The 263,387-nt window shown below is 45.9% G+C and overlaps 5 protein-coding genes and 2 non-coding genes across 14 annotated transcripts; 3 read left to right on the top strand and 4 right to left on the bottom strand.

Moving 5' to 3' along the window:
* Positions 1 to 36,893: 36,893 nt before the first annotated feature.
* Positions 36,894 to 38,346, bottom strand: C10H11orf86 (chromosome 10 C11orf86 homolog). Its single transcript, XM_061203831.1, has 2 exons — positions 37,985 to 38,346; positions 36,894 to 37,436 (listed from the first exon to the last, which is right to left on the bottom strand). Exons 1-2 carry the CDS (start codon positions 38,252 to 38,254, stop codon positions 37,338 to 37,340), a joined length of 369 nt encoding a protein of 122 aa, XP_061059814.1. The 5' UTR covers positions 38,255 to 38,346; the 3' UTR covers positions 36,894 to 37,337.
* A 9,881-nt stretch (positions 38,347 to 48,227) lies between these two features.
* Positions 48,228 to 153,834, top strand: PC (pyruvate carboxylase). 5 transcript variants are annotated; one of them, XM_061202120.1, is made up of 24 exons: positions 48,240 to 48,281; positions 52,619 to 52,712; positions 53,204 to 53,242; positions 127,357 to 127,568; positions 130,902 to 131,037; positions 131,153 to 131,337; positions 131,910 to 132,075; positions 132,169 to 132,314; positions 132,437 to 132,554; positions 132,824 to 132,975; positions 134,850 to 134,968; positions 137,212 to 137,374; positions 139,499 to 139,681; positions 148,884 to 149,028; positions 149,399 to 149,488; positions 149,579 to 149,800; positions 150,309 to 150,465; positions 151,043 to 151,283; positions 151,398 to 151,647; positions 151,873 to 152,117; positions 152,203 to 152,382; positions 152,461 to 152,709; positions 152,984 to 153,124; positions 153,203 to 153,834. In XM_061202120.1, exons 5-24 carry the CDS (start codon positions 130,902 to 130,904, stop codon positions 153,449 to 153,451), a joined length of 3,537 nt encoding a protein of 1,178 aa, XP_061058103.1. In that variant the 5' UTR covers positions 48,240 to 48,281; positions 52,619 to 52,712; positions 53,204 to 53,242; positions 127,357 to 127,568; the 3' UTR covers positions 153,452 to 153,834. The 5 variants fall into 5 exon arrangements, with proteins under 5 accessions (XP_061058102.1, XP_061058101.1, XP_061058103.1 ...); XM_061202121.1 differs by lacking the exon at positions 52,619 to 52,712 and adding an exon at positions 48,657 to 48,796 and having other exon boundaries at positions 48,249 to 48,281; XM_061202119.1 differs by lacking the exon at positions 52,619 to 52,712 and having other exon boundaries at positions 48,228 to 48,281.
* On the bottom strand, positions 142,214 to 146,150 carry LRFN4 (leucine rich repeat and fibronectin type III domain containing 4). Its single transcript, XM_061202122.1, has 3 exons — positions 145,173 to 146,150; positions 143,377 to 144,735; positions 142,214 to 142,824 (listed from the first exon to the last, which is right to left on the bottom strand). The coding sequence occupies exons 2-3, from the start codon at positions 144,723 to 144,725 to the stop codon at positions 142,263 to 142,265; spliced, it is 1,911 nt and encodes a 636-aa protein (XP_061058105.1). The 5' UTR covers positions 144,726 to 144,735; positions 145,173 to 146,150; the 3' UTR covers positions 142,214 to 142,262.
* Positions 146,159 to 158,971, bottom strand: RCE1 (Ras converting CAAX endopeptidase 1). Of its 4 annotated transcripts, XM_061202125.1 has the most exons (9): positions 158,682 to 158,971; positions 158,430 to 158,532; positions 158,252 to 158,335; positions 157,901 to 157,979; positions 157,201 to 157,368; positions 157,003 to 157,074; positions 156,671 to 156,733; positions 146,415 to 146,488; positions 146,159 to 146,299 (listed from the first exon to the last, which is right to left on the bottom strand). In XM_061202125.1, exons 1-9 carry the CDS (start codon positions 158,864 to 158,866, stop codon positions 146,237 to 146,239), a joined length of 891 nt encoding a protein of 296 aa, XP_061058108.1. In that variant the 5' UTR covers positions 158,867 to 158,971; the 3' UTR covers positions 146,159 to 146,236. The 4 variants fall into 4 exon arrangements, with proteins under 4 accessions (XP_061058108.1, XP_061058109.1, XP_061058106.1 ...); XM_061202126.1 differs by lacking the exon at positions 156,671 to 156,733; XM_061202123.1 differs by lacking the exons at positions 146,159 to 146,299; positions 146,415 to 146,488 and adding an exon at positions 155,701 to 156,371.
* Positions 158,972 to 159,075: 104 nt separating this feature from the next.
* Positions 159,076 to 250,843, bottom strand: TOP6BL (TOP6B like initiator of meiotic double strand breaks). Its single transcript, XM_061202128.1, has 16 exons — positions 250,579 to 250,843; positions 249,434 to 249,575; positions 243,598 to 243,651; positions 206,360 to 206,469; positions 199,419 to 199,502; positions 198,178 to 198,233; positions 197,369 to 197,440; positions 195,667 to 195,862; positions 187,746 to 187,896; positions 184,408 to 184,554; positions 180,368 to 180,489; positions 178,778 to 178,888; positions 175,136 to 175,234; positions 162,942 to 163,017; positions 159,263 to 159,450; positions 159,076 to 159,163 (listed from the first exon to the last, which is right to left on the bottom strand). The coding sequence occupies exons 1-16, from the start codon at positions 250,693 to 250,695 to the stop codon at positions 159,098 to 159,100; spliced, it is 1,791 nt and encodes a 596-aa protein (XP_061058111.1). The 5' UTR covers positions 250,696 to 250,843; the 3' UTR covers positions 159,076 to 159,097.
* On the top strand, positions 171,706 to 171,778 carry TRNAG-CCC (transfer RNA glycine (anticodon CCC)). Its single transcript has one exon. It is a non-coding gene; the product is annotated as a tRNA-Gly (tRNA).
* On the top strand, positions 230,517 to 230,588 carry TRNAE-UUC (transfer RNA glutamic acid (anticodon UUC)). Its single transcript has one exon. It is a non-coding gene; the product is annotated as a tRNA-Glu (tRNA).
* Positions 250,844 to 263,387: the final 12,544 nt, after the last annotated feature.

Raw genomic sequence — 263,387 nt, 5'->3', positions numbered from 1 at the left:
GTGCGGAGTCCTAACCACTGGACCGTCAGGGAAGTCCCTAAAATAGCATTTTTAAAAAATGGTGTTTAAAGCTCTTTTCAAGCACTCTGAGACCTCATTTCAGGATTGCCAAACGCAAAAACACAAGACACCCAGTGAAACGTGAAATTTCGGATTCGTTTTTAGTAGAAGTATGTCCAAATATTGCATGGGACATGCTTATATTAAAATATTATTCACTGTTTATCTGAAGCTCAGAAGTTGCTGGCATCCCGTATTTGTATTTGCTAAACCTGGCAACCCTGCTTCACTTCCGTCCTCCCAACAACAGGCTGACCAGCAGCGACTCTGTTACTCCTTAGAGCGGCCCCTCAGGGTGTTCCCTAAGGCTGACTTCAAATGCTTTTGTTTAAATTGGACCCGAAATGCTGCATTTCTACAATATTCTATTATCAGTTCTTTCTCTATTTGGGATGGTTTCCTCCCCACCCTCCCCTCCCAAGTTTTATGAACCACTGAAGGTTTGAGAGGTTTGAAGGTTTAAGTTGTTCTAGAAAGGTCTAGAAGCTCATACAAGCCATTACCTGCCCAGGCAACTGCTTACGGTTTTATTATTGTGGCTAAGAAGTAAACTGGCTCCCAGACATGTTCTAAATGGGGCGGGGGGTTGAAAAAGGGAGGCTAGGCTGAGCTGTATGGATCTCAGCTCAAGGGACACGGAGGACAGGATGGCCCCCACCTTAACCTCTGCGTTCCCTCGTGGTTCAGAGAGGTGGTTATAAACAGGTAAGATGGGGTACACGGGGCGGTGGCGGGGTGAGACCTGCAGAGTGTCCGTCCACCCAAGGGCAACTGCTTTTCTGTTCCCGCGGGAAGGCCAATCCAGCCTGGCTGGATCTTCTGAAAAGCCAGATACCGGTATTTTTTAACGTGCAGTTTCTTGATTTTTAAATGTTGCAACCAACTCACAAAAAATGTAAACACCACTGGGTAGAGAGGAAAAGGGTCCTGGGTGGTGGCTAGCCCATTTGCAACTCCTCGAAGGATTGTGTGGGCTCCCTTTGGAACTGGGGTCAAATCAGGGGGTGAGCATTTTCTAGAATCCTGGGGTTCTCCCCGGTTTGTAGCTCTGGAGTTCAAGAAGCTGGGGTGCCTTGATCCAGACAGGGTTATCCAGCAGATGTGGGAGTGTCGTAGGTCCCAGGACAGGAGGCCTCGAGAAGCAGGGCGGAACAGGGCCCTGGGGCAAAGCCCTGCCAGGTGCACAGACAGCTCCTTGCTCCCAGCTCCCCTGATGATGCCCCCACTCCCACAGTGAGATGTGGGTTGTCATGGTGATGGGAGGGAGGTGCTAACGTGTAACGGCTTCACCCATGCCAATTCAAGTGGAAGCTCATTGCTGGGACCTGGGCTGGAGATCATGATAAGGACCTTGCTGAGCACCCCTTACACCCAAGCCCTAAGCACTTTGCGTGTATATTACCTCATATATTACCTACCGCTAACAGCCCCTTGAGGTAGGTGGTATTACTATCTCTGGTTTGCAGAAGAGAGTCATGAGGCAAGGAGGTAAAGTCATTTGCCCCAGGCTACACAGCTAAGAAACTGTTCAACCCAGGCCATGTGGTTCCACGCTCCCTAACCCCTGTGCCTTACTGCAGGGGGGGCATATGGTTTCAAAAGTTGCCTGAGAACCCGCAGGCCAAATTAGGCACTGTGTACAAGCCCAAGGTGGCCCTACTTCATGGCAGAAGGGAGTCTGTATCCACCAAAACACACATGTTAACATGAACACACATGTCCCAGTCTGCCTCTGCCTTGCTGGGAATCTGATCATGCCATCGGCTTTCTTTCCTGCTTCCCTGGCACAGGCTGACTTCCTGCACGGGGACAGCCCATGCCAGCAGCACACTAGAGCGGGTGGGCTGGGTACACCCCTGCGGCAAGTTCCTGTGGTTGGGGACAGAAACCCGTATCTGCTGTATCAGACCTCTGGCTGTCGAGGGTCCCCCATCTCTCCAAGGCCGGTCCACCTCAGACCCCAGACTCCCACACTGCCCACCTTTCCCCCTCCCCTCATCACAACACCCTGGGAGCTGTGCTTTCAGTGAAGGTGTGAATGACTCTAGGCTCACCCAGGCCAGAAGGTCCCGCAGATGTGCCCTGGGAACAGGAGAAGCCAAAGCACATCTGCCTGAGAGGAGGGAAGAGAGAACCTGGGGGAGACGTCGTCGAGGTTCCTGGGATGGGGTGGCAGCCTGAGCATAGCTCTGAACCCCAGATCTGCCCCCTCTGTAAAATGGGGCTTATGATGGGCCTATCAGGGTGTCAGGAGGGAGGAACGAGAAGAAAGTGCAGTGGGGCTTGGCAAATCTTAGCTGCTGTGCTTACTCGCCTGGCAATGGTCCAAAAGGCCCCTGAACCCCTACTTTGAGCAGCAGAATTGTGTGGGCAGCGCTGCCGGCCTGCAGATGTGTTATATTTGTCTTAAAGTGAGTTACCAACATTTAAAAATTGGGAAATTTCCCATTAAAAAATGGATTTCTTAAAAAAAAAAAAAAAAAAAGAATAGATTTCCAGCTTCCCGTTAAAAGTAAGATTTGGGAACAGTGGGTTTGTATACCCTGCCCCCCCCTCCCCCAAATAGCCAGAGCTGGAGCTGAGTAGGCTCCGTCCCTCAGATAGGGCATGTGCTCTTCCGGCCTGGCACCTCCTACCCTTCCATTCACTTCCAGAACCTGCTGGCCCCTGGAAGCATCTCTGTTCATGAGCCTGGTAAGCAGCCTTTTGGATGAGCTAGGGGAGGTTCAGAAAGGTTAAGTGACTTGCCCAAAGCCGCACAGCCAGCAGCGGTGGAGCTGGGCCTGCCGCCCCATCCAGCGCCTCTTCTATTAGCAGCTACAGCCCCTGTGCGAAGGACTTCACGTACGTCTTCCCCATGGCCTCGCCCAAGACCCCTAGGGGGCAAATCCTGTTATTATTCCCACTCCACAGAGGAGGAAAGTGAGGCTCAGGGAAGGGCAGTGAATTTGCCCAGGGTCACCCAGCCAGTAAGCGGAGAGCTGAGACCAAGCCAGATCTGGCTCTGCAGCAAGCGCCCTTCTTAATGGCTTTACTTACTATCCCTGAGACCCCCTGACTCCATCTCACCCACTACTGACAACCTCAGCAGACTCCCACTGGCAGCCTGGAGGTTTGCCAGGTAGAGGGGCTGCGGCTTCAGCTTGGAACAGGATGCTGACAAGGCACATCCGAGGCCAGGGCAGCCTCTGACCAGAGCTTCCCTGCATTTCTGACACACAGGAAATGGGGCACAGCAGGGATGGGTCAGAGCTGCCCCAAACCTTCATCTGAGCCCCTTCCTGGCACCCTTCCTCACTCCATCTATTCATTCTGGCCCCAAACCCCCAAACCCTAAATTGCATGGCGCTTGCTCATTGAAAACAGCTCTGGGTTCAAATGCTGGCTTAACCATACCTAGCCGGCAATACCTACCTATTGCTGTAAGAATTAGACATAATTCATGCTAAATGCCTAGCGTAGTGCCTGGCTCGTAGTGTGAACACGATATAGACCTGATGACTGAATGGATAAACGGATCCCCCTTTTACGGATTAGGAAGCCGGGGATGGAGTCACTTGGCATATGAGTTGCAACAATGGGATTGACTCCAAGGTACAGTGGATCTGGGCCTGGGCTCTTGGCCACCATGCCCCCTCCTGACCAGGCCTTTACGGGGTGGAGATGGGTGGGAAGAACTGCCACGGGCCTTACTGGAATCTGACCACAGTCGAGGCCTCCTCCTGGGCTTATCAAGAAATGGCTTTCCAGGAATTTGGTGCCCCTGCGGGGGAGAGGGTCCCCATGTCTCTGCTCCCCCTCACCCCATTTCCTTGCTTAGTGTCCCCATGTCACATCTCTGGCTAGCAAGGTTTTGGCTCCCCCTACCCTCACCCTGAAGCCAGCAGGTAATGGGAAGGATCAGGGGGTGGTACAGAGGGGCCCTCCATCTTCCAGGCTGGGAGCCTCTTTAGGAGCTTTGAGATCCTTTTCAAGTGCTCCCACTTTCTGGAATAACCACATCCTGCTACCATCCCCCCAAAAGCCCACAAAAACCACAGTACAGACTGGCGAGGATGGTGGTAGCTGGCATTAACTGGGCACCTACTATGTGCTGAGCACTGTACCACAGGTGTTATTTCGGCAAATCCTCCCTGCTGCCCACTGAGGGGGCTGATACTCTTCCCATTGTACTGGTAAGAAAACTGAGGTGCAGGAAAACACTTGCCCATAGTCACCAGAGCTGACAAGAGGCAGAGTCCAAGGTTGAACTCCAGGCTGGGAGCCCCCTCTCTCCCAAGCTGTTTGGAAAGGCTTCAGATTTCAGGGTGGGGAGGCCAGGGGCTTGGGTCTTGACCCTTCTCCAGACTGGCTGTGTTAATTTGGGTGAGTCTCCTGCCCTCTCTGAGCCTCAGTTTCCCCATTTCTAGTAGGATGCATAGCTCCTGCCACACTCCAAACCTGTCACCCACCCCCTGGCTCAGGGAAGAGGCTAACATTCCAGGGTGCAGGTTTCCCAGGCTCTTTGTGGGGGAGGGTGGCCTCACTGGCTGAGGAGGGGGCACCCGGTCCCTCTGCAGCCCATGAAAGAGAGGTCACTAGGAGGGTGTGCTCAGGGCTCCTCCACCCACAGGCCTGGCTCCAGGTCCCCATGTTTGGACCCAGTTCCCCCTTCTTCAGCCCAAATCTACAGCCCCAAGGCCCTGAGACGGGCAAGCTTCCTCTCCCAAAGAGCAGTGGCATCAAAGGTTGGCAGGGAGACCCTGGAAAGCTCCCCACCCAGGCTGGTGACACCAGACAGAGGCTGAGGATCCTCTTGGCCTCCCAGGGCTTCCTGGCAATGGGGTGCGACATGGGGCATTTCCTGAAAACCCAGCACCCATGCCGCGGTAACCCCCAGGATACATGGAGACCGGAGTGTGGGGGGCTGACCCGGGAGCCGGGAAGAGGGTGTGAGGCGGGGCCGGGAAAGTGGGGACAATCAGGGCGCTGTGTGTGTGAGGGGCGTGCGTGCAGCGCGGGCGCCGGGGAGGCGTGTAAATGGCCGGGTGAGCCGCGTGTGTGCACACGCGGGGCGGGCGTGCGGGGCACGATGCGATACGCAGTGCATGGAGTGGCCGGGCCGGGGAAGGGCGCCCGGCGTGCGCTGTGCCGGGCTTGCGTGTGCAAGCGCGGCGCGGGTGTGCAGACGAGCGGGGAGCTTGGAGCCCGGGGGTCCCCGGCGCTGGGAGGGGGCACTGCGTGCATCTGCGCGAAGGGCGCGTACTCACCCCGGCTCCGCGGAGGGGCCGCAGCTCCCGCTCCGGCTCCGGCTCGGGCTCCGGCTCGGGCTCCGGCTCCCGGCTCCCGGCCGGCCTCCCGCAGCGCGCACGCACCGGCGCCAAGCCCGGCCGTCGCCGGCGGAGCCACGCCTGCAGTGCCTCCCCGCGCCCGCCTGGGAGGAGCGCGGCGCGGGCCGGGGGCTCGGCCGGGCCGGGGCGGCAGTCGCGAGCTGCGCCGCAGTCCGGGCACGCTCCCAGGAGCCCGCCGCGCGCTCCCTCACGCTCGCTCGCCCGCCCGCTCCCTCTTTAAAGTGACAAACCCGAGCGCTCTCTCCGCTCCCGGGAGTTGCGCGGCGCTTCCGGGGTCTGAGCCGAAGATCCCCAAGCGCTCCCCAGATCCCAGGGGGGGTCGTCCGAGGCAGAAGCCAGCCCCTCACTCCCTGGCCCAGGATGAGTGGGGATGGGGGGTGGGAACGTGCTCACCGCGAGTTTCGAGAGGCTGGCAGAGCATTGGGCACGGAGTCAGCAGGCCCGGGTTCTAGCCCCAGCTGCCGCACCCCGGGTTATCCTGTTCCCCTTCTAGGCCTCAGTTTCTTTTTCTGTAAAACGGGCTGGATACTGTGCACCTCCTAGGAACCGATCAGGAAACAGGAGGCCGGAGGTTTCCCCTTCTCTGAATGGTAGGCCAACATCATCTCAGTTAATCCTCACAATGACTTAATGGTGTCAGTGGTCACTCCGTTTTTTTTTTACAGGAGGAAACAGGTTCAGAGAGGTGAAATGACCTTCCCAAGGTCACAGAGCCAAGGGTCAGAGCCAAGACTTGAACCTAGGTCTATGTGACTTTAAAGCCCATACTCTTAACCACTTAGGGGTCGTGCTTTCTCTCCAAAGGAATGAATGAATCATTCAGGAGATATATTTATGACGCCCCCGCTGGATGCTAGGCACAGTGCCAGGTGTGGGCGATCTTCCATCTTCCGGGAACAGGGGGACAAGTCCCTCCCTGCCCGCGCAGTCTGGCAGGGAGGCACGCACGCATTAAGAGGGGCTGGGGTGTGCGGGGGAAGGTGCCACGTGCTGTGGGCTCAGTTACCAGGAGAGCAGGCTCGGTGGGTACCTGGGGGGGCTTCTCAGGGGATCTGTAGGATCTGGGGTGGAGTGGGAAGAGGGGAGAGGATCTCAGGTGGGGAGCAAGTGTGCTAAGGCAGCAGTGGTTTCTGGATCATCTACCCTCTGGGAGTTCGGGGCTGAAAGCAACTTGTGGGCACTGCCCTCTCAGTAGGAGCTGGGTCTGTGCTGGCCTTGTTGGCGGGAGGGGCATCCTTGGTCTAGAAAGTAGGACCCTGGGGAGCCAAGGATTCAGTTTCACTCTCATCCACAGGGGACACCCTTTTTTCAGTTCATTTTATGGATTCCGAAGAAAAAGGAGAGAAAGGGCATTAATTATGCCCCTTGGAAGGGGGAGGGGCTGGGCACTGGGCCATGGGCTCTCATTGCCATTTCTCATTTAACTTAATCTTCATAGCCAGCCACCTGCAGTTTGGAATGACCGAGCCCATTTTCCACATGAGGACACTGTGGCATGAAGGGTTCCCGGTTCAGGAGGGAGCATTGAGTTAGACACACCATCAGCACATAAAATGGCACACTGATACTGGCTTCTATTGGAGCAGTAAAAAGGTGAGGTTGATCAACAACAAAAAACCAAATAATCCAGTTGAAAAACGGGTGGAAGACTTTAATAGACATTTCTCTGAAGAAGACATACAGATGGCCAGTAGACACATGAAGAGATGCTCAACATCACTAATTATTAAAGAAATGCAAATCAGAACTACAATGAGGTACCAGCTCACACGGGTCAGAATGGCCATCATTAAAAAGTCTACAAATAACAAATGCTGGAGAGGGTGTGGAGAAAAGGGAACCCTCCTACACTGTTGGTGGGAATGTAAGTTGGTGCAGCCACTATGGAGAACAGTATGGAGGTTCCTCAGAAAACTAAAAGTAGAACTACCATATGATCCAGCAGTCCCACTCCTGAGCATATACCCGACAAAACTATAATTCAAAAAGATACACGTACCCCTATGTTCATAGCAGCACTATTTACAATAGCCAAGACATGGAAACAACCTAAATGTCCATCAACAGATGAATGGATAAAGAAGATGTGGTACATAAATACAATGGAATACTACTCAGCCATAAAAAAACCGAAATAATGCTATTTGCAGCAACATGGATGCAACTAGAGATTATCATTTTAAGTGAAATAAGTCAGAAAGAGAAAGACAAATACCATATGATATCACTTATATGTGTAATCTGAAATATGGCACAAATGAACCTATCTAAAAAACAGAAACAGACTCACAGACATAGAGAACAGGCTTGTGGTTCCCAAGGGGGAGGGGGGGAGAGAGAAGGAGGGACCGGGAGTTTGGGGTTAGCAGATGCAAACTATTACATTTAGAATGGATAAACAACAAGGTCCTACTGTAAGCACAGGGAACTATATCCAATCTCCTGGGATAAACCATAATAGAAAAGAATATAAAAAAATGTATATATGTGTATAACTGAGTCACTTTGCTGTGCAGCAGAAATTAGCACAACATTGTAAATCAGCTATACTTCAATTAGGAAAAAAAAAAAAAAAAGGTGAAGTTGAGGCTGTTCTGCTTCTGGTGTCAGCCCAGTGGGCTGATGTGGGAACTGGAGTCTGGAGTGAGCTTGAAAGGAGATCTTGCCAATTTCATGTAATAACCCTTCAGTGACCAGAAAAGCATATGTACGTGTGCCAAAGACAGGAATTACAAGTGCCTATCCACAGGAGAGTATATAAATGCATGGCGGTACAGTCACAATGGCACACCGCGCAACAAAGAGGAGAAAAGAGCTACCACCACCTGCAACAGGTGGATGAATCTTGCTTGTAAAGTTGAATGAAAGAAACCGGCCACCAAAGACCACATGCTGTATGATTCCATTTATAGAAAGTTCAAAAAGCAGGCAGAACTACTCTCTGCTGTTAAAAGTCATCATGGCGGTTACCACGGGGGTGGTGACGGCAAGGGGCCTGAGGGGGATTCTGGGATGCTGCTCATGGTCTGGTTTTGATCCCAGTGCTGGGTCCCCCCCCACCCCTCCCCCCGGCTCTGTTTTGTGTGTGCATGTGTATGAAAATTTGCAGCACTGCACACTTACGATTTGTATACTTTTCTACATGTGCGATGTACTTCAATACCACTTACAGAAACACACAAAAACCTTGTGTGGCTGCCCACTGCACTGGAAAAAAGCCAAACTCCTTTCTGTGGTTTACAAGGGCCTGCTGGCCTCTCTGACGTGCCATGCCGTCCTCAACCACCAATCTCCTGCCTGTCAGCCTTCTGATGTTCCCGACACCTGCCAAGCTGTTTTCCTCCTCAGGGATTCTCACTTGCTGGTCTCTGCCTGGAAGGTGCTTTCCCTGTTCTTGCCAAGACTGCTTCCTTCATCCTCTGCACATCACCCGAAAGAAGTCACCTCTTCAGAGAGACCCTCCTGACGACCCCACCTAGAGTCCTCCACCCACAGCATGCTGTTTGTTTCCTACAGAACACCAGCCATAATCTGCAATTATTTTATTTGTTTTCACTTCATTTTCTGCCTCTGCCAGGAGACTAATAATCACAAACACACAGCCCACTTACTGTGTGCCAAGTGCTCTGCAAACATCGTATTAAGGCATTGAATCTTCACCCCAACTCCACGGGGGGATACTCTTCTTAGCCCTATTTTACTGTTGAGGCAATTGGGGCTCAGAGAGGTTATATAAGTTGCTCATGGTCACACAGCTGGAAAGTAGCAGAGCCAAGGTTTGAACCCAGGTAGCCTGGTTCCAGAGTCCTTTCTTTAAACTCTACACTTTGACAGATCTGGTTTGTTTTTTTTTTCCCCTGTAGTATATCTGGGACAGTATGTGGCACACAGTAGGTACTCAATAAATGTTGGGGGAATAAATGAGTGAATGAAGTGCTAAAGAGAGGTGGGGGGAGAGCTTGGATCCCAGAGTGGGTGTTGAGGGGAGGGATTGTGCAATGGTATCTGGAGTCCCAGGAGCAAGGTAACCGACAGCAGATGGAGGTTCCCAGACAGCTGGAATTAACTGCAAGCTGTAGTCAGGGCCAAGGCCTTGCCTGGACCTGGGCCTGGACACATCTTCCCAAGTGGAGCCCACCTTCAGCCTCCCCTACACACCCTACAAGACACATAGCCATTCACAGAGGGGGCTCTGCCTTAAGGGCATACAACCTGTCTGGGGTCCCTTGAAGGATGGAAGCCCCCCAGGAGGCGATGCTACCTATCAAGTGCCCAGGGCTGTGGTGGCCCTGGAGAGAGTGACATGAATCTTGTGAATCACCTGCCTCTGGCCAGAAACTTTCTGGACCTTGGAACCTCCCCAGGGACAGGAAGGTCCTATGTGACTTACTTGGAGTCTAAGATGTGGCTACAGTGCTGGTCGGTGAAGGTCACAGCCTGTGTCATCATCTCCCTTGAACTTGTCATGAAGTTCCCACACCCCGGTAGCTGGAGGCAGCGCATCACCGGTTCCCCACCATCTTCTGCCCCAGGCTGTCCTGGTGGGGCTGTCACGGCTGTGAGCCTGCTCAATCCATCTCCCAGCGGGGCCCCTCCTCATTCTTCATCAGCCTCTGGGACAATTGCGACCAGTTCCTGAAGAGCAAGGGCGCCTTAGGTGAGGCATCGCCCTGAGGTCTGGCCCAAAGGATGCTCCACCCCTGCGGCTGCTGGGTGTGAAGCCAGCCCAGCTACAGATCACGAAACTGAGGCCCAGAGAAAGGAAGGACCAGCCAAGGCTGCGCAGTGGGGGAGTTTTGGAGTCAGTACAGGAACGTGGGCCCCGAGACCAGTGCTCCAGCAGCAGCTCCACAGTGTCAGGGCCCTGGCCGGGAGCTTGTCCGCTCTGCATCTTGAGACCTGGGCCGCCTGCGGGCCCGACTCTTTCGTGTTCGGAGAGGCTCAGCCTAATTCCCGTGGGCATGAGCTCTGAGGTCAGGCAGACGTGAACTTGAACTTCCATCCCTGACAAGTGGTTTCACTTCTCTGAGCTCAATGTCCTCATCAGTAAAATGGGGCTGAAGTTCCTCTCACCTTACAAGCTTGGAGGAGCATTAAAGGAGCTGGTGCCCGGTGTACAGCAAGGCCTCAGTGAATGGGAGCTGCCGCTATCACCCGCTCTTTCCTGAGCTCTCTGTTCAGGTTTTCCCAACCCTGCCCTCAGCCTGCCTCTTTGTGATGATGTTTTTCTCCAGCCATGAGCTCTCTGGCCTCCCTCTGGACTCTTCAATGCCTTTCCTCCCACTCCCACCTCACAGAGATCCAGAGCCCTCCTTGCCAGCAAGGGGGGCAGGAACCGCTGGACACTTCTGTATTCACAGTTTTTTTCTGGTCACATACAGGAAGGAAATTCATAAAGATCAGAACACTAGACACAAAGGGATGCTAGCAGTGAAGCCACAACTGCTGGGATCTGTCAGACATGTTTCAAACCCTCTTTATATTCATTATCTCATTTGATCCTGCCAGGCTGATGCTACTCTTCTTTTGCTGATGAGGAACCCAAGTCCAGGAGAGCTGAAATCACTGGCCATGTGGAGCCCACGAGCCCTGGCCCCAAATGCTGAGCCCCCTCTCTCCAAGAAGCCCTTTATGTTCCCTTTGCTCCTAGTTGGGGCTCCCATCAACCCATCACCTGAAGGCACCCACCTTGCCTGATCCCACATGCCTCCCTCACCTATGCCAGGGTAAGGAAGTGGCCCCTTGAGCAGCTGCCACTAACACAGCTCCTTGGAGAGTTGCCCGCTGGGACGCAGAGAGCATGAGGCAAGGGGCCGGCACCCAGGATGGGTGAGTGTTGATGAGGGCAGCCCAAGGGAGGCCTGGAGATGCAAATGCTGTTGTGGTAGCAGGGACAGTTCTCCCAGAGCTGGCTTCAGCCTCCCTGCTTCCCTGTTGCAGGGACCATCAGTCTCTGTAAGCACAGGACACCTGGGCTGCCTCTGTCATCCGCAACTAAGAGCCCCTCGGGTGGGGACAAAGCTGCCACTGGCATTAGGGCAGAGGAAACCCAAGAGGGAGCTGCAGCTCTGGAGGTAGGGGCCCCCATTCCAGCCACCCAGCACGCGCCCAGGGCGACCTGTCTGCAGCCCCTTCTCTCCTGCTGGGTATCAATCTGTCCACCTGCCTCTGCGGCTCAGAGGCCCAGGGTTGCTGTGACTCTCCCCACCTCACTCCCAGGCCCGTCAGCTCTCTGGGCCCACATTCGCTGGCTGAGATGGTCCTTCCATTGCCCCCACCCCACCACTGTCTTTGGCAGTCCCAGCCTCCAGGGAATGTCGATGTTGGGGTCGGGAGGCCACGAGGGTCCCAGCTGCCTGTGGAGGGCCGGAGAGAACAGCTATGTCCATCTGTGTCCTCAGACTCCCATGCCAAGCCTCCATCCCACCACCCACCCCTCCCCCTCCCCCTCCCCATGCTGCAACCCCTCAGCCCTTTATTCTCCAACCTGGGTTTTGCCCACAATGTCCCAGGTTTCCACCAGGTCCCAGTTGCTGGGGACCATGCTGTGCTCACAGCCCGGCCTCAGTGCCCAGACAGAGGGCAACCAGGCCCTTTCCCCAGTCCTCTCCAGAGAAGTTGGTATTCGGGAGGCAGGGATGCTAGCCCATGGTATCTGTGGTCCTCATTCCATCTACTCCACCCCCCAAGCTCCCCCACCGACCATGGCATCTGTTCTGGACATGTTACTTGGATTCCCAGTCCTTGAGTCCTGTCAACAACACCTCTTTTCTTCCAACGAGCATTTTTTGTGGGGATGTGCGGGTGAGGTTGACACTGACCACTGATGGGATGCTGGAGTGAGATAAATTGTGGCCCCCTCCAAAAAAAAAGATATGTTCAAGTCCTAACCCCTGGTATCTGTGAATGGAAAAATAAAGAAATTATTTGCTGAGATAATTAAGGATCTCAAGATGAGATCACCTTGGATATAGGGTGATCAAACCAATGACTGGTGTCCTTCTAAGGAAGATCACAGACACAGAGAGGAGAAGGCCAGGTAAAGACGAGGCAGAGACTGGAGTTAGGAAGCCCCAAGCCAAGGAGCGCCAAGGGTTACCAGTTGCCACCAGAAGCTGGCAGGGAGGCATGCAAGAGATTCTCCCTCAAGTCTCCAGATGGAACCAACGCTGCTGACACTTTGATTTCAGACTTCTGGCCTCAAGAACTGTGAGAGAATAAAGTTCTGTTGCTTTAAGTTGCCAAGTTTGTGGTCATTTGTTACAGCAGCCCCAAGAACCTCATACAGAGGGCTTGAACCCCGACCTGCACCAAAGGCACTGAGCAGAGGGCCACGGGGTCTGGGGGCAGAGCAGCCCCGACCTGGGGGTCAGACGAGGCTTCTCAGCCATGGCCACGTTTGACATGGGCGTGTAACCTTGCCAGGAAGAGACAGGGACATGGGAGAACCTCACAGACAAGGTCCAAGGCAGGACCATTCAGTGTTTTCAGTGCCCAGTTAACTGGCCGGTGGGGCCTCAGCCCAGGGAGGGGGGCTGTAGACCAGGGGCCTGGAATAGTGATTGGGGTGGGCCCAAGGGCTGAGGCCTTGAATGGCGGGGTTGGGGCAAAGAGGAGAGAAGTAGGAATCTTGCCTAAAACCCAGAAAGATCTGGATGGCCTACTCAGCTCCTGGAAGGGCTGCAGGGAGGAAAGGGGGACGGGGGGATCCAGGTGGGCCTTGAGCACCAGGCCACCTGAGGAATCTTCAGGGAGGTGGATGTCAGCTCAGCATACACAAGAACTTTCTCATGCTCAGGGCCCCCCAGACTGAGAGCATCTCGGAGGGGCAGCAAGCTCCCCATTAAGGGAGATGTGTAAACAAGAGTGCCTGGGGGACTTCCCTGGTGGTCCAGTGGTAAAGAGTCCGCCTTTCAATGCAGGGTACGATCCCTGGTCGGGCAACTAAGATCCCACATGCCGCGATGCAACTAAGCCCGCACGCCACAACTACTGAGCTTGGGTGCCTCAACGAGAGAGCCCACGTGCCGCGAAACTACAGAGCCCACGTGTCCTGGAGCCCGTGCGCTGCAACTAGAGAGAGAAAACCACGTGCCACGACTAGAGAGAAGCCCAAGCGCCGCAACGAAGAGCCCACGTGCCGCAACTAAGACCCAACGCAGCCAAAAAATAAGTAAATAAATAAATATTAAAGAGAAAAAGAATGTAAAAACTTACTTAATAAAAAAGTGCCTGGGAGAGACCTCAGCCCCGTACAAGGCTTGTTACCGGTGGCCCCGAAGGGCCCCTTTCTGTCCTGAGACCCTATACGCTGCCTGACTGGGCCCTCACCCCAGCAGCCAGTCTCAGACCTCCCCCTCCCCACTCCAGGAGTCCATTTCCCAGAATTACTCTGGCCCAAGCCAGCCATACCCCCTTTCCTGCCAGACTCTGGAGCCTGCCACCTCTGAAGACACAGATGCCATTCTTTGAGACCCAGAATTCGGGAACGACAGGCAGATTCCCATCACCCCCAACCTCCCAGAAGAAAGGCTGACCCTCCTGGGCCTCAGAGACCCAGCTTATCTCCCGGGACTCCCCTCCTCCTGGGGGAGCAACCACTGCCGCCCCATTTTAGTGTGTATTTCCTTCACACTAAACATCTGACATCTTAATCTTCTCCACAACCCTCAGAGGCAGTACACAAGATTAAGAGCACCAAAGTTGCTGTGGGACCTTGGATAATTTTATAACCTCTCTAGGCCTCAGTTTCTGCAAATCGCAAAATAAACGTAACTGCCTCCTAGATGGGTTAGAATCTGGAGTGCGGCTCCATAAGTGATGGCTCTTATTATCATTTTGAGCCAATGGGGAAACCAGCCCCAGTGCTGACTGCAAGGCTCTTTTGCCCCATTTACCTGCTGACATTTATAAGCCCCTATGTTTTCAAGTGGATGCTGGTCTGAGGGCCAATGAGTGAGATAGACCCTACCCTCAGGGGGCTCACAGTCTGATAGTGAAGGCCAACTTATGACCAAGTTACAAGGCGATGTGATAAGGGAGTACAGAGCACCGTGGGAGGGCAAAGAAAGGGTGGCCCATCCAATCTGAGGGGGGAGGGCTTCCTGGAGGAGGTGACCTTTAAGACCTGAAAGATGACCAGGTATAGGCCAGGCAAAGGGGGTTGAGGAAGGCATTCCAAGCAGAGGAAACTGCAGATACCAAGGAGCTGCAGTTTGCTGGGATGTAAACTCCATGAGAGCAGGGAGAGGGTTCCACCTGATCAACCCGGCACGTCCAACACCTGGGAGGTGCCCATAAGTATTTGTTGAGGGAATGAAATTCACTTGGGGAGGGGAAAGGAGCAAGACGGGGCTGTGGAGGTGGGAAAGGGCTAAGCAGGGTCTTGTGGGTCCCAGGAGTTTGGACTTTATCTTGAGGGCTTAAATGCAAGTCAGAAGGAATCCTTTTGCTGGAACAAGAGGGTTGCGGTGGGGATGGAGGTGGGAGCATATCTGGAGGCTTTGCCACCCACACGGGTACCTGGGCTCCAGTTCCAAGTCCCTAGCCTGTTGACCCATCCAGCCCTGGGGCCTCCCTCCCTGGGCCCAGGCTTTCCCTCGCCCCCTCTTGTCCCTGAACCCCGGCCTGTGCCCTTCCAGGTGCTGCGCTCCACCCCTGAGCATAGCCCCAGACCCTGAGCCTTTGTCCCTACTGTCAGTCCTGCTGTGGAGGTAACAAGCAGTGGGGGCTCCCCCTGTCTTTTGCAATAGGTTTCTTGCCACTAGGGTTCCGACCTAAGAACCTCAGTTTTCCCGTTTGTACAATGAACATTCCTCGTCCTTCCTCTCTCACAGGCTCGCTGTGATGAGCAGTGAGATGGTGCATCTGAAAGGTAAAGCACGCTAATTACACATAGTTTTCATTTTTTCCTTTCCCCATTATGGTAGTCAGACGTGTTCCTGAGAGAAAAATTGTAAAATACCAGTAAACAGAAAAAGGAAAACAAATGTAATTCCCTGAAGTCCCACTGCCCAAGGGGAACATCTTGGTTTCTGCCTCAAGTGTGTGTTGTGACCATTCCAAAGGGAAACCCAAAGATTAAGATGGCCTTCTTTGAGGAGGAAAGGTTATATGGAAGCCCGTCAAGGCACATTTATTAAGTGCCCACTGTGTGCCCGGGCTGGACGGGGAGACAAGCCCTGCATATTTAGTGAGAATGTTGATTTCCCAGAAGGTTTGTCACTAAGGGGTGGGATTGTGCCGGGGGACACTGGGGGGTTCAGAGCGGAGGCTCCTGAGGGCTGAGGGGTTGGGAGCCTCTGTCAGCAGCTCTTCAAAAACAGTCCAGTACCTCCAATCCAGTTTGGCCTACAACGTCTGACACCTGGGAAAATTATTGCCTTCAAAATAAGGAAAGAATATCAAAGTTAATATTTTATCTCACACAAATATTTTGTCAACTAGTAAACTGCACGTCAATATAGTGTGAAACAGAATTCTATTTCTGTGAAGTGTGGACCCATTTTGTGTGATGTGTTGTGTTGTGGGATGATGCCTTCAGGAGAAAGAGGCCCTGGGGCCTAGGAAAGTCTTAAATGTCCCTGGCCTCCAAATTCTTTCCCCAGACCCGGAATTGCCTTGGCTCAGCCTCTTTTGGGGGGTGAGACCAGAAAAGTGCGGGCACCATCACCAAGAAGTCACTGTTAACATAGGACAAAAGGGCTTCCCTGGTGGCGCAGTGGTTAAGAATCCGCCTGCCAATGCAGGGGACACGGGTTCGAGCGCTGGTCCGGGAAGATCCCACATGCCGCGGAGCAACTAAGCCCGTGCGCCACAACTACTGAGCCTGCACTCTAGAGCCCATGAGCCACAGCTACTGAGCCCGTGTGCCACAACTACTGAAGCCCACGCGCCTACAGCCCGTGCTCTGCAACAAGAGAAGCCACCGCAATGAGAAGCCCGCGCACCGCAACAAAGAGTAGCCCCCGCTCGCCGCAACTAGAGAAAGCCTGCGTGCAGCAACGAAGACCCAACGCAGCCAAAAATAAATAAACAATAATAAAAAATAGGACAAAGAACCACAGGAATGCATCTCCCAACATCCCCCCACCCCCGCCCCAAGACCCTGAGATGCGGTTGAGGCTACCCTCCCCCAAGATGCCCAGGGAGAGGTGTCAGGGCCTTATGGGAGCAGGATGTAGGGCAGCCGCAGAAAACATTTGGAGGTGGTGGCAGGTGTCACCAGCAGGCTGCTGGCTGACACAGAGCCGGAACAGTCCTGGCAAGACGAAGGGGCATGAGCTCAGGGTTGGGCATGGAGCCCAGGAAGGGGTCAGGTGGGGCTGGGCACTGCCCGCCTCCAGCTCTATCATGAAGCCTACTGTCAGGACACTGACCTCCTCCCCCCGCCACCAGCTCTAACCTGTCCTGCGCACCCCTCAGAGCCCAGTGCGTCAGAACTCCAGAAACCATCCATACCCTCCCCCTCAAGGGAGCCTGGTATAGAGTTGGCATGGATGCTTCTGTGGGGGAGGAACAAATGACTGAAGATTCTTCTTCAGGGTAATTCTTAAGACTCTGCTCTTTCTTTTTTTAGCCTGGGAGGTGGCAGAGTATTTTCTCTAAATGTCTCGGTAAGCCAGAAATCAGGTCAGATATTTTTGTTGTATTTTCTCACCCATCACTTTGGCCTTTTGTCTAGCCCTTGCCATCCCTCAGGCCACACACTTTAAGCTTCAGCCACGATGCCCTACTAACTATTCCCCAAACACAGCAAACTGTTTCTTGCCTCCAAGCTTTTGCCTGGAATGCCCTCTATTTGCTTCTCTCCATGTAAACTCCTCTTCATCCTTCAAAACCCTCTCCTGTAAAGCCTTCCATGATTGCTCTAGCAGGTCAGTCAGGCTCCTCTTCCACAGTACCTTGACCCTCCCTCTAGCACATCACATAGAGTGTCTTTTCTGGAAGTATTTCCTTCCGTGCCTGTCCCTACTGGATGCTGGCGAATTGAAGAGTATAAGCTGTTTTTTAGTCATCTCTCAATCCTTCAGGCCCAGCATACAACAGGTGCCTTGTCAATATTTAAAAATCAAGAACCCACATTTATGGCTTCCCTGCTGGAGCAGTGGTTAAGGATCCGCCTGCCTATGCAGGGGACACGGGTTCAAGCCCTGGTCCAGGAAGATCTCACATGCTACAGAGCAACTAAGCCCAAGCACCACAACTACTGAGCCTGCGCTCTAGAGCCTGCATGCCACAACTACTGAAGCCCGGGCGCCTAGAGCCCATGTTCCGCAACAAGAGAAGCCACCGCAATAAGTCCGCGCACTGCAATGAAGAGTAGCCCTCGCTCTCCGCAACTAGAGAAAGCCCGCGTGCAGCAACAAAGACGCAACGCAGCCAAAAATAAAAAATAAACAAATTTTTTAAAAAAGAACCCACATTTATGAAGGCCTTCCATGCCAGGCAGAGTTTTCAGTGCATTACATGTATCTAAGACTCCCAATACCCCTACAATGACGATTACTTTATCAGCCCCAACTCTACATATTCAGAAATGGAGGTATAGAGAGGTTAAGAAATGTGGCCAGCAAGACATGGAAACAACCTAAGTGTTTGCCAATGGATAAATGAATAAAGAAGATGTGGTAGATATTCACAATGGAATATTATTCAGCTATGAGAAGGAAGGAAATCTTGCCACTTGTGACAACGTGGATGAAACATGAGGGCATTATGCTAAATGAAATAAGTCAGACAGAGAAAGACAAATACTGTATGATATCACTATGTGTGGAATTAAATTAGCCAAACTCATAGAAACAGAAAGTAGAGTGGTGATTACCAGTGCCTGGGGGAAGGTGGAGGTGGGTGGGAGATGTTGGTCAAAGGGTACAAATTTCCAGTTATGGATGACTAAGTTCTGGGGATTCTAATGTACAGCATGGTGATTATAGTTAACAATATTATATACTTGAAAGCTGCCATGAGAATAAATCTTCAGTGTTCTCATCACACAAAAGAAATGGTAATTATGTGATGTGATGCAGGTGTTAGTTAACATTGTGGATCATTTTGCAATACATGAGTATATTAAATCAACCCCTTAAACTTACACAATGTTATATGTCAATTATATCTCAATAAAACTGGGGGAAAAGTTATTTTTAAAGAAACAGAGTGGTTTCTGACAAATTATAAATGAGACCTGATGAAAGAGTTCATGTATTTGATGCTCCTACAATTTGATTGTCTTAAGTGTGGCTTCTACTTTTATCTGGTGGGGGATAAGTCAATTAATTTTTCTACTAAAAAGAGAAAGAAAGAAAGGAAGGAAGGTACAACAGACACCGCAGAAATACAAAGGATCCTAAGAGACTACTACAAGCAACTCTATGCTAATAAAATGGACAACCTGGAAGAAATGGACAAATTCTTAGAAAGGTATAACCTTCCAAGACTGAACCAGGAAGAAATAGAAAATATAAACAGACCAATCACAAGCACTGAAATTGAGACTGTGATTAAAAATCTTCCAACAAACAAAAGCCCAGGACCAGATGGCTTCACAGGTGAATTCAATCAAACATTTAGAGAAGAGCTAACACCCATCCTTCTCAAACCCTTCCAAAAAATTGCAGAGGAAGGAACACTCCCAAACTCATTCTATGAGGCCACCATCACCCTGATACCAAAACCAGACAAAGACACTACAAAAAAAGAAAATTACAGACCAATATCACCGATGAATATAGATGCACAAATCCTCAACAAAATACTAGCAAACAGAATCCAACAACACATTAAAAGGATCATACACCATGATCAAGTGGGATTTATCCCAGGGATGCAAGGATTCTTCAATATACACAAATCAATCAATGTGATACACCATATTAACAGATTGAAGTATAAAAACCATATGATCATCTCAATAGATGCAGAAAAAGCTTTTGACAAAATTCAACACCCATTTATGATAAAAAACTCTCCAGAAAGTGGGCACAGAGGGAAGCTACCTCAACATAATAAACACCATATATGACAAACCCACAGCAAACATCATTCTCAATGGTGAAAAACTGAAAGCATTTCCTCTAAGATCAGGAACAAGACAAGGATGTCCACTCTCACCACTATTATTCAACATAGTTTTGGAAGTCCTAGCCACGGCAATCAGAGAAGAAAAAGAAATAAAAGGAATACAAATTGGAAAAGAAGAAGTAAAACTGTCACTCTTTGCAGATGACATGATACTATACATAGAGAATCCTAAAAATGCCACCAGAAAACTACTAGAGCTAATCAATGAATTTGGTAAAGTTGCAGGATACAAAATTAATGCACAGAAATCTCTTGCATTCCTATACACTAATGATGAAAAATCTGAAAGAGAAATTAAGGAAACACTCCCATTTACCACTGCAACAAAAAGAATAAAATACCTAGGAATAAACCTACCTAGGGAGACAAAAGACCTGTATGCAGAAAACTATAAGACACTGATGAAAGAAATTAAAGATGATACCAACAGATGGATAGATATACCATGTTCTTGGACTGGAAGAATCAATATTGTGAAAATGACTATAGTACCCAAAGCAATCTACAGATTCAGTGCAATCCCTATCAAATTGCCAATGACATTTTTTACAGAACTAGAACAAAAAATCTTAAAATTTGTATGGAGACACAAAAGACCCTGAATAGCCAAAGCAGTCTTGAGGGAAAAAAACGGAGCTGGAGGAATCAGACTCCCTGACTTCAGACTATACTACAAAGCTACAGTAATCAAGACAATATGGTACTGGCACAAAAACAGAAACATAGATCAATGGAACAAGATAGAAAGCCCAGAGGTAAACCCACACACCTATGGTCAACTAATCTATGACAAAGGAGGCAAGGCTATACAATGGAGAAAAGACAGTCTCTTCAATAAGTAGTGCTGGGAAAACTGGACAGCTACATGTAAAAGAATGAAATTAGAACACTCCCTAACACCATACACAAAAATAAACTCAAAATGGATTAGAGACCTAAATGTAAGGCCAGACACTATAAAACTCTTAGAGGAAAACATAGGAAGAACACTCTTTGACATAAATCACAGCAAGATCTTTTTTGATCCACCTCCCAGAGTAATGGAAATAAAAACAAAAATAAACAAATGGGACCTAATGAAACTTCAAAGCTTTTGCACAGCAAAGGAAACCATAAACAAGACGAAAAGACAACCCTCAGAATGGGAGAAAATATTTGCAAACGAATCAACGGACAAAGGATTAATCTCCAAAATATATAAACAGCTCATTCAGCTCAATATTAAAGAAACAAACAACCCAATCAAAAAATGGGCAGAAGACCTAAATAGACATTTCTCCAAAGAAGACATACAGATGGCCAAGAAGCACATGAAAAGCTGCTCAACATCACTAATTATTAGAGAAATGCAAATCAAAACTACAATGAGGTATCACATCACACCAGTTAGAATGGGCATCATCAGAAAATCTAGAAACAACAAATGCTGGAGAGGGTGTGCAGAAAAGGGAACCCTCTTGCACTGTTGGTGGGAATGTAAATTGATACAGCCACTATGGAGAACAGTATGGAGGTTCCTTAAAAAACTAAAAATAGAATTACCGTATGATCCAGCAATCCCTCTACTGGGCATATACCCAGAGAAAACCATAATTCAAAAAGACACATGCACCCCAGTGTTCATTGCAGCACTATTTACAATAGCCAGGTCATGGAAGCAACCTAAATGCCCATCAACAGACGAATGGATAAAGAAGATGTGGTACATATATACAATGGAATATTACTCAGCCATAAAAAGGAACGAAATTGGGTCATTTGTAGAGACGTGGATGGATCTAGAGACTGTCATACAGAGTGAAGTAAGTCAGAAAGAGAAAAACAAATATCGTATATTAACGCATGTATGTGGAACCTAGAAAAATGGTACAGATGAACCGGTTTGCAGGGCAGAAGCTGAGACACAGATGTAGAGAACAAAAGTATGGACACCAAGGGGGGAAGCCGCGGGGGCCTGGGAATGGTGGTGTGATGAATTGGGTGATTGGGATTGACATGTATACACTGATGTGTATAAAATTGATGACTAATAAGAACCTGCTGTATAAAAAAAATAAATTAAAATTCAAAAATTAAAAAAAAAAAGGAAGGAAGGAAGGGAGAAAGAAAGAGAGAAAGAAGAGAGAAAGAAAGGAAGGACTTCCCTGGTGGCGCAGTGGTTAAGAATCCGCCTGCCAATGCAGGGGACACAGGTTTGAGCTCTGGTCCAGGAAGATCCCACATGCTGCAGAGCAACTAAGCCCGTGTGCCACAACTACTGAAGCCTGCACACCTAGAGCCCGTGCTCCACAACAAGAGAAGCCACCACAATGAGAAGCCCACGCACTGCAACAAAGAGTAGCTCCCAATCCCCACAACTAGAGAAAGCCCGCGTGCAGCAATGAAGACCCAACGCAGCCAAAAATAAATAAAATAAAATAAATAAATTAAAAGATCTCCTTGTTAAAAAAAAACTTTATGAAAGAAAGAAAGAAAAGAAAAGAAAGAAGAAATGTGGCCAAGAACAAACACTAGCAGGTGGCAGAGGTGGGATTCAAACAAATGAGTAACAAGTGGTAATGATAATAAGTAATGAGTTGATGAATGAACAGATGAATAAAAGAACTGAAAGGAGGAGAAAAATCAAATAAAGAGGGATGTCCTCAGGATTGGGGAGGAAGTGCTCCCCCTCACATATGAAGAGAAACCTTTGATCCAAATCTTTTAATAAAGAAATATATTCTTCCTTCTCCCGCTCCCTCTTATTACTGCCTCCCACTCAGGAACTGAGAACTGGCATGTAAAAATAGCAAACCTGAAGGAGTGTGAAGCAAGTGCTCAGCAGAGCACCCCACCAGGAACTCCACTCTCCTACCGTGTCATCCACTTCCGATTTCTTGCTCATCCTTCAGGGCCCAGTTTATTTCCCCCTCCTCTGTGAAGCCTTTGCCAACCCCCAGCAAGTAACAGAAACCCAAGGAAACTAGCTGAAGCAAAAGAGGGGGATTTATCAAAAAGATCCAGTGTTTCAAGCCATCCCAGGACATCAATGCAGCCAGATGTCCATGAAGGACAAGGATCAAGGACTGAGAGACTATCAGGAGCCCTAACGGCTCCCTGCCTGTGGCTCAGCTTCCTTCTTCCTTTTCTGCGGTCCCCCATTACGGGGGAGAACGGCCACCCACACCCACGCAGTTAACATCATCTTTAGAATTTCAATCTGTGCCACATTCTCAGGGAAGAGCTCTGATTGGCTGGTGTGGATCAGGTGATCAGCCCTGCTCCAATCCCCTTGGTCAGGAGTGCTGTCACGTGGTACAAATATGGCGACTGGAGGCCTGCCCTCAGAGAATGAGGGGAGAAGCAAGGCACCCAAAAGGTGTCTCTGCTGCCTGCTCATTCATCACCCTCACTCTTCCTGCGGAATTAATCTCTTTCTGCCTGTGCTTACTGCTCTTCCTTCACAATTCCATTTAAGCTCTGATCGCGTTCCTCTGCTTGCTGTCTGAATTGAATTGGTGCGTGTGTGCCTATCCTTGTGCACAAGCCCACAGGAGGGCTCCAGCTTGCAGTATAGACTGACCCTCGACCCCTGTGTTACTTTAAGGCCTCCATCCTCAACCTCTCCTGAAGGCCAGCTTCATGGGTGTACAGCCTGCACGTGGTTTAATGCTCTACTTTTGCCCTCTTGAAATTCTCAATAATTTTTGAATAAAGAGTCCAGCATTTTCATTTTGCACAGGGCCCTGCAAATTATGTAGCTGGTCCTGCCTCTCTCCTTGCCCCACCTCGAGCTCTTCCTCCCAACCTAAGTCTCCTTGGGCTGTCATAATAAAATACCACAGACCGGGTGGCTTACACCACAGAAATTGATTTTGTCATATGTCTGGAGGTTAGAAGTTCAAATCAAAGTGCTGACAGAGTTGGTTTCTGGTGAGATTCCTCTTTCTGGCTTGTAGAGGGCTGCCTTCTTGCTGTGTCCTTAATGGCCTTTTCCCTCTGTGTGCCTGTGGAAAGAGAGTGCATTCTGGTGTCTTCCTCTTCTTGTAAGGATGCCAGCCGATCTGATTTGGGCCCATCCTAGTGACCTCATTTAACCTTAATTACCTCCCCAAAGGCCCTATCTCTAAATACAGTCACACTGGGGGCAGGGAGGGGTGGCTTAGGGCTTTGACATATGACTTGTGGCGGTGGTGGGGGACACAATCCAGTCCATAACACTGACCTTCTTGGATCCTAGCCCCTTTGCTTGCACCCCAAGCACAGCCTCATGCCTGCTCCTTGGATTTGCCTGGTGACACTCTCCCTTGGAGTTGACCTCTAGTTTTCCTCCTTAGTGATGGCCTACTTTGCCTTGGATTCCTCACCCTGGGCAGCACCCTGCCCTACCCAGTCTACTCCTGACCTTGTCTGTTACAGTCCTTTAGGGCCAGGGGACCCCCCCGCCCCAGGCCTGGAGGAGGGTGGGGCCAGTCTCCTCCATGGCGTGGGAAGCACTCACACCCTTCAGGGACTTTGTCAGCTGCCTGGATGGTGCTTTCTTGCTTGCCTAACTCATACTCAACCTTCAGAATTTGCCAAGAGCCCTCCCCTTCTTGCATGCCATTTCTGCCCACCTTCCACTACCCCCATGGCTGGGGTCTTTTTTACCCCATTAGCGTTCCCACGATACCACATCACAATGGCCAATTTCATACCTATCGGTTCCGCTGGTGCCTTTGTCATCATCTTCACCCTGGTGCCTCACACAGAGTTGGCACAGAGCAGGCACAATAAATGATAAGCCCCTATTGAAGGTGAGGCTTAGGCTTATCACCTTTGATCCTTTTCCCCAGACCCTTTCTTTTTTTTTTTTTAATATTTATTTACTTATTTGGCTGTGCTGGGTCTTAGCTGCAGCTCGTGGGGTCTTCGCTGAGGCATGTGGGATCTAGTTCCCTGACCAGGGATCAAACCCAGGCCCCCTGCATTGGGAGCACGGAGTCTTAGCCACTGGACCACCAGGGAAGTCCCTCCCCAGACCCTTTCTGATTGTACCCAGAAGGTGTGCAGGGAGGATTGTCTGCAGGGACAGAGAGGGAGTTGGCCACTTCTAGGCCAGATGAGAAAATAATCTGTTGGTTTCTTTTTTTTTTTTTAAAGACACCAATTGTACTTGAACATTGTTATTATTATTATTTTTTTAATTAATTAATTTATTTTTGGCTGTGTTGGGTCTTCGTTTCTGTGCGAGGGCTTTCTCTAGTTGTGGCAAGCAGGGGCCACTCTTCATCGTGGTGCACAGGCCTCTCACTATCGCGGCCTCTCTTGTTGCGGAGCACAGGCTCCAGACGCACAGGCTCAGTAGTCGTGGCTCACGGGCCTAGTTGCTCCGCGACATGTGGGATCTTCCCAGACCAGGTCTCGAACCCGTGTCCCCTGCATTAGCAGGCAGATTCTCAACCACTGTGCCACCAGGGAAGCCCTGTTGGTTTCTTAATCATATGGCTTTTAAAAACTAGAGCCATCAAAGGCCCCAGATAACCTCACGTACTTTGGTCTTTTTACTTTCTATTTGCAGTCATGATAGCCCTTAGGAAATATATTCACTAAGTTTTTTTAAATTATGGAAGCCATACAGTTATATCCTCACTGTACAAAAATCAAACAAATAGCTGTAGTTTAAGATTTGAAACACAAAAATTGGTATGAAAAAACTGCAACTCTTTCTAAATCTGTAATAAACATGATGACCCAGAACCTATGGGGTGCAGCAAAAGCAGTTCTAAGAGGGAAATTTATAGCAATACAATCAAGAAACAAGAAAACAAGAAAAATACAGGAAACAAAAACGGTAAAAAACCACAAACACGTGGAGTCTAAATCTGTAGTAACTGAACTCAGCTCCCTAGCCCACAATTCTGCTCAATAGCAGCAAAATCCCTAATATTGTCAATTTACCGCTGGGCACTTTCCATTTACACTTAGACTTTATAATCTTTGAGAAAGTTTTTCTTATATTTTTGACCTTGGCTAACAGTAGGAAATCCACTGCACTTTGAAACCCAGTGCAAAATTTAATCAATAATCAGGGAGCAAAAGTTTCATAAAATAAAACTTAATTTGATACTCTCTGATATTTTCTATCCTGTTTCTATTTTCTATTCTATTCTGCGATGCTTTATTTGATTCTATTCTGTGGTGAATTTCTGTTCTATTTCTGTTCTATGAATTTCTATTCTGTCAGTGAATTTCAAGAACCACTGATGGGTCATAAGCCAGTTTCTCTCCCTGCCCCTTTTCCTCTGCTTCTAGTGTTACCTGAAAACTGGGTTTGCCTCTTGGTGGGTGTTGAGCCAAAAGACACAACCAAGCCAAAGATCAGGAGAAGGAAGGATTTACCACTTGCAGCAAGTAATGAGAACACGGGGGAATCTTTCCCAAAGTAGTGTTGCCCTGAAGAGCAAAATTGGGGAAGTTTTAAGCTAAGGTATATGCATATTCATGAAGGGGCTTGAGTGGCGTATGCATATTCATGAAAGGGCTTGAATAGAGAATTCAACACAGGACTGGGGCAAAGGTTGACAGAGTCCAAGCTTCAGTGGATTGTTGAAAGGTCAACATCTTCATTCCTTAGGTTCCAACCAATTTGGTGTCTGGGGTCTTAGCATGTAGTTCCTGTAGAACAACTCAGAGATGTACAGTGTCCTTGAAACACTGGATCTTTTTGATAAATCCCCCTCTTTTGCTTCAGCTAGTTTCCTTGGGTTTCTGTTACTTACTGGGGGTTGGCAAAGGCTTCACAGAGGAGGGGCAAATGAGCTGGGCCCTGAAGGATGAGCAAGAAATCGGGAGTGGATGACACGGTAGGAGAGTGGAGCTCCTGGTGGGGTGCTTTGCTGAGCACTTCCTTCACACTCCTTCAGGTTTGCTATTTTTATATGAGAAGATACATGTGTATCAGGTTGTTCTTTTTTTTAAAATTAAAGTCTGGTTAATTTATAACGTTGTGTTAATTTCTGCTGTACAGCAAAGTGATTCAGTTATACATACATATACATGGAAACCCCCTGCTTCTTTCCACTGAGGAAAACCTTTTGTTCTGAATGCTCCAAGGCCTGCAGCACTTTATTTCTCAACAAACCTCTTCTTCCTCAGAAAGCCCCACAATAGAAAGCTCCTACAGGGAGAAACTTGTTTTGTTTCTGTTCTGAATTTTGAAAAGTCTAATTTGAAACCCAAAGCTGAGCAATGACTTCTTTGTTCCCCTGCATCCGCCCTCCCAGGAACCAGTGGTGGTGGTGGTGTGGCTGGAGGGAAGAGTAAAATGAAAGAAAAAACAATAACAACTGCAGAATCAAAATAATACTCTTCTACACAGATGGAGTGAAAACCCCCCTCCCCCCTTCCCCACGCTGCCCTCTGAAAGTAAGCACCTCTATCAGGTGTTTGTTTATACATTCCTGTATACATATATGCACACAACTTTGTGTGTGTACATATATATTCTGCTGTTATTTTTGACATTTAGAACCAGCCTGCCTGGATTCAAATCATCACTCTGCTATTTACTACGTGTGCAACCTTGGGAAAATTACTTAACCTCTCTGTGACTCAGTTTTCTCAACTGTAAAATGGGAACAACAATAGTGATTAACCCAGAGTAGCAAAGATTACATTTATTTTATTATTATTATTTAAAAATTAATTTATTAATTTATTTATTTTTGGCTGCATTGGGTCTTCATTGCTGCGCACGGGCTTTCTCTAGTTGTGGCGAGCGGGGGCTCAGTAGTTGTGGTGCACGGGCTTAGTTGCTCCACGGCATGTGGGATCTTCCCGGACCAGCGCTCGAACCCGTGTCCCCTGCATTGGCAGGTGGATTCTTAACCACTGTGCCACCAGGGAATCCCGAAGATTACATTTAGAGAGAGGCTAGCACGTGATGAGCTATACAGTGTTAGCACTGTGATTTATTGCAGAATATTCCATTGTGTGGGCACATCACAGTCTCCTATTGAAAGACCAAGGTTGTTTTCAGGTTTCATTATTACAAATAATGCTGCAATGAACACACTGGGCATGTGCATTTTTCTTTTAAAAGTTACAGCCCAATTGTCTCCTCCAATGATTGTACCAGTTTATACTCCTGCCAACACTACCTATTTTTCCTACACTGTCATCAATACTGGACACCGTCAGTTTGTTAGGTGAGAGGATGACGTGGTATTTAGCAGGCTTCTCCACTGTCAGCTTACTTTTTATTCCCCCATCCCTTGGCTGTGAACTGTGTTTATGGTGCCTATGGTTATATAGCAAGCACTCCTGGAACACTTAGCCTGTGCTAAGAGCTTCTGCGGGTCGTTTCCCCAGTTTCTGAGGACAACCTGTAATGTTGGTCCCCCTTATTGTCTCCATTTCATAGATCAGAAAGCAGAATCCTCCCGCGATGAGCCACACCAGAGCTAGCAAGTGGCAGAGTAAGGATTCCTTCCTGGTCTGTCTGACCCTGCATGTAACTGCTTAGATGTAGAAACTGAGGTCCAGAAAAGGGACGTTTCTCTGAGTGCACCCAGCACGTCCATGGCTCTGCCCAGGCCCTCACACGGCCAAGCCACCTCTGACCCCACCAAGTCGGCAGCTGTTTCTCACCCACCATGGCCTGCCCTGGCCCCAGCCCCGCCCCAAGCTGCCCACTCCAGACCCTCCTCCAGTTTGTGTTCTTTGGCCACTGTGGCTTCTAGCATGCCTGGGGAAGGGACCCAGACTTCCCAGCAAATAAACACCGCCCACAGATTTCCAAATATACAGATAAGTGTTCCCTCCCGCCTCGGCCAGGACTGGCTGGAACTCCACACATTCGGCCCTTCTTCCGCTCCTCCTGGTGTCGGGTTCTGGGTCTGAGTCCTCAGTGGAACAGCACGTGTCCTCCACTGTATGGGGGAGGGGAAGCCTGCACCGCAGGGCATCGCTGTCATCATCAGTAGCAGAGTAACTAACAGCCACATCCTGGTTTGGATACACTTTTCCAGTGTTCACATTTTATGAAACAATTGTGAACAGAGTCTCCCCAAACAACTTGGACAACAGTGTCTTTGTCACCAGACAGAGCCCTTTTGGGAGTCATCTAACAAGGTCGTCACCAGCACCCCACACCCCAGCCTCACATCCAGGGGGGTGAATCAGGGTCCAGAGCTGTTCAGGTATGTTAGCCATCTCCACGTGGTCACCACTTACAGAGAGGATTGCTTTTCAAAAATTTGATTAGGAAGAATTTTGAACATATACAAAATTAGGCAGAATGCCCACCCTCACCCAGTCCCCACCACCCAGCTTTTGCAGTTATCAGCTCAGGACTGATCTTGCTTCATCTTCATTCCTGTCTGTTTCCCTCACCTTTAAAACAAATATCGTATCATTTCATCCACAAAAGGTAAGAGTAATCTAAAAGATGAAGAGTCTTTTATTAATACAACTATAATAACATTTTCACCCCTAAGAAAGGAATAGATCTCTCATATCATCCAAAATCTGGTCAATATTCAAAGTTCCAGATACTTCATAAATCTTTTCTTTTTTTTTATAGTTTGAATTAGTATCTAAACAGGGTTAATACACTGTGATTGGTTAATATGTCAGGTTTCTTTTACTCTGGAATTTCCCCCTCCATCTCTCTCTTTTTCTTTTTCTTTGCAATTTATTTTGTTGAAAAAACCTTGGCTGTTTTATCTGTAGGGATCACTGCAGTCTAGAACTTGCTGATTGCTGCCCCATGGTGTAGTTCAGCATGATTCTCCATCCCCAGGGGTTCTTATAAATTGGGAGTTGCATCTAGAACTGCATCTGATAAATGCAGGCTTGACTTTTTTGGGCAAGAATATTTCATAAGTGGTACTGTTTCTCCCTTCTGGAGGCACATACTGTCTGGTTGCTTCTCCTTTTATGATGCTATCATGTCGCTTAATTTTTTTAAAACTCTTATTTTGAAAAAAAACTTCGAACCTATGGAAAGTTGCAAGGATAGTGCAATGAACGCTCATTGATTTACCAGTTTTTGCCACATTTGCTTTATCATTCACGCTCTTTTCATATATAGATATATTTCTCTAAGTCATTTGAGAATGGGTTTCAAACATCAAGCCCCGGGGCTTCCCTGGTGGCACAGTGGTTGAGAATCTGCCTGCCAATGCAGGGGGACATGGGTTTGAGCCCTGGTCCGGGAAGATCCCACATGCCGCGGAGCAACTAGGCCCATGAGCCACAACTACTGAGCCTGCGTGTCTGGAGCCTGTGCTCCGCAGCAAGAGAGGCCGCGATAGTGAGAAGCCCACGCACCGCGATGAAGAGTGGCCCCCGCTTGCCGCAACTAGAGAAAGCCCTCGCACAGAAACGAAGACCCAACACAGGAAAAATAAATAAATAAATAAACAACAAGCCCCTTCACCCTTAAATATTTCAGGGTGAACCTGCTAAGAACTCTTTTCCATAACCATCTAAAAGAAAAACCATTCTTCTATTTTCACAGTACTTCTGACACAATGTGTGGGGTTTTCCGTCACACTAAACAATTCTCCAGCTCTTCAGACATCAACTTGGTGTCCTACAATTCAGTTCTGACATTAATTTCCCAGAGTTAGCATAAACCCCACAGGTTAAGGGCTCAGTCCCACAAGACTGCTCCCACTTCGGACACCAGTCATAAGTTGCCGGTTGGCACCTGTGCTTTTGGTCAACCAGCTATAAATTAGGGGTTCCCAGACCCTCGCCTCAAGTTTGATAATTTGCTAGCAAGAACTCAGGGAAATATTTATGTTTACCAGTTTATCATTAAGGATACAGATGAATAGCCAAATGGAAGAGATGCATAGGGCAAAGTATACAGAAGGGCCGGAAGCTTCCATGCCCTCTCTGGGAGTGTCACCGTCCTAGCACCTCGATGTGTTCACCAACCCAGAAATTCTCTGAACCCCATTGTTTAGGGATTTTGTGAAGGTTCCATTAAGTAGGCATGCCTGATTAAATCACTGGCCTTTGGTGATGGAACTCAATCTCCAGCCCCTCTCGCCTCCCCAGATATCAGGAAGTGGGGCTGAAAGTACCAACCCTCTAATCACCTGATCGGTTCCTCTGGCAACCAGTCGCCATCCTCCCAGCATCCCCTTATTAGCATAAACTCAGGTATGGTTGAAAGGGGCTTATTACAAATAACAAAAGATGCTCCTATCACCTCTATCACTAAGGAAATTCCAAGGGTTTTAGGAGCTCTGTGCCAGGAACTAGGGACAGAGACCAAATATATATTTCTTATGCCACACTATCAAATTCAGGAAATGTTACAGTGATGACATTCTGTTATCCAATATCTGGATCATACTCCAAATTTGCCAATTATCCTGTGTTGCTTTTTAAAATGACTTTAAAAGACTTATTTCCGGGAATTCCCTGGCAGTCCAGTGGTTAGGACTCCGCGCTTTCACTGCCGAGGGCCCGGGTTCAATCCCTGGTCAAAAGAGACTTATTTCCGAATGTCTAATCCTTGCAGCCATGGGGTCGTATCCTCAGGAATAATTTATAAATCTATATTAAATTTATTTTTATTTCATTTTTACTATCAAAGCAATAAATGTACTTCGTTTAAAACACAGAACAGTCTAGGGACTTCCCTGGTGGTGCAGTGGTTAAGAATCCGCCTGCCAATGCAGGGGACACAGGTTCAAACCTTGGTCTGGGAAGATCCCACATGCCGCGTAGCAACTAAGCCCTCGCGCCACAACTCCTGAGACCGCGTGCCACAACTACTGAAGCTTGCATGCCTAGAGCCCATGCTCCGCAATAAGAGAGGCCACCTCAATGAGAAGCCCGCGCACCACAACGAAGAGTAGCCCCCGCTCACTGCAACTAGAGAAAGCCCGTGCAGCAACGAAGACCGAACACAGCCAAAAATAAATAAAATTTAAAAAAAAAATAAATAAAATGGTCTAAACTTATGAAGAAAACTAACATTCCTTTGCTTTCTCCCACTCCATCCCCATGGCAGCCCCCCGTGGCTTCAGCCCAGAGGTGTTTCCTCTGGGATTTACCTCCGTGTTTCTAGATAATACGCTTTCATTGCAATTCTTGGTTTTTCAAATGTAGACGTTATCTGTTGGCTTCTACTATGAAAGATCACGATGTAGCCCTCCTTGATCACCCCTCACCCACCCTCCCAATATAGTTATTAATACCTCATGAGTTCTGGTTAGATATTCATTGGTTACATTGTTTTGACTATGTAAATACTATTCACAGCTGAGCCACTCCCTCCCCACACCCCCGACCCTGAGACTCTCACTTGTAACGTGGGAAGACAGTGGGTCTGCTCCCCTCCCAGTGGCACCCCCATCCTCCGTGCTGGAGTGGTCACAGGGAATCTCTCTAAGCTACCTCTCTCCCTCCTCTACTGAGAAGCCTGTCACGGCTCACTGGCGATCCTTGGGTGAAGTGCCATCCCGGGTCCTTTGAGCCCTGTCCCTTGTCTATCTGTCTGTCCTCACCTCCCCCACGCCTATTTTTTCCCCAGCAAAACTGAGTTATGCCTCGATCTCCAAACACTCCAGCTGGTCCACGTCTCCATGCCCCAGACGTGCCACTCCCTCTGCCTGGCACGCCCTCCCCAACCCTTCCACGGGGTGAACCACACTCAGCTCTGCTGTCCGCTCCTCAGGAAGCCTTATGTGATGCCCACCTTCCAAGAGCTAACCTTGCCCTTCTCTGGGCACTTCTGCTCCCTAGCCAGCTCTGGAGTAGTGGATCATCAACAGGGCTGTCACCCCAGGGGGCCTGGAGGGCTATGCATGTCGTCCTTTCTGAAGTTCTCAACGGAGCAGGGCTCTGACGGAGACTTGCTGAGTGTTGGTTGAATTGACTGCTTGTGCCTGGAGCTCAGAGAAGGGAGACAGGGCCTGGCAGCCGGTAGGGACAGGGAGGGTTCAGTGACAGCCACGGTAGTGGGTGGAGTAGGGTGAGGAGAGAGGCCTTTCTCCCACACCCAATCCACCATTGGCACTAAAAGAGACCACCTCCTGGGAGGCCCCAGGGCAGCCGCCTGGTCTGCGGCTGGGCCCACTTTCCTGGATCCTGACACCTGCGACCCTGCCAAGGTCCAGCGCGGCCAAGGTGAGCTGAGAACATGGCAGGCTCTGAGGGCCAGGCTTCCCGAGGCTCTCATTGATAGGGCGCTTCCGTGGGCCGGCCCTGGGCTCAGCGCATGCGTGCTTTGGCCCATCTCATCCCTAAGACACCTAGAGCCAGGTGCTATTATTAACACCCCCATTTCCCAGAGAAAGACTGCTGAGGCTCAGAGAAGGGTCATGCAGGGAGAACGTCCTGGAACTGGCTGCTAAGATCCCAGGGCTAAATGCTCTTAGTGCTTTCCAAGCATTAACTTGGGTGAGGAGGGACCGTTATTATTTCGATTGAACAGGTGAGGAAACCAAAGCACAGAGAGGTTAAGCAACTTGTCCAAGGTCACCCAGCAAGTAAGTGGCAGAACCCGGGCATTCAGCCACAGAGTTTTACTCACTTTGCTCTCAGCCTGATGGTGAGGGTGATGAGGAGTGGGGGCGATGCTGGTACTCCCTCTCAGGACACACCACACCTCAGTTTGCAAAGATATTGCACACCTGCCACCTCACGTGCCTTTCAGCCCAGAGAAGACACAGAGATCATGGTCCCCATTTTGCAGAGGAGAAAATGAAAACCAGAGGAGGGTAACGACTGGCGCAAGGTCACACAGTAAGTTAGCTGCTGGATAGGGGCTTGGGTCCCAGGTTTGATACACAGGCCTGGGCCGGCCCTGGCCCCCTGACTGGCTGGACCCACTGAGTTTGGTGACCCTGAGGAAGGGGGTTTGGAGCACACAGAGCAGGTGGGCAGAGAGTTCTGAGCGGGGAGGCAGGAGCTCTGGAGGGGAGCCCAAGTCTTGCCTCTGGCTTGCCGTGGGAACCTCAGTTTCCTCATCTGTACAATAAATGGCCTGGATCTGTTGGACCCTGAGGGCCCTTCCAGCCTGAATTCACAAGGTGCCTGGGGACACAGTGTTCCCTGCTCGCCCCGTTGCTTTCCCCATTAGTGCAGCCGAGCGGCCCCATTTCCCCTGCAGGATATTTTTTTCTGCCTGTTCACAGCCTCTTCCCATCTGGCATGGCTGCAGGCCTCAGGAAGCTGGGGAAGATGTCCAGCCAAGCCCAGAGCGTCACACTGGTTCGGGAATCGGCACCTCCTGTTCAATCTGCCTCACCACGCTGCCCAGTGAGCACTTACTCGTTCTGTTTTGTAGCAGAGCAGCCTGTCATCTGTCTGTCTGTCTGTCTGTGACCCTCTCCAGCAGGACCGTGAGCTCCATGAGGGCAGAGGTCACATGGAGAGATCAGAGCTTGATAAGCAGTGAGCCTCCCAGCTCTGGAAGCATGCACAGAGAGGCTGCGTGTGGCAGGGATGTGGAGCAGAAGAGAGAATGGAGCTGGGGGTGGGGGTGAAGGGAATCAGGCCCCTCCAGCTCTGGGCTCTGAGACACCCATGAGCAGTCCTTGAGACCCCACGGCCCGGGAGAGGACTGGGAGGCTCTGCCCTCTGTGGGCGGTGGAAAGAGAACACAGAAGCATGAAACGGACTCATCAAGGATGTCTTTATGGGGACTGTGGCAGACACTGGCCTGAGGGTGGATAGACTCAGAGTCCTTAGGGCCTTTGCTCCGTAGGAGTCCTCTCTGTGCTTGGGCCACACTGACCGCCAACATCGGGAGGCCTCGGTGGAGAGCCACATCCCCCCACAAGTGTCCACTCTATCAGCCGTGTCCTCTGGGGTCTGCTTGCTGATGGGCTGCCACACCATGAGAGTGAAGTCTTCCGTGCTGACGAAACCAGGACGGGCAAAGCTTGGAGAGTGCACTTCGGGGGAGGGGGACCGTTTGCTGAGCCAGGGGCATCTGCTGCATTCTCGCCCATGCCCATTCGAATGGTCTGCACCTACAGATGCACCGCGTTCCCTCTGGCCTCAAGGCCTTCGCCCAGGCCCCTCCCTCACCTGAAACACTCATCCCCTCCCCTGGCCAGGCTAACTCCTACTCATCCTTGAGGTCTCTGTTTCAGTAATTCAACAACTGCTTCCTGCGCACCTGCAATGAGGCAGACACTGTCCCAGGTGAGCTGTTGGCAGTGAGTGAATCGTCCTGCCCTCTCAGAGTTTCCACACGATGCTGATGTGGGATGAGTTGCAATAGGCTTGTGGCTATAACGAGTAGCCCCCAAATCAATGGCTTAACCCAATGAAGGTCTATTTTGCACCCATATCACAGTCCAAATGGGTGGCAGGGGGGCTCTGCTTCAGTGCCACTGCCATCCCCTAGCCTTGGATAGGGTCCCCGTGGACCCTCTGCATCTGGCCGGCTGGTGAGGGAAGAGGGGGAGCATGGAGGGTTGGGCAGGGAGGCTTCACGCCTTGGCCTGGAGGAGCAGGCATGCCACTTCCACCCACTTTCTCCTGGTGCGAGCTTGGCCGCAAACACACTGTCTGAATGTCCTGGGGCTGCTGTAACAATTCCCGAAACTTGGTAGCTTGAAACAACAGAAGTGAATTCTCTCACGGTTCCGGAGGCCAGAAGTCTGAAATCAAGGTGCTGGCAGGGCCGTGCTCCCTCTGCAGCTTCCAGGGGAGGGTCCTTCCTTGCTCTCCTAGCTTCTAGGTGCTGTCAGCAATCCTTAGCACCCTGGGCTTATGGCCGCATCACTCCAATCTCTGGCTCTGACTTCACATCGCCTTCTCCTCTGTGTCTTTCCCTTTTTGTGTCCCTCTTATCAGGATACTTGTTATTGGAATTAGCCCCCTGATCATCCAAGATGATTTTCTCATCTCAAGATCCTTAATAATTATATCTTGCAAAGGCTTTTTTCCAAATAAGGTAAAATTCATAGGTTCTGGGGATTAGAACATGGACCTATCTGTTTGGGTGCCACCTTCCAACATTAGCAGGACCACCTGGACTCCTTCACATGGCAGCCGGCTTCCAGGAGGGCAGAGACAGAAGCTATTGGTACAAAGCCTCTGAAGGCCTAGGCCCAGAACTCCCAGAACATTATTTCTACTGCATTCTATTGGTCAGAGCAGGTTTCAGGGCTTACCCAGATTCAAGGGAAAGTAGAATACATAGAATACCCCTCTTGTTGGGAGGTGTGGCAACGACAATGCCAAAGGGCACGCTCCATGGGAGGGATGGTTGCTGCTGTCTTTGGAAACAACCTAACAGAGTGTGTGTGTGTGTTTTGGCGAAGGCCTCTGCTAGGGGCCCCGGAGACGTGCTCCCTGATGATGGGTTTGCTGACGAGGCTGAGGTAGGAAATGCTCCACCCGCGTGGAGCTCAGCCATCAACTGGATGACCCTGGGCCAGTCCCTCATTCACTCAACAACTACCTACTATGTGCCAGGCCCCGAGCGAGGCACTGGGGTCCCAGTGGTGATCAAGCCAGGTCCCTGTGGAACTTTCCATCCTGTGGATGACAAAAGCTTATAACTGGACACAATTGTCACAGAGTGTGACAAGTAGAAGGAGACGAGCAAGGAGATGGGCTGGAGAATCCCTGGGGACAAAAGAAGCCAGGATGAGCCTGGAGGGCAGAGACCCAGAGGATGACCCCTCCTGGGCCTCAGTTTCGTCCTCTGGACATCAAGAGGGTTTGTCAGAGCCATGGACTCAAACTGTGTTCCCTGGAGTCCTAGCATCTCCCAGAGGCACCCCAGGGGCCACTGCAGGGGATATTGCAGAGGGGGCTGAGCAGGGGGCATCTAAAGTTTGTGACTAATTGGGTTGGAAGCTTCCAGGGATCTCCCACAGTCTAGGTGCCAAGCCTGACGTCCCGGTCTTGTCCTGGTCTCATCCCGGTGACTGTCTGGGACAAAATTTTCCCAGGACCCCTCCTGAATGGCTCTGCCAGGGTTCTGGGCTCTGGGGAAATAGGGAACCTCCCCTTTGTCTATTGGGCCCTCAGGTCCCCCTACCACCCCAGAACAGACCCTCCACCAGGATGCTTGCAGCTGCTCCCTTACCTTTGACCTTGGGTCTGCTTGAGCTGGGAGAGCCCCAGGGACCCCAAACGAGGTGCCAGTGTCTCTCAAAGAGCTCAGGCTCTTTGGGGTCACACCCTCCCCTCTGTGTGGCCCTGGGTGGGCCCCTTGCCCTCTCTGATCCTCTGGGTAAGTCCTGCCTCATGGGGGCAAGCACAAAGGCAAGGAGCTGGTGAGATCCAGGCCCTCTGACGCTGGCTTGAGGTCAGCACAGGGAGAATCAGAAAAGTGGCAGGAGAGGCCCAGACTCCTGGGGACCTGCCCCTGGTGCTTCTGCCCCATCATCTGGGAAGCTCTGGACCCCACCTGCCCCCAGGGGGTTGGGAGAGGACTGGGGGCAAGTTAGTCAGTAGGAAAATCACTTACTTCAGTTCAGCAACCTTTATTCCCGTGTTCAACGCAGTGTTGGGCATTGGGTAGCGGCGGGGCCAGAGATGCCAAAGAGAATAATCCCCTCCCGCCTCTGGGCCTCAGCTTTCCTCTCTTTCGCACAGGGAGGGAAGGCTTCCTCGGCTTCCTTCATCGGGAGACTGTGAGGACGGCGACAATACACGACAATACACGACAAGACACAGTCCTTGCCCTGGGGATGGGCTCACCCTCTGGGAGGGAGGCCAGAGGCTCTCAGCCACGGATCTGGCTTCACTGAGCTCTGTCCTGGTGACAGAGGCCTCAACGGGCCACGTAAGGAAGGGGAACAGTCCACGTAGAGGGGGTCACTGCATTCACAGTCCAGAGGGCCACGAAGAGGTAGGTCGTGCCATCTCATCCAGGTGCAGCGAGGACCCCCACCGCTGCTAGCATCCTTAGCTGGTGGTGCCCAGTGAGGGCTGTGGGGAGGCCGACTGGCTCAGGGTCACGCTGGGGAAGCTGGTGACAAAGCTCTCCCACCTTCTCCTTATCTTCTGCAAGACAGGAGGGGGCGAGATCAGGGCCCAGGTCACTGGACTGGGTGGTGGGCTTCAGGTGCTGTTCCACCTACAGCCATGAGGTGGTGGTAGACCCCACAGACAGAAGCACGGCTCACTAGCCACCCTTCCTCCTAGAGGAAGCCCGCAGCTCCCACCCCGGGGGGCCGATCACCCCCTTTTCCGGGGGAGAGGGGAGCACAAGATGTAACCCTGGGGAAGTTGTACTGGCTGATCTCTTGCCTCCAGCAAAATCCACCCATCCAGCAAGCTGACAGATTATCATCTCAGAACAGCTCTGACCATATCACCCACCTGCCCTAAAACCTTCCCTGACTCCCCAGTGCCTATGGGATAAATCCCAAAGGCCTTCAGGCCCCCCTGAAATACAGTTCTTGGATATCTCTCTCTCCAGCCCCTTCCCCAGACAGCTCTGTTATCTTTTTGATCTACAGCCCCATACATTTCTGCCTCTGAGCCTTTGCTGCACTGGGGACCTCCCCCTCCCCTCTAGCACTCCTCCATCCACCAACCCTCAGCCAAACCTGTTGATACTGCCTCAGCCACCGCTGGCTGCCTTCTTGCTGAGCTTGGATCAGCTGCTCTGTGTCCCCCAGGCTCCCTGGCAGTTGCTCCTGCCCGGGGGCGTCCAGCCTTTCTGGGCCTCCGTCTGAGGACCTGGACTTCTCACGCCCCTGTCTGAGGCTCAGCGCCCGGCGCAGTCGGCCTGCCAGGGGCCTCCCCCACGGCTCCTGGAGCTTGCTATAGGAGGGCGGTGGTCCTCGCAAGGACTGGCTGCGTAGCGCCGTCCCCATGGTTCTGGAGGCTGCAGGCGCAGGACTGCTCCAGCCCCTTGGCGAGTCCCTGGCCTTCTGAGATGGCCTGGTGCCTCCACCCACCTGACAGGAGCTCACTTGGGGACAAAGGTTGGTGCTGCTGAGGTGGCCGTTGTAAACCAAAGGGCGGGTGGAGAGGCGGTGTTGTGGGTGACTCAGGGATGCTTGACCTCGGTGGCCTGCCCTCCTCTTCCTCCTCCAGGCAGCCTTCCCTGACCACCCCACCCCAAAGATCTTGCCCTCCCCTGAACTCCTGTAGTCCTGGCTGTCCAGGACTCATTTCGTTGACAGAACAGATGGCTCAACAGCAAAACAGAGACAGGTTTTTAAGAAACAGGACAGCTCCAACCTAGAACGGTCAAATTCACAGAGACAGAAAGGAGCATGGTGGTTGCCAGGGCCTGGGGAGAATGGCAAGTTGTTTAATGGCTATAGAGTTTCAGTTTTGCAAGGTGAGAAACTTCTGGAGGTTGGTTGTACAACAACGTGAATGTATATAACGCTACTGAATTGTACATGTAAAAATGGCTAAGATGGTACATTTTATGTTTCTGTATATTTTTTGCTACAATTGGAAATTTAAAAAAAGAAAGAAAGAAAAAAGAGAAACAGGATATTTCTAGGCTGGAAGTTAGGAGACTTGGGTTTTTTCCAGGCCTAGCTCTGCCCCTAATTTTCCAGCACAGAACAGGGTTAAGCGCTCAGGCTCTGAGGACCAGCTGCTCCTGGGTAAACCTCGGTTCCATCCCCCGCAGCTACGTGACATTGGGTGCCTTCTCGCTTGGTTTCCTTGTCTGTAACAGAGACAGATAACTCACGTGTTGTCGTGAGGAGTAAATGTGATGATGCTATGCCCAGCAAAGGGCTTGGCGTGCAGCAAGCACTCAGTAAAAGTGAGTTGGTGGCATTCAGTATTTGAGGCAAATCCTTTCTCCTCTTGGTCAGTCTTCTCGTCTGTAAAATGGGCTGTTGTGAACATCAAATGAAATCATGAATGTGGATGCCTCTAAAGGCAAGACTACCAGCAGCAGCTCTTTCTCCCAAGTCAGTGGAAAGAGAAAGGTACTTGGGCTGGGCCAGCCGATCCTCAGAATCCTAGAATTTGAGAGTTGAAAGGGAGCTCACACATCTGGGCCACACTCCTTTTTGTTTTAACCACTATTTTTTGAGCTTTTTTTTTTTTTACTGGTTCTGGAGCTAATTCCTCCCTATATGTCATTTAAACCTCACGATAGTCCTATGAGGTGTGTATCATTATCCTCATTTTATAGATCCGCATTTTGTAGATGGGGCAAACTGAAGCTCAGAGAGATTAAGCATGCCCAGTAAGCGGCAGAGCTGGGACTCCCGCCCCGGTCAGACTGACTTTAGAGCCCGTGTTTCAACCACTCTGCTCTCCTGTCCTGGTGTTGGTGGCAGAGGCGGGGCTGGAAGCTGGGTGTCCTGCTTCCTCTGTGTCTGGTGCGGCACGGGGTGCCCTGTCTGGGGTCAGGGAAGTGCTGGCTGCAACTCTTGGCTCACCCCAGACTCCTCTGCGCCTGGTCTTGCTTTTTTTCCTCTCTCAGAACTTCTAGGCCTTCCTTGGGTTCAGGATCTCTTAATATCTGTCAGGCTCACCTCCCAGCCAGAGGAGCCAAGGCAGGGCCAGTGTGAAGAGGAGAATGGAGAAAAGGGACCCTGACCCTCTGCCCCAGGCTGTCCCAGAGGAGGACTATGACCGTTATTCCAACCCTGACCACACGTTTAATGCCTGACCCATGTGCCAACCCTGACCTTGGTTAAAAAGCAACAAAACCATTACACAATCTTCAACGCCTTCACTCCAGCACAGTTAACTCAAATCCTCACTCCCATCCAAGTCTGAGCTGGGAAGAGCTTGCTGATGACTCACGGGCCTCTGAGATGTGTCAGGGTGAATCACTCGCTCTTGTGTCACGCCTGTAGCTGCCCAATACCCTCTTGCCAAGCGTGTAATCTTACAACAATTTCCCAAATCCGTAAATCCGTGGAGGACCAGGAGAAAATATGTGTTCTTTTCCTTCCCTCCCCACTGCCTCCCTGCCTTTGTCACTGGGGGGGTTTCTTACCTTTCCAGACCCTGCTGGGTGACAGCTCCCCCAGAAGCCTGCCCAACCCCTCAGCCTGGGTTAGGGAGGCAGTCCCCTGTCCAGCCCACCCAATACACACAGTAGCAGCAGTCACCCCAGGATGCCTTTCCCCGCCACACTGGGTGTCCCTTGATGGCTAGGACAACATCTCTTTCATCTCTGTCCCCAGGACATGACATAGTAAATGTTTGGGCTTAAATATTGGAGGCTATTACGTGTCTATTACTGTGTAACAGAATACCCCAAAACTTAGTGGCTTAAAGCAGCACTCATGTATGACCTCACAGTTTCTGTGGGTCTGGGATCCAGGCACAGCTTAACGGGGGCCTCTGGCTCAGGGTCCCTTGCAGGCTTCAATCAGGAGGCTGTTAGTCACCTCCAGGTTTGACTGGGGGTGGATCTGCTTCCAAGGTTGTTGGCAGGACCTGCTTCCTCGCAGGTTGTTGCAGTGAGGGTCTCAGTTTCTTGTTGATTGTTGGCTGTTCCCAAGGGCAACTCACATCATGGGGGCTGGCTTCAGTTGGAGCCGGCAAGAGACAGTGTGAGAGATGGCAGGCGGGCAGAAGCCAGAGTCTTTGGGGGAACTTAACCTCAGAAGGCACCTCCCATCACTTTTGCCATCACTGTTCCTCCAAGGCAAGTCACCAGGTCCAGTCGGCACCCAAGGGAGGGGACCCTCAAGGGCATGAACACCAGGAGGCAGAATCTTTGCGGGTCATCGCGGAGGCAGCTTACCCTTGAGACCTGGGTGCCAACCCCATCAGACTGCCTGAGCCGAAAGCTTTGCACGTTTATGGGACACCTACGTGCTTTGAGTGAGCAGCTTAACCTCACGTGCCTACAGTTACTCCGCTATAATGTGGGGACAATATTTTATTTCATCAAATCTAAGATGGCGTCAATAGAAAGATAACATTATTTTATACACCAGTAAGAAAGAATATCCACTGCCCATTCATTGGAAGATGCAGCCCCATTTCAGAGCTTGAAGTGTGGGGGGAAAATGTACATCTTAAAATTAATGAAACACACAGTGTTTATTTCCCAAGGTGATCTGAGGCTTAAAATGTCTGGTACCATTTAAGGTTGTTGTGAGGCTTAGATATACGGAAGGCTGCAAACTGGGGCGGGCTGCCCAGATGTTCCATTTATTTATTTATTTATTTATTTATTCATTCATTTATTTATTTATGGCTGCATTGGGTCTCCGTTGCTGTGCGCAGGCTTTCTCTAGTTGTGGCGAGCGGGGGCTACTCTTCGTTGCAGTGCACGGGCTTCTCATTGCGGTGGCTGCTTAGTAGTTGTGGCGCACGGGCTTAGTTGCTCCACGGCATGTGGGATCTTCCCGGACCAGGGCTCGAACCTGTGTGCCCTACATTGGCAGGCGGATTCTTAACCACTGCGCCACCAGGGAAGCCCCAGATGTTCCTTTTTATTAGTGAGCCAATGAAATTAATCCACACCTACACACTGTGGGCAAGATCTTGTTTTGATGATGTCTAGCCTAGAAGTGAGGCCAAGGGGAGCAGGATAGAATCTCCACCCCCAGAAAAGTAGGGATTCTCATGTACATCAAGCAAGGCACCTTAAAACAGACACCAAGTGCTGAGGGTGCACGGAAGAGAACGGGAGACCCCCATCTGTCTTGGGGGTGGTTAGCATCTGGGCAGGCTCCCTGGAGGAGGTGGTGTTGGAGCCCAGCATTGAAGGCAGGGAGGACTGTTGCAGTAGAGATAGAGGTAGGATCCTGTGGGTGACCAAAGCCTGGGAACACAAAGGGTCGCCCTTGGGTGGGAGAAAAATCTGGAAAGGCAGACTGGAGCCTGCTCTTCCTTCCAGAGCCTGGAAGAGGAATCTGAGCTTGGGAGACAAGGGAGATGGGGTGTGCCCTCCACTCCAGGAGACTTACCTCTGTGATTGCATTTCATCCTCACACTCTCTGGAGCTTAGCCCCATTTTTCAGATGAAATAACAGACGCTCAGAGAGGTGAAGCAACTTGCCCAAGGAGACACAGTCAGTAGTGGGCCTTGAATGCAGCCCCACAGAGTCAGGCCAGCAAACAGAGTCCTCAGCAAATGAGTGTTCCACCCCCCAGCCCCCACTCCTCACCCCGGTCTTCATGCACCCTACACGATGATCAGACAGAACCATTAGCCTAAGGTTAATGCACTAGAGTTTTCCTTGAAAATATGATGCCCACCAGCAATGAGGCAAGGGGCTCATGTGTGTGTGTTTCAACTAGTAATTTATCTCTTTGCCTGAGCAGCTCTTATAATACAGTACATTTTGGGGGAACTAGTTCTTTTACTTCAGAACAATGATCCATTGTTTTGGTTTTCATTTCCCAAAGGAAGCTAGAATGCCAGGCTGTCAGGTTCAGCGAGAGATTTTGGTCAACTTATCACTTGGAGAAATCAAACAAAGGGAACAATAAATAGTAATAATGCTATTGATTATAAGAGCTCCCACGTTCTGAGCACTCAGGCTGTGCCAGGCGTTGTGCTTAGGGCTTCCTGTATTCGGTCCTGAGAGCACTCTGAGGACTCAGGGGAGGATTGTTCTCAGTTTAGACAAAGCGTGTATCAGTAATTGCAGGGTCCCAGAGCTGGCAATACAGATGCTCTTGCATTTTTTTCAAATATGCAGGACCTGATGACTATCAGTGTTGGGTCTGCCCCTGCTCCTGTCTGAGCCTATTTCCTCATCTGTAAAATGGGCCTGAGCGGGTCTAGCCAGGGTGCCCCAAAGGTTCCTTTGTTAAAAAAACACCAGTCTCTGGGCCCCATCAAAATCCCTTGCATATACAGGTCTGGGCAGGGCCCTGAAAAGCTGCCTGTACAATCACATCCAAGGAGATCTGTCTCTTGTGGGAAATCTTGGAAACATAATTGCTCAAGGCCCTTCCACCTCTGAGGACTGTGATCTTAGGACTCAAATTTCAAACCAAAGCTCTTCCTTTGAAATCTGAATTCTAAACATTCTTGTCTTCTCTTTCACAACAAGGTAGCCAGTGGAGCAGAAAGAGCACAGCCTGGGGGTCAGTGGACTGGAGGTCCAGTTCCAGCTCTGCCCCTGACTAGCTATGTGATCCAGAGAGGAAGTCATTTCCTTTCTCTGAGCCTCAGTGTCCACACCTGCAAAATGGGTACAGCATACCTGCCCAGGGATGTTGGGAGGTCCAGAGGAGCTACGGCTCAGAGCTGGGAGGAGGATCTTACCCTCCTCTGCCTCAACCTGTGGGCAGAGGCCTTGATATGGACCTGGGGAAGTGCTGAGACTGTGATCTGGTAGACGAAGGCCCACCTTAGCAGGTGGAAGGTCTGACCGACTTGTAGAGATGCCATGATGGGATGGGCTTGTGTATGGAGGAGTCACCCGAAAAGCCTGGGTGGAGTGGCCTGGACCCCTTGAGGATGTGGGGGGAGGGAAACATATCAAAAAGAGCAGAAGAGCTACTCCTGAACCATCCCCACCCCATCACACACTGTGAGGGTTCCCTGCTGCTTAGAACGGAGACACAACCCCAGCCTGCGGACAAGGGCTGTTGTGGCCATTCTTCAGTCAGTGAGTGGGTGCGTTCATCACAGCCTAGTGCTCTGCCCTGTGTTTCCATCAATAAGGGTTTATGCTGAGGTCTCACCAGCAGTTAGGCTATCTGCGGCTCAGCTCGAACTGCCAGAATTTTTTTTTTTTAATAGAGTTATTATTATTTGCTATTTTTAAAAAAATTTATTTATTTAATTTTGGCTGTGTTGGGTCTTCGTTTCTGTGCAAGGGCTTTCTCTAGTTGCGGCAAGCGGGGGCCACTCTTCATCGCGGTGCGCGGGCCTCTCACTATCGTGGCCTTTCTTGTTGCGGAGCACAGGCTCCAGACGCGCAGGCTCAGTAGTTGTGCCTCACGGGCCCAGTTGCTCCGCGGCATGTGGGATCTTCCCAGACCAGGGCTCGAACCCGTGTCCCCTGCATTGGCAGGCAGATTCTCAACTACTGCGCCACCAGGGAAGCCCCAGAATTTTGTTAATTTAAAAAAAAAGTGATTTTTCTTGTGTCATCTCAGGACAGGGGATCTGGGAAATCTAGGTTGTCCTTGTGAGATCCTCAGGGCAAACCTGGCCTTCCGAATTGTAAACACAAGAGTGGTGGGCTGTTTCTGGGTTTATAGTGACTGCTACAGTTTGAGGGTTCATGGCTTTGTCTGGGAGTCCCCATCCACCCAGATGCTTCTGCTTACCCAAGCCTTCTCAGTGCCAACTGCTCTTGACCTTCCCCACAGCTCCCTCTCAGGGTGCACTTCCTGAACTTACTAGCAAGCTGCCCTCACTGACCCTCTCCATGCCTTGACCCCATGATGCCCGCCCCCAGCTTTCCTCGGGTCATGTATGGGATCCTTTTTTACCAATATATTCACCTGATTAACTCTTGATTTATGCATGTATGTATGTATGTATCTATCTATCGACTTTCCCTTCTCCAGGAAGCCCTCCAAGCCCCCTCTCATGGGGTAAGGGACCCCTCCTTGGACTCCCATAGCACTCTGGCCATTATCTCTAGCACAGCACCACACTGTTTTGAAGTGGAGTGCTTTGAGGTCTATGTACCCTCACTGGTCTGGGAGCAGCTTGGGGATGGGGAAAATACCTCGTTTTCACCGTATCTCTATTGGGTGCTGCTGAAGTGGCTGCAGAGTGAAGGGATCACATTTGTCCCCACCACCCCATTTTCCTTCCTGGCCCAGTTGACACCTCCCTCCTCTGAATTTACTCCTCCCTATCCGATCGTGCCTGCTTCTCTTTAACTTTCCCCTTCCCCTTAAAATGTGGTACGCTGCAGACTCCTCTCTCTATTGGACTCTGCTCAGCTTCTGGGGCAGTCCCATGCACTCCATACCTTCGACCACTAAGTGTGGGCTGATGACTCCCATTCCTTCATTTGCCAACTATATATTAAGCATCTACCACGTGCCAAACTCAACTTTTGTAGAGGTGATGTTCAAGTGTGGGGAAGGGACAGGAGTACAGAAGATAAACAAACAAAAACCAAGAACTTTCCAAAAAGTGACAGTTACTAAGAAGCAATAAGGCAGACGTACTCCCAGCCTAACAGGAGCCCTGAGCTGCTCTACAGCTGCCCCTGGACCACTCCCTCCCGACAGAGCCCTGCTGCCCAGCCTATGACCCTCCTGGTTGGCCCTCCACAAGCTGGTCTCAGCCTGTCTGTCCCGCCTCCCCTTCCCTTGCATCTCCCAGAAACTCAGCCAAGCTTCCCAACCTTCCCGGGCCTCAAGAGTCAATTTCACAAGTTGGGGCCTGTTTAAAAAAAAAATAAATTAAATATAAAGATTCCTGGGCCCCACCCCATGAATCAGAATCCACAGGGGCCTGAGGTCCGGGAATCCATTTTGTTTTTAAAGAGCCCCAGGGGATTCCTCTCATCAGGGAAGTCTGGGTAATAACTTCTCTAGGCATCTCAGTGGGTCTCAACGCTGACCCACATTAGAACCATTTGGAGAGCTTCTAAAACTAGCAGTGCAATGCAATGCAATGCAGGGGATTCCATTCGCCAGAGACAGACTTAAGTGGTATTCTGCTGATGATTCTAAGACCTCTGAGTTGGTGGTTAATACGTGTAAGAACCATGGGGGAGGAGTGGGGCTCAGGAATCTGTGTTTCCAATCAGCATCTTGTCCCAAGGAGATTCTGTCACTAGTATTACAGAAGCCCACGCTGAGAAATGCCTTTTCTAGCCACACTGGACTCCTCATCGCAGCTTTTTCTTGGGCAGTTTTCTCTGTCTGGGGTGGAATACCCCTCCCAACTTTGTCCTCCTGGAGGACTCAGCCTGGAGGTAGGACAGAGCCTGGATGGAGAGATGTCTTGTTTCCTAGTCAAACTTCAACTAATTTATGTGCCTGAGCTAACTGTCCAAAATCCATACTACTTTTGTTCACAGCAGTCCATCTTTTAGTTCTCAATTAGTTTCTTTGTTCAGACCTCCACCTGGTGGTGTTGACATGGGATTCACCTGAACCTGCGTGGAGCCACCTGCCCTCTGCTCCGGACTCAGGATTTCACAGGGACCAGCCAGGACTGAGCCGATGTTCCCCGAAAACTGGGTTTGCCTCTTGGTGGGTGTTGAGCCAAAAGATACAACCAAGCCAGAGATCAGGAGAAGGAAGGATTTATTACTTGCAGCAAGTAAGGAGAACACCGGGGATTTTTTCCGAAGCAGTGTCTCCCCAAACAGCAAAATTGGGGCAGTTTTAAGCTAAAGGTATATGCATGTTCATGAAGGGGCTTGAGCGGAGGAGAACACAGCATAGAATTGGGGCAAAGGTTGACAGAGTTAGGTTCCAGTGGACCTGGTGGTTGAGCACCTTGGTGGGGGAAGGTGTTAAGTTCTGCAAAATAGCTCAAGAAAGTGCTTCAGGCCAATCTTTATCATTGAAACAGAACTGGAAGTTTACAACTGATTTATTATCTTTGCTATTGTTATTTCTCTTGCCTGATAACAGTGTTTGTTCCCTTAAGATCATTATTACTGAGACCTGTTCAGGGCAAGAATTATGGTCAGGTGAGCTCTATGATGTGATGGCAGAGGCTGTTTTTTTTCACCTGCGTCTCCAGCATAGCACCAGGCCCATCGTAGGTTCTCAAGGGATGCTTGTTAATTGAATGAATACCTGAATCTGGAAAAGTGGAATTTTAATCCTTGTTCTGGTACTGAAATAGCTGTGTTGGATTGACCCAGGTTGGAGTTCAGCCAGATATGTGGAAGGAAGGACAAAGAAATTGGAGAGACAAACAAAATGGACACAACACAGAGAAGAGAATGGAGTTGTAATATCTCTCCACTCTCAATCATCAAATTTTAGTTAAAAAGATGTTCTCATAGTCCTTGATTCTCCCAACTGTCTAGAAGCAGGTTATTTTTTCTCCATGCCTTGATTACCATCTGATGTACCTTATATTTTATTTTATTTTATTTTATTTTATTTTATTTTATTTTATCGTCTGTCTTCTCTCACTGGGAGGCAGAAATTTTGGTTTGTTTTGGTCACTCCTGCATCTCCTGGTTGGCACAGAGTCCAATTTTTGAAGCTTTCCGTTCAACCAAGCCTTCCAAACCCTCTAGGTCCTGAGTGGCCTCTATTTACAGATTAGGAAACTGAGGCTCAGAGAGGTGAGGTTGCTTGTCCAGGGTCACACCTAGACTCCTGCCCGTCACCATCACCCCCACAGCTGCTAAAAGACAATCACGTAAACCCGTCTGGCACAAGCGCCATTTCCTTCCTCCTGCCCTTCGCAAACCCTTTTCCTCCGACCTCTTCTCCACCCACTAGCGTGCACCTGAGTCTACCCGGATCCCTGAGCCCACCCGGATCCCTGAGCCCGAGGTCTATCTGTTGTGCTTGGGGTTTTGAGAGACACGTGCTACCCGGGTGAATGAATCGCACGTCCCCACCCCCGCCAACAGCCAATCACAGCCTGTCAGAGCCCGGCCACTTCCGCCTATTGCGAGCCGCGGCTGGGGCCTTGAGGCCCACGTGGGGCTCTGGAGACAAGGGAGTAGGTGGTGGTGCGCCAGGGGCGGGCTCCCTCAGCCTCGTCACCAATCCAAGAGCCAGCCGGGGACGGGAGGGGCGGGGCTGATGTGGGGCGCCAAGGCTTAAACGTGACGGGCAGGCGGGCGTAGGGAGGAGTCCCGGGCAGGGGAGCGGTGAGTGACAGAGGACGCTGTCCAGTAACAGGAGGGGTTGGGCTGTCTGAGCCAATAGGAAGTCCGTAAGGCGGGACTGGGACCGCAGCAAGTTCGGTTGCGCGGAGACCGCAGCTGTTCCCTGTCAGTGGAGGCAACGGCGGTAGAGGCGGTGGCGGCTACTTGCGGCAGCAGCGAGGAGGTGAGTGCTGGCGGCGCTGTGCATTTTCCTCTTCCCGCAGCGGGTCGGAGCGGGTGGGCGTGCGCCGGCGCTGCCGCGGGGGACGCTTATGTAAGGGTCGCGCGCGCCAAGGCGGCGCCGGCTCCACGAGTGACGGCTGGAGGAGACGGCAGCGGGCGGTGCGCGACGCGACGCGGCGCGCGCCGCCCCTCCCCTCCCCCTCCCCCTCCCGCGAGGGACTGTTTGCGCGAGCCCGCCTTGGGGACCCCTCGCCCCAGTTCTCCGGGCCCGCCGCCCCGCGAGCATCCTTCCCGCGCTGGCGCAGCCCGGCCTCGTCCACTCGGCGCCCTGGGGGCCGCCGGCGGCCTTATTCCTGCTCTCGGGCCCATTTTGCAGATGGAGAAACTGAGAGCACGGAGCCCTCAAATGTCTCGCGCGAGGTCCCTGAGGGCTCGAACCCAAGTCTGTCAGAATCCGGAGCCCAAGTGTCCCCCACCACACTGGAAGTTGCTCAGCTCTGAAGAAAGCCGTGGCGTGTAAGGCGAGGGTTTTCCGTGTTACGAGTGCCTGCACTCTGCTTTCCATAGGATCCTCCTGGTAACCCTGGGGGGCATTCTTGTAATTCCACTTAGTTTCAGAAGAGGAAGCTTGGGGCGCCCAGAAGCAGTGATTAGGAGGAGGTGGGGCTGGGCTCAGCCCGTTATTTCTACAGCTTTTAGCAGTTTACAAAATGCAGTGAGTAGCTGCTGGCCCTCCGGGAAATGCCCTCCCGGGCACGCAGTCTGAAGCCCTGGCTTTGAGGACCTGCCATACAGGTTCCTCCCAGCACATCTTGCTTTGTGTACTTGGAGTGAGTTGTTTCACCTCTGGGGATCCCTTTCCTCATTTCACAAGTGCCGGGGCTAGGTCAGGTCCCTAGGTCCCTGGGAGCTTTGAAATTCTTAAAAATCTGATTTAAATTCATTTTGTGATAAAGAGGAGGCCAGGGATCCCCATTCTGTAGCTGAGAAAACTGAGGCTCAGAGAGGTGCCGCTATTTGCCAGATCATAACCAGAGCCTCCCCGGTCTTTACCAAGAAGTCTTTGCCTTCCCGTTGCTCCCTTACCCACTGCTACCAGCAGCCTTGGCCTCCCCACCCCCCCACCCTTCCCCTGCCTGTGATGCAAATACTGGAGTGGATGTGCTCAGCATTTCGATGCCCTCGCAGCTACAGCTTTTCTGCTTGCCTGCTCTTCATCTAAACCCTTGAACTCTTCATCACATTCTTTGCACACCTGTCATGTTCAGAGCCCTAGACTGGGTGCTGCGTGAAGACGTGGGAGACGAGGTGCCCCAGAACTGCCAACAAACTGGTTGGGGGAGAGAAAAAGAAACAGAGTGTAAGCAGAAAGTCAGCATGCCGCAGATGTTTGTAGAGAGCTGGTGTGGGCGAGGTATGGCCCGAGGAGGACGTGGAAGAGGAAGTTCCGTAGAGGCTGGCAAATCAGGGCAAAACTCACACCAAGGCCAGGGACAGGAGAACTGGACTGGCTGGGGGCTGGATGGGCATGGATTAGGGAAGGGTTGGTGGAGGAGGCGAGTTGTGAGCCTCCTTTTTTTTTTTCTATAAATTTATTTATTTTATTTTTGGCTGCGTTGGGTCTTCGTTGCTGTGTGTGGGCTTCCTCTAGTTGTGGTGAGCGTGGGCGACTCTTCGTTGCAGTGCGCGGGCTTCTCATTGCGGTGGCTTCTCGTTGCGGAGCACAGGCTCTAGGTGCACAGGCTTCAGTAGTTGTGGCTCGCGGGCTCTATAGCGCAGGCTCAGTAGTTGTGGCTCGCGGGCTCTATAGCGCAGGCTCAGTAGTTGTGGTTCGCGGACTCTATAGCGCAGGCTCAGTAGTTGTGGCTCGCGGGCTCTATAGCGCAGGCTCAGTAGTTGTGGCTCGTGGGCTCTAGAGCTCAGGCTCAGTAGTTGTGGTGTACAGGCTTAGCTGCTCCGTGGCATGTGGGATCTTCCCGGACCAGGGCTCGAACCTGTGTGCCCTACATTGGCAGGCAGATTCTTAACCATTGCGCCACCAGGGAAGCCTGAGTTGTGAGCCTCTTGATTCTACCGGGGCCAGCAGTGATGAAGCAGTGATTGGATTTGAGCAGCCAAGGTTTTATGATGAAGTACAGGTGAGTTTTAAGTAACTGGAACCTGGCAGAGGAAGGCTGAGGAAGGTGGAAGGAGAATGTGGAGGAGATAGCACTTCCCAGTTGAGTGTGAGAAGTTTGGTTGGTCACCTCGCAGAGGCCTCTGCAGGAGGCGTTATAAGGTGAGGGCACTTGCTAAGGTGCGGGTGAGTCAGAAGTGAGATTGGGTCCAGAGGCGCCGGGGTGCTTGGTTGGGCTCTGAGGGCCCAGCAGCAGCGGGCCTGAGCTACAGTCTGTTCTGTTTGTTTTCTAGTAAGCAACCTATGAGCACGTGTCCTTGTGAGAAGTTTCTTAGTGGCTGCTCTGCCCTGCAGAAAAGGGCTTTGTTCACTATAGTTGCGCAGTATCTATTGGTTGAAATGAATTAGGCTGCCATTCAGAATTTCCACAGTTTACCCCAAAGTCCCCTCTGCTCCTTATCTCTTTATCTTTCTCTTCTGAAGCCTGTCCCAGCTTGACTGACTCTCTCCGTGCCAGTTCTCACCTCCAAGACCATCCCTCAGAGGGGTTTGCCTTGATGTTGTAACCCCAGTGGATCTCTCTTGCCTTTGAGGTGCCAGTACAGGTGGCTTGTCGTTTTGTTTTTTTTTTTTTAATCCTCTGCCTTGTTTTCCCTTTGTCTCACTTCCAGCACCCTGGGTGCTGTGCTAGGTCCCTGTCCTGACACTGTTCGCAGAGGTGTGGGGCACTGGGGCACAGCAGGACTGCAGATCCAGGTCTCATTCCAAGTTGCAGCACATTCAGGGGCTGCAGGGATGATTGTCGTATGTCAGAGGATCTGGGCGGAAGGCCTGGGCAGGCCCCAGACTGTCTAGATCTCTCCCTGGCACTTTCCCGCGTGAGCTGGAGACCTCAGGCTGGTGAACATTTCCCATGAGGACTAGTGTGGGCCTTCTCTCTGGCTCCCTCCCAGTAGCATCTTACTCTCTTCTGAACAGGGCCCTCCTCCCCCCATCCAGAAGGCGTGTCTGTTTGGGGGCAAGTTTCTCTTCCAGACACATCGTTCACAGAAGTGGGGCATTTGTCTGCTCTCTCTCAAGCCTCACCTGGGCCCGCCTGACCATCTCGTCCCTTCCCTCTGTGTCTTAGCTGCCTCTCTTCTCAGCTGCGGATACTTTGCCAAACTGTCAAAGGAGTAAGGCCTGACAGTGGAAGATGGGATAATGATGAAAAGAGGAAACCGTTTCCTCTCCCTTACTGAATGAAAAGATAGGTTCCCACCTGTTGGGCTTTTTCTTCCCTTTGACCCCACAGGTACCCTCTTCTGCCTCAGCCTCATCTGAGACTACTGGCTGTTGCCAGTAGTGTGTCCTTCCTCTGATCTTGTGTCCTTCCTCTGATCTTGTGTCCTTCCTCTGATCTTGTTCCTGGCGATCTTGACTCTGCAGGACTTTTCCTCTTCTCTTGTCCTGTGGAAATTACTCTTCAGGCTTTCCTGCATTAAGCCTTGCTGAATCTATTCAGCTGGACCTGGGTTCTCTCTTTTAATAATAATGATGATAAATAATGATTGATTGTTATTAATAATAAAAGTCAACCTTTGTTGAGCTCTTACTGTGTGGTGGCAGGGACCTTGCTAAGCCTCTTTTATGTATTATTTGATTATCACAACAACCCTACAACAAAAGTACAGTTAGCTCCTTGTTTACAGATGAGGAACTGTGAGTGAAATAACTCCCCCAAAGTCACACAGCTAGGAAAAGGCACGGCTGGGGTCCTCCCCAAGCTGTCAGGCTCAGCGTATACGCTCGGGTCCCTCTCACGTATTATCCTGTTCTTACCTCTATTAGCTAGCCCCCAATAATGGTGCCCTATGCAGGGTATGTGCTCAAGACGTATTTTATTGAATTGAATGCGCCAAACATTCATTTTCAGCCTTGACATAATCTACCAAGGCAACTCGTTTTCTTGGAACACGGACTTAGTTCATTTGATGGTTTGCTGCCCTGTGTCTCCATTTTGCTCTTTACTGACCAGTGGCTAAAGCTAACGGACAGGTGTGGCCTTTCAAAAACAAGCAGTCTGTAAGCTCCAGAAAGTGGTCACGCACCACCAACTGGGCTCCCATGGGTCCAAGCACAGGGTGTGCTCTTTGTGTGTGGAGTGGTGGTCTCTGCAGGGAGGGATCTGAGGACATAGCCGGCGAAATAGGAGGCACATCAGCTTCTTCTTTTGTGTCCAGTTGCAGAGTGAGACAGGAACCAGGCTCAGAGAATCCGGAGGCGAGGAAGCTCCTGAAGGATTGGAGGTGGCTCTGCAGAGAAAATTGGCCTGAGGTTGGATGGGAGTGGGCAGGAGGACCAGGCATTTCAGATCAAACAAGAAAAGTTTCTAGAACTTCTTGTTCTTGTGTAGTGGGTGCCAGAAAAAGGTTTTACTTAAATGCTTCTTACTAGGCACGTCGGCCAACGTCTGAGCGCGTCCTCTATACCAGGCACAGTGCCAGTGCTTTGAGTGTGTACCTCCTCGGGAACCCTCCGACCTGGGTGGTGGTGTTACTCCCATTTCACAGATGAGGAAACAAGCTTTGAGTGGTTCTGGGAGCGGGTGGCAAAGCAGCAAGAATAGAGCCCAGGCAGTTGGACAACAGAGCTGGGGTGCCCTCAGCCCCGCGCTGTCCTGGTGGCCCCCCAGATACCCCTGAGATCAGGGGAAGCAAAGCAGCAGTTCTTCTCTGGGTTCTAAGTCTGTGTTCCTGCTATGCCTGGCTTCTCTGGGGAGTGCTGGGAGAGAAACGAGGGTAACACTTTCTTTTTCTTTTATTTAGATAACGCCTGCCTCCTGAGAGCTGACGATACACTTGAGGGTAAGTCCTGTGCCTGGATCCAGGTCAGTGGGTTGCCTGTGGGAGCAGCAGCTGTAGATGTTAGCAGTCCTGGCACGTCAGTGATCAAGCTCACTAAATAAAAAAGGCCAAGCTCTGATTTTTGGAAAATATATGCAGTCTTTGTCTGTTCCCGACTCTCTTGGTTTTCTTGGTTTTCACAGGAAAGTGATGTCTGGCTCCCTGCTGGCCCCAGTTGGCTGCTGGCCAGCCTCAGCAGGAGGCGCTACTTCTGGAAGGGTGTGGCTTGGGACGCCTGGTGGTGGGGGAGAGTGGCGAGGCTCCTCAGGACCACAGGAAGGAAGCATCTGTAGGGCTGGGCAGCCTCTGAGAAGAGCGCTTGAGTCCATGTGGAGAGCAGGCAGCTGGGCACAGGAGGTGGCTCTGTCAGCTGGCTGTAAAAGCACTTGACACATGTGTCCAGACAACGATGAGGGGGTGAAGGTGGACTTGCCCCTTCTTCCCCCCACATAGTGCTCTGTGTGGCAGCACGGCCCTGTATAACCTCCTGCTCTTAAGGTTTCCCCTCACACAGGAAACTCCACTGATTGCATTGATCCCGGTGCATCTCCGCAGCCTAAATTCCAAGGCCCTCGGGTCCGGGGTCCACCTGATGGTCTGTGAGAGGGCCCTAGCCAGGCACGGTCCTGGCTCTGTGTAGCATCCCGCCTGCATTTCAGACACTGATATGCTCTTCCCTTCATCCAGAGGCAGGCCAGCCACTAACCCCTGTTTCACAGCCAGGTGCCCTGGGAACTTAGTGGCGCAGGGACAGCTTTGCCCAGAGCTCAGGTCCAGTGCTCAGTGTGGAGATTCCTTTGTCCGGGGATTTTTTTCAGATGATCATTCAGAACCCATAAGCTGTTCTCCGTCCTGAGATTTTTCCACAGTCCTCACGTGTCCTAGGTCTTGGGCCAGGAGTGCCCGTTTTCCACTCTGAGATGGAGTTTCCTTGGACAAGTGGGCAGAGTGTAAAGGCAGGTGGTATGAGAGGAAATGCCTCCGGACCTTTGACGGACTCCACCCTCCACAGACTTCCCACTGTTCTCTCTGCTTGCTCTCGGTCTCCCATCTTGGCTGATAGAGTTGAATGTTGTTGCTCTTACTGGCATCCCTGTGAGGAGAAGAGGGGCAGTTGGGTGACAGTCCCAATTTCTCAGCTTACGGAGCTGAGAAATTGGGGCCCAGAGAAGGCTAATTAGCAGAATCCAAGATTCTGACACCCCTCCTTTTTTTTTTTTCCAGAGTGTCATCTTTTTTTTTTTTTTTAATTTATTTTATTTTTAATTTTTATTTTTTATTTATTTATGGCTGTGTTGGGTCTTCGTTTCTGTACGAGGGCTTTCTCTAGTTGTGGCAAGCGGGGGCCACCCTTCATCGCGGTGCGCGGGCCTCTCACTATCGTGGCCTTTCTTGTTGCGGAGCACAGACTCCAGACGCGCAGGCTCAGTAATTGTGGCTCATGGGCCCAGTTGCTCCGTGGCATGTGGGATCTTCCCAGACCAGGGCTCGAACCCGTGTCCCCTGCATTGGCAGGCAGACTCTCAACCACTGCGCCACCAGGGAAGCCCCCAGAGTGTCATCTTTTCTTGCATGTCTTCCCCAAATCCATCAGTAGGAAGGGAAAATTAGTCACCAGGAAGGGCCTTCTGCCAGGTCATCTAATTTGTTAAAGCTTGTTTGGCTTTTCAGTCCCTACTTCCCTCCTGAGTCCATGGAGCTTTGCTTAGTTACTGTAACTAAGACTCTGCCATTGAAGGTTCCCGCCATCCCCTGTCCTCCTCCTTTTGGTCGCCTTGGTGATCCTGGAGGGAGGTAGATGTGGGCTTTTTTTTTTTTAAGTATTATTCCAGAAGGCATAACCCTGGGTCATCTCAACACCCCCTCATTGCTGCTGTTCCTCACCTCCTTATCCTGATTTACCTGTGGGGCGGGGGGCATTTGGCGGTGGTGCTGGGATATCCAAGGCAGCTCTAGGTACATTTCCACCAGCTGTGGACCAGACTCCATATGTGGCAGCTCCTCTCTGGCTGAGGCCTCGGGAAAATTCCATGATCTGGCTGTGCTGAGTCATGCTTAGTCTCTGAGGATACGTGTGTCACCTTTCGCATGTCTGTCACTGGTCAGCCCAGGGTCTGGGAAAGGCTGCAGTTACTATAGAGTGATATCATGCTGCTGATCTTTTCTATTTGCCCATCGCTGTATGCTTCTCCGAGTGCTTTTACTAATGTGCTGTTTATCAATATGAAATTGATTAATATTAAATCATTTATAATACGTGGATTATTCTGGAAAACATTCCTCTCATGAATGAGGAAACTGAAGTTCGGTGAGACCAAGTGACTTGGTGAGTTTTGGATGACTGGTGAGTAGCATGTTTGAGTGAGATTTTTTAATCATCCCCCCGCCCCCGGGTTTTTGTGTAATGCAAAGATTATTCAGAAGTTACTTTGATTGTAAAAATTGATTTTCAGTTTGTTCAAGTTACAAACTCAAAAATCTCATTCTTCCTTTAAGGGCCAGTCTTTTACATTTAGCTTTTAAGTGTAGCCTACAAATCTTTCTGTTCTACTTATGATTCTAGAAAATTTTAATAATCACTTTAAGGGGTCTTTGGGTTAATACTTGATCCATTTGCAATCTTAACTCATTTGAAAATTTTAAATTGAGTTTATGAATTACATTCAACTTCCTTTAATCATACTTGCAATTGTCTGATTACCAAATCTTTAATACTCAAATATTCCTGTTTAACTAATAAATTAAACTGACTCTTAAATTTTCTTAAACATTCCTATACTGTTTTATCTTATTTTTTCACACAGCTTTACTGAGGTATTTTTGACGTAATAAATTGCACATATTTAAAGTGTACAATTTATATTTTGACATATGCATGCACTTGTGAAACCATGACCACAATTAAGATAGTGATTATCCAAAAGTGTCCTTGTGCCCCTTGGTAATCCCTGCCTCCCACCCCTCTCTGCCTCTACCATCTCCAAGTAACCCCTGAACTGCTTTCTGTTACTATAGATTAATTTGCATTTTCTGGAATTTTACATAAGTGGAGTCATATAGTATGTACTCCTTTGTTGTCTGGCTTCATTCACTCAGCATAATTATTTTGAGGTTTGTCTATGTTGCATGTATGAATAGTTCCTTTTATTGCTGAGTAATATTCCATTAGTGGATATTCCACAATTTGTTTATCTCTTCACCTGTTGGTCATTTTAGTTGTTTCCAGTTTTTGGTGATTCTAAATAAAGCTGCTGTGAACCTCTGTACAAGTCTTTGTATGGACATATATCTCCTTTTGGGCAAATGTGTAGGAGCAAAGTGGCTGGATCATATGGTAGGTATATGTTTAACTTAAACTGCCCGACCATTTTCCAAAGTGGTTATACCATTTTACATTCCCACCAGCAGCAGATGAGGGTTCTGGTCCCTCCACACCCTTACCAGCACTGGAGGCGGTCAGTCTTTTTCATTTTAGCTATTCTGAAAGGTACGTAGTGGCATCTCATGGTGGTTTCAATTTGAATTTCCCTGGTAGCTAATGATGTTGAGCATCTTTTCTTGTGCTTATTTGTCATCTGCCAATACTGATTTTATTTTATTTTTTATTAGTTTTTTAAAACTTCATCTTTTTTTCTTTTTTTTAAAAAATGTTTTATTTATTTTATTTTATTTATTTATTTTTGGCTGCGTTGGGCCTTCGTTGCTGTGCGCAGGCTTTCTCTAGTTGTGGTGAACGGGGGCTGCCCTTTGTTGTGGTGCACGGGCTCCTCATTGCGGTGGCTTCTCTTGTTGCAGAGCACAGGCTCTAGGCACGCAGGCTCAGTAGTTGTGGCTCACGGGCTCAATAGTTGTGGCACGCGGGCTCAGTGGTTGTGGCGCATGGGCTTTGTTGCTCCGCGGCATGTGGGATCCTCCCGGACCAGGGCTCGAATCCGTGTCCCCTGCATTGGCAGGCAGATTCTTAACCACTGCGACACTAGGGAAGCCCCAATACTGATTTTAAACTTAGTAAAATTCCGAGTTAAAATCCTGAGTTTAAACCAATTACTCAGTTGCATATTTTAATTGGAATCTTGAGACTGACTCGTTACTCTGAACAGACCAAATTCCCTTGAACATCGAAGTACATAAAGTAACATACACACAGATTTCTTAACACAAAATTATAAATACTATGGTTTTTATTTTCTTAGGCATATTTATATGCTTAAATTTAGTCTTCCTGGAATTAAAGAAGCTTGCCTAATAAGGAGATAATGATATTATCTCAAACTGTAGTAAATTACTTTCCTAAGCGACTTTTGGAGTTTCTTTCTCAACTGGATAACACTTTTTTTATAATTCAGGAGATTGCTGCCCAGGGTGAAACTAGGTCTTAGTCTTTGAATCCAACTGCTAGGCAGAGCCCCAAGTCATTGCCATTTTGCCCCCAATTGGGGATGGTTTGATAGCCCATGTGCCCTAGATTGAAGCATGCCTAATCCTTCTCTTCTCATGGAACTCTGCACTTCTACACCCAGGCTGCTACGCTGTGTGACTGGATTCAATTAATCTACTTAAGGCTTCATTTCTGTGCGCTATGGCCACAAAATAGGTGGAATTTAGATTCTGCCTATCTTCCAAACCTTTGATCAAGGACTAGTTTTAAAATCTTGCCAGTGGGACTTCCCAGGTGGCGCAGTGGTAAGAATCCGCCTGCCAGTGCAGGGGACATGGGTTCAAACCCTGGTCCAGGAAGATTCCACATGCTGCGGAGCAGCTAAGCCTGTGCGCCACAACTACTGAGCCTGCGCTCTAGAGCCCGCCAGCCACAACTACTGAGCCCATGTGCCTGGAGCCCATACTCCACAACTAAGAGAAGCCACTGCAATGAGAAGCCTGCGCACTGCAACAAAGAGTAGCCCCTGCTCTCCACAACTAGAGAAAAGCCTGCGCGCAGCAATGAAGACCAAATGCAGCCAAAAATAAATAAATAAATTAATTAATTAAAAAAAAATCATGCCAGTGACACAGCAGTGCGGGAATTTGAGTCCCAGTCTTCTGTGTCTGGGTCTGGTGTTTCCTCCCTATATCTTACATCTTATCAAATGCAGAGAAAGGGAGTCTGGTACTCAAGGGTTCTTGGTTTCTGGTCAGGCTTGGTTACTAAGAAATTCTGACACCCGAAACCCATGCCTGCCTTTTCGTATTCTTTAGTTCATCCCCCTGGAAATGGTGAGAACCCTGGCCTCTCCCTAACCTCCCAGTGGAGAGCTACAAGTCTCTTTGGAGGGGCATTGTCATCAAACTCTTGTTAGAGATTTGGATATTTTATTTATTTAATTTTTTTTAAAGTGATTTTTTTTTTAGTTTATTTTTAATTTATTTATTTTTGGCTGCGTTGGGTCTTCATTGCTGTGCGCGGGCTTTCTCTAGTTGCAGAGAGAGGGGGCTACTCTTCGTTGCAGTGTGCGGGCTTCTCATTGCGGTGGCTTCTCTTGTTGCGGAGCACGGGCTGTAGAGCACAGGCTCGGTAGTTGTGGTGCACAGGCTTAGTTGCTCCGTGGCATGTGGGATCTTACCGGACCAGGGCTCGAACCCGTGTCCCCTGCATTGTCAGGCGGATTCTTAACCACTGCGCCACCAGGGAAGTCCCAGAGATTTGGATTTTAGATGATAAACAGATGTGGACTTGCATTCCTGTCTTGGTTACTGGGTGTGGCCTTAGGAAGCTTGTGACTGGTGAGTGGGACCTGGCTGAAAATTATTAATGCAGTCTGACCTCTCCCCTGTTCTCTGATGCTTATGTGGCTCCATATGGGTAAAAGCGAAGGTCTGTGGAGTTCCACGAAAAGGAAATTTGAATGGGGGACTGTCTTAGATTCCTGCTTTTCAGAAGTTTTAAATACAGTCTTTCCTTACCTTTGACTCTGAGTTCCCCCTTCAGGTGGTGAAGGAGCATTGCGTGATACACAGCGTGAGAGTCTATTAAATGATGGCAGTGACATCACTGAGTATCAGAATCTCCATCCAAAGAGATAGGAAAATGTGCTCCATTTCAGGGCAGGGCATTAAATGGCAGAGGATACAGAGAAAATTAAAACTAAAGCTTAAAAAAAAAAAAGGCATTTGACAAGGCATTTGACATGGCAATTTCAGTTCTAGAAATGTAACCTAAGGTATAATAAGACAAGCACACAAGCATACTAGGCTGTTTGGATCAGCATTTTTATAGCAAAAAAAAATGGGAAACCACCAAATGTACATCAGAAAAGGATTGCTACATATGCAGTCCATTCAGTGTCATACAATGCAGCTTTAAACATAGCCCATGTACCCTGATCAAACTGTTGCTGTAAACCTATTACCACAGAGCAAGAGCCAAGATGCTTTTACTCGAGAAAGGTAAAACAAAATGTATAATACCTCATTTTGGTTATTTTGGAACGTTATTCCAATTTTTTTTCTGGATGCTGGAATTATAAAATTATGTGTTTAATGTTGCTGTGTCTTTGTAAATAATCAGATTTTTAAAAAAATTTAGAGAAGTGTGGCATTTAAGACACTACTTGGGGCTTAAGATCAAGTACAGAGTATTTAAGTATCAGAGTTCTTTTACCCGTATTCTTCAAAAAATTGTTTAGAGGGATGAAAACCTCTTTCTAACTGCCATATGAGATATAGATTCCTCGGGAATGGTGAAATAAGGAGTTCTTAAAAGATATTCCTCTGTAAAAGAAATGAGAAAACTGGCAAAAATTGTCAGAATCAACTTTTTCAGAACTCTGGAAATTAACCAAAGGCTTGCAGCAATCCAGGGAACATTTATTCAAGAAAAATGGCTGAATCTTGTTTTCAACAAAAAATTATGAGGCATGTAAAGAATGGCATGTACACAGGAAAAGACACAATCAGTAGAAACTGTCCCTGAGGAAACTCAGGCCTTAGACTTTATAGACAAAGACTTTTAATCATCTATTTAAAAATATGTTTAGGACTTCCCTGGCAGTCCAGTGGTTAAGACTCGGAGCTTCCACTGCAGGGGACACGGGTTTGATCCCTGGTTAGGGAATTAAGACGATCCCCCATGCCTCGCTGCATGGCCAAAAAAAAAAATGTTTAAAGAACTAAAGGAAAGTCTGAGAACAATGCCTCACCAAAAAGAGATGATCAATATGGGATAGAAATTACCAAAAAAAAAATTCTGGAGTTGAAAATTACAATAACTAAAGTGAAAAAATCACTAGGAGCTCAACAGCAGAGTTGGGCAGGCAGAAGAATCAGCACACTTTTTTTGTTTTGGCCGCGCCACACAGACTGTGGGATCTTAGTTCCCCGACCAGGGATTGAACCCGCCCCCTCGGCAGTGAAAGTGCAGAGTCCTAACCACTAGACCACCAGGGAATTCCCAGAATCAGCAAACTTGAAGATAGGTCAATTGAGGTTAAACACTGAGAAACAGAAGGAAAAAAGAATGAAGGAAAAAGAGCAGAGCCTCAGACACCTACAGCATACGCATGATGGGAGTCCTAGAAAGAGGATAGAAAGGAGCAGAACGAATGTTTGAAGAAATAATAGCCCTAAAATTCCCAAATTTGATGAAAAACGGTAATTTATGTACTCAGGAAGTTCAGTGAACTCCAAGTAGGATAAAATCAAAGACATCCACACCTAGACACATCATAATCAAAGAATCTTGAAAGCAGCAAGAGATAAGCGACTCATCACAAGGACCTTTGATAAGGTTAAGAGCTCACTTCTCCTTGGAAACCATGGATGCCAGAAGGCAGTGGGATGAACATAGATGCCATATGAGGCAAAACCTTCCACTGTATTTGATCTTTGAGTCTTAGAGGCTCTGATCTCTTCCATCTTCAGGGATAACATGTCAGTGTAGTCCCTAAATAACAATTACTCAAGCTCCTTTCACACTTGACCTGTAGGAATTCTTTTACCAAGTTCCCCTCTGCAGGTATTTTTAGAAATACCTAAGGAATACTTATTATGTGTTCCACCAAGCCTGGGACATAGTTGGGGCTCAAAAAATCTTTGTTAAATGAATAAAATCTACCTGGGTTAATGATTTCCTTGGCCAGCTGTCTATTTTCTCTTCAGCATGTCACTAGTTCTCCCTGTCTCAGGGTTGTTGCCTCCTTCCTCATACTATTTTGCCTTCAACATGCAAACAGACTTATCTCATAACTTCTCAAAGTACATCTTTTAAAAATATTACCAGGGCTTCTGGGTGGCGCAGTGGTTAAGAATCTGCCTGCCAGTGCAGGGGACACAGGTTCGAGCCCTGGTCCGGGAAGATCCCACATGCCGCGGAGCAACTAAGCCCGTGCGTCACAACTACTGAGCCTGCGCTCTAGAGCCTGGGAGCCACAACTACTGAAGCCCATGTGCCTAGAGCCCGTGCTCCGCAACAAGAGAAGCCACCGCAGTGAGAAGCCCGCGCACCACAACAAAGAGTAACCCCCGCTCACCACAACTAGAGAAAGCCTGCACACAGCAAAAATAAAAATAAATAAATAAATTTTAAAAAATAAATAAATAAAATAAAAGACCCAACACAGCCAAAAATAAAAATAAATAAATAAATTTTAAAAAATAAATAAGATAAAAATATTACCAGATATTTCACAAAATTTTACTGAATACTTGGGGATAGCAGGATGGAATTACAACACAGAAAAAAAAGTTTTGTCCCCAAAGGTGAATTCAACCTTTACCTCAAGAAAAATAGAACAACTACTATAATCTACTAATGGCAGCCTCTCCCCTACCCATCAGCCATCAAGGTTTCAACAAATACTGGGGTCTAATCTCAACTATCTAACCCAGGACACTATGCAACCAACTGCTGATGTTCTGTTGCTTTTGTTGTTGATAATATTCCTTATATGTGTATCACACTTCATAGTTTTATTCTTTATTGGACAGTTCTCATTGGGACAGGTTAAGGTCGTGGTTTCATCGTCATGGATGATGGATCAGAGGTTCGGGGCGAGTTCAGTGACTTACCCAGCTCCACCAGTAAGAGGCAGAGCCAAGCTTTGGAAGCAGCAGTTCCAGTTCCTGGCCTTGGGTTCTTCCTGCTGTCCCGCAGAATATTAGAACATGATGCCTCAGTGTCACTGTGCGCAGGTCTGAAAAGACCAACCCGGAACTCTCCGACTTTCCTACTTAAATTAATCTCTTGATCCTTGTTTGCTGCTTTTGTCCCAAAAGCCATTTGTTGTCACCTGGGCTTGTGGCCAGTTGGGAGTCTTCACTCAGGGCAGGGCTCTCCTCCCTGCCATGTTGCCTAAGACCTTTTTCCTTTCCTCAACCTTTCTGGATTTTGACTATTCAGTTCCAGCCGGTTGCAAAACAGCTGATTGTGTTTTTGCTGACCCGAATCATCTTTCCATCCCTTTTTACTTCTGATATTCTTAAATGGCAATTTCAATATTTGGCAAAATAAATTCCCCGTGATCTAGTCCTGAGTTTTCACACTTGACTGAATGGTTTAAAAAGGGCAAAAGTTATTACTGTGCATTATTCTAAGAAAGTGTTTGTTCTTTCCTCAAGCATTTGCTGTGCATCTGTGGCAGGCACAGATGGATCTGACGACATGGCGCCTGCCTTCAGTCGCTTATCCTGTGGTTGAGGAGAGAAGGGATGCATGTCCTGGGGCAAAATACATGCTCGCTCAAGTAGTAACTAACTAATAAGGAACAGTCATAACTGCTGTTTACTGAGTGCTGTTTCTGTGGCAGGTAAGATGCTAAATGCAAAAACGAATGTAGAAAATTACCAGGCAAGTTCCTTAGGCTCTTTGAGCTTTGGTTTCCTCGTCTATAACATAGGGGCAATAAGACCTTCCTCATGGTGATATTGGGGGGATTAAATGAAATAACGTAAAGCAGCACATAGTGGGCACATCCTAGTGGTGGCTGTGTTGATGGGGCCAGTGGAGAATAGTTCCAGGAGAACTCATTATGGAGAGTAGAATGCATGAGGCCAAGGGCCTGCAAGCTGAGGGGACTGGGTGGGAGGGGAGCTGCTCAGAAAGGACTTCTTGGGAGAGCTGGCCCTTGAATGAGGGAGTCACATTGGGGTTGGTGGAGAGGAGGGGACGGTACCCAGAAAGTGGCACACGGAGCAAAGTCATGGCGATGAGAAGAGCCAGGCATGGGAAAGGTGTGATGCCCCTAGCCTCACTGGCAGGAGGAAGGCGATGGATGGTCCTGAAGGTGGAGATTTGTGTCTGCTTTGTTTTCTGCTGAACCCACAGGACCCTGGCACTTAGGAAACCCTGTTAAAAAAAAAAAAAGGATGCTGTTGGGGAGTAGCGAGCATCGGGGCTGGGAGATTCATTCTGTGAATGCCCAGCTGCCTGTTGGGATTTGAGACAATAAGAAGCCTCTGAGGTGCTTGAGCTGGCGACCCACCGAAAGGTGAATGGGGTTTTGAGAAACTCTTCTGGAAGCAGTGAGCCGGCTGACCTGGCATGGGGAGAGGCAGGAGGTCAGGGTGGGGGACCAGCTCTGAGAGGCAGTTGTTGTAATTCAGACCTGCTGTTGCCACGTGTGTGGACCAGGGAAGGGGTGGTGATGGGAAGGAAGAAGTGATCACAGAAGAAAGGTTGTCGTGGGGAGAAGTGGAGAGAGGACTTGGAGAGCTCTAGTTTGTAACTCTACCTCTGTCCTGAAATGCAGAGCAAGAAAAGCCACGCATTCATGTAGCTGAAGGACTGAGGTCGGGGAAAGTGGAGAGGCGTAGAAATAAGGAGTTGAAATGGGGTGCCATCTTTGGAGATGGGCTATTAAACCCAACTCAAAATTTGCTGAGAAAATTGAGTTTGCTTGAGACCGGAGCAGTTAGTCCTGAGAACTTACCTGGAGAAAAGTTAGAATAGACGGGGGGCACCTGCTGACGAGAGGGGAAGTGCTTGGAGACTGAAGTCACAAGTTAGGGGATGGTCAGCTTTACCTTCTATTGTAGAAAAGGTCTGAGTCTAGTCCTGTAGCTGGCCTCTCCCTTTGTTGTTCTTACAACTGTGAGTCAGTTTTCTTCCCCCTCATGACTCACTTTTGCAGCTGGGGAGAACACACAGCTTAAAGAGGCTTTCTCACCAGGGGGCAGATGAAGGACATTTCTGGGGCAGAGGGCCTCAGAATGTAGCCATTCCTGGCAGACTTATGGCCCCAGAAAGACATTTCAGTCACTGCCTCTTTGAGATTTTTGTCCCAGATCAGCCAGCCCAGCAGAGTAAGCCCAAGTGGTCAGTTATCGACGGGATCCCAACCAGGGGTCTCTGATGGTGTTTTTTACCTTCAGCATCTCTGACACCAAATGTGTGCTGTTTTTCCCACCACCAACAAATTCTCTGACTCTCTGACACCAACTGGGTGATCTACAATTTAATTCAGTTCTGACACTAACCACCTGGAGTTAGTGCAGGTACCAGAGGTTAAGGGCTCAGTCCCACAAGACTGTCCCTATTTCAGTCACCAGTCCCCAGTCACCACCTGTACTTCTGACCAACCGGCTAGAAATAAGGCATTCCCACCTAGGTTTGATAATTTGTTGTAATGGCTCATAGAACTCAGGGAAACACTTTACTTACATTTACTGATTTATTTTAAAGGATACAAATAAACAGCCAGATAAAGGGGCACTTTAGGTGAGGTCTGGAAGGATCCCGGCACAGGATCTTCTGTCCCCATGGAGTTAGGGTGCCTCACCCTCCTGGCATTCACCAACCAGGAAGTTCCCTGAACCCTGTGGTTTAGGGTATTTATGGAGGTTCCATTGTAGGCATGATTGGCCATTGGTGATTAACTCAACTCCAGCTCCTCCCCACTTCCTCGAAGTCCGGGGTTAGGGCTGAAAGTGCCAATCCTGTAATCACGTGGTTGCTTCCTGCGGTAGCCAGCCCCTATCCTGACGCTATATCTAGGGGCTCACCAAGAGTCATTGTATCAGCACAAAGTCAGGCGTGGTTGAAAGGGACTTTTATGAATAACAAAAGGTGCTCCTCTCACCCCTATCACTCAGGAAATTCCAAGCGTTTTAGAAACTCTTGTGCCAGGAACCTAGGGCAAAGACCAAATAAATATATATTTCTTATTATATCACAACATTGCAGGGTCTCTGTGGGATTCTGGGCTTGGATGGGCTGGAGTTGTACCCTGGCTGTGAAATCTTTTGAGATGATGGAGTACCTTCCACCCTGAAATCTGAGGTCTCGTGAAACAGTTACTGATAAGGCAAAGGAAGCCCAGGTGTGACCCAGGTAATGGCCTCAGCAGCGCTACACTTGAACCTAATAGAGTTTTATAACAGGTTACCAAGTGGTAACCCAAAAGATTAGGGCTTGACTTAAAAAAAAAAAAAAAAGAGTTTTATATTTTAGCTCAGTAATACTTGCACCTGGTACAGATGTATAAATGTATAAAAATCTCCTTTTGTTTTCTCTCCCTTATAACCCAGTTCCTCTCCCTAGAGGCCACCTCTGGTTAAAGTGTCTTGTCTATCCTTTTAGAGATGATGTGGCCATTTAAAATAGAAGTATATTTCTGTTCTTTTTTTCTCCTACACCCTCTCTCTGCTCTGTGCCCTTTTCATTTATCAATGTATCTTAGAGATCTTCCATATCAGTACAGATGTCTGCCTCACTCTTTTATTTTTTTTTAATAAAATGCACAGCTTTATTTGTATATTAGAGAGTCTGAAAGAATATATACCAAACTGTTAATTCTATTTGAGGAAAAAAAGGGAGGGTATCAGTTACTGTGTTTTCACTTGCAAATAATAGAAAATATAGACACAAATATGCTTAAATAATAAATGGAATATATTGACCAAGTAACCAAAAAGCTCAGAGGGGAAGTGGGCTTGGGTGAAGGGTTGATACAGGAGTTCAACAGTGTCATTCAGCTGCCAGCTTTTCTCTGTCTTGCCCTTTGCCTTCAAAGGTAAAAGCTTCTTGAGGACTTTATGCTAAGTGAAATAAGCCAGACAAAAAAGGACAAATACTGTATGATTCCACTTATATAAGGTACCTAGAACTGTCAAACTCTTTTTTTTTTTTAACATCTTTATTGGAGTATAATTGCTTTACAATGTTGTGTTAGTTTCTGCTGTATAACAAAGTGAATCAGCTATATGCATACGTATATCCCCATATCCCTTCCCTCTTGCGTCTCCCTCCCACCCTCCTTATCCCACCCCTCTATGTGGTCGCAAGGCACCGAGCTGATCTCCCTGTGCTATGCAGCTGCTTCCCACTAGCTATCTGTTTTACATTTGGTAGTGTATATATGTCAATGCTACTGTCTTACTTCGTCCCAGCTTACCCTTCCCCCTCCCCGTGTCCTCAAGTCCATTCTCTACATCTGTGTCTTTATTCCTGTCCTGCCCCTAGGTTCTTCAGAACCATTTTTTTTTAGATTCCATATATATGTGTTAGCATACGGTATTTGTTATTCTCTTTCTGACTTACTTCACTCTGTATGACAGACTTTAGGTCCATCCACCTCACGACAAATAACTCAATTTCATTTCTTTTTATGGCTGAGTAATATTCCATTGTATATATGTGCCACATCTTCTTTATCCATTCATCTGTTGATGGACACTTAGGTTGCTTCCATGTCCTGGCTATTGTAAATAGAGCTGCAATGAACATTGTGGTACATGTATCTTTTTGAATTATGGTTTTCTCAGGGTATATGCCCAGTAGTGGGATTGCTGGGTCATATGGTAGTTCTATTTTTAGTTTTTTAAGGAACCTCCATACTGTTCTCCATAGTGGCTGTATCAATTTATATTCCCACCAACAGTGCAAGAGGGTTCCCTTTTCTCCACACCCTCTACAGCATTTATTGTTTCTAGATTTTTTGATGATGGCCATTCTGACTCGTGTGAGGTAATACCTCATTGTAGTTTTGATTTGCATTTCTCTAATGATTAGTGATGTTGAGCATCTTTTCATGTGTTTGTTGGCAATCTGTTTATCTTCTTTGGAGAAATGTCTATTTAGGTCTTCTGCCCATTTTTGGATTGGGTTGTTTGTCTTTTTGATATTGAGCTGCATGAGCTGCTTATATATTTTGGAGATTAATCCTTTGTCAGTTGCTTCGTTTGCAAACATTTTCTCCCATTCTATGGGTTGTCTTTTTGTCTTTTTTACGGTTTCCTTTGCTGTGCAAAAGCTTTTAAGTTTCATTAGATCCCATTTGTTTATTTTTGTTTTTATTTGCATTTCTTTAGGAGGTGGGTCAAAAAGGATCTTGCTGTGATTTATGTCATAGAGTGTTCTGCCTATGTTTTCCTCTAAGAGTTTTATAGTGTCTGGCCTTACATTTAGGTTTTTAATCCATTTTGAGTTTATTTTTGTGTATGGTGTTAGGGAGTGTTCTAATTTCATTCTTTTACATGTAGCTGTCCAGTTTTCCCAGCACCACTTATTGAAGAGGTTGTCTTTTCTCCATTGTATACTCTTGCCTCCTTTATCAAAGATAAGGTGACCATATGTGCGTGGGTTTATCTCTGGGCTTTCTATCCTGTTCCATTGATCTATGTTTCTGTTTTTGTGCCAGTACCATACTATCTTGATTACTGTAGCTTTGTGGTATAGTCTGAAGTCCGGGAGCCCGATTCCTCCAGCTCCAGCTCTGTTTTTCTTTCTCAAGATTGCTTCAGCTATTCGGGGTCTTTTGTGTCTCCATACAAATTTTAAGATTTTTTTGTTCTAGTTCTGTAAAAAATGCCACTGGTAATTTGATAGGGATTGCATTGAATCTGTAGATTGCTTTGGGTAATATAGTCATTTTCACAATGTTGACTCTTCCAATCCAAGAACATGGTATATCTCTCTATCTGTTTGTATCATCTTTAATTTCTTTCATCAGTGTCTTATAGTTTTCTGCATACAGGTCTTTTGTCTCCTTAGGTAGGTTTATTCCTAGGTATTTTATTCTCTTTGTTGCAATGGTAAATGGGAGTGTTTCCTTAATTTCTCTTTTAGATTTTTCATAATTAGTGTATAGGAATGCAAGAGATTTCTGTGCATTAATTGTGTATCCTGCTACTCTACCAAATTCATTGATTAGCTCTAGTAGTTTTCTGGTAGCATCTTTAGGATTCTCTATGTATAGTATCATGTCATCTGCAAACAGTGACAGTTTTACTTCTTCTTTTCCGATTTGGATTCCTTTTATTCCTTTTTCTTCTCTTATTGCTGTGGCTAAAACTTCCAAAACTATGTTGAATAATAGTGGTGAGTGTGGGCAACCTTGTCTTTGTTCCTGATCTAAGAGGAAATGGTTTCAGTTTTTCACCATTGAGAACGATGTTGGCTGTGGGTTTGTCATATATGGTCTTTATTATGTTGAGGTAGGTTCCCTCTATGCCTACTTTCTGGAGAGTTTTTTTATCACAAATGAGTGTTGAATTTTGTTGAAAGCTTTTTCTGCATCTATTGAGATTATCATATGTTTTTTATCCTTCAATTTGTTAATATGGTGTATCACACTGATTGATTTGAGTATATTGAAGAATCCTTGCAGTCCTTGGATAAACCCCACTTGATCATGGTGTATGATCCTTTTAATGTGCTGTTGGATTCTGTTTGCTAGTATTTTGCTGAGGATTTTTGCATCTGTGTTCATCAGAGATATTGGCCTGTAGTGTTCTTTTTTTGTGACATCTTTGTCTGGTTTTGGTATCAGGGTGATGGTGGCCTCATAGCATGAGTTTGGGAGTGTTCCTCCCTCTGCTATATTTTGGAAGAGTTTGAGAAGGATGGGTGTTAGCTCTTCTCTAAATATTTGATAGACGTCGCCTGTGAAGCCATCTGGTCCTGGGCTTTTGTTTGTTGGAAGATTTTTAATCACAGTCTCAATTTCAGTGCTTGTGATTGGTCTGTTTATATTTTCTATTTCTTCCAGGTTCAGTCTTGGAAGGTTGTGCTTTTCTAAGAATTTGTCCATTTCTTCCATGTTGTCCATTTTATTGGCATGGAGTTGCTTGTAGTAATCTCTCATGATCCTTTGTATTTCTGCAGGGTCAGTTGTTACTTCTCCTTTTTCGTTTCTAATTCTGTTGATTTGAGTCTTCTCCCTTTTTTTCTTGATGAGTCTGGCTAATGGTTTATCAATTTTGTTTATCTTCTCAAAGAACCAGCTTTTAGTTTTATTGATCTTTGCTATTGTTTCCTTCTTTTTCATTTATTTCTGATCTTTATGATTTCTTTTCTTCTGCTAACTTTGGGGGTTTTTTTTGTTGTTGTTCTTCTTTCTCTTATTTCTTTAGGTGTAAGGTTAGGTTGTTTATTTGAGATATTTCTTGTTTCTTGAGGTAGGATTGTATTGTTATAAACTTCCCTCTTAGAACTGCTTTTGCTGCATCCCATAGGTTTTGGGTCGTCGTGTTTTCATTGCCTCTTTAACAGCTGTGTAGCATTCCATAGTTTTTTTTTCTTCTTTTTGCCATATGTTTATTGCAAAATATATCATACAGAAGACATATTTAAGACACGTACGCACACGCACACACACAAAAACCAAAATAATAAAATGAACATATATGTCCCATCCCCCAGGTTAAGGAATAAAAAGGTTATGACCACGTAAGCCCCCTAAGTGCCCTAACCCCCACAACTCTTCTGACTTTTTTTTTTTTTTTTAAATTAATTAATTTATTTACTTTTGGCTGTGTTGGGTCTTCATTGCTGTGCGCGGGCTTTCTCTAGTTGCAGCAAGCGGGGACTGCTCTTCATTGCGGTGCGCGGGCTTCTCATTGCGGTGGCTTCTCTTGTTGCGGAGCACAGGCTCTAGGCGCGTGGGCTTCAGTAGTTGTGGCTCGCAGGGTCAGTAGTTGTGGCTCATGGGCTCTAGAGCGCAGGCTCAGTAGTTGTGGCGCACGGGCTTAGTTGCTCCGCAGCATGTGGGATCTTCCCGGACCAGGGCTCGAACCCATGTCCCCTGCATTGGCAGGCAGATTCTTAACCACTGCGCCACCAGGGAAGTCCCTATTCTGAGTTTTGTAGTAATCATTCTCTTGATTTTCTCAATAGTTTACCATTTATGAACAATCTCTAAATAACTTATTGTTTTGTTTTTTGTTTTTGTTTTTTTTAAAATAGATTTATTTATTTATTTATTTATTTTTGGCTGCTTTGGCTCTTCGTTGCTGTGCGCAGGCTTTCTCTAGTTGCGGTGAGCGGGGGGTACTCTTTGTTGCAGTGCGCGGGCTTCTCATTTTGGTGGCTTCTCTTTGTTGCTGAGCACGGGGTCTAGGTGCGTGGGCTTCAGTAGTTGTGGTTCACGGGCTCTAGAGCGCAGGCTCAGTAGTTGTGGCACACGGTCTTAGTTGCTCCGTGGCATGTGGGATCTTCCCCGACCAGGGCTCAAACCCGTGTTCCCTGCACTGGCAGGCGGATTCTTAACCACTGCGCCACCAGGGAAGCCCCTAACTTACTGTTTAGTTGTGCCTTTTTTGGAACATCATAGACATGGAGTTGTACTCTAGACTTCTGTGACTGGCTTCGCATTACATTGGGATTTATCCACGGGCATGTGTTTGACTCCTTTCGTTTTCACTGCTGGGTAGCTTTACGCTGTATGCATGTGTTACAGTGTATTTATCCTTTCTGCTGCCAAGAAGCCTGTAGGCTGCTTCCATGTGTTTGCTCTTAGGATTAACCCTGCTGTGCACATTCTTATACACGGCCCCTGGTGTACGGGAGCAAGTTTTTCCAGGATATGAAGTAGGAGTGGAATTCCTGCCACATCTAACTCTTCCTGGTTATGCAAAACTCTATTCCAGTGTGGCTGTACTAATTTACCCTTTTTCCCACCAGCAATACAGAGCATTGAGTATTTTCTGACCACCCATGTGGTGGGAATTTGTTCCACAAACCTGTGAGTGTTGTCTTGTGATTACAGCTTCTTGGGGTGAGTTTTTTTTGTTTCTCCAACTGCTCAGTGCCGAAGATAGAGACACTTGATGTTTTGTGCAGGTAGCTCTTGGGGGTGAGGAGAGGTAGATCAGGTTTATTTCTGCTTTACTCATATTCTGAGGGAGTATCGTTGGAAGTCACAACTTCACTGGAGGTAAGGTCTCCTTAGACCTCCCACCTTGGGTGGGCTCTGGGCTCTGCCTGTGTGCCCTTTGAAACTTTGAAAACTGAAGCTCAAGTTTGCCTTGGTTCTGCAAATGCTCTCAGGGCAAAAACTTCAATGTTTACTTGCCTCTCTGGGTTTCTGCCTCTGCTTAGATTTGGACCCAAGTGTTCCTTATTTTCTTGCTAACTTGTCTATTCTTTTAAGAAAAAAATTTAAATATATATACATATATAGACACACACACATATTTTATCTAGCATTTTTAGTTGTTTTCAGCAGGAGGGATGGACGGTTATCTTGCCCAGCTAGAAAAATTCTTGTTTAAAGTAGTGCTTTTGGAATGGAGTCCTTGCATCCCTAGGGATATGGCTTCCATTCTCGTGGGTCTTTGGGTTTCACACTTGAGAATAAGACCATCAGTATCACAGTGATGTTATGGAGGTGGTTTGGGCCGTTCCCCCAGAGTTGTAGTACTTTGCTGCTTGGGTTGGGCCAGGAAATGTGACTCACTCATTTCAAACTCATGTGACACTGATTTGTCCCAGAAGGCCACTTTGTGAATTTGTAATGGAAGACGGACTCCCTGGGGTCTGCCCCTCCTGGTTTTAAAGATCTGTGGTTGGCCCATCTGTACCAAGTAGGTCTTGGCAGGGGCTAGGTCCACTCTAGCATTCACTGTATAGATAGGGTTGCTTTGGAGAGCAGGAATAGCACAATTATTACTACATGTCTTAAGGGATTTTAAAAATGATATTATCCTATTTCAGACCCTGGTCCCCCTTGACTCTGGTTGCAGATTCCTACTTTCACATAGATCTTTTTCCAAATATTTTGCCCTTCTGATCTGTGAAATTCCCCATAATTCACATATTTTTTGCATTCCTGGGAAGACTGAATACCCTGCTGTCATTCTGCTACTGCCAAACTGATCTTGTTATGTGTTAATTTCAGGCTGGCCTGATTCTTGTTTGGTTTTGTGTTTTCTTAAAAACCTTTTCATATTGTCCTTCTGTTGTCTGGAAACCAAAAAGGCTACTTATTTATTTTATTTTTCCTTTTTTTCTTATTGTGGTAAAATACACATAAACTTTACCCTGTGAACCATTTTTAAGTATACAGTTCAGTGGTATTAAGTCCATTTCACATTGTTGTGCAACCATCCTCACCATCCATCCCCATAACTCTTTTCATCTTGTAAAACAGAAACTGTCCGTTAAACAATAACTTCCATTCTCCCCTCCCTGCCAGGCCCTGGCAACCATCATTATACTTTTCGTCTTTTCATGTGCTTATTGGCCATTTATATATCTTCTTTGAAGAAATGTCTATCCAAGTCCTTTTTTCCATTTTTGAATTGGGTTGTTTGTTTTTTTGCTGTTGAGTTTTAGGAGTTCTCTCTATATTCTAGTTATTAACCCTTTATCAGATATATGATTTGCAAATATTTTCTCCCTTTCTGTGGGTTGCCTTTTTACTCTGTGAATAATGTCTTCTTTTTTTTTTTTATTAATTTTTATTGGAGTACAGTTGATTTACAATGTTGTGTTACTTTCTGCTGTACAGCAGAGTGAATCAGGTATACATATACATGTATCCATTCTTTTTTAGATTCTTTTCCCATATAGGTCATTACAGAATACTGAGTAGAAGTTCCCTGTGCTATACAGTAGGTCCTTATTTGTTATCTATTTTATTTTATTTATTTTTTATTTTTTAATTTTTTAAATAAATTTATTTATTAATTTGTTTTTATTTTTGTCTGTATTGGGTCTTTGTTGCTGCTCATGGGCTTTCTCTAGTTGAGGCAAGCAGGGGCTACTCTTCGCTGCGGTACGCGGGCCTCTCATTGTCTTGGCTTGTTGCAGAGCACAGGCTCTAGAGCGCAGGCTCAGTCGCTCCGCGGCATGTGGGATCCTCCCAGGCCAGGGCTCAAACCCGTGTCCCCTGCACTGGCAGGCGGACTCCCAACCACTGTGCCACCAGGGAAGCCCTGTTATCTATTTTATATATAGTAGAGTGTATATGTCAATCCCAATCTCCCAATTTATCCCTCCCCTTCTTCCCCCCGCCCCAGTAACCATAAGATTGTTTTCTACATCTGTAACTCTATTTCTGTTTTGTAAATAAGTTCATCTAAAACATTTTTTTAGATTCCACATATAAGCGTTATCATATGATGTTTGTCCTTCTCTGTCTGACTTACTTCACTCAGTATGACGATCTCTGGGTCCATCCATGTTGCTGCAAATGGCATTATTTTGTTCTTTTTTATGGCTGAGTAATATTCCATTGTATATATGTGTCACATCTTCTTTATCCATTCCTCTGTCGGTGGACATTTAGGTTGCTTCCACGTCCTGTCTATTGTAAATAGTGCTGCAGTGAACATAGTGGTGCATGTATCTTTTTGAATGATGGTTTTCTCCGAGTATATGCCCAGGAGTGGGATTGCTGAATCACATAGTAGCTCTATTTTTAGTTTTTTAAGGAACCTCCATACTGTTCTCCATTGTGGCTGTACCAGTTTACATTCCCACCAACAGTGTAGGAGGGTTCCCTTTTCTCCACACCCTCTCCAGCAGTTACTGTTTATAGATTTTTTGATGATGGCCATTCTGACCGGTATGAAGTGGTACCTCATTGTAGTTTTGATTTGCATTTCTCTAATAATTAGTGATGTTGAGCATCTTTTCATGTGCTTTTTGGCCATCTGAATAATGTCTTCAGATACACAAATTTTTAAAATTTTCATGAAGTTCAATTTGTCTATTTTTTCTTTTGTTATTTGTGCCTTTGGTGTCATATCAGAGAAGTCCAGTGTCCAAAGTCATGAAGCTTTTGTCCTGTTTTCTTCTAAGAGTGTTGTTATTTTTGGTTTTACATTTAGGTCCTTGATCCACTTTGAGTTTATTTTTGTATATGGTGTTAGGTAAGAGTCCAACTTCATTCTTTTGGATGTGGGTATCCAATATTCCCAGCACTATTAGTTGAAAAGACTGTCCTTTCCCCTTTCAATAGTCTTAGCATCCTTGTCAAAAATCATTTGACCATATATGTGAGAGTTTATTTCTGGGCTCTTTGTTCTATTCCATTGGTCTATGTGTCTGTCTTTATGCCAGTACCACACTGTAATTGATTACTATAGCTTTGTAGTAGGTGTTGAAATCCGGAAGTATGAGTCTTCCAGTTTTGTTCTTCTTTTTCAAGATTGTTTTGGCTATTTGGGGTCCCTTGAGATTCCATTCCAGGATGGGTTTTTCTATTTCTACAAAAAAATGTCATTAGGATTTTGATAGGGATTGCTTTGAATCTGTAGAATGCTTTGGGTAGTATTGACATTTTAACAATATTAAGTCTTCCAATCAATGAACATGGGATGTGTTTCCATTTATTTATGTCTTCTTTAATTTCTTTCAGCAGTGTTTTATAGTTTACATTGTACCAGTCTATCACCTCCTTGGTTAATTCCTAAGTATTTTATTCTTCTTGATGCTATTGTAAGTGGAATTGTTTTTGCAATTTTCTTTTCAGATAATTAATTGTTCATGTATAGAAATGCAACTGTTTTTTGTGTGCTGACATTGTATCCTGATACTTTGCTGAATTCATCTATTAGCTCTCACAGCTTTTTTATGGACTTTGTTGAGTTTTTACGTGTAAGATCATATCTGCAAACAGAGGTAATTTTACTTCTTCCTTTCCAATTTGGATGCCTTTAATTTCTCTTTCTTTCATAGTTGCTCTGGCTAGAACTTCTAGTACTATGTTGAATAGAGTGGAGAAACTGGCATCCTTACTTTGTTCCTGATTGTAGAAAAAGCTTTGTCTTTCACCATTGGGTATTATGTTTGCTGTGGGGTTTTCATGAATAGCTTTTATTATGAGGAGGTAGTTTACTTCTATTACTGTTTTGTTGAATGTTTTTACTCTGAAAGGGTGTTGAATTTTGTTAAATGCTTTTTTTGCATCAAATGAGATGATCATGTGGTTTTTTTTTTTCCTTCATTTTGTTGATGTGGCATATAACATTGATGTATTTTTGTTTGTTGAACCATCCTTGCATTCCAGGAGTAAATCCCACTATGTCATGGTGTATAATCCTTTTAATATGCCTCTGAATTCTGTTTGTGGATTTTTACATCAGTGTTCATAAGGGATATTGATCTGTAGTTGTTTTTTTTTCTTTGTAGTGTCTTTGTCAGGCTTTGTTATTAGGATTCTGCTAGCCTCATAGAATGAGTTAGGAAGTGTCCCCTCCTCTTCAGTTTTTTGGAAAAGTTTCAGGAGGATTGGTATTAGTTCTTTAAATGTTTGATAGAATTCACCAGCGAAGCCGTCAGGTCCAGGATTTTTCTTTGTTGGGTGATTTTTATTTACTGATTCAATCTCCTTACTAGTTATAGGTCTATTCAGATTTTTTTATTTCTATGTGATTTAGTCTTTGTGCTTTTGTTTCTAGGAATTTATCCATGTCATCTAGGTGATTCAGTTTGTTTGTGTACTGTTGATCATAGTTATCTCTCACAGTCCTTTTGATTTCTGTATAATCAGTAGTAATGTCCCCACTTTCATTTCTGATTTCAGTAATTTGAGTCTTCGCTCTTTTTCTCTTAGTCCATCTAGCTAAAGGTTTGTTAATTTTGTTGATCTTTTCTAAGACCCAACTTTTGGTTTCACTGATTTTCTCTATTATTTTTCTATTCTCTATTTCATTTATCTCTGCTCTTAATCTTTATTATTTCCTTCCTTCTGCTGGCTTTGGACTTAGCTGTTCATCATTTACTTGTTCCTTAAGTTATAAAGTTAGGTTGGTGATTGAGGTCTTTCTTGTTTTTTAATGTAAGCATTTATAGCTATAAATTTCCCCCCAGCACTGTTTTCACTGCATCCCATAAGTTTTGGTATGTCTGGTTTCGGTTTCATTTGCCTCTAAGCATTTTATTTCCCTTGTGATTTCTTCTTTGAACAATGGGTTTTTTAAAAATGTGTTTAATTTCCACAAATTTGTGAGTTTTCCAGTTTTCCTTTTGTTATTAATTTTTAACTTCATCCTGTTACGGTAGAAGATACTTTGTATGATATGTATCTTTTAAAATCTTTTGAGACTTAATTAGTGGCCTAATATATGTCTATCCTGGAAAATGTCCCACGTGCACTTGAGAAGAATGTGTATTCTGTTGTTGTTGGGTAGAGTGTTCTTCATACGTCTATTAGATATAGCTGATTTATTGTGTTGTGTAAGTCCTCTATTTCCTTACTTCTGTTTTACCTATTATTTTGAGTAAGGTATTGAAGTCTCCAACTATTATTATAGAACTGTCTATGTCTCCCTTCAATTTTGTCAGTTTTTGTTTCACATATTTTGATGGTCTGTCATTAGGTGTGTAAATGTTTATAATTGTTATGTTTTCTTGCTGTATTGAACTTTTTATTAACATATAATGTCCTTCTTTGTCTCTTTTAACCTTTTTTTATTTAAAGACTGTTTTATCTGATATTAGAATAGCCACCCCTGCTCTGTTTTGATTACTATGCATGAAATATCTTTTTCCATCCAGTCACTTTCAACCTGTTTGTGTCTTTGGATCTCAAGTGACTCTCTTGTAGACAGCATATAGTTGGATCTTGTGTTTTTATCCGTTCTGCCAATCTCTGTCATTTGATTGGAGAGTTTAATCCATTTACATTTAAAGAAACTACTGATAAGGAGGGACTTCTGTCATTGCGCTATTTGTTTTCTATATGACTTATAGCTTTTTTTATCCCCCATTTCCTGTGTTGCTGTTTTTTTGTGTGTGTTTAGTTGTTCTTTGGTAGTGAAATGTTTAAATTCCTTTCTCATTTGCTTTTGTGTAATATCCTATAGCTATTTTCTTTATGGTTGCTATGGGGATTACATTTAAAATCCTAAAGTTATAGCATTAATTTGAATTTATACCAGTTTAACTTCAGTACCATACAAAAGCTGCTCCTTTACAGCTACACTCCCACCACTTTCAGTTGTTTTGTCATAAGATTACATTTTTATATGTTGTGTGCCCCCAAACATAAAACAATAATTCCTTTTAGTGCATTTGTTTCCTAAATTATGTAGAAAACAAGATCTGAAGTTACAAACCAAAGTTACAGTAATACTAGCTTTTTCACTAATAATTTTTTTTTCCTTAAATGTATTATAGTTGACCCTTGAACAATGCAGAGGTTAATCCACATATAACTTATAGTCGGCCCTTTGTATCTCTGGTTCCTTTGTATGCACAGATTCATCCAACCATGGACTGTGTAGTATTATAGTTTTTACTATTGAAAAATATCTTTGTATAGTTGGACCCATTCAGCTTAAACCCGTGTTGTTCAGGGTCAGTTGTAGTCCCTTAAATCATGTAGAAAACAAAAAGTACAGTTATAAACCACTGTTACAATAATACTAGATTTTATAATTGCTAATGTTTTTACCTTTATTGAGATCTTTATTTCTTCATATGCCTTTGAGTTACTGTCTAGTATACTTTCATTTCACCTTGTAGGACTTCCTTGAACATTTCTTGCAGGGCAGGTCTTGTGGTCACAGAGTCCCTCATCTTTTGTTTATCTGGAAATATCTTAATTTCCCCTCACTTTTGAAGGACAGTTTTGCCAAATACAGGACATATGGTTGATAGGTTTGTTTTGGTTTGTTTTTTAGCACTTTGAATATATTGAACCACTGCCCTTTGGCCTCCAAAGTTTCTGTATGAGAAATCTGCTGTTAATCTGATTTTTTAAAATTAATTAATTAATTAATTAATTAATTTTTGTCTGTGTTGGGTCTTTGTTGCTGTGTGCGGGCTTTCTCTAGTTGCGGCAAGCAGGGGCTACTCTTTGTTGCGGTGTGGGGGCTTCTCATTGCGGTGGCTTCTCTTGTTGCGGAGCATGGGCTCTAGGCGCGCGGGCTTCAGTAGTTGCAGTACGCAGGCTCAGTAGCTGTGGCGCATGGGCTTAGTTGCTCCGCGGCATGTGGGATATTCCTGGGCCAGGGCTCAAACCCGTTTTCCCTGCATTGGCAGGCAGATTCTTAACCACTGCACCATCAGGGAAGTCCTGCTGTTAATCTTATTGATGATCCTTTGTATGTGACAATTTGCTTCTCTCTTGTTGCTTTCAAAATCCTCTTTGTCTTTGTCTTTTGAAAGTTTTATTATAACGTGTCTTGGTGTGGGTCTCTTTGACTTCTTCATCTTATTTGGAGTTTGTTGAGCTTCTTGAATGTTTATATTTATGTTTTTCATCAAATTTAGGACATGTACAGCTGTTGTTTCTTCAAATATTCTCTCCCTTTCTCTCCCTTTTCCTTCTTTTTAAAAAATAATTAATTAATTCATTAATTTTTGGCTGTGTTGGGTCTTCTTTGCTGCATGCGGGCTTTCTTGTGGTGAGCAGGGGCTGCTCTTTTTTGTGGTGTGCAGGCTTCTCATTGCGGTGGCTTCTCTTGTTGCAGAGCACGGGCTCTAGGTGTGCGGGCTTCAGTAGTTGTGGCACTTGAGCTCAGTAGTTGTGGCTCGCAGGCTTTAGAGCACAGGCTCAGTAGTTGTGGCACACGGGCTTAGTTGCTCCGTGGCATGTGGGATCTTCCCAGACCAGGGCTCGAACCCGTGACCCCTGCATTGGCAGGTGGACTCCCAACCACTGCGCCACTAGGGAAGCCCTCTCCCTTTTCCTTCTGAGACTCCTACAAAGCGTATGTTGGTACACTTGATGGGATACCACAGGTCCCTTAGCCTCTGTTCACCTTTCTTTCAGTCTTTTTTCTTTCTGTTCATCAGGCTTGATAATTTCCATTGTTTTATCTTAAATTTCACTGATTCTGTTTTCTGTCTGCTGAAATCTGCTTTGGATCTCTGTAGTGAATTTTTCATTTCGGTTATCGTACTTTTCAGCTCCAGACTTTTTTTGTTTGTTTCTTTTAAGGTTTTCTGTGTCTTTATTGATATTTTCATTTTTTAATTGATATTTTCATTTATTTTCTTGCCTTTCTCCACATCTTCTGATAGTTCTTTGAGCATCTTTAAGACAGTTTAAAGTCTTTGTCTAGTATATCTGCTAGTATATATATATGTCTTTTTCAGGGACAGTTTCTGTTAGGTTTTTTCCTCTGAATGGGCCATACTTTCTCGTTTCTTTGTATGCCTTGTGATATTTTTTGTTGAACACTGGACAGTTAATTCTAATAATGGGGCAACTCTGGAAATCAGATTCTCCCTCTTTCCCAGGGTGTGTGTGCTGTTTTTGTTTTTTTGATTGTTGTAGGCTGTCTCTGTGCCAAGAATAAGCCTGAGGTGTAAACTTAAGGTCTTTTCAGGTGTTTTCTGAGCCCTTTCCTAGGCGTGCATGGTCATTTTCTAATTTTCCCTGTATATGCAGTTGTTTTTGAATTTCCTAGTCTTTAATGTCTGGCTTCCAAAAGGAGAAAAAGCCAAAAATGAAGTGGGAGAAAAGATGGTGTGGGCGCTTTAAATCCCCTGGCAGTCACTTCAGCCAGAGGGGGTGGGGCTTGCAGTAGTGGGGCTGGGTGGGGGGATGAGAGGGATGCAGCAACAATGGCTGTCTGCCTCTTTGTCTGCACCTTTGTGATAAGAAGCAGCAATCAGTGATTGTCCTCAGTATTTGGAGGACAGAGTCCTTTCTGCCCACCATGGCTCCACAAGCTCTGTGCAAGGTGCTGCAAGAACAGTGGCACAGTTGCCTGCTATTGGGGTGGGTAGGGAATGGGTAGATGCTACTGTGCTAGGAGCTGAAATTGACTAAATTAACCATGATTGACCAAAACTAACTGTGATTTACCCTGTATGTATACAAAATAAAAGAGGTAGGAGGATTCTGGGAAGGCACCCATCTCTTACTGGTGTGTCCATAAATATACAGGTATTATTTCCCACGTTTATATTCATTTTTTGTAGAACTCTACATTCTATAATGATATAAAAAATTAAGACAACTTTCCTCTAAAATACCTGTTTCTTTTTCATATTCTCCTTTACCTAGTGCCCCTTTTTTTTCTCCTCCCACTTTCTTTACATGAATTTTGCATTTTTTATTGCCTCAGTTCTATAAATTGCCTACTGAGTTTAACAGTTTTAGCCATCACATTTCTGACATGTTCTGTGCTGTGGAGCATTGCCTTTTTCAGTGTAATCAGTTGCATAGGGTCTCATTTCCCCTATTAGGTCTCTGCTCTCCAGCTTCCCCTCCTTTGCCAGGGAAATGCCCTGGAACCTCTGTGCGCCCTGAGGCATTCCTGCCTCTTTAGTAGTTCTGTCTCTGCTCTCAGGTGGTCCTCTTTAGTCTCTTTGATATCTGCCTGTCATGCTATGCTCATCACAAGGCATCAGTCTGTTCTTTGGACCATTTTAGACAAAAATTCATATGTTTGTTTTTATTTTCTTAGCATTTTCCCCTTCCTGTTTCTTCATATAAGTTTCTTCTGTTCTTTACATTTTTCTTTTCTTTCTCTTAGTCCTGATTCTACAAACATTTCTTGTTTCCTGTGCTCTGGTTTCCTGCCTTCCTCACCACTCTTTCATCTTAAGTAGGTTTGACACCATCCAGCTCTTTCAAGTGGGGAGAGCAGAACCCAAAGTTAGCACCCCAAATTCTATCCTTTTCTTTATTGCATGAATAGACAAACCCTTACTGAAAGCCTGTTGTGTGCCGGGGGCTTGAGTAAGCGCTTGCCCACCTGTCACCCCCTTGTCTCATTTAGCCTCACAGCAGCATGGATGCACATAACAGCATCCCTGTTTTACTAAAGGATCCAAAAGCCTGTGGAGTTTCTCCCTGACGGTCTGCAAACTCCCTTCTGTGGGGTTGTGGGGACAGGAAGGAGTACAGTCAGGTGGTTTTCTGTCCGTGCAGCTGGTGCTTCATGTATATAGATTGTTGACAATGACTTTTAAATTTCAGCTGCTTCCCTCTGCCATCTAGCACATTTCCGCACTGCTGTTACCTTCCATATCAGAGAATGAAAATGAAGGAATACAGCGGTGTGATTGGGAGCCAAGCTCCGGAGTCAGACTACTGGGGTCAAGTTCTTGACTAATTAAAGCATAACAAGGAAGGCCAGCCTGGATGGTTAAAAATTATGTATGTAAAATGTCACATATGCATGAATGTTCATAGTAGCATTTTTCATAATAGCCAAAAAGTGGAAACAACCCAGATTTTTATCAGCTGATGAGTGGATAAACAAAATGTGGTATATCTAGATGGTGGAATGTTATTCATGCTACAACCATGGATGAACCTTGAAAACATTATGCTAAGTTAAAGAAGTCAGACACAAAAGGCAACATACTGTATGAAATTTATATGAAATGTCCAGAATAGGTAAATTCATAGAGACAGAAACTAGATTGGTGGTTGCCATTGGTGGGGGGAGGGGGAAATGGAGAGTGACCGTAAATGGTACCAGGTTTCTTTGTGGGGTGCTGAATATGTTCTGGAATTAGATAGTGGTGATAGTTGCACAATATTTTGAATATACTAAAAACCACTGAGGTGTATACTTTAAAATGGTTAAAATAGTGAAAAAAAAACTAAAAAAAATTTCTAAAGTAGCAAACTGAAAGTTTATTCACATCACATTAGACCAATTTCTCCTGTGTGCCAATGCACCTGTACATTTTGTACATACTTGAACCCACTGTATGTACATTATCAGGCCCATCTGCTATATAATTCTAATTGGTCATGTACCTAGTCTCTGGTCGTATCAATTTACCATGATTTGATACAGTTTAAAAAAAATTCTACTTCCTCTGCTATGCCAGGCACTTAAGAAGTACGCTACAAATATTTGTTGAATTACCTATTCTTGCTATTCCCATTTCACTAGTGTGGACAATTGCAGGTTAGCTGTAATTACCTATTGTTCCAGATTGTTTATGTGCCTTTCAGTAAGAGCTCTACATTTTACATTTGTAAGCTGTGGACATATTTTTTCCTGATAGAAAATAGCTTGCTTGCCTTTTCTGATCACAGAGGTAATATCTGCTAATTATAAGAGACTGTTCAGGTAATGGTCTTGCCCGGACTGTGGCCTTTAGCTTTTAGAGGCCTCCAAACAATTCTGTATCTGCAAAGGAGCTTCTTTTTTGAAATCTATTTGCCCTGTCATTCTTTTCATCATCTTCTCTGCATCTGGAGTTTGCTTGGCTTTCATCATTTCCTGCTAAATAGCTTCTTAGTCACCTTCTCTGAGACAGGAGCCTAGGATGCCATTGTCCTCTTGTCCAAAGATCTCATCTCTCTTGTTTGCAAATAAGAAGGAAGAATAAACAGAGTGCTTGCCATTCGTTCTGCTAAGTCAACACCCCCTTAATTCCTAACTTTTTTCTTCCTCTCTGTCTCTTTTTTTGGCCTTGTCATTTTCTGAATTCCAAAGCTGTGTGCTTCTCTGTGACCCATTTAAAACCTTCATCTATGATATAGCTCTTTTGTGGAAAGGAGGCGGTGGACTTCTAAGACTTCTCCCTTTCCCTTTGTGAGTGGCAGAGATGCTCGCCAGTCTGCCTTCTTGCTTCTCAGTGGTATCTGGTCCCCTTTCCCTGCTGCACTCATGGCTCAGCAACCTTGAGGTGAGACGTGGTAGCAATGACTGGCCATTCTGTCTATGAAGCTAATGTTATTGACCTGTGCCTTGCTTTTCTCTTGGGAGTTATTTTCCAGGAATAAGGATGCTCTCATACTCTCTGCATCCTTGTCTGAAACCCCCCCCCCTTTTTAGAAAAAATTTATTTACTTATTTATTTATTTTTGGCTGCATTGGGTCTTTGTTGCTGCGCGCGGGCTTTCTCTAGTTGCGGCGAGCGGGGGCTACTCTTGGTTGCGGTGCTCGGGCTTCTCATTGTGGTGGCTTCTCTTGTTTGGGGAGCACGGGCTCTAGGTGCGTGGGCTTCAGTCATTGTGGCACGCGGGCTCAGTAGTTGTGGCTCGCGGGCTCTAGAGCACAGGCTCAATAGTTGTGGCGCACGGGCTTAGTTGCTCCGCAGCATTTGGAATCTTCCCGGACCAGGGCTCGAACCCGTGTCCCCTGCATTGGCAGGCAGATTCTCAACCACTGCGCCACCAGGGAAGTCCTGAAACCCCCTTTTTAGCTAACGGCAAACTTGGGCCGGACAGTTGCTCAGAGTGAGGGGAGAGCCCAGGACCTGGAGTGCAACTAACAGGGCTTCTCAGTGATGGAGAGGCCGATGGCTCTCCGCTTCCTACGGATGGTAAATATGACTCATGCCCACGTCACCTGCGGCCATGTGGGGATGTGGGCCAGAGACAGGAAATGAAAGGGTAGAGCAGAGGAAGACCAGGCATTTCTCCCTGGAGTTGTAGATGCAAGTCCAGCAGAGCTGATGGCCATTGCTTTTCCTCACTGAGCTGATGACCAAAAGAATATTTTAATCTTAGGATGGGACCGTGATTTTTTGAATGAAAGTATCGCTCTCTGTAGCTGCCTCTTCATCCTTCTTGTCATTATTCTGTTTGTTTAGATTTCAAGCCCCAAACCCCGTTTTCTACCCCCACCCCTCTGATTTAAATTAATACTGTCTGAAACCCTCTTTCTTCAGAAAGTCTCTTCTGGGATCGTAGATGCTGGGTGGGCTTTATGCAAACAAGGGGACCCCCAACCTCATTCACAAGCACAGGGGACTTGTACTTAGGAAGGTGGTGGGCCTCTTTTTTCCTATTTAACTGAGCTGGGGGTTAGGGAAGTAACCCCTTTGCGAATGATGTGGAGGAGGTAGCTTTCTCTTTGTGGAGGCTTGCCAGTCTGGAGCTCTCAGGGAGAGTTCCAAAGTGTGGGCAAAATCAGATCAGAATTCTTGGGTGATGTTGTATCTGCAGGTTGATTTTTTTCCTCGTTTAGAACTCAATTTATATAAAAGGATACAACAGTAAAATAGTAATGGCGGCTCCGTCCATTCTGCTCTGCTGTGGTCTCTTCTGGAGAGTAGAAGGTGTTAACCTTCAGGAAACTGAGGCTCCAGGAGGTGAGCTGATTGCCCAGAGTTGTGCAGGTACGAAGTGGCAGAGCCCAGGTTCAGACTCGTCTCTCTGCCCGACAACCCAGGCCGTGCCCTGTGCCGGGCACTGCCAGAAGAAGAAAACGCGCCCCGCTGTGGAGTGCTGCGCGTGGTGTGTTTCCCTGTGTCATTGCTGTGCTTGCGTCCTTCGCAAAGCCTGTGGTTTCCTTCTATTTTTCCTTCCCCGCTAGCCTCTGAGTCATGCCAAGGGCCTGGAAGCAGGGTTCTCTGCTCAGACGTCTTGGTTCTCATCTGTTTTACAAGATTATCCTTGGCCTGTGTTCTCTTTTTGCTTTTGTTTCCTTTCTGGAATGCTTCTTTAAGGCTGTAGTAAAGATAAAGATAATCCTGCCCAAGGGCTTGAAGAAATGTGAGGGAGAAGGTTTTTTAGCAAGCAGTTGAGGTTTCCAGCAAGGTTTGTTGCCACACTCCTCGATGCCCTGGGGGTCGTCTTTCTCAGAAGCGGAGGAGACAGGTGTATAAATGGATGCAGCTGGGGGGCAGTCGAGCCGTGGACCCAGTGAGGCATTTTGTCCTCGGCCACATTTCCTCTATCACATTTCTCTGCATTAAGCAAATTGAATGGGAGCCCAGGCCCAGCACCATTCCCTGAAGAGGTCGGAGTTCTGATCCCAGGTAGAAGGAAGAAAGCCAAACCAGTGAGGCTGCTTGCAGGAGGGTGCGGTGAAGACAGGAGTGACTCTGAGAGTCTTGGGATCTTGGGGTCGACAGGAAACCATTGCTTAGAGCTGGCCCTTTGCCCTTTCTGAAGCTGCAAGCAGGTCCCTGGGAGACAGGCCTTCTGGTGACTGCCACTTTACGTACCCGGTTTTAGGTCCGTGCCATTTCTCCTGTTCCCCTCTACTTGTCTCAGACACATATTCAATCTGGGGCTGACGGCCCTGCTGATGAGTAGCCTGGCACCTTTCTTCAGGGGGTCTCCTGAGCCAGCTGGGACTCATCTTGTTGGCACGTAGAGTCTGAGAACACATCTCCCTTGCTTTCCCCCTCCTCCCTTCCCCTTCCCTCTATGCCCCAGCTAGGGGCGTGCGGTATCCTGGGTCCATGGTAAAATAAGCTTAGTTGCACACGCATCTTCTTTCAGTCTCTGCTACTCTGACTATTCCAGGTCAAACCAGCCTCAATCTGAATTCACTTACCCACATATTCATTCAACAAGCCTTTTGTGCCAGGCACTGTGGTAACCTACATTTTCAAGGCTGTATCTGATATTGTCAAACCAGTATCATATGCAAAAGTTTGGGTCACTGATCTGCCTTTGACCTGATGCCCATTTTATAAACTCATTTTCTTCTTGAATAATACAGTACCTCTTCCCCAAAGAGTTGAGGCCTAGATTTTGATTCTGACCTCAATTCAAGGTGGGGAGCCTGAACCACGCCCCTCACTGCCAGGTCTCATTCTTTTCTCAGCGATGGGAGTTAGAACCTCCCTCCCCCTTTGTTATCTGTTTGCTATTCCTAGCACAGATCCTCAGGATTGGCCTGTGCACTGCCTCTGGCCTGGAGCCCATTTGATTGTTGTAGCTACCCTGTCGCCCACTCCCACCCTGCGCTCCTCCCCCCAGGCAATGGCTTCTCGTTCCTTCCCAGCTTGTCCAGCTCCTGGAGGTCTCTGGAGAGTCCCTGACTGCACACAGGAAGCCCCATCCAGGGTTCCGCAAAGATGCTCTTTAAGGGTGTGAGTGAAGGGAGAATTTGAAAATAGAAAAAGGGACTCCATTCACTTATTTTACCCTTTGAGACTAACCTGGTGGCTTGAATCAGTCCACTTGGGCCCATGATGCCAGGATTATTGGAGTCTTTCCCAGGGCCTCTTCTGGAACCCTCTGGTTTCTGGGGGTGCTGGAGGCTTGTGGGGCTTGGTCTAGCTCCTCCCTGAACTGCTGTGTTAGGGGCGCTTCTGGATCAGAGATCTTCAGGAAGACCCGAGTGTTGCTGCCCTCTGGTCCTGGGCCTTCTCCACTGGGCGGGGGCCCTGCTTTGAGGCCAGGGTGAGCAGAACATCTGGGGACTTAGGGGGTGGGGAAACCTTTTATTCATTCCCTTATTTATTTGTTCTTTTGCCTCTCATCTCCCCACCCATCTCATCTCCCTACCCCAAAAAGAGAATATCAGAAGTAGAAATGTTAGCAGCAGAATAGACTCTTACAGACTCAGGCCTGGTGGTTTATTTATCTCCCTTCTGCAGGAGCTGCAGGTGGAGACAAGAGTTCTAATTGCCTTCACATGAATTTTCCTTTAGTTCAGAATTACTTAGGAGGAGGAAAGAAGATTTTACTTGCTGTTTTCCTTACCACCTAGAGAGCTCACAAGCTGTGGCAAGGGTAGGGACTTGGGCATTTTGACTCAAGGTTTTGCAGAGGATGCTGGGTGCTCCATGCTGGATAGGAACACGTGCTAACTTAGGGGGGAGCTAACAGGATCCCAATTTCTCCCCTTCCTGTAGCAGGAGGTCCTCATGGACCGTCCCAGGCCCTAGGCAGCCCTTCCAAGGACCTCCCCACAGCCCACCCGGAGCTGTGAGTGCCGCTGTCCGGAAGGCTGAGGCCGGGGCTGAGGTGCCTTTTGCCGGCACCTCAGGCCAAAAAATCATCTCTCCCTTGTTATACACGATGCCAACAGTTTTCCAGACCCTTTCCCCTTGTCAGCAACTTTCTTATTTCAGAGCAGTTGACATGCATTTATGTAGGTGTTAGATTACCATGAAGCTTAGATCAAGCTTAGGCAAAACACAGACATACCAGACAAAGCCTGAGAACAATGTACAAAGCAACAAACACATCAACCACTATAAAATGCGATCAGTCGTCCGGGGCCTGGCTCCTGTTTTCCTTGGAGCTTAGTTCTGGAATTTCAGACCTGACTTCTTTTCTTGGCTTATCAATTTTCCATATCCTTGAACTCCTTATCCCAGGTAGGAAAAGGTGAGGGGCCATCTCTGGAAACCTATACCAGTTTGCATAGGCCCTTACAGTAAGCAAAGTACTTTCACATACATTCCTAAGGGGTATCAGAAGTCTCATTTTGCAGATGATTTGCCCGAGGTCACGAAGAGCCAGGCCTGGGATCCAGGTATTCTTCTGTACATTCTGCAGAGCCATGTTTCTCTCCCTTTAGGGTTTATTTGTTCTCTAAACGTTTACCCAGTGCCTGCTTGGTTCCCTGCTCTGCTAGGTTTGGGATGCCAAGATGAATAAGCCATGGTCTCAGGCCTGGCAGTGCAGTGAGCTGCTTGCTGCCTCTAGCCAGCCACATCACTTGGGAAGTAAGGCTCCTCTTAACCTTCTTCGGAACACAGACTGCACAAATAAATGTGCTTGGCAACAAGCAGAACAGGTGTTCTGTCCAGAGCCATGAACCAGGCCTGCCCGTTGCTGGGGGAAGACACTGGGCTGGGCTGAATGGTGGGGGCACTCAGGAAGGATGTGGTGAATGAGAACTGGGTGCCTTCCCTGGAAAGTGGAACCCACGCACGGAAAGCCTGGGCATTGATGGGAGAGTGAGGGAGGAGGTCTGGGCCCCGCGAAAAGCTCATTCGTTTTTGCCAGTCCCACCAGCAGTAGAGAGAGTTCTAGCAGACTCTGTTGGTGGCTAAAAGCAACGCTAGTTGGTGTGTTTGTTCAGGGGGTGAGGAGGAGAAGGAGGGACTGAAGCAGAGGTGGGTGGGTGGTGGTATAAGAGCATTTAGGGAGAGACTGAGCCAGCATGGGGAGAAAGGGTAGTTAGCACTCAGCTTGAAATGCTAAAAGATTCAAGCAGTAGCTGGTGCTAGGCGAGGACTGAGAAAGGAGAAGGGAGAGTGAACCGAATGTGGGGCCTCCGAGGATTGGAACCAGCCTTTCCCTCTCCCCCACGCTTGTTCCTCAGGGTCAGGAATTCCACCTGATCGCCCTCTCTGTTCCTTTAGCACGAGACTTAAGGATATTTGTCATGGAAGTCTCAGAACCTGGCCCAGTGCCTCTCAATGAATTGTTCCCCATGAAGCTCGCTGAGGCCTATTGCCCCTCTCCCAGTCGCCCCCACCGAGGGGAGGGCCCCTGGCACAGCCCCGCCCGGGATGGAGCCCTTGGTCTCCATGGTCACTGGGCTCTGAGTGGTCAGCAGCTAGCCCTCAGCTTCAGGGGCCACTGTGTAGCTGAGAGAGACTTGCATTTGCTCCCCAACCATTTATTGAGTGCTCACCCTGTTCTAGGCCCCATGCTACACACTGGAGACACAGCAGGGAACCAGAAAAACAGCCCTGATCTCCTGTCCTCAGAGGAGACAGACAGAGAAGGCCAGTTGCCATGTAATTGCAGCCTTGATGTAAGGAGAGTGCCTTAACCCGAGTGGGCCAGGAGAAGCCTCCCCCGCTGTGCTGTTATCTGCTTCACAGCAGGCTGGGTGAGGATCTTGGCAGAACGCCGGGGAACTTGGGGCAGGTTTCACGTCTCAAACTCTCAGTGAACTGGAGTGGGGGGTGGGAAGAGCTATGACAGCCACGCCCCCTCCCTGGCTGGAGCCACGCCTCCCCCTCCCCAGCTGGAGTCTCTTCCGGAGCTGTGTCGTCCTGGTGAGTCCCTTCCCACTGGCGCACCCTAGGACCCCGTGTGGCACTGCTCTTAACTAGCCCCTGTGGTGTCACTGGGGTGATGGCAGAAGGGCTTGTTTCAAGTTGAATTAAATGCTTTCTTGCCCGGCAGCAGATTATCAGATGGTGGATTATTTGGTTCTCTCCTCACATCTGTTAGGCGTTTACTTCAGGCCAGGCTCAGCCCTTCCCTCGAAGAACTCCCAGCAGAGTCTTCTTGATGTCTTTTTTTCCTGGCCTCTTACCTGCTGACCTTACTGAGAGACACTGGGCAGGGGTGAGGTGTGAATTCAGAACAAACCGCCTTGGTACCCACAGGAGCGCAGGTGGAAGAAACTGAGCCGAGTTCGGGGTTGCCCAGGTAGCAGTGACCGGAAAACAAGAAGTACCCGGGCTGTGAGGCCCTGATTTCCTTTTTGAAGGCAGCCCTCGTAGCTCTTCAGGCCATGACCGTGGTTGTGTCTGCAGGGCCAGGGCCACCGTTAGGCCGGGCACGTGTGGCCTCTGCCTGGAACTCTGCACCTGAGGGGCCCACACTTTGCAGGCCTCCCTCCAGTGCTGTTCCAGCTGGACATTCCGAACCCAGACTGGGCCCCACGTCAGCCACTTTGGGGAGCTCTCAACCCTCTACCCTGTGCAGGGACAGCCACATGTCCTGTGGGGTTGTCCCAGGGCCCTGAGTCCAGGCCCTGTTCCAGGAGGGCAGATTCCGCTGGTGGCTGCGACAGTCCTTTGTAGGGTTGTGTGAGGTTGGGCAGCCAAAATGGTGCTGACACGCTAATTTTGAGCGACTCAAGTTTTTTATATAGATGAGGGGATTTCCCCGCTCCCCCCCGCCCAAGTGTTTGCCTGGGACCCCACGTATCCTAGGGCAGCCCTGTCCAGGGGCTACCCATCGGGCCTTCCAGCTCTGCTTAGCAGCTCTTGGCCTAGACCAGAGTGTAGGATAAGGGCCTATTGTTTCTCCCTCGGGCCTGAATGGCACTCTGTTTTCTGCATTTGGCTCCGGGGCCAGCAGCTTTCCTGCTGCTGCAGTTTTAACAGTCTCGTCTCAAATGAGAAATTCGTTCCCACCCTGACTTCACATTGTTTTACTGGAATTGTGGGAGGATAAGGCTTTGAGCCAACATGGGGTCTTGTGTTGGTTGCTGCTGGGTGGGAGCTGATAACTGAGGTGCAGAGAAGGGGGCCTTTCCTACCAAGAGACCTTAGTCTGGGGGAAGCAAAAGGGGGAAAACCCCTTTGTTCACATTGAACTAAGGGGCGAGTTGGCAGGAATCTAGGCCAGCTCTGACCTGGCAGGAGAGGAGTGTGGTAGGAATGCAGAGAATTGGTAGGAAGCCCCCTCTGCGCCCCCTGGGTGAACTGAGACTGGGGGCAACTGGGCAGAGCCAAGGTGAGATATTTGCTGCCCTCTTCCCTTTCTTCCTTGCTTGCTGCCATCCTTCCCTAGCCACATGTGTTCCTCTTTGCCCTGTCTACTGTAGGGCAGAACAATCCCGAGATTGAAGGGGCCTCTTTTGTGTCGAGGTCAAAGGAGTGGGAAGGTGGTGTGGGACAGAGAGCTTGTTTGTGAGGCTTTGAAACCACAGGAAGCCACCTGCTCAGCTGAAACTCCTGGGCCCTTTAAGGTGGTCAAGTACAGGGCGCTGAGGTCAGTCCACCTGCCCTGACTCAGTGCAGGAATCACAGCCCATTCTGCACTCACCTCCACTACCTCCTCTTATGTCACAAAGTGAAGAAGCCTGTTTGCTTTATTTTAAAGTTGTTTTTCCTTCTCTCAGTCCACAGGGAGTGGCCTCCTAGACCAGTGGTTCTTCAAGTGGGGTCCCCAGGTCCCTGCAGGTCCTCAAGACTGTTTCGAGGGGGTCCCTGAGTCAGATTTTCATATAATACTAGGAAGTTACCTGCCTTTTCCACTGTGTTGACATTTGCACTGATGGTGCAAAAGCAATGGTGGGCAAAACGGCTGGCAGCTTTGCAGGAGTCAGGGCGGATCCCTTCACCTCCACACACTTGCAGTTCAAAAGAGCCAGCTTCACTTAAGACTGACCTTGATGAAACAGTAAAGGTGGCTCATTTTATTAACTCTCTATGCTTGTGTGCAGGTCTTTGATATTCTATGATGATGAGATGGGAAGTAAACAAACTGCATTGGTTGGCTCGAGGGAAAGCACTTCAGGGTTTTTTTGTTTGTTTTTTAATTAATTAATTTATTTATTTTTGGCTGTGTTGGATCTTCGTTTCTGTGTGAGCGGTTTCTCCAGTTGCGGCAAGCGGGGGCCACTCTTCATCGCGGTGCGCGGGCCTCTCACTGTCGCGGCCTCTCCTATTGCGGAGCACAGGCTCCAGACGCGCAGGCTCAGTAGCTGTGGCTCACGGGCCCAGTTGCTCCGCGGCATATGGGATCTTCCCAGACCAGGGCTCGAACCCGTGTGCCCTGCACTGGCAGGCAGATTCTCAACCACTGCGCCACCAGGGAAGCCCTCAGGGGTTTTTGAGTTATGAGCTGAACTAGCCGTATTTTCAGGGGATGCTGTTTTTACTTGAAAATAACTGGCAGCCATGGTTATTCAGACTTGGGTATCCGACAGACTTTTTCTCGAAAATGAATGTAGTGAGCCTGTTGCTTCAAAGAAAACAACTAATAGTATTTGTTGCCAGTTTGTTTACCAATAGTATTTGGTAAAATTAGAGCTTTCAAGCCAAAATCAGCATTTTGGAAAGCTTCTATCCATCCTCTTGTGCTCGACAACTTCTCAATACTTAAAGAGTTTTCTGATGAGATGGGTGGTGATATTACACCGGTGACATCTTGGCATTTTATTATATCAGTAAAATGTGTCAGCATCTTGAGGATTAGAGTAACTCAGTAAACCGGTATTTTCCAGATGACCAGTGTATGACGTTACAAAATCATGTTGGGAGAAGGCCCATTTGCAATTTAAGAAAGGCCAGTGGGGGCTACCCCGGTGGTGCAGTGGTTAAGAATCCACCTGCCAATGCAGGGGACACGGGTTCGAGCCCTGGTCCGGGAAGATCCCACATGCCGCGGAGCAATTAAGCCCGTGCACCACAACTACTGAGCCCGCATGCCACAACTACTGAAACCCACGCGCCTAGAGCCCGTGCTCCACAACAAGAGAAGCCACCACAATGAGAAGCCCGCGCATCGCAACGAAAGAGTAGACCCTGCTCGCTGCAACTAGAGAAAGCCCACACACAGCAACAAAGACCTAACGCAGCCATAAATAAATAAATAAATAAAATTTATTAGGGGAAAAAAAAAAAGGCCAATGGATTTTTAACGTAACAATACATTAAAGTCCAAAGGGTTTCATATTTCACATTATAATTAACTACCATTTGTCAAGTTTTGCTATAGTATCCAACAGTGGTATCCACAATTGTCTGAAAAGACAATTAAAATATTCCTCCCTTTTGCAACTACATGTCTGGGCGAGTCTAGATTTTCTTCATAGACTCTACTTATTACAATAAATTGAACACAGAAGTGCAGATGTGAGAATCCAGCGTCTTCTATTAAGCTGAACATTAAAGAGATTTGCAAAATGTAAAACAAGACCCATTCTTCTCACTAAGTTTTTAAAAATATAGTTATACTTTATTAAAATATTTATGTTAGCTTGTAATGTGTTTGTTATTTTTAAACAAATTAATAAATATCAGCAAAGGTACCACATCCTAGAATAACCCAGTACTGAATTTCCTTTGTCTACAGAAACCCCTCCTCCCCTTAATAGAAAACTCTCTGAGATCAAGGAGCATCTAGACTTCTGATTGATGGTTAAAAGGCAAACACAAAAAACTTATTTGCACAAGAATGTTAACTTTTCAAGAAGCTTTAACATGCATTACTTTTAAAATTTTATTTTTATAACAGCTTTATTGAGATATATTTCACATTCTTTAAAATTCACCTTTTTAAAGTGTATAATTCAGTGGTTTTAGTATATCCACAGTGTTATAGAACCATCACCACTATCTAATTCTAGAACATTCTTATCACCCCAAAAATAAACCCTGTTTCCCAGAAGGAAACCTTCCCCTACAGCCCCTGGCAACCATCTTCTGTCTCTATGGGTTTACCTACTCTAGACATTACATAGAAATGGAATCGTATAATAGTGGCCTTTTGTGTCTGGCTTTTTTTAGTTAGAATATTTTCAAGGTTCATCTACTGTGTAGCAAGTAACGATACTTAATTTTTAATGGCTGAATAATATTCCATTGTATGGCTATACAACATTTTGTTTATCCATTCATCAGTTGGACATTTGGGTTTCCAATTTTTGGTTATTATGAACAGTGCTACTATGATCATTTAAATGCATGTTTTTGTGTGGACAAATGTCTTCATCATTTCTCTTGTGTATATATCTAAGAGCTGGATCATACGATAACTCTGTATTTAATTGTTTGAGGAACTTCGAAGAGTTTTCCAAAGTAGTCATTTTATATTCCCACCAGCAGTGTATGAGCGTTCCAATTTCTCCATATCCTCACCAATACTTATTATTGTCTGTCTTTTTGATTATAGCCACCCTAGTGGGTGTGAAGTAGTATCCTGTTGTGGTTTTGATTTGCATTTTCTGTAAGACTAATGATGTTGAGCATCTTTTCTTATGCTTATTGGCCATTCGTATGTCTTCTTCAGAGAAATGTGTATTCAAATCTGTTGCCCATTTTTAGTTGTGTTGTTTGTGTTTTTGTCATTGAGTTGTAAGAGTTCTTTATATATTCTGGATATTAGACGCTTATCAGGTTATATGATTTATAAAACTTTTCTTCCCCCCTCCCATTCTGTGGTTTGTCTTTACATTTTCTTGCTGGGGTCCTTGAAAGCACAAAAGTTTTTTATTTTGATGAAGCCAATTTACCTATGTTCTTTTTGATTGCTTGTGCTTTTGCTGTCATAGCTAAGAAACCATTGCCTAATCCAAGGCCGCAAGGATTTATGTTTTATTCTAAGATTTTTACAGTTTCAGGCCTTAAATTTAAGTCTTTGATCCATTTTGTGTGAGATTCTGTAGATGGTGTGAGGTTAGGGTCCAACTTCATTCTTTTGCGTGTATATATCTGGTTGTTCCAGCACCATTTGTTGAATTGTCTTGGTACCCTGTTGAAGATCGATCAATTGGCTGTAAATGTGAGAGTTTTCTGGGCCCTCAATCTATTCCACTGATCTATATGTCTATCTATATCCCAGTACCACACCATTTTGATTACTGTAGCCTTGTAGTAAGTTTTGAAATTGGCAAGTGTGAGTCCTCCAACTGTGTTCTTCTTTTTCAATATTTTTTTGGCTGTTCTGGTTCCTTTGCATTCCCATGCAAAGAATCATCTTGTCAATTTCTAATAAAGTAAGCTGTGATTTCTTGATAGAGATTGCGTGCGTTGAATCTGTAGATCAATTTGGGGAGTATTGCCATTTTAACAATATTAAGTCTCTAATCTGTGAAAATGAGGTGTTTTTGTTTAGGTCTTTACATTCTTTCAATGATATTTTGTAGTTTTCAGCGAACCAGTCCGCACTTTTGTTAAATCTGTTCCTCGGTGTTTTATTCTTTTTGGTGCTTGTCTTACTGTATCTTGATTTAACTTTATCTTATTTACCCCTCCTCCCCACTCTCTCCTCTCAACCACACTGAGTCTCCATAGGGCCTGGCACTTCAGTAGCACGGTGCACTACAGTAAAGGTTTTACGGTTTATTGATTTTTTTACCCACACCACCTTTGTGAAGAAGGCATGGTCATTACTGCCCCTGGTGTAACGGTTGAAGACACCGAAGCCCAGAATGCAAGGTGAGTCCCAGCACAGCACTGGCTGATGGTCGCAGAGGCAGGGCCAGGGTCTTGTGACTCACAGCCCCTTCCAGTCATCATCCTCCCTGAGACTGACACGCTGTTCTTGGCCCCCAGGCTTGTTTCTGTGTTGCTGCCTCTCTTATCTTGAGCCCCTGGGCATGATGGGAAGAGAGATGGATGAAGGCTGATATCACAAGGACTGACCATTGGGATCACTCTTCTGGGCATCACCAATGTGCCAGACTCTCTAGGTATTTCAAAAACACATGACCTCTTGAAGCCCTCAGAGCAACTCTACAAGATGACTCAGATCTTTCTGCATTTTATAGATCAGGAAACTAAGGTTCAAAGGGTCATGAAAATTCCCAAGTCAAAGAGCGAATTACGTGTTGGAGCTGCAGTTCAGCACAGTTCCCAGAGCTCAAGCTGTGGCGCTGGACCAGGGGAGTCGTGGTGCTGGAAGATGTGAGTTGTGTGGAGGAGGAAGGGAATGGGGGTTTCTTGGAAATTGTGAGGCTCCCTAACACTAGGGTTGGGTTGGATCAATCCAGAAGCATTTGCTCATTAGTCTGGAGCTAATGTCTCCAAGTAGTGGGCTTGTTGCGTTTTTCTGAGGGTGATGAAGTGCCAGCAGAGGCCTGGAAACAGCCCTGTGACCCTATACCCTGTGGCGTCATCCTTTGGTGATTAACTCTGGTGGTGGAAGCTCATTTGCCACGTGTAGGTCTTGCCTCCACCATCCACATGGTGAATTCTTAAAGTGCAGGGATCATCACCTTCTATCTTTATTTCTCCATAGCACCTAGCATTGTTTCTTTTACCCAGTGGGCATTCCTTATAAGCTTTTTGAATAAATGGAAGATATTCTGCTTGCTTTGCTCCTAGAAGTTATAGACTCTCAATGCCTTTGTGGCTGGATTTGGGGTGATAGAGAAGAATGAGGGACCAAGGCCATTAGAGGGGTCCAGCTGCTCTGGTAGTGTGAGACAAGAGGCTTGAGACGGATGCAAGATCTGCCTCTTGTTGACCATGTCCCCATCCCCAGAGCTGAGTGCAGACCGATGTCGTTCCTACTTGGAGTCCCTGATGGGAAGTCTGGTCTGTCTGTCACACGTAGGGTCAACAGTGTTGTTTCCACATCTGAGCAACCCATGAAACCAGAATAACTTGGCCATCAGGTTACCTGCGACAGACCCTTACTCCTTCCCCCAACTTTTGTTTCCTAAGATGAAGAAAGCAACCGTGAAGAAGTAGTAATTGGTGGCCTTGGTGGTATTTCACAACTGCGTAGAAAGTTAGTTGCTGCCATTTCCAGTGCTGGATGTTCTGCTTAGCCTGAAAACAGCTGCATAGATGATTACGTTCCTCTGTGATGCAGTGAGGGGTAGGGAGCTTGCCTTTCTCCCTAGCCTTGTGTGGCAGCTGGTGTGCCAGTCACGCCAAGCCACACATGGCTTGTGAACACGCAAAGCCAGGTGGCCTTCCCGTCACAATGCTCCCTCTTGCTGGAACACTTCCTCTTCCTCCTTCCCTGCCAGGCCACCTGTCAGTCTCCTCCTTAACCTCCAGTCTCATCTCTAGATGTCATTCCTGCTGCTGTTGAATAGAAAGTGGCTGTTCATAGTAACCAGATCCATTGAGCCCTCACAAACAACCATGCAAGGTATATGTTGTTAATCCCCAGTTTATAGATGACAAAACATTTTACTATTCCTGGACAGAGCCTCTCGTTGGAGTGTCATTCTGGCCTCATCTCCTGGGATCTCCAGCTGCCGGTCTTTGCATGGTTTATTAGTGGTTCGCACCCTTCCTTGGTGGGCTGGAGGGGAAGTACGAGGCTGCTTGTTGTCAGCTCTGGAGAAAGATGAAGAGGTGGAAACACAGGTAGCTGTGCGGGTCAGGATCTGGATCCGAGATCCTGGATCCGAGGGCCCCCACTGGGTTTTCACTTAACTTGTGGGCTCCAGGAGGCTCCTGTGATTTGGACCTTCACCTGACTTAGGGACCAGGTGCACCCACATTTCATTAGCAGGCTCTCTGGGCGCCAGCTGCCATGTCAGGTGGACGCATGGAGCCAGGGAAGGCCCTCTCTGACTAATTAACCTCGGGTTCTGGACACTAAACAAAGTTAGAACAGTGAGTTATTGACTGTGCTCCCTCCAAGAGCTTGTCAGAGCTGAGGCTGGTTGTTTTTGTTTTGGTGGTAGTGGGTGATACGCAGTGGGTGGGAACGCTACTCCTGTTCTTTTTTTTTTTTTAAAGATTCATTTTTATTTATTTATTTTATTTATTTTGGCTGTGCCGGGTCTTAGTTGCGGCACACGGGATCTTTGTTGCAGGATGCAGGATTTTTTAGTTGCAGGATGCAGGATTTTTTAGTTGCGGCATGCGAACTCTTAGTTGCGGCATGCATGCGGGATCTAGTTCCCTGACCAGGAATTGAACCCAGGGCCCCTGCGTTGGGAGCACAGAGTCTTACCCACTGGACCACCAGGGAAGTCCCTCTACTCCTGTTCTTGACTGGAGTGGTCTTTGGGAGAACACTGCACTAAATGAATTGGTCTGGGTGGGCTTAATAATGTGGGCGTGCATTTAAAAACCTTGCTAGGGCTTCCCTGGCGGCACAGTGGTTAAGAATCCGCCTGCCAATGCAGGGGACACGGATTCGAGCCCTGGTCCTGGAAGATCCCACATGCCGCGGAGCAACTAAGCCCGTGCGCCACAACTGCTGAGCCTGTGCTCTAGAGCCCACGAGCCACAACTACTGAAGCCCACGCACCTAGAGCCCATGCTCCTCAACAAGAGAAGCCACCGCAATGAGAGGCCCACGCACCGCAACAAAGAGTAGCCCCTGCTTGCCGCAACTAGAGAAAGCCCGTGCGCAGCAACGAAGATCCAACGCAGCCAAAAATAAATAAAGTAAATTAATTTTAAAAAAACAAAAAAAAACCTTGCTAACGAGGTCATACCAGGCCAACAGCCCACAAGAGCCACTGGGTAACGTGCCCTTGTAAGGAATCCAGTCTCCTGGCCCCATGATGTTACCAGTTCCCAGGGGCACGACCTGAGGCATCCTGAGGTCTCAGGAGGGGGAGAAAGACATTAGACGCCTCATTTTTTTCTTCTCCTGTTGGATCCTCTGTTCCTTTTCTTAGGCCAGAAGCTCTCTCTCCTGCCTGGCTCTCCCATCCCTGGCCCCGGTCCTCCTCCCCTTGTAAAACCCAAATACCACTGCCCTTTAATCCTTCCGCCAGAACACATGGGCAGCAGCTTTTCACTGCCTCCTCCCAGCTCACCCCTGACCTGATTTTGTTTTTTTGCCTTTTCTCAAACAGTCTGTTCAAGGTCTACTCATGAGTTGGAGGTTGGCTCACAAGCAGCCTCTCTCTCCCCTGAGCCGTAGGGGAGGGGGCAATTCTGGAAAGTCATTGACAGAGGCTTAACCCAGAACGTCATTTATAAACAGGCAGCAGGCAGAGGGCCCAGATTTCGGTGTACCGGCACCAAGGACAGCATGGCCTCCCTGGGGCTCTGCAGACCAGCTGCCGTGGTAAGAGGACCGCCTTTCAGAGTCCCCTAGGCATACTGTCCTGGGTGGGGTGTGCACGCACTGTGGCCTCGTTTCTCTCCTCTCTGGAACTTGGCAGCCTTCTCGTACCTGGGAAAGGAGAGGGCACAGGGATTCTGGGAACGGTCCTTAGGGACAGGAATCCAGGAGGGGTGGCCTGGATCATTGCTCATGGGCCTGTGGGGACACTGGTCAGGGATGGGCAGGACCGAGGAGCCCGAGGTAGGCAAACCCTACCTGACAATGAAAATGGGTTCTGCCCAAGACCTGGGGACAGAGGAAGATGGGCCGTGGGTCCCAGAGCTGTGGGCCAGAGTGCCTTTGTGTGGTGGTGACATGTAGGGGAAAAGTCACGTGGTTCCTTTGACTGGGGTCCCTTGTTGAGATGGTGAAGCTGCCAGCGGTCAGGGGAAGGGTCTGCTCTGAGCACAGCACCAGGCCGGGGGCCCAGGGTGCACACGTGCTGTACTGCACATCCTTGGCCAACTCGGGCCTTGATGAAATGCTCTGGAGCCGCAGAACAGGAAGGCCTGGCTTTCCTTTAGGAATCTGGGAAAGATCAGCTCTCCTCAAGACGTGAGTTTGTGATTATATCCTAGACAGCAATGAATGGAAAGTGGGTAGGCACCCCCTTCTGGGAGGCCAGATTTCTGGCATTTGAGCAGACTCGAAGCTCAGGTCTCAGGGGGGAGGACTTATCCCATTTGCTTAGAAGAAAACCTTTCCCTCAGTTTACAGGGAGGAGAAACAGATAAGGGCCCCAAATGGCTTCTGGTTCTTATCTTCAACTGCAAACAGGCCAGACTGTCCTCCAGGTCATGGGATAAAGACTCAAGGAGAAGGGAGAAACTGGCTGTGTGTGTGTGTGTGTGTGTGTGTGTGTGTGTTTCAAGGAACAGGTGAGAGGGAGGGACATACAATTCCCTCTGCTTTGTCCCAAACTTCCCAAGAGCAGAAGTTGATAAGGAATATGCCTTTTCTCCCTGGTGTCCTGGGCCAGGGATGGAGGGATGTGGTTCCTTTGATTTTATTCTCAATCAGGTAACTCTAAGGGACACCTGCCATGAGGAGGAAGTCTGAGACAAGGAGGCAATCAGTACTTACTAATCAGGATGGATCTGGAATGATCTTGTTTGTGTATTTGGTCTCCTTCTGACTGGAATGGAATGTCAGTTTCACGTGAGCAGGGACCTCTTCTCTCTTGTCCAAGTGCCTAAGGGCATCTGGCATGTTACAAAGGCTCAGTCAATATCGAATGATTGAATGAATGGAGTGCCTTTTCTTTGCTTCTCATTTCACTAAACCTCTCCAACTTCATTTTCTGTTGATTCCATACCAGACTTTTCACTTGATCAGCACCTACTTGGTGACATCTGACCCTGGCCCTAAACTAGTCAGGCCAGACTGTGCTCGCAGGGAGAGGAGGCCCATGCCAGACCCTCTCTCCGTCCATCTGCCCGCCGAGCAGGTGCTGACACCCCGTGTGCCAGGCGCTGCGACCCACCAGGGCCTCCTGAGTGGATCCTTCCTCTGAGCCCAGATCAAGTCCCCACCCCCATGACACCTTACCCAGCTCTCCTCAGCTGCTTCACCCTTCCCCCGCCTCCTTTGCGTATGCTAGGTGTTTAATATTCCTTATATTTCAAGTGAACTAGTCTTGTCTCCTCGCCAGATAGACAGTTTCTTGAAGGCACGGGCCGTGTTTTATATTATCCTCTGTCCTTCAAGTCTGTGTTACAAGCAATAGGTGCTCAGTAAACACTTGATGGCTCTGATTGTGTGAAATCTAATCATAGTCCTTTGAGGATGCTTTGCAGTTTACAGTTTATGAAACCGAAGGGACAGTCTGCAGTTTCACGTACAACAGGTCGCTTACTTTTCAGCCCTCCATGTTGGACGGATAAGCCTGCTTTATAGGTGGACTAACAGGTCTGAACTGTTTTTCACTCATAACACTTCTGATATCGAATATGTGGGTTTTTTCCTCACACCAACCGATTCTCCAGTTCTCTGCAGACATCAACTAGGTATCCTCCAATTCAATTCAGTTCTGACACTACTGAAAGTTAGCGCAGACCCCACAAGTGAAGGGCTCAGTCCCACAAGACGGGCCCAGCTTCAGACACCAATTACAACACCTGGCCTCCTGTGAATCAGAGATTCCCCTGACCCATCCTCAGGTTCGAGAATTTTCTAGAACTGCTCACAGAACTCAGAAAAGTACTTTACTTAGTATTACCAGTTTATTTTAAAGGATACCATGAACAGCCAGATGAAGAGGTAAATAGGGCAAGGTCTGGAAGGGTCCAGAGTGCAGGAGCTTCTGCCCCCAGGGGTTGGGGTGCACCACCTCTTGGCACATGGATGGATTTACCAACCTGAAAGTTCTCTGAACCCCATCGTTTAGAGTTTTTATAGAGGTTCCATTACACAGGTATGATAGGCCATTGGTGATGAACTCAATCTCCAGTCCCTCCCCTCCAAGTAACGGGGTAGGGCTGAAAGTTCCAACCTTCTAATCACAGGGTTGATCCCTCTGGCAACCAGCCCCCATCCTGACGCTATCTAGGGACACACCAGGAGTCACCTCATTAGCATAAACCCAGGTGTGATTGAAAGGGGCTAATTATGAATGAGAAAGGTGGCTCCTGTCTCCCCTACCACTCAGGAAATTCCAAGCATTTTAAGAGCTCTGTGCCAGGAACCAGGGACAAAACCCAGATTATATATTTCTTATAGATCACAGTATCACACAGGTGCAGAGAGGTAGATTGATCCCCAGGGTCAAATGACCAGATGGTGGCAAAGCTGGAAATTGAACCTGAGTTTTTTGACTGTCAGACCTTGCCCTTCCTATGGAACCACGTGGTGTAGGGGGCGTATGGGGGTGTGTGGTCCCCACCTTCGCTTCATCAAAGCTGCTCCTGCCCTCCATGAAGGGAGGTTCCTGCCTGACTTCACCTGACTGTCACCCCTGCACTCCCCACCCCCTCCCACACCCTGGCTGTTTTTCCCTTTATCCTTCCAAAGCTCCAGCTCCTGGGATGCTGGTGCAGTGAGTAGAAATGGAAAATGGGCTGCATGAAAGAACACTGAGGTGGCAGGGAGTTCAGGAGGTGGTGCTGGGGCCTGGGGGGCAGCAGATGGGGCTGGAAAGCCCATTTTCCTTATCTAGAAAGTGAAGATGAAGGACTTCCCTGGTGGCGCAGTGGTTAAGAATCCGCCTGCCAATGCAGGGGACAGGGGTTCGAGCCCTGGTCCAGGAAGATCCCACATGCCGCGGAGCAACTAAGCCCGTGCGCCACAACTACTGAAGCCTGTGCTCTAGAGTCCGCAAGCCACAGCTACTGAAGCCCGCGCGCCTAGAGCCCGTGCTCCGCAACAAGAGAAGCCACCGCAATGAGAAGCCCGCGCACCGCAACGAAGAGTAGCCCCCGCTCACGGCAACTAGAGAAAGCCTGTGCGCAGCAATGAAGACCCAGCGCAGACGAAAAAAAAAAAAATTTAAAAAGAAAAAAAAGAAGATGCTGCTGCCTGTGCCAGTAGTCAAGGTTCCTGTTAGTAGCAAATGAGAGCATCTATTAAAGTACTTTATAAACTGCAATGCCATAAGAATATTGTTGTTCAATATAATTATAGTATGCAAGTTGCAGCTCAATAAAGTTTCAAATGGGATAATACCCATCTCATAAGTGTGAGGGTGACCTGGCTGGTGCCTCGTCCAGGGCCTGGTACTTAACAGACGCTTGTAGCCATTATTCATTATTACTGTTTTTGTACTTATTGTAAGACATGGCCTCTTCCCTCAGAGAGGGGTGGGTGGCACTGAGAGGGCCTCCTGAAGTAGGGACCTGTAGGTTGGGACTGAGAAGATAGAAAAGGCAGTCTGTCACCTGGGGCTTTCGTAATTCATTTACTACCTCAGGTCCCGAAACCCTGTTTTTCCATAAAGTCTAAACTTCTCAGCTGGGGTGCTCCTTCCTCCCTGGAGAATTTTCAGCAGTCTAACTTCTCAACATTGGGGAGAAACTACTACCTTCAAGCGAACACGCCCACTGCTGTTGGTAAGCAGAAAGTGAGTCTTGGCACTTCAGAACCTGCTCAGTAGGCAAAAGAGCCCGCGGTTGTAGTTGCCAGAGCTCCTGGCAGCCACCCGGCTCCTCTCCCCTCCCAGGGCATGCACTGCAGGGTAAAGGCCAGTATGGGTCTGTGCGCCCCGGCTATCACTGCAAAACTTCAAAACAACCCAGGAGAGGTTCCTGCTCCACTCAGCTGGGTGCTCAGTTGGGCTTCCACCAGCGATGGGCACAGGACCAATGACGTGCAGTTAGCCTCTGCGGGAGAGGCTGTGCTGGGGGGACGAGGCGTGGGTGTGATGCTGACCCGGCTGGTGGGGGAGCAGGCCCTCACACAGTGATTGCAGGCCCGGGAACAGCCAGGGCAAGCGTGATGGTTGGGGAGGAACAGTTGGGGGTTGGCAGGCAGGGCAGAGCGAGGGTGGTAATGAGTAAGCTAGATAGGACGGTAGATCTTAAATCTATCCCCAGCAGGCTCCTGGGGAGCAGGGCCGTGACCGAGGCACAGCTTGGGACGATGGGCAGAACGGAATGTGATTGCCGTGGCCAAGCTACGTATCCTGAGTTTCTGTTTCCTTACTTACAAAGCTGGGGCCGTACTACTCACCTTACAAGGTTTTTTGATGGTTAAATGAGATAATATGAAGCACTTAATGCGATGGCTGGCACTCGGTGGCAAGCCCATGCAAGCGGTATCCGTGGTTCTGATGCTTTGCCAGGTGGCCGCGGTCATTAGGATAAAACCAGCAGTAGTGGATGCCTAGGACTCCGTCTCTGGGAAGCCTCTGGCCAGCTTTTGTGCTCAAATTCCAAAGCAGGGTGAAAGGTCAGATCAAGGGGCAGCAAAGGAATGTTTTCCTGGGGAATCAAGAACGGGGAGAGAAAGCAGCAGCAGCCATAGTCAAGGTCTCAAGGTCGTGTCCTGTCTGGGTTGCTGTTTACTTTCCTTCTTCCAGGAATGGAAGCTCTTTGCCACTGAATTCCCTTACCATCTCCTCAGCTCGTGGACTCTGTGAGGTGGTGATCAGTTTACCAGAGAACCAAGTTTTCACGCTGAGTGAAGTTCCACAGTGCCTTCCTCTGTAGGGTTGTTCGGGGTGTGGGTGTTGAGCAGAATAGCAGTAAAGGCTGGCCAGGAATGGTTGACGGTCATGCATTGATTCTGAGAAACTGAATTAATCGGCCAAGGCAAGCCAGGCACCCAACACGGGAGGTTGAGGCATCCAGGGACGAGCAATGGTGGGAAGTCATTACTTACCTCTAGGCCTGAAGGGGTCAGGAGAGGAAATAGTGTTTCCTCCAGACTTCAGGGTGGGTTGACAGTGTGGAGGCAAGGATGCCCAGCAGGGACTGTCATAGTGGCCGGACATATCCCGAGTCAGGACTGTGACATCAAGGCCAGCAGAGAGTAGGGAAGAGCATACTCCACGTTCTCTCTTCTCCCAGCCTCCTCTCTCCTGCCCGGGGCCTCCCATTGGCTGAACCTGCAGGACGCCAGCCAGCAAGGGAGTCCCGGTACCTCCATCCACAGGCCTCAGCTTTACTGGGTACAGAGCAGAGAAGGGGGATGCAGAGAGGTGAGCGGAGAGCAACCAACCAGGAAACCTCTCCCAAAGGCTAGTTCCTGGTGGAAACATCTACTCAACAAGTGTGACGGACTTCCCTGGTGGCGCAGTGGTTGAGAATCCGCCTGCCAATGCAGGGGACACGGGTTTGAGCCCTGGTCCGGGAAGATCCCACATGCCACGGAGCCGCTAAGCCCGTGCACCACAACTACCGAGCCTGCGTTCTGGAGCCCGCGAGCCACAACTACTGAGCCCGCGTGCTGCAACTACTGAAGCCTGTGTGGCCTAGAGCCTGTGCTCCGCAACAAGAGAAGCCACTGCACCGAGTAGCCCGCACACTGCAGCGAAGAGTAGAGAAAAGCCCGTGCACAGCAACGAAGACCCAACACAGCCAAAAATAAAATATAAACAAATAAATAAATTTATAAAAAACCAACCAAACAACAACAACAAAAAAAACAGTTGTGACAAGCGGAGGAATGAGAGCTCTGGCCTCCTAAGGGTCATAGCAGCCTCTGCTCTTTGGGCAGGGGCTATTTCCAAAGTTAGTCACAGTTTCAGATTTGATCATCAAGGGCAATTAGGAAAGATAATGAAATGAAAGGCATAGAGATTGGAAAGGAAGCAGTAAAAGTATCTTTATTTGCAGCTGACATGATCTGGTAAAGGAAAATGTAAGGAATTCACTAAAAATCTATTAAAACTAATAAAGGAGTTCAGCAAAGTTGTAGGACACAAGGTCAATATACAAAAATCAGTTGTATTTCTATACAGAGGCAATGAACAAATGGGAAATGAAGAAAATTCCATTTATAGTATCATCAAAAAGAATAAAATACTCAGGAATAAATTTAACAAAGAAAATGTAAAACTTATAAGAGTATAAAACGTTGAAAAAAATGAAAGAAAACCTAATAAATAAATGGACTCCCTATGTTCATGGATGAGAAGGCTTAATATTGTTAAGATGGCAATACTCCTTAAATTGATCTACAGATTCAATGCAGTGTCTTTCACAATTCCAGCTGCCTTTATTTGCAGATGACAATATGAGCCTAAAATTCACATGGAAATGCAAGGGAACTAGACTGCCAAAAGAATCTTGAAAAAGAACACAGAGGACTCACACTTCCCAATTTCAGAACTTATCACAAAGCTACAGTAATCAAGACAGAGTGGTACTGGCATAAGGACAGACATACAGATCAATGGAATAGAATTGAGAGCCCAGAAATAAACCCTCACATTTATAGTCAGTTCTAACAAGGGTACCAAGATAACTTAATGGGGAAAGAATAGTCTTTTCAACAAATGGTGCTGAAACAACTGGACATCCACTTGCAAAAGAATGAAGTTGGACCCCAGCCTCATACCACATATAAAATTCAAAGTGGATCAAAGACCTAAACGTAAGAGCTAATAACTATAAAACTTTCAGAAGAAAACATAGCCATAAATCTTTGTGATATTGGGTTAGGCAGTGGTGGCTTAGATACGACAGCAAAAGCACAAGCAATAAAATTTTAAAAATAGATAAATTGGGCTTCATCAATATTAAAAACTTTTGTGCAGCAAAGGACACTATCAAGAAAGTAAAAAGGCGGTTCAAAGAATGGGAGAAATTTTTTTGCAAATCATATATCTGATAGGCACTTGTATCTAGAATATATTTTTAAAAACTCTTAAAACTCAACAATAAAAATACAAATAATCCAAAGGCAAAGGATACGTATAGACATTTCTCCAAAGAATATATCCACATGGCCAGTAAGCACATGAAAATATGCTCAACATCATTAGCCATCAGGGAAACGTAAATCAAAACTGCAATGAGATATCACTTCATACCCACTAGGATGGCTAATCAAAAAGACAGATAGGGCTTCCCTGATAGGGCTTCCCTGGTGGCACAGTGGTTGAGAATCTGCCTGCCAATGCAGGGGACACAGGTTCGAGCCCTGGTGTGGGAAGATCCCACATGCCGCAGAGCAACTAGGCCCGTGAGCCACAACTACTGAGCCTGCGCGTCTGGAGCCTGTGCTCCGCAACAAGAGAGGCCGCGCTAGTGAGAGGCCCGCGCACCGCGATGAAGAGTGGCCCCCGCTCGCTGCAACTAGAGAAAGCCCTCGCACAGAAACAAAGACCCAACACAGCCAAAAATAAATAAATTAATTAATTAATTAAAAAAAAAAAGATAATAACAAGTGCTGGCAAGGATGTGGAGGAATTGGAGCCCTTATAAGCTGCTGGTGGAATATAAAATGGAGCAACAGCTGTGGAAAACAGTCTGGCTGTTCCTCAAGTGGTTAAACATAGAGTTACCTTATGATCCAGCAATATATACCCGAGAGAAATGAAAACACATGTGCACCCAAAACTTGTGCACAAATGTTCACAGCAGCATTATCCATAATAGCCAAAAAGTAGGAACAACCCAAATGTCCATCAGATGGGTTAATAAAATGTGGTCTATCTGTACAATGAGGTATTCTTTGGCAATTAAATGGAGTACTGTTACTTGTTACAACATGGATGAACCTAGAAAATATTATGCTACGTGAAAGAAGCCAGACACAGAGGAGCATATAATTTAGTATTCCTGTGTCAGTTAGAAGCAAGGCCCTGGGCCTCAGGTGTCACTCATATTGTCTTCCTGTGTCACAGTCAGGTTCAGCCAGAGGCCATTTCCACCATGGGTCCCATCAGTAGGAATGCTGGCTCCGCTTTCCTTCAGGTCCCGTTGTGGGGAAGGGTGCCTGTGGGGTAGTCCTGTGTAGTCCACGCCTTACCAGGTGCCCCTCTGCGTGCCACGCTCCGGGGACGCCCTCTGCCTTCCTCTTCTTGCAGCTCCTGCTGCCTTTCTGGCCTGTTCTCCCTTTTTGGGTGGGGCTCATCCACAGTAGCTTCCTGAGAAGCAGTGCCAGGAGGTCAGTTGTGGCAGCCCTGTTCTTTGTCTTTTTTTTTTTCCTTATTGTCTTTATTTGAAGAGAGCTCAAAATACTAACAGTATCATTTTATTACAGTCATGATTTCACAGTCACAAGACTGAAAGTTTCAAATTTTACGAAGAGTGAAATGGCTTTATACATGAACTTCGGTTTAATCCAAATATAGCAGCTACCCAGGTTTCCCATAGAACTTGACCATAATAATGTATAAGTCCCATTCTCATACGCATCCTCATTCCCATAGACTGCTCTTAAATTGAGTTTGATTCCAAAGAGATTAAAATTGAGAGATCATCTAAGTGGCCTGAGGATCCAGTGATTTGTTCTTTATCTTTATTTCACCTTCACACATAATGGATAGTTCAGCTGGATAGAGAGTTTCAGGCTGGAAATCATTTTCCTTTTGCAGTTTTAAAGAATTGCTTTGTACTTTTCTAGCTTCCCAAGTTGCTGTTGAGAAATCCAAAACCATGCTGATTTCAGATTCTTTGTGCCCCCTTTCCCCCACTTTCTGCAAGCTTACAGGGTCTGAAATTTCACGACATGCCTGGTGTGAGTCTGCATTTGTCCATCTTGTCGGCTCAGTGCGTCCTTCCATGTGGAAACGTGGCCTCCTGTCCTAGGGGTTTCTTGAATTATTTTGTTTCTTCCCCTGTGTTTTAGCTGATCTCTCTTTCTGAGACTCCTGTTATTTAATTTTTGGATCTCTTGAACTGGCCTCAAATTCTCTTCCCTTTCTTTTTTTTTAAAATAAATTTATTTATTTTATTTATTTATTTTTGGCTGCATTGAGTCTTTGTTGCTGCGTGCCGGCTTTCTCTGGTTGTGGCGAGCGGGGACTATTCGTTGCGGTGCACGGGCTTCTCATTGCGGTGGCTTCTCTTGTTGCGGAGCACGGGCTCTAGGCATGAGGGCTCAGTAGCTGTGACTCACCGGCTCTAGAGTGCAGCCTCAGTAGTTGTGCTGCACGGGCTTAGTTGCTCCGCAGCATGTGGGATCTTCCCAGACCAGGGCCCGAACCCGTGTCCCCTGCATTAGCAGGTGATTCTTAACCACTGCGCCACCAGGGAAGCCCTCTCTTGCCTTTCTTGCCCACTTTCCGTTTCTTTGTCTTTTTGTTTCAGTTTCTAGGAGATTTCCCTTACCTAATCTTCCAACCCTTCTATTGACTTTTTTGTTTGTTTTTCCCATTATATTTTAATTTCCAAGAGCTTTTCTTGCTCTCTAAATGGGTCTTTAAAAATATGTGCATAACATCCTGCAGTTCCACCTATGTAATCTTTTCTTGTTTCTCTGAGGATACTAATGCCATGTTCATTTAAGTTTTCTTCTCCTTGCATTGGCTGTTTCCTCCAAGTTGTTTTTTTCTGCTACTTTCCTTTGGTCTCTCTTTGAAGGAATCTGTCCTCGGCTGCCCAGTGATCTCTGGTTGCCGGTTCACAATTACTAGTAGGGCTAAAAGCTGCCTGGGAGTCCAGTTTCTGAGGTGCACAGTGGTGATGAGGCATGCTATTTGTTGGGGAACCTCAGTGTCAATATCCTGAGGCCTCCCCTCTTGGGCTGGGTCAGGTCTCAGAGGAGGGGAAGGGCTGGCTGCCGGTGTTCTAGGAGCTGAGTGGGCGAGGGGACAGGATGCATAGGCTCACTTAACCTTCCTCTCCTGTTTTTGGCAAGGTACCAGGCCCTCAACTGTGCCTCGCACCCACCCAATGCAGACCCCGAGCTTCGTCCTCTCCAGAGAGCAAACCTCTGTTCTTCAGGAGACGGTGGGAGAGGGGTGGTCTCCAGCAGCATGAGGAGGGGGGAACGGATCTAGGGATCTAACTGCTTCTCAAAAGCTTTCACCCAGCTTCCATTGTACGTATCAGCCCATTCATCCCATCCCAGGGGACCTGGAGCCACAGTTCCCTAGCTTTTCTTGGATTCTGTGGTGGAAACTGGTGGATGATCAGCCTTCCCCATGCCAGGTAGGGCCACGAGGTCAGTTAACCCAAGCTGCTTCCACAGTTATGTTGCTGTGGTCTCCCCTCCTGGTCTCTCTGTTCTTGGGGATTTATAGCTTAAAAAACAAAAACCTCTTACTAAAGTTTTGGTGGGATTTCGGGAGGGAGAAAAATTAGACACATAACCCAGACATGAGTGGGCTTTGCACAGGGAAAAGGGCATCCAGGTGGGGAGCATCTTGGTGGAAGGAGTGCTCTGAGGAAGACGGGAACATGCTTGGATTATTTGGGAACAAGGAGGAGGCAGTTTGGCTGGAGTTACAGGACCCAGGAGGCTGAGGAGTGATGGGAAATGAGGCTCGACAGGCAGGTTGGACTAATGATGTGAGGCGAGATTCTTACCTGTAGGCAGTAAGGGTCGTGGAGGGTTTTAAAAAGAGAGTGAAAGAATGCCTGCACTGGGGATGCTGTCCTCAGTATGTAGCCTGGATCAGTAGCTAAAGCCAACCAGTGGTAATGGTTGGTCATGGTTAGGAGGCTTTTACAGCAGTTTAGGCAGGAAGAAGGGGGTGATCTAGGGTGGGTTAGTGGAAATGAAAGCAAGGAGGACGTGAGGGATTTCAGAGGAAGAACTGATGGGCCTTCTTGACTAGATGGTGGGAGAGGGAGAGGGAAGGGCAAAGATGACCCCCAAACTGAAGACCTAGTTCCCTGGGGATGGAAGACAAGAGGTGTTCGGTTGGGTTTTGGGGAGTGTGTGTCATCTGGGATGGGGGAGGGAGGGGGTAGGTTCTGTTACAGAATAGACATTTGACATGTATATGCAACAGCTATTATTTTAAATCCTCACATTTCAACCTGCAAATGCCTCTGTTGGTTAAGAAAGAGAGAAGGGGCTGGGGTGGGGAGAGAGAAAAGGTGTCAAGGGTATATGAGCAAGGAAATCAGTCCCTTAAAAAGCAAAGACTAATTTTCACGTTGTTAAATGAGATTATCAAAGGAATCTTTATTTTGGTGTTCTCACAGGTTCATTAGTGTTGCAGAATGGCTTCTGAACTGCCTTGAGCAGAGAGAGCTTCTGATTCATTTCTTCCTTAGCTCATCCTCATGTTTTGACTGAATTAAATGCTCTGTACAAGAGGCTTCTACAAAAGACACAGAGGCCTCTTTTTTTTTTTAATTAAGTTTTATTTTATATTGGAGTATAATTGTTTTACAGTGTTGTGTTAGTTTCAGGTGTACAGCAAAGTGATTCATTTATACATATACATATATCCATTCTTTTCCAGGTTCTTTTCCCATATAGGTTATTACAGAATGTTGAGTAGAGTTCCCTGTATTATACAGTAGGTCCTTGTTGATTATCTAATATATATATAGTAATGTGTATATGTTAATTCCAAACTCCTAATTTATCCCTCCGCACCGCCCCCCCTTTCCCCTTTGGTAACCATAAGTTTGTTTTCTAAGTCTGTAAGTCTGTTCCTCTTTTGTAAATAAGATCATTTGTGTCATTTTTTCAGATTCCACATATAAGTGATATCATATGATATTTGTCTTTATCTGACTTACTTCACTTAGTATGATAATCTCTATCAGAGATTATAATAATAATGCCATGTGGCTGCAAATGGCACTATTTCATTCTTTTTTATGGCTGAGTAATATTCCATTGTATATATGTACCACAGCTTCTTTATCTGTTCCTCTGTCAATGGACATTTAGGTTGCTTCCATGTCTTGGCTATTGTGAATAGTGCTGCTATGAACATTGGATGCATAGATCTTTTCAAGTTATGTTTTTCTCCAGATATATGCCCAGGAATGGGATCGCTGGATCATACGGTAGTTCTATTTTTAGTTTTTTAAGGAACCTCCATACTGTTCTCCATAGTGGTTGTACCAAAGTACATTCCCACCAACAGTGCAAGAGGGTTCCCTTTTCTCCACACCCTCTGCAGCATTTATTGTTTGTAGACTTTGATGGTGGCCATTTTGACTGGTGTGAGGTGATACCTCATTATAGGTTTGATTTGCATTTCTCTAATAATTAGGAATGTTGAGCATATTTTCATGTGCTTTTTGGCCATCTGTGTGTCTTCTTTGGAGGAATGTCTATTTAGATCTTCTGCCCATTTTTTGATTGGGTTGTTTGTTTTTTGATATTGAGCTGCATGAACTGTTTGTATATTTTGGAGATTAATCCCTTGTTGGTCGCTTCATTTGCAAATATTTTCTCCCAGTCTGTGGGTTGTCTTTTCATTTTGTTTATGGTTTCCTTTGCTGTGCAAAATCTTTTAAGTTTAATTAGGTCCCATTTGTTTATTTTTGTTTTTATTTCCATTTCTCTAGGAGGTGGATCCAAAAAGATACTGCTGTGATTTATGTCAAAGAGTGTTCTGTCTGTGTTTTCCTCTAAGAGTTTTATAGTGTCCAGTCTTACATTTAGGTCTCTAATCCATTTTGATTTACTTTTGTGTATGGTGTTAGAGAATGTTCTAATTCATTCTTTTACATGTAGCTGTCCAGTTTTCCCAGCACCACTTATTGAAGAGGCTGTCTTTTCTCCATTGTATATTCTTGCCTCCTTTGTCATAGATTAATTGACCATAGGTGCATGGGTTTATTTCTGGGCTTTCTATCCTGTTCCATTGATCTGTATTTCTGTTTTTGTGCCAGCACCGTACTGTTTTGATTGCTGTAGCTTTGTAGTATAGTCTGAAGTCAGGGAGCCTGATTCCTCCAGCTCTGTTTTTCTTTCTCAGGATTGCTTTGGCTATTTGGGGTCTTCTGTGTTTCCATACAAATTTTAAAATTGTTTGTTCTAATTCTGTGAGAAATGCCATTCATGATTTGATAGGGATTGCATTGAATCTGTAGATTGCCTTGGGTAGTATAATCATTTTGACAATATTGATTCTACCAATCTAAGAACATGGTATATCTTTCCATCTGTTTGTGTCATCTTCGATTTCTTTCATCAGCATCTTATACTTTTTGGAGTACAGGTCTTTTGCCTCCTTAGGTAGGTTTATTTTATTTTTATTTTATTCTTTTTGATGGGATGATAAATGGGATTGTTTCCTTAATTTCTCTTTCTGATCTTTCATTGTTAGTGTATAGAAATACAAGAGATTTCTGTGTATTAATTTTGTATCCTCTAGCTTTACCGAATTCATTGATGAGCTCCAGTAGTCTTCTGGTAGCATCTTTAGGATTTTCTACGTATAGTATCACGTCATCGGCAAACAGTGACAATTTTACTTCTTCTTTTCCAATTTGGATTCCTTTTATTTCTTTTTCTCCTCTGATTACTGTGGCTAGGACTTCCAAAACTATGTGGAATAAAAGTGGCAAGAGTGGACATCCGTGTCTTGTTCCTGATCTTAGAGCAAATGCTTTCAGCTTTTCACCATTGAGTGTGATGTTAGCTGTGGGTTTGTCATATATGGTCTTTATTACATTGAGATAAGTTCCCTCTTTGCCCACTTTCTGGAGAGTTTTTATCATAAATAGATGTTGAATTTTGTCAAAAGCTTTTTCTGCATCTATTGAGGTGGTCATATGGGTTTTTTAAAATATTTTTAAAATTTATTTTATTCATTTTTTTTTTTGGCTGCATTGGGTCTTCATTGCTGCGTGCGGGCTTTCTTTAGTTGTGGAGAGCAGGGGCTACTCTTCGTTGCGGTGCACGGGCTTCTCATTGTGGTGGCTTCTCTTGTTGTGGAGCATGGGCTCTAGGCACATGGGCTCAGTAGCTGTGGCTCGCGGGCTCTAGAGCACAGGCTCAGTAGTTGTGGCGCACGGGCTTATTTGCTCTGCAGCATGTGGGGTCTTCCCGGACCAGGGCTCGAACCCTTGTCCCCTGCATTGGTAGGCGGATTCTTAAGCACTGTGCCACCAGGGAAGCCCCAGCATGTGGTCTTTATTCTTCAATTTGTTAATGTGGTGTATCATACTGATTGACTTGCGGATATTGAAAAATCCTTGCATCCCTGGGGTAAATCCCACTTGATCATGGTGTATGCTCTTTTTAGTGTATTGTTGGATGCGGTTTGCTAGTATTTTGTTGAGGATTTTTGGGTCTGTGTTCATCAGTGATGAACATGACATGTACTTTTCTTTTTCGTGTGGTATCTTTGTCTGGTTTTGGTATCAGGGTGATGGTGGCCTCATAGAATAAGTTTGGGAGTGTTCCTTCCTCTGCAATTTTTTGGAATAGTTTCAGAAGGATAGGTTTTAACTCTTCTCTAAATGTTGGATAGAATTCACCTGTGAAGCCATCTGGTCCTGGACTTTTGTTTCTTGGAAGTTTTTTAATCACAGTTTCAATTTCAGTACTTGTGATTGGTCTGTTCATATTTTCTCTTTCTTCCTGGTTCAGTCTTGGAAGATTGTACCTTTCTAAGAATTTGACCATTTCTTCTAGGTTGTCCATTTTATTGGCATATAGTTGCTTGTAGTATTCTGTTATGATCCTTTGTATTTCTGTGTTGTCAGTTGTAACTTCTCCTTCATTTCTAATTTTATTGATTTAGGCCCTCTCCCTTTTTTTCTTCCTGAGTCTGGCTAAAGGTTTATCCATTTTGCTTATCTTTTCAAAGAACCAGCTTTTAGTTTCATTGATCTTTTCTATTGATTTCTTCATCTCTATTTCATTTATTTCTGCTCTGATCTTTATGATTTCTTTCCTTCTACTAACTTTGGGTTTTGTTTGTTCCTCTTTCTCTCATTGCTTTAGGTGTAAGTTTAGGTTGTTTATTTGAGATTTTTCTTGTTTCCTGAGGTAAGGTTGTATTGCTATAAACGTCCCACAGAGACCTCTTTATTTGGGGTCTGTAGCCAAACCGGCAAGTGGAGAGGGGGTACCACTCACCCAGCCCACCCTTACTGCCTGTCTCCAGGTCATGGTGGGATGCTCAGCCCGTCTAGGTGTTCTTTTCATCTGTGGCTCCTGGGGAGGTGAGGAAAGGGCCCTGGTTGTAGCATTTGCCGATTTCTGTGGTGTACAGATGCCCACTGTGGTCAGTTTCAGGCTGTTACCTCAATGTCACTGAGCACTGAGTTGGAAAGGGGCAGAGTCAGGGAGCCGGTGGGAGCGATCGACCTGTGCCTGGTGCGGGTGGCTCATGGTAGATCCTCCCCCAAAGGATGTGCGTGGGCGGGAGGACCCCATTTCTTAGGTCATCTGACTTGCTCTGACTAGGAGGCTGTGAGGGTCAAGTTGTGCTTCAAAGCATCATCTCCACAAGCAAGCCCCAGCCCGACTGGGCTGGCCTCTGGTTCTCTCCTCATGGCCCTGGCCCTGCCCACCTCTGCCCATCAGAAGCAGGGCCAAGTCCCCTGTCCAGCCTCTGCATTGCTGACACTGAAAGCTGACATTTATAATAAAGGCCCGTCATGTGCCAGACACTCTTCTGAGCACGTTACATGCATTAACTCGTTCGATCTTTGTAACGAGCCTATGCACGTTACTGTTGTTACCCCTGATTTTACAGATGAAGAAATTCAGGCCTGGAGATTAAACAGCTTGCCCAGAGCTAGTGGGCTTGGTGGAGCCCTGACTGGAACCCAGGCCGTTCGACCCCTGGGGTCTTACCACTGTGTTTTCCCTGCCCTGTTACGTCAACATCTGGGAATTCTCTTCACGTGTTTTTTTTTCTCCTTAAGATCCAGTCAGGGCCTCGGCACTGTTGGTGCATTGGGGCTGCCAGATAAAATACTAGTTAAATTCAAATGGCTAGTTTATTAAAATGAGTAGTTGAATTCAAATTTCAGATAAACCAATAATTTAGTAGTGTAAATATGCTCCAAATATTGCACATGGTATACTTGTACATTTTTTTTTAAATGCAGTCTAGCTGAAATTCAGATTCTAACTGGATACTTGGCTTTTTTTTTTTTTTTTTTTTTTTTTTTTTTGGCTGCGTTGGGTCTTCGTTGCTGCACGGGCTTTCTCTAGTTGCGGGGAGCGGGCTTCTCATTGCGGTGGCTTCTCTTGTTGCGGAGCACAGGCTCTAGGCGCGCGGGCTTCAGTAGTTGTGGCGCACGGGCTCTAGAGCGCAGGCTCAGTAGCTGTGGCGCACAGGCTTAGTTGCTCCACGGCATGTGGGATCTTCCCGGACCAGGGATCGAACCTGTGTCCCCTGCCTTGGCAGGCAGATTCTTATCCACTGCACCACCAGGGAAGCCCGATACTTTGCATTTTAATTGGCTGAATCTGGCGGCCCTTGGCTCAGCGACTTTATCTTGGTTGAGAAGAAAGTCGGATGCCCGGGAGGAGATTGAAGTAATCAGTCTTGCTACTCACATTTCTCTGGCCAGATTGTGCTGAGGGCTACCAATTTCTGATTCATGGTACTTTTTTTGTTTGTTTAATTGATTTTTTGGCCGCACCGTGCGGCATGCGGGATCCTAGTTCCCTGACCAGGGATCAAACCCACGCCCCCTGCAGTGGAAGCACCGAGTCTTAACCACTGCGCCTCCAGGGTAGTCCGTCATGGTACATTTTAAAGTAAAACATACTTAATATCTAAATTCCAAACATGTCTAACTTTTGCTTTTCTCCTCTAAAGAAAGAATATTAACACAACCTGTTGTAGGAACATGCCAAGATACAGGTAGATCACAGCAGAGACTTAAGAAATCTCATACAGTCAGTCTAATATTTTGCTCTTCTGGAAGACTCATTTGACCTAAACCAACTCATTCAGAAAACTGTCTAAAATTTTTTTAAACCCCCTCACAGGGAAACGCCATTGCCTTTTCTAATCTGTATCTTTTGCTGATCTGACTGGCCAGATATTTTTCGTAAAGCTTAGTCTCATCCTGCTTCTTGGAGCGGCTATGGCTAACCAGGAGTTTGGGTGTGAACAGGAAGCACGGCCGTCTGCAGGTCTGCCTTCCCTGGGCTGCTGCTTCTCTGGCTGTGCCTCTCTGAATGTGATGTCTTGCCCTGTCAGCCCAGAGAGCCGGAGCACAAAAGCCACTGGTCATCTCAGCCCTTGGCAGGGTCAGTGCATTGGGTGACGCCTGGGTCCCATCCGGTGCTGGGGTATTTTACACTGGCACTAGAGCTTTGCTCTGAGGAGGGAGGCGCTCTTCATCCAGTACAAGGCCAGTCTTTCACCTGAGCTGAGCCGCTTTCCGGGGGTGCTCCATCTCTTTAACTCCTAGCAGCCTACCCTCCTGTTTCCAAACAGCATTCGGCTCTATTTTCTGACCTCCTCCTGTGGAAGGTTTAGCTCGCTTTTACCCCCCAGCCCAGGCATATACCCACTTTCCCTGCTCTCCTCCTTCCCGCATGGTTATGTAACCATTTAAAAGTACATTTTCAGTTTTTACATTATTAAAATCAAGTAAATATTCACAGTTGAGAACACCAAGTGTATACATGATAACATTTTCCTGTATAACTTCTCAGTTCCTGGAGTTACTCTTTACCTCATTCCTTCATCCCCAGACGAACTATAAATTGCCATCTCCTCCCCATTTTTTCAGAGACATCAGGTAATCCAGCCTTTTTGTTTGTTTATTTAGACCCCCAATTGCCCCCTTGGAGCCCCATCTCTGGAAGCTTCCTGGCCCGTGCTGTTGTCTGGAGAAGCAGTTCTCACCATCCCCTGAGAATTCCCCAGGCTTCCTTCTGTGCTGGCTCCCAGGCTTCTCGGTCTTGGTTTATTTACTCCCTTGTTTTGTTGGTGCTCATCTCCCAAGAGTTTCCTGGGAAAATGCACGCAAGGGTGGTAAACTTTCCTAGGCCAAGCAGGTCTGAAAATACCTTTCTTTTGCCCTCACGCTTGATTGATAGTCTAACCGGGTAGAAAATTCTAGGTTGGAGAGCGTTTCCCTCAGAAGTGGCTCAGCGTTACTGTGGCCTCCTTCTTCTGTTCGGGAGTGTAGTTGGCTGAGTGACGACCCCCAAAGATGTCTAGGTCCTCCTCCCTGGCACCTGTAAGTGTCACATTATCAGGGAAAAGGGTCTTTGCAGATATGACAAAGTGAAGGATCTTGACATGGGGAGGTGACCCTGGATTATCCGGGGGCCCTAAATGCCATCACAGGTGCCCTCAGAAGGGAGATGCAGGAGGTTAGACACACACTGCGGTTCTAGAAGGCCAAGTGATGACAGAGGCAGAGACTGGAGTGATGTGGCCATAAGCAGAGGCATTCCGGCAGCACCGGAAGCTGGAGGAGGCAAGGAAAGACACTCCCCTGCAGCCTCCGGAGTGGGTATGACCCTGCCTGCACCTCGATTTGGGCCCAGTGAAACCGATGCTGAACTCTGGCCTCCAGAACTAAAAGAGAATACATTGGTCGTTTTAAGCCACCCACTCTGTGATACAGGAAGTTAGCGGGATCCCCCTGATCCTATTTCCAGGCAGGACTTTGGGCATCGTGCTGGGGCTCAAAGGGTCCTCACAGCCAAAAGTGCACGCCCTTCAGCTCCAGGAGGTGATGCTGGATGACTCTGCCCTGCTCCCCCCCGGGGGGCTGGGGGTGGGCTCCCCGGACTCAGTCTCTTATTTTCTTACCTTTTCTCCCATTTGCCATATGTCAGTCTTTTTGTTATGCTTTCTGGGTGATGTCCTCCACTGTCTTCTAATTCTTCTATTTATTATGTTTAAAAATGTCTGCGATGCTATTTTTAATTCCCTAGAGCTCTTTCTCATTGCCTTTTTAAAATAGCTGCCACCTCGCAATGCTATAGCTTCTCTTACTTCTCTGAGATTAATTACAGTGTTTTTTCCCTAAGTATCTGCTCTCTCTATTACTTTCTCCTCAGAGTTCCGTGTTTTTATTCCCAATTTGTTTTGGTGAATTTTTTTGGCTTTGTCCTCAAACATCTGGTGATTTTGGCTGTCCCTTCATACTGAAGCCAATTGGAAAGCCTGGGCACGGTGGGGCTTATGGACCAGTTGTCCTCACCTTGAGAGGAGGCTGCAGGCCACCCCTTTCTTTGGGTGCCCACTACGTGTCTGTAGCCACGGGACGTCCGTCCTGGGCGGGTGGTTTCCTAGAGAGGAGCCCTCAGGGTGCTCCCTAGCCATCAGCCTAGGAACCACTTCATGGTAGCTGAGGGCTTTGCCATCTCCCCTGCTGTCTGCAGCGCTGTCTGGTGCCCCGTCTGCCGCCTCTCCCCTGGCTGGGCCTCGTGGCCACAGTGGAGCCTTTCCAGGAACCCAACCTCTTGTCTTCTGAAAGGCGCCAGTGCCTGGCAGTCAGGAGCGGGGCCCTGGATGCCCATAACCGGTCCACCTGGCTCTGACACTTCCTAGCAGCGTGCTCTTGGGCACATGACTCCATCTGTCCTGCCTGAGCCTCAGTTTCCATGGCTCTAGACCTGGGAACGCAGGTGAACCGTCGCAGGGGTCACTGCGAGGATTCAGCGAGTGACTGCACTGGACTCAGCAGGGCTGAGGCTGTTTGCTGTTCCTGTGGTTCTGCTGGGCTGTGGTGGGGAGACGGGTCTGGGGCTCTCACTCCCTTAGACTGTAACCAGCCTCCTGTTTGCAGCCCCACTGTCCAGCCGACCCACTAAGTTCTGAACTTCCCGGGAGCCTGCAACTCGAATTTGCTCACTGTGGATTCCTCTGCGTGCTCTCCACCCCCCTCCCCCAGTCATTGCCACTTGTCCACATGCTGTGCATCGTTCAGTTTTAGGGGCCTCTCTCATCTGCTGCCCTTGGCTTTCCCATTTGTCCTTGGGGGTTTGTGCTCTTCTTAAAAAGATCCTTTTACCGATGTTTTAGTGGGATTTCAGAAGGGTAGAAATGAACCCCTGTGTTCGATCCATACATTTCACCAGACCTCGTTCTTACCGTAAAATGTGAAGCAAATATGTCAACATAGTGACATCAGTTTATTCTGAGTTTCTGGGTCTTACATATATTGCTAGCTGTATTGTCTGTATTTTTCAAATGTTTCATAAAGAAAAGAAAAAGAAAGAAAGAAAGGGAGGAAGGAAGGAAGGGAGGGAGGAAGGGAGGGAGGGAGGGTCCCTCGATCCTAGTACCCTCTAGGATCGTCTAGGATCCTCAAATGCTCATCCTGCATTTCTCCTCCTCTTACTTGAACATTAAGTTAAGACGTCCTTGTCCAGACATTGGGGAGTTTGCAGTAGAGACCCCTTCACCTCCCACTAACTCACTTTTACCTCTAGCCCCTCTGAGCCACCGCTGAGGCCACCAGTGAGCCCTCTGCTGCCAAATCCCATGTCTGTTTTTTTCCGCTCCTTATCAGAGCTCTGCTGCCTTAGACATTGACATGCCTCAGAACTCTGGCCCTCACCATGCGCCCACAGCCCTGGCTGGTCCCTCGGTGTCCCTCTGCCCATCCTGGCCGGTGGGTGTTTCTGGCCATCCCGTCCATCCCTCCTGCCCTCACGCCCCCAGCAGGACGTGGCTCCCAGACCTCTGTCTCCTGCTCAGAGTTCTCCTTCAGCGTCACACTCACGTCCAGCAGCCGTTTGGACTCCCCAGCTGGATAGCTTGCAGTTAATTCAAGCTCATCAGGGTCAAAACTGAACGTGCCGGCCGCCACCTACATCCGCTTCTGTGTTCCTTAACTTGGCGTTGCCACTGTTCACCCCTTCCCTTAAAACAGGAGCCAAGAGCCACCCTTACCTGTGGCCTCTTTACCCCTCGTCGAACAGGTGCTGGAGGAGTACTTCCGGCATGTTTCTTGCCTACATTAGAACATCTTCCTTGTTTTTCTTCCACCTCTAGTCTTTCCTCCTCAAATTCATCTTCCTCAGAACAGCCAGAGTGGTCCCTCTAAATTGCAAATCCCTCCTCCCCTGCCTAGTTTCCTGGGTCACATCCCCTGACATTGAGGGTAAGTCTGCGCCCCTTGCTGTGCATGCAGGCTCGTGACCTGGAGTCTAGGTGTCTGCGCTTGGTCTCCTGGACAACCTCACTCCCTGCCTCTGGCCTCAGTGGACATTTGCCAGGCTGTTTGCTCCTTTGTCTTTGCTCCCGCTGTCCCCACGCCTGAACCACCTCCCTTCTTCCTCTTTGTCCTTTGATTCGTCCCTGGTGTGTTTCTTCAGGAGGTCTTCCTGCTGGCTCTGCCCTCTCTCCATGCAGCCATGTGTTGGCATCGGCACTGTTCACAGGCTCGTTTTTGCTGCCACCCACTCGGCCTTTCCTGGCCCAGAGGGGGTGCTGATCACAGCCGTAAATAGCTCCGTGCTCTGAAGGCCCCCGCTTGGCCTGCTTCAGGATGAGCGGGTGAGAGAAGGGGGTGTTTTTATTTTTTATTTTTAAAAACAATTTTTGGCCGCGCTGTGCGGCTTGCGGGATCTTAGTTCCCTGACCAGGGATTGAAGCCATGCCCTCTGCAGTGGAAGTGTGAAGTCCTAACCACTGGGCCACCAGGGAATTCTCAAGGGGGTGTTTTTAACACCATGCTCCCCAGCCCCTGGTTTTAGGGTCTCTGTAGGTTCTGGTCATTTATGGGGAACGTGGGTCTGTTAGTTTCCTAGGGCTGCCATAGCAAAGAACCAAAAACGGGATGGCTTACGGCAGAGATTTATTGTCTCACAGTCTGGAGATCAGAAGTCCAAAATCAAGGTGTCGGCAGGGCCACGCTCCCTCTGACAGTTCTAGGGGGGGATCCTTCCTTATCTCTTCCAGCTTCCGGTGTTTCCAGCAATCCTTGGCGTTCTCTCCAGGCACATGGCTGTCTTCTCCCTGTGTGTCCCCACATGGTCTTCCATCTGCGTGTGTCTGTCTCTATGTTCAAATTTCATCTTCTTATAAGGACACCAAACATATTGGATTTGGGCCCACCCTAGTGACCTCATTTTCACTGATTGCCTCTGTAAAGACCTTATTTTGGGGAATTCCCTGGTGGTCTAGTGGTTAGGACTCCGCACTTCCACTGCAGGGGGCATGGGTTTGATCCCTGGTCAGGGAACTAAGATCCTGAATGCTGTGCAGAGCAGCCCAAAAAAAAAAAAAAAAAGACCTTTTTTCCAACTAAAGTCACATTCTGAGGTCTTGGGGGTTGGCACTCCCACGTATCTCTTTGGGGAACAAAATTCAGCCCATACACTGGTGTCCACTTTCCTACCACCTTGAAACTGGGGTGACCTGAGTGAGCGAGTGGGGACGAGGTCCTATGTGACTCGCCAGCTGGGGTGGGTGTGCCACGAAGGTGTCAGGGAGCTTTCTGGACCACCTGCGTGCCTGCTGTGTTTTGGTGTCTGTCTCCCTGCAAAGCCTTGTCCAGCCATGGTTAGAATTGAGTCTTTAGTGCCTGTCACCCCTCTCAGCCTTGAAATGCTGTCCTGGTTCCCACCCTCAGGCTGGGAGGTATTTTTTGCTGACCTTGCCCCTTTGACCTTCCTTGTCAACACTTTGGGCTCTTATCTGTGTGTAAGGGACACTTGTGTGTCCCTTTAGCTTGTGTGTGCTGCTCCCAGGAAGGGCCATGCCTTATTCATCTTTGTCTAGGCGCTCCACAGTATTTCTGGGCTCACAGTACTCTGCAAGCTCATGTGGCCTGGAGCAGTCATTCATTCATTCACTCATTCATTCCCCAGACATTTAATCTCGGTGTCAGGCACTGGGCAGAGTGCTAGGGAGACAGTGGGGGACAAAACAGACCGAGAATCCCGTCGCCAAGTCCTCACAGTGTCTGGTGAGATGGGTCAGCGAATCGTTATAACATTAAGTGCTCCTTTTTTTTTTTTTTTAATTTCATTTTTTACAAATAAATTTCTTTATTTTTTATTTATTTATTTTTGGCTGTGTTTGGTCTGTAGCGGTGCACGGGCTTCAGTAGTTGCGGCACGTGGGCTCAGTAGTTGCGGCACACGGGCTCAGTAGTTGTGGCGCATGGGCTCAGTAGTTGTGGCACGCGGGCTCTAGAACGCAGGCTCAGTAGTTGTGGCGCATGGGCTTAGTTGCTCCGCGGCATGTGGGATCTTCCCGGACCAGGGCTCGAACCCATGTCCCCTGCATTGGCAGGCGGATTCTTATCCACTGCACCACCAGGGAAGCGCTAAGTGCTCCTTCTTGAGGACACAGACACGACCTCACCGAGAACCCCCACAAGCAGGAGGACGGGGTGTGGCAGGGACAGCGACAGAGCTGCGCTGAAGACAGATGGCCTCCCGAGGAAGGGTGTCTGAGCTGGCTGGGGAGGTGGAGGTGTCCAGGAAGGCCTTCCTGAGTGGGACCTAAAGGATGTGGAGAAATTCGCACGAGTGGCCTTCCCGCTGTGAGCCTGGCCCGACGTTCAGGTCCCCAGGCAGGCGTGCGCAGGTTGGCAGTAGCACTCCTTTTGCACCAGGGGGCAGTGTTTGCCCTGAAAGTCTCCCTGCCCTCAAATGAGGCTGGGACGGGGCAGCCGCTGCTGTGCCCGCCGGGCCCCCTCCTCACCCTCTACTTCCTGCCACTCCCTTGCGGGCCTTGATCAGTCCTCATGTGCCTCTCTCTCTGAGCCTCCTCCATTTCCCAGTCCACAAATCCCCTCGGCCCACGCAGGGCCCGTGGTCCCAGGTGCCGCTGTTCCCCCCCTCCCCTCTGCCTGCCGCCTAAATCGAGGGTTGCCAGGGGCGATGCGCAGCCCCGCCGCTCAGGGTGGGAGGCGGGCTGTGCTGCCCCAGGCCCCGCGCTGTTTCCTCTCCGAGTCTCTTCCTGCCTTTGATGTTCTCGTGCCCCTTTCTTCTTCATCTGTCACCTTCGTTGTTTCTCGTGTCCTCCCTTCAGCTCCCCCTACTCAGAAATCTCGGCCTTGGTGTGTCCTCTCTTGGGCGCTTTGATATCAGTCGCTGCAGCCCTGAAAGTCAGGCAGAGTCTTTCCCTTTCATCTGTCCCCGTTGGCCTCCAGCCCCGGGCCACCATCGGACACGTTTAGGACAGCGCGGAGCTGCCTGGAAGGAAGGCTCCCCGAGAGCAGCCCCATCCATCAGAGGCTCGCTTCTGCCACAGCGTGGAGTCCTCCACCAAGAACTCTTTCTTTCTGGTTCTGACCTGCTTTTGCTTGCAGCCAGCCACTGAGGCCTGCTGGGGGCAGGGGATAAAGCCTGGTGGAGGTGCTAGTGCTGGGGGCGGGTAGTAGGAAGTAATTGTGTAGGAGCCTCACTAGTTAATTTGGAGATTCCTGGGGCCTGTTTCTGACCCACTCTCCCTTCTTCTCACCCCATCTGGCTGCTCCAACACACGTCTGAGATGGATGTGCTCAGGGACTTGGGGACTGGGGGCGGGCAGTTCAGTCTGTGGGCTTCCAAAACTAACACATCAGCCAGCCACCCCCAAAGCAGGGCCACGGCTTTCCTTTCCTCTGTGCCTCCTGCCCACGGTTGCCCTCTGAGTCCGCAGGAGCTGCTGTGTGAAGAACAGGGATATTTAGGGTGGAAGCAATACAGATCCTCGAAGGAACATTCCAGGGCCCGATGCTTGGCTACAACAGCTATTCAAGTGGCCTCCTACCCTGATTCCAGCAAGGCTGCTCTGGCTGAGAGCACGTCCACCCTGAGCCCAGTGGCTTTATCGTCTGGACCAAAATTTGGATGGTGATGGCTTGACAGTGGAATTTTGTGCTGCTCTTGGTTGCAAGAGGCAGCCTGGTAGTTTAGGTCTGAAGTAATGGGACCTCTAGTGACATTTTGATGATTTATTGGATGAATTGAAACTGCCCTAGCTCATCAGGGACACATGATTGCTGGCACTGTTAGCCTGCTCCCTGGTGAGAAGTGCAGAGCCCCATTGGTGGCCCTGCCGGAGTTCAGGCAGTAACACATTTTTATCAGGAGTGGGGTTTTGGCTTTTGGTTTCCAAGTGCCTGTCACGCTGTGCTTCTGATGAAGGCCATAACTTATTCCTTTAGTTAGGTGAGGACGCCCTCATGGGTCAGCGCTCTTGCTCTAGAAGGAGACGAACAGAGTGGGCTCAGAACTGCCCCTGCTGGCTGACCTTGAGTGTGACTTAATCCCACTATGCCTGGTTCCTTCTGTCAAAGGGAGTGATAAGCAGCTGTGAGGCTGATCTGAGTTAGTACGTGCGGAACCCAGTGCCTGGGAAAGAGTAGAGACTCTGCTAGGTGTGCTGGTCCCCGCTGTGTCCCCACCTGCTGGCACCGGCCTGGCATGGAGGTGGAGCTTGGCGAGTGTTGGATGTTGTAGCAGCCGCAGGGGCAGGTCAGGTCACCGGGCCTGGCAGACGATGTCGCTACCTCCCCCTGCCTCGTGCCCCAGGTTGTTGTCAGCACCCTAGTGACTGAATCGTCACCTCTCCCTTCTGGAAGGAGAACACTGAGCTTATCCATTCAGTGTTGGGGGGAGGATTGAAGCTGGAAGAGAAGTTGAGACTGTCTGTGGAGTCACGCTGAGAGGCAGCGGGGGAGAAACAGGTGTTCCCGACACTCCCCGCCTCCCTGTGCCTCGTTCTTGCTGGCGTTGTTTACATGTCCCAAGTGAGAGTCAAAGCCGTCTTCCTCCCCGTCTCTAATGCACAACCCGGGGCCAAGGAAAGGGATCTGTCAGCTGGCATTTGCAAAAATAGCAAACGGGCCTCTCTGGGCCTGTCGGCTCTCTGGAGAGGAAACCGGGTAAGGGATCTTTGGGCGGTGGCGGTTGCTTTTCTCTTGCTCATCACTCCCCCATCTCTGAGGTCAGAAAAGGAGATTTTTGCTCACGTGTGCCACTGGCACTGAGCAAGGCAAAGTGGCGTCCCCGAGGCAGGTGACCGGAGGCTGGCTGTGCCCTGGCTCCTCCAAGGGGCCTCCCCCCCCGGGGGAACCCAGCCAGTGGGGGAGTCCCATCCGTCCGGCCGCAGAGCAGCTGCCCTCGCTGAAGGCTTGTGGCTCCCCTGGGCAAGGTCAGCTGATGCAACAGAACACGAGGGCTTCCCAGGGCATCGGGTTTGGTTAACGAAGGCCTCGGCGTTTTTAAGGAAGATTTTCAGCCAAACTGCCAACGACCTTGAGGACTTCTGGGTTCCCATCCCGCAACCGAAAGCCCAAAAGCAAGGCACAGTGTGGCACCCATGGTGGGAGCCTGGGCCTTGCCCCCACCGCCCTCCTGTGACCGGTGCCGTCACCTGTGCTCTGCCCTGCAGTGAGGGGACGAGGATGCTACCTGCAACGGTGCTTGCGGGAAGGCCAGTGCTCTGCGCACGTGGCGCTGTGAGGAGGGGCTGGCACTCAGGTCACTCCAGGATGCCAGAGTTTGGTCTCAGGGCGGGGGTCCCGTTGAATGCCAGAGGCATCCCCTCTAGGAGGGCTGCAGAAGGGAGTTTGGTCCCCTGAGGCCTGGCCACGCTCACACCTCAGGCGCTGGGCTGCTGCGGCCGGGCCTCACCGGGTGCCTGCCTGCCCGCCTCCGCCACCCCGAGCGGGAATCCGCCCACTCCGCTCCTCCTTCGGCCCACCCCGGACCCTCAGACTCGACACAGCCAGAGTGAATGCATCACACACTCGACCCACGAAGGGCCTGCTTCCTGGAAGGGAGGCCTCTGTGAGGTGGTCCACCTCTGTCCTGCAGGTTTTCTCCCAGCTGAAGTTGATTCTGGAAAGGCCTTAGGAGGCACCAGGCAGCCGAACCCCCTGGGTTTCAGGTCTGGGAGGGGAGTGGGACTTGACAAGGGAAAAGGCTGGGTGCTGGGTTAACCAAGTTCTGAGGTGGCCTGGGAACGCAGCAGGATTTTTATTCACCTTTGGGTCCTCAGGACCCAAGCCTGGCTTTGCGGGGTCAGGGGGTGGGGGTCGCTTGCGACTAAGCCGGGAACTGAGCTACAGGGCTGTGTCTAGGCTCTGAGGGGCAGTGTGACCCGTGCCCTCGGGCATCTACAAGGGCCCCGTCTGACCAGCCTCCCCAGACCCCACTCTGCCTGTTGGCTGACGTTTCTGTGCCTTTCACCTGCAGGGGCAGCAGGAAGTCCGCTGTCCTGCTCCCGGCTGGTGTCCTGCCTCAGGACACCTCCTTCGGGCTTCCCTGGTGGCGCAGTGGTTAAGAATCCGCCTGCTAATGCAGGGGACACGGGTTCAAGCCCTGGTCCGGGAAGATCCCACATGCCGCGGAGCAACTGAGCCCGTGCGCCACAACTACTGAGCCTGCGCTCTAGAACCCGCGAGCCACAACTACTGAAGCCCACATGCCTAGAGCCTGTGCTCCGCAACAAGAGAAACCACTGCAATGAGAAGCCCGCGCACCGCAATGAAGAGTAGCCCCCGCTCGCCGCAACTAGAGAAAACCCGCGCGCAGCAAGGAAGACCCAACGCAGCCAAATTAATTAATTAATTAATTAATTTTTTAAAAAAGAACACCTCCTTCATGCTCTTTCCCCGTCCTTGGGGATCGGGGAGCAGGCTTTGGGCTGTGAAGCTCCTGCTGCCTGCGTGACCCAGCCTCCCTGCCTCCCCTGCTCCGGGGCGCCCCTTCCCCCAGTTTCAGCCTTGGCAGCCGTCCCTGCCTCCAGCAGTCTGGGGCGGGAGAACTTTGTACCCTGGGCCAGTGACTCAGGCCGAGCGGATGGCATGGCCTCCCTGGGCAGAAGCAGCCCTGGGTGCCTGGCTGGTGCGGGGTGAGTGCCCCGGGGCTCTCTTGTCGGGTGTGGGTCTTCCCACCTGAGAACACGGTCCGCTCTCCGTGTGCGCATGTGCCGGCCCTTGTCCAGCGAGAGCCACTGGGCGGGTGGCCGCATCGCTGGTTTAGGCGGGAATGAGAGCCCTGCGGGTGTGGGCACCAGAGCCGGGGGTTCCTTCTCGTGCCCCGCACTCATCAGGGAGGAAAGGCCAGTGGGAAGATGGCGATGGCGGCCACGTTCATCGCCCAGGCATGGCGGTCAGGGCCCCTGCTCAGTGATCCACAGGACGACCTGCTGAGGTTGGGGTGGTGTTAGCCACTTCTACAGAGGAGGGAATGAGGCCTCAGGTGCCCAGACCCAGGCCTGCTGACTCCAGGTTCACACTGGGCTGCCAGCCGGTGGGTGTGGCTGCCCTCTGCCCACTTTCCCCACTGCTCTGACTTCAGCGAAGGACCGTGACCTTTCCCCTTCTATAAACATCTGCCTGCTCACTCCCGCACCCCAGGGTCTGCTCAGGTCTCAAGTCCAGGCCGATGTTTGCTTCCGTCTGCACAGGACAGGGGGCTCCGGGGCATTCAGACCCCCCCCACCTCCGCCACCCAGTGCCCAGACCCTGGTTTCTTGGTTTGTAAAGTGGGACGCCAGGGAAGCCCTTGCTGTCTAGAGCATGTGTGAGGGTCAAATGAAGAAATGTGTGTGGGTCTCTTAGGCCGGATAATTCAGACTCCCTTGTTTGCTGACTGAGCTAGGGAGGCACTTGGCACCCAGCCTGGGGGCATAACCTCCAGGGATCTCTCTCTTTATCTGGAAAAGGGACAGGGGCATGTGTGGTTGGGGAGAGGACAGAAATGTCTATTTATCCACAGGACAATGCGTAGTGCCTAAGGCGTCCTCAGGAGTAAACCCACCCAAGCGGGGGAAAAGGAGCGTGCCTCCCTGGAAATAGTTGAAACGTCCCTGGAGGATGGAGAATCTCCGTGCCAGTGGTACCAGCTGTAAGGCTGCTCACCTGTAGATAAGTGAGGAAGATCCCTCCTGCCGCCCTGAGCAGAGCAGGCATCTGGTGCCCAGGACGAGGGTGAGGTTTGCATCCCACACCTGCTCCCCGGGGTGTGCGCCATCGACCGCCAGGGCCTGCCTGCTTCTGGCTGCTCCGCTGGGAAAGTGCTTCCCTCCTAGTGGGTGGGTGTCTGAATCCGGAAGCCGGTGCAGAGGATTAGGTGCTGCCAGTAGACCTGTGAGGGGGAGATAGCAGGATAGCACCTGAAGTTCACTGGCTTTCAGAAAGGTGTGGGAGTCAAATGTTTCCACTCTGAGGCCCAGCTGGTACATTGGCACCAACTGTGAGCAGGTCCCGGGGGCTCCCTGGGGTAGCTCCTCCATCGGCGTCAGCTGGAGCATGGCTTATTTCCTTCAGACCCACAGACAGGCTGCAGAAGCAGTACAGAGAATTCTCTCACACCCCTTACCCTAACTTCCCAAACACTGTTGACCACATTTGCTTCATTATTCTCATGTTTTTCCCTGAACCATTTGAGTGTAAGTTGCAAGTATGATGCCCTTAAACTCCTAAACACTTAAGTGTTTTTTCCCTAAGAATGAGGGTATTCTCTAAAGTAACCACAGTACAACGATTAACATTGACACAATACTTGTTTCTAACGTACAGACCTTATTTAAATTTTGTCAGTTGTCCCCCTAATGGCCTTTATTGCAGCTGAAATCCAAGATCCAATCCAGGAGCACATGTGCATTTCGTTGTTATGGCTCTTTAGTCTCCTTTAACCTGGAAGTTCTTTAGTCTTTGTCCCTCATGACCTTTGACACGTGTGAAGAGTGCAGGCCAGTGGTTTGGTGGAACGTCCCTCAGGCTGGGTTTGCCTTGTGTTGCCTCCCGATTAGACTGAGGCTGGGCATCTGTGGCAGGAACACCCGCAGGTCCTTCTTGGCCGCCCGTCAGGAGGCACGTGATGGCCGTTTCCTGCTGGTATGATGTTAACCTGCATGGCGCCTACTGGGATGTCTGCCAGGTTCGTCCACTTTGTATTAATAAGTAAGGACTGTGTGCTCCATTTTAGAAGATGAGCCAGAGCCCAGCGAGGCTGCTGCCCACCCCTGACATTCGCACTGCTGGGTGGGACCCCGGGCGCCCACCTCCCACCCTCGCCTCTGCCCCTGTTGGCTCTCAACTCCTGAGAGCTTCTGCCCCAGCCCCACGGCGCTTCCTGGCTTTCCTCCCTCAGCCTCCTTCGCTGGCTCTTGCTCCTCATCCAGACTCAACGTTGGTGCACCCGCCGCTCCTCTCTTTTGACTGTTCTGTCCCCAGCAGATCTACCCCAGGCCCAGGGCTTCCAACCCCACCCTTTTGCTGAAGCATCCAGGCTTCCTGCCCCGCTCTGACCTCTTCGGCAGCCCGTCCCCACCCCCAGTCTGGTCTCTCCCGAGGTGGGGGAGGCACTTCCAGTCGCCCATCCTGGGCTTCTTCCTTCCCCTCATCTTCCACAGTGGGTCTCAGCGAATCTAGCCTGTTGTACCCCAAATACCTCCCCACCCCCTCTGTCCCCCCCAGTCAGAGGTGCTGTCTCTGTCTCAGCCCCTGCACAGCCCCACACGTGCACCCTCTTTCCGTCCTCGCTGCTCCCAACCCAGGCATCTTTTCCAAACACGCAGCAGGTCGTGCCCTCCACCACCATGTTGGATGAGAGGCGGACGCACCCAGAGGCCTCGGCAGCCTGGCCCGTCCCACCTTCAGCCGTGGTGTCCCTGCCCCCAGCTGTCAGACCGGATCTTTCTTGGACACACCCAGCTCCTTCTTCCCTCGGGTCCCTGGCCATGGCTGTTACTGTGCTTGGGGTGCGTTCCCTGCAGATCAGATCTGTGTGTGGCTGCGGCTTCCTCCATTTAGGTCCCCACGTCTGTGCCCTCCTCGGAGAGGCCCACTTAATATCCAGCCCCCCACCCGCTAATTCACAAAATGTTACCTGTTTTCTTGCCCTCGGGGCACTAGTCATGATCTGAAAGGACCTTATTTCTGTCTGTTTTTTTCCTTTTCTCTTCTCCTTCCCTGGGTCTGCCTCCTGTGAGAGCCGAGGCCTTCCTGCCTTGTTCTCTCCGCCCTCGCCTGGTGCTGTGCCTGGCGGGGTTGATGCTCGGCCGGCCGCCCTCTCCCCCCTGGTCTGAGGGCTTCCCTCTTCTCTCTTTCTTCTCTTTATTTCCTTATTTCTTTTCTTCTCTTGTCTTTCTATTTGGTCTTTATTTCCCCTTATCCATCTTGTTGGCCATAATATGCTGAGGTTCTTATATATAAAAATATATATATTTTTGTGCTCCTTACTTAAAACAAAAGGGTTGAGTCAAGCATTTAAACTTTACTAAGAAATAGTTCACGTGGTTAGCTGGATAAAGGCACCGGAGCAGGGGTAAAGGACCGAATGCCAGTTTGGGCTCTGCTGCAACAGCTGTGTGACTTTGAACACACTTCTTAAAGCTCGCCTGGGCCTTGGTTTTCTTCATTTGTAAATGAGGCGGGTGGTTGACCTCTGAAGATGTTCTACATTCTGGGATGTAAATTGCCCTCAATTTATTTTTATTGTGATAAAATATATATTGATATAACAGAATTTGCCATCTTAACTATTTTTAAGTGTATAGTTAGTTCACTGGCAATACGTACATTCACATCGTTGTGCAACCATCACTACTGGCCATTTCCAGCACTTTTTCGTCTTGCAAAACTGAGACTCTGTCCCCTTTAAACACTCCCCATCCCCTCCCCCATCCCCTGGCCCCCACCCTCCCACTGTCTGTCTCTGTGAATTTGACTCCTCTAAGCGGAAGGAGTGGCCCTCAGCTGGGTTTCATGACTAATTTACTTAGTAGCCCTTGTAGCAAGGAAGGTTTCTGCAGTTTGAAGAAATCTGCATTTTAACCAAGCAGAGGCTGTGCTTCCCGAGAGCACACTGATGCGGGTTCGCTCCTGGGGAGATCCACTGTCACCCTCCCTGCCCAGCCAGACGGAACCCTGAGGGAGGGACGCAGGGGTCAGTGTGGGGCATGAAGGTTCTAAAGTCTGGGGCTGCCTGGACAGCTGTGCCAAGCAGAGGGGACACTGACATCACACACCGTGGTCATGCAGGGCTGCCGGCTGGTCTCTGAAATTGCTTTAAAAGCTTGAAGTGCGGTGCTTTAGAAATTATAGTGAGTATAAGAGTATTAGGGTAAGCTTGGGGTGCCATTTGGGTGTGAATTTGCTCCCTTCCCTATAGTCACTCAGCCCCGCAGGGAGGAATCGAGGCAGCAGTGGTGCTGGCTTTCATGCGGGGCTGCCGGGAGGCTGGCGCAGGACCCCCGCTCTTCCTGGGGACCCTCCGAGCTGAGGCTTCTCTAACCTGGCCATGACTTCCCTTCCTAGATGCTGAAGTTTCAAACTATCCGTGGGGGCCTGAGGCTCCTAGGTATCCGCCGAACCTCCACTGCCCCCGCTGCCTCGCCCAGTGTCCGGCGCCTGGAATACAAGCCCATCAAGAAGGTCATGGTGGCCAACAGAGGTGAGCACAGCGGGAGCCAGCGTCCAGCCCCTGCCCCAGCTCCCTGCCCCTGTTTCTGCATCTCTTAGGACCCGGGGATCTAAATTCCCATCCTGTTGCCCACCCCCGGCCCCAGGCGAGATCGCCATCCGCGTGTTCCGGGCCTGCACGGAGCTGGGCATCCGCACCGTGGCTGTCTACTCGGAGCAGGACACTGGCCAGATGCACCGACAGAAAGCTGACGAAGCCTACCTCATCGGCCGCGGCCTCGCCCCGGTGCAGGCCTATCTGCACATCCCAGACATCATCAAGGTGGCCAAGGTGAGCGGGGCTGGGCTGGGATGGGGGCCTCTTGAGGGCCAGGCCTGGGTCCTGTGCCTGCCCCCCCAAAACTTGACACTACTGGCAGTGAGTCCCTGTGAAGGGATGAATGAGTGAGTGAGTGAGCGAATGAATGAGTGAATGAATGAGTGACTGAGTGAGTGAGTGAATGAATGAGTGAAGGAATGAGTGAATGAGTGAGTGAAGGAATGGGTGAATGAGTGAGTGAGCGAATGAGTGAGTGAAGGAATGAGTGAGAGTGAATGAGTGAGTGAAGGAATGAGTCAATGAGTGAATGAGTGAGTGAAGGAATGAGTGAGTGAAGGAATGAGTGAGTGAGCAAATGAGTGAGTGAAGGAATGAGTGAGTGAGCAAATGAGTGAGTGAATGAGTGAGTGAAGGAATGAGTGAGTGAATGAGTGAGTAAAGGAATGAGTGAGTGAGCGAATGAGTGAGTGAATGAATGGAGCAAGTGAGTGGGGGCAGGCATGAGGACTGCAGGGTTTGGGCGGGCCTTTGTGAAGGGCTTTGAGGGGAGCTCCACTCTTCTGACGCCACCACCCCCCCGCCAGGAGAACAACGTGGATGCTGTGCACCCTGGCTACGGGTTCCTGTCAGAGCGAGCAGACTTTGCCCAGGCCTGCCAGGATGCCGGGGTTCGGTTCATTGGGCCGAGCCCTGAGGTGGTCCGCAAGATGGGAGATAAGGTGGAGGCCCGGGCCATCGCCATCGCTGCAGGTGAGGATGGGGGCCACGCAGCTCCTGAGAGGGGCTGTCCGGGGCGGGGGCGCTGCTGGCGGGCTTCGGCCTGACCTGCCTGTATCCCACCAGGTGTCCCCGTGGTCCCTGGTACAGCCGCCCCCATCACTTCCCTGCACGAGGCTCACGATTTCTCCAACACCTACGGCTTCCCCATTATCTTCAAGGCCGCCTATGGGGGCGGGGGGCGCGGCATGAGGGTCGTGCAGAGCTACGAGGTGAGCAGGCGCTGAGGGCTGGGAGACCACCTGCACAAGGACTGGGGTGCTGGGGGCGGGCGGGGCCGTGCACGGCAGAGCTTGGGACTCAATGTCTCCTTGGCCCTCGCCTGCGCTCCCAGGAGCTGGAGGAGAACTACACCCGGGCCTACTCGGAGGCTCTGGCCGCCTTCGGGAACGGGGCGCTGTTCGTGGAGAAGTTCATTGAGAAGCCGCGCCACATCGAGGTGCAGATCCTGGGTGAGTGGGGCGCGTTCCCAGGGCCACAGCGCAAGGCAGCTGCCAAGGCCCCGCTCCTTCTGGCTCTCCCTCAGGAAGACCCTCCCCAGGAAGGTGGGCTGTGGGGCCATGCTGGTCGGGCCGGAGGCCTCCGTTGTGCCCGTTTCTGTCCTGGCTGAGCCACCGCTGGGAGCTGTGCCGAGCGGCCACAGTGCTTGCGCAGGGGTCGTCAGGAGCTCATGGGTGTCTGGATCCCAGGAGGAGCTGAGCGCAGTCTACCTCCACCCCAGGGGACCAGTACGGGAACATCCTGCACCTGTACGAGCGAGACTGCTCCATCCAGCGGCGGCACCAGAAGGTGGTCGAGATCGCCCCTGCTGCCCACCTGGACCCCCAGCTTCGGAGCCGGCTCACCAGTGACTCTGTCAAACTTGCAAAGCAGGTGAAGGGCAGGGGCTCTCGGGGACAGAGTTTGAAAGCCAAGGGCACGGGCTCCTCCCCATGTGGAGACAAGGAGCCCATTCCTGCAGGCTTGCTTTGAGCTCCTGCTGGCATAAGCCTCACGGCCGGCGGTCGCTGGGGTCCAGATGTGGGCCAGCTGCTGCAGAGCAGGGAGGCCCAGGGTGACCAGCTCCGGGAAGGGGGCAGGAGGACTGAGGGCTGATGCAGGGCCCTCGGGATCCTTGCTATGCAGCCGCAGAGGCGCTGGGCCCAGAGGCCAAGCCTGGAGACCAGAAAGGCTGAGAGGAGGAGGGAAAGAGCCACTGGCCCCTCCTTAGTGCCCTCTGCACAGATTGAGTTTCTGCGCAGCACCAGCGAACCCCTGGAACAAAGGGAATGAGAGAGTCAGTGGCATCTATTAAGATTAAGGAACAGTATTCAGGCATCTCTTCCTCACTTATTCTTTTTTTTTTTTTTTTGGCTGCGCTGGGTCTTTGTTGCTGCGTGTGGGCTTTCTCTAGTTGAGGCGAGCGGGGGCTACTCTTTGTTGTGGTGCCTGGGGTTCTCATTGTGGTGGCTTCTCCTGTTGCAGAGCACGGGCTCTAGGCGCGCGGGCTTCAGTAGTTGTGGCTCGTGGGGGCTCAATAGTTGTGGCTCACGGGCTCTAGAGCGCAGGCTCAGTAGTTGTGGTGCACGGGCTTAGCGGCTCTGCGGCATGTGGGATCTTCCCGGACCAGGGCTCAAACCCGTGTCCCCTGCGTTGGCAGGCGGATTCTTAACCATTGGGCCACCAGGGAAGCCCCTCGCTTACTGTTAACTGTCCCCTGCATCACCTCTATTGCAACCCATTTGCTCCCCGGGTCCTCCTCCGCCTGTCTCTGCAGGGATGTGGGGTGACTGCCCTCAGGCCGGCCCGGGAAAGTGCCTGCCACGTGTGACCAGGCTGCAGCAGGGACCCTGCTCTCTGTTCTGCTGGGGCCCCCCTGACCCCACCCCGACTCAGAGGCCAGGCATCCTACCCCCGCCTCTGCCTCCCCATCCCAGAGGCCCGAGTGGACATCTCTTCAGATCTGCTCTCCCCGGCTGCCAGGCCGGCCCCTGGGCCTGCTCTCCTTCCAGAGCTGGGCTCCCTCAGGCTCTCAGGCAGCCCGTGCCCACGGACCACGGACGCTTCTGTAACCTTCCCCAAATGGAAAGCCAGCCACAGCTAACATGAGGCGTTGATTAGGGTCTGATTATAGTTGAGATTTTGGTTCCTTTATAAGAGGACTATTCTTGCCTTGAGTTTGGTCTTATTTATTGGCTTTTGCTGTGTCTCCTTCCAGAACAGATTTGAGGGAGCTGAGTGAAGTCTAGTTTGTGGTTTTGGTAGGACCAGAAGTGAAGCTAGAATTAGGCTTGTATTTTGAGTTAGAGCCTCATCTGTTGGTTCCTCTCAAATGGCATCTCTTTGGGTAGTGGCCAGAAGTGATGATGGAGTAAAGTAGAGGGGAACTTTCTGAAGACCCTCTAAGAATAAGCAGGGTCCAGGAGAGGCCAGGGTATGCGCAGGTGGGCCTGTGCCCAAAAGCTGAGGAGCTGCTGGGTAGAGGGCGCCGTCTGGGCCAGACAGGAGCTTCTGCTCGTGTCTCACCTGGACAAGCTGTGTGCAGCCCTCAGAGGTTCCTGCGGAGGCCTGGGGTAGATGTCCAGGCCGGGGGGCCCCTTGTGGGTTTTGGGCTCTCACCTCCCGGGGGCAGGGCTGGTGGGCTGCCTGCCATCGGTTGGGGCGGGGTTTGCCGCAGTCTGTTCTATTATGGAACCAGCCCAGTGGGTGAGCCTGCATCCCCATCGGGCTCCCACCACTGCGCCCCTGCTGATGCGGCCACCCCACAGGTGGGCTACGAGAACGCGGGCACGGTGGAATTCCTGGTGGACAAGTACGGCAAGCACTACTTCATTGAGGTCAACTCGCGCCTGCAGGTGGAGCACACCGTCACCGAGGAGATCACCGAGTGAGCACGGGGGTCGGCCCAGTGGCGCGGGGGCAGCCTCCGTGACCAGCCCGCGGCTGCAAATGGCGGGGAGCAGTGCTGGGAAGGGGCGTCTCCCCCATCTTGTGTGAAACCCACACCAGGTGGTTCCTAGGGAGTGGGCAGCAGGAGCTCGGCTCACTGTTCACGGGTAGAGAATATTTAGGGATCCAGGTACTTACTTTTTATGAAAGTTATTATTATAAGAGCATTACATGGTTATTGTAAGAATTGGTACAAAGGAGCAAATAAAAATGACTCAGGACCCCACCCCTCAGAAACAGGATGCTGAGGAGGTTCCTGGCAGGCTGTGCTGTGTGCTGCACATCACGACCTCACTGGAAGAAGGTGCCAATCAACCCCATTTTTCAGATGATGAAACTGAGGCTCAGAGAGGTTAAGAGAGTTGCTCAAGGTCACACAGCTGGTCGTCTCCAGCCCTGTGCTGTGTCTCCTATGCCCACACTAAATCTTTTGGTTTCTTTCCATCTTTATTTACTATATAAGTAGTTTGACACAAATGAGATGTTTTGTATAGAACTTTTATTCTACTTTTAAAGTTTAATATTTGTCTAAGGCATTCCCATTCTTTCCAAATACTTTTAAGTGGTTGCACACTATTGCATCTTCTGGGTATTTTATAACTTATCTACATATTCCTCTATTTTTAGACAATCAGGTTGTTTGGCTTTTGTAGTTATTAAGGGTGTGTCAGTTAACATCTTTGGGCCTAAGTCTTTGCCCACCTCTCTGAAGAGTTCTGAGGACAGACACCTTTAGTAGGATTACCTGAGCAATGGATAAGCAACATCTCACCTAAAGAGCCTTCAAGATCCCTTGTTCCAATTTGTTCTCCCACAAGCATTGCGTATAGACATTCCAAAAAAAACCTGCCCATTTTATAAACAATCAATATGGCCTTTCATTGTTTCAAAATACATACATTGAGCCTTTTAAGTGTTACACCCTAGCTTTGGGCCAGTCCATCTCACCATGGAACTTTTCGGACAGTTCCTTCCCCGACCCCTGATCCCACCTGAGACTGAGGATGCTGCTGGGGCGCCTGCCTTTGCCCAGCAGGTGCACGGAAGGCCTCAGGGTCCTTGCTCTCTCGAGGTAAAGGCTGAGTCGAGGCACATGCTCTGGCCTCACCCTCTGGCCCCGTGAGACTTTCCCCATTGCATTGCTGTAAAACTGTCGTCAATCTTGAGCCTGTTCTGAGCCTGTTCTGTTAAGGATGGGAGTCTTTGCTTGCTCGAGAGCAGAGGTTTTATGTCAGACACAGACTGGGGTGCAGGTTCCTCCCAGGTCACTAGCTGCATAGAGCTTGGGTGGGCTGCAGCCTCTCTGGCCCTCGGGCTCCTCCTCTGATGGGAACGACAGTGACTCTCAGAGCATTACTGTGGAGGTGAAGCTTGGAAAGAGCACAGTCATAGTCTGCGGTGTGTAGATGCGGCGCTGCATGGTAATCATCCTCACTACTGTGGAGTGGTTTAGCAGGAAATACGAAACACTGAGGAAGATCCGCCAGGGTAGTAGTTCCCAGGCTGTCCTTATCACAAGCCTCAGTGACAATAAATTTAAAACCTTGAGTTTTTTTTTAACAGCTGTTCCACTTAGATTTGTTGCTGTCCTTAGGAGCATGGAGTCAGCGAGGGTGTGCTTAGAAAACCAGGCACATTTGGAGAGCTTTGTACTCTGAGATCTTCTCTGAAGGGTCTTTCTTGGGGACAAGCCCAGCTGCAACATAGGTCCTGGGAGGGTGGCATCCTGACCACAATGGCGCCCACCGGTGTGGACCCTCCAGTAGCTGTGGCCCCATCTCAACAAGCCTGGCCTTCACTATAATCCTGTCGTCTTGCAAACTGGCCCCCAGCCCCACCCAGCACACACCCTGTAGCACATACCGCTCTTAAGAATGAGGGTCTGAGCCTTCAGATCCAGGCTTGACCAAGGGAGGGTTTGGGGGAGGCAGGAGGACAGAGAGACCCCAGGGAAGGAGTAGGGCAGAGCGTGGGGAGGAGTAGTTTGGGAGGGGGTGCAAGATCAGGTAGATGCTAATATTTCAGCCACCCCTCCGGCTGCCGCGTTCTCCTCATTCAGACCTTGCGGGTTCCCAGCCTGGTCTGGTTGGGAGGAGGCTGCCGAAGGGTCAGCCGGCAGGGGCGGCGGGGCCGGGGCTGCCCTCGCCCATCCCCTGCCTCACGCTCTCCCCCATCCTGCAGTGTGGACCTGGTCCACGCCCAGATCCACGTGGCCGAGGGCCGGAGCCTGCCTGACCTGGGCCTGCGGCAGGAGAACATCCGCATCAACGGCTGTGCCATCCAGTGCCGGGTCACCACTGAGGACCCCTCACGCAGCTTCCAGCCGGACACCGGCCGCATCGAGGTAGGGCCGCCTTCCCACTGAGCCCGCCACCAGTCTCGGCCTGCTTGCAGACGCTTCTCTGGGGGGGCACGAGGGAGCCTGTGGGCCCGGCCGTGAAGGAGGCCCCTGGCTTGAGCTGGCTGAGAGTACGTGGGAGCCAGGCACTGTCCAGGACTAAAGGGGAGAGCATTCCCCGGGAGAGACTGCCATGTGCACGGGCCGGAAAGGCCAGCGGGGGGGGATCACGTGGAACAGGGAGCAGACCAGCTGGGTGCCAAGTGCAGGGTCCCTGGGAACGAAGCCCAGGCCCTTGATTCGTGTCACAAGAACCCAAAGCTTCACTGCCCACCGAGCAGCACTGCTGGCTTCTGTCCTGCCTTCAGTCTGAGGGAGACCCTGGGTGCAGCAAGGGATTGGGGCCCGTTATGTCTCAGTGGAGGGGATGGGCTGGGCCAAGGGACCCATCAGGGATGAATGAGGGAGTCGGGGAGATGGAGGGGGCCAGGGAGGAGACTGAGAGGCAGGCTCGGCCTGTCAGGGGCTGAGAGAGGGCCTGGGCGGGCTCCCCTGCCCCTCCCCTGGGCACTCCTCTCTCCCCTCCCCTCCCCTCCCGCCCCAGCCTCTGGGCCCGCTGCAGGCAGGAGCCCTCTGGCCTGCTGGGACTCCTGTTCCCTGGTCCTGTCTCATGCCACCAGCTAAGGATGCCTCCAGTCCTGCACGTCAGCAGTGCTGTCACAGGCTCTGCTGGTTTACTGCTCCCCATATGGCCCGAGCCTCTGAGGAAGCAGGAGGCATGCGGGAGTCCAGGGAGGAGGGCGAGGGTGATTTTGAGACAGACCCTGAGCTCCTGAGACAAGTGACATGGGGTGGCCGGGGAGGGAAGGGGAGCTATCTGGATTCTGAAAGCCGCATAGAGCTGCTCGGCTTGAGGCAGAGCTGCCGCCGAAATTCCATTTCTGGAAGGATCCAAGTCCATAGGTGGGGGCCAGCCCCAAGGCCAGAGTGCTGTGTGCTGGGCGGCCTCCGACTTCTCTGCCCTCGGCCAGGAAGGGGCAGCTCCGAGACGCAGTGATGCCTTCCTGCACCTCCACCTCCGGGGCCTGGCTCCTCCGAGCCTGGTTTACCACAGAATATTTTTAGCTGACAGTTCCTGCTCACAGCTACGTGTTCACCCTTAAATATTTTATTGAGTTCCTTTTTATCGAACACGGGCCTGTGTCCCTTAGACGCGGAAATACGGTGCAGCGTGTGTCCCAAGCCCCCCGGGCTGTCCCTCCCGCTCCCCGTCTCCCTGACCTGTGCCGCACATGGGTCCCCTGCCCCGGGTGCAGGCTCTCCCTCCCCCTCCACAGATGTTCACGCCCCAAGCCCCTGTCCCCGTGCCGTGGCCCCCTGCCCCCATCGGACCGTTTGGAGCCCCCGTGCGTCCCCATGAGCCGCCTCTCTGACCCTCACTCTCTGCTTCCCCTCCTGGGCCCGTGGGCTCCTGTGTGTCCCCCTGCATCTGGCCTGGCTCCCTGTTCCTAGTGTTAATCATCCGCTCGCTGGCTCCTCCCATCTGGAAGGAAGGGAAGGTGGGGGGACACCGTACGTTAAACGCCCCCTGGCCTGCCTCCGCTTGCCTTGCTCTGTCCTGCAGCATCCTTGTCACCCGTCTGTGTGCTTCCTCATTTGTTTGTCTGCCCCCTTCGCCCAGCAGGCTGGGAGCCCCCTGCGAGCAGGGGACTCTGTTTTAGCTGCTCTGTCCCCACTACCTGGCACGAGGTGGGCACACGTGCTGTGGAATGAATGAGTGAACAAATGAATGAACCTGAAAAGCAAGAGGGTTGGTCAGGCGGGCGGGGTGGCAGGTCGGTGGGATCTGGCCTGCTTGCCCTGGTCCCTCCGTGCCCTGCAGGCTCCGCCGCATCAGCCCTGAGTGCTAGGCGCCAAGCCCTGGGGCTGGCGGGGCACGCCCTCCCCGTCCCTTGTCCTGCTCCCTTGCTCCTCTTGGGGAGGAGGGAGCGGTGACTGTGGCCCTTCCTCCACACGGTGGGGTGCCCCTGGGTTTGCTGGCAGAAAGTAAGAACTTCACAAGCCAGAGCTGGGGTTCACCTGTGCACGGCCTTCAGCGCCCTGCCGGCCCACGCTGGCCTCTCCCCGCAGGTGTTCCGGAGCGGGGAGGGCATGGGCATCCGCCTGGACAACGCCTCTGCCTTCCAAGGCGCCGTCATCTCCCCCCACTACGACTCCCTGCTGGTCAAAGTCATCGCCCACGGCAAGGACCACCCCACGGCCGCCACGAAGATGAGCAGAGCCCTTGCCGAGTTCAGAGTCCGAGGCGTGAAGGTGAGAGTCTGCAGGCCCGAGATGCCCATTGGCCTCTCGGTCAGGCCCTGTCACTTGTGTATAGCTGGAGATGGAATCACAGCCACATACTGTCTTGTCCCTGAGGCCAGCGCTGCTCGAGTAGCTGTGGGCACTCCCTGGGCAGGCGCTGCCGTCAGACACTCTGCAAGGCAGGAGAGGCAGAAGGACGGGGCTCTGCCCCTCGGGCATCATGCTGCCCAGCCCCCTGTGGAGGGTGGCGGCCCGGCAGACCCACTTCTCCTCCTCATCTGAGAGTCCCAGGGGATGCTCTCCCCGTGCTGAGGACACCGTCCCCTGCCCACTGCACACGGGGAGCTGGGTGGCTGACGGCCCCTCCGCACCGCCCTCTCCTTCTCGGCTGCTCCAGCCCTGCTGCGTCCGGGCTCGGCGCTGGGTCTGGGGCGCGTGGGCAGCGCTGTCCTCTCTCAGCCCCACGTCATTCCCCTCACCTGCTGACATGCTGCACGGTGTCTGGCAGGTGCTCCGAGGGTGCAGAAGCCTTTTGAAAAAGCACGTGGGAGGGAGGAGCCTGTGGGGCTCGGCCCACCTCCCGGGGTCCGTGCCTCGGGGCCTCTGCACTTCCGTGAGGAGCCTCAGGGCTCCCGTCCGGGGGGCCGTTTCCTGCACACGTGGCAGAGACGCGTCATGACGTCGTGTGCTCCACCCGCTTCTCGCTGCGGGGGTTTGGTCTCCCACCGCGGCGTCCCGGGGCTGCTTCCGGTGGGGGGTGGCCGGTGTGCAGGGGGCCCGGCCACCCCACCCCTCGCCTGCCTGCTTCTGTTGCTGTGTTGTCCTGTTGGTGACCCCGGCTGGCCCCCCCGTGGTTGTGCCTCTGGGCCATAGGACCCTCCACCTGTCATGCGGGCTGGAGGGCTCCTGAGCACCCACTGCCTTAGAGCTGGAAGGTGGAGAAAGGAGACCAGGGCCATGGGGGCCGTGAAGGGGCCGAGGAAGGTGGGAGGCTGACAGCAGGCTGGGGCACCAGCGTCCTGCCCAAATGTGCACCTGCGCCAGGCCACTGGCCCTGCCAACCCTGCGCCGCAGCCCTGCAGGCCACCTGCCCTCCCCCCCGCCCCACCCCCGTGCCTTCTCCACCCTCTCTCCACGGCCCCTTGCAGGGCTCACGCTCTCCTGCTCTTCTCTGTTGAAGACCTTGTTTCATTTTATTTAAACCAGGATCTCTCTTGGGCCACATCCAGGTATGTGTTCTGGGGCTGGGCGGGCAGGCACACGTGTGTGTCGATGCCATGCACACATACAAGTGTGTGAGCTCGGCCTGCCACGTGTGTACGCACGCACCTTATCGCGCCAACTCTCACTGGGCTGCCATCAGAGCCAAGGTGGGCCCCCTTAGGCAGAAAGGGCCACACACCCCTCAGCACAGGTGCAGCACCGCGGGCCTGGGGTGCCACGCCCACCCTCCGCACCGGGAACCGGGCACCTGCATGTCCTCGAAGCACTGGGTGCACGGGCCGCGCCACATGTGCCCGGAAGTATGTTTGGAGCACTGATTCCTCCCAGCTGATGCCCAGGAGCAGTGGTTGTTTGAAGGCTGGAGGAGGCCTGTCTGGGCCAGAGGCTGGCGGGGACCTGGGCCTGGAGGAGGCAGAGCAGGGCACGCCGCCCCATGACTGTGGCTCCTTGAGGTGGGGACTAGAGCAGTGGCCATGTGGGCGTGGTCCCCCTTGGTGTTTGCCCCTGGGTGTCCAGCAAGAGCGAAGCCACGAGGGGCATCAGTGGAGCAGTTGAGAACCAAGATCTTGCTCAGGGCCTGCATCCCCGACAGGAACCTTCTAGGGGCGTCCCAGACTGAGAGCAGGGCAATGGGATTCCAAGTCCCTTTCCAATCCCTTTGGGATGACATTTTATACATCCAGAAGGTGCCCTGGCCAATGGTGAATAAGGTTGTCACCCACGGGAACCAACGGGGACTTCCTCACTGAGTTGCTAAGAAGAACGTTACCAGCCCAGGTCCCTTTGCCCAGAAGGGCTGCACCGCCTCCCACCTGCTCCCTTTGCTGCCCTGTGCACTGTAACGCCCATGCCAGGTAAGGGCAAGACATCCTGCCCATGTGCTGTCAGGAAGGGGCGTTCCCTGCGCTCAGATGTGGGCACAGAGCACAGAGGCGCTGGGCCCCACAGCACTCCAGGGTCCGAGGGCACCCCAGGCTGGCTGGGCCTCCACGGGGCTGGTAGCCCCAGCGCTGACCCCGTCTTGTTTGTGCCTCCACTGGCCCGGAGTCCCCCCTCTCTTTTCAGGGAACCTAGCAGGGCGAGACCAGAGACTAGCGCTGAGGTGACCCCAGTAATTTTATTATAAAGAAAAACAAGACTTGCACTTGGTGGCTGCAGCCCCTGCCTCGGAGGCCGTGAGCACCTGTCACAGGGACCTGTCCCGTTTTGCCCGACTGGAGGCCAGAACCAGGGAGAGGGCCCCCTGTCCTGCCCAAGGGACCCAGGGTAAAACCAGGAGGGACTCCCAGGCAGCACTGACCCACCTGGCCAGGAGGCTGCCCACCCCACACCCTCTGCCGCCCACCCCGGGCTGGCTCCCTTGCCATCACACCACACTCTCTTCCAGCCGCTCAGCGCTGCCCCCCATGCCCCGGCACCCGGCCCCGAGCAGCCCCCCGTGCACAGAGTGGCTCCGTCGGGCCCAGGCCCCTCCGAGGCGCCTGGCGTACCCGTAGCACCCGCCCGTGTCTCCCAGGTCCAGGGAGCAGCTGCGCTGGGGGCGAGGCGGGGGGCTCCGCGGTGGGTGCGTCTTGGGTGTGGGGCTGGGGCCCCCGTTGGTCTGGGATTGGACGTGGCTGAGCTTGAGGGGGAGGCGGCCATTCCCGGCCCCCCGGCCCCGAACCAGCAAGGCCACAGTGAAGACCAGTAAGGCAGCCACCAGCACCCCCCCGACAGCCACGGTCAGGGTCCCGCCCAGCACGTGGGCCTGCAGGGCGTGGCACAGGGGCGTGGCTGGCAGCGTGGAAAAGTGGGCACAGCCCAGCAGCCTAGTGGCTGTGAGGTCGGAAGGCCCAGCGGCAGGTGACAGGGCCAGCAGACAGAGGTCATAGTCGGCACCCGGGACCAGGTGTTTCAGCAGGAAGTGGTGGCTGGAGGCTGGGACGATTCTGCGGGCAAGGGCAGGCAGTCAGAGCGCAGGCACGGGGGCCCAGGCCCCAGCCCACCCCCCACCAGCCTCACCATGCGCCCCCAGGTCCCAGCTCTGAACACTTCCTTCCCCAGGACCACATGGGCCTGTGTGTTCACTGAAGAAGGCAGAGAAAACAAGACAGGCGCATGTGGCCCTGGAGCCGGTTGTCAGGGGCCAGAGAGGTGTGCACGTTGACACCCGGGCCCAGGGCTGGCCTCGAGGCGGTGGAGAATCACACGCCAGATGCACAAACAACATGCGTGTGCGGGCCAAGCCCATGAGCTTAAATGCAGACGGATGCCAATACCCGAGGCCTCACCGGCTCTGCCACACCTAAGGCCTCCCCCTCCCCTCCCCCTGCAGCCCCCACTCGGCCCAGGCAGCTCGGAAGCTGAGGAGGGGTATGTGGAAGGCCCGAGGAGAGAGAAGGAGCAGGAGAGGTGGCCAAGCCCCGAGGGGTGGAGCAGGGCTCAGAGGAGGGCTGCTGGGGGTGACGCTGGGGGCCACGGACTACAAAGCGCCTCCTCACCGGTACATGAGGGTCTCGTCCTCGCTGCTGTTGTACTGGATTTGGAACATCCACACAGGGTCCGCCGGCCGCCCTGGCCCCCAGCTCACTAGCCCCGAGGTGGCGGTCACCTCCGTCACCTGCACAGCTGGCTCAGACTCCAGCGTCCCCTCGCCCTCGGCAGCAGTGCGGGCTGAGGCGGCAATGTCCGAGGGCCCCGGGCGGGCCCCCTCGGTACTGCCGTTCCCTCCGTGGGGTAAGGCCAGCACCCGTAGTTCTACCCTGGCTGTGGCCTCGCCAGCAGGGTTGGTGGCAATGCAGGTGTAGCCCCCCGCGTCCGTGGAACCCGTCACCCCAATCTCCAGGGTCCCGTTGGGAAAAGCCCGGGCTCGGGAGGAGTTGCCGACCAGCCGGTCGTCAGGGCCGACCCAGTGCATGGTGGGCGTAGGGTCGCCGAGGGCCCGGCACCGCAGTGTGGCCCGCTGGCCCTCCAGCACCCAGAGGCGCTGTGTGTGGCGGGCAATGAGGGGCGGCTCACAGGAGAACTCGCCCTCGGGCACCGCCCAGAAGTAGCGGCCGGCCAGGCCAGGCGGGGAGGCGCACGTCTCCAGGTCGTCGGGCCGGGCGAGCCGCCGCAGCCACAGCAGTTCGCAGTTGCAGTGCAGGGGGTTCCCACTGAAGCTCAGCACCAGCGGGGCAGGCGAGGCCTCGGCGTTGCGCCCCCGGGAGAAGAGCGGGTCGGGCGCCAGCGTGGCCAGGCGGTTGGAGGTGAGGTCAAGGCGGGAGAGCTGGCCGAGTTGCGCAAAGGCGCCCGGGGGCAATGCGTCGATGAGGTTGTGGTCCAGGTTGAGGGTGTGCAGGGCAGGCATGGCGCCGATGCCGGCCCAGGGCACCTGCCGCAGGTTGTTGTAGGACAGGTCCAGGTCCTCCAGGCTGTCCAGGAAGTCGTCGAAGGCCCCCGGCGCGATGCGGCCCAGCTGGTTGCCGCTGAGGATGAGGTGCTGCAGGTTGACGGGGCCCCGCAGGCTGCCGGTGCCCAGCTCCACCAGCCTGTTGCCATCCAGGTGCAGGGAGCGCAGGCTCTCCAGGTCCCCGAAGGCGCGGGCCCCGATGCGGGTGATGGCGTTGCGGGACAGCGTCAGGTCCACCAGCCCCGTCATGTTGCGGAAGTCTGGCGGCCCTAAGGCCTGGATGAAGTTGTCAGCCAGCCGCAGCTCCACTGTGCGCCGGTCCACGTTGGGCGGCACGAACAGCAGGCCTCGGTGGGCACAGAGGGTGCTGAGCGACTCGGACAGGTTCTGGCAGACGCAGGGCAGTGGGCAGGCGGCCGCTCCACTGGCCAGCAGCAGCAGCAGGAGCGGCGGGGCCATGGTGAGCGCCCTGTAGGGAAGGGTCACAGCCCAGGCACAGGTGGGTCTGGCACAGGTGCCCACTTGCCCCAAGACCCAGTCTCAGGGGCCAGCCTCGAGAGCCTGGCCTGGGGGTGGGGTCAGGGTCAGAGGCCCAAGGGGTCCCCCAAGGCTGAGAGAAAGCTGGAGCCTGCAGGGCCAGGGCCCCCAGAGTAAAGGTCACATTTCCCAAGCAGTTAGGGGGAGTCCGGGCTCTGGGGACAAGGTGAGGCTTGAGGCAGGAAGCGGAGGTGGCCATGAGAGCAGGGAGGGTCCCGGAACTTCCTTTCCCTGGCGTCCCCTGGAACCTCCGGCATCCCTTCGGCGCCATCCCCTCCCCCGCCTGCTAAGGTGCCCCTCCCCAACCCCTCCCGTGGCCCCTTGCCCCTCCCTGGCCAACCCCCAGTCTGTCCCCCGCGGCCCCCTCACCTGGTGTCCGTAGCTCAGGGGGCGCGGGCCGCCCTCCCCGTGGGCCCGGCCGGCCCCTGCCGACTCCAGGCGGCTCTCCCGCGGGGGTGAGGCCCGGGGCTGACCAGCCGCCCTCCGCACGCCTTCCGGCCCATGGCGCTCGGGCCCGCGGCCCCGGCTCACTCGGTTCCCGGCACCTTTTCCGCGGCGCGGCGGCGGCGGTGGCGGCGGCAGCAGCAGCGGCGGCGGCAGCAGCGGCAGTAGCAGCAGTAGCAGCAGTAGCAGCACTGACAGGCAGGGGGGTGCGCGCCAACGAGCACGCGCACCGTGGACACGCACGTGGAGAGCGGACGTGGAGGGGCGCGCGGGGATCCACCGGGGCCCAGGCCGGCTCCCGAGGTCACCCGGATACGCGGCCACTGCAGGGCCCACGGGTGGCTCCTGATCACGCCCGAGGCCCGGGCCGGCGCGGACCCGCCGCGCAGCCCCCTGGCGCCGCCGCAGTGCACTCACCCTGGCACAGGCGCGCGCGCCCCCGGCCACCCTGGCGCCCCTGCATCCTGCACCGCACTGGCGCCTGCTGCCGCTGCGCGAACCGTCACTCTGCAGACAGCCAGACAAAGCGCCAGCTCGCGGGCCCCTTCACCATCTCCCAGAGACGAGAGTCTTTGTCACATGTCGCTGGGCACCCTCCCGAACACACCCACACATGCCCACACACCCACACGTCCCCACACCCACAGGCAGGGCCGGGTGCAAACCCGCACTGTTGCTGGGACCCTTGCATTCACAGACACACGCTGAAGGTCATAACCGTTCTGCATCGCCAAGTCACGTGGAGGGTCCCCAACAGGCACGGGCCCTGCGGGAGGAGGGGAGGGTTTGGGGCGATGCCCCCCCCTCCCGCTCCCCCAAGGCAGGGCTCCCGCGGGGTGGGGCCGAGAGGGCTCGGCCTTGGGTCTGGCGCTGTGCTCCGCCCCCGCTGCCGGGCCCCTCCCTCCTCCTTCCCGGGCTCCCCGCCCTGCCTGGTCTGCGCCGCGCGGTTCCCAGCAGGCCGACGGTGGCACGCTGTTTGAAGCTGTGCGTCAGTGGTCCAGGCTGTGCCGGCAGCCCCTCCGTCCAGCTTCTGCCCCAACCGGGCCATTTCCCTGGAAGAGTGGCCCGGGACGAGCTCGGCTTAGACGGCTCAGCTGGGAAGGGGCTCCCGGGGTGTGTGTGTTAGTGGTGGGCGGGGTGGGGGGGCGTGAGTTCCCTGCTTTCTACCTCCGAGATCCGGGGCTTGGATGGGAGCGCTGAGGGCTGGGAACCAGGTCGGGCACTCTGGTCTTTCGTCGTGGCTGCCCAGATGGGAAACAAGGGAAGTCACTACCTCCCCCAAGTATTTCCTGGTCCTCAGGCTACTCAGATCCTTTCCCTTCCCTCAGGGAAACAGAACTCTAACCCTGCCTGGTGCACCAGGTAACCTTGGGCAAGTTTTTTAACCACTGACACAATTTTCTTATCTAGGCCAAAGAGTATTAATTTTATGTGCTTCATAGGGCTGAGAGGAGAAGAAATGAAGCAGCCTGTGAGGGGCTGAGCCACCTGGCCGCTGGAAGCCATTCTTACCGTTGCCACTCCCCTGGCCTCGGCAGTTGCATTTGTAAAATGAAGGCACTGGATCCTAGCCCAGGTCAACTCTTGCTCAGTGGCATTAGATATCCCCTTGTTCCTCTTCTCCCCATCAAAAATGTTTTCATTCACTCTAAATGTACGTGTTTACTGGCATCCATCGTGTGCCACTCTGTGCGGGGAGTTGGGGTACATCAGGAACCAGATGGGCCTGGTTCCTATCCCCATGGAGTACAGTTGGGATGACAGAGCCTCCGAAAATTACAAAGGGGGAGGGGTCTACAAAAGGGACATGCAGGGTGGGACAGGGGCGGTCTCTTAGGATCCTTCCCACCCCTAGGTGGCTCCAGGTTCTTTAGATGGTTTAACAGGTTTCTTCATCTCAAATGCCATGCCTTGGCGCAGTTGAAATGTCCCCATCTCTTTAAGAGGAGCATTGACTAGTCTCAGGGGCAGACAGGCAGACTGGTCACGCCAGACAGGCACGAGGCAATGTCGGCTGGGCCCACTCTGCAGTGGCCGCCAGTGGGATGCTGGCTGGGGAGGCACCCTTCCCATTCCGGGCCTCCAGGTGATAGGAGCCCTGGGGGAACAGGTAGAATCTCTCACAGTAGCAACAGGGCACAGCAGCTCATGCTGGGCCTGGAGACCCTACTGAAGGTGCCAACAGAGATCACGAATGGGTGACATATGGAGCTGCCTTCTCTGAAGTAACAGCCAGGCTGTAGCCATATGGTCATAGGCACACGTACACTGGAATCCCTTCTACTTGCAGTCATGGGGCATCTCTCACAGCGCTGGCTCCCAGGCCCCCATGTGGCCTCTATGTTGGACTCTACCCTGCCCTAGCGTCATTCTGTCACCCAGCTGTTTAACGAGCAGAACTGGGGGCCCTTGTGCACAAAGCACAGGGGCACCGGTCCCTCAGACAGCACCCATGCTCCCGGGCATGTGAGGAATACAGACAAGCAAAAGATGATGAGGCTGAGGGAGGAACTTTCCAACAGCTGATCCCATGGAGTCCTAGAAAGGGAGCATCCAGCTCCACCGTGAGGCGGGGGGATGAGGACAAAGAAGGTCTTTGAGTTCAGACTTCCAGGAAGAGCTTACCAGGCAGGTGTGGAAGTGTGAGAGCACAAGGCAAGATTGGTGTGGCTAGCGGTGGCCATGATGAGGAAGCCTGGCAGAAGGCATGGCCTGAGGACAGGGGTCACAGAGTCTAGAGATGGCTGTGGTAGAGTCGTCTGGCTTGACCAGTGGCACAGGAGTGGTGGGTGAGGATGATTTTAGCAGAGGTTTTGGTAGCTGGGTAGATGGTGAGACACCCAGCAGAAGGCAGAGGACTGGGTAAGAGAAGCTGATTTTGGACCTGATGAGCTTGTGTGAGGGACACACAAGGACAGGTGCCCAGGAGGCATTTCCACTTTGGGTCTGGAGCTGGAGGCCCGGGACAAGGCCACCCAGAGAGAGTGTGCTGTGTGGGAAGAGGCCCAGTGACAGCCCTGAGAACTCCATCCTGCAGGGGTGGGAGGAGCCCCCAGTGGGGACCAGGGAGGAGAAGGAGGGGAGCAAGATGTCTTGGAAGCCCAGGGAGAGAACATCCTGGTGGGAGCTGTTAGCAGGAGAAGGCTGGGAAGGTGCCCCCTTAACTGGAAGGAGGGCCCGTAGGGAGACTATCAGGGCATGGCCCTGTGCTGTGTGTGGCGGGGAGGGTGCTGGAGGCGGGAGCCTCTTTGAACAGGTGCAGCTAGCAGGGCCAGAAGGGGGCTGCTTTATGCCGCACTGCCGTGGGGAAGGCCGAATCCATCTTCTAGGCTGTGGGATGGGAGGAGGTGCTTATTTCCAGATCCCTGAGGAAGGAGGAGGTGGGGCTCAGCACATGCTCCAGGGCAAGCAAGGAGGGCAGGACCCGCTCAGGCCCCTCACGGCTTAGGGGACTGCCAGAACGGGGGTGGGGCTGGTGAGGAGATGGGGGAACGCCACTCCACAGGGAGCCTTGAACCTCAGCATGGTGCCCTGGGAAACTTGGGCAGCTGTGCTAGCCTAGGGTGGCACTTTTAGCCTCTCCTGTCCCTGTCTGTGCTGCATGGTGACACCCTCCCACCCACCTCTGTCCTGCAGACCAACATCCCCTTCCTGCAGAATGTGCTCAACAACCAGCAGTTCCTGGCAGGCACCGTGGACACCCAGTTCATCGATGAGAACCCAGAGCTATTCCAGCTGCGGCCTGCACAGAACCGGGCCCAGAAGCTGCTGCACTACCTTGGTCCGGCCCCGAGACTGCCCTTCTCTCCCCTCCCAAATGCCTTGCTTCTGGCTCCCTGCCCAGAGAGCTTCCTAGCAGCCCCTGCCTCTGTCCTCAGTCTGGTCCTGCACCTTCTTCCTTTGCTTCACCCTCCCACCCCACCCACCTTCCTTGCTCCTGATTTTAGAGGCCCCCTTTCCCATCCATGTGGCCGTCACTAGGTCCCCACTGCCTGGACCCAGGAGGCCCTGGCTTTGGAGAGGACAGGGGCCAGCTGGAAGACCAGGGATCCTGGAGGAATCCCCCCATCCCTGAGCCCAGCGACTCTCACTCTGCCCTCAACTCAGACTCTGCCCAGCCTGCCCTGACCCACTGCCCACTCTCTCCCCAGGACATGTCATGGTGAACGGCCCAACCACCCCGATCCCCGTCAAGGCCAGCCCCAGCCCCACGGACCCTATTGTCCCTGTGGTGCCGATAGGTAGGTGAGATTCATTCTGCCACCTCGTAGGGAAGACAAAGAGGAGGCTGCCCCCTGCAGGATGGGTGCTAATGCCCCAGTCTGCCCTAGGCCGGCCCCCAGCTGGTTTCAGAGACATCCTGCTGCGGGAGGGTCCCGAGGGCTTTGCTCGAGCAGTGAGGAACCACCAGGGGCTGCTGCTGATGGACACGACCTTCAGGGACGCCCACCAGTCACTGCTGGCCACGCGTGTGCGAACCCACGATCTCAAAAAGATCTCCCCCTATGTTGCCCACAACTTCAGCAAACTCTTCAGCATAGAGAACTGGGGAGGTAGGCTGGAGGAGGAATGGGATGGGATGTGGGACAGTGCATGGAAGGGATGTGGTATCCACAGTACAGGCAGGCCACTCGGGCTCTCCAGGAATAGCTAGAGATGTTAACACTGGGAACAAGTGAGACCTGAACAAGGCATGGCATTCATGTGTTTAGCAAACAGTGACTGGTGCCCATTCTAGCCAGTCCTGGTGCTGGGCATGAGATCGCAGAGCTGAGACCCAGGCAGCTCAGGGTCAGAGAGGAGATGCCCGCCTGTTAATTACAGCACAGAATATGGGGTGAGGGCTGTGAAAGTGGATGCAGAGAGGACACAGTAAACCTGAGCTGTCCCAAGAGATCAGCAAAGGAAAAAGTCTGCAGGGATCGTGGCTGGGATGTGAGGGATGCTGAAGATGAGCAGGGCCTGGTGTTAGGGCCAGAGGCTCAGGCTGCAGAGCTGCAGGGCATGGTGGGGTCCCCAGGACGTTTCGGGGTTGACCTGGGCCTCTTGGTCCCTGTGCAGGAGCCACATTTGATGTTGCGATGCGCTTCCTGTACGAGTGCCCTTGGCGGCGGCTGCAGGAGCTCCGGGAGCTCGTCCCCAATATCCCGTTCCAGATGCTGCTGCGGGGGGCCAATGCTGTGGGCTACACCAACTACCCCGACAATGTGGTTTTCAAGTGAGCCTGGGGTGGGGTGGGCAGACACTGCACAATGTGGCCCAGCAGGTGCCAGGCCACAATGCAATGGACTGCACTCCCCACAGCGGGCTTGAAACCAAGTCTCTCGGTAGCTGTACCCAGCAAGGGCTGCAAGTTAGTCAGAGAACTGGGAGGGCTTCCAGTGGAGGCCCCAGGAGGGCAGGTGACTTGTCCCAGGCCACGTGGTGTAGAGCTGGGGCTGAAACCCAGGCCTCACTGTCTCCCTCAGCCTGCCATTCCTTTGCAAAGCAGAATCCCCAGCAGATTCTTCGAACTTGGGCAGACTGAGCTGCACTGCGTGCGACTAGCACAGGACAGCTCCGCTCCTTGCCGGCTGCTGCTGGGGCAACCCTGCCCAGCCCAGGCTGCCCTGGAGAGGCCTTGTCCACGCTATGGACATACTGTGGTGCCCCCTGGCTCTGTGGGTGCCACGCCCCATGCCGGACCCGACCCTCAGATCTTATTCCCCAGGGGCTGCAAGTGGGCCAGGAGGCAGAAAAGGATGTGCTGCAGGGAGTGGGATGGCGCTAACCCCTGAGCTCTCCTACCCACTCAGGTTCTGTGAGGTGGCCAAGGAGAATGGCATGGATGTCTTCCGGGTCTTTGACTCCCTCAACTACCTGCCCAACCTGCTGCTGGGCATGGAGGCGGCGGGCAGTGCCGGTGGTGTGGTGGAGGCCGCCATCTCCTACACGGGTGACGTGGCCGACCCCAGCCGTACCAAATACTCGCTGCAGTACTACATGGGTTTGGCTGAAGAGCTGGTGCGAGCTGGCACCCACATCCTGTGCATCAAGGTGCCTGGGCCCAGCCCACCCCACCCCCAGGAGTCTCCCCACCATGTCCCTCATTCCCCCCATGTCACGCCCCCTCCTCACCGTCTTTCTCTTTCTCCTCCCCTCTTCCCTTAGGACATGGCAGGGCTGCTGAAGCCAATGGCCTGCACCATGCTGGTCACCTCCCTCCGAGACCGCTTCCCTGACCTCCCACTGCACATCCACACCCACGACACATCAGGGGCAGGCGTAGCAGCCATGCTGGCCTGTGCCCATGCTGGCGCTGATGTGGTAGACGTGGCAGCTGACTCCATGTCTGGAATGACTTCACAGCCCAGCATGGGGGCCCTGGTGGCCTGTACCCGAGGGACTCCCCTGGACACAGGTAGGAACAGCAGCAGCCCAAGGCCATTCCCCTCTCAGAGCTGCAGCCCTCACCACTCCCAGCAGAGTTGGGCGTATCCTAGAATCCAGATGCTCCGGCCTGGCCTGGTCTTGCCTTCCATCAGCCACATCTGCGATGTGGCCTGACCTGGCCCTGGGGTCCTGGGAGGAGCATCTGGAAGCTCAGCACATTTCTAAGCCCTCTCTGCCTCTGGCCTCCCTGCAGGGGTGCCCCTGGACCGTGTGTTTGACTACAGTGAGTACTGGGAGGGGGCCCGGGGACTGTATGCGGCCTTTGACTGCACAGCCACCATGAAGTCTGGCAACTCTGATGTGTATGAGAACGAGATCCCAGGGGGCCAGTACACCAACCTGCACTTCCAAGCATACAGCATGGGGCTCGGCTCCAAGTTCAAGGAGGTCAAGAAGGCCTATGTGGAGGCCAACCAGATGCTGGGCGACCTCATCAAGGTGAGCCAGGCCCAGTGCTCTTACCCCTGCCTCTGGGCCTCTATACGGTGCCTGGCACCCTAACCCAGGGGTCCCCTCTCCTCAGGTAACCCCCTCCTCCAAGATCGTGGGGGACCTGGCCCAGTTTATGGTGCAGAATGGGCTGAGCCGGGCAGAGGCCGAAGCTCAGGCAGAAGAGCTGTCCTTCCCCCGCTCAGTGGTGGAGTTCCTGCAGGGGTACATTGGCATCCCCCACGGGGGGTTCCCTGAGCCCCTTCGCTCCAAGGTAAGGAAGGCCCAGCACAACGTGGTGGGGCGGAGGGGAGTCCAGGAATCAGGCCTGACCCTCTGCTTTGCACCCCAGGTGCTAAAGGACCTGCCAAGGGTGGAGGGACGGCCCGGAGCCTCCCTCCCTCCCCTGGATCTGCAGGCGCTGGAGAAGGAGCTGATAGAACGGCATGGGGAGGAGGTGACCCCGGAGGATGTACTCTCAGCGGCCATGTACCCCGACGTCTTTGCCCACTTCAAGGACTTCACTGCCACCTTTGGCCCCCTGGACAGCCTCAATACCCGCCTCTTCCTGCAGGGACCCAAAATTGCAGAGGAGTTTGAGGTCAGTAGCTCTGGCACCCATCTGCACTCCACCGCAGCACTCCTGCTATCCCTAAGGACCCCAGCACATCTAGAGTGCCAGGCTTTGGCTTGGCCGTCACCCGGCCTCGTGAGCTGTGGGTTCACAAAGTACCCTTAAGAGACCAGGGAGCTAGGCCTTTACAAGTGAGGAGCTGAGACCCAGGGAGGGGGGACTTGCCTGGGATTGGGTCAGGGTGCTGCCCTCCCCCCACCTGCCCCCACCCCAGCTCTGAGCCTCCACACCCTCCCTGCAGGTGGAGCTGGAGCGAGGCAAGACGCTGCACATCAAAGCCCTGGCCATAAGTGACCTGAACCGGGCCGGCCAGAGGCAGGTCTTCTTTGAGCTCAATGGACAGCTGCGATCCATTCTGGTCAAGGATACTCAGGCCATGAAGGTACAGCACCCCCCAGGGCCAGCCAGGCGGCGGGGATGGGCAGGGCCTGGTGTCTCACGTTCTCTCCCCTGTCTGCAGGAGATGCACTTCCACCCCAAGGCCCTGAAGGATGTGAAGGGCCAGATTGGGGCACCCATGCCTGGGAAGGTGATAGACATCAAGGTGGCAGCAGGGGCCAAGGTGACCAAGGGCCAGCCTCTGTGTGTGCTCAGTGCCATGAAGATGGAGACTGTAGTGACTTCGCCCATGGAGGGCACTGTCCGCAAGGTCCACGTGACTACAGACATGACACTGGAGGGTGACGACCTCATCCTGGAGATTGAGTGATCTTGCCCCGGACTGGCAGCCTGGCCATCCCCACCCCAAGCCTTCAAGATGCTGCGCTGCCAGGGCGGGCCCAGGCCAGCCAGTGCCCGAGGGCAGGAAGGCTGGGCCCTGGAGCTCCTGTCCTCAGCTGTTTGTGGCAGGAGAGACACTGCCTGTGGTGGCCCGTGCCTCTCCTCCTGCCCTCTGTCCTTTCCCTGCCGGTGGACAGTCGCTCACATACTCATCCCTTGCCAAACAAGGGTCCCCTCCTTGCTGGAGACTAGAGGTGGGGGTGCAGGCAGGCCTGGGACCCAGGGGAGCAGACTTAGGGGCCCTGCCTCCTGCAGGGGAAACCTAAGTCCCAGGTCTGAGAACTTCGCTCAATAAAACTGGCTTTCCCCTTCCCTCCATTCTGGGTCCTGTGCAGCCCACCCCACCCTAGTGCCACACGGCAGAGGGGCAGGGCTGCCTCTTGGACTCCCCCATGGGCAGGGGGGCGGTCAATTGTGTCTTCCTCCTAGGAGGGTACTGAGGATGACAACAGTGGCCCTGGTTTTAAGTCACTACTAAGTGCCTATTGTATACATACCCCAAACAGGATTAGCTAGTTGTCACTGAGAGCTTGGGCTGGGGAAGGGGTTGTTCCAAGCACTTAACACCTATTAACTCAACACCTATTAACACTTTCACCCATTTTATAGACACAGAAATGGAGTCATAGGCAGGTTAAATAACTTGTCCAGGACCCGACAGCTAGTTAAGAGGCAGAGAGAGTTCAAACCCAGGCTGCTGGTGGACTTGCTTCTCAACTACACTGCTTTATTTTCTAAGCTGGGACCAACCCACCACCCTATTCAGAACTAGATGATGCAAACAGACACCACTTTCTAGAGGCAGACGAGACCCTTGGGTGTGGGAACCTCTGGGTATGGATTTTGGTGGGAGGTTAGGAGCACTGGACTGAGTCCCAGGATCTAATCCTGCCCGACCCCCTGCCCCCCAAACAGCCCTCGGGAGAATCCTAATTCTGCCCTGCAGTTCCCTCACCTGTGGGGTGGGACAGCAACCCTGCCCGTGTCACTGCACTGCTGCCCACTGCACAGGGGAGGTAAGGATGGTGAGTAAAGAGAAAGGCAGGGGGGCCCTGGGCAGTTCCTGAGCAGGAGCATAAGGCAGAGGAGGGACAGAGCCCAGACCCCCTGACCCTCAGGGGACCAGGCAGGAAGTACATCCCAGCACCCTGCCAGCCTGGTGCTCTCAGGGTACTACACCTAACCTTTGGTGTGGTCCTGGGCCGCCTCCTCTCTGGACTCCCAGATCCCAAATGTACCCTCTAAAACCAGCCTGTGCTCAATTCCTTGGCTTCCCTGACAGCTGCTACACAGGCTGGGGGAGAGGAAAGCTCTCCAGCGAGGTAGGTATGTGACTGTCACAATGCCCTTTTAGATCCAGTTATACTTTAGTCACAGCCAACCTGGGGGAGCTGTGGGGAGTGACTGCACATCGGTTTCCTTTCCTTTGACCACCAGCCTCAGGGAAGGGGACTTGGGACAACCTCCTTGAGTCTGGAATGGGACCTAAGGGGATAACGTTAAGAATGTTTAAAAAAAAAAAGCGGGGGGGGGGGGTGTCCTAGGGGCAGCGGAATGAGACTATAAAAACCATTCCAAAAACACGAGGAAGAGCAGGTAAAATACTACCAAGTTCTAGAAAGAACCCTGAGTTACAGTGTTGCTTGGCAGGGTTGCTTATGCTCGCTGGACCTTTGTTCTGGGTTCCTCCAGGGACCAAACAACTGGCACGGTGGCAGAGGTCTGAAGTGGAGAGAGCCAAAAAAGCCTCCCAGGTGACTGAGCTTCCAGTTTCGACTTATTTCCTCTTGTGTAATGTGAGGCTGGTAGACTTTGGGGAGGTCCTGGTGGAAGGCCCACAGTGGATTCCCCCACCCTCTCAGAGGCTGGAGGCTCCGTCACTGGGGTCAAGGCCCTGGGTTCTACTCTGATCCTGGTAGATAGGCACAGGCCCCAGGATGAGCCGGGCCCACACCTGGTACCTAGTTCCAGGCCCACCTGTGCTAGGACTTGGGGCCTTGCTCAGGAAGGAGAAAGCTGCAGACCCAGGGCAACCACAGGCTCCCATCCTGTCTGGTACTTCAGGGAACTATGCCTACCAGGCTTACCTGCCTAGAGGTTAGTGTTCAAGGTAGCCAGGACCAGGTGGGGGGCATATTCCCAAGACCCCAAAGAGACTAATTCCCAAAGGTCCAAGGCCATGTTACCCAAGTTAAATCTCTTTAATATCCCAATACAAAGTCCTGATGCAAAAAGACAATGAGAAAACCCTGGGAAGGTGGGGGGAGGGTTTTTGTAAATTCCACCCCCGAGCAGCTTTTCAGAGGCAGGGGGGACAGAGCAGCTCAGAGAAGCAACAGTCCAAAGTGAGGAAGGGAGTGCACGGCTCCTGGGACCTGCCCCTTGTCCCCTCACTCCCGGCTGCTCCTCAACCCCCTTTCAAGAGGGGCCACATCCTTTGGATATCTACTCCTTTCTCTTGGTCCCTGGGATTCAACTAGCTCTGGCTTCAATCCCCTACAAAAATTCCTGAGTTCTCGGGGACCCCAGCCAGCTCCTCCCCTGCAGTACCCCTTGATGGGGAGGGGCTGGGAAGCCCATGAGAGTTCATAGAAGTGTGTACAGGAGCGTGGGTCAGGAGCACAGGGGAGCCTCTGAGTCCCCTGCCCGCTCCAAAAGCACACAAAGGGGAAGGCTGCCGTAGAGCTTAGGGTCCGTGAGGGGCTGGAGCAGAAGCAGGAAGAGTCCCACACCCAGGGCATAGCCTGCCAGCAGGGGCCACCTCTGCGGATGCTCCAGGGCTGCACATACGGCAGGAAAGCCCATGTAATTGCAGAAGGAGTGGCAGAGAACCGGCCCAATCAGGTGTCCTGGGGAGGGGAGACAGAGTAGCTCATGGAGCAGCCCCACCACCTCCCTGGGCCCTTCCAGGGCTAAGACCCTCATCCCCTGAAACAGGAGATCACTGCCCCACCCATCCACCCACACACCACAGCCTCTGCTTCCTGCCAGCTCTCAAACCACACCAGGCCGAGGGCCCTGGCTCAGCCTGTCTCAAGGACTGCGGTAGAAGAAACTTGTCGCTCCTAGAACAAACACAGATTCCCATTCTCCCACCCACTCCTGTGGGCCCTTGAGCCCCAGGGGACCCGAGAGACTGAGGACCAACCTGTGCGAATGAAGAGGAAAGCAGTGTAGGCACCGAAGACAGCTGTGTAGGAGAACTGGAACGCTGGAGACGGGGAGGCCTCGAGTGACCACACCTGCATGCCCTTCCTGCCCCAGCACTGCACACCCATCAGCCAGAGACATCCCCTTCCCCTGGGGGCAGTGGCTGCCTGCCCCAGTACCTAGGCTGTTCTCTACACCCCAACTCCCATGGTCAGCGGCCCCTCCTATACTATAGCCCTCTGTTCCCCATTCTTCCTCCAGAGTGACTTATCAGGGACACCCTCACACACCCAACCCAGGACTGCCCCAGGCAAGCTCTATAGGACTCACCTGCAGACAAGAAGATGCTCCCCACACTGCTCTGGCGGAAACGAAGCTGCTCAAAAATGTGGTGAAAATGGGCTGAGAAAGATGAGAACCACGTCACATTCCTCCCAGTCTGCCCTATAGGCCCTGCCCTTGCCCCAAACCCCATTCTTGGTTCCCATGCCAGGAAGATCTCAGCAGGACCAGGTTGGACAAACTCACCAACTCCAAAGAAGAGTGGGCAGGTGAACACAGCAGGACCCAGGCCTGTGCACGGTGCTAACATGGGCAGCATGCAGGCCCGGAACACCAGCTCCTCTGTCAGGGGGGCGATCACTTGGTTCCGTAGCCAGCGCATGTCCGTGAGGCAGCGGGCCCAGGAGCGAGGGGCTAGGGAGGGGATTCAGGACAAGCAGTGAGTGACTAGCTATTGAACAAAATGACCCTAGAGGCCCCAAGGGCCCCTCTGCCACAACCTCCCCCTGGCCAAACTCAAGTTAGACATAAATACTTGTGAGAACAGGAAAGGGTCAAATTTTCTTTATCGGACCTAGTATAAAACAGTGTCTCAAGGGGACCGAAAGGGAAGGCATTAGTAGCCGAGGCAAGGTGTCCTGATTGTAAACTCTGGAAACATCAAAACTTGCCCAAAACCAGCTCTAGTTTGGGAAACCAAAGGTTGAGGGAAGTAACGGACAATGCTTTCTTGTCCACAACAAGTACTGCCTGGGGTCCCTACGGGCCTCACTGGACATCAGGAACTAACTCTTAGAGACCACCGGATATGTGCTCCCACTTTACTGATGGGGAAACAGAACATCTCATGTCTCATGTCCAGGACCCACCATAAGCGCACTGATCCCCTTACCTCATTGTCCTGGACTGCCTGTGCCTACTTTTTTCCTTGGCCCTGAGGACTCACCTAGGACAACCTTCAACCCATCTGCCAGGTCACAGGGGCAATCCATAGAGAGCTGCATCAGTGGGCCCAGGAAAAGGATCTGGGGGCAGAAAAACAGGAGCGATCAAAGGAAAGGTTCAAACCATAACCCACTGCCCTTGCCCAGACATGGCTTCATGAGACTTCAAGCTTCCTGTTCTCTGCCAGGATTTCCCATAGATGCATACCCGAGGGCCCTGAGCCATCTCACAATTCTTGTCTCCCATCAGTCAAAAGCTGCATACAATCGGGATTAGAAAAAAAGGCCACGGAAAGAAGCGTCACGCTAATAACACAGAGCAGAGAAGGAAAAATAAAGCAAAGAGCACTCACCATGGTCAGCAGCAGGGGCAGCAGCGCTGCTGGAAAAATGCCCTCCAGCCTGAATCCCATCAGGGTGAGCAGGGATGTGCCTGGCTGAGCCACAGGAAAGGGGGCATCAGTCTTGCTTCCTCCCCCAGTGAGCCCTGACACTTCTCGCCCGCTGCCCTCTGCCCCGCCTCCTTCGCACCTGGATGCCTGTAAGTTCCCTCCAGAGTAGCACGCAGAGGGGCGAGAGACTTGACACTACCAGGACACTGGTGAAGCGCCGCTTGATGACGGCAGGATGGTCCCTATGAAGGAGGCAGTAAGTTCAAGGGGCCCACAGCCACCTCCTGACAGCGCGGCCCCGCCCTCTGTTCGCCCAAGCTCCGCCCACAGCCCCGCCTCGTGGAGGCGCGGGTTCTGGCCGCGCGCGTCCACGCGCGCGCAGCCCCCGCACCTGGGCAGCTCGCTCTTCCAGACGTAGAGGCTGCCCACATAGGAGCAGGCGAGGCTGAGACAAGAGAACACGGACACCCAGCAGCACAAACCGGGGCCTGGACCGCCCAGAGCCGCCGACTCGGGCTGCCGCTCCGGCCGCGACACCGACAGCAGGCGAAGCCCGTCCCCGCCCAGCGCCGCCATCGCGCCCGGACCCGCGGCGCGCCCCAGTGACGCGGTCCCGCCGCTGCCAGGCCCGCTCCGGCCGGAAGCGTGGGTGACGTCATCCGGCGGCGCGGGCTCCAGCCCCGCCCCCGACTCCTCCCTGACACTGAAGCAGAAGCTGCGCGCGCAGAGCAGGTTTATTGAACTACAGACAACATGCGGCCCCGGCAGCGGCGGGGCCGACGTAGAGGCGGCGGGAGGGGGCCCGGTTCAGGACGCAGAGCCGGGACTCAGCCACTCTGACAGATTGGAGATTTCCTGCAGCCACAGCGCGTCCTGCGGAAGGAAAGGGGGCCCGGGGTGAGGACCCCTCGGCAGCGGCCGGGTCCCCGCCCTCCCGCCGCGCCCTCCCCTGCGCGGCCTTAGCCCGGTTACCTCCAGGCCGCTCCTGGGGCCCGTCCTGTTTCTGCTAGGGGTCAGGGGAGCCGCGGTGGGTTCCGCGCGGCCCAAGGCGGCCTCTGACGGGTTCAGGGCCCGAGGGGAGCGGAAAGCCCGCGTCTCCTCCACTCCTTGGCAGAGGCTGCCTCTTTTGAGACTCTTGTTTTCTACTTGCCCGCTGGTCCCTAGGAGAAAACAAGCCCGCTCATCTTACTCCCATGTTCTGTGCGAGGACGACCCTTGGGGGAAACGTGGGAGAAAGAGAGGAGCTGGAGTCCGGCTCTCTTAGCCCTCCCACCTCAGGACCCTTTCATCTGGTCCTGTCCGGATCAAAACCCGGCAGCTCCGGGTCTTCAGGGTCAGACTGAGGCTGCACAATGGCTTCGGGGTCTCCCTGTAGCCACTGAGCTGGGCCTGGGAAGAGGCATCTGGGACTGAACCAAGCCCTCACTTGGGGCTTGCGCCCACTTGGTCACTTAACACAGATTCTTCGTAGAGTCTGCACCATCCAGCTCCTCCCTCCCTGCCAAGCTATGATTCCCCTGCCAGAAAGCCGGCCTCACCTCTCTTCCCCCTTTGTTGCGCACGCTGCATTAGGCAGTGCAAACTTAAAGTAAGTTTTGATCTATAGGTTCTTCCTGAGCACGTCCTGGGAATGTAGATCAATGAGCTGTTCCCTGGGTGAAGCTCGCAGATGCTAGGAACGATGCATAAGTGTGTACAAAGTCCAGGGGTAAAACAAAGAAGCTGTTAACCATCTCTGTAAGTGAAAAATGGTTTCCTTGAGATGTCTGAGATGGGTTTTGAAGGATGAAGAGTAATACACCGGACTGACAAGGCAGAGGAAAGGATTAACAGGCTGAAAGGGTTAAGCAAACACCCAAAGGCATTAAACAGTATCCCACATAAAATGCAAGGTGGGGGTCCAAGGAGATGAATCTGAATGGGTTAGTGGAAATCAGAGAAGGCTAAGAAATGGATTTTTATCTGTAGGAAACAGGAAGGCAGTGAAGAGTTTTTAAACACTGGAGATATATTGTTAATTTTGTATTTCAGAACAATCATTCGTCAAAGGTTTGGCTTACAGTCAACTTAGAAGAGGGAAGACCTCAAGAGCCCAGAAGTGAAGGCAGCAGGGATGGAGGAGTCAGAAGTATTCATAAGCCCAAATCGACAAGCCTTGGTGGTAGACTGGATATGAAACATTAGAATGGGGGGCATCTCAAACGAATCTCAGGTTTCAGATGTGAAAAACTGGATAGGTTGTGCTATTAATCATGACAGAGACTGAAGAAAGAAGAGCTGATCTTGGGTGTGTGTGCAGAGGGCAAGATATCAGGAGAAAGGAAATTAAGGTACCAGTGGGACCGCCATATGGAGCAGCCTAGTGAGCAGATATATCTCCCACCTAACACTCAGGAGAGACCTGGAATGGTCATACCAGCTGAGGAGTCTTCTGCCCAGAGGCAGGGGTCAACGCCTGGGATGGCAGAGAGCAGCTAGGGAGGGAGTGCAGTATGAGCACTGTTTGGGGGTGGCCAGAGGAAGCTAGTCGAAGAGAGAAGATAAGAGATGGGGATAACCTGGTGAGTCCTAGTCTCACAGGGCCAAGCTCTGCAAATAGTCCAGGTGTGATAAAGATAAATGCCCAGTCATCAATTTGGTAATTAAGAGACCTTCCCAAACAAGAGACTTTGCAGTTCAGAGGCCACAGAGAAAGCAAGTGCCCTGGGTTAGGGAGAGAATGAAAGAAAGAGAGGGAAACAGTGTAGCTTGCTTTTTTGAGAACCTTGATTGAGATGTGATGGAGAGAGATAGGTGGGAGAAGTTCAAGATCATGGGAGATATCCTTTTGAAGATGGACCTCCTGAGGGAAAGGAACTCAGAAAAGAAGTTGAAGGTGCAGAAATGATAACGTGCTACCAAGAAAGAAGTAAGGATAATGCCACCCCTGAGCCTGGAGGAGGTGAGTCCCTATGCTGATAAGGTTCTGGCAGTGGGGGGAGTACAAACTGGTTGAGTTTACTGAAAAAAGAGATTAGTAAGTGAAGTAGGAGGCTAAATCAGGAGGACGAGGCTTGGTAGTTTTTTAAAAGAATGGAGTGGCCACTGAGGAGAAGACCAGGAAGACAATGGAAAGAATTGACAAACTGAAGGCTCCTCAGGGAATGGACCACAGGTGTACAGTGGCATCACACACTTAGTGATTTTCTTCAGTGTAGCTGCCCATGTGGAACATAGGACTGATGGCAACTAGAGTTGCAGCTCTGTAAGGCAGAGCAGCTCAAACACTCTTCTAGGGGGCAGTCCACCAGATCATAAACACCTAGATTTTAAGGCTTATGTTGCATTGTAGAAAAAGCATGGGCTTTAGAGGCAGCAGGAGTTCAGATCCTCCTCCTGCTAAGTGCTCTACCCGATCTCTGAACCTGGGTTGTCTCTTGTGAGAGGGGGCCAATGCTACCCACCCCAAAGGGTCACTGTGAAAGTGGTCACTGGAAGAGCCTAGCATCTCCCTGGGTCCACGGAAGGTGCTGAATTAAATGTTAATTTTTTTCTTCTAAGGAAAGTACTTATTCTTTTGTCTTTTCACTACATAAATACTGAATCATATGTGGTGAATACTGAATTGTGCTATATGATACGCTTCCATTCTTCTAAATCTCCGAATCTAAATGATAGATTCTTGGCTTTGTACCAGCCTTCGCTGCAGGGTTCTTTTCAGGAGGAACAGCCCCCACAACATTTAAAATACAGTTTAAATGACAGAATGATTCAGAAACACATCTTAGGCCTAAGCACAGGCACCATGCAGTATGTTGTAGCTGTTACCCTGGAACGAGGAATTTTACCAACAAAGCACAGTGCTGAAAGCAGTCCCCAAATTCCCTCAAGCCCAGGCATTGTTTGGTCCGACAGTGCATCCCCACCAGCTTGGCTCTGTTAGAGATAGACCAGAGCCAGACTGCCTGGGTTTGAATTCTGGCTCTGTCGTTTACTAGCTGTGTGACCTCAGGTAAGTTTATTGACATCTCTGGGCCTCCGTTTCCTCATCTGTAAAATGAGGATAATAATAGTACCATAGTATTGTTTTGAGAATTAAGAGCATTAATACACTTTCAAATCTCGGACTAGTGCCTGGCACCTGCACCATACCAGTTCAAGCACCAGTGGCTATGATTATTTTCAGACATACACACCTGCTCCTGCAGGCCCTGAAGGCTGTTTTAAGTGTTGGAGGGAGGGGAAAAGACAATATAATCACCATCACATTACACACACTGGCACCTCCCCGTAACATTTATCAAGGTTGAGGTGGTGTCTGCATCCAGGAGCAGACTCCGGAGCCCCAAACACAGTAGTAACCAAAACCAAGGACAGCCACAGTAGCAACACTATAATGATGAAAACATTGAAGGAACCAACTGAATTCAGGACCCTGTCCCATCATGTGCAGCTATCTAACTGCACAAACTGTGAGAAATTTCTAGTCCTATCGTACCAGCTTTTGTAAGGGAATGCCTCCTGCTGCCCCAGAATACCCAGAGTGGTGGTGGGAGCCAACCAAATCCCAGAAGAACATTGCTGTGGTGTAAGGTGCTGTCTGAAAGTTTGAAGTCACATCTTTTACTTCCCAGCTTTGATCCAGGGCTCACCTGAAAAGCTGAAACCTTACCTGCAAGGAGCTCCAGGCTGCTGTTCTCATGTGCATCCTCTGTGCTCTGCTCTGCATTGTTTTTCTCTGGGAGCAGCTGCTTAAAAAATTAGAAGTCCTAAGTGAGTTTTGCAGAAGCATGAACAAGCCCCAGTGAGATCACGTGCCTGGTGGCTTTGTTGACCTCACAGGGCTTTCCTCCTTCACCTGGAACCCCCTCTTACTTCCTCCTGGCTCATGTGAACCCCCCTGCCCAGCCCCCAACTTTCAAGACTTCCTTCTTCTTTTGGAGCCTTTGCAGTTCACTCCAGACATTCCGGGCATTTGCTAGCTTTTCTGAACTCCGGTCACTCATGTACTGTCTGCTCCATTCCTTGGGCTCTTAAGTATGCATTGCATGCCCCTTTTCATCAATTTATGTATTTATGTCCATTTTCTACATCTTAAATTCCTTGTAAGGTTCATCATGCCTGTATCTCTTTTACAGCTACCATAGTGCCTTACACAGGGTAAGTGCTCAACAAATGACTGACTGAGGTCAAACATGGGAAGCCACAGGGCACATTTTGTAGTCTTGTGTAGCCTTTCAAAGCCCTGCTATTTGGTTCAATTTGGACAGAGAAACAAAGGTCAGAACCCAATCCTCCCAGCTCCTTGTTTTTCAATACAAGTATATAAAAATAGATATCCTCTTCATCAAAATTAAAAACTTTTGTGCTTCAAGGGACACTTAAATGAAAGTGAAAAGTCAACCCACAAGAATGGGAGAAAATATTTGGAAATCATATCTGATAAGGGACTTGTATCCAGAATAAAGAACTCATAGTTCAACTTTAAAATAACAACCCAATAAAAAAATGGGTTTGACAAAGAATTTGAATAGACATTTCTCCAAAGAAGAGATATAAATGGCCAATAAGCACATGAAAAGATGCTCAACATCATTATTCATTAGGGATATGCAAATCAAAGCCACTATGAGATACCACTTTATACCCACTGGGATGGTAGTAATAATAATAGATAATAACAACTGTGGATGGGGATGTGGAAAAACTGGAACCATTACACAGTGCTGGTGGGAAAGTAAAATAATGCAGCCAGTTTGGAAAACAGTTTGAGTTACCATATGACCCAGCAATTCTGCCCCTAGCTGTACACCAAAGAGAATTACAAACAGATGTCCGCACACACAAAAATGTTTACATCAGCATTATTCATAATAGCCAAAAAGTGGAAATAACATGTCTATCACCTGATGGATGGATTAAAAAATGTGGTATATATCCATACAATGGACTATTACTCAACCATAAAAAGGAATGTACTGTTACCTGTTACAACATGGATGAACCTTGAAAACATGCTAAGTGAAAGAAGCCAGACACAAAAATCCACTTATTGTATGATTCCATTTATATGAAATATCCAGTATAGGCAAATCCACTGAGAGGAAAAGTAAATTAGTGGTTGCCAGGGGACAGGAGATAGGAGAATTGGGACTGACTGCAAATTAGGTACAAGGTTTTTTTCTTTGGCGTGATGGAGATGTTCTGGAATTTACTGGTGATGGTTGCAAACCACAGTGAATATACTTAAAACCACTGAATTGTAAATTTACAGTGGTAAATTTTATGTTATGTGAATTATAACTCAATAAAAAATGTATTCTATCATATGTTGTTTACCAAGGCAAGTTTCAGTTTCTAAGTAATTATATTCCAAGAAACATAGAAGAGGTAAAGATGGCCCTAAAGGTGTGAAAAAAGAAACAGTATTAGGAAAATTTCCAAACATCTTTTTTCTTCTTTGAGAAAAAGCTTATTCTTTTACTTCACTCCAGCCTAGAAATCTCATGTAATAAACATTTACCCAAGGAAATACCTACATTCAGATATAAATCTCTGAGTCCTAGGAGAGCCTTGCACACCTTCCATTCTCATCAGGTCCCCCAGATGAGACAGCCCTATCCTCAGGATAGACCTCCTTGAGTTTAACACTCTTTGAGACATTTAATTCTGGTCTACCACCTGCGAAACAATACCTTTCCTTAAGAAGCTGCCTCCATGCTACTGCTCCTGCTTACTCTGGGTTTAAGTTTTTAGTCCCTACACTCAAATGTGACAGTAAGTCCAGGATTACTATCTTGTCTTCATGGCCCACTGTCCTCTGTTCCAACACCAAGGCTTAAAATCTCCACTCCTGGCACGACCTTTCCATGAATATATTCTATAAAACACTAAATATTCTCTCATTTCTTTCATTTCTCCATAAACTATATAATAGCCATAGATGGTTTTATTCAATATTACTCGAGGTCAGCTATTCTACTTTACCTGTTTAGAAATGGAAACTGAGGGACTGGTGCAGAGGTAAAAGAATTGGACCTATCATCATTAATCTTGTAGTTTTTAGCTATAGCCACTGGGTGCCAGTCGTGTGCCACTAACAAGTTACTAATCACTAAATGGCCATTATCCGAGGGAAACGGTTATGATCTTGAGTAGAGAAGTATGGGTTTGGTCACTCATCTTCCCTGGGCTTGTGATCCAGTCCTATATGGCAAAAATGTTACTAGGCTTCGGATCCAGAAGACCTCATTATAAATCCTAGCCTTGCCTGCTGTGATTCTGGGCAAATTAGAAAAGTTCTCTAACCAGTTTCTTCATCTATAAAATGGGAAATCTACAACCTACCTCATAGGATTTTTGTAGAGATTAAAGTGGAAATCTTGGCACAGATTAGGGATTCAATAAATGTTCCTTCCTTCCAAGCCCTATGACTACTGCGTAAGACTAGCCAGCCATCTGCCAAATTTACTGGGCTGTGAATGGCCCTGAGGCTATGGGCCATCACTATAGCAATACAGTGGGGCAAAGGAGGTCAGATCATTTCCTTTTCAGATCTCACTGGGATATCAGAGAGGCCCAAGCAAAAGGACTTCACAGGCTGAAACACTCGTAGATCCTGCCCATATATCTCAGGTCCTATGATAATGCCACATGCCTTACCCTTGACCTATCCCTAGAAATTTGAAGATATAGATGGCTGTAGTGAATTGAATAGTAGCCCCCCAAAAGATATGTCCAAGTCTTAACCACTAGTACCTGTGAATGTGCAAAGGGTCTTTGCAGATGTAATTAAGGATCTCAAGATAAGATCATTGTGGATTTAGAGGGGGCCCTAAATCCAATGACAGGTGTCCTTGTAAGAGAAAGGCAGAGGGAGACCTGAGAGACAAAGGGGAATGGCCATGTGAAGATGGAGGCAGAGACTGGAGTCATGTGGCCACAAGTCAAGGAACATCTGGGGCCACCAGAGCTGGAAGGGGTAAGGAAGGATTCTCCTCTAGAGCCTTTGGAGGGAGTGTGACCCTGCCAACACCTTGATTTCAGACTTCTGGACTCCAGAACTCTGAGATAATAAATTTCTTTTGTTTTTAAGCTACCAAATTTGTGGTAATTTGTTACAACATCCACGGGTAACTGATACAATGGGTATTAGCTTTTACCTATTCGCTCAAGTTGTGGGCAGCAGCTTCCCGAGCTGAAGGGAAACAGCAAGAGCGTTTGCAGTGAGCCAGTTGAAAGGAACAGCAGATGCATTCCTAGGAAGGTGCTTCCTAGAAGGTAGTGCAGCCATGAAGAAAACAGTGCGGTGAAGGGAGTATTTATAGGGGCTTCACTGCTACAAAGCAGAGGAGAGTGGGCAAATCCGTGAGATGCTGTGATCCTCGGGTGACTAGGTACCCAAACCTCCCCATCTGATCAGGCAAACAGAAGTAGGAAAGAGGCAGAAGAGGTGTCTCTCAGAAACAGTGTCTGTAATTTTTATAGCAACTTTATTGAGATATAACTTGCATACATATAATGAATTGCATCTTTATAAAATGTACAATTTGATAAGTTTTGGCAAATGTACATACTTGTGAAACCATCAAGATAACCAGCATATCCATCACCCTCAAAAGTTTCTTTTGCCCTTCATAACTCCTCCACTCCCTCCAACTCCTATGCCTCCCGTCTTCAAGCAACCACTGATCTGTAACTACAGAGTAATTGTCATTTTATAGAACTGTTATAAATTCAGTCAAGCAGTATGTACTCTTGTATTTCCACATTTTTTCATTCAGCATGATTATTTAGAGATTCATCCATCCTACTGTGTGTATCAACAGTTCACTCCTTTTATTGCTGAGTAGTATTCCACTGAATGGATATGCCACAGTGTGTTCATTCATTTACCTGTTGATACTGGGTTGTTTCCAGTTTCTGGCTATTACAAATATGGTAGATGTGCCATGAACATTGGCGTATACATTTTTGTGTGGTATATGCTTTCACTTCTCTTGGGTAAATACCTAGAAGTAGAATGGCTAGGTCGTGAGATAGGTGTATATTTAACTTTTTAAGAAACTGCAAAACTGTTCTCCAAAGTGGTTGTATCATTTTTTATTCCTACATATAGAGTATAAGAGTTCCAGTTCCTGCACATCCTTGCAAACACCTGGTATGGTCAGTCTTTTTATTCCAAGTAGGTGTGAAATATTATTTCATTGTGGTTTTGATTTGCACTTCCCTAATGACTAATAATGTTGAGCATATTTTTGTATGTTTTTAAAAATTAATTAATTTTATTTATTTTTTTTGGCTGCATTGGGTCTTCATTGCTGCGCGTGGGCTTTCTCTAATTGCAGTGAGCGGGGGCTACTCTTCGTTGCGGTGCGCGGGCTTCTCATTGCGGTGGCTTCTCTTGTTGCAGAGCACGGGCTCTAGGCGCGCGGACTTCAATAGCTGTGGCACGCGGGCTTAGTTGCTCCACGGCATGTGGGATCTTCCGGGACCAGGGCTCAAACCCATGTCCCCTGCATTGGCAGGTGATTCTTAACCATTGCGCCACCAGGGAAGTCCCCATGTTTTTGTATGTTTATTTGCTGTTTGTATATCTTCTTTTGTAAACTGTGTGTTCAAATCTTTTGCCAATTAAAAAAATTGGGTTGTTTGTTTTCTTATTATTGAGGTTTGAGAGTTTTAAAATAATCTGAACATGATGGTAAGATTTTTAACTAAAAGTTCAACTTCTTTAATAGTATAAAACCACCAGGTATATGGAGCTATTTCTTCTTGAGTGAACTTTGGTAATTTATGTCTTTCAAGGAATTTTCCATTTAATCTAAATTGTCAAATTTAGTGCAGTGTTCATAATATTCCCCGATAATCCTTTTAATATCTGATGCCACCTCTCTAATTTCTGATATTAGTGGCAATTTGTGTCTTCTCTTATTAATCTTTTCTCAATGAACCACCTTTATGTTTCATTGATTTTTTTTCTCTATTGTTTTTCTATTTTACTGACTTCCACTCTGATCTTTATTATTTCATACTTCTGTTTATGTTTAATTTGCTCTTCTTATTCTAGTGAAGTTGGAAGCTGAGGTCATTGATTTAAGACCTTTTTCTTTATCTTTTTCTTTCTGGCCGCACCACATGGCATGTGGGACCTTAGTTCCCCAATCAGGGATCAAACCCCTACCCCCTGCAGTGGAAACATGGAGTCTTAACCACTGAACCGCCAGGGAAGTCCTGAGACCTTTTTCTTTTCTAACACAGGTATTTTCCTCTCTAAGTACTGCATTAGCTATGTCTCACAAATTTTGATAACATGTACTTCCATTTTAATTAAATTAAAATATTTTCTACTTTCTCTTTTGATTTTGTGTTTGACCCATAGGTTATTTATAAGTGTGTTATCTAGTTTCCAAATATTTGGAGTTTTCCAGATATCTTTTTCTTATTGATTTGATTATAATAAAATATAATAATTCTATTGTGGTCAAAAACATACTTTATATGACTCAGATCCTTTAAAATTTATTGAGATGTATTTAATGGCTCAGAATATGGTCTATCTTGCTATATGTCCCTTGCATACTTAAAAATAATGTATAGTCTACTGTGGTTGGGCAGAGTATTTTATAAATATCAGTTAGGTAAAGTTAATTCATAGTGTTATTTGAGACTTCTACAAACTTACTAATTTTTTTTTTTTTTTTGGCTGCGTTGGGTCTTCGTTGCTGCGCACGGGCTTTTTCTCTAGTTGTGGCGAGGCGGGGCTACTCTTCATTGTGGTGCGCGGGCTTCTGATTGTGGTGGCTTCTCTTGTTGCAGAGCAAGGGCTCTGGGTGCGCGGGCTTCAGTAGCTGCAGCACGTGGGCTCAGTAGTTGTGGCTTGCGGGCTCTAGCGTGCAGGCTCAGTAGTTGTGGTGCACGGGCTTAGTTGCCCCACAGCATGGGGGATCTTCCGGGACCAGGGATCGAACCCGTGTCCCCTGCATCGGCAGGCGGATTCTTAACCACTGCGCCACCAGGGAAGTCCCCAAACTTACTGATTTTTCTGTCTACTTGTTCTACAAATTACTGAGAGAGGTATGTCGCTATCTCCCAATATAATTGTGGACTTTATTTCTCCTTAGAGTTCTATTAATTTTGCTTCATGCATTTAAAAACTCTCTAAAAAGTTTTATGACTGTTTAGAGCTATTGTGTTCATTGTACTCACTGCATTATATTCATCATTATGAAGTAACCCTCTTTATCCCTAGTAATATTCTTTGCTCTGAATTCTACTTTGTCTGATAATATACCCTCTCCAGCTCTCTTTTTATTAGTGTAAGCATGGTATATCTTTTTTCTATTCTTTTACTTTTAATCCATTTCTGTCTTTATATTTAAAGTGGGATTCTTGTAGGCAGCATATAGTTGGCTTTTTATTCAATCTAACAATCTCTGCCTTTTAATTGGGTTGTTTAGACTATATTTAATATGATAATTGATATGGCTGGGTTTAAATATATCATCTTACTAATTGTTTTCTATTTGTCTCATCTGTTCTTTGTTCCCTTTTCTTTTTCATCTTCTTCTTTTAGATTGAGTATTTTTTGATAGATTATTTTCTAGAGCAGTTTTAAGTTCATAGCAAAATTGAGCAGAAGATAGAGAGATCTCCCATATTCCCTCTGTCCCCACTGATGCCTCTCCCATTATCAACATCCCCCACTGGAATGGTACATTTGTTACAATTGATGAACCTACACTGACATATCATTATCATCCAAATTTCATAGTTTATGTTAGGGTTCACTCCTGGTGTATATTTTGTGGGTTCAAACAGATGTATAATGACACATATCTACCATTATACTATCATATAGAATAATTTCACTGCCTTAAAAGTCCTCTGTTCTCCCCCTATTCATTCCTCCTTTCCTCCTAACCCCTGACAACCACTGATTTTTTTTTACTGTCTCCACAGAGTTTTGCCTTTTTCACTGTATTTGGAATCATATAGTATGCTGCCTTTTCAGGTTGGCTTCCTTTTACTTACTTATAAGCATTTAAGTTTCCTCATATCTTTTCATGGCATGATAGCTCATTTCTTTTTCAGCGCTGAATAATATTCCATTGTCTGCATGTACCACAGTTTATTTATCCATTCACCTACTGATGGATATCTTGGTTGCTTCCAAGTTTTGGCAATTATGAAGAAGGCTGCTGTAAACATCTGTGTACAAGTTTTTGTGTGGACATAAGTTGTAACTCCTTTGGGTAAATACCAAGGAGCATGATTACTGGATCACATGGTAAGAGTATGTTTAGTTTTATACAAAACTGCCAAACTGTCTTCCAAAGTAGCTGTACTATTTTGCATGCCCACCAGCAATAAATGAGAGTTCCTGTTGTTCCACATCTTTTCCAGCATTTGGATGTTGGCCCTTCTGGTAAGTGTGTAGTGATATCTCATTGTTGTTTTAATTTACATTTCCCTGATGACATATGACGTGGACCATCTTTTCTAGATCTGTACCATTTAAATTTTTTACCATATGTATATTTACTTTTATTTAAAACATAAGGGAAAAAATAAGAGACGACCACTTCAATCAGTTGCATGGAAGAGCCTGGCGCATCCAGCATACAAATCTCTGTCCTTCAGATTGACTTCATCATTAGTGGCAGCAGCAAGTTCCTGTGTGGATTGTGCCTGTCAACAGATTATATAGCTTTTCAAAAACTCAATTGGGATGAAAATAGGAAATTGTTAAGGTTTGATGTTCTGGCTCCTTCTGGTAAATTCCTATCAAAATCATTCAGAAATTCTAGCTTGTAGAATTTATTTTATTCTTATTTACAAATCATAGACGATGTATCATAATTTATACTTCAGAATTTTTCATTCCAGGACTTTTAAGAGCCTTTTCAATGTTTTTACAGGTAATTTTTATAACTTCCTTGTGGAGAGATAATAAAAGTAATTCTTTAATGAGAAAAAGTTAAAGCGAAGTTACTATTATACAGAGATTATACTGTGTTCTTTGTGTGTTAGCGTTAACTTCTTCATTTGGACACTTTGCCAACAGCCACAATTTAAACGAGAGAATTCAGGGATGTGTTTTTGTCTCCAGTGGAGTAGAGTATGAGCAGATAAAAACCTTGCCCATCTCTTGTAACTGAAAGCAGTTTAAGAGATTTCCAGAGAAATGGGAAGTGCCACCCGAAGACTTTTAGATATTGTGTGTGGTGAAAATGATTAGTGAGGGTGGATACTAATAATGATGTGTCAGCCAACTGAATTGAGAGACAAACTAAAGGGAAAAGGACCAAGTTCTGTTGTTTGATAAATTTTAACCCTTTGGAAAAACCTTTTCCTGTTCAACATCAACTCATTTTTATGTAGACATTGGAATAAAGCTTATCTATCTATGACTATAAAAAAAAAATTGGGGGACTTCCCTGATGGTCCAGTGGCTAAGACTCTGCACTCCCAATGCAGCGGGCCCGGGTTCGATCCCTGGTCAGGGAACTAGATCCCACATGCCACAGCTAAGACCCAACACAACCAAATAAATAAATATTTAAAAAAAAAAATTTTTTTTTCTTGTTGTTGATTTTTAAGAGTTCTTTGTGTATTTTGGATAATAGTCCTTTAATCAGAGGTGTCTTGTAAATATCTTCTCCCAGCCTGCGGCTTGTCTTCTCATTCTCTTGAGGGTTGAATATTTTTTATGATTCCATTTTATCTCCTTTCTTGGATTATTAGGTATAACTCCTTGATGTGTTATTTTGATGGTTCCTTTCATCTTTAACTTACCAGTTTATTCAAGTAATATTATACCACTCCACAGATAGCATAAATCCTTACAACTATACATCTCCATTTCTCTCCTCCTGGTCTGTGCGCTATTGTTGTCATACATTTTACTTCTAACATAGGTTATAGACCTCAAAATACATTATTACTGTTTTTGCTTTAAAAAGTTAATTATGTTTTAAAGAGATTTAAATAATAAGAAAAGTCTTTATATTTATCCACATAGTTACCATTTTAAGTACTCTTCATTCCTTTGTGTAGACCCAGGTTTCCATCTGGTATCACCTTCTGCTTGCAGGACTTCTTTTACATTTTTTTTTTCTCTTTTTTTTTTTTTTCTTTTACATTTATATTTCTTATCTGCAGATAATGAATTCTTTCATCTCTTGTATGTCATAAAAAGTCCTCATTTCATATTTGTTTTTAAGGATACTTTTGTTGGGTAAAGAATTCTAGGTTGACAGGTTTTTGGTTTTTTTTCAGTACTATAAAGATGTTATTCCATTTTCTTCTAGCTTATACGGTTTCTGATGAGAAACTTGCTGTAATCCTTATCTTTGTTTCCTTGTATTATATAAAAAGGTTTTTTTTTTTGTCTCTGTTTGTTTTTAAGATTTCTTTTTACCACTGGTTTTAACCAATTTAATTATGATGTGCGTTGGTGTAGTTTTCTTTGCTTCTTGGGCTTGGAGTTTGTTGAGATTCTTGGATCTGTACGATTAATAGATTTCATCAAATTTGGAAAAATTTCTGCCATTATTTCTTCAAATATATTTTCTGCCTCTGCTGCTTCTTCAGATTCTCTAATTATACATGTATTAGCCTATGTGAAGTTGTCCTATAACTCACAGATGCTCAATAGTCTATTATTATTTTAACCTCTGTGTTTAATTTTTACTTATTTATTTGTTTGTTTGTTTATTTTTGGCTGTGTTGGGTCTTCGTTGCTGCGCGCAGGCTTTCCCAAGTTGCGGTGAGCAGGGTCTACTCTTTGTTGTGGTGTGCGGGCTTCCCATTGCAGTGGCTTCGCTTGTTGCAGAACATGGGCTCTAGGCACGTGGGCTTCAGTAGTTGTGGCATGCAGGCTCAGGAGTTGTGGCTCACGGGCTCTAGAGCACAGGCTCAGTAGTTGTGGCACACGGGCCACACAGGGATCGAACCCGTGTTCCCTGCATTGGCAGGTGGATTCTTAATCACTGAGCCACCAGGGAAGCCCCCTCTGTGTTTAATTTCAGATAGTTTCTATTACTATGTGTTTTTCCTTAAGTGTCTAATGTGCCATTGATACTATTCGGTGTAACCAGTATAATTTTCACCTCAGAGACATTAGTTTTCACCTTAAAGTTTGTTTGGGGTCTTTTTTATACCTTCCACATCTCTTACGAATATGTTCAATCTTTCCTCTAGTTTCCTGAACATATGGAATACAGTTATAAGAATAACTGTTTTTTGTCTACTAATTTTAACTTCCATGTCAGTTCTGGATCAGTTTGGATTGACTGATTGATCAATTGATTGAGTTTTCTCTTCATTGTGGGTTGTATTTTCCTGCTTCTTAGCATGTCTGTTATTTTTTTTATTAGATTCAAGGCAGTGTGAATTTACCTTGGTGGGTGCTGGATATTTTTGTATTCTTATAAATATTCTTGAACTTTGTTCTGAGATGCCATTGAATTACTTGGAAACCACTTGATCCTTTTAGGCCTTGCTTCTGCTTTTGAGCTTTGTTAGGCAGAACCAAGGAGTGTTTATTGTAGATGTAATTTTTTTCCATTTCTGAGGCAAGACTATTCTTAGTATTTTACCTGATGCTCCGTAAATTATAAGACTTTGCTCTCTGGTTGATGGGAATAGGCACTATTCCCAGCCCTGTGTAAGCTCTGCCTATTGTCCCCTGTAATCCTCTGAGTGGTTCTTTACCTGGACGGTTTCTTCACATGAATGAGCTGATCAGTACTCAACTGAATACTAGAGAGAGGAGCCTCTGCAGATCTCCAGAATTCTCTCTCTGTGCAGCTCTCTCTTCTCTGGTACTCTGCCCTGAAAGCTTAAGCTACCTTAGCATCCCTGGATTCCTAGCGTCATCTGTTCAACTCAGGGACACCACTAGGCTTTGCCTGGATTCCTTCTCCCTGTTCCACAGTCTCTGTACTTTCTCTAAGCAGTGTGCAAGGGCATTCATAGAGCTCACTTCGTTGTTTTCCATCTCTCAGGAATGACTATCCCATCCATTGTCTAAGGCCCAATGTCTTGAGAACCACTGTTTCATATGTTGTTTTTTTTGTTATTGTCCAGATTTTTGGTTATTTCAGGCAGGAGGGTAAATCTGGTCCTTGTTACTCTATCTTGGCCAGAAGCCACTGTATAATCATTTCCCTCTTAATCTCTTTTATTTACTCATCTTACACTTTAATTCCAGAAAAGTCAATCCTGCTGATGGTTGCCAAGAGAGCCAGAAAAGTGGGCTTCAGCTGAAACACTACTACTACCTACACCCAGAATCTGGAAATACATAAAATTTCCCAGCTATGATTTCTCTTCACTCATTAGAGGAGCCTATAACTATCTGACCTCCATGAGGGCAGAGACCCCAACTAATGCAACTCTATATCTCCAGCATCCAAAAAGGTAAATAGATAAAAGTATGTTTTTCATTAGGCAAAACTAAACATAGGAATTCCATCATATCATCATCCTCATAAAAGTAGCTATGTGCTTAGCAGTTTACTTACATTATCTTATTCAAACCTCACAACGATCATTTTAGGTGTGCATCATTCTTATTTTACTGATAAAGAAACTGAGACTTGGAATAAATAGCTCCTATAATAATACCATGCAACTAGTTTGTGGCAGAAATGGAATTCAAGTGACATCTCTAACCATGCTCTTAACCTCTATGTAATACTATGTTCTATAAAGTTTTTCTAAACCACAGGCTGCCTTGCTAAAAGGCTAACCTCAGATTGTGCAGTCTAAAGTACTACACCTACCCATTGTGTATTCAGGGTTCTCATACATCAATATGGAAGATTTCCACCAAAGTACCTATTATTACTTTACACTTACCTGCTTCACCTCACGTGAGCAGTGGTGAAGAAATCGGTTCTGGGTGATCTCATGAAATGATTTATGCAGCTTGGTCCCAAATTCCTGTGTGTCAGCTGCCTAAAATGGGCCAGAGACAGAATATGTTGAGTTCCAGTACTGGCAACCAAAGGGTAAGTACCCACAGGAAGTTTATATGGGGAGAGATCGAGACTAATAGAAAGGCAAACCACTGACATCCTTCATGTTGTATTAGAAGTTTCCTTAGTTCCTGTGGACACAGGATAAGTAGAAAGAAGGTCTGGGATACTTGACATGAGACAGGTAGTTGTGGCTCCTATATATCTTCCAATTTCTGTTACCTAAGCAAGATCTTTCAAACAAGGTCTTTGTTCTCCTATCTCTATAGGAGATAAATACCCCAGAGATCCATCTGTTCGTGAAGAGGTTATATAAACTGCTCTCCTCTAAAACAAGTTCCAAGAGAGCAAAGGTTCTACTGAACAACTAAGGCTGATATAGGAACTTTTCCCCAGATAAATCTTTCAGGGAGGAAAGGAACAGTAATTTAGTTTGCATCCATTAAGGAATGGGTAACAGCCTCTACTTTTTAGTATAGAATTGTATTGATAGGATATTAGAGTTAAAAGGGGCCAGAGTAATCACCTAATACAACACACTAATTTCATTTCATTTTATTTTTATGTATGTATGTATGTAGGTATGTATGTCATGAAGGAAAGTGCAGTGTTTACTGTAAGGCACCATACAAGGAGTCCAGGGTAGCTAATGCTCCAAAAAACCTGAACTCCCTTATGGGTTTCAGGGGGGTATTTTTAAAGGCCAGGTGAAGGAGGGAGTCGCAGGTTATGTGATCAGCTCATGCACAATTCTCTGATTGGTTGATGGTGAGGTAACAGGGTGGTGTCACAGGAGTTAACATTATCAGTCTTCAGGCTCCAGTAGGTCTGGGGGCTACTGCTCATGGTCATCAAGGAGTTAGATTCCTCCATTTGGTGAGGGTTTTTAAAACATATATAAAACAACTCAGGAAATGTGCATCATGTAGTGTTATCTAGGTACCTCACAGAGGAGCTAAAGCAGAGGACATGGGTGGAGGGGTCTTCCCCTATAGGAAAGGCCCCATAGGGTCCTGCTCAGTTACAGTTTCATGCAGCTTTCCATAATTCTATTTAGAACAAAATACATATGCATGCTTGAGCAATGAAATATAAATTGCATAATTTCAGTAATGCCACATACCACTTAAATGCTCTTATATTTGCATTTAAAACTGGCACCACACAGAATGAAAATGAATGATAAAATTTATACAAATAATGTAAAATTTTAATTTTTCTTTACTGAGAACATTAACTAGCAAATAAAAAACACCAGACAAGTCAAATGAAACTGCAGAAGAAATTTAAAAGCTTTATACTTTACTATCTTTACTGCTTCCCCCCTTTTTTGCATTTTGCAAGGGCCCCCAAAATTGTGGCGCTACCCCTGACTATAAAGGAGCAGCCCTGGGGAACTTGGGGATGAACACACTAATTTTATAGATGAGACAACTGAAATTCACAAAGGAGAAGTGACCCACCCAAGATCTCATAGCCAGTTAGTATGAAAGTTAGGGCTGACTTTCACTGTGCTACCCACGTGACCCAGAAAGTTGAAGCTGTGAGAAGATGCACTAGATTATAAAGGTGTTATACATTTTGACCCATTACCATTTATAGAAATTTATTCTAGGAAATAATTCAAAAGAAGCAAGCGATCACATATAGGTATTAACTGAAGTACTATTTGTTGGCAGAAAAAATGTAAACAACTTAAATGTCTGTCATTAGGGGAATGGTTTATTAAATTAGATTAAACTAATACAGTGGAATATTGGTTAACCAATACAAATTTTAAGACTGTTGAAACAGGGGAAAAGGTCAAGTTATATATGAATATAAGATACTTTGGTTATGACTATATAGTATAATGTATATGAGATAATATGCAAAAATTAAGTGATAAAGTTTATTAGTTATTATTTTAAATTTTATGTATATTACACTATCTTTTCAAAAAAAAAAGTACAAAAAAATGAAGTGACATGGAAAGAATGTGTTACCCCTCTGATAATTTGGTCAGCACACACTGGAAGGAAGGACGGAAAAAAACCAACATTTATTAAGAATCTACCATGTGTAAAAATGGGCAGAAGACCTAAATAGACATTTCTCCAAAGAAGACATACAGATGGCCAAGAGGCACATGAAAAGCGGCTCAACATCACTAATTATTAGAGAAATGCAAATCAAAACTACAATGAGGTATCACCTCACACCAGTTAGAATGGGCATCATCAGAAAATCTACAAACAACAAATGCTGGAGAGGGTGTGGAGAAAAGGGAACCCTCTTGCACTGTTGGTGGGAATGTAAATTGATACAGCCACTATGGAGAACAGTATGGAGGTTCCTTAGAAAACTAAAAATAGAATTACCATATGACCCAGCAATCCCACTACTGGGCATATACTCAGAGAAAACCATAATTCAAAAAGACACTTGCACCCCAGTGTTCATTGCAGCATGATTTACAATAGCCAGGTCATGGAAGCAACCTAAATGCCCATCGACAGACGAATGGATAAAGAAGATGTGGTACATATATACAATGGAATATTACTCAGCAATAAAAAGGAATGAACTTGAGTCATTTGTAGACTGTCACACAGAGTGAGGTAAGTCAGAAAGAGAAAAACAAATATCGTATATTAACACATACATGTGGAATCTAGAAAAATGGTACAGATGAACCAGTTTGCAAGGCAGAAATAGAGACACAGATGTAGAGAACAAACGTATAGACACCAAGCGGGGGAAGCAGGGGTGGGGGGGTGGTGGTGGGATGAACTGGGAGATTGGGATTGACATATATACACTAATACATATAAAATAGATAACTAATAAGAACCTGCTATATTAAAAAAATAAATAAAATAAAATTCAAAAAAATAAAATAAAATAAAATACTAGCCATTGCATACTACTTAAGACAATTTAAGATGAAATGTATTAAAACTTAAAACTTTAGCATTAAAAAAAAAAAGAATCTACAATGTGTTATGCAGGTTCACACTTAGCTCTCAACTTCATAATAACCCTGTGAGGTACTATTATTTTTTTCTAATTTGTAGATGAAACTCAGAGAAGTTCAGTACAGGCCTAAGTCCACCTAGCTAGTAAACAAATGAGCCAAAATTTGAACTCAGGCCTTTGATTCCAAACCCTGTTACACTATTCCATACTGCCAAACACATGTAATGCTTATGGTTGCTCATTTTCAGTATATTCTGTTGCCATGAGGTAATAGAACATTCTTCAATAAGAAATTGGGAATCACTGATCTAATCCTAGCTCTGCTTATAACTACCTGTATGATCAAAAGGAAACAGAAATTTTAAATAACTTGTTTTCTCATTTATAAAATAGTATACGCATCACTATCCATTCAACAAACATTTCTTAAAACACTTACTTATGTAGAATCATAGGAGGATCAAAGTAAATAATGTTTCTAAGAGCACTGCACATATTACTCAGATAGGTAGTAGAATGTCATTAAAACCCTGGCACTTTTAAGCATCCCCAATCTCCTACTAACTTGAAGCGTGTGGAGGCATGTCTTTCGGAAGCTGCTGCTTGTGCTTCCAGTCATGATACTCATGATGGAATTCACAGCCACTGAGAGTGAGGCCTGTAGTTTCTGATGAGCCTAGAGAATAAAACAAGGAAGGGGGAGACCGCAGTTTATAATAATCCCAAACTGCTGGTTCAGAGAATCACAAAGCGACCAAAGATTTTAGTCAGAGCAGGATTTCAAAAATTCTTCCCCCTCCACCAAAAATACTTACTGAGATCATGACATACAAAGGACACTTAGACTTATTGACATAGATACATTCAGAAAAGACACGTAGTAAGACACTGAGCAACAAAACAGATACACTTACTATTAAAAAACAAAAAGCTTTAAGCTTTACTCTTTTAGTGTAGTTGTCTTTTCCCTGAAAAGGAGGCCATATGAAGTAAGAAATGTGTTACCAAAAGTACACAGGATGGAGAGATTCAAAAAGTCAGGTAAGAAGACAAAGTGATGTTATAAAGGATTAGGAAATGGTGGAAGAATGTAAGATTTAATGAAACAGCAGCTCTAGAAACATGTGTGGGAAGGGAAAATATATAGATAAGATAGATATGCATTGATGTAAGCTTTTATATATAGGATGGATAAACAACAAAGTCCTGTATAGCACAGAGAACTATATTCAATATCATATGATAAACCATAATGAAAGAGAATATAAAAAAAGAATGTATATATATGTATAACTGAATCACTTTGCTGTATAGCAGTAATTAACACAACGTTGTAAATCGACTATACTTCAATAAAAAAAATTTTCAGGCCAAGTGCATGCATGTGCTTTCAATTTATCCAGAACTTATAGTCAATAGTATAGCACTTCAATGTGTGAAAGAGGGAAGAAGACATTAATGACACTACAAATTAATATACAAAAATACTTCAATGTGTAAAACTACCTAGAATGAATATAGTGTCCTGGGTTCAGTGTTTACTGTTCCTCTTTTATAAATGTTTTCCTGTCCCCTGGTATAATGGGAGTGGTGAAAACAAACTAACAGGCAGGCAAAACCAAGCTCATTTTGCTTGTGAAAAAACACACTCACATCGTAAGTCACGTGTTCCAAAAAGAAAATAAAATTTGTTCACACTCAAAAAAAAAGAAAAGAAAAGAGGTATGTTATCAGTCATTTTCCCTGGTCTACTGTTCTGCCCGTATTTATTCAAACTCACCTACTAGGAGATAAGACTAAGCAAGCTGGTTACCGTGACCCATCTAACTTAAAGCCCGAGTTCCTAGGCTAGATGCAGTTTATAAGACCAGCCCAGGTGGGGGCTTCCCTGGTGGCGCAGTGGTGAAGACTCCACACTCCCAATGCAGGGGGCCCAGGTTCGATCCCTGGCCAGGGAACTAGATGCCACATGCATGCCGCAACTAAGACCCGGTGCAACCAAATAAATAAATAAATATTTTTAAAAAGATCAGCCCAGATGACCAAAGAGGAGAGGAAGAGGCATTCAGGGAGGAAGGGCTCTCAGGCCCTGTCTGCCATATACTCTATCTTTTTCTTAGAGAGAGGAGAAAGGGAGTTGTGAATTTCTTATTACCTTGACAGCCTGGTGATGCTGCTCCAAGGCCTGGTCCACAGCGACCTGGATGGAATCTTGCACCACACTGTGGCTCTCCGTGAGAATGGCACTGAGATGAGTTGTGAGCAAAGTGTGGACTCCTAAGGGGAGGCAGAATGTTGGTAACCTTGAGTGAGAATGACCACTTCAAGACTGCTGTTCATATGCTGTGAGTCAGGGCTGAGAATGGGAAAGAGGCCGCTTGAAAAAAGAAGCCACTTCTGCCTATCCACAGATAATTACTTTTTTAGACAAAAACCCCCAGCAATTTACAAACCTACCCAATTCCCACTTACAAATGAATGAAAGCTCACTAAAATTAAAGTGAAGAATGACATTATTTTTGAAGAATCAAATGAGGGATCCTGTTTAATTCACATCAGAAACAGAAATATATGCTATATACTATAAACAATGATACTGGTGGCTCCCAAAGGAAAGGAAAAACCTGGAGAGTATGTCTAACTCTACTCTGTTCCTATTTGAGCATCACTGTGGTGGTGAGCCATTGCTACTGTCAGGGTATCAATCCTTTTAGATACGCTGTGGTATAGAAAAAGTTTAGGGCTTCCCTGGTGGCGCAGTGGTTAAGAATCCGCCTGCCAATGCAGGGGACACATGTTCGAGCCCTGGTCCGGGAAGAATCCCACATGCTGTGGAGCAACTAAGCCCGTGCAGCACAACTGCTGAGCCTGCGCTCTAGGGCCTGTGAGCCACAACTACTGAGCCCATGTGCCACAACTACTGAGCCCACGTGCCACAACTACTGAAGCCCACGTGCCTAGAGCCCATGCTCTGCAACAAGAGAAGCCATCGCAATGAGAAGCCCACGCACCGCAACAGAGTAGCCCCCACTCGCCACAACTAGAGAAAGCCCGCACACAGCAACAAAGACCCAACGCAGACAAAAGTAAATAAATGAAATAAATAAATTTATTTTTAAAAAAAAGAAAAAGTTAAAACTCACAATCTGAGAATTGCTGGTATAAGGTCTTTTTAAATGAGGGACTATCTCTGATAAAGTAACCATAGGCACCACTGCTCAGCATCCTTCAGAAAAGCTAACACGTGAGACCGATGGGCAAAATACATCATTAAACAATATGCCAGCATTGATGATCCTGATACAACCAATACAGGAAGACAAATTTATTTTTTGGGGCACCTGGAGAAAATGCTTCTTAATTAATCTTTCTTCTTTCAGTGTTTTTCTACTCCCTGTATGGTCTGTTCAAAGGTAAGACTGGCTGGCTTTTCTCAGGGCTGCAATTAAAATGCAAGTCAGAAAAAAAAATGCAAGTCAGAAGGAACATTTTCTACCACAAGGCACCATGATGCTTTCCTGGAAGGGAAGGGAAGAATTGCTCTGCTCAAAAGGGGTCTGGAACTGGAATCAAGAGAACATAGATTCTAGCGTCAATTCTACTATCAACTAATAGTGACCAAGTCACTTCACTTTTCTCATTTTAGTACAGAAAGTGTCTTTATACCACCTGCTCTCATGGGTATTTTGTGCAGATAAACTGGGATAATATATATAAAGTGTTTTGAAATGTACATTGCAATATTCAAAGAGAAAATATCGCTATTGCTATGATATCATGTGGATTACTATTTTCTATAGTTTGGTCCTAAGAATAGCCTTAAGAAATCAGTTGGAGCCCCTTTGAAAGCAGACATTTAATTAAAAAGCTATAGTTTCATCCCTAAAACTGCTGATACCACCAGATGCCTTTAACACTGTGGCAAAATGAGTTAATCATAGAAAAGTTACCATGACAAGGTAGGCAGAAGGCCAATTAAGTGATTTTCTTTTTTAAGACACATGGAAACAGACTGTAGTTCTGCACAAGCTGTTTCCTAAAAGGAGCTCTGGAGAAAGCTTTCAAGGATCTGAGAAAGAAGAGGGGGAAAAGAAAATAAAATTACTACATATATCTATATCCATGTATCTATACCTACCTACCCTTACGGTGCATCTTCTTCAAAGGCTAGTCCTAAACTCTCAGATGTATAAGGAAATTTTAAAAGATAACTACTATGTTTACTAATGCAGTGATGGATTTCTGTTTAACTAGTACTGAGTACCACTACCTGAGATGCTGCAGGCCTTCAGAGTCAAGCTAAACAGAGGTGTACAAACTCTCACAGTACTATAATAATGATAGGTAACCCTGGTTTCTGAGGAAGTATGTTTAATAGGATTCAGAATGTGGTACCAGATTTTATGTCATCCTAAGGAAGACTGAACATGGTGCTCCCTCTAGCAGACCAACCTTAAAAAAAAAAAAAAAAATACTGCCAAAGATAGCAGATCTTACATCTTAAGAGGGTCTTTAGACTTGGAAGGGCCTTTGATAGCACCTAGTCTAACAATCTCATGTTAAATATATGAAAAGGAAGGATCGGATGATTTATTATGCAACTTGCTTCCCAAAAAATCATTAAGGAATTTGGTAGCAGAACTAAAATTAAACCCAGGTCTCTTGATTGTACCCTGAAGTCCTTTCCACCATACTAAGCTGCTTCTCTTATGAGTCTTTGTCCATGCCAGCACAGGTCGGATAATAGCCCTAGGCATTCTCACCTTTGACCTCCTTGCTGGAAGCCTCATTAGTTTGGGTCTCTTCTATGTTCCCATTCCAGGGCCTTAATGAATGGACACAGTGGGGCACCAGAGAACACCAGCTCCTCAAATAAAAGAGTTACAAGCCAGAGCCCTGGAAAGCAGTGCTTCTCTCCTAAAGAATATATACATGATGGAAAAAGGTAGGAGAGGCATGGAAGGCTGGCAGTAGGAAGAATCCCACAGGTTCAACAAATAGTTGGCAGCAATGTGAGGTCTTCTGATCTGGTGTTGTAAGCTGTCTCATTTCTCTATGACTCAGTGGAAGCAGGGCCACACCAAATAGCACTGGAACGCCTAGAGAGTAAAGTCCCAAGAAAAAACAGTCGCCCACAAAGAAAGAATAACCCAAAAACATATCAGGAACACCAAAAGGAAGGCTTGTGAACATTTCCCCAGACATTTATAAGCTCCACTTCTTGCTTCTTCCTTCAAAGTTTAGGAGGGCACTGAGAAACACTTAAATTTATGTCTCAGGCTTTACTGGATTAAAATGCATAAGCCAACTCTCATACTCATACTCAGTGGTTTTCAAACTTTACTATGTTTAGGAATCACCTGAGAATCCTGTTAAAAATGCATATTGTTGAGCCATACCAGATCTTTACATTAGCAAAACAATGAGTTAATCGTTGCCCAGGAAGCTGCACATTTTCAAATACTCCAGGTGATTCTGATGCATGTGTTTCATGGACCACAGAACAGTGAAATCACTGCTTTACCACTAACAGAGAGACCTTCTGATAACAGGTTATCACCTATCTGCTAGATAAATGCCAAAGGCATTTGTATGCCTGAATAAGGACAATTTCTCCCTTTCCAGAGGTTGATGTGGCAATCACACAAAGCCATTCATACCAATGTACTCCCACAGCTCCTCGTGTTCAATCTGAGATGTTGCATTAAGGCCAAGTAAAACTGATAACTTTTCTTGATTCCACTTGGAAAAGCAGTAGGGTGGTGAACAGTTCTCAAGCCTGAAATGCTTTAAAAACATACTGATACCTGAGGCCCACCTCAATCCAAGGAAATCCGAATCTCTGGCGGTGAGGTTTGGGCATTTTTTAGAAGCTCCCCAGGTAATATATTGTGCAGCTGAGGTTGAGAACTACCCATCTAAGGTAATATACTCTGTAGGGACCAACAGGAAGTGTCTGCTGATTTCTGGTCAACCAAATCTGGGAATGTCATCATCTAAGTGAGGCTTCAAGATATAGATCTTTCCCGTAGAGCATATAATTTGTTTAACTTATTTAAGCAAGGTTTTTCATTGAAATGAGTTATTTTACAGAAACACATCTATTCAGATTTATGCATCATGTAAAGTCTCCTTTCTTTATTCTCTTAACATTTAAGCACACCCAAGCTGGCAGCCCCACTCTCCTATACCTACCCCAGAGTTCCATTTCCTGGACTGGAAATCCGCTGTGGAAGTCCACAAAGAGAAAAAGCAGCAGAGTTTGTCCCTGGGGGTCCATATTCTGAGTCTGATCCCCCTCACTGGATTCCACCTGATAACTCACATCTGGAAGCACCAAATCTAGAGGACAAGATATTACAGAGTATCCTAAGTAAAGCCTTCAAAATGCTAAGTGAATAAAGAACCTATACCTCAAACAAAGAGGGATCTGAGATAAATCTAAATTTGAACACTCCCTTCTCCTCCTGAATCTGTTTCTCTACCCACATGATAAAAGCAAATAATAGTGACTCACAGGAAGAACATCAAAATAACAACTGGGTGTATAAAATGCAAACCAAACAGCATTCCTTAGAATTTACTGGGAAGTATTATACAGGAAATTCATTCACTCCTCATGTAACTTTCTAAGGTAGGTATCACTAATAAGAGGCTAGTAAAAAGTAGGTATAGCTAGTAAGAGTAATGATAATGATAACAGCTAACTTGTATTGAATGCTTACCATGTGCCACGTACCACATTAAATTCTTGGCATGTACTATCTCAACATTCAGACTTCACCACACTATGGTATGGGACATAGTCTTAGGCTCTTTTACCGGTAAGAAAAGAGGCACAGGTAGGTTAAATACATTGCCCAACATGAGACAGGAAGTGGTGGAACTGTTTTAGACTAACTCCAAAATCTGTGCTCTTAACCACAGTGCTATATAATATTTGTATTCCCAAGTAATCTGATCCCTATGGTCTTTTTCTAGAATATAATCACTATCGTCCTAAATTCCATCCAGATCCATATAGAGAAGTACCTCCATGTGGATCCTGGTTCTGTAATGAGGGAAGGTGACATGTGCGGACATTTTCTATGCTATTCATTTCCAAAATTAACTGAGCAAGTTTAGGCATCACAAATTGGCAAAAAATGAAGGAAATCAACAAAGCATGAAAATAAAAATGAAAGAGAAAAGGAGATATGGAGAGCCCTCGAGATTTAAAAAATCCTGATGGCATGACATCCCATCTGTTAAGACCAAAAATTATTATTATTTTCTTTTTCAGAGACATCAATGGTTTAATGGATAGGGGGATCTTACATGTCTGAAGCAAGGTCCTGGAGTGATACCCTACTGTGTGTGGCAGACAGCAGGCAGAACATGGTTATCAAAATCTGGAGAAACTATTCTAGATAGACATTCCCAAAACATAATTATTCCTATAGAGTTTACCTAAAGGCGCTTATCTCATTTACATTTACTTAAAATTTCATCATAGCAAGATATTTTCCTTGCTGACAAATTTGCCAACAAATATGGTCTTATTTGATCTCAAAATAAGCCTAGGTACAACAGAAGTATTATATTTAACACTGATGACTCTAAAGACATGTCTATATTAATCAAACCAACAAGTTTAAGCTAGCTTCAGTACCAGATATCCATTCAGTACTGAATATTTCCCATATCACGTCAAACTGAAATTCATTCTGGAGTTTCTTTTATATTTCTGAGAGTTTATATGAGCGCTTAATTTCTCTTAAGCCAATTAAACAGAGCTCATCCACAAACCAATCTTGGCAGTGCCATTTGGAGGCAGAGACACCTTATATTTATAAGGTACACATAGACACACATTTATTTATATGGACACAGAGATCTCACAGTTTTCTTGCTAGAGTTTAAAAAGGCCTTTTTTTTTTTTTTTCTTCACTCTCAGGGATCACAGGTAATTAAAGTTCCTGAGAGCCCAGGTAGATTATTTACATCTCAAAGACACAGGAAGAGAAATACCAATTCCTTCTAGAAAGCTAACATCCTCTAAGGCCTATGCAAAAACCAGTTTTTAGAACGTCAGAAGAGTCCCATCTTGGACGTTTACAGGGATTTTTTTCAGTTTCTAAATAGCCAATTCAGTTTAAACAAATAACAGTAATAGACAATAATACATATCATTCACTCACATTCACTTGCCTCACTTTCAGAAGAACATGAATCACCATTCAAGTTACTAAGACCCTCCTAGCGAGGGTTAAAACCAGGAAGAGAGAACAGGATTTGGACTCAGGTACCCAGACACTCACACACACCCCCCCAAGATAAAAGCCAAACCAATTCCAAAAGGCTCTCTTTGGTACAATAGCAGAGCCATTAGGGGACACTGTTCTCTTAATACATCTTCCACAGTTTGCCAGGGGAGAGGAGTAGTAGGTATTCCCCCTCATTGGGCGAGGTGGTGCGGTAGGCAGCCATTACCCAAGGGAGCAAGGAAAGCACTTCACCCTCATTGATGGCCCCATATAAGTGCTAAGGGGCAGCCCACAGCTGTGGCCACAGCCTTATTAAGACCAAACGTTCTTTCTTCACAAAACCGCTTACCTCCAGAAGCCCAAGGACACTCTTCTTTCATTCCACCCTCTGGAATAACTACCTACTCAAGAAATAGTGTCTTACCACGAGGCCTACTTCCAAGATGAAGATTCTATCTTTCCCCCGGAGGTACTTCCCTATACCGGCAGGCTTCAATCTTCTCATACCAGTCACAACTCTAGAATACCTCCTCGCTACTGGTGAACTTCCTCAGGATCCAGTTGAACAGACTGCCTTCTAAATTTCAAAGGATTCTAGCTAACAACAGTCAAACTCAAGACTATAAAGCTCCTAGACATCAGCTCATGGTTGCATATTCCTATTTCTCAGTTTTATTTGTTGGTCTAATTATTAAGCATCCAACTTTCAGTATGATTCACCCAAAGCCAATGTGGTTAGGCTCTATATGAATAGTACAGTCAGGTTCCTAGGTTTATTACTATATGGTTTATACTCCTGCCTTGCTTTTACGTAGTATTATAATTTTTCTAAGTAATTTTATATGGATTTTTTCATTTCATTGGGAAATATTTCTCTTCCACGATAGTTCAAAGATGTCCTTGCAACTTTACTAACCTTTCTAAAACCCCAGAGTTGATGGATTAAGGTACAATAGAAACCCTCTGAACAAGTCCCTGGAAGGCGAAGGCCCACTGACTACATCAAGAGGGCCAGGAATAGAGAAGGCAGTAGAAATGAGGAGAACCAGCATCAACACGTAATGCCAGAATGGTTAGGCTCTGATGGGGCTTTGCCTGTTGACACCTGTTTGACTCACTTCATGTGGAATCTCAAACTTAGCCAGACTCCCACCTGTACCCCCCAACCTAAGCCATCAGATCACTAGACCCTATTCTTATATACACTTGCTATTTATATTTCCTTGCATTTCTCTAATATTCTGCAGAGTTCTTTATTCCTATGCAAACAAAGAGAGAGAGATTTACCTCTATCTAAATTGAAATCCAAATTGGGCACCATACACAAGTGGTATTTCTTCCAGTTAATGAAATAAGAGGTATCTTTGAAGATAGTAGAAGTTGGCTGCTCCGGATTTGGCAATATCAGAGGCAGACCTGAAGGTCCATATAGAAATATGTATAGTTGCTAAAGAAAACTGCAAATTTTTAGTTTTTTATAACTGTATTTATATGCATAAAACAAACACAACACTGACCTGGTTCACACTCTCAGAAATAAACTAGTGTGCTAGGCGATTACATATTAAGCCTTTTCCACATTAAGGATAGGTGTGAGGTGCCAGAGATAGATCCACTAGAATCCCCAGGAATTTATTTTGGGTTTAATGAGTGTGAGCTACAAATATAGTATTGGGACAATTCGTTTATTTACTGCTCCTACTCATTAAATCATAGGTTTGAATGGTACCACAGGCTAAACACTACACTGTACTAAGTTCTGGGGATACAAAGATGAATATACAGATTTAATACTTACCTTCAAGTTATATTTATAGTATGGGAGACACATGTAAAAACCAGTAAACTGTAATATGATGTGATACATTCTAGAATAAAAGTATATACAAAGGAATATTTCCCAGTAAGTATTTGAGTATATTCAGATTGAGAGGGGAACACTTCACCTTCTGCAACCTACTCTCTAACCAAGACTAAGGAAGGTAGGCCCTTAAATGGTTTCCTTCTCTTGACTTCTCATTCCTACCCTCACCCTCCCTGTAACCCAGTGTTTCTCAACCTTGGCACGTTGACGCTTTGGGCCAGATGATTCTTTATTGTGGGGCTGTCCTGTGCATTGTAGGATGTTTAGCAGCATCCCTGGCCTCTACCCACTAGATGCCAATATCACCTCTCCCTCCAGTCATAAGGATCAAAATGTCTCCAGACATTGCCTAATGTCCTCTGAGGGCAAAAACACCCAGTTAAGAACCACTGCCTAAACTCTGTTGTCCCCTGAACCAAGGCTAATAAGACCAGAATATATATTTTCCTGTATCTTTCTGTTTTCATCCTCTTTTTCATAGGGTAAACATGAGGCATTAAGTGTGAAGATTAAAATCCTTACCCAGTAGGCACTGGGGCATTACTGAAAGTCACAACAGAGCAAAGGGAGGCAGTGCCTATAAATGAAGTCTCCATCACAAATCCAAGAAGGCATTAACACTTTAGCTGAGGCCAACACATTCACTGTTTAGAGCCAGGGGAGATTTTAGGTGCTGCAAAGAGTGGAATATCTGAAGAGTCAAAATGTGTGAATGTCTTTTAATTGGGTTGTTTAAACTATTTACATTTAATATGAATACTGTTATGGCTGAGTTTAAATCTAGCATCCTGTTACCTGTTTTCTATTTGTTCCTTGTATTTTATTTCCTTTTTTTTTCTTTTCTATTTTTGGATTGGGTATTTTTTATAACTCCATTTTATCCCTTTTTTTGACTTATTAGTTATAACTCTTTGTGGTATTAACTTAGGGATTGCTTTAGGCTTTACAGTATACAACTCTAACTTATCACAGTCTGCCTTCAAGTGATATTGTAACAGTTCACTCATGTATAGTATGAGAATCCTTCAACAATGTACTTCCATTTCTCCCCTCTTGGCCTCAGTGCTATTGTCACACATTTTACTTCTACACGTTGTTAAGTCTTATACACTGTTGATATTTTTGAACAGTCAATTATCTTTTGAAGAGGTTTTTTAAATAGGGCAAAAATCTTTTATATCTACCCAAATAGTTATGATTTCCAGTGCTCGTCGTTATTTGAGTAGATCCAGAATTCCATCTGGTACCATTTTCCTTCCGCCAAAAGCATTTCCTTTAACGTTTCTTATAATACAGGTCTCCTTGGTACATCTGAAATATTTTTTATTTTGCCTTCATTTTTTTTTTGAATTTTTGAATTTTATTTTATTTATTTTTTATACAGCAGGTTCTTATTAGTTATCTATTTTATGCCTTCATTTTTGAAAAGTATTTCCTCTTGGTATAGAATCCCACATTACCAGTTTTCTTTTCTTTTATTACTTTAAAGACGTTGCTCCATTCTCTTCTAGCTTACACTGTTTCCAGTGAGAAATCTGTGGTAATTCTTATCTTTGTTCCGCAATATGTAATGTGTCTTTTTATCTCTAGCTGTTTTTAAGATTTTTTCTTTACTACTGGCTTTAAGCAATTTGATTATGGTGTAATCATACACCATATAATTTTCTTCATGTTTCTTACATTTAGGGTTCATTGATCTTCTTGGGTCTGCAGGTTTATAGTTTTCATCAGATTTGGAAATTTGGGGAACATTATTTCCTCAAATGTTTTATCTGCCTTGCCTCCCTGCAGGACTCCAGTTACACATCCCTGAATTAGGCCACTTGAAGTTATCCCACAGTTCACTGATGCTTTGTTTATTTTTTTAGAGTCTTTTTTAATTTCACTTTAGTTAGTTTCTAGTGTTGTGTCTTCAAGTTCACTAATCTTTCCTTCTGCAATGTGTAAATCTGCCATCAATTTCATTCAGTATTATTTTCATCCTGAAAATTATATTTTTTTCCTCTAGAAGTTCAATTTGGGTCTTTAAAAAATCTCTTCCATCTCTTTATTTAATATGTTCAATCTTTTTTTTTTTTTAATTTTTATTTATTTATTTTTGGCCGCGTTGGGTCTTCGTTGCCGTGCGCGGGCCTTCTCCAGTTGCGGCGAGCGGGGGCTACTCTTCGTTGCGGCGCGCAGGCTTCTCATTGCGGAGCACGGGCTCCAGGCGCGCGGGCTCCAGCAATTGTGGCACGCGGACTCAGTAGCTGTGGTGCATGGGCTCAGTTGCTCCGCAGCATGTGGGATCCTCCCGGACCAGGGCTCGAACCCGTGTCCCCTGCATTGGCAGGCGGATTCTCAACCACTGTGCCACCAGGGAAGTCCCTAATATGTTCAATCTTTACTCTCACTTTTTGAACATGGAATACAGTTATAACTGTTTTAATGTCCTTGTTTACTAATTCTATCACCTGTGTCATTTCTGGGTAGGCTTCCATTGATTGAAATTTTTCTTTCATTATAGGCCCTATTTTCCTGCTTGTTTGCATGCCAAGTAATTTCTTATTGGATGCCCAGCATTGTGAAGTTTACCTTTTTGGGTGCAGAATATTTTTGTATTCCTATAAATATTCTTGAACTTTTTTTCTGGGACACTGTAAAGTTATTTGGAAACAGTTTCAGTCTTATTGGTCTTACATTTAAGCTTTGATATGTGGGACTAGAGAATCCTGTAGGCTATGGCTAACTTTTCCCCACTACTCAGGCAAAGCCTTCTTAAGACTCCACCTCATGCCTTAAGAAGTATGAGGCTTTCCACCCTGCCTGATAGGAACAGGAACTATTCCCAGCTCTGTGTGCATTCCAGGGATTCTCCTCTGTCTGGAGCTCTATTTCTGTGTATTTATTTCCTCTTCAGTACTCTTTTCTATAAATCCTAGCTGTCTAGACCTCCCTGAACTCTGAACTTTGTCTCCTCAACTCAGAGAGATCCACCAGACTCCAGTTGGGTATCCCCTCCTGGTGTTGTAGCCTGGAAATTCTCTCTAGACAGTACAGTGGGGCAAACACAGGGTTCACTTGTTTCTCCTCCTTCTAGAACCACTGTCTTGCATTATCTGTTGTGTAATACCTGAAAACTGTTGTTTAATATAATTTGTCCATTTTTTCTAGTTGTTCAAGGTAGGAAAATAAATCCAGTCCCTGTTATTTGATCATGGCTGGAAGTGGAAGTTCCTAAATCCTTTGACACAATCTCATTGGCCTTTGATAACTTCCTTGCTTTCTGGCCCAACAAGATACCCAGCTCATCTTGTACATTTCTACTTTAGGCCCAGAATCAGCCACTTCTCCTTTTTAGTGAGCAGTGGTATTTAGAGAACACATTCTGAGTACCAGCAGTGTTCATTGCTTCTAAGGTTTTTTTAGTGGATAGAGCTAAGAAATATATAATTTTTAAAGTCAGAAAAATTGAGGATTCACATTGGTATTTTCAATTCTGTCTCAAAGTTACTTTTAAAAATTCTTATTTCTTTGAATTTACACTCATATATCTTCTATCTTATGCTAAAAAATTTGGTTCCTAACAATGTTAACATAATTACTTATTTGTTTTTACATAAGTATGCACACAATTTCAATATAATAATACCAATATTACTACTAAGAATCAAGACCACTTAATGAATTTTAAGAGTTCTTTGCAGTTCATTTCATCCTTAGAATATCCCACCAAGAATGTACAGTCAAAATACTATGTTCTAGTCAGTTGAATTAATTCTTCTTCTTGTATGGATTATGACAGTAATATAATATATAGGTAGGTTCATTACCTTTTATCTTGAAGAATATTTTTACTGGGTATGGAATTCTAGGTTGATGATTATTTTATGTCAGGACATTAACACTATTATTCTACTACCTTCTGTTGGTATGAGGAAGTCAGCTGTCAGTTTCTCTTTTGAAGAAAATCTGTCTTCCCTGGGTGATTTTAAGGTTTTCTTTTTGTCTTTGATCTTCTAGAAGGTGTGGATATATATAGATATATATTTTTTATAAATTTATTTATCTATTTATTTTTGGCTGTGTTGGGTCTTCGTTGCTGCACACGGGCTTTCTCTAGTTGCAGCGAGCGGGAGCTACTCTTCGCTGCAGTGCGTGGGCTTCTCGTTATGGGGGCTTCTCTTGTTGCAGAGCACAGGCTCTAGGCGCGTGGGCTTCAGTAGTTGTGGCATGCGGGGTCAGTAGTTGGGGCACACGGGCTTAGTTGCTCGGCGGCATGTGGGATCTTCCCGGACCAAGGCTTGAACCCATATCCCCTGCATTGGCAGGTGGATTCTTAACCACTGCGTCACCAGGGAAGTCCCAAGGAGTGGATATCTTTTTATTTATCCTGCTTGATTGTTCAGCTTGAAATCTGTTTTAGTTGCTTCAGCCATTAACTCTTCAAATATAGTTTCTGCCCCATTTTTCTCTCTCTTCTCCTCTGGAACATGAATTAAATGTACATTAGAATGTCTCACTGTTTCCTCTCACTGTTTACCTCTTCTGTATTCTCCGTCCTTTGTCTCACTTTGCTTTGTTTTGCTCAGTTTTTGCTATCCTTATATTTCAGTTCACAAATTCAGTTATGCTGTGTCTAATTTGCTGTTAAACCTGCCTACTGAATTTCAATACTGGTTATTGTATATTTTGGTTCTACAATTTGTTTGGTTCTTTTTAAAATTATGTCACATTTAATAGTTTCAGTTCCCTGGCAAAATTTTTAAGCTTGCCTTTCATTTTCATAAACATAGTAAGCATACTTTTTTTATTTTTAAAATCAGTGTCTGATATTAGCAATTATCTGGAGTCCCAGCGCATGTTGCTGTTGCTTTTGTTTTTGTTAGCTCTTGTTCACGCCTCCTTGTCTTCTCTTGTACCTGATTGTGTGTGTGTGTATATGTTAATGTGTGCATGCACATGGGAGCTGGATGTTATATTTAAGTATTTGTTAAATAATTTGAAGCATAGATGCAGTTATCTTCCTCTAGCAAGAATTTCTGTTTGCTTCTACAAGGCATCTGGGAGACTTAGAAATTTAGAATCATCTTAAACCAATTTCAAAGTTTAAGATTTTCTGGCCTGCCTAAATCACCCCCCAAAATAAATGCACACCACTGAAGGATGGTTTATTTCAGGTTCACCTTACTCCTTAAAGTATAGCCTTTTAGTTATCCCTGTCCAAAACAAGAGGTGTCTTTAACAGCACTCCCAAGCTGAGCAGGCCCTGAACTCTTTGGCCTTCTTCTCCTGCATTGATTCAGAAGTTGTCTTAGTCTCTCAGCTGCTTGCTCTAATTGGCAAATGACACCAGGGCAAAAGAGCCCTCAGTGCTGGGCTCAGCTTTTTGTAATTCCTTTCTTTCCTAAATCAGGGCCCAGAAATTCCTCCCTATTCACTAGCTGTTAGATACTTTTATGATGTCTTGGTATTTCATCCAGCCTTTGTCTTCATTAGGAGGGTTGGTCTAAATTACCTAGTTTGCCATTTTCAGAAACTGAAATCCCACCAGTTTTCATAGTTAGCTCTCTCTCTTTACTAAAACATCACCTACCTGGAGTCTTCACTGACCATAATATTTAAAATGACATCCCCATCACTATCTCTTTACCCACATTATTATATCTTCACTGCACTTATCACTACCTAACATCCATTTATTTATTAAATTTTCCCATGAAAATGTAAACTCCAAGAGGATAGAAAATTTGTCTTATTCCCTCTGGAGAATGGGATGAGGACGAAGAGAAACTTTCATATTTTATTTATACTCTTCTGTATGATCTAGATATTAAGAAAAAGCATGTTTTAAAATATGAAATGTCCATGCACAGCGTTTATCACTATCCTGGCTCCTTCTTCCTCCTTAAAGACGTCCTCAGCTGACATTTAACATACCAGGACCTTGGCCCTCTTCTGTTCTTGTTCTTTATACTCTACTACAACTTCCTTTACTCCTACAGCTTCAATCATATAATCATAATAATACTGAACATTTACCAAACACTTATATTATGTGTCAGGCAATATGCTGGGAGCTTCACATGGATTATTATATAGTTAACCCTAAAACAAACAAATCCCAAAAGAACAACAAGAGAAACCTTTGCAAGGGAAAATAAATAAGTCTATGAAGTAGGTATTATTATCCCCATACTAAACTGAGGAAGTAAAGGCTTAGGCTGGTTGAGTAAGTTGTGCAAAGTCACACAGCTAATTAGTGGTGAATCTAGCATTTTTACTCCTGTGTCATGCTCTAGCCATAGCACTATACTATACTATAGGTACCTATGGAGAAAACTCTGAGGCTCTAAAATCTATATCTCTAAATCTGACCACTTCCAAATTCCAGACCAAAATTTCTATATGGCTGCTTGCCATTTTTAAAGGATGTCCTGCAGGCACCATAAATGCAACATATGTAAAGCCAAACTAATCTTCTTCACTCCTCAGATCTGCTATTTATAATTTCCATCTTGTTGCCAGTATCATTATTCTGTCGGCCATCTATGGAAATCTTTTTTAACAGCTTTACTGAGATTTAATTTACATATCATACAAATCACCCTTTTAAAGTGTACAATTAAATTGGTTTTAGTATATTCAAAAAGTTGTGCAACCATCACCACTATCAGTTTTAGGACATTTTTATCACTCCCAGGAGAATCATTCCCCATCTATTTTCTGTCTCTATAAATTTGCGTATTCTGGATATAGAGTTCTTGACATCAACTTTAGCCATTCTCTGCCCCTAATCTCTCCCTAGCCAAACAATGAACTGGTTACCTCATCATGTTGATTCCTTCCAGTGATAAGTCTCTCCTTTCCATGCTCATCACACTTTTAATTCATGCACTTAATAGCTCTTGCCCAGCTCACTTACTTATTTACTTAGTGATTACCGACGTCTCTCTCCCACCCATCCTGTACAAGGCTGCTAGAGATTCCTAAAACATTTAATGGTTTCCCATTATATAGAGAATAAAGTTCACACTCCTTAGTGTGGCACTCAAGATCCACCATATTCGACTCCAAACTACTTTTCCAGCCTCATCTCTCCCTCTTGCACCATTTATTCCATGCTTCAGTCATACTGGATTATATGAAAACAGTGTGGCACGTGTCATATTTTATAGTTTTCAGTTTCTTGGAAAAATTCTCAAGCTTAGCTTTCATATTGGATTTTTGTTTTTATACAAATCGTACCAGCTTCTAGATACAGAGTTTATATGCTAGAGGCTTTTCTAGAATTGAAATATAAAAATCCATTTTCAAAGACAATGAATTTGAACATTTTGGTGGACTCTGTCATCGAAAGGATATGGAAGCTGAAGAAATCCTATTCAGCTGGTTGGAAAAGACCTTTGGGCAAGGACAGACAGCAGCAGCTGGAGTCAGTATCAGCTCCCCCAACAAGCCCATTTTAGCCACATCATCAGGGATGAAGAGCATTACTGGATGTCCTAGCACAGGATGGATTCTGCTGCAGAGTAATTCAGTTGTACCAAATTTTGGTGTACTGTCAAAAAACAGGTAAGACAAATTTAGCTTTTTTCCCTCTTAAGAAATTATTTTAAAGGGAATTCAAAATTCTTTTTATAACCTCTAGCATATGCATAACCATATCATCCACCATATAAATTTTGTTGGTATAAGTAACTTGTGTCCCACTCAGTGAATCACAGGGAATGGAAAAAGTAGACAAATTGGCATTTCAGGAATTATAGCATGGCTCCTGCTTTTGCTGTCACTAATGGCAGTTTTATATTCTCAAAAGTATATTCCCTCCACTAAAATTACTCTATGGTTCTGAGCAGAAGTTTCCAAGATCATTCAAAGATCAGCATGGTGGGGGTGGGGGTCAGGGGTCCCTGAATCACAAATGGCCTAAAACTGGCTTCATGATACTTAGGTTTCTGCTTTTACACATGCTACACCTTCCCCTGAAGAAGTCTGAGGTTACTATTTGATAGGAGTAATAAGAAAAAATTGGGACATCTTTCTCTCCTAGAAAGAATCTAGTGAAATTTGGTATTTGCTTACTTTCCAACAGCTCTTTTCTAAACAGAAAAGAAATGTTAATGAACCTTTCCCCCTTTCTCTAAACTAATCAGGTCACCCAGGGAAATATGTCCACAAACATTGACTCAGAGGCTTAAACTCTTTCAGTAAATCTATGATAGCAAGCTGTCTGCCTGTAGGGATTGTATGATGCTAGAAGATTACTAAAGAAAGATGTGGGGTGGGGGTTTTGTGTCCTGCAGATATTAAAGAATAAAACATAGTCTAACCTGGGAGGTAATTTTGGTCAAAAGTAAGAAAACAGACTGAAAAACCATAGGCAGTCTCTTCAAGCCTTAAGATCCTATGACTACCAGTGTTGATTCAGGGCATATAAGTGGAGGCAGAAACTACTGAATAAAGAATAGATTAGTTGGACTTAAACATAAGTTAGGCATTTTCTTGCTATAATTCATGTTCACTTTGGGTTCTGTGGTAATTGGATAGTACAGGAAGGCAAAGCCCAGGGTTCTATTCCATTTATTTTCCACCTCCTCCATGGATTTTTTTGCAGTCTGAAAAAGGTAGAGGTGGGAAGAAAGATCATTTCTAAACCTATGCAAAATGCTAATACACAAGCAATAATATACAAAGAATTCCTTTGCAGTCATAGTATCTCTCTAGCCAAGAGTTCAAGTAATCTTTAAAGTCATTCCTCTCTTCTCATGTCTAAATGGGATTGGAGTTAGCAGGGTTTGTTTTGTTTCATTTACAGAAGAAATTAAGGCATGGAGAGGAGAAGGAACATGCATATCCTCAGGTCAATTAGAATATATTCAAGGAGCCAGGAATAATAATAGTTTTCAATACAGATAGCTTAAAATTTTTACTTTCAATTTTCTTAGAGAATCTGACACTTGGCACTAAGAATTGACAACTGAGACCATTTTCAATTTCTGCCCACATTCATACTCATAGTAAGAGAGTAAAACATGGAGAGGGACAACAATGTTTTCCCCTTCACCTCACATAATGCTGATAGTTTACGACAAGAGCAATTCCATTTGACAGGTTCAAAGTAGGTTCATTCTCTGCCCTGCAAAGCAAAGAAAAGCTAAGCCATATCTCAAAGATTCTAAAACCAATCTCTGCCTCTTACAAATTTTGGCCCATGAGTACCAACCCCAGAGATTACTGAAATTTAGTAACCAATTAACCATGGGGAAAATGTCTATTTTTAAGTTTTCTCATTCTAGTGAAAGGGAAAGTCATGAAAGGTTTAATCTACTTACTCATTAAAAACTAATCTAGAGGGCTTCCCTGGTGGCACAGTGGTTGGGAGTCTGCCTGCCAATGCAGGGGACACGGGTTCGAGCCCTGGTCTAGGAAGATCCCACATACCGTGGAGCAACTAGGCCTGTGCTCCACAACTACTGAGCCTGAGCGCCAGAGCCCGCGAGCCACAACTACTGAGCTCGTGTGCCACAACTACTGAAGCCCAGGCGCCTAGAGCCCGTGCTCCTCAACAAGAGAAGCCACTGCAATGAGAAGCCTGCGCACCACAACGAAGAGTAGCCCCCACTTGCCACAACTAGAGAAAGCCTGAGCGCAGCAACAAAGACCCAACGCAGCCAAAAGTAAAATAAATAAATTTATTAAAAAAAGAACTAATCTAGAATAAGAAAATGTGGGGGGGCGGGGTCTCAGAAAATTAGTTTCAAAGTGACTTCGAGTCAAGAAATCAAACTGTGAACCCACTGGAAATAGGACAATAATGACTGAGAAAAATTGTAGAGCCACTACATAAACTTAAGCCATGGATTAAGGACTTACCCAAAGATCTCCATGGAGAGGATTCCATTCACCTTTACACTAAAATTAAATCTAATCTGCAAAATAAATGGGATGTGATATTTAACATGAACCAGAATAGGGATTAAAAATTTCCATACTCAATTCCTAAAGGAGAAGATATTCTTTGTATCACCTTTTTTTTTTCCATTGCACTTTCCCTAAACATACTTAACACTTGTCTGTGTTCAAATTCTGCATCTTAAATACATTGCGTTCTACATTACAATTCCAAGTAGTCACAAATTATGAGGAAATACTACCCTTTTATCCTCTGCTGTTCTCCTAATGTATCTCTTCTCCCCTTCTTAAATGAATTATCAATTTTTCTCTCTATTGTTTCCATTGTTTTCATACATGGAATATTCCATGCTTTTTTCTTCGTTTTTTCTTCCCCTATCCCCATCTCTTATGTCCTCCTTCCAATTTACTTCACTGTTCTAATTATTTTATACCTTCAACCTCTATTTTTCTTTCTATATAATATAATGGGTAATAAGGAACTCTAGAGCCAGACTGCCTCATTTCAAATCCTGGCCCTGCAAGTGATTTAACCTCTGTACCATATTTCCTTGGCTATAAAATGGGAATGATGATGATAAAACCTACTGCACAAGCGGTGTTGGCAGGGTTGAATGAGTGAGTACGTGGAGAGCACTTGGAAGAATGACGGGCAAACAATTAAGTACTGAATCCTGCTTAAGACAGAAAAAGTAGGAAATGTGCAAGAAAAAAAGGGGAAGTTATATAGCATACTTAATTGTGTGCAACTTTATGAACATATCAAACTACAGGTAATAATAAAAATTTTAGCTTTCCAGAGTTCAAAGTATTTTATCAAAATTTCCTTAGTTGCTCTTATAGTCACTTTAGAAAAAAAGGAGATAATCAGCAAAGTTTATCATCCAGGTTTAAAAGAAAAATGAAGCACAGAAGAGGGAAACGAGGTATCCAGAGTGATACAATAAAACAGTAAGGCAGTGAAAATAAGAACCCAAAAGAAAGTTCTCTCTATATCCAAGGGCTCTCAACTATGTCACATGACCAACATCAAGCCTGCCTTAGGGATACAGGAACCAAATCAATTCAATATTAAAACTTTTAATCATTGTAATTAAAAGAAAGAGGACCAATCAGATCCTTCCATGCCCTACAGAGTAGAGGTCTTTTAAAAACATATGACTTAAACAAGAGAACCGTTATTGTGCAAAAGAACAGCTTACCTTGGGGAGCACAGTGATGACTTTGCGTAAAAAATTCCTTATAACCAGGCTATCTGTCACCAAAGTTCTGGGCTTTTCATGAACCTGTAACAACATAACAAAAACATCCACCGCACATACACAAACCCAAGAGCACAAGTGAATTAAATTATGGTATTTCTTTTTATAAAAGTAACTACACCTCAGAAAGCTTTTCAGACATCCAAGGGGAAACATCTTTGGGTCTGAAAACTGAACACCAAAGGTAACCTAATAGCCATCACTTCTTGGGCTAAGGTACCTATTTCATGGAACTTCAGGAGATGTGAACAAATATCGGAGTAAAACCCACAATCTCAAAACCACCTTTTGGAACAAATTTAAAAGTAATTTAGATTGGAGCTGAGAAGAGTAACTCTATCTTTACTATTCTAATGTGGGTCAATCTGTATTAAGAATCTGAGTGGAGTCAAAGGAGCAGGCACTAAAAAGAACCTATTTTTAAACCTTAATCCATTCATCCAAACATTTATATTTAAGGAAAAGTTGTAAAGCAGAAAGCTCAAAAGTCAGAAGACCTGTGTTCTAATACTGGCTCTATAAAAATTACTTCAGTAATCATGAAAAAAAATCACTTAACTTCTCTGGACCTTATTTCCTAATCTGCAAAACAGGCATAAAACTTAGCCTTTCAACCTCACAAAACTGTTTTAAGGACCAAAGAATAATCTGAAAATATATGTTAGACATGGTAACAATAATAGATACCATTTGATGAATGCCTACTATGTGGCAAGCAATGTGCAGGTGCTATATCTACAACAATCCTCAAGTCAGGTATTACAATCCCCTCTTTATAGATTTAAAAGAATGAGGCTCAGGGGCTTCCCTGGTGGTGCAGTGGTTGAGAGTCTGCCTGCCGATGCAGGGGACACAGGTTCGAGCCCTGGTCTGGGAAGATCCCACATGCCACGGAGCAACTAGGCCCGTGAGCCACAACTACTGAGCCTGCGCGTCTGGAGCCTGTGCTCCGCAACAAGAGAGGCCACGACAGTGAGAGGCCCGCGCACCGCGATGAAGTGTGGCCCCCGCTCGCCGCAACTAGAGAAAGCCCTCGCACAGAAACGAAGACCCAACACAGCCAAAAAAATAATAATAATAAATTATTTAATTAAAAAAAAAATGAGGCTCAGAATTCCCTGGAGGTCCAGGGGTTAGGACTCCGAGCTTTCACTGCCAAGGTCGCATGTTCAATCCCTGGCCGGGGAAATAAGATCCCTGCAGGCCCTGCAAGCCCTGCAGCGCGGCAAAAAAAACAAAAAACAAAAAATGAGGCTCAGAGAAGTTATGCAGCTTACCTAAGATGTTCAGTAATAGAGCCAGAATTTGACCCTAAGTCTATCTAACAACAATTGTCCATGCTCTTTCCAATAAACCCTGATACCTCCATACAAATATAAGATTTATCACTTAATGAGGGCTTTCTCTATTCCAGGAATGGTACTAAATATTTTACTTATATTACCTCATTTACCCCTCACAGAAACCCTATTAGGTACATATAACCTACATTTTATGGATTAAAAAAATGAATTTCAAAGAGGTTAAACAACTTTCCCAAGGTGTGCCTGATCTGGCTCCAAAGCTTTAGTATTAACCACTTTCCTATACTATATTTAATATAGTGTCCCTAAAACCGAAGTTAAAATGCGTCTCCGAAAAAATGGAGAAGTCAATGAAGAAGAAATAGAGTCAGAAATCAGTAAGTTCTTTTTCTTTTCTTTTTTTAATAAATTTATTTATTTATATAATTTTTATTTTTGGCTGCGTTGGGTCTTCACTGCTGCGCGCGGGCTTTCTCTAGTTGCAGCGAGCAGGGGCTACTCTTCATTGTGGTGTGCGGGCTTCTTATTGCGGTGGCTTCTCTTGTTGAGGAGCACGGGCTCTAGGTGCGCAGGCTCAGTAGTTGTGGCGCACGGGCTTAGTTGCTCTGCGGCACGTGGGATCTTCCCAGATCAGGGCTCAAACCCGTGTCCCCCGCACTGGCAGGCGGATTCTTAACCACTGCACCAGCAGGGAAGTCCAACCAGTAAGTCCTTATTAGTGGCTCAGAAAACACAGAGCCATGTACTAGGTGTATATTAAAGGAGAAAAACGGTCTCAGACCCCAAAATCTCATAACACAATAAAGAAGAAACATGTAAATATCTAATAAAGAAGAATAAGCTATTATAATACTTTTTATAAGTACACTGAAAGAGAGATCAAGAACTGTGCAATGGCAGCCCCAGCTGACATCTGCCTGCAACTTTATGGGAGACCCTGAACAAAAATTTAGCGCCCCAATTCCTGACCCACAGAAATTGTGAGACATAATAAATGATTACTGTCGTTTAAAAAAAAAAAAAAAGAACTGTGCAATGGGTGGGGATAATTAGAAAAACTATTATAAAATATTTGAAAGTATTAGAAAAATGGATGGGGATTATTAGAAAATTCTGGAAACAAATCTAGGATTATTCACACATGTAAACAGCAGTAGTTAAACAGTAATTGCAGCATACATACCATAGTCACATCCTTCTTTTAAAATTTTTTATTATAAAATGTTCAAATAGTAGAAAAGCAATGGTCTCCATTTAAAGCATTTCCTATACTTAACACTTCCAAAAAAACTTCTTGGAACAGTTTCAAACTTTTGTAACTTTAGTGATTATAGGGTATATCACAGAAAGGGCTTAATTATATCTAGCAGTAAGGCAACCAAGTAAGTGAAAGTTCCTTGAGCAGCTACCAGAGAGGGTCTACAATTAGTAAGGATGGGAACTACCATTTACTGAACACCTGCTACATGCCAAGCAGTTTATATACAAGTAGGAAATATCCCCACTTTATGGATGAGGATAATGACTAAATAAGCGAATTAATTTGTCCAAGGTCACACATAGCTAATTAAGTGGCAGAACTGGGATTCAAACCTAGATCTGACTCCAGAGCCCACATTTCACTATGAAATGCTGCCTCTCCAAGAATGTTCATTTTCTGTACACATAGCTATCTGAATCAGATACTACGTAATCTATCATTATTTTTTATGAAGCCTGATGGGCAATGCTTATACATGACTACTGAATATGTATGTGTACTTATTGACTGATAAAACACTTAATGTCGCTTATCATGTACTTAGGCTTACAGAGATAAATAAAACAATCTCTGAATTTGAAGAGTTTACACTTAAGTAGAAGAGAAAGACAAAATAAATAATTTATATGACAATGTGAAGAAGCTTTATGATTTAAATATATAAGAGATGCTAAAGAAATACACAAGAACGATTGGCACTAATCCAGACTGAGAAGATAAAGTGACATAATGTCAGGTCAGCGGAGGATACTTAACACAAAGCAAATAGCTCCTTTTAAGATCCACTCATAAATTATTGAGAGAGAGAGAGAGAGAGAGGGAGAAAGAGAGAGAGAAAGAGAAAGAGAGAGAGAAAGAAAGAAAGAAAGGAAGGAAGGACGGAGGGAAGAAAGAAAGAAAGAAAGGAAGGAGGGAAGAAAGAAAGAAAGGAAGGAAGGAAGGAAGGAAGAAAGAAAGAAAGAAAGAAAGAGACACTACACAGTCTTTTACAGCCTTTTACAGTTGGGTGTTAGAAACCCAGTACCCCAGGCCTGACATACCTTCAGAAGCAGTGAATTTACTTATGTGTTGTTAGGAAAAAACATATGCTGCCAGCCCTGGGCAGCAGAAACTACTATTGAATCACATGTTTCAGCCTTTAAATACAAGTCTAATCATATGATAGAATATAGGAGCTGTTTTATATTTTCAAACATGAACTTATGCGGTTATGGGCTCTATATGACTTTCTAAAAGAAAGTCATTGTCTCTCTCTCTCTCTCTTTGCTTAAATAGGTAAGTAGATAGATGACAGATAATAGAGAAATAGAGAAATACAAAGATAGATAGATAGGTTTGTATGTATATATGTATATCTCTACCCATTTTATCATTTTGTATCATGGCAATAATAAATACAAAAATGGATAAATCCGTCAAGAAGATCTTGCAAAATCAAATTGTTTTTGGAAGGACATGTTATCCAGCCTAATGGACTCCAAGATGCAGGACTGACTGAGCATAAACATAAAACCAGCATCTCTCTTAAATGAAGTTTTCCTCAGTCTTCCCTGGAATTAGCTCTCCTCACATGCCCAAAGCAGTGGATCATTTATTACTGCTTTTTCATGGAGGTCTCCATTCCCTAGCCTTTGCTATAAACCTTGCCACTTGACCCTTCTTCCCAGTTGAGATATACGTGTATGATGAAATCTTTCACAACCTCCCCTTTTTCTCTTCATTCAAAAATCTTTTAAATAGGGACTTCCCTGGTGGCGCAGTGGTTAAGAATCTGCCTGCCAATGCAGGGGACACGGGTCAAGCCCTGGTCTGGGAAGATTCCACATGCCGCGGAGCAACTAAGCCCGTGCGCCACAACTACTGAGCATGTGCTCTAGAGCCTGTGAGCCACAACTACTGAGCCCGAAAACCACAACTACTGAAGCCCGTGCACCTAGAGCCCACGCTCCGCAACAAGAGAAGCCAACGCAATGAGAAGCCCACGCACTGCAACGAAGAGTAGCCCCCACTCGCCGCAACTAGAGAAAGCCCACACGCAGCAACGAAGACCCAATGCAGCCAAAAATAAATAATAAATAAATAAATAAATTTATTTAAAAAATAGTTTAAATAGCTGCACAGTATCAGAGACAATGAGATGTAATAGAGCAAATGCTTTCAGGAAATCCTTGTTCCTCTTAGGTTATCCTACTCTTACCCCTCCCCACCTATCACCAACTGATTACTGGGCACTAAGCTCACAGTTCTCCTCTGTACTCTATAAGCTCACAGTTCTCCTCTGTACTCTAAGTCCTGCCATCATCTTGGCTGACTTCCACATACAAACAGATGACCAGTCTAAGCAACAATTTGGTCTCATAATTCTCTGACCTCCTCAACTCCAATGACCTTGACCTCCACTCATTTCCAGCCACCTACTTCCACGGCCATAGATTGGAACTGTATTGCTCTGGAAGGCTTAAACTAAAATGTCCCACTCGTATGTGAAAAAATATGCGCCAAGATGTTAATAGTGGCTACCTTGATTAAGTCAATTATCTGTACTCTAAATGCACACTTTGATTTTCCTGAGGGAAACACTGCTCTTGCAATACGACAAAACAAAAAACAAAACAAAAAAAGAAAGAAACTTTATCACACTGATGACAAATTTTTGTTCTTTCAAGTCTCTGAACTTCTTATACCCAGAAAATCTGTTTTTCAATCTCATCAAAGACCTCTAGACCTTGACAACTTCCCATTGGGTTAGGTACCCTTCCTCTAGGCTACCTCAGCATCAGTGCTTACCTCTATCATGATATATATTACACTGCATTGTAATTATTTGTTTACTTATCTATCTTTTCCTTTAGAGTCCAAGTTCCTTGGGATCAAGTAACACGTCTTGGGACTCTGTCTAGCACAGTGAAGCTGTCGTGAACAAACACAGGTTTCTGAGTGAATGAATGAATATTGAAACAGCACTGATCAATATGAGTAAGACTTTGGTTCAGATTCTAATTCTGTCCTTAACTTTGGTATGACCTTGGGAAAGTCAGTCAAATTCTCTGAATTTCAGTCTTCTTGTATCTGTAAAATGGGGTGATGATAATCCTTGTCCTATCCATTTCATAGAGTTGTCAGGAGGCTTAAATAATATATATGTTAGGTATAAGAATTACCATTGTTTGTTCAGACTGGCTAAAACACATGATTTCCTTTTCTAGAACTACTTTCCTTGGCTCACTGAAATCAGCTTTTTTATTGCTACTTGACATTAATAGTTTTAGAGCTGACTAACCATTAATTGCTCCAGATTGTTTACCCTTCGTTCCCCTAAACAAGATATGGCACAGCCACGGATATCTTTTGTCCCGATACCATACTCATTTCCTTTTAGAAGAAGGATATAATTGTTCCAACATGGAGAAAGGCCTCCCAAGTGCTTTTTGGGAGAACGTTTAAAGTACTCTAATTCTTTGTCTCCACCAGTTCAAAGGAAGACAAGATAGGGGATCAGAGAATTGTTAAAGGGAATGGAGAACTCAATTGTCACTCTCATAAATCTGGGCTACAAATAAATCAATAAAGATCTTTAAACCAACCTAATAAAAATGTATCTAAATAAGATCTGCACTGGGAATCCATTTTTATTTTCTTTTTCAGGAGATCCAAATTCAAATAATGGTTTACTTCAGTGGTTCTCAAATTTACCTGCACATTAGGAATCATCTGGGATTTAAAAAATATTCCAAAGCCCAGGCCACACCTCTTACGGACTGGATTGTATCCCCCAAAATTCATCTGTTGCAGCCCTAGCCTCCATGTGACTATACTTGGAGACAGGGCCTTAAGGATGTCATTAAGGTTAAATGAGGTCATAAGGGGGGGCGCCCTAATCTGATAGGACTGGTGTCCTTGTAAGAAGAGGAAAAGACACCAGAAGGCTCTCTCTCCACATACATACAGAGGAAAGGTCATGTGAACAGTGACAAGATATCTTGATCTTGGACTTCTAGCCTCCAGAAGTATGAGAAAATAAGTTTCTGTTGTTTACGCCACCCAATCTGTGGTATTTTTTTTTAATGGCAGCCTAAGCAGACTAATCCAGCACCCTAGACCAATTAAATCACAACCTCTTGAAGTGGGACACAAACATCACTATTTTGAAAGCTCCCAGGTGATTTAAAATCGGCACACGGAAGTTTGGGGACCAATGTCTTATTTCATTTCAACTTTGAACTATAACGGACCTAGACTTTTCTTTCCTGTTATTACATTTGTAGAAAAATAAGAATCAAAACATCATTAATTTATAGAACCACAGCAAAACTTGCCTCAAAAATCATCTGGAAGGGTGTTACCCCTGACACGTCCTGAGAATAGCTGGCTTCCTCTGAAGTCCAGCTCAGCTCTGCAGAGAGTCCAGGCAGTATAGACTGTATTCCTGTGTGAGAAGAGATGGTGGCAGAATAGAACAAGCAGTTTGCATAAGCACCAGAGTTTCTGGAGTTATTAAACTGATGAGCCAAGAAGTCTCTTCCCTGGTGAAAAGATTATCTGCAAAATTTTAAATATGACTGGAGATGGCTATGCATCAGCAAATTGTTTAAACATTTAGAATTACTTTATGGGGATGAGACATTTAATCACATGTTTTCAATTTTACACAAATTGAAAATTTGCTAAATCAATTTGTATTTTCACTTAATTTCCACAAGGTCATATCCAATGCCACAAATCTTCAGAGTTGATAGCTCTAACTGATATTCTTATATTTTTTAATAAATCAATTCATTATTTAATAACACAAATCCAGTAAGTGAGCTAATTTAGAACTTAAAACAGAAAAATTCAAGAATGACCCTCTCAGGCATTTACCTAATACAGTATTGTCCTTTAATAGGTAGTCTTTAACAAAGAAAAGCAAACTCTTGCTAATTTAATTGTCAATTAACCACGTTGTATATTTACATATATTGATTCAGAACTCTTTACACAAAGCATCAGTGAGTCCTGGATCATCATCAACAAATAGAACCTCAAAGTATGCACCATCCTTCTTTCTTTCTGTACCCTGGCACTAACATTATAAAGAGAAAACCCCCCAAATCTCCCATTTTATAAAATGCCATCCCTTATTTCCCCTCTATAGTAGTATTATAATGGAGAACTAAATATGAATAAAAATATATATCTCAGTCTCTGAACGTTCTACCTTATAAATGAGGTTGACAATGTTGATATTATACAAGAATTCAACTTAAAAATTTTAATAACAATAACATATATCCTAAAATAATAGCACAACTTTCTTCTAAAACATTCATACCATATATCTAATAAAGCTTTAACCATCTCAAAGAAGATCAAGTTCTAGCTATCAATCTTAATGGGCAATATTTTTCTTGCCATTAGTTTGTTTTTCAAATATAATTCAGTCACAAAGCTTGAGATAATATGGCAGCAAGGTTATGCTACACTGAAGTTTAATGAAGTTGGCACTAAACCAGGATGACTTACATCAATCTTCAGTTTTACCACTGACTGACTTTCTGACCTAGGGTGACCCCCTTTTTTCTGTGATTCAATTACCTTTCTGTGAAATAAGAAAAAATTGTTCCTCAATCCTGTAAAGTAGTAATACAGTGAAAAATAGGGAAAACATGTAGATACATGAGAAAAAGGTTTGTCAATAACTTGGAATTCTCTAGAAATCTTAATAATGATTTTTTTTAAATGAGTAGTTATTTGGGGGAAATTAATTTCAATTAACTCACTCCATACACCAAAAAAAAAAAAAAAAAAACCAGATGGATTGACTAGAGTTAAACGTGAAAAGGTAAAACAATAGAACTAAATAAAAAGCCTTCTATTTCAAGATAAGTCAAGCATATGTTGAAATTTCATCTTCCCATTCAAACACATAAAATGATAAAACAAGTATTTTTAAATTTTAATAAAACATAGTCATAGGGACTTCCCTGGTGGTCCAGTGGTTAAGACTCCACGTTTCCAATAGAGGAGGTACGGGTTTGATCCCTGGTCGGGGAACTAGGATCCCACATGCCGTGTGGCACAGCCAAATAAATAAATAAATGAATGAATAAAAATTAAAACAAAACAAAACACAGTCATAGTGAGAAAAAAAGAAAAGAGAAATCTTTATAGACCAGAAATAGAGAGGTATTCTTCCCTAATCTTCAGAAAGGAAAAAGAGAGAGAGAGAATCCACAATGGTAAGTAAGGACCAAAGATGCCCCATGTTTGAGGCATGGAATGGAAAAAAAGAATGAAGCTAATATTGCAACACCAACAGGTTTAAGAGCAAGAGCCACAGAGGCCACACATAGGAGGTATAAGCAAGGGACCAAAACATGAACAAAAGCCAAAGGTATGCAACCTGCCTACCTGAGGGTTGGTTAAAAGCCAAGTGATGCTAGTAGCAGCATCAGTGATGCAGGATGAGGGCCTTAGAGCCATGTAATATAAGTACGGATGAGACTCAGAACTATATATTCTATTAAGATACAAGAGCCTCTTATCTTTCCACTCAAGCAAAGTTTAATCCAAGATACGTGCCCTGCAGATTAGGGCTCAGCAACCCAGAGAACCTCCTACTGGAAGGCTGTCAATGCAGGATGTGTTCAGGACAAAAGGGTCATGGACAATTAGCTCTTAACTAAAAATTACCAACCAATGAAGACCAATACCATGAAAAATAGGACACATATCAACCAACAAAATGTATACCTGAGGAAATAGAGTTAATAAAACAATCTGAAAAGAACTTTAAAAATAAGTGCTCTGTATTTTATACCCTCAAATATAAAAAGAAGCCATGAAACAAGAATACACTGCCATCAATTAAACAGCAAGTAACAGCCAAAAACCCTATTAGAAATCTTAGAAATTGAAGATACAGTGTTTGAAATGAAAACCCTATGGATGGTAGATTAGACACTATAAAAGAGCATATTTAAAAGAAAAGGTAGTACTTGAATGTCCATAGACGCATGATTCATAGTAGGAAAAAGTGGAAACAACTCAAATGTCCAACAAATGATGAACAGATTAACAAAATATGGAATATTATTCAGCCACAGAAAGAAATGAAGTACTGTTATATGCTACATACTAACATAAATGAATCTTGGAAACATTATGCTTAGTGAAAGAAGCCAGACACAAAAGGCCACATAGTGTATTATTTTGTTTATATGAAATGTCTAGAACAGGCAAATCCATAAAGACAGAAAGTAGATTAGTGTTTGCCAAAGGACAGGGGGTAGGGGTAAGGGGAGTGACTAATGGGTACAGGGTTTCTTTTGCGGGTGATGAAAATGTAATGTTATAAATAGTGATGATAGTTGTACAACTTTGTGAATATACTTAAAACCACTGAATTATATGCTTTAAAATGGTATATTGTATGACATGTGAATTATATATCAATTAAAAGAAGGAAAAGATAAAAGACATTAAGAACAGATTTCTAAAAGACAAAAACACTAGAAAAATTAAAATTAAAAAAATTCAGAATAAAGAATGACTGAGGTGGCGCAGTGGTTGAGAATCTGCCTGCCAATGCAGGGGACACGGGTTCGAGCCCTGGTCTGGGAGGATCCCACATGCCGCGGAGCAACTGGGCCCGTGAGCCACAACTACTGAGCCTGCGCGTCTGGAGCCTGTGCTCCACAACAAGAGAGGCCATGATAGTGAGAGGCCCGCGCACCGCGATGAAGAGTGGCCCCCACTTCCCGCAACGGGGGAGAGCCCTCGCACAGAAACGAAGACCCAATGCAGCCATGAATAAATAAATAAATAAAAATTAAAAAAAAAAATAGCGGTAGAGAAAGGTAATAAAAATCACTTTAAAAAAAAAAAAGAATGACTGAGCCACACAACTAAACACATCACAATGAAACCCAGAATAACAAGGATAAAGAGAAAACCCTAAAAGCTACAAAAAAGAATCAAATTAGCCAAAAGAAACATGAGTTAGACTTCTCATCAACAATGCTAGATGCCAGAGGATAACTGAGTACTATCTTCAAAGATCTGAAGAAAATTCACTTTGACTCTGGACTTTTAAGAGAACCAAACTACCATTAAAGAATGAGAAACTTAATATGTTTATATTCCTTAAGCCCTTGCTGAAAGAACTACTAAATAAACCAGCATGATCTTTGAAAATGAGTTTACATTTGCACCTTTTTGCTGAGATGGGGTGAAAGAATAAGGGGGAAAGAATGATATAATATCAATATCAAACTACTTATTGACATAGCTCTTCAACTGTTAAAGAAAAAGTAGATAGAAAAATTTCAATCTTGTGGCAATGTGAACATACATCAAAACCATATATTGGGACTTCTCCTTCTTGCAGTGATGAAATAACTGGTACCAAATAAGCCCTCCCACCAAAAACTACTATAAAACTGGATAAAATATACTAGGCAATTGTTTTCAGGCATTGAGCAATAAATAGCACAAGCTGTGATCCTTGAGAGAAGGGAAACTCATGACATGACCCCTATGATTGCCCTGAATGTCTGCCTGGGGAAATTTTCCTGCCCATGGAGGACAGAGCTGGAGCCCAAGCAGAGCACAGTGGTTCCATTAAGCTGAGGAGACAGGGAATAGAGCTCAGGGTTGTGAAAGTACCTGGAAGCTACAAGGCAGGGCACTGGAGAGGAGGGAGCTGTGCAGAAGTGGGTACCAAAAGTCTGTATGGAAGCTCCCCATGAGCCCTTGGCCAAGGGCTGGGCTATGCATACAGAGGTGAGACTGTATAAGATTTCCCAGAGAGGAGTTGCAATGGAGTTGAAAATGGAACAAGACATTAGTGGTGAAGCAATGGTGGGAAATGTTGGCCTTCAGGCCCAGCCAGAATGGAGAGAACTTGATAAAACTGATGGTGTCCAGCTGAGATGGCAAAAAGGTAATATTTTAGTAGTAAAAAACACATTCAAGAAGAAGGTCTGATCCACCCTAAAAAAGCATAAAACCAAGTCTCAACAAAATTCACAGAGAAGATACAGTTGGAGGTTGAGTGGTATCAAGTTAGAGGGGTTTGAAAATGACTTGTCTTTCTATAGATCTACCCTTTAAAATGTATTTTAAAAGCCTACACAAGGTTAAGGTGATTAGCTTGCTGGAACTGCCTGCTAGAACAAAAATCAACACTCTTCAGAGGTAGAACAGAATATAGAATATGATCACATTACCCAGTAGAAAATAAATATTTAATAGACACGCAAAGAGAAAGGAAAATATAACTCATACAAAAAAGCAATCAAGGGCTTCCCTGGTGGCACAATGGTTGAGAATCTGCCTGCCAATGCAGGGGACACGGGTTCGAGCCCCGGTCTGGGAAGATCCCACATGCCACGGAGCAGCTAGGCCCGTGAGCCACAATTACTGAGCCTGCGCGTCTGGAGCCTGTGCTCCGCAACAAGAGAGGCCACGATAGTGAGAGGCCCGCGCACCGCGATGAAGAGTGGCCCCCGCTTGCCGCAACTAGAGAAAGCCCTCGCACAGAAATGAAGACCCAACACAAGCCATAAATAAATAAACAAATAAATAAAAATTAAAAAAAAAAAGCAATCAATAAAAACCAAGCCTGTTACAGATGTTACATTTAGGAAAGGTTTTAAAGCATATATTACAAATATGTTCAAAGGCTTAAATTGTGGTTTAAATGAATGAACTGATAGGGAATACCAGCAGAGAAATATGTACACTGTTAAAAAAAAACAAAAAAAAAACAAAAAAAAAAACAAATGGAAATTCTATAACTGAAAAGTTCAATAACTGAAATTAAGAATTCACTAGATAGGTTTAATAGTAGATGACAGAAAAATAATATTGAGATGACAGAAAAGTCAGTGAAATTATTGAAGGCAAAGAACAAAAATTATCCAATCTGGAAAGCAGAGAAAAAAGGGCTGAAGAAAAATGAATAGAATCTTAGAAAACTTCAGGACAATATCAACTAGTCAAAAATATGTGTAATGGGAGTCCCAGAAGGAAAAGACAGTGAGAATGGGACAGGAAAAATATGAAATCATGGACAAAATTTTCTAAAATTTGATGAAAAATAATAAGATGTGAAAAGCTCAGCAAACCTCAATACAGGATAAATAAAAAGAAAATCACACATAGGCACGTAATAGTCAAAGTGACAAAAAAAAAAAAAGATAAAGAGAATATCTTGAAAGAAGGTAGAGGAAAAGCACATATTACATATAGAGGAACTATAATATGAATTACAGCTCACTTCTAAGAAACAATGGAGGCCAGAAAACAATGAATGACATCTTTAAAATGCTGAAAGGAAAAAACTATCAAACTAGAATTTCAAATCCAGTGAAATATCCTTTTAAAATGAGGGTAAGACAAAGACATTTTTAGGTAAACAAAAGATGTTGTTGCTAGAAGACCTGCACTACAAGAAATGCTAAGGATGTTCTTTAGGCTTAATATGGAAACCCAGATATACAGGAAGAAATGAAGCATCAGAAATAATAAATAAGTAGATAAATATAAAATACTATTTTTTTCTTCTTGCATTTTTCTTAAAATACAACTAACAGGGCTTCCCTGGTGGCACAGTGGTTGAGAGTCTGCCTGCCGATGCAGGGGACACGGGTTCGAGCCCTGGTCTGGGAAGATCCCACATGCCGCGGAGCAGCTGGGCCCGTGAGCCACAATTACTGAGCCTGCGTGTCTGGAGCCTGTGCTCTGCAACAAGAGAGGCCGCGACAGTGAGAGGCCCGCGCACCGCGATGAAGAGTGGCCCCCGCTTGCCGCAACTAGAGAAAGCCCTTGCACAGAAACGAAGACCCAACACAGCCATAAATAAATAAATAAATAAATAAATAAACCCAAAGTTTAAAAAAAAAAAAAAATACAACTAACAGTTTAAACAAAAATAATAACATTGTAAAGCAGGAATTATAACACCTAAAAATATTCAAAATAGTATTAAATTATAACACCCCCCAAATATAATAAATATCCACAAGTTCATCCTCATATAAATAATTGAATTAAAGGTGAAGAAGGGGCAGGTCTTCCTTATAGATAAATTCCAATAAATAAATGTAGAAGGAATGAGGATGTATTAAATCATGATAACACCACAGTAATAATTGCTCCAGGCAAGACCCACCAATGCTAAACTAGCAGATGAAAGTTTAAGGAGAAATAGAATGCTTGCATAATCTCATTGTATTCCCCCCAAATATTTAAAAATTACAAAGAGTAACTCTACTTGGAAAAATCTGACAGATAACACCTTAATCAAGTGATCAAGGTTAATATTACCAACAATAAGACATATCAACATCTTCAATTCCTTGATATGATGCACTGAAAAGGACACATCATCTCTGTGGTATTCTTTCTGGCAATGTATAACCTCAATCTAATGTAAGAAAACATCAAACAAGTTCACATTGAAGGACATCCTACAAAATACCTGACAAGTACACTTCAAAAATGTCAAGGTTATGAAAGAAAAAGAAAGACTGAGGAACTGTCACAGATGGAAAGTGATTAGTAACACATGACAACTAAATGCAAAGTGAGATCCTGGAATGGATCCAGGAATCGAAAAAGAACATGAGTACAAAAACTGATAAAATCTTAAGTCTGTAGTTTAGTTAGTAGTATTTTACCAATGTTAATTTCTTAGTTTTGATAATTGTACTACAGTTATTTAAAATATTAACTGCAGAGGAATCTGGGTGAACAGTATATAAGAACTCTGTGTACTGTTTTTACAACTCTTCTATAAATCAAAAATTATTTTCAAATTAAAAATGTAAATACTCTGGGCTTCCCTGGTGGCGCAGTGGTTGAGAATCTGCCTGCTAATGCAGGGGACACGGGTTCGAGCCCTGGTCTGGGAAGATCCCACATGCCGCGGAGCAACTAGGCCCGTGAGCCACAACTACTGAGCCTGCGCGACTGGAGCCTATGCTCCGCAGCAAGAGAGGCCACGATAGTGAGAGGCCCGCGCACCGCGATGAAGAGTGGCCCCCGCTTGCCACAACTAGAGAAAGCCCTCGCACAGAAACGAAGACCCAACACAGCCATAAATAAATAAATAAATAGAATACCATGGCCAAAAATTAGTAATTAAAAAAAAACAAACAAAATGTAAATACTCTGCAAAAGGATGAAACTAGACCACTATCCTACACCATACACAAAAATTAACTCAAAATAGATTAAAAACTTGACTATAAGACCTGAAACCATAAAACTCCTAGAAGAAAACATAAGTGGTAACCTCCTTGACATGGGGTTTGGCGATGATATTTTTAACTTGACACTGAAAGCAAAGGCAACAAAAGTAAAAATAAATAAGTGGAACCTACATCAAACTAAAAAGCTTCTTCACAGCAAAGGAAACAATCAACAAAATGAAAAGGAAGAAAAAATCTGCAAATCATATATATGATAAGGAGCTAATAACCAAAAAATATAAAGAAATCATACAACTCAATAGCAAACAAACAACCCAATTAAAAAATAGGCAGAGGATCTGAATAGACATTTTCCAAAAAAAGGCATACAGATGACGGACAGGTACATGAAAAAATGCTCAACATCACTAATCATCAGGGAGATGCAAATAAAAACCACAATGAGATACCACCTCACACCTGTTAAAATGGTCATTAAAAACTTAGAAGCAACAAACACTCCTGGTACTCAGAACATGTTCTCTAAATACCAGTGCTCACTAAAAAGGAGAAATGGCTGATTCTGGGCCTAAAGTAGAACTGTACAAGATGAGATGGGTATCTTGTGGGGCCAGAAAGCAAGGAAGTTATCAAAGGCCAATGAGATTATGTCAAAGGATTTAGTTATAAAATAAATAAGTCACAGGAGTATAACGTACAGCACGGCAACTACCTTTTTTGTATCACATATTTCAAAGTTGCTAAAAGAGTAGATCTCAAGAGTTCTCAACAAGAAAAAAAATTGCAAGTATATATGATGACAGATGTTAACTAGACTTACCGTGGTGATCATTTTGCACTATATACAAATATTGAATCATTATGTTGTATACCTGAAACTAATATAATGTTGTATGACAATTATACCTCAACTTTTAAAAATTTCAGACTTAACCTATGTAAAATCTGCATTTATGAAGATTGCTAATTATCAAGTATGCTAAAGGGGGATTCTTTGTAACAAGGCTGATCATAAGTAGTTTAATCTATTTCCAATGATATACAAAAGCTAAAAGAAGAAAAAAGTTTTATATTGGTTCAAGATGGCGGAGTAGAAGGACATGCGCTCACTCCCTCTTGCGACAGCACAGGAATCACAACTAACTGCTGAACAATCATCGACAGGAAGACACTGAAACTCACCAATAAAGATACCCACATCCAAAGACAAAGGAGAAGCCGCAATGAGATGGTAGGAGGGGCGCAATCACAATAAAATCAAATCCCATAACTGCTGGGTGGGTGACTCATAAACTGGAGAACACTTATGCCACAGAAGTCCACACACTGGAGTGAAGGTTCTGAGCCCCACGTCAGGCTTCCCAACCTGGGGGTCCGGCAACGGGAGGAGGAATTCCTAGAGAATCAGACTTTGAAGGCTAGCGGGATTTGATTGCAGGACTTCGACAGGACTGGGGGAAACAGAGACTCCACTCTTGGAGGGCACACACAAAGTAGTGTGCGCATCGGGACCCAGGGGAAGGAGCAGTGACCCAATAGGAGACTGAACCAGACCTACCTGCTGGTGTTGAAGGGTCTCCTGCAGAGGCAGGGGGTGGCTGTGGCTCACTGTGAGGACAAGGACACTGGCAGCAGTTCTGGGAAGTACTCCTTGGTGTGAGCCCTCCCAGAGTCTGCCATTAGCCCCACCAAAGAGCCCGGGTAGGCTCCAGTGTTGGGTCACCTCAGGTCAAACAACCAACAGGGAGGGAACCCAGCCCCACCCAACAGCAGACAAGCGGATTAAAGTTTTATTGAGCCCTGCCCACCAGAGCAACACCCAGCTCTACCCACCACCAGTCCCTCCCATTAGGAAACTTGCACAAGCCTCTTAGATAGCCTCATCCACCAGAGGGCAGGCAGCAGAAGCAAGAAAAACTACAATCCTGCAGCCTGTGGAACAAAAACCACATTCACAGAAAGATAGACAAGATGAAAAGGCAGAGGGCTATGTACCAGATGAAGGAACAAGATAAAACCCCAGAAAAACAACTAAATGAAGTGGAGATAGGAAACCTTCCAGAAAAAGAATTCAGAATAATAATAGTGAAGATGATCCAGGACCTCGGAAAAAGAATGGAGGCAAACATCAAGAAGATGCAAGAAATGTTTAACAAAGACCTAGAAGAATTAAAGAACAAACAGAGATGAACAATACAATAACTGAAATGAAAAATACACTAGAAGGAATCAATAGCAGAATAACTGAGGCAGAAGAACAGATAAGTGACCTGGAAGACAGAATGGTGGAATTCACTGCTGCGGAACAGAATAAAGAAAAAAGAATGAAAAGAAATGAAGACAGCCTAAGAGACCTCTGGGACAACATTAAACACAAAAACATTCGCATTATAGGGGTCCCAGAAGGAGAAGAGAGAGAGAAAGAACCCGAGAAAATATTTGAAGACATTATAGTCGAAAACTTCCCTAACATGGGAAAGGAAATAGCCACCCAAGTCCAGGAAGCGCAGAGAGTCCCAGGCAGGATAAACCTAAGGAGAAACAGACCGATACACTTAGTAATCAAATTGACAAAAATTAAAGACAAAGAAAAATTATTGAAAGCAACAAGGGAAAAATGACAAGTAACATACAAGGGAACTCCCATAAGGTTAACAGCTGATTTCTCAGCAGAAACTCTACAAGCCAGAAGGGAGTGGCATGATATATTTAACGTGATGAAAGGGAAGAACCTACAACCAATATTACTCTACCCAGCAAGGATCTCATTCAGATTCAATGGAGAAATCAAAAGCTTTACAGACAAGCAAAACTAAAAGAACTCAGCACCACAAAACTGGCTCTACAACAAATGCCAAAGGAACTTCTCTAAGTGGGAAACACAAGAGAAGGAAAGGACCTAAAAAAACAAACCCATAACAATTAAGAAACATACATATTGATAATTACCTTAAACATGAATGGATTAAATGCTCCAACCAAAAGACACAGGCTTGCTGAATGGATACAAAAACAAGACCCATATATATGCTATCTACAAGAGACCCACTTCAGACCTAAGGACACATACAGACTGAAAGTGAGGGGATGGAAAAAGATATTCCATGCAAATGGAAATCAAAAGAAAGCTGGAGTAGCAATACTCATATCAGATAAAATAGACTTTAAAATAAAGAATGTTACAAGAGACAAGGAAGGACACTACATAATGATCAAGGGATCAATCCAAGAAGAAGATATAACAATTATAAATATATATGCACCCAACATAGGAGCACCTCAATACATAAGGCAACTGCTAACAGCTATAAAAGAGGAAATCAACAGTAACACAATAATAGAGGGGGACATTAACACCTCACTTACACCCATGGACAGATCATCCAAACAGAAAATCCATAAGGAAACACAAACTTTAAATGACACAACAGACCAGATAGATTTAATTGCTATTTATAGGACATTCCATCCAAAAACAGCAGATTACACTTTCTTCTCAAGTGCGCACGGAACATTCTCCAGGATAGATCACATCTTGGGTCACAAATCAAGCCTCAGTAAATTTAAGAAAATTGAAATCATATCAAGCATCTTTTCTGACCACAATACTATGAGATTAGAAATCAATTACAGGGAAAATAACATAAAAAACACAAACACATGGAGGCTAAACAATGCATTACTAAATAACCAAGAGATCACTGAAGAAATCAAAGAGGAAACCAAAAACTACCTAGAGACAAATTACAACAAAAACACGACGATCCAAAACCTATGGGATGTAGCAAAAGCAGTTCTAAGAGGGAAGTTCATAGCAATACAAGCCTACCTCAAGAAACAAGAAAAATCTCAAATAAACAATCTAACCTTACACCTAAAGGAACTAGAGAAAGAAGAACAAACAAAACCCAAAGTTAGTAGAAGGAAAGAAATCATAAAGATCAGAGCAGAAATAAATGAAATAGAAACAAAGAAAACAATAGCAAAGATCAATAAAACTAAAAGCTGGTTCTTTGAGAAGATAAACAAAATTGATAAACCTTTAGCCAGACTCATCAAGAAGAAGAGGGAGAGGACTCAAATCAATAAAATTAGAAATGGAAAAGGAGAAGTTACAATGGACACCGCAGAAATACAAAGCATCCTAAGAGACTACTACAAGCAACTCTATGCCAATAAAATGGACAACCTGGAAGAAATGGACAAATTCTTAGAAAGGTATAACCTTCCAAGACTGAACCAGGAAGAAACAGAAAATATGAACAGACCAATCACAAGTAATGAAATTGAAACTGTGATTAAAAATCTTCCAACAAACAAAAGTCCAGGACCAGATGGCTTCACAGGTGAATTCAATCAAACATTTAGAGAAGAGCTAACACCCATCCTTCTCAAACCCTTCCAAAAAATTGTAGAGGAAGGAACACTCCCAAACTCATTCTATGGGGCCACCATCACCCTGATACCAAAACCAGACAAAGATACTACAAACAAAGAAAATTACAGACCAACATCACTGATGAATATAGATGCAAAAATCCTCAACAAAATACTAGCAAACAGAATACAACAACACATTAAAAGGATCATACATCATGATCGAGTGGGATTTATCCCAGGGATGCAAGGATTCTTCAATATACGCAAATCAATCTATGTGATACACCATATTAACAAATTGAAGAATAAAAACCATATGATCATCTCAATAGATGCAGAAGAAGCTTCTGACAAAATTCAACACCCATTTATGATAAAAACTCTCCAGAAAGTGGGCATAAAGGGAACCTACCTCAACATAATAAAGGCCATATATGACAAACCCACAGCAAACATCATTCTCAATGGTGAAAAACTGAAAGCATTTCCTCTAAGATCAGGAACAAGACAAGGATGTCCACTCTCACCACTACTTTTCAACATAGTTTTGGAAGTCCTAGCCACGGCAATCAGAGAAGAAAAAGAAATAAAAGGAATTCAAATTGGAAAAGAAGAAGTAAAACTGTCACTGTTTGCAGATGACATGAAACTATACATACAGAATCCTAAAGAAGCCACCAGAAAACTACTAGAGCTAATCAATGAATCTGGTAAAGTTGCAGGATACAAAATTAATGCACAGAAATCTCTTGCATTCCTATACAATAATGATGAAAAATCTGAAAGAGAAATTAAGGAAACACTCCCATTTACCACTGCAACAAAAAGAATAAAATACCTAGGAATAAACCTACCTAGGGAGACAAAAGACCTGTATACAGAAAACTATAAGACACTGATGAAAGAAATTAAAGATACAAACAGATGGAGAGATATACCATGTGCTTAGATTGGAAGAATCAATATTGTGAAAATGACTATACTACCCAAAGCAATCTACAGATTCAATGCAATCCCTATCAAGTTACCGATGGCAATTTTTACAGAACTAGAACAAAAAATCTTAAAATTTGTATGGAGACACAAAAGACCCTGAATAGCCAAAGCAGTCTTGAAGGAAAAAAATGGAGCTGGAGGAATCAAACTCCCTGACTTCAGACTATACTACAAAGCTACAGTAATCAAGACAATATGGTACTGGCACAAAAACAGAAATATAGATCAATGGAACAGGATAGAAAGCCCAGAGATAAACCCACGCACCTATGGTCACCTTATCTTTGATAAAGGAGGCAAGAATATACAGTGGAGAAAAGACAGCCTCTTCAATAAGTGGTGCTGGGAAAACTGGACAGCTACATGTAAAAGAATGAAATTAGAACACTCCCTAACACCATACACAAAAATAAACTCAAAATGGATTAAAGACCTAAATGTAAGGCCAGACACCATCAAACTCTTAGAGGAAAACATAGGCAGAACACTCTATGACATAAATCACAGCAAGATCCTTTTTGACCCACCTCCTAGAGAAATGGAAATAAAAACAAAAATAAACAAATGGGACCTAATGAAACGTAAAAGCTTTTGCACAGCAAAGGAAACCATAAACAAGACAAAAAGACAACCCTCAGAATGGGAGACAATATTTGCAAATGAAGCAACTGACAAAGGATTAATCTCCAAAACATACAAGCAACTCACGCAGCTCAATATCAAAAAAACAAATAACCCAATCAAAAAATGGGCAGAAGACCTAAACAGACATTTCTCCAAAGAAGATATACAGATTGCCAACAAACACATGAAAGAATGCTCAACATCATTAATCATTAGAGAAATGCAAATCAAAACTACAATGAGATATCATCTCACACTGGTCAGAATGGCCATCATCAAAAAATCTACAAACAATAAACGCTGGAGAGGGTGTGGAGAAAAGGGAACCCTCTTGCACTGTTGGTGGGAATGTATATTGATACAGCCACTATGGAGAACAGTATGGAGTTTCCTTAAAAAACTAAAAATAGAACTACCATACAACCCAGCAATCCCACTACTGGGCATATACCCTGAGAAAACCATAATTCAAAAAGAGTCATGTACCAAAATGTTCATTGCAGCTCTATTTACAATAGCCAGGACACGGAAGCAACCTAAGTGTCCATCAACAGATGAATGGCTAAAGAAGATGTGGCACATATATACAATGGAATATTACTCAGCCATAAAAAGAAACGAAATGGAGGTATTTGTAGTGAGGTGGATGGAGTTAGAGTCTGTCATACAGAGTGAAGTAAGTCAGAAAGAAAAACAAATACTGTATGCTAACACATATATGGAATCTAGAAAAAAAAAGAAAATGGTCAGAAGAACCTAGGGGCAAGATGGGAATAAAGATGCAGACCTACTAGAGAATGGACTTGAGGATACAGGGAGGGGGAAGGGTAACCTGGGACAAAGTGAGAGAGTGGCATGGACATATATACACTACCAAACGTAAAATAGATAGCTAGTGGGAAGCAGCCGCATAGCACAGGAAGATCAGCTCGGTGCTTTGTGACCACCTAGAGGGGTGGGATAGGGAGGGTGGGAGGGAGGGAGATGCAAGAGGGAAGAGATATGGAGACATATGTATATATATAACTGATTCACTTTGTTATAAAGCAGAAGCTGACACACCATTGTAAAGCAATTATACTCTAATAAAGATGTTAAAAAAAAATCCATGCATGCGATAAATGGAGGGGGTATGCTATAAAATGTTCTGCAAATAAAATTGTGTAAAAATAAAAATAAATGAAAATAAAAACTGAAAAAAAAAGAAAGCCCAGAGATAAAGCCACGCACCTATGGTCAACTAATAATCTATGACAAAGGAGGCAAGGATATACAATGGAGAAAAAAACAGTCTCTTCAATAAGTGGTGCTGGGAAAACTGGACAGCTACATGTAAAAGAATGAAATTAGAACACTCCCTAACACCATACACAAAAATAAACTCAAAATGGATTAGAGACCTAAATGTAAGACCGGACACTATAAAACTCTTAGAGGAAAACACAGGAAGAACACTCTTTGACATAAATCACAGCAAGATCTTTTTTGATCCACCTCCTAGAGTAATGGAAATAAAAACAAAAATAAACAAATGGGACCTACTGAAACTTAAAAGTTTTTGCACAGCAAAGGAAACTACAAACAAGACGAAAAGACAATCCTCAGAATGGGAGAAAATTTTTGCAAACGAATCAACGGACAAAGGATTAATCTCCAAAATATATAAACAGCTCATGCAGCTCAATATTAAAGAAACAAACAACCCAATCAAAAAATGGGCAGAAGACCTAAATAGACATTTCTCCAAAGAAGACATACAGATGGCCAAGAAGCACATGAAAAGCTGCTCAACATCACTAATCATTAGAGAAATGCAAATCAAAACTACAATGGGTATCACCTCACACCAGTTAGAATGGGCATCATCAGAAAATCTACAAACAACAAATGCTGGAGAGGGTGTGGAGAAAAGGGAACCCTCTTGCACTGTTGATGGGAATGTAAATTGATACAGCCACTATGGAGAACAGTATGGAGGTTCCTTAAAAAAGTAAACATAGAATTACCATATGACCCAGCAATCCCACTACTGGGTATATACCCAGAGAAAACCATAATTCAAAAAGACACATGCACCCCAATGTTCATTGCAGCACTATTTACAATAGCCAGGTCATGGAAGCAACCTAAATGCCCATCAACAGACAAATGGATAAAGAAGATGTGGTACATATATACAATGGAGTATTACTCAGCCATAAAAAGGAACGAAATTGGGTCATTTGTAGAGACGTGGATGGATCTAGAGACTGTCATACAGAGTGAAGTAAGTCAGAAAGAGAAAAACAAATATCATATATTAATGCATATATGTGGAACCTAGAAAAATGGTACAGATGAACCAGTTTGCAGGTTAGAAATAGAGACACGGATGTAGAGAACAAACGTATGGACACCAAGGGGGGAAAGTGGTGGTGGGGGGGGAGTGGTGGTGTGATGAATTGGGAGATTGGGACTGACATATATACACTAATATGTATAAAATGGATAACTAATAAGAACCTGCTGTATAAAAAAATAAATAAAATTCTAAAAACAAAAATTTTTTAAAACTCACTCAAAATTAAAATACTGCACAAACAAAAAACTAAGAGAATAATTGCCAACAATGACAAAGAGGTTTACTATACTTACTATACACAGGATAGAACTTTGTATCAAATAGAAAAGCACTAAGATCCTAAAGGGGAAAATGAGCAAAAAATGTGAACAAACATTCAACAAAGAAATAAACAAATGAATAAACATAAGACAGTCATTTCACTTGTATTAAATGCAAGTTAAAATGAGATACAATAATTCTAGTTTTTTTCTAAGTAGAAATAGAAACACACACACACACACACACACACACACACACACCCCACTATGGTAATCTGAAAGAAGGTATGCCAAGGTTTTCAAAGTATGATTGCCTCTGAGATTATATTATAAATATGTATAATATTATAATTATTTTTCACCTTTAGTTTTTTTTTTTTTTTTTAATAATAATGGGAATTGCTTTTGAAATTTTTTTTTTTGGCTGCACCATGCGATTTGCGGGATCTTAGTTCCCCGACCAGGGATCGAACTCAGGCCACAGCAGTGAAAGCTCTGAGTCCTAACCACTGGACTGCCAGGGAACTCCCACTTTTGAAATATTTTTTTTTTAGTGTTTTAAATATCTAAAATATGAAAGGCAATATTCTGCCTATCAAATTAACAAAGTCTTCTTTGAAGTAGTAGTGCACAATACTGGTAAGAAGGGGATCAGACAGGTGTTTGTATACATTGATAGTAAAAATGTAAATTGCAATAATTTTATGGAGAACAATTTAATAATTTCATCAAAGTATTATTTATAATACCATAAAATTGGAAATCACCAAACATCCTGAAAGAGGGGAAAGCTTAAAAAATTATTATAACCTTTCAATGGAATAGTATAAATTTTTGTAACTTGTTACTATATAATTTCAAACTTACAGAAAAGTTGCAAGAATAGTACCAGGAACTCTCATATACCCTTTACCCAGATTTAGAAATTGTATATTTTGACACATTTGCTTTATCCTCTTTCTCTTTCTCTGTGTGTGTATGTATGCATATTTTTTCTTGAACCAATTGAGAATAAACTGGAGACATTGTGTCCCTTTATCCCTAAAATAATTCAGTGCTTATGTTCTAAGAAGAAAGTCTCTTATATAATCTCAGTATAATTATCAAAATAGGAAATTTAGTATGAATGTATATAGTATTATTATCTAATCCATCGTCCATATTCAAATTTTAGCAATTATCCTAATAATGTCCTCTATAGCTATCTTTTCCTGGCCCAGAATTCAATCCAGTATTGCACATTACATTTAGTTTTCAGTCTTACTCTCCTTTATTTCTCTGCCTTTCCTGGTCTTGACATTTTTGAAGAGTTCAGACCAATTTTTTTATAGAATATCCCTCAAATTGGATCATCTGCTTGTTCCTTAAAATATTCAGGTTATGCAATTTTTGCAGAAATACCACAAAAGTGATGTTGTGTCCTTCTCAGCACATATCAGGAAGCATATGATAACAGTTTGTTCCAACATTGGTGATGTTAACTTTGATCTTTTGGTTAACATGTCCCATAGATTCCTTTACTGCAAAAGTTAGTATTTTCCCCTTGTAATTGATAAATATTTTCAAAGTAATCTCCACAAATTATGTATCTGTTCCTCATTAAAGTTGTACTCATTAGTGTTAGCATCCATTGATGATTTCCTAAGTCCTTTATCTTTTCGACACTTATTAGTTGGCATTCTACCTGTAAAGAACAGCTTTCCTTTCTCCTTATTTATTTACATCAGTATGGAGTCATGTGTTCTTATTTTATTCACTGAGTTATAATCTCTTACTATCATTATTTACCATATATTATTGTCCCATATTTGGTCAATGGAAGTCCCTTCAAGCTGGCTTGTGTGTCTGTCCACATCACCTTCAAGGAATTCCTTAATTTCAAGGATACGGGGGCTTCCCTGGTGGCACAGTGGTTAAGAATCCTCCCAATGCAGAGAACATGGGTTCGAGCCCTGGTCCGGGAAGATCTCACATGCCGCGGAGCAACTAGGCCCGTGTGCCACAACTGCTGAGCCTGTGCTCTAGAGCCCACAAGCCACAACTACTGAAGCCCACGTGCCTAGAGCCCATGCTCTGCAACAAAAGAAGCCACAGCAATGAGAAGCTCACGCACCACAACGAAGAGTAGCCCCCACTCGCCACAACTAGAGAAAGCCCGCGCTCAGCAACAAAGCCCCAATGCAGCCAAAAATAAATAAAATAAATAAATTTAAAAAAAATAATAAAATCAAGGATATTCTAGGCTCATCTTGTATTCTCCCTACCCCAATCCTGGAATCAGTGTTTTCCCCAAGGAGTTCTAGTTCTTTTTAGTGGAGAAGGGTGGTTGGAAACCAAGATTTGAGAGCTAAGCAATTGCTATTGGGATATTATTATTTCTAGGCTCTCTCAACAGACAAAGCTAGGATACACACACATATCTCTCTGTTTCTATATTTATCTATCATATGTAATATATACTATACAGTTGGAACCATGAGTTCTAATTCCACAGGGCGCATTTTAGTCTGCCACCTTTCCATACTTGTAACTTCTTTATCCAACAGTGAAAAATCACGTTCCTATTAATCTCAATATATTTACTCAATTTATCAAGCTAGAATACACAGGAAGTAGTTTCAGAGTTGTTAAACCTTATCTCTGCAAAGCAAACCTACTAACTAGATTTCAACATTTGTTTATAGTTCTTTTATTTAGGTAAACTTTACATACAATATAATGCACAAATCTTAAGTGTACAACTTGCAGAGTTTTGACAAATGCATATAACCAGGTAACTCATGCTCCATCAAGATACAGAACATTTCCATCATCCCAGAAAATTCCTAATTGCTTTTTTCTCAGTGAACACTTCTCAGAGGCAATCATTTAAAAGTTTTTTCATTAGTTTAGTTTCACTGTTCTTGAACTTTATATAAATGAAATCCATATACAGTGATTCTTTTGTGTGCATTTTCTTTCTCAGCATAATGTCTGTGAGATTAATGCACAGACATACCTCATTTTATTGTTTCACTTTATTGCACTTCACAGATACTGTATTTTTTTTACAAATTGAAGGTTTGTGGCAACCCTGCATGGAGCTAGTCTATTGGTGCCATTTTTCCAACAGCATTTGCTTACTTAGTGTCTGTGTCACATTTTGATAATTTTTGCAGTATTTCAAACTTTTTCATTATTATTATGTTACGGTGCTCTGTGATCAGTGATCTTTGATGTTATTGTACTACTGCAAAAAGATTATGACTAGCTGAAGGTTCAGATGATGGTTAGCATTTTTTAGTAATAAAGTATTTTTAAATTAAGGTATGTATATTTTTAGACATAATGCTGTTGCATACTTAATAGACTATGTATAGTGTAAACATAACTTTTATATGCACTGGGAAAGCAAAAAATTCGTGTGACTCGCTTTATTGAGTTTTTTTTTTATCAGAGTGGTCTGAAATTGAACTTGCAAAATATCCAAGGTATGCCTGTAATTCATTCCTTTTTATTCCTGACTAGCATTCCATTACATGTATACACCCAACTTATTTATCCATTCTCTTGTTGGACATTTGGATTTTTCCAGTTTTTGGCTATTTTTAATAAAGCTGCTATGAACAGCTGGTGTAAACTTGTTTTGGACAAACAGTTTCATTTCTCTTGGGTAAATACCTAGAAATGAAATTGATGGGTCATGGCATAGGTATATGTTTCACTTCATAAGAAACTGTCAAACAGTTTTCCAAAGTGGTTGTACCATTTTACACTCCCACCAGCATTATATCAGAAATCTGATTGTTCTACATCCTTGCTAACATCTGGCGTTTTTTAATTTTAGCTATTCTGGTGGATTGTGAATTTAATTTACAATCTCTGGTGACTGATGATGGTAAGCACTTCTTCATGTGCTTAATGGCCATTCAGATACTTTCTTTTGTGAAGTATCTATTCAAATCTTTGGCCCACTAAGAAAAAAAATAGATTTGGAACTGTCCCAACTTCTGGACTCCACACTCCCATTGCAGGGGGCCCATGTTCAATCCCTGGCCCGGAACTAGAGCCCGCATGCCGCAACTAAAAAGATCCCGCACGTGGCAACGAAGATCCCACATGCCGCAACTAAGACCCGGCGAGCCAAACACATAAATAAATAAATATTTTTTAAAAAGAAAGAAAAAAATAGCTTTATTGAGATACAATTCACATATCATACAATTCATCCATTTAACGTGTACAATTCAGTGGTTTGGGGGTATATTACATTATTAGTTTTTAAGTTGTGGTAAAATATACATATAACAAAATTTGCCATTTTAACTATCTTAAAGTATACAATTCAGTGTCACTAATTACACTCACAATGTTGTACAACCATCACCACTATCTATTTCTAAAACTTTTTCATCATCCCAAACAGAAACTCTGCGACGATTAAGCTGTAAGTCCCCATTCTCCCCCCCTCCCATCTCTGGTAACCTCTAATCCACTTTCTGTTTCTATGAATTTGCCTGTTCTAGATATTTCATATTAGTAGAATCACACATTATTTGTCCTTTGTGTCCGGCGTATTTCACTTAGCATAATGTTTTCAAGGTTAATCCATGTTGTAACACGTATCAGAACTTCATTCCTTTTCATAGCTGAATAATATTCATATATATATATATATCACAATTTGTTTATTCATTCATAAATTGATGGACACTGGGTTGCTTCCACCGTTGGGTTATTGTGAATGATACTGCAATGAACACTGGCGTACAAGTATCTATTTTAAATCCCTGCTTTCAACTCCTTTAGGCATATCCATAGGAGTGGAATTGTATGGCAATTCTATATTTAGCTTTTTGAGGGACTCCCAAACTTTCTTCCATGGTGGCTGAATTATTTTACATTCCCATCAACAATGTTCAAAGGTTCCAGTTTCACCACATACTTGTCAACATTTGTTATTTTCATTATTATTCTTTTTTTATTGAAGTATAGTTGACATACAATATTATATTAGTTTCAGGCATACAACATAGTGATTTGAATTTATACACATTACAAATTGACCACCACAATAAGTCTAGTAACATTCTGTCACCATACAAGGTTATTACAATATTACTGACTATATTTCCTATGCTGTGCATTACATTCCCGTGACTTATTTATCTTATAACTGGAAGTTTGTATCTCTTAATCCCCTTCACCTATTTCACCCAACTTCCCATTCTCCTCCCATAATCATCATCATCATCATCACTGTCTTCGTCATCACTGCTATCCTAGTAGGTGTGCAGTGTTTGGCCTGTTTTTGTTTTTGTTTTAATCAGGATGTCTTTTTTTTATTATTAAGTTTTAGAAGCTGTTTTTATATTATGGATATTATGGATAAAAGCCTGTTGCCAGACATGTTTTGCAAATATTTTCTCACAACTATGGTTAACATATTCACTTTCTTAATATCTTTTGATGAGCAAAAGTTTTTTATTTTGATGAAGTTTATCAATTTTTTTCTTTTATGGTTACTTATTTCTATGCCCTAAGATTTTGCCTACTTTTAGGTTAAAGGATATTCTCCTTTGTTTTCTTCAAGAATCTTCTTAGCTTTTATTTTTAGGTCTATCTTCCATTTCTAATTTTTGTGTGTGATCTGCAGTAGATGTCAAGGTTCATTTTTTTTCCTTATAGACATATGGTCATTCCAGCAACATTTGTTGAAAAGACTTTCTTTTCCTTGATGGATTGCTTTTGTGCCTTTATTTTTTAAAAAAAATCAAATAACCATATAAGTATGAGCCTGTTTCTGGCTCCTTTTCATTTCCATATATTTTTCTATTTTTAAAAAATTAATAACCCTTATTTTTTAGAGCAGTCTTGAGTGAAAAATTGAGGAAAAGTACAGAGAGTTCTCATATATCCATACTCCCATTTGTGGACTTAAGTTTTCAATTCATTTGGGTAAATACCAAGGAGCACGATTACTGGATCATATGTTAAGAATATGTTTACTTTCATAAGAAACTGCCAAACTGCCTTCCAAAGTGGCTGCAGCAATGAAAGAGAGTTCCTATTGCTCCACATCTTTATCAGCATTTGTTGCCAGTGTTGTCAATGGGTTTTGGCCATTCTAATAGGTGTGTAGTGGTATCTCGTTTTCATTTGCATGTCTCTAATGACATAATAATGTGGAGCATTTTTTCATATGCTTACTTGCCATCTGTATATCTTCTTTGGTGAGGTGCCTGTTCAAGTCTTCTGCTCATTTTTTAAAAACTGGATTGTTTTCTTATTGTTGAATTTTAAGAGATCTTTGTATATTTTGGATAACAGTCCTTTATCAGATATGTCTTTTGCAAATATTACCTTCCAGTCTGTGACTTGCCTTTTCATTCCCTTGAGATTGTCTTCCACGGAACAGAACTTTTTAATTTCAATGAGGCCCAGTTTATCAATTATTTCTTTCATGGATCATGCCTTTGATGTTGTATCTAAAAAGTCACCTTTATACCCAAGGTCATCTATGTTTTCTCCTATATTAATTTCTAGGAGTTTTATAGTTTTGTGTTTTACATTTAGGTTCATGATCCATTTTCATTGATTTTTATGAAGGTGTAACATCTGTGTCTAGATTCTTTTATTTATTTATTTATTTGCATGTGGATGTCCAGTTGTTCCAGTACCATTTGTTGAAAAATCTATCTTTGCTCCATTGTAATGCCTGTCCTCCTTTGTCAACGATCAGTTGACTATATTTATGTGGGCTCTCTATTCTTTCTGTTCTGGGCCCTGTTTCTGGGATCTCTATTCTGTTCCATCGATCTATTTGTCTATTTTTTCAACAACACCACACTGTCCTGATTACTGTAGCTTTATAAGTCTTGAAGTCACGTAGTATCAGTCCTCTGACTTTGTTCTCCTTTAATATTGAATTGGCTACTCTGAGTCTTTTGCCTCTCCATGTAAACTTCAGAATCATTTTGTTGATATTCACAAAATAATTTGCTGGAATTTTTATTTGGATTGCACTGGATCTATAGATCAAGTTGGGAAGAACTGACACCTTGACAATATTTAATCTTCCTATCCATAACATGGAACATCTCTCCATTTATTTAGTTCTTCTCTGATATATTTCATCAGAGCTTTATAGTTTTTCTCATATAGCTCTTATACATAGGTTTTGGGTTTTTGTGGGTTTTTTTTTTTTTGCTTTATATCTAAGTATTTTGTTTTTTATGGTGCTAATGTAAATGGTAATGTGTTTTCAATTTAAAATTCCACTTGTTCATTGCTTGCATATAGGAAACCAATTGACTTTTGTATACTATCCTTGTATCCTGCAAGCTTGTTATTGTTATAACTGCTTATCAGGTCATGTAAAATTTTTAACCAGTTTGTGAATTTCTACAGAAAGTCTGCTGATATTATGATTGTGTTGACTCCATAGATCAATTTGGGGAGAATGGACATCTTAGTAATATTGAACTTTCCAGTCTATAAACATGATATATCTCTCCATTTATTGTTTAATTTCTCTTGGCAATGTTTTATAGTTTTCAGCAAAGATCTTTTACTTTTTACATTAAATCTATCCCTATGTGTTTCATATTTTTTGATGCTATTATAAATGGAACTATTTTTAAATTTTATTTTCCAATTGTTAGCTGCTAGTATAAAAAAAATCTTTTGGAGGAATTCCCTGGTGGTCCAGTGGTTAGGACTTGGCATTTTCACTGCCAGGGCCTGGGTTCAATCCCTAGTCAGGGAACTAAGATCCCACAAGCCACATGGCGCAGCCAAAAACAAAAATCTTTTTGTATATTTACCATGTATCCTGTGACCTTGCTAAATTCACATATTTCTTCTAATATTTATTTTGTAGATTCCCTAGGATTTTGTACATTAAAAAAATTATATCATTTAAAAATAAAGACTGTTTTACTTCTGCCTTTCCAACTTCTATGCCTTGTACTTATTTTTCTTGCCTTGTTACATTGGCTAGAACCTCTACTATGATTTTTAAATGATATTCTTAAAGACCTTGTGAGATAAGAAAATTCTTACTCAAAGTGAAAAATAAAAAAATATACCATGCTGGGGACTTCCCTGGTGGCACAATGGTTAAGAATCCACCTGCCAATGCAGGGGACATGGGTTCGAGCCTGGTCCAGGAAGATCCCACATGCTGTGGAGCAACTAAGCCCGTGTGCCACAACTACTGAGCCTGTGCTCTAGAGCCCTCGAGCCACAACTACTGAGTCCACGTGCCTAGAGCCCGTGCTCCACAACAAGAGAAGCCACCGCAATGAGAAGCCCGTGCATCGCAACGAAGAGTAGCCCCTGCTCGCCGCAACTACAGAAAGCCCGCGCACAGCTATGAAGACCCAACGCAGCCAAAAATAAATAAATAAATTTATTAAAAAAAAAAAAAGAACATCCATAGTGATATTCTTGTATCAGTAGAGTATTAGAAGAAAATGAGATTTAGGAAATCATTACATTAGACCTATCATTCCATAGCCAACTGTGCATCTTGAAACAAAATGGCATTATAACAGAGAAACTGAATCTCAATGATTTGTACATCATAGTGTCAAGCCTAAAAATACAACTTACACAGTTATCTTAGTCCCTTTGGGCTGCTATAACAAAATAAGACAGATTGAATTGCTTATAAAGAACAGAAATTTATTTCTCACAGTTCTGGAGTCTGGAAGTCCAAGATCATACTGCCAGTATGGTCGGGTTCTGGGCTCTTTTTTGGATTACAAATTTCTCATTGTATTTTCATATGGCAGAAGAACCTGGAGAACTCTGTCAGTTCTTTTTTTATAAGGGCATTAATCCCATTTGTGAGGGCTCCACCCTCATGACTTAAGCACCTCCCAAAGGTCCCATCTCCTAATACCATCACATTGGCCATTAGGATTTCAACATGTGAATTTTAGGGGGACACAAACATTCAGACCATAGCACAGAGCTAATGGCTGAATTTATTTTAAACTTCATCTTAGAAGTTTTTCCCTAAAAACATGGAAAAAGTTCAGAAAAAAGAAAGTACAGATAGTAAACACTTATAAAAAGTTTCAAAAATATATGAATTAAAACTATATACCTGTTAATTAACTAGTAAATTGGCTAAAATAGTTTAAGTAATTGAAATTCCTAATGCTAGCAAAGTACAGGAAGTTAATATCCTCATATACAAATGCTACTATTACATGATACAACTTTCTAAAAAGCAATTTCAAGAGCCATAAAAATATAGACTTTAATCAACTTAAATCTACTTCAGGAAATTAGTCCTAAATTTTTCAATTAAGTAAAAAGCTATATGCATTAAGATACTCATCCCAGAGACATTAACATTAATTAGCACTTATTGAGAACTATGCACTCAGAATAACCACTATGCCACATGCATTATGTGTATTACCTGGTTTAATCCTCAAAACAGCTTTATGAGGTAGGTATTTTTCAAAAGATCAAATAACTTGCTCAAGGATACACAGTATGAGTTCTTAACCTCTACAATATATTGCTATTCATAGTAATGGGAAAAAAGAAAGAACAAGCCTAAAAGCCTAAAAATATAAAATGGTTACTTAATTTATGATACATCTTCTTATGGACAACTTATCCATTAAAAATAATGACTAGAAGACTGTCATAACATGAAAAATGCTGACACGTTAAGTGAAAAAAAAGTAGTAGGACAAAATTGTGTATATATTGTGATTACAACTATATTAAAAATACATGGGGGAAAAGTTTGTGAGAAGTTTTTTCCTTTTCCCTACTTTCCCCTAATTTTCTAAAATGGGCTATATTGCTTCTATAACAAAAAGTACCATTTAAAAATAATTTCTCTGATGATGGCAAAAGTTGAGATCCGGCTGTCTGTTGTTGTTTCCCAACAGACTCAGCAAACCAGTAATTATTTGGTTTTCTTGCCTTTAACCAGTGAATAAAGTAACAATAGTAATACCAAACATTTTAAAGAATGAGGCTAATTAAGCCAAAAGATGAAAAGTTCTTTGGCTGGCTCTGTGGCTTGATGTAATTAGTTAAATTGGCTAATTATTTCCACATTATAAAACAACCCCAGACATGCTTTAGAGAAGGAAATAGAAAGCAGGACATTATAATGGAGAATCAGCAACCTTTCAGAAACACTGTCAAATCTTCATTCACTCCCTCAAAAAGCAGAGAGACTAATGGCCATTGCTGCATATCCAGTTGGCTCGCCCAGCCAAGCAAGCCAGTCAACAAAGGTGTGGTCACTCAAGTACCTAACAAAGGAACATGCACCTGAGCCTCATACTACCCCAAACAAAAAGATGTAGATTGAAAATGGAGGAAGAAAAACATGATCATTCTTCCAAGCCTACACTTACCTCTTCACACAACCTCAACAACTCAACCACCAAAAATGATACAGGCTACAGATTTCTTCAACTTGTGGTATAAGCGTGAAGTGAGAAGTTGTCAAAGAAAGAGAGAAATTAATATCTATCCATTCATTGAGCATAAATAAAGAGTTGATTATCTGAAAAGTTAATACATAGTCAAACCTCTAGCAAAACAGAATACTGTATAGTAGACCAAAATACTATGGAATAGTGGTTAAGACATAGCCTCTGGAGCCAGTCTGTCTGGGTTCATATAACCCACTCAATCAGTTAATAGATTTGTGACTTTGAACAAGTTACTTAACCTTTTTGTGTTTAAAATGAAATGTTTGCTATTAGTGTTATCATTACCACCATCAAGAAAAAGAGAAGGCGCAAAAACAACATAAGAAACCCCAAAGAGATAAGAGTACAAATATTTTTAAATCATAAAGGAATACTATAGGACTTCCCTGGTGGTGCAGTGGTTAAGAATCTGCCTGCCAATGCAAGGGACATGGGTTCGATCCCTGGTCCGGGAAGATCCCACATGCCACAGAGCAACTAAGCCCATGTGCCACAACTACTGAGCCTGCACTCTAGAGCCTGCAAGCCACGACTACTGAGCCCACGTGCCGCTACTACTGAAGCCCACGCGCTCTAGGGCCCGCGTGCCACAACTACTGAGCCGGCATGCTGCAACTACTGAAGCTTGCGCACCTAGAGCCCGTGCTCTGCAACAAGAGAAGCCACCATAATGAGACGTCCCCACGCCACATCGAAGAGCAGCCCCCGCTCGCCGCAACTAGAGAAAGCCCACGTGCAGCAACAAAGACCCAACCAGCAGCCAAAAAAGAATAATAAAAAAAATTTTTTTAAAGAATACTATAAATAACTTCACATCAATTAATCTGAAAACTAAGATGAAATGCCGAACACATAGCAGGTGCTCAATAAATATGTACTGGATGAATGAATTAAAAGGAATAAGGGATAATGTATGTGTGTGTGTGTGTGTGTGCACATGCATTTTTTTTTTTAATATATATATACAGTTGACCCTTGAACAACACGCATTTGAACTGCGTGGGTCCACTTATATGCTGATTTTTTTTCAATAACTATAGTACCTGCGTTTTCATTTTACAGATCTTTAATTAAATGTGGGGAAAAGTTTGTGTCTGATTAGAGATCACAATATGTGAAATCAAAAGAACTAGGGTTTGAGTCCTGATTCTATCCAAACTGTTTCAACTTCCTGCCCTTGGGTGAGTCATTTATCAATTCATTTGTTTTTGAGGCAGAGATAACAGTAGCAGATTTTCGACTGTGTGGGGGGTCGGCAGCCCAACCCGCCATGTTGTTCAAGGATCAACTGTATTTCCAAAATTGACTCTAGGGGAAATAGAAAACTTAACAAGCCAAACATTATTAAAGAAAGCAAGTTGGTTATCAAAAATAATTCCTTCTTCACCTCCCACACCCCCAAAATACCAGGTTCAAATGATTTTTTTACAGGGTAATTTTACCAAATTTTCAGAGGACAGATACAAAAAGTTCGAGAACAGAAATGGATAAACCTACTCAACTCATTTTACAAAGCTAGTATAATCTTGATACCAAAATAAGACAAGGACAATATAAACCAATCTCACTAGGAATATAGATGCAAAAGTTAAATCCAGGATATATAACAATTATATAATGAAATTGTGATACAACCAGCAAGGGTGGTTTTATCAGAAAGTCTATCACCATAACTCATCATATTAATAGATTAAAGACTTAAAAAACCATATCATAATCCCAAAAGATGTAGAAAAAGCACTTTTGAAAATACAATACTCATTTATAACAAACACTACTGGCAAATTAAAAAGAGAAGAGAAATTCCTTAACCTAACAAGGAGCAAATATCAAAAACTATAGTAAAATCATACTTTATGGTAGAATTTTAAGTAATATCATTGAAGGAAGGCAAGACACAGATGCCTAATATCACCTGTGCTCTTCTACCCAATACTAATATTGTTCTAGCTAATGCAATATGACAAGGAAAAGAAATAAGCCATAAAAGAAGTGAAAATGAAAAGAAAAAAACGGTAAGAATTTAGAACTGCTTTGATTGTCCTTATAGAAGATCCAACAGAACCTACAGATAAATTATCAAAATTTATAACAGTTCGAGTCAGTAATATTGAAAAAATGAATACCACTCACAATAGCAATAAAAACTATAAGATATTAGGAATAAATACAACAAAAGATGTCTAGGACTTATGAAAAGAATTACGAAGTGTTAACATAAAAGAAGATCTAAATAGGAATGACGTCAGCAAGATGGCAGAAGAGCAAGTCTCAAGCCCTCACTCTCCCTTGGAGATACCAAACTTAACAACAATATCAAATTGCCTTTTTGAGAACTCTAGAAACCAACTAAGAGGTTGCAGCATGCCAGGCAAGCACAAAAAGGAGTCACTCCAAAGCAGGATCCAGGCTAAAGGAGCACCTTCCATCATAGGCATCCTAGCCTGGCATCCTAGCCTCATAGCAGAAGAAAAGGAGCTATGACCGAAAAACACACTGGGTCTTAAAGCTTCTCCTGGGAGGTGGTGCACATTACTTCCATTCACATTTCACTGGCCCAAGCAAGTTACATGGCCTAGCCCATAGGGAGAGAAGAAAATATTTCAAACAAATAATAAAATCTAGCAAAATGGCCTCTGGAGTCAGGCAGGCTTCGGCTTTACTAGCCAGGTGCTCTTGGGAAAGTCCCTTATTCTCTAGAATCTATATACTGGAGATTATAGGGCCTACCTCCCAGTTGTGACAATTAAAATTAAATAACATTTTTTTTAAGAAAAAGAAGATCTAAGTAAATGATAAAGTATATCAACTCACAGAAACACTTAATACTATAAAAATGCTAATTGCTACCAAATTAACACACAAATTCTGAATAATAACAATCAAGATCACAATAAGATTTTTCATGGAACTTAACTAACTATAAAATTCATAGGCGGGACTTCCCTGGTGGCGCAGTGGTTGGGAATCCGCCTGCCAATGCAGGAGACACGGGTTCGAGCCCTGGTCCGGGAAGATACCACATGCCACGGAGCAACTAAGCCCGTGCGCCACAACTACTGAGCCTGCGCTCTAGAGCCCGGGAGCCACAACTACTGAGCCCACGTGCCACAAATACTGAAGCCCACGTGCCTAGGGCCCGTGCTCCGCAACAAGAGAAGCCACCGCAATAAGAAGCCCGCGCACCACAAAGAGTAGCCCCCGCCCGCCTCAACTAGAGAAAGCCCGCGCGCAGCAACGAAGACCCAAAGCAGCCAAAAATAAATAAATTTTTAAAAAAATTCATAAGCAAGATAATGGTTTTAAAAACCAAAGGCAATTCTGTAAAAAAATAAGGAGGGGGGATTTGCCCTATCATACAACAAGATTAATTCTAAAGCTTTAGGAAATAAGACTCTATGATACCGGCCTAGGGACAGACATAAAGACTAGAGCACCCAGAAACAGACCCAAGCATATATAGAGCCCTAGTTTATGAAAGAATAATAACACAAATTATTGGGGAAAGGAAAAGATTTAAATTAGATTCCTAACTTGTATCATAAATAAACATAAACTCTAGATTAATTATAATTATAATAATAATTAAATATAATTTTAAAACTTTAGAACTACTAAAAGAACTATTTAAAAGAATATCATGACTTCAGTGTAAAAAAGAATGGTCTCAAATCAATGATTACAGCTTCCACTTTAAGAAACTAGAAACAGAAAAGCAAAAGAGATCCAAAGCAAGCAGAAGAAAGGAAAGAATAAAAGATCAGAGTGAAAATCAATGAAATAGAATACAACAGAAAGAATATGGTTCTAGCGAGACTGATTAAAGAAAGAGAAAGTGAGAAAGTAAGAGAGAACGAATATAAATCACCAACATCAGGAGTGAGAGAGGTGATATTGCTAGAGATTCTACAAGTGTTGGAAGGATAATAAGGGTATATTATGAACAATTTTATGCCAATAAATTTAACAACTTAGATGAAATGGACAAATTCCTTGAAAGGTACAAACTACCCACACTTACTCGAAAAAACAAAATAATCTGAATAGCCCTATAATTATCAAAGAAATTGAATTTGTAGTTAAAATATTTCCCACAAAGGAAAAATCAGGCCCGGATGGCTTCCTTTGATGAATTGTACCAAATATTTAAGGAAGAAATAATACCTTCCACAGAAATTCTTCTAGACAATTGAAGAACAGAGAATACATCCTAACTCATTTTATAAAGTCAGCATTACTGATACCAAAATAAGACAAAGTCATTACAAGAAAAGAAAACTACAAATATCTCTTATGAACACAAATGGAAAAATTATTTTTTAAATGTCAGCAAATCGGGCTTCTCTGGTGGCGCAGTGGTTAAGAATCTGCCTGCCAATGCAAGGGACACGGGTTCGAGCCCTGGTCCGGGAAGATTCCACATGCTGTGGAGCAACTAAGCCCGTGCACCACAACTACTGAACCTGCGCTCTAGAGCCCGCGAGCCACAACTACTGAGCTTGCGAGCCACAACTGCTGAAGCCCATGTGCCTAGAGCCTGTGCTCCACAACAAGAGAAGCCACCGCAATGAGAAGCCCACACACCGCAACGAAGAGTTGCCCCCACTCGCCGCAACTAGAGAAAGCCTGTGCGCAGCAACAAAGACCCAACACAGCCAAAAATAAAAATAAACAAAATAAATAAATTTATTTTTTAAAGTTTTTTAAATAAATAAATAAAATGTCAGCAAATCAAATCCAACAATACATAAAAAGGATACATAATGCATCATGGCCAACTGGGATTTATCCCAGAAATGCAAAGTTGGTTTAACATTTGAAAATCAATGTAATTCACCATATTAACAGCCTAAAAAAGAAAAATCATATGATCTTCTCAATAAATGCATAAAAACATTCGATAAAATCCAACATCCATTCCTAATAAAAACTCTCAGCAAGCCAGGACTAAAAGAGAACTTCCTCAAACCAATAAAGGGCATATTTAAATATTAAAGAAACAAAAGAAGACAAATTCATTTATTTTAACTTCTCTTGATCTTCAGTCAATCTTCTCTTTATAAAATCTTGCCATGTGTTACGCAAATTTAGCAGCAAGAGACTATTTAGAATGTATCAAAAGCGTGAGGGTTAAGTGTGGACTCACAGGATAACCAATGACCTAAGTCCCCAAACTCTTCCCTTACTTCTAAACTTAATATCGGAGACTGAGGTAAGTCTCAGTTTCCTCATCCCTGAAACAGAAATGGTGATAACTTATGTCTGACCTATCTCTCGAGAATGAGGTCATGTCTACAAAACAAGCTCCCAGGAGAAAAAGTGTTAGATAAGTAGTGAGATTTGGAGTTGTTGATCTTGTAAGATATAAAATAATAGATTTTAAATTTTTGATTATGAGAATCTCAGACTTTAAAAATATATATTAAGTCAGACATCCAAGAGTTCACCATTGTGAGTTTTTCACTCAACGTTGAGCAAGCCTGGACACATCAATCTCTCTAATGTATGAAAAGCACAACTCCTGACTTCCATTCCCAACGAATTAACAAAAGGGACAAAACTAAATATTTTTCTTTTTAAATCTCCCTGATGCCATTTTGGAGGCAAAAGCTGAACTATCATAACTATGTAACCATACATCAACAGCAAAACTGTCTTCCCCACTTTCAAGGGTTGGTATTCCTATCTAGTCTTTTGAAGAAAACAAAGGTTGTAAATTTTCTTACTTGGGAAAAATACATGAACGTTTTTTTAAATGATTGGCCAAACTGTATTTTAGTAAAGAGTTAAATTATGTCAATAAACATGGGAATGAGGAGATATTTAAAATAAGATTAAAAAACAAGTAAAAATAATATGACTAGGAGAGACAAAAAAAACAGTGAAATAAGGTATTGAGTATATACCTATATATATATGGCTTTTTTCATATTCCTCCATCTCATCACTCTCTTCTACCCTTTCTTTTCCTTCTTTTCTTCACTAAAGTACAGACATGTTAGGAAGTAGCTTCTAGATCTGGGCAAGAAGGACAAGCTAAAACTATCCCGTTTCACCAAATAGATATTTATGATAGAATTAGTTCTACATAAATAGATAACAAATGAATATGTAAATGGATTTCTACATAAATGGATAACTATATGATGCAGAATAGTAGTACATATGTTAATATAAAGGAATGAGAATTTTTAAACACATAAGAATTTATCTATCTTAATGAGCATCATCCTTCAAAGTGCAGAAGATTATTCTAATTGACAGAGGACCTCAAATCGTGTCTGAGGTGTTTTATTCTAATAAGCAATTGGGAGTCATTATGGGAGGAACATAAAGCTGTGTTTAAATTAATATATAATTTAATAAATAATAATTCTACACTATAAAAGCAGAATTAACCAAAAATTCAATTACATTAGATAATGGAGAAAAGAAAAGGAGAAGCCTCCCCTTCCCCTCAAAAAAAGCCAAAAATTTTAAGCCTGGAGAATTATGAAAATGTTAGTATCACTGAAAGGAATGGAGATTACACAGCAAGTTAGTTTAAGAAAATGAACCCTATTTTAGACATGTTGCACATGATATTCCAGAGGAACCCTCAAATGGAATAGTCCAATTGACAATCAAAGCTGGAAACACATTAGAGATAGAGACAAAAATATGTCTCATCAACATAGAAATGATAGTTAAAGCCTTAAAAGTAGAAGATATCTGAAGTAAACGTAGAATAATGGTGCAGAATAATAAAGGGAAGAAAGGCATATTGGTGACTGAACTTTAGGGAATATCCTCTGTGTTACCAAAGAAGCACTATGGTACTTATCACACTGTATTTTATTTTCAGAGGTACCTCTCACTATAACTTTCTTGTGGCAAGGTAGAGGTTCAATAAAGGTTTACTGGACAAAAGTTCAAACAGTTAGGGACCACAGACAAAAGAAAACTTAAAAAGAACATAAACCGTTAGAGAGGTAGAAAAACAGGGAGATTATCCTGGTCATCATTTATTAATCCAGCATAAATAAAACACCCAGAAATATGAGCCTGTTTGTATAGGAACTGATCTGAAGTGGTCCAGATCCAGAGAAAAAGTACCTTGATACAACTCTGATAGAATAGATTGAAGAGTAAAGAAAACTGAAGCTGGATGGCTCTACAACAGTACAGTTCCCCTAAAGAGAGGGCAGACCTCTTTTTAGGCACTGAGAGAAATCAACTGAGCAATGAAGAGGATGACATAGCTAACAAACTGAATTCAGAGGCGTATTAATTTTGTACAGATACGTAATTCCTTAGCACTGGGAAATCTGATGGTTAATGAATCAGCCACCAGAGACTTCCTGATGAAGTTAATTAAATAGTGTAAAGATTTGTGAATGGACCAATTTAAAGCAGTTTGCTAATAATGTTATAGGAATGCTAAATAAATAACAATAGTAATAAAGGCATAATTAATGGTACGTAAGTCAGGGAGCTAAGGAATTCAAATCTTAGTCTTGGACAGTTTCCTTTGTGAGCTTCACTGAGTCATTTTTGTTACTAATTAGTAAGAATAAATAGCATTATTGAGTGGAAGTTAATATCATGAGCCCTAACAGCTAGAGAGAAGACAGGCTAAAGTTGGCTACTAAATGTGATTGACTATGAGCAAATGACTCAATTTTTATTGTGTATTTGATGTGCACTACTTCCTCTTTGTACAAAAAGTTAGCCACCTCCACTTCATCACAAGGATATGAAAATAGACTAAATAAATATGCACAAAATTGCTTTGAGCTTTTAAAATAACAAATTAAAACTAAGTCAACATGACACAAACTGTCTAAAGTTTGTATTAGCATAATAAATAGGTGGTTATTCCATAAACTATACTCAATACCTTCTCCCTAGTATTAACAATGATAATAAAACCATTTCCTTGTACTTACATGGCTTTTCACTTTTTTCAAAGCACTTTCACAAATATTAGTCAAAGAAGCAGCACTACGTATGATCTAACCACTCATTGTGCAGTTTAGGTTTAAGTTGCAGGAAATATTCCTATCTCCTCCCTAGAGTTAATAACATATTCCCTTTTATTTTTATGAATTTTCATTTCTTTCAAAGCACTTTCACACATTTAACTGGAGCAGTGGCATTAAGAATGCCTTTCCACTCTTTGCATCATCTCAATGGCATAATCCAAAAAGAAAGCGAACTAAAGATTGATAGACTAGATGATTTTGAGGCAGTCAACTCATGATTCTTAAAGTTGAATTCAGATTTTCTAAAAGTCTTAGAATTGCAGCAAACTCTCCAGGACAGTAAGCTGATTCACTTTCTTCCAGGCATAGGCTTTGGGAGGCAGTATAATTAGATGATTAAGATATCTTAAATACGGCACTAAGGGGAGAAACCAAATCTTTCATGTTCACCACTGTAACCCCTCTGTGCCAAGCACAAAGCTCAGCACACAGTAAATGCTCAATAAATCATCATTTTGATTATTACTACAGGGAGAACATTCTACCCAAGCTCCCAAAGAACATCTGTTATGGAGCTAAGAACAAAAATCTCTATTTTTTGTTTTATTACTTTTCCTCCACAATTACTGCTTTTAAATGTGTGCACAGCAAGCAGAATCTAAACAAATTAGGACCACAGAGCAAAAAGCTGAGGTTTATTAAGAATCCAGTGTACAGACAGCTGGAAGGTAGATTCAGAGGGCCAAGACAATTTCATAGGCGAAAGGGAATACACCTGATGACCCTTAAATTAACAAGCAAGCACTTTTAAATCCCCATGCTTAAACCAAAAATTACTTCAAATAAGAAGTTTCAAAAGGTAGAATTGTTTCCTATATGTTTATGTCTTTAGTCTTTCATATTGTGAGTTGCAAAAAAATAGTTTCTTCTTTTCTTTGATAAGACCAAGATAAAGGAAGGTACTTTGGTTTATGCAGCAATTGAGTTGCTGGAAATTTGGGTATAAATTAAAATTTTAAATTGATTGTATTTTAAAAAGCATTAAGGGACTTCTCTGGTGGCGCAGTGGTTGGGAGTCCGCCTGCCAATGCAGGGGACATGGGTTCGAGCCCTAGTTCGGAAGGATCCCACATGCTGCAGAGCAACTAAGCCCATGCTCCACAACTACTGCTACCCGCGTGCCACAACTACTGAAGCCCACATGCCCAGAGCCCGTGCTCTGCAATAAGAGAAGCCACTGCAATGAGAAGCCCGTGCACTGCAACGAAGAGTAGCCCCTGCTCGCCGCAACTAGAGAAAGCCCGCGTGCAGCAAAGAACACCCAATGCAGCCAAAAATAAATAAATTAATTTAAAAAAAAAAAAAAGCATTAAGAAACTCTGCTATTTAAAAAAGTCCAATGGTAATACATTTCACAAACATTTACTTTATAACATTATACCCTTCTAATGTAGCTTTTTGATTGTTTCTATATTTAATATATAGCATATTTTCATAAAGCAGTGACAAACATAAGTCAAAAAAACCCCACCACAGTTAATTAACTATACTCCAATATAAAATAAAAAGTTAAAAAAAACCCACCACAGTCTACTTATATTCCAGGTTTAGTTGGGGAAAGTTTCTTTTAAAAAATTGTTTTGTAAAATTTGTTAATTAACCACTCATTAGGAAAAGACAGACCCATTAGATAATATTTACAAGCCACACAACCATAAAAGATAAAAATGAAAGCACAATGGTTCTCAAATCATTTTGGTCTCCTTAAAATAATGTATGTATGTCCTTTGGTTTTAGATTATTCTCAAATCAAAGGAAAGAAGAACTTCTAAAACTAAGGTCACTGAAAACTCCTAAACCATAAACCTTGGCATGTGGAAAACAGTATTAATACCAGCCAAAATCTTTTATAGTAAAAGCATTCTCCATATATTATTTCTTTGAGGTAGATGGGAACAAATACTTTAGTAAAAATTGTATTTTACATCTGGGAAAATTCTGCCTGAGGTTGTATAGAGAGTATTCAGAGAAGCTACAGTGACCTAGGTATCTTGGCTTAGGTCTATACAATTTTCCTGTATCTGTACAATTTTATAGATCATATTTCAGCAGGATTTTCAGATAAATTACAGGATAAACTGCTGCATGGAACATGCAAATATACTAAAAAAGTATTCATTGTTTACCTGAAATTCAAAGTTAAGTGAGTGTCCAGTATTTTTATTTGCTAAATCTGACAACTCTATCTTTCAGCATATGTTAAGTTTGTTTCAGAAAATACTAAATTTATTGACAGGAAGAGATTTAATCTTGTGGAAGTTGGGTAATTCTTTACCTTTTAGGAACTTCTTGAGGACCAAACCGCCAAAAATGCTTCCTGCAGAAGCAACTGTAAGAAACAGAATACAAAGAAGTACCATAAATAAAGCAATTCAATGGATTTCATCTAAAGAATCATATGGGAGCCTGAAATCACTGTTTATAGATACAGAACATTAAAAGATGGTCACTACTAATGAATTCAGTAAAAATGGAGGCACCAAAGAATTATTATGAGGCTACAACTGTTCAGGGGCAGAATAACTTCTTAGAGATGAGAACCAAATAGCAACTCTTTTTACCTATATTAAACACCAGGGCTGCCTCTTTGGATATTACTATTCCCGATAGAAAAGGATCATAGGAAGACCACGGACTGTTGCTAGTAACCAGAGTATATCGTGCCAATAACTCATATTCCAGTATGAGATTCAATTAAAATTTTGGGCCTTTCTTTTAACCAATTTACTCTTTAGTAAATTTATTCTTTACTAGACTGTCAGGTAAGAACTATCTGTACCTAGAGTTCTAAATCTGAACATTCGGGCACTTAGAGCAATAATTCTTCAGGGAAAGAGGGTAAGGGAGGAAGCAGGCACCTAAGAGGGGGGAAAAGATCAGAATCACCTGGAGGCTTTTTTCCCAAATAGAACATGCCTTCCCCCAGAGTGATGCGACCCCGTGGTTAAGAATCTAAGAATCACTGCCACAAGAACCAATGGAAATGTGTCTATCCCTCAAGAAATATGTATTCTTCAGGCAGGAAAAAAAGGTTGAGAAACACTGATCTAGGGTGAGAGGCAATACCATTCTCTAAATGTGTGCTGTCCAATACAGTAGCTACTAGCTACATGAGGCTATTTAAATCTAAATTATATCAAATGAGAAACTCCGTTCCTCAGTCACACTAGCCACATTTCAAGTGTTCAATAGCCAAGTGTGGCTAACGGCTACGATATTGAACAGCATAAAGAACATTTCCATCATCACAAAAAGTTCTATCAGATAGCATTGCTCTAGATCTCCAGATTTTGAATGATTCTGGATAAATGATACATATTTCAAAAGGCTTGAGCCCAGGTAGCATAGAATATTTAACAAAAACAATCTTTTTTTTTTTTTTTAAACTTAGTGTTCCTCACAGGTATACACTGATTCTGACCTAAAGGAGTGGGTGATTGTGATTGGGACAGGGATGGAAGGTGGTAGCAGGCCGACACCAGTGATTAGTGAGGAGCTAGAATATCAACAAGAAACAAACCACAAACTGTATGTCTCACAGTGTGTCCATGATGTTTCTCAACTGCATATATCACACTGTTCCAACAACCTTTCTTAGTTTTAACAAGTATCATATCAACAGTTGTTGAAAATGGGTCACTTTGGGTGAACATGTGCAGGGAGAGCAATCATTCTGCCTGCTCCACACCCAACCCAGCCCCAAATTTTCAGCTATGCTTCTAATCTTTCTGATATTAAATAAAGTGCTACCCTTCAAATGCAAAGATGACAGAACACATATTTTTAAAGCAACAGCATTCCCCCAAATTCTCTTTATAGAACAGAAGATGATTTTTAAAAAAGCTACGAGGTCAAATATGTTTGGGAAATGCTATATACTACCCATTTTTAAAGATTCACAGTCCGTGCTTGCATATTAAAGGTTCTGAGAAGATCTAAAGTAACAAAACTCATTTGATTTTAACCAGCATTCCTCAAGTTTAGATGACTGCATAACTCCTTTCTCGTAATTTATATAAACATCCTGTAGCACACATTTTGGGAAACACTGCAGTAAATAGTATTTGTTAAAGCCTTCAACAATTACTGATAGGAAAAACTATTGGGTTGGCAAAAAATTTCCTTCAGTTTTTAAGTAAAAATAAAAGACACTTTTCATTTTACCAAGAACTTTATTGAACAACGTATTCACCGTTTTGTTCCACTACCTTCTGCCACTTTTCAGGCAACTTCATAATTCCATCTTCCCAAAACTTTTTATCTTTTTGAGCAAAGAACTGGGCCAGGTGCCTTTCACAGTCTTCAAGGGAATTGAAATTCTTCCATTAAGAGAATTCTGTAAAGACCGAAATAAATGGAAAACCGAACGTGCAATGTCTGGTGAATACAACGGATGAATCACAACTTCCCAGCCAAGCTGTACAGTTTTCATCTGGTCATCAAAGAAACATGCGGTCTTGCATTATCCTGATGGAAGATTATGCATTTTCTGTTGACTAATTCCGGACGCTTTTCAGAGTGCTGCTTTCAGTTGGTCTAACTGGGAGCAGTACTTGTTGGAATTAATTGTTTGGTTTTCTGGAAGGAGCTCATAATAGAGGACTCCCTTCCAATCCCACCATATACACAACATCACCTTCTTTGTATGAAGACCAGCCTTTGGGTGTGGTTGATGGTGGTTCATTTCGCTTGCCCCACGATCTCTTCCATTCCACATTATTGTACAGTACCCACTTTTCATCTCCTGTCACAATTTGTTTTAAAAATGGAACGTAACATTCGTTACATTTAAGTAGAGAATCACATGTGGAAATACGGTCAAGAAGGTTTTTTTCGCTTAACTTATGTGGAACCCAAACATCAATGTAATTAACATAACCAAGCTGGTGCAAATGGTTTTTTTTTTTTAATTTTATTTATTTTTGGCTGCGTTGGGTCTTCGTTGCTGCGTGCGGGCTTATTGCAGTGGCTTCTCTTGTTGCAGAGCATGGGCTATTTGCACGCGGGCTTCAGTAGTTGCGGCACATGGGCCCTAGAGTGCGTGGGCTCAGTAGTTGCAGCTCGCGGGCTCTAGAATGCAGATTCAGTAGTTGTGTGTGGCGCACGAGCTTAGCTGCTCAGTGGCATGTAGGATCTTCCCAGACCAGGGATTGAATCCATGTCCCCTGCATTGGCAGGCGGATTCTTAACCACTGCGCCACCAGGGAAGTCCTGCAAATGACTTTCAACACTTGATTTGGATATTTTGAGTATGTCGGCTATCTCCCGTGTAGTATAATGTTGATTGTTCTCAATTAATGTCTCGATTTGATACCTATCAACTTCAACAGGTCTGCCCAACCGTGGAGCATCGTCCAGTGAGAAATCTCCAGCACGAAACTCCGCAAACCACTTTTGACACATTCAATCAGTCACAGCACCTTCTCCATACACTGCACAAATTTTTTTTTTTGCGTTTCAGTTGTGTTTTTACCTTTCTTGACATAATAAAGCATAATATGTTGAAAATGTTGCTTTTTTCTTCCATCTTCGATATTAAAATGGCTACACAAAAATTCACCAATTTTGATAAGTTTTTTTAAAATGCACGCTGATATGACAGCTGTCACAATACAATCTAACAAAATTGTTTTGAATGAAGTTAAAGACAACTAAACACTACTAGAGCCATCTTACAGAAAAAACCAAACAAACCTTTTGGCCAACCTAATATATAGTCATCTCTCAGCTTCTCACAGATGGATCATTCCAGCAACAAAATTTTCTGGTTTGTTGTGAGTTGCATTTTGTGCCTCTAAAAGAGATTTTGAAGAACTAAGGCCCATTACTTGTGAATATGACCTTACGTGGAAATAGGGTCTTCATAAATGTCATCAAGATGAAGTCATACTGGGTTAGAGTGGCCCTAAATCCAATTGGTGTCCTTATAAGAAGGCCATGTGAAGACACAAACACAAGGGAGGACATTACATGTAGACAGAGACAGAAATTGGAGCAATACATCTACAAGTCAAGAAACACCAAGGGCTTGCTGGCAACTACCAGAAGCTAGGAGAGAGATAAGGAATAGATTTCTCCCTCAGAGCCTCCAGAAGGAACCAACCCTGCTGAGATCCTGATTGTGGGTTTCCGGCCTTCATAACTGTGAGAGAATAAATTTACTTTGTTTTAAGCCACCCGGTTTGTGATACTTTGTTACAGCAGCCCCAGGTTTAGTTCCCAGCCCTAGCCCAATGACACCAATCCACACTTTCAGGTAAAGATGACAGATTGAACATACACATCTACTTTTACTCCCTCCTGAAATCTCAATAAAATGGAAAAGGAGTATTTTTTAAAGGAATAAACCCATAAAGATAGAGATAAGAGAGAAAGATTATTATAATAATATTATAGAAACAGAAAAGCAGAAGGACTAGTGGGAAAGGATTTCGGACTCAAGACCTGAAAAATTGAATTATAAGCCAAAAAAAGGAAAGGTGAAGAAACGACACCAATTATACAACAAAATCCCCAAAGACTCAAAAATGGCAGTATTAGGAACCTCTGGAAGTAGGAGTGGGAGCCAAAATACGGAGAGTCAGCTGAAAAAATGAATTTAAGAAGTAGTCAGATCTTTAGATTCCCTTCTCCACTCAGCCTTCTAAGGACTGGCCCTCCCTAACCTTGGTGAGGGGTTGGGGAGAGGTTATTCTTTGAAAAGATAGAAGCATGGGTCTCTGGGCTGGGAACTAAAGTTGTACTAAAAACAAACGGATTGAGTGAACATAAACATTGAATGCTAAGATACAACCCCCCCCCACTCCCCCCACCCCAATCCCTCAATCCCAGAATGCTGGCAATCTGGCTTTTTATCCACCTGGTGAAAGACTCTGAACATATGCATAGAAAAATCTAGAAGACTATATATTGAATGTTAATAATTATCTCAAGAGGTGGGATTACTGAAGAGTCTCATTTTCCATAATATATGTTTCTGTAATGTTATAATGTTTAATGACAAGCACGTATCGCCTTTCCTCCTGTCAAAAAAATAATAAAAGTAATAAAGAGACAATATGCAGAAGAGAAAGGCCCCTTATACTAGACGGGCTGAAGAGGTCCATTAGGCTCAAAATGTCTACGGAATTCAGTTTCTTGCCAAAAGCTATTGTGGCTCAAGTCCCTTTGAGTGAAATCAACCCTGCCACCTTGAGCACAGTTTACTGGATCAGAATCAATGCACAAGCTAAGAGAACCATATGCAGACCACTATCACCCTAGCCATGTAACTAACCACCTCTCTCACGAATGGTGGGAACTCTGTCCAATCAGAGTGGAGCAAACCAAACTATCATACCCCTCTTGAGGATGTTTACTGCTAGGTAAACAAAGAGAAGACAGGTCATTCCAGTTCAGGTGAGAAAATGTCTTGTAGAGCCTAAAGTACTATCCAGTCTCAACTGGGACTCAGGGTGACTCCTCTAAGGCTGATGGGACAACTTCATTCCAAAGTATTCTTCAATAAACCTACACACACACACACACACACACACACACCCAAAAAACAGTCAGGCAAAAAAGTTATCACTTCACAAGTTCAAGAAAATTGTGTCAGGGCCACTCAATGCATCAGCTTTCCAAGAGTACAGGCAAAAATGATGAGAGTAAGAGCCAAATGGAAGAGATATATATTTTCAAATTAACTGCAAGTTAGGATTATCAAAGTATGCACCATTCATCATTTAATTTCTTTTTTTTTCTGGCTCTTTTCCAACTACCAAAGGCTGGACATGAACAAAAGAGGATACAAAATTCAATGTAATATAATTTAGCTATGAAAAAGGAGGTTAAAACCAAGAGCAAGAGTTAGATTGTTTCTGAGCAATCTAAACTTAAACCAGTAAGATAAATAATCCTGTGATAAGTCATCCTACTCACCTTTCCTGTATGACAGATTTGTAAATCTATCACCAGATACTTATTTCATAATCACTTAAGTTTAATTATGGAACAACTCTGGATTAATAACATAATAAAAGATTATGACTAATTGAAATTTTTAAATAAACTATAACATAAATCATGACAAAACAAAGATAGAAATCAATATTTTTTCTTCCTCCACTTACTAGTTGTTACACAATGAAGAGTATTTGCCTGGTGCTTAGAATTTAATGCTTCTATGGAAATCACCAGCTCTCCTTCTAGCAATGCTCCCTTTGATATTCTTGCTGTTTCACACCTCCAGTGAATAATTAAATATTTCAGTATCTGAAAAGGGCACAATTCAAAGAAAACACAACCTTCTTTAAAAAATCATGGTAATAATAAACTTGTATGACACAGTTAAATTAATAATTCTCATTTCCAAAAACTAATATTCTTGCTTGCAAAATGTCAGATTTACAATTGTTAAGAACAAAGCATTCTGTCTAAACAGAAGAAACAGCTAGGTGAGTGACATAAAAAAGGAGACAGCGAAATTCAACACAATGTCCAAGACAGGAAATGGAGACAAAAAATTGCTTTATTCAAAGGATAAGTTCATCTGGAAATAATAATTTGAAAAAATTAAGTGGGAGTTTGTTTTTCCTGTTTTTTTCCTTCTCCCTAAATATAAGCCAACATGAAGATTATGAATAAGAATGGCATCTGCTTGTGAATCACCTTTACCTTTCATTAAATCAACACTTCTGAGGGTCAGAATACTAGTTAAGAGCACTGGCTCCAGAAGCAGACGCCTGGGTTTGAATCCCTGATGAGCCAAACACTAGCATGTGACCTTGCGCAAATTACTTAAACTTCCCTGTACCTCAGCTTCCTCATTTATAAAAATGAGGACAAATCTACCACATACAGCAGCTGCTGAATGTAAACAAAACAATATGTGCAAAATGTTTAACACAGTGCCTGGTATATAGTAAATGCTTAATAAATATTAGCTATTATTTCTAACAAATTCATCTGCACACAATATTTTAAGTTAAACAGGTCTCCACGATATCTTGGTAAAACATTCAATCTTGATGAGACAATTTCAAAATAAAATATATTGTATTTAATTTCCATTACTATTTATGAAAGTAGACTCTCACTTCCACACTGAGGTACCATAGCGAAAAATATTACCCCCCCCCCCCACTTTCTTTTTAAAGGCAGGGAGATCCCAGCATGAGAACTTGGGAACTAAGATCCCAATTTGTACCAGTTTGTAAGAAAGGTTTCCAGGCATTTCTACAGTCTAACACTTTCCTTCACACATCCTCTGACTTACTGTGCTCCCTCTGTTCAGATTTTCCCGCAGTTTCTTTATCCACAATGAGAGAGCAGTTGGGAAGAGAACATCAGCCTGTAAGTCAGAAGCTCTGGGTTCTATGCTAGGTTCTGTCATCTGTAAAATCTAAACCTCCAACTCTCTCTGATAACAAAGAAGGCAGGAAGACTGGGAGAACTCGAGGTGCCTTCAGGTCAACCCCTTGTGGCCTCTGGTCCTATTTCACCTGTCTAGTAGTTACGTACTAGTAGTTAATCTGTCTAATACGAGGCCAGTAGTTAAGAATTCAATCATGTAAGGCTGTAAAAACGCTGTCATGAATGAACAAAGGTAGCAAGTCGGGGCCAGGGGTTCAGTCCCACCCCCCAGAGCATCTCTGGCGCGTGGTGTGGTCCGAGCTGGGTGCGTGAGGCCTCCGAACCTCAGCCTCTCATCAGGCAGCTGCTCTGGGACCTGACCCAGGAATCCCCTCCACACCTCGGCTGACCCGCGGGCCGGATACGGCTTTCCCTCGCTCCCACTTTGCACCGGATGGCCCCGACTTCCCCCCAGGTCGCCCACCCCTGCTTTCTGCTCGCCCTCCCGGCACGGGCGGGTCCTCCTGGGCTGGCATCCGGGCTCGAACCTGGGCGTCCGCTGAGGTTTGGCAAACACTTGAGCTGCCTGAGTGTCGGTTTTCTCAGCTGTCAGGTGGGGGCGACACCAGCGCTCAGAGGACGGCCATGCCACCCACTGACTAAATTCTCCTCACTGAGCACCCCGCGGGCTTTACTGCCCAGATGCTCCCACGCCCCACTTCTCCTCTGCTCCTCACAGCCCCGCGAGGGACACGCTGACTTTCACCGAATCCTATCATTCCCGAACCTTCCTTCTCCCCCTCAGGCAAAGCCGGACCCCTCTGCCCAAACTTCGCGGCCTCCTCACAAGGCCCGTCTCCTCAGAGTGTCCTCCTCCGCTTTCACTCCCTTCCCGGCATCACCTCGCAGACGGCCACGGCCGTCCCCTCCATTCCGCGCGGCGAACAGTAGCGACGCCCAATCGCTGGGCGCCCGCCAGGGATTCGACCTCCGCCCGCGCCCACGCCCACGCCCACGCCCACGCCTGGCCGCGCGACGCCGTCCCCTTCCCGCGCGCGCGCGCGCGCGCGCGCGCGAGCCCCGCCCACCGGTTCGCCGCGCCTGCGCACTCAGCGCTGCCTGCCCCGCCCCTTCTCCCTGCGGCGAGCCGGCAGGACCTGCTAGGAGTGGTCCGGAGGGTGCCCGCGGTAGCGGCTGACCGTGGGCCGGCCGCTGGGCAGGCCGCGGGGTTGGGGGGAGCCCGCGGGTGGCAACCGAGGCTGCAGGCGAGCAAGAATGAGGACAGGCCACCACTTCTCCCTTCCTCCCGAAAGAACTTTCCCACGGTCCCAGCGCGAGGTGCAGCCCTCAGCTCTTTGCCTCCGCCGGGAGAGGGGCTGCGGGTGCCGGAAGCGGGATCCCCAAACCGGTGCTTGACCGCCAAACAGTCTCACCTCCTGGGGGGACTGCCCCAAGTGCCCCAGGCCAACCTCTGGTTTCCCACCCTTGGCAAGTTAAAAAAGAGTTAAATTTGAATTTCAGATTTTAAAAAATAATAATAATAAAACACAATTTTTTAGTCATACGTGTATCCCATGCAATATTTGGGACATACGTATACTAAAAAAACATTCGTTCTTCTGAAATTCAAGACTGGGCGTCTTGCATTTTATCTGGCAACCTGTCCCAAGCAGATTCCCAGCTTAATCCCAGGGTGCCCAGCCAGCCCCTAGGCAGGATCTGGAAGGGAACAATCCCCCCACGTTTGTGCACTAAATATGCCAACGACAGGACCTGGATTTCTTAGGCTCCAGGTGACAGAAGCTCCGGGGTTTTCCAAGAGCATTCCCAACAGATCGGAAGGTAGTCCTCCAGACTCCAGCTGCTGAACTCAGGGCTTTTCAGGGAGGAGCGTGATAAGAGGGGCTTGAGCCCAAACTGATGATTTGGCAGTTGGTTCCTCAGGCATCTGAAAGAAAACTGGTGAGAGAGAGTCCTGCCTGGCAAAGCGTTGCCCAAAGAGAAGGGTGGTGCAGGGTGTTGGCTGCTTTCCTTCAAGGAAAATTCTTCCACCCCAGCTCCAGAAAGCCAGGACTGGGCAGAACAGGCAGGGGAGCTGGCAGAGTGCCTGTCCAGTACACAACCTTGGTGCTACTCCAGAGGACATGACTCTTGAGACCTGAATCATATAGCCTTGTCCATCTTTGCTCAGCACTGTTGACCACCCTCCCCATCTCTGTTGCTCAATAGGTAGATCTATTGCAGAAAGGTGGCTTTTATTTATGGAAAATTCATCATAATACCATCTCGGACTTGATATGAGAGCTGACTTTTGGGGAATCGTTGGAGCCTTCCTCTCCCTTTCACTCTCTTCTCTCTCGGGTGTCCCCTTTAGGAAGGGGAGTTGCCAAGGGGAAGGGAGCTAAGATTGAATGACTACCTGTTGTAGGATACCACTGGCTCTTTACATCAGTTTTTTTTACCCTCACAAGTATCTTGTGAGATAGTTGTTATCTTCACTATTTGATGGGTGAGAAACCAAGATGCCGAAGATGGCTCTTTAAAATATTTCCCATGGAGAGTGTTGGCTCAGCAGAAAATGCCCCACCTTGAGAATGACACTGGGAAGGAAGAGTGGAGGAACAGCTGCCAATGTAGAAGTACTTCAAGTGAGTTGGTCATCCTGCTTCCAGCCCTTGGCCTTGGAGTGAGCATCAGGGATGAACATGCAATGGAATACCCAATACCATCCTAGAGGCAGGGGAGGCCTAACAGAGGTGGCCAGGGACAGAGCCAGATGTAGGCAGAAGTGAGGAAGGGAGCCTGTGATCTGAGGGCCTGCCATCAGGATTGCCACCACATAAACCATTGTAGTCCGCAAAGTTTGATGCAGGCTTGCCATGTGGTGGGCACCTACTCTGTGCTAAGTGGTCTTCACCTTTCCTTTATCATAAGTAATCCTCCCAATCTTGTAAGGGAAGTGTTATTATCATTGTTTTATTAATGATGAGAATGAGCTTCCAAGAAGAGGTTGTATGACACCGAGTTTGTAAATGGCAGAGCCAGAATCTGAAATAAAAATCTCTTAACCACTCTTTCCTTCTCCCACGTGGATGTGACCTGCCTAACTGCTGGTCTCAGAGTTCTGTAGTACAGGGACATTAACATTACCATGAGAAGCCAACCCCTCCGTGCAAAAGCTAAGACAGTGAACTCAGGTACCCTCATCTCCCTACAAACTAAGGCTTGAATGAGCCACAGTTCCCACCCTTCTTTCACCCATCAGTGTGTGCCCCCATCCTGTTTGAGGTCTAGTAACTAACATACTATTGGACTGACTCCACATTATTAAAACTGTTTTTACTCAGACCCCATCCTCAGAGAAGTGGAGTGTTAGAGCCAAAAGGGATTGTAGTAGAGGTTATCAGTGATCCCCAATAGATGAAAAAATTTGAGGCCCAAAGAAATGAAATGACCTGTGTGAGGTTAAGGTCACCTTAGTCAACCAGGTCAACCAAGGAGCCTGTGGGTGCTGCTTTGGACACCTTCAGCCCTGGAGTGCAGGGTCATATTACCAGTGTCTTCAGAGAGCCAGTTCTCCCCTGTCCTTAGACTTAGTGGCATATTGACTCTGTTTGCATTCCTCCACCTACCTCAGGATTTGGATTACTGTTGCATGCCCACTTTGGGACATGCTGTTTATTCTGAGAAGAAATGCCCTGTCTGGCCAAAAGAGCCCCGGATTGATTCTGACCCAAACCCAAGGGTTTGAATGGAGCCAGAACATCCTAGGGAATGCTACCAGGTGAACAGTGACATTTTAGGAACTGTTGAGCTGTCTTCCCCTTTTGAATGTGCCCTCTCTGTGTATATCATTCCTGGATACTTCTTAGGGGCTACCTTGTTCTCAGGCTCCCCTACAGCATTCAAAGGCCCTGAAGAGATGACCGTAGGCACTTACATGGAAAATATCCCTGAGGTCCCCCTTATCAGGCTGTTGCAAAATTAAGTCCACTTGAGTAGTCTCTTTCCCCCTGGGAATCTGTTGAGAGCCTGCTTCTCATATAGGCAATAGGAAAGGGTTAACTGCCTCTCTCGGGTCCTGAGCCAAGTCTGTGCCCCACCAGTTCCCATAACCGGGTTTCCTGAAATGGAGCAGGTCCCAGGTGCCTCTCCACTAATCACATCCCTGAAAATGGGGCCAGGAAGCTCAGATTAGCTCATCCCTTCACCTTCTTGAGGCCTTCTCCACCTGGAGCACAGAATCTGGGGCAGCTTCACGACTCACCTCCCTCTGCTTCCCTATCAGGGGTCAGAAAGGGATATTCTCGCAGAGGAATATTAGATTATGGGGGGCACTAGAGGCTATAGTGGTGCTGACTTTTGTGCCAATTCTTGCACTACAGCAAAGGAAAGATTCTCCCCCCAAGACGATATCACTGTTTGTATAACCAGAGTATTTCTTCTTCTCCCCCATTCCCTATGTTTTCTTCCTCTCCTTCTTAGAATGACTGACTATGATACTGGGTAGCTTCCTGTTTTTCCTGGCTGACGATCACCCTTTGCACAGAATCTCTGATTTCTCATCTACTAGTAGCAGGTTCTGGGGCCAGCCCAGGAGAGCATTCCTTTCCTGTTAGTGTCCGGTTTCTCCTCTTTCTAGATAACCCATAAAATCTATATCACAAAGTGGTTCTGCTCTCCGTAATTGGCTTTTTACTTTCTCTCTAGGCAGAGCTGGCTTTGTCCTGCCAGCTGGTGTCCACCGGAAGGGAAGTATTCTTTGTAGCATAGAAGACTCAGGAATGGAAACAGCAGTGTGATCTGGTCACATATGGCCAAGTAAACCAATTGATTCAAAGGCCAGATGATCAACTTTACTTGAAAGACAAGTAGGCTAACTGGGACAAAGAATCTTCTAGGTGCTTCGTTAAAGAGGACACTGGTTGCACATGTTCAGTCTTGGTTCACTTGTTGTATGATTACAATACTCTGAAGTATTTTTCCAAGAATGCTGGTGTACGAAGTCTTTAAAGCTAGTAATATGGAAACTTGGTTGAGCTTATCTTTCACTGATCTCCGAAGTTGACTTGATTTTCACCCATTCTAGCTTTAAGGCCGCTTCTATCTTCTGTTTCCCCAACTTTCATTCTCACCAGTTGAGAAAAGGCTGTGGGATCAAAAGTCTAAAAGGGTCAGGATGTCTTTATTCTTTTCCCATTTTACTAGTCACTTTAGGTGTTATGTTCTAGTTTTCCACAACTAAAATAGGAAAATTCTCCTAGGAATATGGTTAAAATAACATCTGTGAAACAATTGGAGAGTTTTAGAATCTTAAAATTAGAAGAAATCTTAGAATTCATTTAATCTAGTACTTCCCAACCAGAGGAGCAATATTTTTTCCAATTCATTTCCTTTATCTCCACCCCTCCTCCTGAATAGCCTCTCTCTACCTCCTTCCTCAACCTATTCCTGGTATCCAAGGCAGAGAATTGATCTAGTTTGCATATTTGGTGTATTTAGTGTCGGGAAATACCTCCCTAATTTCATGCAAGAGTCATTCCAACTGTCCTGACAAGTTGATACCTAGCTTTTACTTGAATTGTTGAATTTACTTGAATTGATGAATTTACTTGAATTGTTGAATTTACTTGAACTGATGAATTTACTTGAATTGTTGGGAAAGATGCCACCTCAGAGGCAATCCATTCCAGTTTTGGACAGCAGTGGTTTGGTAGAGTTTTCCATTATATTGAACTGAAATCTCCCCTGCTGTATCTTCCACCCATTGGTCCCAGCTCTGCCCTTTGAAACCACGGAGAATTCATCTAATCCTTTTATAAAGGGTAGAGAGGAATACCCAGAATTGTTATTGTTAACTTGTCACAGTGGTTCAGACCTGGCCTGAATGATTGTATTACAGATGTCCTTTGCTTTATACACTAGCTATGTTCCTAAAACGTGTAAACCCAGTTTTGTGTGAATCAAATCATTTTAAACATACTGGGAAACTGACTGTCTGAAAGGAACCCTGTTATCAGTTCTTTCATTAACTAAAACTTCCTTTTGTAATGCAAATAACCACCCCCTCCCCGCATTTAACCTTTTTTGCAAGTCTAGATTTTCATACATGATGTTTTACTTGAGGGAAGATTTGCCTACATACAAAACAAGTAAAATAATGATAATAGCAATAGCTAACATTTATTGAGCCCTTATCTGGCACCAGGTGTCACGCACCTGACATGCATTATTTAATTTCTCACCACAACTTCCCTTAGAATGATCCTCTATTTCCAGGGGAATCTGAGGCTTAGAGAAGTTAAATAACTTGTCCAAGATCACACAATTAGAAAGTGATGGCCCAGAATTTCAACAAGGTCACAAGACTCTAGAACCTTGTGTCTTAACCACTGGGAAGTTTCAGATACCAATAATAGTTGAAATGACTAACTCCTAGCTATGTGCCACAGCACAAGTAAATCAGGCTACGATACAGGAAATTGACCTGAGATTTCTATAGCTTCAAAGATGGACACAGAATCTACTCTTTTTGGGTTCTGGCACTGTAAGTTTCCCAGCACAACTCACATTTTCCAGTGCAATTTGATCAAGGAACCCCAAAGACATCCCTTCAGTTATTAGCACTAAGCAGATACTGCCGAATTTTATTTCAGATATATGGGTATCATCAGACACTTTTTCATGGGAGTCTGTGTACTCCCAGGGGTTTGTGGCATAAGCTTCTTAGAAGAAAAAAGTAGTTCATTATTGACAGGTAAAATCAAAAGTATTGAGAATCGTGGTTGAGCCCAGCCTGTTCCTAGGTGAGTTGGAATCATTCAAATGTGTTTTTTAGGTCCAGTTTTTAATGGTGCTTAGGTTTGCAAGTTAAAAATAGTTTGGGAGGGATGGTCCATAAATAAGTGCTGTTTTGAATCCACACTGGACAAAGATAAATGGATGTAATACTTCTATGTTCTCAAATCAGTTCCAGTTTCTCCAATTTAGTCAACAACAGCATGCACCACAACATTGCTCAGCTCAGAACGCATCCCGTGAGGCTCCTAGAACCCCAGGCTTTTCCACACTATAGAAGGGAGCTCCAGGTAGGGCTCTTCCGTCCTCCACACCCCTCCTCCTCAGACCACCATCAGAACTCCCCATTTGACTTGAGACTTTATCTTGGCTCATCCTCACACTTTTGCTTTCAAATACATGATCATTCTTTGCAAATCATGTCTGAATTGGTGTTACACAGGCCTCCTGGTCCACGGTTGTCTCGGGAAATCAGGTCAGTCCTTGTAAGCCCTGGCGCTCCCCTCGCAAGCCCACCTTTCTGACCTTTACTTGTACAGCAGGCTTGTTTACAACCTCAGGTCATAGACTTAGGTGAGGAAATATGTAATTTTCTTTATTTCTCGACCTAGCTCTTCAGCCCCCATTTCTCCTAATGGCAGAAAAATAGTAAACCACGCCGATTCCAGACAACTCAATCATTTCAAGTTTTAAAGTCAGTCTCTTAGGATTCTCCTCCCAATCCCCTTCTCACAATGTTCTACTTTGTGGTTTATGTATTATTCTGATGCCAGGGAACGGGCTTTACGGTCAAGTGCTCTCTTGCCTAACTGATAAACTCTAGCCTTCACTTGGTCTTGGCCATTGGGCACTGCATCTGCTGCAGAGATGATGTCCTCTGGTGAGTGGAAGCTGTGGTCTTGGTATAGACAAAGAGCAGTGATTGCTTCGTGGGGAGCTCAGTGGTGGCTCCCACTGCAGCTCTTCCTGGTATATCTGAGCCTCCATCGGGTCCCTGGCTTGGGCCACGTACCCCCTCAGCCTCTACTGTGGGGTGCTCACCCCCTACCCCACAGCAGTCCCTGCAGGCACCCAGTTCGCAGCTCACTCTCACTCTCCTCTCAGGGGCTGGGCACCAAGGAATTTTTCCGATTTCCTCCAAAGGTCGATGAGCCAAGGAGACTTGGGCTTAGGGGGTGAGAAGCCTGGGGGTGGTGAGGAGATGGAATACATCTCAGACCTACCTTGCCTACACAGGTGACGGTGCCACTTCTATTCTGTGGCAGCTGCCCTTGTTGACACAGCGTACTTTGAAAGGCTGTGTCTCCTCAGAGTTCCAGGAATGAAGTGGAGCATGAACCCCCTCTGTCTACTGTTGTTTGGTGGGGGGAACAGAAAACAAAACCCCACTGTTGCACCTAAACTCTCTTGTTCTCCTTTCCCAATCTTTTTCAGTTTTGCTCCAAGCTCAAAAAGGATTATATTTTCTGTGTGAAGGGGAAACTCACATGTTCTTTCCAATTCGACAGTTGATGGCATAAACTGAACTTTAGGTTCATCAGGTTCTGGCTCTTGAGATGTCTCTTGGATTAAAAAAAAAAATCCCTCTCAAGAACCTGGCTCTTACAATTAAAAAGACTGAAGCTTTCAAGAACATCTTCTCTGCAATAGATTTTAAAAGGTCTAGTTAAGAGTTCAAAAACCAAGACTTTGATCTTCTGTATCATTTCTATGCAGAGGGCAGTACATCTAGACAGCGCTTGCTGCTGCTTAAGTGATGGGGGATAGATTAGGGGTAAAAGAAATGGAAAACACATTGTTTGGTATGAAAACATCTAGTTGCTTCTGTTTACAACAAGGAATCACCTTCTCCCCCAAGGTCTTTCCTGTTATTCACTGATTTGTTGCACAGGTATATCTACGTGTCTGCTCTGCTGAGGATACAACTATGAAAGGGATATTCTCTCTTCCCTCATGGAGCTCATGCTCTGAGAGGAAACACGACCAATGGGCAGTAACGGTCCAGTATGGAGTGATACCAGAAGGCCCCCGCCCCAGACTTGGAGCCCAGGGAAGGCTTTGTGGAGGAAGCAACAGCGAGGACTTTAGACTTTATCCCAAAGGTGTTGGGGAGCTACTGAAGGGTTTTCAGCAAAGAAGTGATCTGTCAGATTGTTGTGTTAAAAAGAGCACTCAAGCTGCAGAGTGGTAGATAAAATGACCCAGGAACAATGCATAGAAGGAGAAAAGGGCCTAGAACAAAACACCATCACCAACAATAACAACAAAATTACTTGACAAGCAGAAAAGGAATTCACAAAAGAAACAAAGGAGGGACCACAGGGGTTGAAGGAAAACCAGGAGACTGTGCCAACCCTAAACCAAAGGAAGAACATTTCAAGAAGCAGTCACAATTAGAGTCCATTGCTGCCAAGAGAAACGGTAAGATAGTAATTGGAAATTGACACTGTATTTAACAATAGGATTATTGACGACCTGGTTGAAAGCAAATTTAGAGGACTAGAAGTTATATTGCATTGGATTAAATCAATTGCATCAAAGCCTATCTATCCCCTTCGCTTACCATCTGTCTCTACACTGATATCTTCCAAATGCATATCTTAGTCCAGACCTCCTCTTTTTTTTTTTTGGCCGCGCCAGCGGCATGCGGGATCTTAGTTCCCCAACCAGGGATCAAACCCGTGCCTGCTGCAGTGGAAGCTCAGAGCCTTAACCACTGGACCGCAAGGGAATTCCCTAGACCTCCTCTTTGAGCTCCACACCCAGATACAATGGATGACTCAATATCTCCAAGACCAACACTCTCTCCACCCAAACCTCATCTCGGCAAATGGTACCTCCCTTCCTCCAGTGGCACAGTCCATCCATGAAAAACCCTTTTTCCTCACAACCACCCCTATATCTAACCCGTCACCACATCTTGTCAATCCTTTCTACCTATGTGTTTCTCCATCTCCACTGCCAGCATCCAAGTTCAAGCTACCATCTTCTCTCTCACCTGAACCACGGTGGTAGCCTTCTAACTGGTTTCTCACATCAAATTACGTACCCCTCTAACCTGTTCCCCACACAGCAGCTGGAGTAATCTTTTAAAACTACAAAGTTGATCACTTCACTTCCTTGTTTCAAATCATTCAATAGCTGCCAGGACTCTAAAGGTAGAAACCAAAATTCTTTAAATGGCCTAGTAAGCCCTGCATGATCTAGCCCTTGCCTATCTTCCCAGCCAGAATTCACCACACAATTCCTCTGTCTTCCCTCTCACTGTCCCTCTCTCTGTTTCTCACACCATGCCTCCTGCAGTATCACACACTCTGTGTCCCTGTAGCCAAGAACATGGTTCAAATGTCAGACTGTCTGAGGTAAAATCCTAGTTCTACCCCTTCCAGGTTCAATGACCTTGGGCATGTCACTTAATGTCTCAATGCCTCCGTTTCCTCTTCTGTAGACTGGGGTTAAAACTTACCTCTTAGAGTTGTTACAAGAAGGAAATGAAATGTTATGTGTAAAGTATAGAAACAGAGAATTCGCCAGCAGTCCAGTGGTTAGGACTCGGTGCTTTCCTTGCCGGGGCCTGGGTCCGATCCCTGGTCAAGGAACAAAAATCCCGCAAGCAAGCCATGAGGCACAGCCAAATAAATAAATACATACATAAATAAAGTATAAAAATATAGTCCCCAATTAATGTTAGCAACTGCTAATATTATTCCCCGTTCCCTGCCTGGTTAATGCTTCTCATATTTCAGATCTCAGCTCAAATTATCTGCGGGACGCCTCCCTCACGCTCCCACCTGCCCACCACACCCCGAACTCCCTAACCAGGTTATGACTCTGTTAAATTCTCACATAGCGTCCTGAACTTTTCATTCATTCTACAATACTTTGTGATTATACACCCGAGGGATTATTTTATTAATATCCATCAACCCTACCAGCCTGTAAGCTCCAAGAGGACAGAGACAGTGTCCATTTTACTCATTATTAGATCCCCAGATCCCAGCACGGTGTCTGGCATATAAAGCAGGTAGGTTTTGGATGAATGTTTGATTGAAAAGGAGGCAAAGAAGCGGAGCCAATGAGTTCAAATGACTCTAGAAGACTGTCGTCATAAAGATTAAGGGCAAGACATGGAGAAGGATCCAGTTTTCTCACTACATTTTTAAGCTGGCAGATACTTGAGCGTGTTTAAATGCTGATGGGAAGGAGCCAGAGGAGAGGGAACTCACCAGAAGGGATGAGAGCCATGGGGCTGCGCGAGGGGATGGGACTTAGGGCAGGAGCAGGAAGAATCAGTCTCAGACAGAAGGAGGGACACCTCTTCCATGGTATAGGAACGAAAGCTGAGAATTCAGCTGTGCCTGTAGGTTTGGTGGCAGGAAGTCCTACCAAGACCTTTCCATGAATCTTGGTAACGTAAGCAGCAAACCTGGATTTCTCTGAGAAGCTCAGCATATTTGGTGGACATCACTCCATTCACTTTTGCCACTCATGTAAAAAGAAAGCAGATATTTTCTTCATCATTGACTGTACTGACGCACTACAGAGCAAAATAACAAGTTTCCAAAGCAACTCAGTTACAGAGCTGAGACAAGCGATCTCAGTGTTCTCTTTATTGAACATGCTTCCTCCCCAAATTGGGAAACAGTATGGTAAAATGATAATATGGTAAAATAATAGCTGGCACTAGTTGAGTGCTTACTATGTATGGGGCACCGTTCTGGTAATTTATCTGCAATAACTCATTTGATCCCCACATTATGATACATTTTAAGATGAGGAAGCTGAATTCCAGGGAGGTTAAGTAACTTGCCCAAGGTCAACAGGTGGAGGTGGCAAAACTAGGTTTTAAACCCAGGAGTTGGCACTTCCCTGGTGGTCCAGTGGTAAAGAATCCGCCTTCCAAAGCAGGGGACACGGGTTTGATCCCTGGTCGGGGAAGTAAGATCTCACATGCCATGGGGCCACTAATGCCGGGCGCCACGACTACTGAGCCTGGGCGCCTCAATGAGAAAGCCCACGTGCGGCAAACCACAGAGCCCGCGTGCCCTGGAGCCGGCGTGCCAGAACTAGAGAGAGAACCCGCACGCTACAACTAGAGAGAAGCCCGCGTGCCACAACAAAAGATCCCGCATGCCTCAATGAAGATCCCGAGTGACACAACTAAGACCCAATGCAGCCATAAAAAAAATAATAATAAAAAAATTAAATAAACCCAGGAGTCTGACTCCAAAATTGATACTTTTAAAAAATTTTATTTTACTGAAGTATAGTTGATTTTCAACGTTGTGTTTATTTCTGCTGTACAGCAAAGTGATTGTTGTACATACATATATTCCTTCTCATATTCCTTTCCGTTATGGTTTATTACAGGATACTGAATACAGTTCCTTATGCTATACAGTAGGACCTTGTTGTTTATCCATTCTATATATAATATTTCGCATCTGTTAATCCTAAACTCCCAATCCATGCCTCCCCAAGATTGATGCTTTTAACCACTCTTCTATACTCCCTCTCTAGCAGAGGGGAAAGAACATATGAGGAATCAATCGGAAGACCTGGATTACGAACTAACTCTATGTGCTTGGGCATTTGCTTAGGTGTCTGAGCATCAGTTTGCTCATCAATAAAATGAGAATGAGAATGTTTACTTTATGAGGCTTTTAAAAGGGTTATGTAATGTTGAAAAGGGGAAATCACTATATACAAGATATTATTGTCATGTTTATCATAAAAGCTAATATCCTTGTCTTCTAGTTGGGTCACAATCTAATAGGCTATTGTGGAGACCCTCGGTTCCCATAACCAGTACAGCAGCAGCAGGTTGGCTGATTCTCATCCCATCAGCTTTAACATCCCTGACCAAGTCTCCTTGATGACCAAAAGCACACCTCGGTGCTCCCTTCCTCCTGAATGCACTCACTACTACCTTTG

The sequence above is a fragment of the Eubalaena glacialis genome, chromosome 10, assembly GCF_028564815.1.
Source record: "Eubalaena glacialis isolate mEubGla1 chromosome 10, mEubGla1.1.hap2.+ XY, whole genome shotgun sequence".
NCBI lineage: Eukaryota > Metazoa > Chordata > Mammalia > Artiodactyla > Balaenidae > Eubalaena > Eubalaena glacialis.
Note: the sequence above shows the minus strand (reverse complement) of the source record. Positions and strands in the feature narration are given on the sequence as shown.

Excerpts from the sequence above, each read along its gene's own strand:
- C10H11orf86 (XM_061203831.1), bottom strand. The coding sequence starts at position 38,254 with ATGGGGACGGCGCTACGCAGCCAGTCCTTGCGAGGACCACCGCCCTCC. Across the intron at positions 37,437-37,984 it reads GGCTGAGGCAGTATCAACAG|AAGATAAGGAGAAGGTGGGA; the intron begins GTTTGGCTGAGG and ends CCTGTCTTGCAG.
- PC (XM_061202118.1), top strand. The coding sequence starts at position 130,902 with ATGCTGAAGTTTCAAACTATCCGTGGGGGCCTGAGGCTCCTAGGTATC. Across the intron at positions 131,338-131,909 it reads ACATCATCAAGGTGGCCAAG|GAGAACAACGTGGATGCTGT; the intron begins GTGAGCGGGGCT and ends CCCCCCCGCCAG. Across the intron at positions 132,976-134,849 it reads CTGTCAAACTTGCAAAGCAG|GTGGGCTACGAGAACGCGGG; the intron begins GTGAAGGGCAGG and ends GCCACCCCACAG.
- LRFN4 (XM_061202122.1), bottom strand. The coding sequence starts at position 144,725 with ATGGCCCCGCCGCTCCTGCTGCTGCTGCTGGCCAGTGGAGCGGCCGCC. Across the intron at positions 142,825-143,376 it reads GACGAGACCCTCATGTACCG|AATCGTCCCAGCCTCCAGCC; the intron begins GTGAGGAGGCGC and ends CCTTGCCCGCAG.
- RCE1 (XM_061202123.1), bottom strand. The coding sequence starts at position 158,866 with ATGGCGGCGCTGGGCGGGGACGGGCTTCGCCTGCTGTCGGTGTCGCGG. Across the intron at positions 158,336-158,429 it reads GGGAACTTACAGGCATCCAG|CCAGGCACATCCCTGCTCAC; the intron begins GTGCGAAGGAGG and ends CCTGTGGCTCAG. Across the intron at positions 157,075-157,200 it reads CCCACTCTTCTTTGGAGTTG|CCCATTTTCACCACATTTTT; the intron begins GTGAGTTTGTCC and ends CATCTTTCTCAG.
- TOP6BL (XM_061202128.1), bottom strand. The coding sequence starts at position 250,695 with ATGACAGAACCTAGCATAGAACCCAGAGCTTCTGACTTACAGGCTGAT. Across the intron at positions 175,235-178,777 it reads CATGCCTCCACACGCTTCAA|GCAGCTGACACACAGGAATT; the intron begins GTTAGTAGGAGA and ends GGCCCATTTTAG. Across the intron at positions 159,164-159,262 it reads GCCCCAGGAGCGGCCTGGAG|GACGCGCTGTGGCTGCAGGA; the intron begins GTAACCGGGCTA and ends TTCCTTCCGCAG.